This window comes from Molothrus ater, chromosome 4 (genome assembly GCF_012460135.2).
Source record: "Molothrus ater isolate BHLD 08-10-18 breed brown headed cowbird chromosome 4, BPBGC_Mater_1.1, whole genome shotgun sequence".
Classification (NCBI taxonomy): Eukaryota; Metazoa; Chordata; class Aves; order Passeriformes; family Icteridae; genus Molothrus; species Molothrus ater.
Genome location: NC_050481.2, coordinates 49,737,254 through 49,953,904, shown reverse-complemented (window position 1 = coordinate 49,953,904; position 216,651 = coordinate 49,737,254). Strand labels below are relative to the sequence as shown.

The following is a 216,651-nucleotide window of genomic DNA, read 5'->3' as shown; positions in this document are numbered from 1 at the left end:
AATTGGTTTGGGTGTGGAGGTCATATGTGAGAGGAATAATCTTTTTTCTGAGGCAATAGGGCACAAGCAAGCAATAGGAATGACATTTCATAACAACACTAGCAACATGCTAATTTGTGCATATCTTTAGTTTAAAATACTGAGCTTTGGACCTAAGAATTTGTTTAGGCTAGTTTATCTCTTAGACAGGAAGAAACTTCCAATATTTTACATAGCCTATTCTCTTGAATTTTTGTCATTTATTATGTTTCTTTCCGTTATTTTGTATTTTTCTGTCTTGGTATACTCATGAATTGTATTTAAATGCTAATTTTTACAGTTAACATTAATATGTTTAAGCATAGTTCATAATCATAAAAATAATTAAATGGAGTGTGAGGCAGTTTCTGTTTGATAGAAAAGAGAAACCATGTATCTGCTATGCACATGGTAACTTCCTTGACTCCAAATAAGTGGACAGAAAGGTCTTTTGGTGTTTTACAGTATTGTGGTCCCTGTTCCTCTGTCACAGTCATAGTGGCTTTTCCATTTTTTGTTATTTAGAGATGAAATTTTGCCTATCCCTGAAATAAGGTTTATTATGCAAAATCTATTTCCTGGCACCCTGTAATTTAACAGACATAGAGATATCTTCCTGGGTAAGTAGAAGATGTACAGTCTTCAAATTCATTTGTACAGGCTGAATATAATATCAGAAGCCTCAGGGGATGATGTTTGAAATCCCTGAGGGGCATTCTTAAGACAAAGATTGCTTGTCTGAGTTACTCCTTACTAGAGGTTCATTATCTTGCTTAAATTATGCATTTATGAATAAAATACCTTACCCTAAAGTAAAAGAAGCTATAAAAAGTAACATGGAGACCTAAGGTATTTACATCTGTACAATGTAGGAAGGGGAACAGGGCAGTATGTAAGCATAGGGATACTCCCACCTGATCTTAGATTCAGTCATCTTGTCCTAGGAAAACTGAATGTTGCATCTTCAAATCAGCTTTAGGTAAATAATATTCCAGTAGAAAAGTACTCTATGGATATAGCCAGAGTATTTTGTTTGCACTGATTTGTATTTTTCCACCAGTCAAATAAATAATTTGAGATACTGAACTGAGACAGTACAGTAAAAGGGAGTGGTTTAAAGAATAATGTGATGGGAGTATATTCTCAGTGAAGTAACTTGCTTTCTGATTTTTTCATTTACCTTCGGAATGATGAGTATGATTTTACTGGGAGACTGACAAAAACAGATGCTGCCTTAAACTTCTAATGGATAGTGTTCTTTCTTTCATCACTGCCCTTTTCCAGGTTAGTACACTGAGCCTTGGCACTTGGCAAACTACTAGGTTTTAAGTACTTGTGAAAATTACCTGTTTTCTTGAGCAGATGTGTTTTCCATGGCTTTTTTCCATTCACTTTTGAGCACACCCACCCTGTAATGCAGCAACAAAGGAGGCAGGCTTGTGCACTAAGTTCAGAATTTGTCTGGATTAAACTTAAAAACAAGGTCTGCATGCCTACAGTCTTGCAGATGATCCACAGTTACAGGTCATCCCAGAAGAATGAGCTGTAATGAGACTGTTAAAGAAGTAATTTACTGAATATTAAGGATACTGACTTCTTTTTGTCTTGGGTTTGGGGATTTTTTTGGGTAAACAAACCAAAGCAAGCTGAAAGTTGTTTACTGCTTTTTAGGGTATACTCTATTCATGTGTAAACATCTCTTCCCCATGAGTTCCTCCTACACTCCAGCTTCCATTGCTAGAGACAGCTGAACAAAAGAACTGTCTCTTCCACTTTTTATCATGCTGCTTAAGTCACCCACTGAAGCCTTCCTCCAAAATGTGCCTCAGTCATATCATACAAAATCAGTCATTACCAGTTGGGATGCTTCTTAATGATGTGTGTCACCAGTAATGTCCAGTGTCACTCACCAGTCAGGATTCATAACAATTTCAAGGAGTCTGAAACACCACAGTGTTTTGAATGACAAATACAGGTTTCCCCCCTTTTTTCTGACTCACAGAAGTGTTTTTATCATACAAGCATTCACCCAGCTCATAGGATTATATTTGAGACATTCCAGTTGTATTTCAGATGACAGCCCCATCCTTTCTGCTAGTCGCAGAAGAATGTAGAGCGTGGAAAAGGACTTTCCTGAGTTCTTTTGAAAACCATCTCAGAGTAAGGCTTAACATGATGCCATCAGCCAGTCTGACCTACTTTGGAGTTCTTACAGTTGGACTGGAAAGCCCTCTGGACTTTAAACACTTTATTCTGTCTCAGGTCAACCTTTGTTGCTGAAGCTGCTTTTACTGTGCAACTTATACATTTTCCATGCTGTCTCCTACTTCAGCATTCATATTGATGACAGTGTGCAGTTTTAGAATTAAAAATTGAAAATAAAATGTCAAAAATTCAGCTGTATTAAAAAGATGGGAGACGGAAGTTATTTTCCAAAGGACAAAAAAAAAGAATGTGCTCTCTGGAAATAAGAACAATTTTCAAGGTTGGATTAGAGAAAAGCCTCTGTAAAAATATTTTTTTCAGCATTTTTCAGAATAAACAAGAGATGACATCTGATTAGCTCAGCAGAACGGGAATAATGCACTTCTGAAGTAAAATGAAAGTCTGCGTGAACTGAAAGGTAGTCAAGAGGTGGAACATTAAAAGAGGAAGAGCTCAAAGGAAAGAATAGAAAGGAAATAGGAAAAAGAAAAGAATAGGTAAGAATAGTTAATTTGATCACTGTGGATCTGTAGTGCTCATTCTCCCTCTATTGGCTGCCCTGCAAAAGTCCCTGAGCACGTTTGCTAAGAACTCCTTAGCAGTCTCCCCACTTTGATCTCCTCTTCACAGCCTTCCATTACAGCCTTTTGAGGACCTACCCAGAACACCAGGTAATTCAAGTAATTTTTAAACACCTTCAGAAGTCCCTCAACCCATTTAATAGATTTGGGAAAATGCAGCCCTGCTCTTCCAGCCCTTTGAGATCTCAGAGACTGTATCAGCAGCTTATCTGGTGCTGGCATTTAAGATGGTCTCTGCCTTCCCTCCAGTTCCCTTTGCCAGTTCAGTCCCGTGTCCATTTTGTATGTTCTCTGCTCCATCAGTTCCACCTTCCCCACCAGTTCTGTTCACACACACACACCCCTTCTCCACCTTCATGTCTCTTTTCCCTTGCTGATTTCTGAGGCTCTTCCCTCCTGCTCATCATCTTGTGCTTGAGAGGCTGCACCAGGACATCCTTTCTCTCCTGACATGTTCAGTTCTGACAAAGCCAGAAATGAGAACAAGGATTTACAAGGATGTGGGAGGAGAGAAACCAAACCTCAGGAGAAAATGGCAAGACTAAACCAGTTGTTTTCAGTCCCTCCTCAAGTGTAAGGAGGTTGGACCAGTGACCACCTGAAATCTTTCTCAACCAGAATTACTTCAGATCACATTTTTTGTTACCATCCTTATCAATGTCCCCCCATTCTTCCATTATTTCTTGTAGTTTGGATCACAGTTAGAAGACAAGGTAAGCTTTACTCAGCAGACAAAAGCTTGAAAGAGCCTTTTGGGTTTTCTTGTTTATGGTGTTCTTAAAAGTAACTTGGAACCTTCCAGGGTAGTAAAGCCAAATACTCGGAGAGCTGTGGGATAACTGTGGGTAATAAAATAGGAAATCACATTTTATTTGTCTAAGGAAAAGAGGTAGGTTATAGGCAGCAAGAATAATAATAGAATTAAACTATAGGAGAAAGAAAATTAAGTTGGGGTCACAAGAAGCAGGGCTACCCCTGTCAAGATCTCTAGAACTGAAGGGGAAAAGTGATAGATAGCTTGAATCACTTGAAGCATTTAAACACCGACCAAAACTGCCTTAGCAGCTCTGTAGTGAATTGAGACAAATATGTCTCTTTGTCTGTAAGTTGCTCTCTATAATAAGAAGAAAACACAACCAAGAAGCAAATTATGAGAGGCTTACTTTTTAGACTGTATTAAAAACTCTTCTTCTGAAAAGCTTATTAAAAACTCTGCTTCTGAAAAACTGCTTCTGAGAAGCTTTGTTATTACCACAAACAAACCACAAAAAGCCCCCAAATCAAGAAAGTATTTTTCTCTTATTTTTTAATAAGATAGTAAAATAAAAAACAATAGAAACAAATGTTTCAGACTTATCCAACAAAATACAAAAAAAATCTATATGCCCTCAAATAATTCAGTAGCTAATGTTTACACCTATTCATATTAAATCTGAACTGCTCAGTGTAGACTGGAAAATTCAATTTCAGAAAGCTTCAGGAGGGAAAGGCTGTATAAATGTAAGGCATTGAGGTAATGAAGTATTTACTGGATGCTAAATTGCTGCCTATTGTGTTTGCAATGGGCAGTTTACAATCTGTTCATCCTGATGGATTTAGCACAAGGGAGCCTGAAGTCCTGGCAATTTCTGTCTCTGCCTAGTAACTGATGGCTAAGCTGTACCCACAAATCATTTGTTAGCACCAAAGGAGTTTGGGACCCTGCTCAGCCCAAACAGCTCCACTGCACTCAGAGGAGCAGCAGTAAATCGAAAGTAAGGAAAGGTTCCAAGAGATAATGGGTTGGAATGCTAATGATCCAAGCTGGAACAAAAGATGGAAATGCAATTTCTCAAAAAGTACAAACCCATTTACTGTCTTAATGAGTTATCATTTTTTCTTTATCCACTAAGATACTGCACAAATTATGATTGTCTTCCTGGTTTACTGCAGAAACTAACATGCTGCAGAATTTTTTCCTTCTGTAATACTTTAGCCACTCTTTTCAACAGCCAGAATCTGTATCTTTTAGGCATCTTAGTCATCTAGAGCATTAAGTAGGTTGAAAATTGTGCTTATTTCACATTAGAGGATAATTCATAGCTTTATACAGATTTCTTATCCTATGGAATATATAAAATAAATTTCTGCCCTGATAAAAATATGTAATTATCACAAGGATTACCTCACAACCATATAACTAAGTATGAATCCTGAAAGAACAGAAAATAGATGTGAAATCTATACTCTGCTATTGAGTTGTTTATGCAGCAAAATATGCTTGTTCATCATTCATATTTTCTTAACACAAAGTAATTATGATGGAAAAAATGGAACTTGTCAACTAAAATGCATAATTGTTATTCCCATGAAAAGATGGATAACAGGCTGGAAATGGGGATGCTTTCTTCTGTGGTGTATGATGTGTCTTCTTTCATCCAGAAGTGCTGGTATTTCATAGGGTGATACCTGAAACAAAAGAAAATATTATCAGGAAAAAAAGAGGAGGGTAAGTCTTCTCTAATTTATCTCAAATGTCATAATTTTGATGTTCACAATAATGAATTCTCCTCTTTATTACAAAAGAAAACAACATTGTAACTTAAAGGCAGACAAAATAGGTGATGCGCATCAGAATGGAGCAAAAGACTGAGACTGATACCTGGCAGCTGAGTAGTGGCCCAGGTACCTGCCCCACGAGAGTGACACAGGAACTTGAGCAAGGCACACCAGGCCTTACCCACTTCCAGGGAAGCTGGCAATGGAAGGGTGAACATTCACCACATCCACCTAGCTGAAGTGCTTTTCTGTGCCCAACTGCATTCCCATTCTATAATGCTATATGGCAGGACAAATTTGGAAATAATGAAATGAAAGCAGCTTTTTCCACATTCACAAGTGAACTGCTTCTCACTAACCATGAATGACACTTTTGAATTTGGATTGCAGCTCCCAGAGCTCACAGATTCCAACCAAGCTTGTCTTACTTTTCAGGGAGGAGAAGAGGGAGGTGGAGTGGAAGTACAGGATTTCTGTACTTCTAACTTGCACACTGAGTGAAAAAGCAAATATAGCTTGTCACCCATTCTGGTAGTTCCCATAGCTGCACGCCTGATTACAACATCTGTCTACATTTTCTTTTACAGGGTAGGAACTGGGTTTAGAAGTGTTCCTTGGCTGTGAAATCATACTGGAGGCAGCAGCTGCCAAAGTGAGCTAGAAAATGACAAGTGTAGGCAGGACAGACTGCATCAAAAATTGATGCCAGCTAATGGAGCAGTGGATTTAAACAGCCTGCACAGTGCCCCTTCTAGTCCAGTTCTGCCAGCAAGCAGCAGTGCTTCCCTTGGAAACCCTTAGTGTGTCCTTTGGAGAGAAACACAGCCTGGCATGCATTTAGTGCAGGACCCAGTAATTGTGCCAAGTACCCTGGAATGTGCTCAGCAATCTGATTCTGTGAGCTCCTCTGTGCTGAGAGGAGTTGTCATTTTAATGTGTGATTAAGACTAGAATCTCTTACGGAAGCAGAAACAGGAGGAATTACCTTTCATGATATTTAAAAAATAAATACCTCATTGAGTGCATACAGTTCTGAAAACAATTTAAAGCTGCCTGAGGGCATAAATCATAGAATCATAGTTATCAAGAGGAATTATGGTATAAAAAATTAAGTCTTACAGAAATGGCCAACCCTCAAAGCCAGTAGGTCAGTACTAGTAGGAACTTCTCCCTTCAGCAGCTTCACACCAAATTTTATGATAACTTTAATGACAGTACTATCACTTCAGAGCACTGAAATTATGCTTTTCAGAAAAACTGTCAAAAGGATAATTGGAAGGATCCCAGCAATTTAAAATCACACCTACTGTTCTTCACAAATACCTGCCTGAAAGCAGCTTAACTGTAATCTTCCTCTCACTCCTGAGCTCACTCGTTACATGCCTTTGCTAGAATGTCTTATGAGTTTCACTGCTTTCTCTGCATAATTCCTATCTTCTGTTGTTTGTGTGGGTGTCTTGCTTGAAGACAGATGAGAGATAGATTCTTTTAAGTATGAAAACATTTTTGTAAAGCCACAATCACATAAGGAAAACAGGCAAAGAATATTTTTAGCTGCACTTTCTGTTTGTTCTACTAAGTTCAGCAAAGATGGCATTTAAAGACCGCTTCAGGAAGGCAGCAGCAGCATGAGCCAAAGCCCAGGTAGTGCCATAGGTATACCTGCACTAAAATTTCTTGGCATTAGACTGGGATATGCACAATCAAATTTCTAATTCCCTATGGGAGTGTTTAATTAGAAAACAATGATGGTGATGATATTCTGAATGTTGCTGGGTAAGACACAGCCTCTCATACACTTGTTGATCTCTTCTGCCAACCCTTGCACCCACAGGTTCCATGCCCACATGCTTCTCAGATTGTGAAAGGGACCCATCAAATTCTTCTATTTTACAATTTTTTTTGACAGAGGTTTTCATCTTTTTAGCCATACACTGTGTGTTGTCCCTGTCAGTTACCTGTCATCTACCTTATGTTCCAGTTTTATAATCCATTTCACCTGAAGATAAGATTGTGTCTTAAATTCTATATTCACTGGAGACCAACTTGTCTGATTTAACTGTGCAGCTACACTGTCATTCAGAAAGAGCTACAGAGGCATGAAGCATCTTTGGTGTTCAAGGATCTCAAAGCCCTTCACAAAGACAGATGGCAAAAGGCAGTGTCCTAAAAATCATTGGCAGTTGCTGATGTGGAACTTTCATTAGTTTTATGCAGTCTTTGACATGTCTACCAGTTTTATTATAAGAATTAATGCGATGCAGGATACCAAGATTCTTTTATCGTGTCCTTGAGGCATTGATTGCCAAAGAGATTGATGCAGTAAATAAAATGTCTGGGTAATAGTGACCAACTTGTGTGAATTTGATCTAGCATCAACTCAGAGCATAACACTGGGCACTTTCAAGGAAAAAAAAAGCCCACAACAGTTGGCTTTAAGACACTGAGTTTTACTTTTCTTTCTTTCCTCATAAAATGGCAGCACTTCATCCAAGAACTGTCAAGTCTCTATCTGTCCATAATTTCCCCAAACAGAACACTGTTCTGTCCCTAACCATTCATGAAGTCTATTAACCCTGCCTTTGATTCAGAGAATACAGTGCTGCTTCCCCTTAAACAGGCAGAGGACAGAGGTACTGCACGAGAGGGCTCACAGTTTCTCTTCATGCTACACGTGGCTTTTATTCTGCCCTGACCACTGTAAGACTGAAGTGCAGCTTTGGTGTGAGAGAGGCCAGTGAGCCCCCCAGTCTGCCCAGACTGCATGTGGCCCCACCCCAGGGAAAAACAGATTGTCACAAGGGCAGGACTCAGAAAGTCACTCCTTGAGGCAGGCTTCTTTAACATCCAAGGGAAAGGTTAGCCAAAACTTCCCTACTCAACAATGATTTCACAGATAACCATCAACAAAATCATATTTCTGAATGCTCCAACACCTTCATCTTACATATGGGTATGGTGATTTGCCTCTTTCTTGCCCACTTTCATTTCTTACTTTAATTATTTGCCCCCACTGATTAGGGAAGGGCCATTGAATCAAACACATTCAGAAGTGCTAGTCCTCATGGTTTTTCAAACCAGATATACATCACACAGCATTTCACAGTTGCTGAAAATAATAGTTTATGGAAGTAGAGTTCTTAAAGTTAAAAGTACCAGTTGATGCAAGTAAAGCTTTGTTAAAAGCACTATGCAATCTCTTTTAGCTGAGGATAAACAGTTCTTTCTTACAACCATGCAAATTAGTAAGGAGGCATCATTAGGAGAGACAGAAATCATAGTCTCCAGAGCCTTATTCTGGCATGCTCTTACCTGAACTGCATTCCCTCTGAATCCAAATATTTGCCCTGAATGCAAATATATGCCCTGAATAAAATGTTCATGCTTCCAATCTAAACAAAATTAGGGTAAATAATGTCACAATCTTCTCACAGCACTAAGGAAGTACACTGACAACTGTTATATGTTGTCCTGGGGTCTGGCCAGGACAGAGTTAATATTTTGCAGTAGCTGTGAGGGGATGAGCTTGGAGCTGTGTGGGCATGGCTAGGAGATTATTCTACACCACCTCAGGTCATTGACAGGAGCAGGGATACAGGACTCTTGCTTCCAAGAAGAAGGATGTTCCTTCCACTGGGGAGAAAAGTGGTAGGGAAGAGCCAGTCAGTATTGTCCCAGGCTTTCTGTGAAAATTGTTTTCTTGCCTATACCTTTTGTTATTGTCTTCTTATCTCATCGCTGTTTCCACTAAATTGTTCATATCTCAAGCCATGATCTTTGCCTTTTGTGCTTCCAATGGGGAGGGGAAGCAAGCTGCACTGTGGTTTTAGCGGGACTATTGAATAGGAAAACACCATTCCTAAACCACAACATATGTAAAGTGTGTTTCAACACCTGAGGAACATGGCTCATTCATTGTTTTCCTGGGCAGTTGCTAATATGGCAGTTTAATGAAAGATGGCAGAAACAGAGGATTCTTACCTATGGTAGTCAAGTGTAGTTGTAATAGTTATTGTGAAAATACCGAGACATTAAGTGATCTGTGATGAAAAGATTCACCTTTGGCAAAGGCACAAGTGCAGAAGTTGGTGCATTTTTTATTAGCTGAATTAGCTGTCAGTGCAATAGTGAATAACAAAGCATTTGGGTGCATTTCTATGTGCACACAGAATAGATAGATAGATAGATAGATAGATAGATAGATAGATAGATAGATAGATAGATAGATAGATAGATAGATAGAGATAGATAGATATAGATAGATAGATAGATAGATAGATAGATAGATAGATAGATAGATAGATAGATAGATAGATAGATAGGAGACCACACAATTGGATCTAAGTATATTGATAAACATGGCAACACATGTATGGTCATATGTTTATCAATATATTTACATTTCATAATCAACAGTATTGTCTTAAATCTAAAGACTTAAAAAATACATTTATAGAAAGAAATGTCTTTTTCTTGTTAGAAAAAGAAAAACAGTGGAAAATTGCAATGTGTAATTGATTATTGATATCTCTTTCAATCTACTAGTAAGAGCAATACTTCACTGTTGCCAACTGGAGCAACAAGCAAAGAACAGGCAACAGATCTCTCCTGACCATTCCCATGGCTAAACCAATTTTAGCCTTGTTTTTCAGCCTTTCCTCTTTCAATGTGTTGTGTTAAGGGCCACTGCTGAGGCCATCAGCAGATTCTCCAGCTCATTAGCTATAATGAGCTCTGATCGTGATAATAACTCTGATCGTGATCAGAGTTATCCTTGCTTTTACATTTCCTCCTCCTCACAACTGCTGTTACACCTACCACAGCTGCTGTGTAGGTAGTCTCCTGACAGAGAAATCAAACACTCTGTGCTGTGGTTAATGATTTCTCTGAGTGCAGCTCCAGCTGGCTGAAGATGAGGAAAAGTATAACTCATCTTGCCTGCCTGATTCAGGGCAGACATTGAAGTAACTCTTACCAACCAGACTGAGGTTGGTTTGAGGCAGGGAAGGGCAGATGTTAGCGGTATCCCCAGTGGATCTCTCTCAGGTTTCTAGCTCTGCCTAGAATCCCTCCCTATTTGAGGCTCTTGTATCACTTGAGGCACACTCTTGAGGGGAGCAGCTGTCAGTCGTACAAAGATGATGGGTTTGATCAAGAAGCTCCCTGGTACATGCTTCTCATCTCCAGCCCACCTCCTACTTCAGAGAAAAACTCACGCTTCATCAGGCTGATGTAGTCTAGAACTGTCTTTGGCAATTCTGGGAATTTGATTATTTTTGCATTTTTCCAGCCTCAGTACTTAGCTTGCATGTGCAGTACTTGTAACACAGCTTCTCCCCATTGAGCAAACGAGTCTTTAGCAGCATTCTAGAGACTTCACATTCTAGAGACTTCACAGAGACAAACCCAGCACTCGTGCAAAAAGCAGATCACAATTTCCTTCCCCAGCCTCAGTTACCACAAGTACTCATAGCTAGCAAGCTTTCCTGGAACTGAGGCACCCACAGACACAAGCAGTAATGACGTGGATCTGACCTTATCAGATGAAGTGAGAAGAAGGGGGTTTTTGCAGGAAGTAAAGCAAAACTAAACAGAAAGTGTTTTTTATCATTTTCACAGAGTATTTAGCTCTGAGAGAGTATTCCTTTAAGAAATGTATTAAAAAAAAAATGATGAAAGGCAAGATCTAGATCTAAATTTCTGCAGCTAGATGATTTAATAATCTTTCCACATGGTGTCATGTAACATTACAATTTACAATGTATTCAGCATTATTCCCACATATCACATCTGGATTTCACCTCACTGCCAGCTGTCCCTCTGACAGGAGGACTATCTGGAAAAGCAAGCCTGCTTCTGTACAGCACTGAACAAGGCTTTTGGGCTTTCTCAAGATACCTAATCTTTTTCTTTCAGTCATTCAGACAGAGATTAAGGAAAGGGAGTAATTAAGCCCAAAGTGTCCTGGATCTCATGTATTGTCTCACAGAGCAACCAAAAATCTGAAAAGCTGTTCCATCTCTTCTTTCTATCCTTTAGCTCCTAACAGTTTAGGTAATAAAAGCAAAAGGTCACCCCAACAGTAACTCCCACCTCTAGCAACACAAAAGTTAAATTTGTATGGGAATGAGCCATGACTTTTTCCCTCTGCTTCTAAAAGATGAGTTTTAGGTGTTTTAGGTGAATGCAACATCCTGGAAGAAGAACAGAATTAACAAAGCATGTTAATGATCAGCCATAATACTGTATAAGTGAAGGCACTGAAGAAAGGTGAGCACCTGCTTAGCAGCATATCCTATTTCAACCTTAGAAATGTCTTATTTTCAAGCCAAGAGTAAAAAAAAAACAATTAAGTTGGGCAAGTACCTGGCAGACATGTATGTGACAGAGACCAGAAAAATAAATGGTGTACTGAAGTGTCTGGGAGCAATCCCTGCAGAAAAGGAAGAAGCTGCCCTACAGAAAGGCTAACGGGGCCTGGAAAGCACCTGCTCAGTCAGAAACTGAGCCCAAATGGCAAACAGCTGAACTCAGATGATCTGGGAACTGCTGTCAGCTATGTCACAGAGTTCCCAAGTCATGTCATCTCTTTGTGTCTCCTGACAGCCTCATTTTAAAAATAGTAACAGTAACAACTTCTTATCTTTGTAAGTCTTCACAAGATCTATGGATGACAATCACTTAAACAGGGGCCAGTATTTTTAATAACTATAATATACTATCCTATAACCCAGCTACTCTCATTCAAACACCAAAAAATTCTCTAGCTCAGTTATTAATTTACTATGGAATTACCTCATATTCTGTCAGCAAAGCTGTTCAAAATTTTTCGTTTAGTTCTGTTCTCAATGTGCAATTTCATCTTCATCCTTCCACATGAAGAACAAAAATCAAACTGCTCTTCAGTACATAAATTTTTTAACACCATAAAAAGATAGCATGACATTATATTGAGTTTCCAATAAAACTCCATCCAATTTAAATAGAAATATAAAAGAAGAAACTCCTTAAGCCTTTAATGTAAAAAAATCACCATACACAATAATATCATGCATGCAAGTAGCCATCACCTGGTCTATGCACTTGAAATATTAGTCTTGTATTACTTATTCAAGTAGCATCTGTTTTTTCTAGACATTACAAGTATTTTCAGGAAGAGCTATCTCTTATGGCACATTTCTATGAAGATTTGGTTCCTTACATCTGGAATTCCTGAAACAATTACTGCAGCACAGTGGTTGCAGAAAGTTAGGACTGGGAGATTAGTCTTGGTTCTGAACAGAAACCAGCTTCTCATCATTCCTTCTGACTGGTGGAAGAACAACAGAGTGATCAATTTCTTTTGCTTGAGGAATTTCATAAGCAGACTATTTGTTTCAAATATGGAATTTTCTTCAGAGATCATTTGCTAATTGCTTTTTTCCTCCGCCCTTGTAAAAACAAATGTCAGCACAGTGTTAAAGTTTAGGACACAATATTTTGCACCAGAAAAAACGTGTCAGAATTTGCACCAAGGTCTGCAGGGACACACAGGGTTTATCAGGCTAACACATATGATTATAGATCACTTTTGGCAGCAGAAGTAAAACTGATTCTCTTTTCATGCCACCTAGCTCTCACAAAACACATTATCCAGTTTTTCATCTTATTCACTTGGCTAGAAGAAGTAATAATTATTTTCTTCAGATATCCACACTATTAATTCTAAATATATGAGGCAAACCAAAATAATTAGGGTTGTAAGATGGTTACTTACCTTCTACAGTTGTTCCACATGACAATGCTCTTGTTCAGGAATTACAGACAGTCTCTTTGTGGTCTGTGCAGGAAGTGGGGCCTGTTGTTTGCTGGTTTTCACTATTGAAAGTTAAAATAATTTTTATCCATATTATTAACAGCAAATATACCTGCAGAGTGTTGGACTTGCATATGAAAGTTTGAAAAATAATTGAGACCCATCTGAACACAAGACAGAGATGGACTGTACTGAAAGTACTAACCATGTCTGGTATTTAACTTCCTTTTAATGCTAGTAGGACTACAATGTCCTGATTCTACACTGATCTGGGAAGCAGCTTGAAGGTAGGCAAATAAATTTGTGTGAAATGAATTTGTGAATAAATTGTAGTGAAAATCCAAAAGCATGCAAATTTGAGGTTATGTAAGTGCCCCCCAAAATACAAACTCCTAAATTTGGCCAGTTAAGCAGAAACAATGGAAATTTAGAGTGTGAAATTCCTGACTCATTTTCACATAAGGGCACCACAGATTGCCACAGGCACACGTGGTGTGGCCTCAGCTCATTTGTCACACACACAGGGAGAGCTACTGGGTATCACCCAGTTGTCAACAAAGGTGACAGCATACACCCCAGAAGCAGGAAGGGGGGAGGTGATGCCTTTAGCACACAGATCCTGATACAGTATCTCAGTGGAATACTGATAAGGAAATGCAGAGATAGCACTGTCAGGCAAATGCACGCAGAGTTGTTTATCCAATGCATTTTTCAAAGAACTGCTGTGGAACACAATATTTTGACTCCAGGTCCATCCTGTCCCTGACTATCCATTACTTCTGTAAACCTACATATGGGTTTCCACTGAGCTAACAACAAGAGGATAAACTGTGCCACTTATATCTAGCTATGTTCATTCTCTACCGGCTACATCATTTGGACTTTTCTTTTTACAAATGCAATTAAAAAGTACAGTTTGGATCTTGGCACTCAAGCAGCTGAATATGAAAAGCAAAGTAAAAAGTTTTAAAAGTTTAAAAAAAAATAACAATGGATCTTGTTTGACCCTTAGGATGAATGAGATGAATCTGGAGAGAATGGAAATATAGGCTGATATCCCCTTCAGTGCCTGTGTGTAAGAGTGTTTTGCATGCATGCAAACTGAGCAGAGAAAAGATCCTTTGTGCATCAGGGCTCTATGGAAAGCATACAGGGGCTATAAAAAGCTCCCTAAAGTTACCTGCATCCTATAGATTTTATCCTTCTTTTTATCTGAAAAAAATTTTAAAAGCTCCAAAGTCGTAATAAGGCTTCACAGTTTTCTTGGTTATGTTGCATTTCAGAAACATGTAAGTCTATGTTAAATATTGAATACTATGAGAAGCTTTGCTTTTGCCAACATAATTCATGTAAGTTGCAGAGGGAAAGATAATTATTCAACTATGTCAGGAACTGAGAGGGACCACCAAATAGGTGATGTTTCAGTTAGCCAAGATTAAACAAATTTCTCTTTCTTGTCTTGGCATCTATTTGCTGCTGTAGAAGATGTGTCTTGCCTGTTCTCTTTGCTAAAAAGCAAAAGTATTGCAGAATACAAGGAGGAGTAAGTCTGAACTCGCTGGGATGCCAGCCCTGACACTGCTGAGCCAGCATTTGCTTCTGTTTCCAACATGTCAACTAACCTGAAGCCATAGCAACACATCAGAGATATGGCAGAATTTTCCCTATTTCCTCTAATCTTGTGGGAAATGAACTATTATTTTAATAGGATAGCACAGAAAACAATACAGGAATTCAAATGAGAGGGAATTTGTTTTGCTGTTTCTTCTGTGAAAATAATAGCTGTCAAGCCCACTTGTATCAAATAGTATGGATGTCACAAACCCTAAACAGTCCAGGAAACAACTGCAGGCCAGGAAGCCTGAGGTTTTATTCTCTGAATCCTTGTTGTCACTGTGACCCTGCAACGCTCTTCTTTCAGGATGAGTTATGAAACTACCATCCATCAGAATTAACTTTGCATTACTGTGAGCCAGATAATTGAGTCAAGGAATCTTGTATTTGTATCCTAAAATGTAAGGAACCAAACTGTAACTCCATGAGCCAATGGAGCATCACTAAAAATGAATATATTGTTTGAGCAATGTAGAACAAGATATTATGCTTGAACTAAGGCTGCCCACACAGACTGTAGAGCAATAACATGATGATTTTAACAATATTCCCTGTCTGCATTGTCCAGTTCTAGTACAGGAATGAGAACAAGCCTTTTTTTCCTAACACATGCCACATTTGAAATAGAATCAAAATAAACAAGGAATGTTGTTCTTACTCTAGGAAAATAAAGTCTGAATGGGAGTTTATGGTGATAAGATTCCAGTAATATAAATTCCCACTAAAGTATAACCCAACTAATTATGTTAGTGAATCTTCCAGACCCTACTAGGCAGATTCAGCCTAGTTATTAAATGCCCTGATTTATGCAACCTCATTCCTCTGCAACTTATTCTTGCCTTTTTTTTTTTTTTAATAATGTAGCATACAGTTCATGCACACTGGCCTGCTCCCAGCAAGTAATTTTGTGCCATGTGCCCAGGATTACCTTTTTTTTAGGATACAGCTACATGAGAATAACTACACTTAGTCAGTTACTAGACTGAAGAGGTACCAAAGAGGTACCCAAGTGGTTTAGGGAAAATGGGCCAAGGAAGAGGAATAACAGCTGGTTAAGTAGAACTTTCTTCCTTTTATCTGCATTGGAGACCGATTTAAGCAGTAAGCTGCAAACGACAATTCAGCAGTTTCTATCTGAGCTCTTTTAAAACTCTGTGGGGAATACATTCTACTCCTTCTAATTGCCATTATTAATTTATTAAGCTGTTCTAAAACCTCTTCTACTGCTTCTTCAATATATGAAAGCTCTTCAAAGAAATTCTTGCAATAAAATTCTCGAGTGGGAATCTCACTAAGATTCTCTGTAGGAAATGCAAAGCAAGGAAGTGGCTTCAATGGATCCTTTTCCATTTGTTATTACTATCAAGTTCTATTTGATGAAAATCCTCCATGTCTGGAAATACAGATCAGCCACTTAAAGAATACTTCTTGCACAAAAAAAGGTATCCTGTCTTCTTTCACTTGTCTTGTGGATGCATTTAAGAGAAACTCTTTTTTGTCAGTTCATACCATTCAAGGGACAGTTACTATACATAAATGCAATGGCAGGGCCAGCTCTGAAGTCTAGAAAATGTTTGTACAACCCATGGTCTAGTACATTCTTTTTTAGCTTTACAGCCCAGACAACATTTAGTTAACATTTATGACAGAATGTTATTAAGCTCCCCTCTCCTCACTATATGTGCTTAAATCTTTGCAGTACTGTGAATTTGGAAGGTTGTAAATTTAATCCTTCACCAGAGAACATTCTGTACATTTGTCCCCCTTTCCTCTGGTCACTGGACTTAATGACAATGATTCATGGATATAAAACCACTAACAGTTTTACAAAACTAACATCCATGCTGTAAATTACTTTTTTGTAGGACTACAGTGACATTAAGCCAGTCATTTACTAAGCCTCCTAAGAATTCACTCCCATTGTCAAAGTATAGGCTTCCCTCTTTTTCTTCCCTTGTAATTTCTTTACTTCAAATAACCTTTTAGGAGTACTTTTCCATCTTTTCATCTATAAGATGTACTGTCACATCCTCTCAAGTACTCATTACTGTGTTTCCAGGGTGATTGTATTGTCTTCAGTGGATCTCAATGGTTTCTTTCAAGATTGCAAGCTATGCTCTAATTATAGGGAAAATATTGTCAAGGGCTGTCAACAAAGTCATCTGTAGCTATTTATAATCCATTATCATGGTAACAAATCCTAAGCTTAGCAACTATGGAAAGAATAAACTCTTCATATGGATTTGATTGTATTTTAAATTATATTGGTATAAACTAAGAAATTGATTGGATTGACTGAAATTATGGTGTGTGAAACCAAGGACTTTTATTTTAAAATAAACCCCATTATAGCAGTTCATGTAACTAAGCATCTTTCTGAGTTTCATGGATCAATTGTAGTAGGAGGCACTTAAAAATGAGAATGACAGACCAATAAGGGATTCTTATTCTCTTCAGTAAAATCTAGTAAAATCAGATCTGAATTTCCGTAAGACTCCCTCATCAAAAATGCCTTGGATATACAACATTAAATGGCATTAAAATGCTATTCTGAACATGTGTTTAAACAGGTATGATATTAGTGAAGCTACTCAAGACAATAGATGTCAGAAAAGTAATTCCTTCCACGCAGAATGAAAAGAATGAGCTCATAAATATATCTCAGAGGTAGCCAGTGCTTTAAGAGCAAGAAGCATAAATTGTACTCACAGGGGAGTTCAGACAGACAAGAAGCTATTCACTCTTTTCTAGGTAAAATTGAAATGCCATGAAATACTGAGTTGTAGACATAAATTAGTGGGTCTCCTCTTACTCCCGAAGAACTAACAAAACAAAAAGCAAAGTACTTAAGCCTTAAGTCATATTTAAAACCACTTTTTTAAATTGCTGGCTTTGTATTTTTCTTGTTTTGAAGGGAGGTTAGTTTGACATTCAGAGCTATTATTCTATATGTTCATGTTAATCTTTTTAAAGATATAGCTCCCTTCACAAAACCAGAATCCATGAAATTTATTAAAACATTTCACTCTTTGAGCAATGTCAGTAACACTCACAGAAACACCTGGTAATTGGCACTCACACAGATATTTGATGCCAAATCCAGTTTTCTAGAATCCAAACTTTGAGTTTAGCCATGTCATTTAATTTGTGTGTGGTAAGCATACTACACTCTCCGAAGACCACAATTTTTTACCTATCTGAAACTCAAAAATTGCATTTTGTGGGAATTTGACCCTAGAAATAGGCTATGAAGTGCCAGCAAAAGCATTTATTGAGTCCTGCTGTAGCCATTCATTCCATGCTTTGATAACAAATTTTATCAAGGGTCACAAACACATAGAGCATACATACACATGTGTACATCTCTCTATATTTTTCATACACACACAAAGCACTCAGGTGACAAACCTCAAAACTGGCATGCAATATGACCAAAAATTAAAAAGTTCAAAGTCATTAATGCAACACACTGAGAAGACTGGGAGAAGCATTCTCACATTATATATATAAGTCTTCTTATAGTTTTGTTGTCAGATTTATTTCTTTAAAACAAAAAAGTGTTTCCTTAACATAAGCCAGATCAAATTTGTGTAGGACCAAGGTAACTCTGAAACAAACTTGAAGCATCTCTTGACAGGAGATTCTTAAAAGGTCTTTCTTGATCTCCCCATGCCTCAAGATTTGTTAAATTTTGTTTTACTTTTATACACTTACCCAGAAAAGGATGAATTTCAGTAGCAGATACAGTTCTTCTTGCATGTATGGAACTCTTTCTTCTTAGAACAGTAGAAACTGATGTTGCTACTCTTTGTTTATAATCTGCTTTAAACAAAATGTCTTATGTTAGCATCAGCCCTTGATTAGAAGGAAAGCTTGTAAATTCCTTATTATTAAACTGTTGAATACCTTGGAAAGTGTTTAAAAAATCAGGAAGGTGTCGGAATAAGATGATGAGGAAAACCAAGGGCCAGATGATTTGTATTTTCCTGAATGAAATTTTGTAGAAATTTTATTCAGATTTGTCCCTTTCAAATTATTCCTTGCCTTTTTCTAAACTGTGTACCTTGAACAAATTTTGGAAGGATATCAAGAAAAATACATATTTCAGTACGGGTTTGGATGCTCACTGCTGACAGTGGAGTAGCAAGGATGGACTGCACAGGCAACCTAGGAAGCTGACAGATTGCTTGCTAGTGTGGGGTGTTCATCTCAGATCGCACAGTCTGAGAGCAAGCTCCACACCCCTGACAAAGCTAGAGCTGGATTGGGCACCTCTGGCTGTTCCTCAGCACTCAGTTCATAAACTCTCAGTCTTTCCATCCTTCTGCTGCTCTCTAAATGCAGTGCTCTCAGTGGGTTTATTGCAGACAGTTGTGCAGCTGTTGTGGTTAGCCCTGTTCAGCAGCAACTGCAGTCCAGGGCTCAGCCAGCTTCTGGTGACAGGCTCACTCCAATTCTATGTAACAGAATTTATTTTTATCTTTTTCCTTTGAGAACACTAAGAAATTCATTAAGTTCAAATTATTTAGGTCATGAATTTTTTTATGACTAGCCAGTGGAGATCTAAAGCTCTAAAGCCCCAAGCATACATTGTAACAGTTAATGTCAAAGGAAGCTCTGGAAGTGGTCGTGAGACAAGAGTGGAAAGAAAAAGGCAAAACAATTAATTTCCAGTTTAGGGCCTTTGTCATGGATCAGTTGTAACCTTCACCAAGTTTACTTGGATATTTTATTTTATGCACTTATCAAAATAGCTTAATGATTCAGAGAGTCTCAGAGTCTACCTAGCAGAATATCTTGCAAGGTCTCAAGAGGAAATGAGTAATTCCACATTTCTTAACAGCTTTCAGTGGTGCTCAGAAATGAAGAGAAAAAATACCAACTGAACTATGGCTGGAAAAACTCATAACAGCTGTTTTAGAAACATAGCTAATAGTTCTGCTCTATTCTTTGAGCTCACTGGAAAAAAATAGTGTATAGACATGCAATGAAAGGTGGCATCTTAATATATACACATAAACCTTAAGTTTTATTTTTTGTGCACTTGTCTTTTTATCAGTAACATAATGATGTTGGTTATAATGTTATATATTGTAAATTTAACTCATAAACCCACTTTTCCTCAATTAGCATAAAATGTATCCTTGAAGCTAGTAAGTTATTAGAAGCCTCAAAAGGGCATCTCTTCCTCCCTGTTTGTGTTCATGATGATTCTGAAAACTTGAATTTAATAAAAATGTGATGTTTAAGAATAAAGGTACTAAATCAGTAATCATCACTACTTACAGTTCTACATTAATAGAACAAAATAGAACGTTATGACTCAAAGCAGAGAAAATCAGAGACATGACATTTATAAGTAGTTTTCAAATTACAAATAAAAGTCCTTTAAATTAGAGCACTTAATAGCCCACTTATAAAATCATAATTTACACTTCGTGGGTTTTATATACATGAAATCTGTCTCAGAAATTGCTTCTAGCAATAAGTAAAATATCATGTATTTTAAGCAACATAATCTGGTAAGGAGTTCCTTTCATCAAGGTGGGGAGGGTACAAACTTGACATCTCAAGCAATTATTTTGCTTAGTCATTAAAGATATATGCATAAAGTATTGACATTATGCAAAAAATCACAGAAACATTTTGTGTGTGGGCAGTACTCTTCCTTCTGTTCAGTTATGAGTAAAGCTAGACTTCTATTGCTCCTTCATTTCAAAATTACCTGTGCATACAGTAAGGATGACCAGGGGAATGGATAAGGATTATTATTTGGTTTACTACCCCTGTGACCTTTCAGCAGCTCTGAACTACAGGGGAATGCACATCTGCCTGGCAATAGCAACTAAATGCTGGTTGTCTGGAGGCATTCTGCCCACTCAGGGCTGACACAAGCAGAATGTCTCTGGAAACTGCTGCGAAAAGCACCTGAGAGTTATTCCCTCAGGTAACAGCTTAAGTAATATTCTTTCCACAGTGATGAAAGGTAATGTGCTCCTGGTACCACCTACCTCTGACTTGGGAAGAGAAACAATGACCAGCAGCTGACAAGAGGTCAATTTTTGGCACTGCTTTTGTGCAGAGGACTTTATCTTGATTGCTCAAAGGTCTCAAGCTCAGGGTACTTCTACAATTTTATTATTGTTTTATTCATTGTATATTGCTAGAGAAAATACTGTAAATCTGATTACTATCTGTATCCCAAGAGAAGAGCCTGTCATGGCTGAAAGAATATTCTAGAAACAATTGTTTCAATCGCTGAACTAATGGCAAGTTCTCTCATAGCAAAGTTCCAATCACTTGGAATATTCAATAGTGATGTTTCAGAAATCACAGCAATGTTTTCTTTGCTGAAGTAATAGCAAAGAGATGAAATGTTATCAGGGCTTAACTCAGCTCTTGGCTTAAGAAAGTGCACCTTGGTTGCCCTGCATGGGATTACACCACCAATGAATTTGAATAGCCAGTTTTAAGGACAGACAGGTGAGTGTATATCTCCTCATATCTATCCTGTAATTTTTTGTGACTGTGACCTAAATAAATTATCTTCAGGAAGGAAAGGGTATTTCAATTCACTTATACTGGTCATTGGGATTTCTGCTTAAAACTTTCCAAAGTTTAAGAGTAATTGTTTCATCTACTGAAATCAGTGTGAAACCAGAAGTTCATATCACTATGCCACCGATCATCTATCAAAATCCCCACATTTAATTTGCCATCAACAAGTTTGGATTTGCATCTACATTTTTGCAGAGGTGAGAGGTGATACTATCAATCATCTGAGTACTTCAGTCAGTTTCTAAGAAGCTTTTACCATTTGACAATGAAAATATCAGTGTCTGAGCTACAGTAATAATCAACAGTTTTGTTATTATAAATTAATATATTCTTACTTGCATAAAAATTTAGATTAATGCAGATTAACGCTTTGTTACTTACAGTTCCGGTTATTTTCTTGGACTATTTTGTAGATGACGATTGAAACAGTAAATACAAAAACTACTGGAATCATAGTGAGCCAAGTGATCTTCGTCATACACATTGGATCTGTCCATAAAATGTACAAGAGGGAAAATTAAGCAGCAAATCACTGCCAGTAGAGAAAAGCAGAACATTCCATCATAGTAGGTTTTCAGATTGTGCCTATCCCCACAGATAAAAACAAAACAAATAAAAAAAAAAAAAAACAGAAGCAATTATGCCTTTTTCTTTCAGCCTTCTCTGGTTTTTGATGGTAGGTTTCCTGTCTAGAATTTAGCTTAATTTTTGCCTGTATTTTTATATCTATCTCTCTATATATTTCTATATCTATATATCTTTCCAAGGCTGAAATAGATACAGATGACTGAATGAATGAAAACTTTTCAACTCAGCCAATGGAAATGCTTTATTTAAGGTAGAACAAGGGTAACACGTGTCCCCTCTGTCTGCATAAAGCATGGAAGGGAGTGGTCCACTGTCCAACAATGGCCTGTACTGACATTCTTAACCTTGTGGTCTATCTTCATATATGAGAGAAGGCATGAGCCTACATATAGAAATTTTTCTTATAAAAAAGTGAGGAAATGCCACCACAGGAGCCCTCTGGGGAATTCCTTTAAAGTTGCCTTGAGGAAGAATCACATGGGATTGGATAAAGGAGGTAGGCTGCTCTTTTGGACAACAACTGCTGCAGAAATGCACCCACATTCCACAGGGATTTAGTTCAATAACTAGTACAAGTCAGGACTGTATACAACAAAGAAATTATGTGGAGAGCTTTCCTCTCTGGTTGTTTGAATGGCCTTTCAAACGTCTTTGGCAGCTGCATGTTAATGCACACCTTAGCACTGTCAAATGACTGTTTTAAAAACCAGCTATGTTACTGTAACTCATAAAAAACCAAATTACAGACTGCAGTCAAACTATTGTTTCCCTTTCCCTTACTTAGAATAGTATAATTGGACTTCAACTTCCGCTGTATCTTCTCCATCAAGAACATGTGAGGCAAATGCCAATGACCCCATGGTTCATTCCTCCTAATTTAGAACTAAAAATATCTTTAATACAGTAATCTAGGCTCCTTTTAAACAGAGCAGTCTACCCCATCTTGCAGTGGCTTGTAATGACTTGATTATCAGCCTTGCTTAGTAAAAGCTCTGAGCACTTCTTTAGCTGTTGTGAAGTAGAGAGGAAAAAAAAGGCATATTGTTAGTTTTCATTGCTAATATGAGATTACTGCTACCCAGGTAAATCAGTATTAACAAAAGGTGGTTAGTTCATAGTATTGACACAAGTTAGCAGAGCAAATTACAAATTATGCTCCTCTCACACCTATTAAAAAAATCCAAACAAACAAAAACCCAAAACAATCCTAAACTGTGCTTTCTTCTCTAGGATTTTCCCTGGACTTAATTAACATATATTAATCCAACTCTAAAAAACATACTTTTTCCAGCAAAGGTACAGCATAAAATATATTTTCCATGCAAAAATAAGTGAATGCAATAATTCAGCAATTTCCAAATGAAAGTGTTGTAGATAGACAGAATGGAAGTCCTGACCATGGTCAGGAAATCAAACAAAAAACTTTTGCAGCACAAAGAGAAATATAAAAAGCTGAAGGTTGTCCTCAGGGAAAACTAATCTTATTTCAGCTGAAGATTTATCTTTTAAGCATTCTGCAGTGAGGTTATGTAGTAGGCTATTGTAGTACAACAATAGAATGGTCAAACCTATCTCTTGGGTCTTTTATCACTGTAGTTAACAGGGATTTTTAAATTTACCTCCAAGACAACAGGGTTATGCCATTATCAGGAAAGGGAAAATTTTATTTCCAGGTTTTGTCACATGCAATGTGTGAGTCTGTTGCTGCTAAGAAACAATGTACAGATCTTTACTTTGCTGTATTTCTTCTAGAAAAAAAGAAGTCACAGCTAAACCTGCTTTAAATCATTATAAAAATCATCAGTTGTCTACTATGGACTGCTTTCTAATAAGGGATGTTCAAAATTGTATTCTCTTCTTGTGAAATATTTAAAAATTTTCAAATATTTAAATATTTTCAACTACCTACTTGAGATTTTTTGCAAGATTATGTTGTTTCTAGTTTGATTTCCATTCTGAATGTCTTTTGTAACTTACATTCCACATAAGACTTCAGTTGCAGTGAAGTAGTTATGCAGTCATTTTGGTCTTCCATCAATGCCAAGAGACAAGAATGATTTAGTTGTTTGTTGGCTGCATTTTGTCCTCTGACTATAGAATTGTTGATGTGGATTTCCATCAGGTAGTTCGTATTATGCTCCACTTCTTTCTTGGAAACCGTAGTGAAGTTAAAATATTTATAAAAATAAGTAACATTTTCTGTTTTCACTTCAAGCGAGCCTTTTGCTTTTGGAAATAAAAATTAAAACAAAACTGTTATACAAGTGGTAAATCAAGACACAACTCTCAAACAGTACAGTGAATTCTCTGTCTCATTTGCAAAACCATAAAGGTTTCTACATCACTGACTATGAAAAAGATGGATAAATATATACTGTGTAAAGTTACTCTGAATAGATCTAAAAAGCCTTGGTTATCTTATACATTTTCCCTGCAAAGTATAACTCTTTTTTGCTTTACTATCACTTTTTTGTTATTGTTGTTTTGGTCAGTTGTCAAAGGCAACAGGCAAACATCAGGCTATGAGAAGGATAGAAGCCAGGCAGAAGCCATATGATGATAGAGATTTGAAGTGCACACACTGTCTGTCTGCTACCAGCTGCAGGAGGTCCTTGCTTTGCTTCAAACCTCACAATATGTGAGACTTGTGCTGTGTTTACAAGAAACAGGTGAGATATGGGTTAGGGTTAGGGTTAGAGTTCAGATACAGCCTATCTTCATAATGCCAGCAATCTACATGTAGAGTTCCATAATGACATTTAAAATAAAATTCAGCTTGAAAATTTGTCAGAAAGTACAACTCCCTAGAAATAAATTGAGTACTTTAGAAAGTATTTGCTACCAACATGTTTCACTGACAGCCAGGAAAGAATGCCACTGAGAATCTGGCACAAAGTCAGCATTTTCTAGCCATGCAAAAAAAAGCTAAAAACCATCATTGTTCATAGACTTGCAAAGACCAGGACCATATAATTTTCTTCTAAGTACCAAATAAAAACTTGCCTTTTATTTTGTAATTAGCTACTTCAAAATTAAGTATTTCTCTTATCCTACTTACTTTTTTCAGCTATTGACCCTGATCCTTGATGATCAACATTCACATCCCTCTTGGATTCACACTCTCTCTGTTTAGGGTGGAACTGTTGTTCCCTCCAGCACGACTGGCAAATACATGGAATATTTTGGAAATTAGAATTATTTATAATGACCTTCAGCAAAATAGTCTGGTTTTCTCTTCTTTGTTGCACTGATGTTTTGTAAGAATTGTTAAAAGTACAAAGTGGAAAAGTGGTGTTACTTGATGAACAGGTATCCATGCAGGACACCATTACAGTGTTGGCTGTAAAAGAAAGAGTGCTACGTTAGTCAGACAATCATATAGGACACATGGACAAGTATGTGCTCAGAAGCATCATGTAGTGCATATTCCAACCATCTTATGATGAAATGCCCTTTTTTATTTTTTCTTGAGGGCTATGACAAGATGTTAAATGCATCATATGTAACAGAAAGCAAGCACAGAGTCTTCCCACAACCTAGACACTGGATTTTATTTGCTGAATTGTATTAAAACTCTTGTAAGAGTAACTGGAATTTCTGATGGTATCTAGTCACATTCCTGTTTCAAAGCTCCTCCAATTTGACTGTTCTTCAAAAGAAGAGAAAGCACATTTATGCTTCTTCAAAAGAATGGAAAACTTGTTTGTAGAGGGAACTCAGCCCTAGAACAATACAGTTGCAACATTCCAATGCATTTATGTTGTAAAGTAGCTATAATCAGAATGAAAGCTTTCTTTCTAAATGACATTGAAGCCACAGAGTGAAAATACACAGCAATGCTGTGAATCCTCCAGCCAGACCCTTCACATTCTCTGATATTCAGTCAACGAACATGGATTTTAATTATGACCTTTGGGTTTGGTATTCATAGTCAAATTTCAGTATCAAAGTACCATAGCTAGAGTACATTAATGCAGTTCTGGCAAGCAGGAAAAACACATAATTATAAATGAGTGTGATTTCTCTTCCACATTACAGTAGAGCTTTATCATGCAGATTTTTACTTGTGTTAACTTTGAAACACTTTTTCAGTAACTTTGAAGTACTTTTTCAGATACAAAAACTCAAGAATAAAAAAAATTTGTGTGACCCCAACATGAAATATGTATTTATGAATAACCACTTCCCAAAGCTGATGCTGCACTAACCTGTGGTTTTATGTTTCCCATTCTAGCAGTACCCTTCCATTTCTATAAAGGGAAAATTTTGTATCTAACTCCCATTATGAGCAACTGGAGCAATGTGATCATAAATCCTTATGAATAGAGAGCAAAATATATCCTTTAGTTGCTTCAGTGCTCAGCTTCACTCAGCCACCTGTGCTCACAGAGCAGCAGGTTGACCTCAGAAATTATTCAGTAAGAGATTCCAGACAGGACACAGAAATAAAATCCAAACTCCAGTGTCAAAGTTAATTATCTTCCCTTTACCAACACTACATCAGAGAGTCATGAACTCCTTATAAAACATGATAAATTGAAATGTAAACCACACAGGTAACAAAAAGTTCATTTTGATATAAAAAGGAAGAATATCAGACAAAATTTAGGGCTTGCTCTTTCCCTGAGGCAAGACACAGAATTTTCCTTGAAATGCTTACAATCTGACCCACACAACAGGTCATGGATCAGGCTTCTGAGATGAAATTCTTCCACTTGAAAGAGGCATTTTGTGTAGAACTTGTCTGTGGAGATGAGCCAGGAGCAAAAATTTAATGCTTACTCTGCTCCCATGGCAAGCCATGGCATCTGGGCTACCAGTCTAAAACCACTGCTATAGCTTTCAAGGGCAACTAATCATAATTCCCTAACATATCCCTTTTCACCAAGAAATCTGTACATGGACTTGGGAATCTGTTGGCTGGACTGTGACAGACATCTCTGTTCAGCACCGCAAAGTCCGTCCATTTTGAACTTCACAAATGGCTAAACAGATTCCAGAGCTGCCTGTAAGCCACGCTGTAGGTGTGTCAAAGGCCTGTTATCTGTTGTAGGTGTGTCAAAGGCACGTTATCTGAGCGGAAAAGGTGTGAATGTTGTTGAGTTAGGGAGAGTGCTTCCCATCCTCTTGAAAGGTCTCTACTGAGACAGCAGATCAAATGACAATCTAGCATAAACAAACTTCTTTTTTCCCACATCACAGGACTGTGGCTTTTCTAAGGAGGGATATAGACTGTTGAACGCTGGAAGAAGGGCTGCAACAACACTACACTTTCCCAGTGGGTTACATGGCAGACAGAGCCATACTATACTCCTTGCTCCTTGCTGCAGCACTGGGAAGCACCCTCCCAAATGTAAACATCACTCTAGAAACTTGGAAAGGATTTTGTGAAATCTGAACACAGGCAGCCTGAATAGTAAAAAAGGATTGCTGAGATGAAACCATGCAAAGTAACTCTAGGGAAATGTTTTATATTCAAAGACCTGCAATCACATGCTTAAGCTTAAGAAGTTATGTGATTATTAAATTCTTCTATAAAACCTCTATTTACATGATGGTTTTTTATATAAAATCCAAATCCATTAATATGAAAGTATTCCAGGGAAGATCAAAATTTATAAAAAAACTTGCTTCCCATTAAGAAAATCACAAATATTTCACTTTGCATGGGTTTGACTCTTTTTCATTTGATCTGCAGTATTCTGAGTGAGAGCAGCAGTGTGTAAGTTGCATTTTTTATCATTTCCTTATGGAAGCTGGAGTTGCCACATAATACTGCAGAGATATAAGACCTATGGTACAAGTTGGGGAATACACAACTCATAGATTAAACGAGATACACTCCATCAAGCAGCAGAACCCAAGGGACAGGACTGGGATTGAAAGCATCAGACCCCAAAAGGATAACCTCCTACTCTAAATCAGTGTAATTTAAAGGTTCAATGACTTGTAACCAACAAATGGGTTGCTTTACAAACAGAAAGGAAACATTTCACTTCTGGTAATGCTGAACTGTATTATTTTGAAAAAAAATTTAAAGTTTTTTTTGTTGTTGTTGTTGTTTTTTTTATTTTTGCAAATTGATTTCCCCTTAAATTGCTGTTTAATGATAAATTTCCATTTTTATTCCCTCTTCATAATGAAAATAAATGCTGGAACTTCCCCTGGGATAAGACATCCAGGAATTAGGAGCTTTCTGCCATTCATTTAGGAACTCGCAGAGGAAGAGCTGGTGATTATATTTCACATCTCAAAGATTTCCAACAACTCTGTCTGCTGAAGTCTCATGGTGTAACCAGCAATTTGAAACATTTACAAAAAAACTATACATTTTAAGTTTGTCACAAAATCTGAAATAAAACCCATTTTCAACAGAAGGTTTTTGATGAACCAGAGACCCAAAATCCTTAGAGATTTTGAATAAATTGTTCAACATATTTACTTTCTAATGTAATTCAGACATCATTACACAGTCTGTTATACAGTAATTTAGTTTTTAAAACTTCCAAAATGCAGCAATAATTCTAATTTTCCAAATATAAATCTGTGCTGCTCCAACTAAAATTCTGTTCCGCACATATACTTCACAATCTTATTTTAGACATGCTGTGATTAAGACAGAATTGCAGTGATCACACTATTGCAGCCTAAAGCATGGCAAAGAGAGCAATCTAGAAAAATTATCATGGAAAAATGTAATTATTCTTTGATGTTTGACACTAAGGTTAATGTTTCCTTCTGGTAATAGTCCTGTAATTGTTTATTTGGATAATCTGTGCTACAAATACTTTGTTTACCTCTGCAGGGAGGTAAAACATTAATTATTTCAACATCTTAAACCGAATTATAAAAGTTATGATATTCAAAACTTATGACAGCTTACCAAGTTTGTTCATTTATAAACTATAAAAATCTATACATTATATTCTAATTACTGATATGTATTCTTTATGGTTAATGAAAAAATATATAAGTAAATTAATCTGGATATTTTAATATGCTAAATTATTTCAGAAAATTATATTCTTCATAAAGAAATTATGTTATGATGCCTGAGAACACACTCTTTGTCAAAGGGATGCTTTTTATTATCATACTTATTTATTCAAAAGCTTTCTTAGGAATGGATATGACAAAACTATTTAAATTTACTCATGCAGTTTTAAAAAAGTAACTTGCACACATGCGTAGTTAGCATTTATCATAAATTCAGTATCAGCCTCTAGGATCACAAAGAAGAATTTGATATTTATGCTACAAGATTTGCTTTACTCAGTTACATCCATTCTGCTCTACATTTTGTCAGGTTACCACTGCATATCTCCTTCACAGAGAGCATCTCATTGCCAGATAGTAATTGTACAAAGTTTTACAGCATTTAAGTATAAAATCTTCTAAAAAGTTGTTTCTGAAGACATGAGCACCTGCTATAAAAGAACATTAGCATTTTCAATACTTTCTTCATTATGAAGGCCATGAAAATACATGCATGGAAAGAGCTACCAAAAATTTTGCAGTGTACGTAAATGAATTACAAACTCATTCCAAATTACCACACATAATTAACTCTGTTGGTAAAAAAATCAACAAAAAGAGTCTATATCCTTTGCAAATTCCACATGTGGGCAGCATCCTAACCATTGCTTTTAGGAAAGCATGTGCCAACTTTTCAATTGCAGACTTCAGAATAAATAAAAGGTTATTTTAAAAGCTGATCACTCACCTTCATGGATTTTGAAAAATTCAGGTAAACACAAAATAAACATGATAATTATTCCTAGTCCTAATCTGAAGACTACTGGTTTTCTCAAAAGCAAGCACATGTCACCAAAGCACTCCTATCTAGCATAGTGATGGCAACTTCCTTCCTGGTTTAGCTTTTAACTCAGTGCAGACATTATGCAAAATAACACCTATTCATTTCCTTTTCTTATAGTGACTTTCCCTTTTACTTCTCACTGCATTAACTTGCAGAAAACCACATTCTGTTCTTACATGGGCATAGATGAGGATGATTCACTGAAATATGCTCAAGACAAAATTCATGTACCACAATGACAATAAGAAAAAAAACCAACTATTTTATATGTTTGTGGAAGTTTTTCTTTAAGAACCCCTTAATAACCACTTTCATATACCTGCTAAACAGTAAGTCAGTTATCTTTGTGAAGGAATTTTGCTCTCATTTGCTCAAGAAGATTTTTTAAAAATGAGTCATAGATCTTCATTATTTAAATGATTCAGAACCACATGAGTCAGTTATGGGGATTTTATTGTTTTATTTATATACATTTGCATGTGGCTAAGTGGAAGATAATGTAATAGAGAATCTTTCAGACTTTACCAGACTATTGATTTGATCATTACAACCTAAAGTTTTTGATCTGGCAATCAGTGATATATTAAGTACAATGAACTGAGGATGAGTTGTTCATATTATCATTGCTGCTGTATTCTTAAAAGATGACAGATGTGTTGCCAATCTGTCAAATGTCTTCAGTTTGCATTTTACTATTCTTTACACCACAAGAAGACTGGATAGAGCCATTGATATTTCTGTGACATGATAGTCACAATTTTTCAGCTAAACTTTCCAGTTAAAAGTGAAGTATTAATTCTGACAACCACCACGATATTCTAGAAATTTTTCTTATAGATGAGACTGCAAAGAACATTTCTGAAATGTTGTGAATAAAGCTACCCTGAATAATGCATATGTAAAAACAAATAACTTGTCTCAAATATAGAGTAATATAGTGTAAAGAATTTCATTAATTCAGAAAGATGTCTTCTGAAGTATTTTTCCCACAAGCCATTAAATATTGAGTACTAGCCAAATGAAGTAATATTGTTGAAATTAAAATAAGAAATGCTCTACAAACTCGAAATGCTCTTTTTGTCATCTAGTTATCTCAGAACATGAGTAAGGCAAGTGGAAGCAAATACAGTATTCATTCTATAGAAAGAGTCCTAATGAAGCTGTAGTAAATATAAATTTAATGAAATTTTAAATGTAGCACTTTCATGCAATGAAAGCAATGAAATCAAAGCAAAATAAACTCTGATTTTTTGACAGAATGGTATAATAGAAGCAATAGAATACAAAAAATCATAGGTATGAGTTGAAAAGGAAAAAACTATGCAATTTATATGTCATCCATTAGGAATTTAGCTCTACTTTGTTTTTGCTAATTTGCATTGCCCCTTAAGTATCTTCCATATCAGTTACTTACATTTTCCTGTTTTCAGTGTTGTGTGGTGTTCACCCATCCTATCTGCCCAGAAGACATGGAGAAAACACTGGAAAACTGCAGGAGGACTTTTCAAGTACTATGTGTATCTGTCTCTTTCTGATACAGACTATCACCACTGATGGTAGTGTCTAAGGTCAGAATAGATATTGTGCTATAGGATTCCATCCAAGCTCAGGCTGATACAGTATTAACCTGTGGAATACTCTGAGCATCAGATTCTACAGAAGGTGCCTTCCAAGAACTCTGCAGTAAACTGATATAAGGGGCATATCTATTTTAGGGCTATTTTGATGGCAGATTTTAGTTTTGTTTTGTTTCTGAGTTCAGAGTGCCCATGTATGATCTGTCTGCACATCCCTCAGGATCACCGTAAGCTTTAGATGCTGCTACCTTTGGGCAACTCTGTGTGTGTGTGTGTGAGTGTGTGTGAAGTGACTGAATCAAGTGTGTGTGTGTGTGTGTGTGTGTGTGTGGCCTGGCCATACACCAACCTGGAAAACATGAGCTTTCTTTCTTGGGGACAATCTTCCCTCCCCCTAGCTAGTAATTTTTACACAGCTGGAACAACTAGCATCTTTGAAACCCCCATCGTAATGTCAAGTTTAGTTAAACCCGGCTCAGTTATTTAATGCCAGCCAGGATGAGACCCGTCGGACAGGTGAAGCACACAGCCACGCACAGCCAGGCAGGCCGTATTTCCTGCCGTATCTTTGTGCAGAACGAGGCCCAGCAAGCGCTGTGGATCTCATTCCTGCATGGCCATGCCTCAGCAATGGCCTCCTGCACCCTTAAATCAGTTTGAGCAGTTGGAGGTGCATCTGGCTGTCACACAGTCTATTAATTTGGGAAATTATTCCACCTCTGGATGGCAGTGGTCACTGGTAAGGCATTGCATGACGAGGGCAGGAAAGGCTGGGTGTGTTTGCATATGAGGCAGTTAGGAGCGGTTGCCTCAGCATCGAGTACAGGGTCCTGAGAGGAGGTGAAAGGCTGCGGTGTGTATTACAACACGTTTATTTCTCTTAAATGGAGCAGCGGGCAGCTACGGAAATGTTTGGCTTTGTGTTTTTGGAAGAAAGACAAGGACGCCCAGGGGCCGGATGAGGCGGACAGCGCCTCCCTCGCCGCTTCCCCTGCCCCGCCGGCAGGGGGCGCGCGCCGCGGGCGCCTCCGCAGCGCGAGGGGAGCGGCCCAGGCCCCGGCCCGCCACACGCGGCCACGCGCCGCTCCCGCCCCGGGGCAGGGGGCGGGGCCCGAGGGAGGAGGCGTGTCCCTGTATGGCCCCGCCCCTCCCCCGAGCGCAGGGAGGGGCCGGAGCGGGGCCGCGGGGACGCGACAGCGGCGGGCGGGAGCGCCCAGTGCCCGCGGCTCCCGGCGGAGCGGGAGGGCTGGCGGCCGCCGGGCGGGGCGGGAGGAGAGGGCGCGGGAGGGGACGGGAGAGGGTGCTGGGGCCTTCCTTGCCATTTTTTTTCTTTCTCCGCCCCCTCCCAGCCGCGCCCCCTTCCCGGACCGTGAGAGGTGAGGAGGGCGGTGGGGGCTCGGCAGCGAGGGGAGGGGGCCGCGGCTGCCGGGAGGGGGAGGAGAAAGCGAGAAGGAGGAGGAGGAGGAGGGCGAGGGCCGGCGCCTGCGAGGGGTGGGGGCGGGTTCGCCCTCACCGCCACCGGCTCCCTCCTGCCGGCCGGCTGCGGAGAGGGGCTGCGGCCGGTGCCCGGTGCCAGGCGCCCGGGCTGAGCGGGGCCCGGCGGGAGCCGCGGCGCTCGGCGGGGCAGTGCCGGCGCTCGCCCGAGCGGAGCGGAGCGGAGCGGGGCGGGGCGGGGGCGCCGGGGCGGGACGCGGCGCGGGTCCGGTCCCGCCGAGACGGGCAGCGGCCGTGGCCGGCTCGGTGCAAAGCGGTCAGAGCGGAGCCCTGGTAAAAGTGCACTGACACAGCTCTCGGGGACTTAACCCCAGGTGTCTTAACCTTCACCATCACAGGATGAAATAGTGGGAAACAATTTTATTTTTATTTAAGACCGGTCGAACAGAATGGAGCAGTGACTGACTGCCACCTCGCTACATGGGGAGCGGCGTTATTACACACGGTGAACAGACAGAAGTATAAGTGTTGAACACCAAACAACTGCTGATTATATACATTGCTGGTTTATGTTTTTCCTTAAAGCGTTTTTGTGGGTTAGGGCTTTGAGCTCGGACTGGTTGAGCTTCGTGAGCAGCGGGGCAGCCCAGCTGAAGCCCAGCCGCCCCAGGCTCCTGGTCGGCTTTTTGGGCAGTAATGTCAGAACAGTAAAAAGGGAAGGCTTGGCTTTGTTCTTTTATTTTACTTAAAAGTCGATTATGAAGTTACGTGAGCTAAACTCCAAATACAGTCATCTTTTGAGGTAAAAATTATTGCTCAGGTCTTTTACAAGCATAAACAGGAATAAAAACTTGAACTCATGGTAATGGTGGTGTAGCTTTTCTGTCTAGACAAACTATGTACTGGATAGGTGGATCCTTTTTAAAAGCAAATTGCATGATGTATTTTCATGAGCAATTCATCAACTTTGCCAGAAATAATCTGATCATTTCTCATAAAGGTCTTTCTGCCTGGGAATTTCCAGGGGCATAGGTGGATTAATATTTAAAAACAAAAAAAAAAAAAAAAAAAGCACCTTGTTCTTGAACTTCATAGGTGCCTTCCTGCTAGGGCATATTGTATTCCTGTTTTATGCTTTTCCCTTGCTGAACAATGATAGGGACCATAAAGCAGGATAAAACCAAAATAATAATAGTAAATTATAGCCCTAATCTGAGTCAAATAGTGTTTTCTTCTGCCTTGTGTCAGCATCAGGGAGGGGAGCGGCCATTGAACCATCCATCCCCCAGTCAGTTTCCTCTGCATGGGCAGGTCCACTACCAAGGACAGCATGTTTATACCATGGCAGTAGACTAACACATTGTGTTTCACAGAAATGCAATAACTGCTAATTTCAAATAGAAAAGAATTTGAGTGGAGATGAAGAAAATCTTCCATTAGACTGTTATGGTCAAACAGTAATTGCAAGCTGTCGCTAACAATGACAATTTGTATTGGTGGACTTGTTCCAACTCTCTGGACTTTTGTATCACCCATGCTTTTAAAAAGATTATTGTTTGCTTATGTTTATGTCATCTGGTTTTGTTGGTATAATTCAATGTTTCTTGATATGGTACTATAGATTACCTAATCAGACATAGCATGACCCAATAATGGAAGTTTCTACAGCTCTTAAGAAATTATAATATAATTCTGCATTTCGCTTACAAAATTCTTGCAGTTTTCCTCTTTCCATAGCAATTAAATTGCTTTTCCTTACAGCAGTCTTACCTAGTAGAAAAATGCAGAAGTTACAAACCTGACTATCCACTGCTTGCTTTTTGTCACAAGAACAGAATCTTTCACTCAAAGTTCCTAGCAAGGCCATGCTGCCCATAGACACATGTATTATTGGGCTGAGTGGCCTTAAGAAACACTCATATGGGAGAGATGAGGTTATGTGCTGCAGGTGCAAGAATGAGGTGGTATTACCCTTCAGAGACCTGCAAGGTTCTGGAAGCCAGTAAGAAAGGTCAGACCATGAGAGGTTACATATTAGGTATCACATTATGCATGCTGGTATCATGTAAGGCTACTTTCTTTCACTGCACAGTGCATATAGTAATTTGTTTGGTGCCAAGCCAAAAGGAGATGCATATTGTGTCAGCAGGCTGGATTTTTTGAGCAGAGTCTAACTTTGGTAAGCAAATTTTTAGTGACCTGTAAATAGTTAAGGGTTGAGAACCACTGTAACAGTAAGTGTGAATTTTTATCGAGCTGCTGCATTTAGGGAAGCATGTTTAGTAGTGGTACTTGGCTTTATTCACCAATGCAGTCAGTGTTATTCTTTGGCACTATTGTTCAGCTTAAGTGCTTCATGTGGCAGATCAGTTCTTCACTGCTTTTTCCTTCAGGGAAGGGAATCAAAGATAAGGGTGACAGTGGACTAAGGCTATTTTTTTTAAGAGGTACTGTCTTTAAAAAACAGTGTTTCTTGAGAGTTTACATATTCACATTTCATAATAATTTCCCCTCTTTTTTGTGAGTCTTTGTTGATGGGTATGTAACTTGAAGTTGTGGAAGGAACTGAGGTGACAGTTGTGCAGTGACACACTTTTAGCATCTTCCTATCAGTAAGTGTAAGAATCACAAAACAAATTGAAAGAAGCTCTATCTGAACAGAGTAGGAAATCTGCTTTTGAGATTATTCTTTTTTTTTCTCCCCTCTAGTGAATGGTTCTTACTTGTATTTTTCTGTCTCTAGATTTTTTTCTGCTACCTCAATTTTTCTTGGAAAGAGGAAGAGAAAGGGAACTACATGATTCTTTGAACAAGTAGAGATGATTCCAGTGTTATAGGTAAGTATTGTATTTACCCAGTTCTAACAGTAAGTTATGCTACAATGAATGTGATTTTAGCCCACAAGGGTACATACTCTTCCTTACACCTGAAATTTCATCCTTTTTTTGTCTTATATAACACATCATGTAAGGGCTTCTTTTGGCAAGTGTGCATAAGCAGCAATGAATTTGCTTTTGTGGCCTTTGCATGCCAGTTTGGACTGTTATTAGGTGATTTCAACCCTTGTGCTCTTATCAAAGCATGCTTTATAGAAGACTGTCAGCATTACAGTAAAGTTCAATTTTGATCTTTTCAAAGTGCATGAGAAGCCTTTGCATCTTTTAATCATTATAGGAAAAACAGGGAAATTGATAGAGGCTGTTAGAGAAAATACTGCTTTTGGTAGAAATTAATATGAATAAAGGCCCACCAAATGCACAATCAAATCTCATCACTCCAATAATACTGACTGGGTTTCACTTAATTTCATTTTTTAGCAACAAAGTAGTAAGACTGTTCCAAGTGAAAGTAATTGTCAAAGGGAGTACCTTTGACATTTGCACAAAGGAAAAGGATGTTGAAAGCATGAATACATGCAAGAATCTAGCTTTATCTGAACTCTGTATAATGTAAAATACTGCTGAAAAATAAGTGCTAAGGGTGACAAAAGCAATCCAATTAATTTAGAAATACTAGGTTTTACTAAAGTGCAAAAAATCTGTTTTCTTGACTGTGAGATGTCTCTGCTTTGGGAATGTTTCCTTCAGAATTTACTCATGTGATACAAATACAAAAAAGAGATGGTCTTTCTCCCTGTTCATGTCATAATCAGTCACATTGTTTCCCTCAGTCAATCCATATCCTTGTTGGTAGCTTCCACTACAGATGGTATCAACACTTTCTTGAGCTTTAAAAATTGTAAGAACTGCTGAGGTTCCTCAGAATTTACTTTGTGAACAGGCTTTGTGTTTTCACTCTTTGCAGAAGTTGAAGATGTGGTAGCTCCACTTACCAAAATAGCCAACCTCTGTCAGAATTTGTGCAGACTTGACCTGCACTCTTTCTACAGTGGTCATGAAAGTTGAAAGGAATTTGAAACAAATGCCCAAATGTACTACAAAGAGAAGGAACTGAAAAGGTTGATCACTGTGGAATATGCCTTTATTCCCATCTTACTGCAAGGTAGAATGACTAACTATTGAGCAGAGCTGCTGGTTTTTAATTATGTCTTAGGGACTTTGCTGGCATTTTTCCAGAGCACAAATTTCTGTAAAGTTGACTATTGATTTGAATCTTTTCTGAGGAATACTTTGCCAATTAATTACCTCTTCTGGCAGTTCTAAGTGCAACTGATGTTAAAAATCCTGACGTCTTCCATAACATATGGATATACTTAAAAAAAATGTTGAGTGGTAATTTGGATTCTTCCAAGACCATCCATCAGATTTTCAGAGTAAATGGAAGACTGTTCACAAAATTGTACAGGATGTTTTTGTAAAACAGTGAAATTTAAAGTGGAGTGAGTACTGGCTTAATTTCTTTGAAAATGCGTGTGGATAGGCTTGTCTCACTGCCTTAGCTGATGCTTTTGTCTGATAGCAAATAAACATTGTATTGACTCTGTTGAGAAGAACTTACTAAAGCACAATGATGATATGATCTGCCTAGAGCAGTTTTGAGTTGATTTGGGTGGAAGTAGTGTCATTTATTACCAAAAAAAAGTTCACACCATTCTGGGACTTACTTAGCCTCAATCTCAGAACAGAACTTGTCAAAATGAGGCTGAAGTATAGCCTTAAAACAGATTAAATATTCACAGCACCTGGTTGTGTCATATGATGCATATTCATGGTGTAGAGTAAGAGAAGACTCAAGTCCATAGAGGTTTACTAACCTGAACTGTAAAGAATAAAAATAGTCATATGGCTGAGTTAGCAAATTAGTTAAAATTTTACAAGTAGCGTGCATGTGGTGAGGAGATGTACGAGAAGTTCATAGGAAGATGAGTTTTTTATCAGTGGTTTTGATGGTTAGATTGTTTGCAAGCAAGTTCATACTTGTTAGCAGAGTAGATGGCTTATGTTGACTTTTGCATGAATAAGCCATTAGCCTGACAGTTGCTGTGAAGTATTATATGTTGGTTATTCTTTAGATCCATATGCATTTGTCTGGTAGATACTTAAATGTATTCTAATATACTAAAAATAAATACTTTTGAATATTAAATGGTCACTTCATCCTTGCCAAAGATGAAATCAAAGTTTAAATCTTGTTCTTTTACATGCAGTATGGGAAATTATATTTTTGAATGTAAATGTAATTACAAGCTTTTGCATTCAAACTCTAATGAGAGCATTAAGGAGGTAGGGCATTTCATAATGTTATCATAACTTGATATGGCTTGGCAAGATCTTCACCAAGCCACATAGCATTTTAAACTTGGAAGTATTTTTCAAGGAAATAAAAGTAATTAACTAGAATTAGTCTATGAGTTTATAAACATGTGGGCAGATCAAGTGATAAGTAATAGAACTTCACTTTGTACCTCTTCTCACTTCCTGACAGTTTTTGTAATTAACAAATACAAACCAAAGTTGAATCTCTGCATAAGAAATTGTCTGATGGTTCAACTCAAGAACAATTGTACTTAAACCAGATTGATAGTTTCAGTGAATATTCAAACATTATTGTTGTTTGAAAAATTATAAATTCGATGAATGAAAAATAATTTTTTCAAATACTGAAAGCTAAGTAAATAATTTTTAGAACTTTAAACTAATGAAGAGGAGCAATGGACAAATGATTGCAGACCCTCTAAATCTGAGGAGATCTACATGCAATAGTGCAACACATAGTTTTGTATTTCTCTTAAGAAATGGCTATAGTTGATATGAGAGAATGGAAAAAACACACACTAAACAAATAATTAATGTTTTTTATCAATTATGCTTTCTCCTTCTGACAGTTTAGCAATTTGAATTCAAGATTTTTCTCTTTTTTGAGCATATTACTTCAGTAATGAGCCTCATGCCCCTGAGAGTGCCAACAGTATCTTGTGTTCTTCTTGGCACTTTATTTATATTGCTGGTGTCTAGTTCTTTCTCTCAGTGCAGAACAGGAAACATTTAGGGGTTCCTTTAAAAGCATGGGTAAGGCAGCTAAGATGGGATCAGTATGCTGTTTAGGATAGCTGAACAGTTAACTCTGCAAGTACCTCAGTGATTTAATAAGTGGTTGGATTTCTGCCGTTGCTCCCTCTATCCTTAAGCTCATTTCAGTTTTACACAACCATGGAAGGTTAGGAGCTCAGAGCTGTGTTTGAACAATCAGTCAGCTTTTGTGTTGATTTCTGTTTTACTTTGTTTATAAATCCTGGGCTTAGGCGATATGAAGCCACCCAGTGCATACTCAGAAGCAAAAGATAGGCAGCTTGTGGGTCTGTAAGCTCCCCAGGCAAGTTTGGTTTATGTCTTGTGGTTTAGTCAGTTCTTCCCTAATAACATTTCTGTCTACTTGCCAGTTTCAGTCAAACTCTGACAGAATGGAGCCCTTGTTGCGTTTAAATTCCTGAAAGATTTTGAGAATACAAGTAGGTAGGAAAAGCCCAAGTAAGTAATATTATTTGACCTGCCAGCTGATGAGCCTCTCTGTTCTCAGTCTAATATGACAAAGAATTTGCTTGTCCTGCCTGTTCTGGTACTTGGTAGGGAGGGATATGCATACATGTGGGATAAGGGAGACTACGTGAGGTGAAACATGCAGAACTGTAGTTTTTGACAGAAGAGCTTGTAAAATAAATCATAGTGGGGAATCTGAGGTTACTTTCACATGAAACTGTGGAGACAGAATAAAGAACCTAAGAAACTAGTTTTCTCATTATGGTTAGGAATACACAGTGGCTTGATGCATGGCTTAACCTGAGATTTAATAGTATCCAAGTAAAGAATTAAAAGATATTTTTCCTTATGTGCCTCAGATACGTACTATTTTAAGCAAAATTGATCCAGGCAGTGGACTAGTTTTGTTTTAGAGTGAAGAGAATAGTTAAATATACTGTGATTTGTTCTGCTTTTTTTTTCCTGATAATACTTCCTTGAGCCAAATCACTAGTAAAGTCAATGGAAGCCTTTAGTTAACATCTCCAGTTTAATCATCTTGCTTTTAACTTTGTGAAGCTTATTGTAACATGAAAAATCTATCACCAAGTTACAATGCTTGTAATAAAAGCAGGTAATACAAGGCATTGAATTCTCTCCCCAAGTGGGGTCACCAAGAGCAAGTTGCCCAGGACCATGTCCAGACAGCTTCTGAATATCTCTAAAGATGCAGACCCCACAACCTTTCTGGGCAACCTGTAGTCAGTCACCCTCACAGTGAAAAGGTTTTTCCTCATGCTTAGATGTTGTGTTTTAGTTGTTGCCTATTGATTCTTGCCCTGTCACTGGGCACCCCTGAAAGACATTTATTTATTTATTTATTTATATTTATTTATGCACATTGATGGGACCCCCCCTAAGTCCTTCATGTTGCCTATGATGCCTCTTCTAAGATTCAACTCCAGGTGGGCAAAATGGTGGTAGAAATCTTTACATGTAAAGGATTTTTATGAGAAGTTCTGTTTGGCATCTGCAATGTTGTGCATAATTGGGTTCTAAAAACATTGTAACTCCCAAAATTGATTCTTTAAATAGAAGTTGTTTTTCATATTTATGAGACATTATGATTCTCATAAACATTAATCTTGATACTTACAGATTTTGATATGATTCTTATAAAGCATTCTGCCTTCTAGTGTGATGATTGTTGGTTTTATACTTTGATCATCTGTAATGCCTTTCTGTTAACCCTGTTTTCTGCAACACTACTTTTGAGCTGCAATGATCAGTTGCAATGATCAGTTGCACACAAGGAATTCCAAATGAGATCACACCACTTGTCTTATAAATATGCAATAAGATATTGTATCCTCATATATTATCTCTTATGCAACTTAAATTTTCAGTTGGGGGGATGGGCTTAACTGAAGCTGCTAATTAAACAGAAATCCTCACTGAGAGAGAAATTGGTCTCTTGAGGTGTTTTTTGGTGTTAAATGATTATTTAGAATGCTCAAGTCTGTGTCTTGAAGTGCTTTGATTCAGTGGCTGTGGCATTGCATAGCTTGACATTTAAATACGGTGTAAACTTTTTGCCCACAGACCTCTATGTATTTCTCTTAGAAGTTTGTGTAGTCTGGCATGGAGTACTATGTTGCATTACCTAATCACTTGCAAATCTGCTTCTTCACTGTTTTTTAATGTGTTTTTTAACATGGTGGATTTTTATATGGTGCCTAATGTAGAACTGTGAATACTTGTCATTTTTTACCAAATAAACATCCTCTCTGCTGTTGACAATGTTGGTAGTGTTATCCTTTACCCATTTTTCTGTGAGTTTTTGAGGAAATCTGAATACTTAATGGTGAAATAACACTGCTGCTGTCTTGGAAAAATGTTAAAATATTGTCTTAGTTTGCCCAGCAGACCTGCCTACAAAAGGAAACGATCTCCTTGTTATTTTGTTTTGATTTGTCTCAATCTCAATCAGTCCTTTATGGTCTTTTGTAACTTTATTAGGCAATACCTTCCTAAACTGGTTCCAAAGGATGGCTTTACTTTCAGCAGGACATCTATAAGTGTCTGCAGAACAGTGTTTTTGTCACCACTCTTTCTTAACAGTGACGTTTCTAAAGGAGATGATTTGTCTCTTAAATTTGTGACTACCTTGTTTCCATTAGAATTGGTGCTACTAGTATTCCTGGAGTAGATGAACTGGTAATCTTACTTGTCTTCACCTTGTGTAGTGCTACTTGACCTTTTTAGTACAGAAAACTGGTTCTGAAAGACTGGCCCTTCACAGTGTTGTCCATTTTGTATTACAAGTAAATTTTAACTTAAAAACAGCATCTGACCTGATGAATTGGAGTGCTCATTTTTTGAGAGAGTAAGCTTACTGTGCTGTTTACTGAGGAATAACTCTACACTATGGCTTTACCTGTAGATGATGCAGTCCCTGATGATGCTTCAGTATTAATTGAATAAAGCAAGTTAATGTTTTAATCTTTAATCTTAATGTTTTAATTTTACAAATGTCTTGAATCAGACTTCTGTTGTGTCTTGAACCACAACTTCTGTTGAGGGTGAGCCAGTATGATATTTGAGCTTGGATCTAACAATGTTGTCTTGTATTACATTCCCCACCCCACCCTTAGCTGAATAAAACAAACAGCAAGGCAGGCTGTTGTTCTGTACACATGGTTCTTTCCATGCTGCTGTTAAGCTGACTGCTCCCTCGTGTTTCGAGGGAAATGCACAATGCAGAGTGGCAGAAAGTTGTGATGCAGTACCAGTACTTTGGCTACAGCTCATTTCTGCCAGTCAGAACAATGAGTTTAAGTACATGAAGTCAGTAGCTGTAGGACATTTTCCTCTCTTTCTCCTGAATGAACTGTGCCACAGTTGCTGATGTATGGCCCTTTTCACATAACTGCAAACCAGAAGTGTTTGCATTTATATAAAACTTCGGGATAGGAAGAGATTATTGTTTTATAGAATCATGAAGCATTAATATAGCAATCTTCCTGAAGTCTTTGTTGAGCTGTTTCTGTAACTTTGGGTCTGGAACACAGGAATAGGGAAGGAAAAAGAAAGTAAGTATTTAACACTTCTTCTAACATAAGCATAGTTATAAGCAGAATTGCAGTTTGAAGTTCATCTATAGCAGTTTTCTTTGAGCAGTTATTTTAATGCCTCAAATTAATATTTTAAAGTTCAGAAATCCCATTTTTAAAAGTGTTAAATTTTGAATGCCTTTTAATGCTGTAAGTGTGTATTTGATTAATTGATTGATAATTGCTTATGGTCAGCGAGTCTTTCTTATGTTTTCAAATACACATCTAGGATCACTAAACATTGACAATATTGCTTTTTCACATCCTAATGAGTCTACTTATGTCTAAAACTTATCTTTTTATATTTAATGCTTTTGTTCAGCATTTTTTCAAAAAATATCTCTTGCAGTCACAATAAAGACTTTATGTAATTATTTTGACATTTACATTCTTAATTGGCACTTTAAGGGATCATTAATGTATTCTCAGGACTACCTGAGCTTTTATGGCCCCTTTTAAAATTAATTTGACACCCTAAAAACCTTGAATATATTATATTTGAATTGCCTTGAAGTTGAGTGGTGAAAGGTTTTGGAGTCAAATCATAGTAGTGACAGAAAAAATGTTACCATGAAAAGTAGTGTTGAAATTTAAATATTAAAAATGCCTCAAAAAAGTATTCCATATACATGTTTATTTGAAAACTTGATTGATTTCCTTTGGCAAGAAAAAGGAAAAATCAACAAAAGCACTAGGTCTTATTATTTAAATAATGATATTTCCATATTTCCTAGTGATACACTCTAAATATGAAGTACACCTTTCCTCAAAATATACAGTAGAGGTATCTTAAGACTAAAATTGTTTAAATTTATCTAGTTATGCTGGATTGCAGTCTTTAATACTTGTATGAATAAATGTATATAATATCAGTTTTTGGTTAGTTAAAAAAAATGGTTTTTATCTCTGTGCAGATAAACTGTCTGAAGATTTTGAAAAGGGCAATTTCTGAAGCTGTCATGCTATGTTCTTGGTGTTACCTATTTACACAGTTGTGGATTTAACATGCAGCATTTATTTAGATGTTTCTTTTTGTTCACAAGCCAGAATCTGGGAAACTGTCCTCCACTGCTAACTGCAGGGATTTATAGCTTTGTGAAGCTCTTCATATGAGATTAAATGTTCAAGTGTTCCACTTGAAGGAATATCAATCTGTTCAATTAAAAATCAGAGTTCTCAAAATTGTTTTCACAGTAAGCTTACACAACCTTGTTAATACGAACTGAATTATGTTCTCAAAGGTGACAGTGTACTTGTATTTGAAATGTTTTGATTCACCACAAAATAGAAACTGCAACAGTGCCTAAGGTCAGAAAAAATGGATATAAGCACTGTTGTTTTCTCAATAAATGCAAACTTTTGCTTAGTAGATGAAAAAATATTTCAGAATCCTTGCAAATCTGTGTATACTGTGCTTGACTAGGATGGATTGAGCAGGTTTCTCAGAAATGTGTTAGTGCTTTGGAAGGATGTATGATGGGAGGCCACAGAGGGTGGGCATTTGGATTTGTGAGCACCAGTCACCAGATGAGATGCCAACGATGAGGTCTGGGTGATCATAGTCAGTGGAAGTCCTAACAGTCCATTGTTCGAGATCTCCTCAAAAGTCTGATAACTTCTGGCTGGAGATCTGATAAAAGATATTACATTATTCATAGTAACAAAGATTGTCCAGAAAAGAGGCCCTCAATTATTTCTGAGGAATACTGTCAGTTTAAATTGAAGAATTAACTGTCACTTGTCTTCTCTTGTCATCTATAACACAAATATTCCTATGAAACAGAGAAATATTTTAGATATTTATGCTGTCCTTAGAACTGTAATTTTGAGAGTGTGTAGAGGAGCAAGAGTTTCTTTAATCTAGAAAAATGAAAGAGAATAGAAAACAGTTTTGTGGTTTGGTCTGTTAAAACTACAGCACATTTTGTTTTCTAATCTATGTTTGAGCCCATAGCTTCACAGCCAAAGAAAAGCAGTAATTGGGCTGTTTTTGCCAGTAAATCAATGAAAAGTGCTGAAAAAGCACTAGAATCACAAATCTGCCACTGTCTTATAGACTTGTACTGGGACAGCTTGAATTTTAAATGAGTCTGTTACACAAGAATGGGAATCCAGGTCACTCCTTATGTATAATGGATTTACCATACCAGCAGAAATAAAGGTATTTAAAGCTTACTTTTTATAGCTGGATGGGTAATTAAAATATTACTGGTTTGATGAATGTTAACAAATACACCAGTTGCTTGTCCTCTTTCTTCTCCCTCGATGAACTCCCAGCACCAATATAAAACAGAAGGAGAGGATAAATAAAAAGATGCCATTTTGTTTTTACTTCTTAAGCCTTACTCCAGTTTCACCCAACTTGCAGTTACACAAATGATGTTATTTGAACACTACAATTAAGTGTTTAATAATTAGCTATATGTGTACCAGATGAGTGGGGTCTGCATGTCATATCATTTTGGTTAAACAGCCATACAATTTTCATGCTAATATATTAAAACACTAATCTTTTCTTAAATACTTCCCTATATTTCTGTGTTTAAATTATATCCTGAGGAAAGATGGTAAGTGCTTTATACATTTACCTACTTAATAATCTTGTATCTGATGTATCTTCAGCTGTTTTCTGGATATGCTGCAAAGGTCTCAGTATTTGGCTTCTGGTAGGCCAGGATTCCAGCAAGGTGCACACTCTGAAATGCATCTCTGTGGAAACAGCTGGAATGCAGTTCCTGTAGAAATGAGCTTTTGCTAGCCTTTGTGAGAAGCACTTAGATCAATAACTGTGCTCTGGGCAATGACTGGTGAGCTTTCCAGGTTAAAACTAGCACTTACAGCATTGTGTTTCCTTAGAAAATAGCATGATATTCTCCTGGCAATGAATTTTAAACAGTCTTTGGGTTTTGGGTGGTAAAATTTGGCACTGCTTAAGTTTTCATGTGGACTCTGCATATAGCCTGTTTTAAATAATACTGCAGGTATCCTAATTACAAGATGCCACATTTTGGAGTTCATCATGTTTGTCTGAGAGAGGGTGGCTTTCACTTTTGATGAAAACTGTCAGGGCAATAAAGAAGCACTTGTATGTTTGTTGCATATATATCCTGGAGAGTTGAACAGACTAAATGAGTTGTAAAATTTGAAAACATAGATCTCTGTATCAAGGCCTGATAAAATCCATTGCCTCTTTTTTGTTCTAAAATTGTTATTACAATTTGCGTGTGACTGAAATTAATCTCAGCATTTTATACCTAACTAGCTTCATGTGTCAGAGAGGAAATAGGCTGGTTTTCATGGGAACTGTAAATTGGTCATTGTGCATTTTGTGAATAAATGTACATAATATCAGAGAATATCAGGGTAGTAATAGGCTTTCTAGGTCATTCATAGGAATGGCTATTCCTCATTTGAGTAAAAACTTTTGCTGGACATTTTAAGATGTTCTGTAAATTACCAGTCCTAGAGGGAGTTCTATCTCAAGAGTATGCATCTCTCTTTTTCACCGTTCCATCACAGTACTCCTAATGTGATGTGGAACAGTATATGGTTAGAAAGAAGCATTTTGAGCAGTCATCTTACGTTGTTTATTTTGCAGGGGTTTGTCTGGTATCTTGCAGTGATTGGTTTTTTTCTTGCTTTCTGTTTTAGTGATGTATAAGTGAATGGAAACCATTAGCTCATTTCACATAGAAATTTTTGGTTACTGCAGACCTAGATTTGAATCAAAGCACATCAAGATGAAAGGCTTTATAGCCTCCACTCCTAGTCCCTTGAGCCTTCCGAGGCTGTTCTTGTCCTTTTTAAGTTCATTCATGTCCTGTAATGGGAAAAAGAATTATTTACAGTTCAGTTTCTCCCCAGCATAATCAGCTGTCTTTGAGTTGGCTTTGATTCTTCTCTGTAAATTTATTTTTTAGCAGCGTAGAAGGAATTTAATTTGATCTTTGCACTTTTTCCCCTCTGTAGTAGCAAGAGTTAACAGAATAAGAAACAGATTGTAAGATGCAGTGTAGAAATTACAGTTTGCTGTCATTTGTGGTTTAAGAAAAGGGGGTGGTATTGAATGGGCTTGAAAGGGCTTTAATGAATATTGTTTAGTGTTTTTGAAACCTAATGGTCAGAGGCAGCAACAGAAACAGCCTCAGAGCTTTTAGGGTGAAGTGATTAGCATTTTTCCTGATGGAGGTGATTGTTTCACCTCCTCTTTCATGTCAGCGTTTTTCACTGTCTGTTGCCTTTTGTTTATATTCAAATGACATACCGTTAAAGAAGCCTTTTTTTGTGTGATTGCAATGCTTTTTCCCCTCCTTCTGTAGAAAATCTGCTTGCCATAGACAGGCAGAGCATGTGTTTCTCTTGTCTTGGTTGGGTGCACAAATCTTCTTTTATGTGCGCTGCTTCTTACCCTGTTGCCTAGACGATCGCTGGCTTTCACTAAGAATGTCTGGTTCTCGTAAAGAGTTTGACGTGAAGCAGATTTTGAAAATCAGATGGAGGTGGTTTGGTCATCAGGCATCAGCCCCGAACTCTGCAATTGAAAACCATCAGGGAGACTTCTGGAATAGAGGACAAAATGTAACAACTGCTAGCAGGAAGTTTTTAGACTCGGGTAACTTACCTTTAACATCAGTTGGTTACAGAAGGTCCAGCCAACAGGATTTCCAGAATTCACCTCTTTGGCCAATGCCATCCACCTCAGAAATCCCTGCATTTGAATTCTCAGCAGAAGACTGTGGAGGTGCATGTTGGCTTGGCAGACAAGAAACAGATGATAGAGCAAGTGAAGAAGAAAATGAATCGGACAGCAGCTCGTGCAGGTTAATTATTACTTTCCTATTGTGAGAAATGTGTTTTCATTTCATGATTGTAGTTAGTATGCATATGTAGGCTAGCCTTTGTTCTGAACTTAAATGCTTCAGAAACCTAGCAGCTACTGTGCATCAGAAACAGAATATTAATTATAATCAGGTTCTGTGTGTTTACTAGGACCTTTTTAAGGCAGTCAGTGAGGATAAACAAAGTGCAAACATGAATGCACTCGTGTTTTAAACAGTGTACTAGTACATGCTGCTATGAACAAGGTACTGCCCATTACATGGTAACGTTACAGAGTGCTTTCTACATTATTTTGAAGTGATACTGATTGTTTAGTTATGTCAGTTAGGAGAAGATTATGAAAATGTAAACTTCTTCTGATTCTGACCTCATGCTTCCATGTGTATCTATAGAAGACAGAGAATGAGCTGTAAAAAATACTTAGACTATAAATCAAAGAAAAAAATTACATCAATTGAAAGTCAATCAATTTGTGCTTTAAAGTGGTTCCAGTAACCCATTTGGTTGAATTAAACTGTGCATCTGGCAGAAAAAGAAAAAATGTTTCTATCGCATCTGTAAAGATGTTTTGGTGTTCTTTTCTTACACATCGTTACTAAAGATGAAACTGTAAAACTTGTTCTTGAATTAAAGATGTTTGCCAGTTATTGTAAATTAGGGAAGTTAATAACCTTTATTGTGAAATATTGGTTAAATTATTTTATTTCATTTACTGTATAAGTCAGTCAGTCTTCACTAAAAGTATTTTTCCTGTTTTGTAGCTCAAGTAGTTCATAATTGCTTACCATTTCAGAAAATGTTATGTTTGCTTTGTTGCTTTTAAGACAGCTTTACACTGATGTGGCATTTCAGAAAGTGTGGCTACTTAAAAGGGTACACTGTTTAATAAAGGCTATTAAGGACGGATCAATTTGCTTATAGCAGTTGAGTGTTTTTCATTCCTTAGGAGAAGAATCAATTTAGTGGAAAGGCAAAGTAGTCCATAATATAAACACGAACTGTTTATTGTATATATGACCTTTAAAGATTCAAGGAAAGGAAGGAGAGTAAAATTGCTTAGACGTGAACATAGTGTATTTGCTTTTATCACCCCATGTCAAAATACTAGAATCACTGGGAAAGGAAATCCTACATACTGCTGCATCATAACAGCAGTCCCACTGTGCTGCAACAACTATGTAGCTGTAAGAACACACCTCTGAAGAGATCCCATTTTAAATGGCATTCAGATGTAAATTTTTAAATAGCTATGTTATTGGATATGATACAGGTATAACATCATTTTCCATTTCAGCAACATATATTTCTGATGGGAAATTTTTACATGCAGCATTATCCCAGTTAGGATATTCTCTTCATAGCAAGGCAATCACTTTAGGAAAATAAACATGTAATTTTAAAAGATAAATGTGTAGATTGAAAATAGTACAATATTTGGTCTTGATTGTAAGAGAATAATGTGCATATGGTAAAACTAATTTGTTACTTTGTTGAATTGGAGAACTGCAAATACATATTTAGGAGATTTTAAGAAGTCTTGGTTTGGGTTTTTTTTCTGTTGCAGAAAATTTTCTCTAGTTATATACTAGAGAAAATGCACAAAGGATTTGAACTTAGTAAATTGGAAATATATTTTAAATTATGTGCTTAATTATGTATAGCATCTGGAGGTTTTTGTATTTCTGTTACTGTCTTCTAATTCATGCTAATGTTTACTTACATGCTTTAAATAATTTAGATAAATTTTGAGTTCTGTGTTAGTACAATTTATTATGCAACTAATGGCAGTGTAGGAGCTTGCTTTGCATTGTTATCCGTATCTCTGTCTTATGGAGAGACTGCACTTATGCCATGTTTTGTTCACTTCATTTGTTAAAAATGTATAAGCTCTTGGACAGACTACACAATTCTGCCTAACACCTGGAGTTTCTCTGATATTAAGGACTTAATTAAATGTTTCTTCTTTGCAGTCTAAAATACGGCTTCTTATATGTTGTCTCAAGGGAAAAAGCCCCATACCAACACTTTTGTCTATGTAGTTTACAAAGAGCTTTTTTTTCCCATATGAAAACATTGTTGCCTCCTTTACAAGTAAATCATGTGCATGAAAAAGTCTTTTTAAAGAACCTTCTGTAGAAGCTATAGTTACCTTTTCTCTGTGCTCCTCTGTAACTTACTGCCCAGTTAGAAGCCCTAATAACATGAAGTAACAGAAGCAGCTCTACTGCTTTGTTTGTATCAGTCCTTCCTCTTTGCCTTGTCATATAGCACAAGGAGAAAAGCATTGAGATAAGGTCTTTGTCACTGACATCATTTAGATCATTATGTGATTCATTTAGAGGAGAGCTGCTGTCCGATTAATTTGGTGTTATATAGAGTTCAATTCCAAGTTTAGTACCAGATCTTTGACCAAGATTGTGTCTGAGATGCAAGCAGATCATTCAGATTCAAGAATCAGAGCTAGTCAGCTGTAATACTGTTCACGTTATACTCCTGTGTGTCATTTGTAACCAGCATTAGCTCGAATGGTTGTTTACTGGGACAGGGAGTTTTGAATTCTTCTGCAGATGTTTATCTCCTAGATTTCCTCTATTGCTGCTGTTTGTTAACTGTCCTGCATCCCTGAGGCAATGATCATCCTTTTGGATTCATACACTTTTAAGAATTTACCAACAGCTCTGCAGACTCTTGTACAGAAAGTGTAAGCCTATTAGCATTAGATTTGTTTTTCTTAACTTTTTTTGGTGGTGCCTTTGCAGCAATCTACAGACCTTGAAGGCATGGTGGAGATAAAGCTAAAAATACCTAGAGCGTACCTAGCGTGCAGAATGTTGTGTCTGCTTCATTTCATCCATGTGTGCACTAAAATACTGGAATTACTTTATTGTAGGTTAAAGTAGGGAAATGTATTAAAATAATTATATTTGAACATTAAATACAAGCAGGATTGCAGAATTCATCAGCTGTGTGCTGACCTTGAACAGTTTAGTAGAATGTCTGTAATTATTTAAAGACAAAGTCTGAATGTACCACGTGGTACCAGCTCTGCAGTATTGCTCTGTATGATCATTCTTGGAGTTAGTATGTTGTAACTTCCAATCTAAGTCTGCCTCTTCACCCTGAGTTTTCAAGCTACAGAATCCTTTGATATGTCTTTTTTTTCACCTCAGTCTCACTGATCTTTGAGGGTGTAAGTACTTTTGGAATTCTCCCAGGTTGTCATTGCTGTGGCAAATGGAACTGGAAAAATATTCATAAAACAGTTTGTGGAAGGAGGGGCATTTAAATTTTTCATATCCAGTTACAGGGTAACAGACACAAATAGCTTTTGAATCATTCTTTTTCCTTTTTTTTTTTTAATTTTTGCAAATACTGTAACTATTAGACTCTCTCTTTCATGTTCTCTTTGTGGACCACTGAACCTTAGTCTTTCTTTCTCCTGTTCCTTCATTATGGAAAATGGTTTGTAAGTTACTAGCTCGAGGGCAGGTATGGGATTGAGCATCTTTAGATGAGAGGGAGAACTAGGCTTGACTCCATTGTGTCCTGAATACATTTTATTGTGGAGAACAGACACCATTGCAATTATTTTTACTTATTGAATAAGAGTGATGACCGGAGTTCTGTGTGGAAAATGTGCAGTTTTGAAGCTGGCAATAGCTCCAGTGAAATTGTGATCCATCAAGCTTTTTCCTTTGTGGTTTCTTCCTTTCTATCTGCAAAACACTTTGTAAGGTTGTAATGTAAATAAAATTCTGAGAGCGTGTAATTTTTTAAATGTTATTAATGAAGTTACTTTGAGGAGTATGGGTTAATATATAGTTCAAACAAACCAGAAAAAAACACAACATATTAACCCAATTGAGAATGTGCTAAATTTTGATATGGAGATACAGAATAATTCCTTAAGTATTTGTGCGTTGACCAGCGACCTACCCATTCCACTTCTGGTTTTTGTTTTTCAGGGCTACTGGTTAAAGAGTTGCTTTCACTGAGTACTTCTTGCTCATTCCCTTGAGAATGCCACCCTGCTGGCCAATATAATGTTGTCCATGGTTACATGGTTACATCTTTGTATGAGCCCCCGATCCAGTTTCCAAAATGGCCACAAAGAATACTTGTTCCAGCCTGTAAGAGGACCGGTGGTGGAGCAGAACAAGTGACTCCTGGGCTGCAGGGAGCAGGGAAGAAGTTGAGGCATAAATAAATGGCTAACCACAGCTTCAGCGAGAATATTTAACATAAAGTCCCCCAAGGGAAATCAGTAGGCAGGTATCTAATTTCTGATCCATTATTAGATTTAGCTCTGAATTAAATACCAAACTGCTTGGCTTTTTTTAGCTATCTGGGTATGTGCAAAAAAAGCCCCCAAATCAAAACATATAAAACATAAAACCCAAGACCGAAACACAAAGTTCCCCTTTACAGAAAATCTTCTGTTGGAAATTCAGACTTTGGTTTTGAGGAGCTCTGTCTTGAAATGAGTACCCTACACCAAGGAGTGAGATAAGTGTTATGGTGGATTTAGCCCCAGGCATGCTGCTCAGTTCATGACATCTTTGTGGAAGCAGGGGTTGGGATGCAGATATTGTGAAATCACATCTTTCCAAATGTTATAGAAGATCCAGAGTATTTTATAAGTTGCCTGCATTGTTGAAAACTAAGCAGTGGTCAGTTAAAGAACTGTGAGGAGGAAAACATGCTTTCCACAGTGTACATCATTAGGATTCATTTCCTTTATCTCCTAGGGCCATGCATTCCTTTTACATTTTCTCTATTCCTGCTTTTTCCCAGTCTTCTCTGTTTGTGTATACAGATGGGAATCATTTTTCTCCCCATCTACCCTTGCTTTTCACTTCTGTTGACTTCTGATGTGCTAGATCTCATATCAGACACAAGGAGGGCAGTAGGAGTGGTGGTGTATCAATGTGTTTGTGGGGTTTTTTTCCCTGCATGCCCATAAGCTTTTACTAGCTGAGTTTTGTTCTGGCCACCTTAGGTTAAGTGTGAAACATAAGTGGCAGGGAGGGGTTTGGTTCCTTACTGCCATCCTTCCATTACTTTTTCACTTTGCAGGGCCTTGGTGGATGTTCTTCCTTAACCATCTGACAGCACTACAGATACAATTGCTGGGCTGTTCTCTGTGTCTCACTTAGTTGAAGAGTACAACATGAAATGATTATACATTTTCCACAAGGGTCTAGATTGTTTCGGAGGAAGAAAGAAAATACGAAAAAAATAAAATAGCAGGGAAACGAATATTAAAACAAATAATGCATATCAACTTTAAAATCACATGTGATTTTTATTTTACCCTTTGTAGATAAAATTTCACCTGAATATTGAATGAACTAAGATTTCTGTTATTGTCTTCAGCAGAACCTCCAACAGCAGTCACACCTTATCATCTTGTCAAACAATGGAGCCCTGTACCTCAGATGAATTTTTTCAGGCTCTCAACCATGCTGAACAAACTTTTAAAAAGATGGAGAATTATCTTAGACACAATCAGCTGTGTGATGTGGTGTTAGTTGCTGGTGATCGTAGAATTCCAGCTCACAGGTAAGTTTATTATAAATTGAAATAACTTCATAATTATTTACAAATGCACCATCAAAGTGTGTCCCATGTTTTGTTTAAAAAATGTCAGAACATCCTAAACCATTCAATTTAAACAGGTATATGTTTTTTAACATTTCTTTGGAAACGAAAAGTTATTTTTTCTATTGTATGCAATACAGAATAAAAAAGTTCAGGTTCTTTTTGTTTCGAAGTATACTTATGATATTTGCATAACAAACCCCCAGAAGTCCCAAATACACTCCCAGAATATTATAAGTTGTAGTGGTTTCTTTACCATAGAACAATGTAAATTTTTTTCTTAGATTTAATTTTGTTTAATTTTTTCTTTGTACTAGCAATTATGCTATTGGAGTCACAATTAACAATAAGGACAGTCTTCTGTTCACATAATCTTTTTTGCTCCTGTAGTAAGAAGAGTCCTTTGATAGGAGACTTCTGAACACTGGCAGTATTAGAGGTCTAAATTAGTTCAAACTTTATCCTCTCTGTCATCTGTGTATTCAACAGATCATGTGTATGCTGCTTAAAATTTAGGAAAATACCAAAGATTGCAAAACACAGGCGTGTGTAGCTGAAGCACATTATGGTATTTAATGCACAGAATTTGTAATTTTAATAGGAACCTAGGTATAAGTAAGCTATGGTTTCCTAAGTTGAGGTCTACAACAGAAATAGCAACCTAAAGCATTCTTGTTTTCCATTGCTGATTCCTACTCCCACAGTGAAACTGCAGCTCAGTGCTGTAATGGTAATAAAAAGATGGGAAGATGTTGCTGGTTTGGAGTTGGTGCTTTCCTTAAAAAGCCAGATTTCTGCTTTTATTCGGATATTATCCACACTGTTGTGCTGACTCAGCTGCGGGAATGACAGCATGGGGATGGAAACTGACTTGAGAATCAGAGAGGCTTTTAAACCATAGCCTGCTGTTGCTCTTGGAGACTTCATTTTATGAAGTGTTCAAATTAGTTACTAAAGTGTGTTGTCCCTGTGAAAAGAATGAGTCAGATGAAAACAAGGAATAGACACACCCCTAGTGGGCACATGCCTTAGTAATTTAGGGTGAAAAAACTTTGGAGTTTTGGAGCAGTGTAAACAGGAAAAAATAGTGATTATAATAAGGAAGTCATTTTGCTTCCTTATGGAGCCAAGGTAACCCCTTTGCAATATGTGTTTGGACTGTGGCTTATGTAATAGTTAAAAATGTGTAGAAAGGGTGCAGAGGACAGCCATGAATATCTTTTAAGGACTGGAAGGTTCTATTTGCAATGAAATAAATGGATAGAGAACACACTAAAAAGTCCTTTAATGCGGTTCACACTTGTTTCTTATTTCCTCAGAGAACTGGCTTCACTTCTCCAGTTTGTGCTACTGTATCTATTTCTGTAGTTATTATTATGAGGCATATGCTACTACTGCTCTGGACTTCTCTTCTGAGGAGAAACATCTTGCTGTAGTTAGTATATTCTGTGTTAAATATGTATGAAAGTTAAAGCCAAAGAAGCACACTTTGTGCTTGTAGCAGGAAGTGGGAGGCTTATGATTCTCTCTTGTTCACTTTATAATGTTGGAGCAACTTACAACGAAGCTTTGCCTTTTGCATAATAAGTTCTTTCTCTAACTGTTTTGTTTTCACAGAGAAACATAGGAATAACTGCAGTCTTAATCTCAGTAAATCCAAAGTATCTCACTGAAAACTGATTTTTTTTTCATAGTGGGAAGGATAAATATGGAAATCTTAAATTTAATTTAAATTTTACAGAAATTCAATAAGATGACTGCCTTTATGTATTTGTAGTAGCCAATGTTATAAGAAAAAACCTTCTGTAGTATTTTTTGCTGCCTCTATACAAGTTCTGACTTTTTTAGTATTGACCGCAGGGTGGATCAGTCAGTGCATTTCAGAAAACCAGTGATTATTTTGTCTTGAAACTTAATAAGCAACAGAATATGTATTAAATACATCTTAGTTTAATGGCTTGGCATTCTAAGATGAGTAAGAAAACAGAAACTTCATTTACAATGGACAACTTTGTTTTCCTTTATTTTTCCATAAGAAAGATAAGAGTTTTTCATAGTATGTGATCACATAGAGCTGGTAAGAAAGAACATTCTTCATTATTAATATTAATCACACAGAGAGGAGTATTCAGATTTTCAGTTTTGAACTTGGTATTTTTAATAATTCCTGCATTTTTAAATTATCAATTTCTACTTTTTATTGAGTGTTCTGAGGTCCATTATGTATGTTTTTAGGGAAAAGAGACATGAGTTTGGTGTCTGCCTTGGTAATAATCACAGGTAATGCATTACTGAAATTCTGAGAGGTTTTGTATCTCTGAAGAATCCAGGCTATGAGTCTACTACAAATAAAAGCATCGCATATAGTCGTGATTTTTCTGAATATTCTCTATTGTTCCAAAAGTGTTTATCTTCTTTTTCTGTGCTGAAATTATAGCTAAAATCTTATTTACAAGGTCAAAAAGCAAGTATGAAAAGAGGACCATTCTCCAGTAGGAAGAAATGTATTATATTCTCACCCCTTCAGCTTGCAGTTCCATAAAGAAATTTTGGATACTTTGATTTAATTTATTTAATTAAGTTTTTCATCGTTTTTCATGTTTATTTTGTGTCCACTGCAATTTCAGATGTCTGCCGTTTATTATGTTTATATTTATTAATTTCAGCTAACTGTTATATCCACAATAAAAGCTTGTTTTGTTTATTAATAACCCACTGATTAGAACATTCATGTAAGAAAAGGGAAATGTGTGTAAATTGCTGCCCAGAGGGCATTTAAAGCCTGTCACATCCTTTAATCAGCAGTGTGGGCAGAGCTATTGTGTGTCTTTCTGTTGACACTGAAAGATGGAAATAGAAAAGAGATGGGACTTAAGAAAATAAGGCAAATGGAACCTTGTGTACTCTAGGGTTTAGGAAGCTTGTTTGAAAGAGCCTGAACTCTTCAGTATCACCTTACAGCTTCAGTGAATGCTGACAGTGAGTTTCCAAGGACAGTTTTCAGCTGTTACACAGCCACAAACAAGGAGCTGCCTAGGAAGAGTCCCTTTTATCTTTCAGATCTTAAGCAGCGCTCTGTCAGCTGAGACGGGTTTGGAGATACTAAACCTGTAAATTGCCAGGTTTGGTAGCTGTCATCATTTTACATAGTAATTGCTTTGGTGACCTAGAAAACTATCAAGATGGTGCAGTTTGTGGCAGTTCCAACAAGTACAGGTTTTAAAGTGTGCCACATGTTTTACTGGCTCTCAGTGGAAAATTCTTCAAAACATATTAAGCCGTCATGGTAGATCGTTCTAATTTGGATTTTGGATTTTGTCAGTATTTAGTGACAAATGAATATCAAATCACATGTGTATAGCATTAATTGATTTTTATTGACTAGTGGGAAAAAGAAAAGGCCAGTTGGCTGAAAGTCTGCCTTTGTTTTCTTCTATCCTAGCTCAGTGTCACCTTGATGCATTGTCACTGTATATTTTAATCCCATTTCTTTGAAAAAACTTTTTTTTCTAAATTAGTTGAATTAAGAGTAAAGTGTACATACCTCTTCTAAGGCTTTTCATTGTGAAATCATTGCAAAACTGCTCTCAGGATAATTTGTGTTTTTTCAAATTACCTGTATTAAACTACTTCTGGGCTTCACATCCTCTGTCAGCATGTGCAAGTCACCCTCTGGAAAGCACTTACCACTGTGAGGCATGTATACCTCCTCATGGATCTGAACACGTTTGCAAAAATAGTAAATGGATTTCATTTGTGTTAATTTCCTTTGGATGACTCTTGAGTCTGGAAATTACAGGGAGAAATTTGCTGATATCAAACCTCTGATAGAAGGCATTGGGACCCTCGTGTTATTTTTTGGCGTTTCTTCAGCAGTTGTTTCTAAAATGTGTACAGTCCAGGGTTCTGAATAATAGTGCAGCTACCTAGTCCAGTTGCACTGCTGGGGGAAGAAAGAAAAGAAAAAAGCAACCCCCAAACTGTGATATGACTAAGTATTAAATTCCATTTCCCGTTGCAGAAGACCTGTCTTTTTCAAGCTCTGTTCTGTGTAGAAGTTCCAAGTGAGAACAGTCAGATGTGAATATGTTAAGTTGGTTGTTTTGCCTTTTTAAATTCTGGATTGGACCTGCAGAGATAATTGGGTTATTCAAACCACTTTCCTTTCCAGTGAGAACCCCTATTTTGTACATAGAAATCTGGTCTTGTCATCTCATTCTAGCATCAAAAGCAGTTGCAGAAATTCTCCCTTGATACTTTCATGAATGTACTCTCTAATTTACTCCACTTCTATAGATTTCTGAGAGGCAGTATTTTCATTTAAATGCAGATTTCATTAAACATGAGGTTAAAATGCCTAGAAGTGATGCCCGAGCCATAGCTTGGCAGAAAGTTCTGACTTTTTTAGCTAGTCAGCTACAGAATAATTCTCATATTTCATTAACAGAATTTAATTTTTCTTTAAAAGAACAGAACTTTGGGGTTTTTTTGACAAAACTTCAATCATACAAGGTGTTAAAATAAAATTAATCTTTTCCCCATGCAATTGTAACTCTACTTTGTTTCCTCAGCAGCTAGAAAAAAAAAATTACCTTTTCTTTTCTGTAAGCCTGCAAGCCTGACCAAATGGTCAATGATCAGAAAGTTCACAAGAAAAATATATTGTGAGATTAATTAATCGAAATTTTATTACTTTGCAGTTAATTAACTAAGAGACTGCTCCTTGTATTTCATTACTTTGTATATGTACCTGTAAATTCTCCCCTAAGCACTGGTGCTCACCTTTTCATTTAGTTTTGCTCTATTTTGTGGTTCCTGACCTCTGCCATTTTAACACACCAGTATAATGATTCAGCACAGCATAAACTGCCTGAAGTATTAGATTAATTGAATGTATGCATAGGGACTGTTTAATGCATTTGCAGTAGGCTGGGTTCTTGGGCTTGCTCTTTGTATAGATCCATACATATAACACATGTATTTATATTGAAATCTCTGTGGGCAAGGCAACAGTGAACTGCTACAGCACAAAAATTGATCTAAGCCACAAGGCCATTCCTGGAAGTCTCTTATTCCTCCTGAATAGTTATGGTTGGTTTCATATTCCTGCCTCATATAATTTTCTCTTTTATCCCAGTCTCTGAACACATGGAAATTCTTTCACATTTTTCAGAGTGACATTATTATTTGTAAAGAGTGATTTACTCTCAATAATCCAAAGAAATGTCCGTTGTGCACTAACATTTACTTACATAGTAAAATAGTCAGGATTATCAAGAAAGGCTAAATAGATACTCAAAAAAGAGATTACTCTGTATCATCTCCATGTTTACTGTGACAAGTTTTGTTATCAGTACTAGTAATTGAATGTATATGTGTGCAGCAAGAGTAAAAGCATTTTAAAGCACTTTGAAAAGGACTGGTAAGTCATTCTTTCACATTTAAAAATGTATCTAACATAATCTAAATGAAAATCAATTCAGTTTTATTTTAATAATATATATTCCAATTTGTGTGAATTTGGGGGTGTTTATGTCTGTGTTGGCTATTAAAAGTCATTGCTTTGAAAGGGTAATTAGTTTAGATCAGTAGCAAATGTAGGTTTAGTATCAATACTTCATTTCTATAGAGAGAAACTAGAGCATGGAGCACTTTGTCAATTTTTAAATGTTTTTCTCACCGCAGTGTTTCTTCAAAGGGCAAAGTAATGAATCATAAATTAACAAACATCAGGTTGACTAAGATTTTTTTCTTTTCTTCTGTTTCTCTCCTTCTGTGCTGCATGTTGTACTCAGATTGGTTCTCTCCTCTGTTTCGGACTACTTTGCAGCAATGTTCACTAATGATGTAAGGGAAGCAAGACAGGAAGAAATCAAGATGGAAGGTGTGGAGCCAAAGGCATTGTGGGCTCTGGTTCAATATGCATATACAGGTAATTGAAGTGAAAATGGGAATTTCATCTAATGAATTGTCCTCATGTGAGCATTGTATTCCATTACTAGATTTCAAATGCTCTTTACAAATTATTCACATTATTTAAATTCTTATAAATAAATAAAAATAAATCATAGAATATCCTGAGTTGGAAGCAACCTACAAGGATTCTCAAAGTCTAACTCCTGACCCTGCTCAGAGCACCCCAACAATCACACCATGTGTCCCAGAGTGTTTTCCAAATGCTTCTCGAGCTCTGTCAGGCTTGGTGCTGTCACCGCTTCCTGGGGAGCCTGTTCCAGTGCCCAGCCACCCTCTGGGGGAAAAACCTTTTCCTAATGGAGAAGGAACCTTTTCCTAACCCCCTTCAGGCCATTCCCTCTGGTCCTGTCACCAGTCAGCAGAGAGAAGAGATCAGTGCCTTCCCCTCCCCTTCCCTGGTGAGAAAGCTGTAGACAGCAATTAGGTCTCATTGCTGTTACCTAAGACAACCTGATAGGTTAAAGTTTCTCTGGTAATACTACATTGAATTAGTTAACAAATTATGTGAATCTATTAAATGTATCATGACTGAAGAAAGGATTCCCTTTCTTTACATCATTATAGATACTAATTTTGAAAACTATTAGTTATCTAATGCTGAGGGTGATGTTTACTAAGGCTTCTATTCTGTCATATAATCTGTAAATAATTCTATTGCCTTGGGGTTTTAAGGCATTTGTAAGATTATAAGAGCAAACTAATGTGATTTTCTTTTTGATGTTACTAGGTCGCCTTGAATTAAAAGAGGATAACATTGAGTGCCTGTTGTCTACAGCTTGCCTTCTTCAGCTCTCTCAGGTTGTAGAAGCATGCTGTAAATTCCTCATGAAGCAGCTTCACCCATCCAATTGCCTTGGAATCCGATCCTTTGCTGATGCCCAGGGTTGCACTGACTTGCACAAGGTGGCTCACAATTACACTATGGTATGTTGTTACATGAACTATCATCTGCTTTATTTAGTGAGGAAAATACAGAATGTTTTCCTAAATATAGTACTAATGTTTTTCCACCAGAAAACCTTCATAGTTTTCAAACAAGAATATGTTCCCATGATGAAAAATGACAAAATATCTGCAAAGTTGCTGGTTTAGCGTTGGAAGGAAACACACAAGCATAAATGCTCTGTAACAGAAATGGAATTGTGGGGTATGCATTTAATAACATATTTCAAAAGCCTGTTCTTCTTTCTGACGGTCAAAAACTACAGACTTCACAGTGGGGAAGCTGCCATCATCTATTCCAAAATTGCACATTACTAAATTGAAGTGTAGAGTTCCTTTTTTGTAATGAACTGGAGTAATCAGGTTCCAAGATATACTTGGGGTATGAATGTGAGCATTCAGCAATATAGATTCTGCATCGTCCTTAATAATTTAGCAACAGGATGTCAGGCATCAAAGAATTTAATCCTAGGCTAGGTAATATGTGACTAAATACAAACTTGTACAATTATATTTTTCAGTTAACTTATAGAAATTCAGACCTACCAGCTCAAGTAAACTTCATCTGTTTAACAGTCATACTTTTATTTTAATACAAAATGTTCTTTTTTTTCTTCTCACAAGTGTATTTTAGCAAAGTTATCAGAAGAAGGCAGGAGAACTATGTCTGAAGCAAGTCAGTTCATCTGCTCTTTGCAGTTTTGTGAGGCATTTTGCTCACTTGTTGATGAAATTTTGCCTAAATAAGCTCTTGGGATTTGAATGAGGGCACGTAGATGCTGCATAAGAGATGTGGGAATAAGGATAGTACTTAATTTGCTTGTGTGTCATGGCATTACCTTGCCATTAAGTTATTGGCTTAGATCCAAGAGTTGTAATTTATGTCTTGTAATTAGTATTAGAAATCCATGGCTCTTCCTCTTGCTGCCTTAGGTTTTGCTGGTTTGAAATAATTTTTTAAAAAAATTACTTATTGGTTTAAATTAATTTAGTTTACTATGTATAACAGTTTAAAATAGCTTTTTTTTTTTTTTCCATATACAAGACAATATTCCTGTGCAGTGAATGGATCTCTCAGATATTTAATATCATGGACACACAAATTTACTGAGACAGATCAATAAATAAGGTGCAGATTGTAACTTACATGTTTCTATTCTTGGTCTTCATTATTGCAAAAACAAAAATAAGGAGTCTGCTGTTAGGTAGAATGTGCAGTGAAACAGTAAAGTAAATGTGGCTTATGCCTTTGAGGAGTATTAGAATTTATGTTGAATGAGACCAGTGATAGAAAAAATATGTGAAAAGAGAAACTCCCTCCTCTGATCTACTTGTTCTTTTTCAGAATAAGTATGTATTTTGGTCTGGGCAATTGTCATGTCCATTTTAAGTGAACTGCCAAAATCAGAATAGTAAGAATTATTAGACTAATGCATCCTTAAAAGGGAATGTTGGCATTCCAGTCTTAGTATTCTGACTGGCAATTCATGACTTAGGGAAAATAGGGCTGTGAACTTTCTAAAAGCCATTCTTCTGCAGCATGTATCTTTTGTTCAGACCAGAGGAAAATATTTCTGTGCCTTTTGGCTGTTGTTTACTTCAGTGGCAAAATTGTTGCTTTTAAGGCTTTGATGTGAACGAAATTCAAATTAGGTGGATTTTAAAAAGCCATTTTCAAAACTAATTAGTTGTGCTAGATGAATTTTTCCCAAGGCCTCTTTTAATGTTGTTTAGGTCCAACAGAGACATTAAATTGAATTTTAGTAATAATGAGTAATAGAGAAAAAGCTTCTTTATTTTGAAATGAATGTTGCTATGGAAACTGCATAGAAATGTCTAGTCCAATTGAATCTTCAATTAAAATAAATCCCCAAGTAATTTCATTTGTTTAAAAGCTGTTTGAAAAAATAAAATGTTCAACACTAGTAAGTGCTAGGTGCTTGATGCTCTTTCCATTAAGAAGAATTAGAATGTAAGGGTTAAGTACACCTGTAGTAGCTGGCAAAATTCTCTTTCTTAAAAGGGAATTATTTTTATGTTGCATTGGGCTGCATAGAACAGTGTGGGACTATATTGAGTACAGTTTATAGTTCTGGTTCTTTTAAAATACTTGTAGTAGAAGTTACTGAATAATATAAAATACTTAAATTTTAATTTACATGTGTTATTTTCTATGAGTTTTTCTTTGACAGAAAAGAAACCCTGATTGCCATTTAATATTTTTACAAGTAAAACAACTTCTCTGCTTTAAAGATTTTTGTTACACATGTAATAAGTTTGTAATCATCTTACCTGCTTGATTAAAATACCTTTTTACATGAAGTTTGAAATTCAGGTGAAATGAGCATTTGTTTAAACTGGAGGATGAATCAGTGAGTTATCCCATTAGGTCTGCCTTTGTTAATAGGCTTCTTCTGTCTGAGTAAAGTACATTAGTCATTGGAAAGGATCAGTGATTTAAAAAAAAACGAAGAAGGATTTGAATGTTGCATTTATTCCTGTTACAGATATATATCATGCTAAAAGGACTGAAGTATTGCATTACTTTATTGCTTACTGTGTTGACAGTTGATGAATTGTTTTGACAGAAGGGAACAGTTTATCAAAACTGGTCGATTATTGGCATTACAAACTTAAGCTTGAAAAATCCTCAATATACATGAAATGAAACATGAACTGAAGCAATTCATAGTGGATTTAATGCTGTATAAAGAGCAACTCTGATTTTTACACATCACAGTTCTAAAACAGAGTTGATAGAATCATAAAATGTGTCCGAGTAAAGATATCTTTTGAGCAAAGGTTGTCCTGTTTTGCTGTGGTTTATATTTAGTATTTGGGGCATACAATTATAACTTTAGGAATTGTATTGGACTGGCTAGTATTGTATCTGCTCACTTTAATGAATTTGTAATGGCATTTTTGCACAAAATGCCTCCTGTGCGTTTTTATTGCTGTCTTCAGAATCAGAGCAAACACCCCTTTTTGACATCAAGTTTGTTTGAAACAGCTGATAGTGTACCTTGAATGAAAACCCATAGATCCTTTTCCACAAAAAGGAAGCAAAAGGGAAGTTAATACTTCGAGATGAGGAAAAGCTAGCCTGTGTTATTTCCAGAACATGAAATATCTGTGGTGACTAGTGAGGTATTCTTAGGTAAGTGTCAGTAGCTTCTTCAGTAGCCAGATTTTAACTTTGTGATTTGCAACTAAAAAAGAAAGAGCAGACATTCAAACTTTTTGTGATGGTGCCTGAGTGCCTGTCTAATCATTATTGATCAGTTATGCATGCTTAAAGCAGAGTGAAAAGTAATTTTGATTTTCATCAGAATTCTTTAGAAAGTATGTGAGCAGTGATAGTATTACAAGATTCAGATAAAGTTAGTTTTGGAATTTGTGTGATTTCTGAGGAAGCCCGTGAATGTATAAAAAGAAAAACTTAAAAGAACAGAGTAATAGATTGGGTCCAAGCAGAGAAACCTAGGTAGTTTTGCAGAAGAAAAGGTGTGGCACACTTAGACTTGCTTTCTCCTGTAAGGCAGTAGTTGGGTAACAAAAAATCATTGAGTTATGATTTGGAAGAAAGAATTAAAGAGAGATAATGTGTCCTTTTTTCTTGCAACAGTCTGGATAGGTTTTTCTTTTGTTAATGGGGAGCATGAAGAGAAGAGAAATTTAAATTATTTCTGTCCACAAAGGGCCAGAACCAAAGTTGGCGATAGTGCCGAAAACAAGGATTTTACATTTTTGCACCTGAAATTGCAGTCCAGAATATCCTGCTCAGTAATCAACTGACTTGGAAAATACTCATTCACTTCCTTTTCACCTGTGAAAACCCAAGATATCTTTGTCTTTCAAGTTCCCTCAGTCCTGCCTAGCACAACAGATCAGTACTGCCTTGTCAAGACTGAAAAGGTTTCTGCATGCTGCTCAGCCTGTTTTGGAATCCAGAAACAGTGCAACAAGGAGTCAAGCTAAAATATCTGTACTGCCCCTGCACACAGTGCAAGTATTCAATTGGTTGATTGTTTAGCATATCAGTCAAATCTGAGTAAAAGTAAAGAAGGTGGTATCTGACAGCTGTTTGACTATTAATAGTTTACCAGGAAGTCAGATAGCTCAGTTCTTAGTGAATTCATACTTAGTTGACCAGTGGACTGAAGCAGTCAGCAGACAAAATAACATTTCCTGATTGCTCTCCTTCAGATCCTGTGAGTCAAACACCTCTTGCTTTTTGGTTGCCCACGTTCAGAGTTTAAGCAGAGCCCCATGGTTAGAGCTGCCTGTTGGGCAGCCTCAGTCCCTCTCAAGCTGCAGGTGTCTGATGCTCTCCAAGGTTTTCATCCTTCTGACACAGTGTGCAGGGAGACTAACCACCTCACTGCATCCTACTGTAGGGATTAAGTATCATTTAGAGATACACATCATGGCATCTTATTTTTATGTGCTCCTAATATTTTTTTGTTCTGTACCAAGTCCGAGGCAGATCTGTGGTTAAGAGTATCAGCATTAATCACTCTGCAGTTGCTGAAGAGTGAATTTGAGATTATGTGAATAAGCAGTACCCAACATTGATCATGAGGACTGCTTGTCCCTGTCTTGGATAATACATAAGCCTCAGGCTACTTATTTGATAAAGTTTCCAAGCTCTTTGAGGAGCTAATTTTGGGGTTGGGAAATTCTCTTTACTTTCAGGACCAGAAAGCAAGGGATTGAAACTGCAGATCATTTGTTCTCTGAAATATCCTGTTCTTCCACAGAGAGTTCCCATAAGAAGAAGGAAAGAAAAGGCTAATGAGGAGGTTAAGAATGCTAGGAGATACACTGGCTCCTTCTTTTTGTCTTCAGAATCTCTGTCTGTAAAGGAAGAGGAATTTTCAATTCTGGTTATAAAAAAAAGCAGACATAGGACAAAGAGTGCCTGTATTCCCAGTGGAATGCTTTGATACTCTGCTCAAAAGGAGTCTCTGCTTTAAAAATAGAATGGAAGCAAGAGGAAACTGAACGTGTTCTCATCAGAAAGCAATGGTCTGCAAGAAACAAGAACGAAAATCAGGCTTTTTACACATAACAGCTGTTGAAGTGATGAAATCCAGTTGGAAAAAAGGCTTTCCAAAGAGGATCCCTGATTGACTTACGCAAGATCAGCTTGTTGTTGCCTCCAGAGACAAAAGAACTTTTCATGCAAGTGCTTTCCCCTTCCTCTTCCTGTGATCTGGATAGATAATTTGGAAAGTTTAAGGCAGTAAGTGTTGGTGTTTCTCTCCGTCAGAGCTCACTGCTTGTTCATTCAGCAAAACTGAAAGCACAGCTCCAGCTTGCATACTCTCTAGGAAAAAGAACCAAAAAAAAGCAGCCAGTGGAAACAAATGAACTCAGTCGAATATGAATTCCTGTGAACTGTGTGTTTAAACTGTGGAAATAATTTTGATGACTTCTCAGATTCAACTTTACTGCCAAGCATTTAATATCAGAGTGAAATAAATAACAATGCATGTGTAGTGCTTCTGAATATTGGGACAGTTCTTTTCACTGATTTTAATTCATATATTTGTTCAATTTTACTTTTATTTCATAATACAAATAGTTAAATGAATTAAAGAGGAAAAGACAACTCAATCTCCCTTCTAATCTACTATAGCTCTCACTTGGAAGCACTTTTTTGTGTAGACAATTGGACCTTTGTTGTAGGAAAGCTTTTCAGATATTAAATATTTTGAAAGTTTTCTTTCCAAATTCTATCCACAAGTAGAATTATGCACACCTATAACATTTTGAGTTATTTTCCTGATTTCCAGAATTACCCATGGCATGGAGTAACTTTGATCTTTCCCCTTATAAATCTTGTATTGGTTTTATGTACATATGGCTTTCATGTAAGCTGGACTATTTCCACCTAATTAGTTTTTTCCTCTTAGCTCAGCTTTTTTTATTAGTCAGTATCTTTGGAGTACTGAGGTATATCTTTGAAAGCATTAGGCCAAGCAATAAAAGAGAAGTATTAACTTTCTTGCTTTGTTGTCATGATGCCCATTGCATATATAACGCCAAACTGTACTATTGTTTTTGTTGCCATTTTAAATACTAAATTCAGACCTGTTTTGCAGTGCATCTCTTGCTTCTTCTTGTGATATTCTCCCCTTTTTTGACCTAAAAATCCTTTTTTCTTTCCAAGATGTGCTTCTAATCTACAGGTTTTTTTATTAGCATACAATTCTTTCTTTTTAAATCATTAAACAAGGCACTGAGGCCGATTTTCGTATTAGGCCCACTTAGACTTCTGTATTTGTGGATTTAACATGTTTTGTTCTCCAGGTGTTTCAGAGGTGCATGTGATGGCAGACCAAAACCAGCACCCCATTAGCTGGCTATCTAGCAATCCACAGTGCATTTAATAAATAGATTGTAATTTTGTTTTCATCATGAAGCTACTCTCAGTTTTGTGTGAATTTAGCTGCAGTCTGAGCTACCAAAATACAAGAACATGTTGTGATTTTACTTGCTTGCTTTGCTTTGCTGCCTTGTAAAGAAAGGTATATGGTGAGAGAGGATAGAAATAATATCACCCTTTTCTGTTACATCCAGGTTTTTCACTGTACTGGTGCTGATTGTGTGTTAATATTTCTGCTATTCCAGCCGAAACTGATCAGAATCCTCACAGAATATGCTGCAAATCCTCATATTATGAAGTAATCAGATATCAGCATAGGATGTGTTACATATTATGAATTTCTTATTTTGAAGTAAGGATTTGTTGCTGAAAATGACAGGATGAAAGTTAGAAGATTGAATCCTATCAGAATAAATATTGTTAGTGTAGCAAGGCATGTGTAATATTGTGGATTCTTTGTATGTTTCGCTCCCCAGTCAAATCAGATCAATTGTATAAAACCTATGAAATAGCAAAATAAAATAATCCATTATAAATCAACAATAAAATTGTTAGTGTTGTTTATTTTCTCTGAAAACTTACTACCACATTTTCATCTAGCAGTTTTGAAAACAGTTACATGTGCCCAGTTGTTGTAGCATGTTGTGCTCTTTGCTTGACCACAGGAACAAACTGCATCTTTTTAACTGTACTTCAGAAAGCATTTCTTCACTTTGCAGTGCCAAGATATTAGCACCCACAACCTATTGCTTATTTCTCTGTCTATCTGTACACTTTCCTCATTTGTTTAGCACATCTGTCTGTGGGACTAAATGATTGAGTTGGGGAAATGATCAGGGTTGAAAATCATTCAGTACTTAAACTTTTTTTTTGGTCTTCCTTCCAATCAGTACTCCAGTGGGACAACTGAGAGATGACGTGAAGGGAGGGAAAAGAGGGGAGGATACAGCTGGTGTTCCATAAAATGTCTTCAAAGTATGATGCTGCCTCTATTAAAATACTTTTCTTTTTCAGGAAAACTTCATGGAAGTAATTAGAAATCAGGAATTTCTGTTATTGCCAGCCACTGAAATTGCTAAGCTTTTAGCAAGTGATGACATGAATATTCCTAATGAAGAAACTATACTGAATGCACTACTTACGTGGGTTCGACACGATTTGGAACAGAGAAGGAAAGATCTCAGTAAACTCCTGGCTTACATTAGACTGCCTCTGCTTGCTCCACAAGTAAATTGTTCAGCTCCTCTCTAGTTTATACCATGGTTACAATGGGTATAATGTCTACAGTATAATTATATTGATAATGTCAAATCATAAAATTTATAGTGATCTGGATTCTTAGAGCTGCGTGTAAGAACTTAGCATCTTGTATAGGCATGATAGTTTGTGTCTCTGTAAACCGCAGCATATTCTGATTCTAGGACACAAAAAGGGGGGGAGATTCCAGAAAAAGTTGCTTTTCTTGCCTATAAAAATGCTTATCAAAGATATCTTAGTCACTAGAGGCCGTGTCCTTTTAAAATTTCTTCTATATGGAACTTGCACAGTTTATTTGGCTCATTACATTTCCTTCATGTAGAAATAGCTAGGAAATGCAATTTGAATTAATTGTTTGGAGTGATTTTTCTTCTGTTAACTCTTGATAGGCCATCACTGCATACTTCTTGTTCTTCCCAGTCAATACTTTTTCTCCTTCTTGGAGAAGATTAACAGAAAATGTAGAGGAAGGTTTGGGCTCAGTTTGTTTAAATAGTTGGGAATTACAGTTTTCCTACTCCCCTAGGAATGGCTACTCTTGTTAGTCTCAAACTGATTCCCTCAAAGGCAGGGAGGCCCTGCAGAGCGACCTCCACAGATCAGAGGACTGGGCAGTCACCAACTGTACAAAGTTTAACAGGGGAAAGTGCCAGACTTTGCAAATTGCATGGGGCAACCCTGGATGTACAGACAGACTGGGGAATGAGATGCTGGACAGCAGTGCCATGGAAAGGGATCTGGGGGTCCTGGTCAACAGAAAGTTGAACATGAGCCAGCAGTGCCCTGGCAGGCAGGAGGGACAACCCTGTCCTGGGGTCATCAGGCACAGCATCACCAGCCAGGCAAAGGAGGGGATTGTCCTGCTCTGCTGTGGGCTGAGGCAGCCTCATCTTGAATATTGTGTGCAGTTTTGGGCACCACAATATAAAAAGGATCTAAAACTGTTAGAAAGTGTCCAAAAGAGGGCAACAAAGATGGTGAAGGGCTTTGAGGGGAAGCCCTCAAGTATAAGGAGTGGCTGAAGTCACTTGTTCTGTTCAGCCTGGAGAAGAGAACACTGAGGGGACACCTCGGTGCAGCTACAATTCCCTTGGGAGGGAAGGAGGAGGAGGGGCAGACACTGATCTCTTCTCTGTGGTGCCCAGGGACAGGACCTGAGGGAATGGTGTGAAGTTGTATCAGTGCAAATTTAGGTTGCAGATCAAGAAAAGGTTCTTCACCCAGAGGGTGGCTGGGCACTGGAACAGGCTCCCCAGGGCAGTGATCACAGCACCAAGCCTGACAGAGTTCAAGAAGTATTTGGACAATGCTCTCAAGCACATGGTGGTCCTTGGGGATGCCCTGTGGGGTGCTGGGAGTTGGAGGTGATGATCTTTATGGGTCCCTTCCAACTCTTATTTCATGATTCTGTGATTCAATTCCTGATAGCAAGTTTGTAAACTAGGTTTGATTATTTTTATTTGTTTTTTCCTTTCTTATTTTTCCTTGCTGGACCTTCTTTAGTAATATTTAGTATTTTCTATATAGTCAAAGGATTTTGCTTTATGACTTTCAGTTTGCTTAGTGAGAATTCTCTCTTAAGTGAAGAAAATAGGATTTTTATGGAATCCAAATAATAGGTAAAATTCATTAAGACAAGAAAAATGGAGTTCAATTAATTCATAGTGATAAATCACATGCACTACATTCTGTGTATTTCTTCTAATCTGATGTCCTCTTGCTGGATAGTAAGATTCTTTACCAAGCATTTTAGTATTTATTTCCATACTGATTATTATATATTCAAAACCAGGATTTTCTCTGTTGTGGCCTTGACTTTGTCATTCATTTTTTCTAGAAACATAATTCAGAGTAAAGCAATTGACAAGGAGAAAATCATTCTTTTGTTGAACATTTAATTAATTGATAACTAAGTAACCCCTCCTGTATTCCTTTTGCTTAATTGGCTGTAATTGAAACATCTTTAGAAACTGAAATTACAGAATTTATCCCAGAAATATGTACTGAAATCAAATTATGTTCACTCAGTAACTGATTAGGAAAATTGCAAGATGAAATACAGAAGCAAAATTATATTTTACTTATTATTTTATCTTTAATTTTTAATCTCATCTCCAAATATATACTTATATTTCTAAAACAATATTTCTCTGTTATGTTTTTATTTATTACTTTCTTTAGCACATTAAAGTGTTAGAGCTATGATTTTAATATGGAAACATTTAGTAGATGAGTAAACGTATTTGAAGTGCCCAAAACTGTGTTAATGTTTTTAGAATCAAGTTTTTCTTCATGATTATGTGGCATTAGGCTATCTGACAGCAAATATAGCATAATCAAAAGCTTTTTAGTTTTATGGTTGATGAGTTAAAGGTATTGGAAAGAAATTAAATTAGAAAGTTGAACATCATGCTGAAACCAAAACCATTGCAAGCAGAGATGCAGATACACTTTAAAAAAATGTTCAGGAAATACTCTGAAACTGTAACACTGGAAGCAAAGAAATTGTAAGCAATTGTTAGTTTTATTGGTTGTTTTTATGCATCCTTTGTGGACATCTCTGGTTAGTGCTAGCAGTGTCCAAAATATTTGTACATTTATTTTTCCTAAAGTTGAATATTTGTCTGCCTCTTAAGCTGTAAGGTGGCAAATATTACTTCTCTGATAAATAATGAAAAAAATGAAAAAATTAGAAATTTCTGAATTACAAGACAGCTCAGATTCCTTTTAGACAGAAATTCCTAGTACTGGAGTTTCTGCACTACCTTTCTCCTTATCAGATTTGCAGTTACTATGATTTCATGCTAACATGTGATTTGTAAATGCTGTTAAAAAGGCTTTCAGTACAAGGACCTATGTAAATAATAAAACTTGAAAAAAAGGTACTCTTAGTAAGCCCATTTTAAGTTCTTTGAGTAAGGAATAATCATAGTAGTTTTAGTTTCAAGAGCCTGCAGACTAGATTGCATTTCTTTTTAAATTAAATCAAGTTGCTTTCAGAGACTGTGACTCTGTGCTGTTAGAAATTCTTTATAGGTTGAGTGGGTTAGAAACTGTAGAAAATGTAGGTTGCATCTTGTTGTTGCAGAACTCACATTCACACATAGTGTTGCTTTAAATACTATGTGCTCCTTGTCCATCAGAAAAATATACTGAAAGTCTGAATTGGTCATGTTGTATTCAAGCCTTACTTTTCATGCATGCAGCTCTGAGAGTGTCTGATTTAGGACAATAGGAATTAATTGATTTCTTTTTTATATATATTTTAAATCATGTGCAATTCTATAGCATTGCACACTGGCAGTTAAAAGGCAGCTTTTAGTTTATTATTTTATAATCACAGAGTGTCCCTGTGAAGTGATACAAGCAGTCGTTTAGGTCAAAAGAAGAAATAATTGAAGGTATGAAAGTAAAGAAAGAGATTAAATTCCCTCTACTAATTTACATGAAAACACAACATTTGCTATTTTAAATAGTGAGAACTTTAGCCACTTAGAGAAATGCTGCAGAAATCTCAGTTTTCTGAAAATCACTGATGAAGGGCTTTGAGAAGGTTTTTTATTCTCTCTGTGATGGTTATGTTTTCTGTCATTTTTTGTGTTATTTTGCCTGATACTGAGGTGTTCAGGTTTAGCCATCTGTACTTACTTGTATCCCTTCTGGAAACATGGTTATCATGTTTGCCACTTTGCAGCCCTAAGGCAGCTTTATTATATAAAACTATATTGTGCACATCTGTTTCACAGCAAGTCCCTTTAGTACGTCTGATGACTGATGTCACAGCAGTTTTGTACCTGTTAGTGGTTGGCTGTCAACAGCTCAATAAAGATATCTCATTCTGGTTTGTGGACTTGCATGTCTAATATTCACAAAGTGTTTGGATTTTGGCTTTTCAAAGGCATCTGCCTTTTTTCCCTCTCTCTTTTTCTGACAAATGTCCAAATCCCAGTGGGGCACTTCATTTGTTTTTTCTGTTATTCATGCCATGTTGTGTAGCTCAGAAAAATGCCAGTTTACAGACTTCTAATAAGTAGAATATGAGTATCAATGTAATTTTTTCCTGCAGTTTGATAAATATGGACAAATCACTAAAATATTTGACAAACCACTCCAGAATCTTTGAACTTTAAAACTTCTGTTAGTAGTCTTTAGTTGAATTTTATTTAATTCATATTTAAGATTTAAAAGTTGCCAAATTTGCTTGCAAGCTTGATATAAAAATTTTAACAAAGGCTTTTATTAAGTGGTACACTATGATCTTGGTCACTGTCAGGGTGAGGAACAGAATATTTATTAAAATATTCAGCATGTGCTAAAAGGGCTTTTACAGACATCTGCATTGGGTCAATTTGAGAATAAAAGCATGAGGTTGAACTAACTTACATACCCAAAGCCTGTTTCCATTTTCTTGAACGTTCCTACACAGCACTGGAACTCGAGATTATGTTTCCTTCCTTTGCACCATTAAGCTGAAATCATCCATTAAGATCAGATGGCCTTCCACTTTAAATATTTATTTATTGATGGTTTCCCTCAAAATGTGAATGTTCTGTTTATTAGAAGTTTATTTTCAATCTACCCTATTTTTTTATATGACCATTTTGAAAATACAGCGATTTTTAAATTGGGCAGTGAAAGTATTTATATAAAACGTTATCTTGGTAATCATGGTTTTATTTTTCATGTTTTTATTGTTGATAGCAATACAGCTTGTTTGATTTTCTTTCTTTTTCAGTTTTTGGCAGACATGGAGAACAACGCACTCTTTAGGGATGACATTGAATGTCAAAAGCTCATTATGGAAGCAATGAAGTACCATCTGTTGCCAGAGAGACGACCTATGTTGCAAAGCCCTCGCACCAAACCTAGAAAATCTACAGTGGGCGTTTTGTTTGCAGTTGGAGGAATGGATGCAACAAAAGGTATTGGCTTATGTAATGCTTAGCTGATGAGCTGTTTTGGTTCTTTTTAAAAGAAATGCTCGATAGATTTTTTTACAACCTGTTAAATCTTAAATTCAAGGATTTGACAGTACAGAACAGGAAACATCTAAAGTGTATACTGTTTATTAGGTTAAAAAGGTCTATATATCTTTGAGACTGCTGTAAATATTCTGGAATCTAGAGTTCTGATTTGAAATTACCATAGGAATAGCTGATTACTGAGTAGTGAATTGTTTAATTGAATACAGACTAATCTTTATTTACTTGAGGGGGCAGTAACTTGGAAATGGAAGAAGAGGTCTGAAAGAACACAAAGGTGACCTAAACATGCTTAAAAAAAAAGCCAAAACAACAAAAATATTTTGACTAATTGTTAAATAGTTCTGTCAGAACTACTTGGATTTTTTTTTCATAGAAAATTCCATACTTTTTAATGGTAATTAGAAAAGATCTGGCAAGTTAGAAAAGTGAGAGCAGAGAAAGTGTTTTCTTTAATTTGTTGTTTTAAAGCTGTTTCTTGGTAGTTCATGTCACATACCATCAGCTTTTTTCTCTAATATTACAAAACAGTTTATTTCAATATATGATTGCATTCCACATGGTTGGTTTATATTCCTAATATTTCTATTTCTAAAGGCTTGATTCTGCAAAGCAATTACAAAACCTGGTTTTTGTCTAGAAAAGCACCAAGAAAGTTGTCCTTTGTAATGGTGCAGGTAATTGCTTAGGAAGTCAAAAAAGACTATTTGTCTACTCAGACTTAAGAATATGCTGCAGGGTATCATGGTGTCTTGTGGGAATCAGCATATTACTAAAATAAAAACTACCCTAGTGCTTCACAACTTGTTCTTTTTCCATATGTAACTTGCATATATTGTCATCAGGAGCTACAAGCATTGAAAAATACGAACTTCGTACCAACACATGGACTCCAGTTGCAAACATGAATGGACGAAGATTACAGTTTGGAGTTGCAGTCTTAGATGATAAATTGTTTGTTGTTGGTGGCAGAGATGGACTGAAAACATTGAATACCGTGGAGTGCTACAACCCTAGATCAAAAACTTGGAGTGTAATGCCACCAATGTCCACTCATCGTCACGGTCTTGGTATGGACAGTTCTGTAAAGGCTGCCTGCATATTTTTTAAAGGTTACCTGGTCAAAAAAGCCATTCAGAAGTAAAGTTTCGGGGGGTGGAAATTTTGTTTAGATGCCAACTGCTTATTCAATGTCCTTTCTCCTTCAGATTATATTGAAGATTGTATTTGGTAGCATCAGCTACCAAAAGGATTTTTTTTTTCTTTTCAGTTTTGTGGTGCACACTGGACTGTCACTAAGAAATTCTGATATTTATTCCTCTTAATTTTCTGATCTTTATTCCCCTTAATTGTTTTCATATCTGTATTTTAGGAGTAGCTGTATTGGAAGGTCCCATGTATGCTGTAGGAGGACATGATGGCTGGAGCTACCTGAATACAGTAGAAAGATGGGATCCACAGGCTCGTCAGTGGAACTTTGTAGCTAGCATGTCAACTCCCAGGAGCACTGTTGGTGTAGCAATATTAAATGGAAAGTATGTGAAAGAGTTTCTGTTTTCAAATTTAAAATCTCATTATTTTAATGTAATTAAAAGACCATCTTAAATAACTATTAATAATTTCTCTTGATAGATATCAGTTATAAGCATTAAGAGCCAAGTTTCTTCATTCACAGAAGAGATACTGTCCTGGGTCAAGCAAGCCTCTCCACGGCATAACAGCTGTATGTCATGTGTACTAGGGCTCTCATCATCCTAGTGACAGTCAGCTGGACTTGCTTCAGTATGGCAAGATCTTTCTTATACCAAGAACCTGCTGCATTACAGTATGAAATTTGGCAGAAAATAATCCCCCTTGCATTCCAGCTGGTCCCCAGAGATCAGAGGGGCTGGGTGCAGCTGGGCCTAATTTCTGTTTATAAGCAGTTCATTGCTGTAAGTCTGGTTGCATTCAATACTTTAACAATCACAGATCCACAAACAGTGTGGTTTTTTGAAGCTATAGAAATGTAGATTTGGAGCTGCTGATTATGAATGCACTTACTGCATCAGCACTAAATATACTAAGGCTAATTAATGATTAACCAAGCAAAGTTAGAAATTCAAGCTAAATTAACAAATTCAGTCTCTTGCTTCACCCTTAATTAAGCTGAGTTTCACCTTGGTATGCACATATCCAGTCAGAGATGCAATTCTTACTAAAGAAGTGCCCCTGCTTTGGGAGTAGAGAGAGGTGCAAGCCATGTTTTGCCAGGGTGACACAGCAGACAAAAGCTACTGAGTAGTATTGTGGTTGTGGCAGAATATTTACACTCTATTGTCCACAAACTTTCACTTCCTGTCTATGTGCTATCTGTTCATCTTCCTTGAGCTACTTGAATGCTACCAGGTAAGAAAAGTTTTTTCATGTTTTTTAATTTTGGAAGCCTAGTCACTGGTAAATTAGTACTGCTGAAAGACAGCTACAGAGTGTTCTCTAAGGTCTGGAATAAGTCCAAGAATGAGTGGAAATGCTCACTGCCTACAGGAGGGAGGGATGAACTTGAACAGCTAGCAAGCAGAGTGCCTTAGCTGCCTTGGAACTGCAGTCTCAGATACCTAAGCTGGGTCTTAAGCTTGCTATATATTCAGCAGTGGGTCTCAGATATGATGAAAAGCACCAGAATTAGAGCCTCACATTTCCCTATTGCTATAGAACATTGCCTAGACTCTTAATGGAGGCAACACCAAAAGATCACTACAGCTGACCTTTTTAAAACACATGCAGCATTTCAGATGCAGGAGCAGTAACTTCTGCACTTTCCTGTAATGTCTGTTTGTAACTTGGTTAAGTTTCAGTGATTGAAACTGAAAAACCTCCATATAGAGAAGTTAATATGGCTTTCTCCATGTCCAGAATGTGAAATCACTGCATAAATGATCAAAACTCTCTCCATGCTTTGAGGGAAGGTAAAGTTGGGAGCTTCATAAATGTTATGTTGCATAAAGGATTGATTTTAGTAATGAACTTTATGGAACTACAACAGAGTTTTGCAGAAACCTTCAGTATATTCCTTACCTTAAACAAGCTGTACTACTGAAGAAAGAAAATTCCATGGATTTTTTTTAAAGCTTATTAAAATTGTTACTGAGAAGGACTAGATCAACCATATTTATAAGATGTTTGTATTTAAGTTCCTTGGTCAGTATATTTAAAAAACCAAACACTAGTATTACCCAAACTGAGGATATCTTAAATAGTGCTTCATGGTAACCATTGTAAATTCACACTATCATTATCTACAGTATCTAATGTTTGTTTGATTATCTAGCCATTCTTAGGCTCTGATATCATTTGAAGTGATTTCTCACTGGATTTTACTTCTGATGCATTGCTTCCTTTTTAGAATAGCTTCTGTGTTCCTACTTTTACAAATAATAGTGCTGGGTATGTCTGCTGATATGCCTAGAGTGCTCATAAATTCTGTTCATAAGCTCTTTGTGAAGTTTGATTATTTGATTAGTTTTAAAGGTTCATCTGTGATTGTGTCCTCCTAAACCAATTTTTTTTTTTCATTCATTTCAGTCAGCCCTTGCAAATAATTTAAATCCTCCATACCAAATGCTAGAAACCTTTTTCTTAGGACTAAGCAGATTGGGCTACCTTGTGGGTGTGAGGGATTTAAGGTGGTGCTGTCAGTCATGAACTAAAACCCTGGTCCAGAAAAGCACTTGAATGCCTAAGATGAGGCAAGGTAGAGATGGTGCATGCACAGATCCACTACTGAATTTGTCTTTCTGACCCTGCAAATCACATATGCAGTTTTGAAATTGTTAGTTATAGGCATAGGTTGGAATATAAATGCTGTGTAAGATATTCCATTTTCTGTAAATTATTGTTGTTATGCATTGATCATTACAATAGGAAAAGACTGGAGCAAAATCTTGCCTGAGTTTTCACAACAGAGCAGTCTACTGAAAGTTGAAAGTCCCCTTCTAAACTTCCCTTTTTAACAAACTTGAAATCCTTCATGTTTTACTAGAAATTGTCTTATTCAGACAACATTTATTTTCTTCTTTTTTTTTTTGTTTTACTTTGTAGGCTTTATGCAGTTGGTGGTCGAGATGGAAGTTCTTGTCTTAAGTCAGTAGAATGTTTTGATCCTCATACAAACAAATGGACTCTCTGTGCTCAGATGTCAAAAAGAAGAGGTGGTGTAGGTGTAACCACCTGGAACGGGTTCTTGTATGCCATAGGTGGCCACGATGCTCCAGCATCCAACTTAACATCCAGGCTGTCAGACTGTGTGGAAAGGTAATGTCCTGCTGGAGGCATATCCTGCCATGGGACTCTGACTGTGCTAGTCTGTCAGGTGATTTATGGGAAGAGCTGTAAGTAGGAACCCAATAGAATAGGTGTGTTATTTTTAGCATGAACAGAAGAAACTTACATATAAAAATATGCTGTGTAGGCATACTATGATTCAAAATGTTACCAGGACAGAATATTTAAAGAAAAATATTTAAATAAAATATTTAAATTCTTCTTAATGCATTTCATCTAGATTATTTTAATAATCTCATTGAATGAATTATGTTTGATAACTGAAACCATGTGGAGTTGATTGCTTTTAAAAATGGAGCAGCTCTTCTTTCACACAAGAAGTCTGAATCTATTCATATAATAACTTTCAAAGGAGTTAACAGTAAGGTTTGGTGGATCTTTATATATCAAATTCTTTCTTGTACTCTCTAATGACACTGGGAAATTGGCATGTAATTCAGTCATTCCTAGGTTGGTATATCTTTCTGTAAAGTGATTCATGAATGACTGTATCACAAATTGCAGTAGCACATGTGATCCATAAAATAATTTTAGAAGGTAGTAAATACTTCATAATTCACTGTATTAAATCTTCACTGGCATTTTAGGTATTTCTGAACTATGCTTTAATTTTCTCCCTGCTCCCCCACCACCAGCTGTAAAACTTTTCTTCTTTTCTATTACTTCCCAACACTTAGAGTAAGTCCTCATTGCCCATATTCTTCTTTTACTAAATTTATTCATGCCAGGATATATATTCTACCATTAACCCCTAAAAAACCCAAAACAAACAAAAAAACCCCCACAAACCAAAACAACAGCAGCAAAAAAAAAAAAACCCTACAAAAATCCACCACAAGAGAGCTGTAGTTTTCAAACTTTGAGAGTCCTAGTAGAACTGAAAATACAGGGTGGCCCATAGTCCTTAACATGTGGAAGTTGCACTGAAAAGACCCCAGAAAGGTTTGCAGATAGGAAGCTACTTCTCAACAAATACCAGATTTTTAGGGCTATACAGATAATCAGAAACCAAAGAGAAGTAAGTCTGTGTATTTTTCTACATCAGTATTTTCTGAAACAAAGTTACAGAACTTATTACTTCAATAAATTGGAATCATCTTGTAATGCATTTTGTCCTTGTTCTTTAAGTGAGTTGAAATTGAAGACCATCAAATTCATGGAACTAGTTCCTTTAAAAAATTAAAGAATTAAGAAATATTAATTTAAAAAATCAGGCTTTTATGACCACACTAAACTTCTAAATTATATTTTGCAACAGAAGTTGCTATTCCCAGATAAATACAATTGCTTATAAATTATAAAATAATTGGAAAAGTAATTTTTACATTTAACTAACTAATCACCCTTTTCTGTTTGCATGTGTGCTTCAAGTGTTACAGTTATGCTTGCATGTATTTGTGTAATACTTTGACTAGAGGACAGCAAATAAAATTGTTAGAGCTCTTTGTATCTATGCTCTTCATGCAAATAAATTAAGACTTCCATCTTTCAACTTCTTTTTAGTAAGTATGATGTTAGCCAAATAATTATTTTCTTCGTACAGTTTTTAGAGCCCTTCAGAGCTCTGTAATTACATTAGTTCTGCTGTAAGCATCTGCAGTCTTAAAAAAGATTGTCCCTTTTAGTCAGATTAAAATATATTCCTTGCCATAAGCATAGCATGGAGTCTCCTATGTAGTTCTCAATTTGACTTGTAAAGAATGTTGATAATGTTCTAGAACCACACAATTTTTTCATTAAGCCATCTGCTGTTTCCTGTACTGATACTTCTGATTTCAAAAGTGTTGTAAATTGTCTAAAGGGTTTTGTATTTCCCATATGATTTTTTCAAACCACTTTTGGGGGTCATATTTTTGAAATTGGTAATCTTAGTAATGGTAATCTTAGTGCCAAACCAAATTTTACCAGCCTGTGCTTTGACATACTTAAAGCAAGCACTTGCTCTACTGTGGTGTAGCAGCAGACTTGTTTGTGGCATGGCATGTTTAGGCATACAAAATGTAGTAAGAGCAGCTGTATATGGCTGTATGACTATTTGGAAAGCAGCAAGAACTAGATATCTGGCTAGTAGTGGCTTGTGTTACCAGATGACTAAAGAAACAGTTTCAAAGGGAGGGGAATTGAGGGGGGAAAGTCCTTTGAACAGATCTGTGCTGTTCTGTTTTCTACTACCTTGACAGCATCAATTCCAGTACATTTTGTTGTTGTTGAATTTTGGTAACAGTTTTAGTGCATAACACAAATTCTCTTTTAGGTATGATCCCAAAACAGACATGTGGACTGCTGTAGCCTCTATGAGCATTAGCAGAGATGCAGTAGGGGTGTGTCTTCTTGGTGACAAGTTGTATGCTGTTGGAGGATATGATGGGCAAACATATCTTAATACTGTGGAGTCTTATGATCCCCAGACAAATGAATGGACACAGGTATAGTTTCTGATCAGACCATACACTACTATTAATATTGTTATTTCAAATGTGCCTCCTTTTGCAAGGAGAATTCAAATATTCCTTCTCTAAGAAGCAGTTTCTTAACAGTCTGTTGTGAATCTCTTTTTTTCCTTGGTGTACCATCTTGAGATGACTTCTCTTGAACAGACAGTTGTTAATTTCCAATAAACTGCCCTCTGTTCTTTTGCAAGAGTATAGCTATTCTCTTTGACAATTTCAGCTACTTTTAAAGAAATGTATTGTCACATTCCCCAAACTGTCATAAAGGATTCTGTTTACATGACTTCCTGATAAATGATAAATGCAGATTCGTTTTAGCTCTAATGTGTCTCTCAACATTTATTTCATCAAGGTTTTGGTCATTTATTCATAAATAATCCCTTCCTGAAGTGAATGCTATGTACAGTGTAGGCAGGTTCCAGAAGGCCTTTACCCATTTTTCTTTTTGCAGCTTTAAAATAAAAATAATTCTACAGTTCATGCTCAGAAACTATTACTGTCAGTTCAGAGCTTGGTTACTTTTATATAGCTCCAGGAATGTGTCTCTGTGGGAAAAGCACAGACAAGGACATCCTGAGCTGACTGTCCTTTGGTATCTAATGCCATTTGAGATACCCTAAAGCATCTACATCCACCAAAGGTTGGCAGATACAGCACAGACTCTGTGGGACACCAAGGCCCTCCTGGAGTCCAGTTGCAGACCAGGATGAATGTCCAAGCTCATCTGTAGTAGCATCAGACACCAGTATTTAGGCTGAGTTCTGAGCTACCTGGATATGTTGTTCTGGTAATAGCCCCAAGTTCTTAACTCAAAAACAGAACTAAACTGCTGTTTATAAAAATTCCTGGAACACAAAAAAACTCAGCTGTCCATTTCCCTCCATTTCATACTGCTGCAAGCTCTTAAAACACAAGTCATCAAGGAGGATCATCAGAACTTGGGGCATTCGCTGGTACTGGTAATGATAATCCATGGCATTGTTAGTCCTGCTAAAGAAAAAAAAAGCGTATCAGAGAACAGAAGGTGCTTCTCACCAGAGGAGAGAGACTGTGCTTCTCATCATTGCATCTAAATGAATCTCACATGTCTAGGTGGTGATCATCTGTATGTACCTCTGTATCCTTAGCCTTGACCCTCTATGTCTCACTGAATGCCACAATCCCAGTATATAGGATAGTTTCAAACTTTTGGGATTAGGAAATATTAGGAAATAGGAATATTAGGAAATATTTGTGTACCTTCCTTCTCTTGTTATGTTAGCAGTCTGCCACTTCTTCATCTTCACACAACTCAGGAGAAGGCAGTGGAATTTTCTCAGGTGAAGGTTGTCAGAGCCACAGACAGCTCTATAAAAGTCTGTTGTTCCTGGGAAAGAAAGAAATAGGGGAAATGGCATAAACAGCTTTTTTGTCTTCAGGATAGTCTCTGTACCACTTGGTGTGCTATTCACATATATTGCAATACTATTAAATTTAAAAGGGGAAGCAAAGGGGAGTGTTAGAAACTACTGCCCTCCATTCAAGTCCAGCAGAATCTCAGCAGAAAAGTCTTGCCAGAAGTAAATTCTGTTTGCAATTAAAGAATAAAGACTGGTAAATTTGTTCTGATTTCAAGAACTCTTAACAGGATTTTATCAAATAATCAAGTAAAAAGGAGAGGTTGCCCCTATAATTTTAGGCATTTTCTGTTTCTGAGAAATGCATTCTTTTACCGCCTTTACTCAATTGTCTGATTGTCTAGCTCAGGTATCCAGTTTGTACTATAACAAAGGTTTCTTTTTCCTGTAATACTGAATAATTGAAATTATCAATAAGAATTGCTTGATGTCCTTAGGCTTGCTATTGTTTTCAGAGTGCTTCACTCTGTTATATAACATATCTTTACCTTTGCTTTGTGTTTGTATCCAATTTTGGACCAGTAAGTCATGTTAACACAGCAGGGGTGATATTCTCATTCTGCTGCAGCCATATAATTAGGGGGGAAATTACTTAAAACTGATTGCACTCATCTCACAGATTGTTTGTTTGTTTGTTTGTTTACAGGTTGCACCACTGTGCTTAGGAAGAGCTGGAGCATGTGTTGTGACTGTAAAACTCTGAATTATTTTCTCTAGGAAGATGACATTCTCCTGTGTAGACTCAGAGGATTACTTTTTCCTCAAGCAAACTGCAAGTGCATCAATCAGCACCAGGTGCAGGATATCTACCACAGCAAAGTGTTTGGTCTGAAGTTGACATGATGTTCTTATGGACCAATATTAAGCACTTTTTAAAAACTTTTATTATGCATATGTTACAAGAATTCTTCTTGTAAGAAAGTCACCTGCAACCTGCCAATTGGCAGTAGAGGACTTCTGTTTAGGAAGTGCTAAGAAAATGAGTGAACTCACTATAATAATGTTATGGTTCTGGGGCCTTGATTTCCCTAAATGCAGAGCAATGATGCTATAAATGGATATACTTTGATATAATTGGGTCTATCTCTGGATGAAACAAGTTATAGGATTGGACCCTGTAGATTTAATTTGCCTGTAATAAATGCAAATAGGTATCTGAGTAACTACAAGGCAGGCTAGCATACCAATGCAAACTATTGTAAATGGCAGGTGTCATGTCTGCCTTGGAAATGAAGTTGTGTATTTGGTAAATCTTTTGCACTTTTTAGCATCATTCCTAGTTTAGCAAACTTTTTATTTAACCAAAGCCTTATTTTAAATATTGTCTTATGCTAATAGAAACCTGCTATTTAATAATTTCTGACAGGTATTTTTGACATCCAGTGTACTTTTTGGGTTTTCAGAGTTGTTATGCAAGATGCAGAAGATCATACCTTTTGCTCTGCTTTGGTTCTTGTATTTACTTTGCTGTTTGTATGCATTATTGGAAGAATTCTAAAGTGTGATTAACAATTAACCAATTTAAGTTTAATATTTGCACTTTGGAATTTTTGAAGCATTCCATTACATTAGACTAATTACATTTTTAAATGAGGCTTTGCACTACTATGAGAAGTATACTTTTATAAGATGAAGAAATTGTCTGTCTTTCCTGTAAGATTATTTAAAAATGTAAAGGGCCCAATCCTGCCAGATGCTCAGCTGCCACCATTTAAGCATGTTCAGCATCTTACAGGACAGTGAAGTGTTCCTCGCAGGGCTGTATTAAATTAGTTACCTTATTTAACAGTTACCTAATTTTTTAAGATACTTCATAATTTGCCTTTCTCGAGCCCTCTGCTGTTACACCGAATTGCTTTGAACGATCTAAATGTTCTCGGGAGAAGCCTTTTTGTATTTGCTTTTATGTGCCTTGTCCCTTATGTTCTCCGAACAGCACCGCCCGTGAAAAACGGGAAGATGTGAACTCATTGAATGTTTTGGTTTTGTTTTTTTTTTAAAAAAAAGTTTGAAGTGCCCGATACCCGAAGTCCTTTGTACATTTCTAATTTTAAACGTGTGTTTTAACGCTCTCGGCGAACTATTTATTGTTTTAAAAGAAATCGGTGACACTTTGTGATGAAGCTTTGCAGTTGGAATACAGCTGATCTCAAGAGGCTTTGCTGGCGAGTTGTGTGCCTTTATTCCCTGCTTAGAAGCCCGTTCTGCGCGACCGCGGTCTAAAACCCTGCATTTCCTCTCAGAACCGGGGGCCGCGGCCTCACGCAGAGCTCCTCCCGCCGGGGCCGGGCCCGGGGCCGCTCTCTGCCCGCCCCCGCTCTGGGTGCCGCGGCCTCACGCAGAGCTCCTCCCGCCGGGGCCGGGCCCGGGGCCGCTCTCTGCCCGCCCCCTCTCTGCGTGCCGCGGCCTCACGCAGAGCTCCTCCCGCCGGGGCCGGGCCCGGGGCCGCTCTCTGCCCGCCCCCTCTCTGCGTGCCGCGGCCTCACGCAGAGCTCCTCCCGCCGGGGCCGGGCCCGGGGCCGCTCTCTGCCCGCCCCCGTTCTGGGTGCCGCGGCCTCACGCAGAGCTCCTCCCGCCGGGGCCGGGCCCGGGGCCGCTCTCTGCCCGCCCCCGGCCCGCTCCGTCTCCGCGGTGACGGCGGCGCCGCGGGCGGGCGGCGCATGCGCGGTGCCGGTGCAGGCAGCCCGCTCTGGTGGCCGCGATGAAGGTGGGTCCGGGCGGCAGCGGGGCGCCGGGGCCGGGCGAGGGGCGCAGGGCCCGGCCCGCGGAGCGAGCGGGCGGTGGCGCTTGCGGCCTGGGCCGGGAGGGAGGCGCGGCGGGAAGGGCCGCCAGCCAGCGGCAGGGGGGCCTGGTGTGCTTGCCGGCACTCCCGCGTTTGTTTACTTTCGCGTGGAGAGACTTCGGGTGGAAGGGAGCTTAAAGGGCATCCAGTTGCAACGCCTCTGCGATGGGCAGGCACATCTTCCAATCTTCCACTAGCCCAGGTTGCTCAGGGCTCCATCCAGCCTAGCCTTGTACGCTTCCACGGATGAGGTGTCCACAACTTCTGCGGGAAACCTGTACCAGTGCCTTTCCACCGTCGCAGCAAACTCTTAGTAACTAATCCAAACCTACTCTCCAGTTTGAAGCCATTCTCTCTTGTTCTGTGGTTGCATGCCTTTATAACAGTCCCTCCCTATCTTGTATGTTTCCTCAGGTACTGAAAGCCCACAGTTAGGTCACACCAAAGCCTTCGCTTCTCCAGGCTGAGCAATCCCAGGTCTCTCAGCCTTTCCTCATAGATGGAGAAGTGCTTCATCCCTCAAATCATCTTGGCGGCCGTCCTCCTTAAATTATTTTTTTCAAAATTAAACATCATTGTCAGATGTCGTTTATGAGCGTGGCATGTGGTGGTTGTGTTTTTGCTGGTTTTGTGAGCAGAATGCAGATTCAGTGTGAAGAATGCCTCAGTTATATTGACCCAAAAGAAGGGATAAGAACCTGTGGCAGACGAGCAAACCTCACAAGCATTTGGTGGACAGCAGGTGTTGGTGCTTACCTTATGACACGTAGGGATGTAAGTCAGGATAGCCAGCTGCGAAACAAACTTTGTGGGCTTTATCTTATGCCCAGGTTACAGAAAAATATCTGTGGGTGGTGTGAAAGGAAAAGGACGTTCAGAAATTTTCTCCTTTGGAAGTCAGAATCTCTTTCTATAGTGTGTTAGTTTGAGATCTTAGCTTTTAAGACCCAGCAATTCAGAGTAACAAAAAGATTACCTGTCCTTAAAAGAGTGAATGTTGAGCCTTCTCTAGTTTGTGTTTACAAACTAAAGATGCTTTCTGGTGCCAGACTTTTCCATTAAATTTAGAGAACTATTAACGATGTGGTCTTTGAACTAGAAGGGGAGAGTCTTATGCAATTTTTTTTTATTGTAACTAAGAGGCAAAAATAATAGTTTATTATTAATAGAGCTGCAGTTCTCTATGTGAACACCCAGCAGCAGAAACTTCAATTTTTTCCACTCAAATTGAAAGAACGTTTATCTGGGATTTTGCTACTTCAGTGCATTGGAATCACACAGAAGCTGTATTTTTGGTGGAGGGGGGGTTACCTCCACAGTACTCAGTTACTAACATGTAGGCAGCTGTAGTATTCTTATATATGATGATTTTAAGATGTATCATTTCCTACTTTTTTTTTCTTTTTTTCCTCCAGCAAGTATTCAGTCTGTATGAAAAAGCTTGGTCTGGTTCTCCTGTGCAGTTTGCTTGGCAGAAAACTTTAGGAAATTTTCTTGCTGTAATAGGGTAAGACTGCAACTATTCATTGCATTTGTCCATCAAAATTGCTGATAAAGAAAGGGAATTATTCTATATATTAATCTTTTTTAGAGGTGATCGTTCTGTGAAAATTTTTGATCGTCATGGTCAGAAGAGAAATGAAATCAACCTGCCAGGGTAGGTACTAAGATAGGTTTAAATTATTTTCATTGTTGTTTTCTTTAAAAATGCTTCTCTTCTGGTGAGGTGCTTAGACAATGGGAGAAATTTGTAGGATGATATACTATCTCTGGTGAACCTGGCAGAGAAGACAAATTATGTAATTAAAATGTAAAAAAAAAAGACCTATCACATTAAGAAGGCTCATAATGAGGTTGTGTGCAATATATCCTTGCATTCTTGCTATTGTTGATTTTCTAACAATTTGTTATCATGGTTTTGCTGAGGAAAGGTACTTTTTTGTTTTAGTGCTTCTGTTTACATCAGTGGCATAACTGTACACATTGGCATTGTTGCTTTAGGTCAAGATGATACTTTTTTCCCAGATTATCACACTCTGGTTCACATCAGAGAGTGGTATGGAAGTTTACAATGTGGACTTTTTCAGATTAAATCTAAAAACTTATGTACTTTAGGAGGATATATTGAACTTCTTAAAAGGTAGTGAGACCATAGGAGCAGGCTGGATATGGACCAGGGGAAACCTCCTTAGGGAAAAATGGTGTGACATTGGGTCATCATGTTGGTTTGCTCAATAAATACAATTTTATTGGGCACATTAATACCTCATGTTAGTTTCATTTGTGTACTGTTCATCTCTTCTTAGCACTTTACTGTTCTTAATCATCATGTCAATTTTTAATTTTATTTTTAACTACCTGATGAAATCCAATTAAGATAGACCCCTTAGTCAAGGCAAAACTCCCATGGTCTTTAAGGCTGAAACCTCTAGTCAAGAGTATAACTTTAATTTCCAAATCATCACTTACATAGCCCTGTGTCATTGGTTAATATGAGGCAGAATCACTCAGTTCCCCAAGAAGTCTAGAAATCCAGTCTTTGTAGTTTGTGGTAATTGCTACCTTGCACCAAACCAGGAGATGCAATTCTCACAGTCTTTACCAGACTCACATGTTTTTCACTGACCATCCCACCTTGCTGCTCGGGTTAGGTGTCATTTATAATATGGTCTGGCTGTGTCAGTCTCTTTTGCTTGGTAATATCCATGGCCCAGCTCTTTCTGTGCAGTGTTTTGCACAATGTGTGATAAATGCACATTCTCTCCAGAAAATTGTCCAAAATGAGGAGAGCTGTGTGGAATCAGAGATGTATTATCAGAAAAGTAATCCCAAATCTGAATGGCCTCTAACAAACCACAGCCTTACAGAGGACTTTCAGTGTCTCTTGAAAATCAAGGTGACTGTATTTCAAGTACTAGAACATAGGTAGCAGTGGTTTTTATGACCTTCCTCTCAGCCCCTGTCATCAATGAGATTTGAATAAGAGTGGGGTTGCTATAGAAATAGTTTACAGATAAATCTCCAATCTGGGTTTGCAGGGGAGGAGAAGGGAAAATAGGGACTCAGTTGCATAGTTCTGGCTGTTTCTGTACACTTACAAACACATTTTAACATTCCTAGTGATTTTTTTTTTCTTCAGTAACTGCATTGCTATGGACTGGGATAAGGATGGAGATACTTTAGCAATAATCACAGACAAATCTAGCACCATATTTCTGTGGGATGCAATCACAAACAAAACAAGCCAAGTAGACAGTGGCATGAGGTAAGAAATTTTTTTTTAACGTGGGTATTTAAAGAGTTTTACCATTGTGACTTGTTGATGTGGAGGCTATATTTCAAGAACATCTTTTTATTGGAGTCCTCATAATATATATAGTAATTAAACTAATATGCTGCAGCTCATTGCTGAATTATTTTAATATAAATAAAAATATGTATTTTATTATAAATTTTAATAAAAATTATATTTTTTGTATAAAATATATAATTTGCTGGGTTTTAGGTGTTTGTTATGGATGGGGATTTTGGGGGTTACAGGGTGTTTGTTTATTTTTTGAGTGTCAGCAGTGCAATTGTCTCTAGAGCACTTCTCTTCAATGTTTCTGCGGTAGCAACAAGGATGGGTGAATTTTTCATGTATCTGCACTTGATACTCTTTCTCCTAAGTCTTTCACACCAGGTAAAGGGAGCATAAAAGTAACGGAAGTGATATCAGTGGTACTAAGAATTTTTTTTCCCCTTAGATTAATAAGGGGGCTAAAATGCTATTCACAGAGTAGTTTAAGATGAAAGGAGATATCTAAGGTTCTAAGCCTTACCTTTCTGAATTTGGCCACAGACTTTAGACTCTTCTAGGGTCTGCATAACCATCAAGCATTGGGTTAATAGATAAGCTTGGTTTAACAATTAAACTTGTGGCTTCTTTGAGTCTATTCCACTAAACTCTTGCATTCTACATAAACATTCTTCTTGTAGGAGAGAGAGTGGAAACAACTCTTTCCTGTGTTGGTTAAGATGTATGTTATACATATATTATATTGAGGGAATGAACAGACCATATTGTACCATTTTCATGTGTGAGCAAATACTATGGGGAGAAGAGTAACCTGCCAGTATGCAAGCAAAAAGGAACATAGAAGATACTTAACAGAATGGAGTCTGCAGTTAATTGCAGTTCCTTCATGATCTTTCTCTCTAATACTGGAGGTAAATTGCTTACTGGAGGCAGTCTTGCTAGAACAATATATATCTATGTAAGTCCAGGATCCTTTTTTTTGTCACGGTGTTATTGCTTAAGCAGAATAAGCACCAAGACATAAACAGTGTGATAATGAGGCTTTTCTGATATCCTTCCCTTTTTGAAATTAGAAAAGCACCCTTATATGCAAACCAAATATATTGGAGGTCATTTCACATGTCAATATTTCAGATTTCTATTGCATTCCTAGAGTGAAACTTAAAAAGTTGGGGGGGACTGCACTAATTAGAAAATTTTGGTTTATAGTTTTTTTGCTTAAGAGGCTCTTGGTTTTTTAACATGATATATACTATCTGCGTAGCCTTAATTGTACACCGAAATAGGCCTTGCTCTATCTGAAACTTCAAGTTAAAATTGATCTTTCTAACTTCTTTATTACATTGACTAGAACCAGACCTACTCACTTTTGAGTTGGCTACATGCGTTGGGATATTGAAGAACAAACAAAAAAAAAAAAAACCAAAAACCGACTGGAAAATAACCAGTGATTCCATCTAAGACTCTTGTTTGCAGACCCATTTTCAAGTACAAGTCATGCTACATTACCTCATACAATTTTTTATTACTTTTACTATCTTCTGCATACTTAGATAATTCTGATATTGGTCAAGAACATTTACTTAATTTGAAAGTTCTCCTTGGTCTGTATGGCTCATAGAAATTAAAGACAAATGCAAAATTTGTTTTGCAAAATGTTTTAATATGTGAACACATGAAAGGAATTTCTACTATACAAAGTAAATTTTTTCTTTGTTTTAGGGATGCAATGTCTTTCTTGTTATGGTCTCGAGTAGGAGCTTTACTTGCTGTTGGAACAACAAAGGGAAACTTACTCATATATAACCGTCAGACTTCTCGCAAGATTTCTGTCCTTGGTATGGACTGCTTTGAAACTGCTCTGGCACGTGTGAAAGTGGAATTTTGCTAATACACATAGTTTCCTTTCCAGTTCTCTATATAAACATGCAGGTAAAAAGTGTGGTCATACTCAACTTGCACCTTCTACTTTGGTGTACTCAGGAGAGTATTTTGAGAGAATACTAAGTTTTATATATACATATATATATATATATATATATATATATGTATATATACACAAATACCTAACACTGCCTTACTGCCTCCTGGGGGACTTGTGTTATCTTTCTTGCCAAGGAATTGTGTGATTGTTCGTTTGCTAAGTTACTCTTTCTTACCTGCTTAGAGTACCTCTGGGCATAAAGGTTATGGATGTAACACATTCCCCAGAAATGTGATGCAAATAAATGTAAGAACAAGGGCTGTGCTGTTTCATATAAAGTCAAAAGATTTTCATCTGAGAGCAGATTTTTTAAAAAAAGGCTCTTGCTCTGACAGGTTGTTTCACATTCTGACAATCTGTGTTTGAGTGACTGGCTGAAGTGTGTATATTCCATCACAGATTTTTTTGTTCTTGTTGTTGTGTTTGATTTGTGTTGTATAGGTTTTTTTCTTTTTCAGGTAAACACACCAAAAGGATTACTTGTGGCTGTTGGAGTATTGAAAACCTTCTTGCTTTAGGAGGTGAAGATAGAATGATTACTATAAGCAATCAGGAGGGGGATACTATAAGACAGGTAGTATCTATAGTGAACATTGATTTTAAGATGTACTGGTTTCCAAGAAAGCTGGGACCTATGGGAGCTTGTGCCTTTTGAATCCCAGGGCTTTCAAGGTCCAGGAGCTTTTTCTTTTTTCAGTGTATTTTATGCTAACATGTCATTAAGACCCAAACTGAGGTCATGTCTTCTCCCAATGATTTTCTTGATTTTGGTATTAAATGCAGTAGTAACTTTCCCTGTCTGTCCTTATGCAAAATTATACGTGGCAGGAGTAATGCCATTATTTATCATCAGCATGGGCTACGTTAACTGTTGATTTCTCAATCTGCACTTCTTTCTTGCAGACTTCAATCAGCTCAGATCCCAGTGACATGCAGTTCTCAGTTATGAAGACTGATGACAGAGTATCAACCAGGGAAAGCACAGTAAGAAGTCACTACAAAATACTGTAGCTCAAGTGAGAATAATCTAACAGGATAACTCCATGTGACTTGCTGCCTTTTTTTCTGAGGAAATGGAGCTGACTTCTGTAGGGGAAAGTCTTGAATTTGAGATTGTAAAGATTTGAGTGTATTCTGCTGAGCTTGCATTTAGATTTGTGAACCACTGGCTTACATTTCAGGGAATGTCCTGAAAATCTCTTCTGCTGTTGATGAAGATTCAGAATTCAGATCCATGGGTTTCTTAAGGATTATTCAAATTCCTAGATCTCATCTTTTAGTGAAAATATAGGGCCTTAAAGTTATGCCATTCTTGTCATGTTAATTTTTCTTTTCATTCATTGGCAGGTCAGTGTAGTGGTTGGCAAGAAGACTCTCTTCCTTTTTAATTTGAATGATCCTGACAACCCAATTGATCTGAAATTTCAGCAGCCTTATGGCAGTATTGTAAGCTACAAATGGTGAGCAAAACTTTCTTAATTAATTATTCTAGTATTAAGAAGTTGAGATTTTCCAAGTAGTTCTGATAAATGCTGGAAACAAAATCATCTATCCCATGCTCAGACTGGATTTTTGTTGGCTGCATTGTAGACTTTTCAGTAATTCTTTTCTGAACACAAGGTAGTCTACATTTTCTAACTGTTCTACTCAATGATTCAATAGCTGTAAAACAGTATCTTCCAACAGAATCACTGTTGGTATGCCCAGCTTTAAACAAAGGTATGTTGCTGTTGTGACAGATGATTAAACTCACAGGTTTATGGGTTGTTTTCTATTTGGATGAGTAACTGGTGGAAGAGCTAGGGGTAGAGTTGTTCCTTCAGCTAGTTTGTTGGTTTGCAAAGCTGTGCAAAGTTCTTGTAGCCTTCTTATTCTGCAATACCATTGGTAATGTTTCTCTGAAGAAAGCCGAAGCTAGAAGTTTCAGATCTGTACCAAAAAGTAGCTGTACTATTTCTGTATCTTTGAATCATTACAGCTTGTCTTTTAATGGCTGTTCAGTCAACATGGAATTGACATCCCTTTATACTACAACTCTAAAAATTCTGAAGCTATATGCTTCTTAGTTTATGACCATGTGTAACAAGGTGTACCTGGGCTGCTTCCCTTGCAGTGATTTTTCTTGCAATTGAGCTAATGAGATATTGTTTGAATTAATCTTTACATGCTGTAACTATTTGTGCCTTAACCTCATCATTTCTGCTTGATACTATGAAAAGTAAACAGAATATTCACAAATTTGTTGCTTTGGTACTTCCACTGTGTTTGCATTGCCCTTAAGGGCACAGTGACTGGCATTATCGTTTTAACATGGCTTTGATGGGACCACATAGGCCAGAACCTTGAAATGAAAGTTGCCATCTTCTTGTATGTTTATTTCAATGAGGATACCAGAAATCTTTATCCTGGCATCCCTGCCAGGTGTACAGCTTGCTGAAAATAAAGTGGCATTATAACAAACAGGAGACAGTAAAGATGACTTAAAAGGCATCTGGGCACAGGCATGATTCTGTCCTTTAGGGACCTTTGATAGCTTTCCCTTAACCTATTTTATATTATATGGTTCAACACGATATATATAAATTCCCATAATTTGTTTATTCTTTTCTGTTACTGGGAGGCATTGACTGTACCCCAGCAGTCTGAAAGAAAATGCTTTTTGCATATTGCATTAATAGATCTCTTTTCTAAAATGTTGCTTTTTTTGTAACAGGTATGGTGATGGCTATATTATGATTGGTTTCTCACAAGGGTGTTTTGTAGTAATTTCTACACACATTCGTGAAATAGGACAAGAAGTCTTTCAAGCTCATAATCATAAGGATAATCTAAGCAGCATTGCTATATCACAGTCATTAAACAAAGCTGCATCATGTGGGGACAATTGGTAAGTGGTAGTTTATATATAAAGAATAGAATTCATCTCTCAGGACTGGAGCTAATGGGCATTCACACTCTGCTTCCTAAGCCTTCAAGGCTCCCTGAGAAGTGAATTTAGAAAAGGTAAGATTAATGGCTGTATGGAACTGCTGCTCTGCCTAGAGCTAGGAGAAGCTATTGTTGACAAAAATCTCTGCAACTGTAATTAATATCATTAATTGCAAACAAAAAAAGAAATAAACTTAAGTATGTACTTTTGATAAATTTTTTTTCTGTTATGTTCCTTGGCAACAAGATAGTCCAAACTTCTTTACTGAGATTTATTGATTGAACATAAACATCTGCTTAACAACACGAGAAAAATTAATTTAAATCTGCACTGAGTATGTTGATACCTGATATCCTCCTCTCCAGTGTTTGGTCTTACCTGCAGTCTAGACAAAAGTTGAAAAGTGTGAGCAATTAAGGAAATAAATAACTGGAATTAAATACACTGGAGTTTTTCCAAAATGTTTTGTGCACATGATAGAACAGCTCCTTTAGTTCCTCATCTGCTAATCCCTGATTCTGTGGTATCTGAATTCTTCAGCAAAAGAGGACTTGTGTCATAGTAGGAGTCAAATGGTTCTCTCTGTTCTCAGCTCTGTGTAGGACCAACCACTGATATATGACACTTGTACATCAAGAGTGGTTTAACTGTGAGCAAAACATGGTGAAACTTCAAGCACTTGAGCTATGGTACAATAAGGGTTATTTCTTTCAGTGGTTTAACTTGCATTGAGTGATGTGATAGCATAAGTAAACTCTCACTCTGTCCCTTTTATATGCAGGAGGATTGAAAGTATTTTTTGCATCTATGTTTCAAGCCCTGTGCGTCCATCAGTAATGTCTTTTAAAACTAAAATGCTATAACAGATCAAAAGGGAATAACAATCTATGTTCCCTAACCTTCAATTCTTTCAAATTGGATTTGTGCCTTTTCCTCAAATTTTAGTTCTCTGAGCAAATATTTTTGTTCTGTGATGCAGTGATACACTATTTACAGTGATGGATAATAATGTGTTGTTTTTAGGAAATTGAAGACATTTTGCATTCGTGTTCTACTTTTTGCTCACTTAGGCTGTCTAGATTGGACTAGGTTTCTTTCAGTTAATGATTACTGAGATTTGGATTGGTGGGAATGACTGACTCTTCATTTTTGTTTTAGCATCAAAATCCATGATCTGACTGATATGAGAGAAATGTATGCCATAATAAACTTGGATGATGAAAACAAAGGTATGTTAACTTTCTCCATGGGGATAGAAAATTTTACAAATTAAGTAAACTGGAATTTTAACAGTGTCTCTGTTCTTAGAGTAAAAGTACTGCTGTTGGAAAAACTGTGTAAATACAGAATTTTTCAAAAACTCCTGCTTTCCCAACTTGTATTTATTAGGTGACCTGTAGCAAAATGGGAGCATATTTTACCTATTCAAAGTATAGAGAAGTACAGCTCTCAAAACATTTGATCAATTTGTGTTGTGCAGTTTTGAATCTGTATTACAATGTATTCAGATTATTACAATAATACACTTAACAAGTTTCTGCTTCTTTGCATGGTTTTTTTTGTGCTTTTCAGCATGTCTTGTTCTAACATTGATATTTGATCTGTTCTTGTCCTGATGTACAGGACTTGTGCCTGTGGCTTCCAGAACAGTGTTACAAAACCATTTTCTTGAGTAGTGAGTTTCCACCCTTATCTCCTCATGTAGTGTTTGTAAATGCTTCAGTTATTGTCAAGTAGATAGTTGCCTCCAGCATTTTATTTGCCTCCAGTTTATTTCTAAAAAACTGCATTTTAATTTTTTTTTTCTTTTTAAGAAATTTAGGATATTTTCAGCACAACACTTCTCTGTCTCCCTTGGAATATTGGTATTAGCCAGTTGGATTATGTTTTTTCTAATGGCATTTTCAGACACTGAGGAACAAATAGCAGTTCTGTGTTTAGTACTTACTCATTTGTAAGTAAGGGGAATAAGATTGAACTCTGCTCAGCTGCTTCCAGTATTATGGATCACTTTGAATGTGCTGCCTGAACTGAATGTGCTCTTTTCAGTGTTGAAGAGGAAGGGTGTTAATCAGTTTTGTAACAGATCTGTAATCTGGTCTAGTGAAGGTGGGTTGCACCTAGATGGCCTTTAAGGTCCCTTTCAGCTCAAATCATTCTGTGATTCTGTCAAGTCTTCACTCTCAGGAAAACACTGGATTAGTTAATTATGTGTTTGAGTTGAGTGATTCTAATTGATCTTGGAATTATATTAATTGGTTAGCTTTAGTACATATATTCTAGATATTAATTCCTACACTTTTCACAGTTTAGAGCAAAATAATTGCTTGTTGGTTACAGTAATTAAAGAAAGAACTGTATTTTTTTTACAAAAACTTGTGAATATTTTAGGTGTAGATCAGATGGCTTGGACAGACGATGGACAGCTGTTGGCAGTATCTACACGAAGAGGATCCCTCCATGTTTTCTTGACAAAGCTTCCAATCCTTGGAGATACTTGCAGTACACGGATTGCATACCTCACTTCTCTGCTTGAAGTCACCATAGCAAATCATGTGGAAAGCGTATGATAACCTCTTCCTTTTAAACCTCAGGTAGATACAATTAAAGTAAGTATTAAAAGTGGATGAAATTTGTATTATTTTGTTTTGTTTTCTTACAGGAGCAACCAGTCACAGTCTCTGTTGAAGTAGAGCCCAGTTTCGTCGCTATTGGTGTTTATCATTTGGCTGTAGGAATGAACAATCGGGCTTGGTTTTATGCACTTGGAGAGAATAGTAAGCATAAATTTAGTTCTCTTAAAACTAATGCAGCACCCTATATTTTATTTTATTAATTTAGTATGGTGTTTAGCAGTTCTGGACATTCCACATTGTACAATAAAAACTTGAATTGCCAGTGGTCCTGCTAGGATGGGATAATAATTTTCGCAGGCTGAAGTAGTTATGGCAAGACATTGTAAATAATAGAAATAAAACTTCTCATTTGAGATGTGAGGTATTGGTGATGAAATGTTGCTTACTTTTTTTTTCACGTCATCTTGTTCATCAATTAAGGACTTCAGGCTTTTGAGATATTATTTATCTGTGTCTTAAAGTACTAAGTTTGGCAAAGTACCTAGGAACTATGATCAGAGAGTTTAAATTTTCAGTTCAGCAGATCTTCATGTTGTTTGTATGGTAAGGAAAACTTGGTTATGCTATATCCAAATTTTAGATGGTGGATTTCCAACTTCCATGTTTTTCTAAGTATGCCCCTTTTTTTCAGTGACAGTAAATTAAATAAAAGTGTAACAATACTAGTCAAAGTTGCATAGGAAAAGAGTTTCTCTTGTAGTTTCTAACTAGTTCTCTGACTGCTAAGAAGAAAGTCTCTTTATGTGTGGCTTGTCCCCTCTCTGCTTAGTTGTTAGATTTTCACATCTCCTTACTCAACTGCAAGTTTAGTTAAGTGAAGACCTGTACAAAATCAAAATATTTTTACCTTATCTTTTCTGTTTGAATCCTTTAGATGTAAAAAAGCTTAAAGATGTGGAGTACCTGGGGACAGTAGCAAGTATGCGCCTTAATTCTGATTATGCTGCTGCTCTCTTTGAGGGTAAAGTCCAGCTGCATATGGTAAGAGCTCTGGCAATTTGGATTGCCAATGTTACCTAATGAGTTGATAAGCTGAGCAAGTTAATGTAATATTAAAAATCACATAAAATGGAATGATATTCAGTTAATGGAGGTAAAAATTAGAAATTCTGCAGAATAGTTTTGTTGGCTAAGTAAAATATAGAGCTGAGTTTCTGTAGACTTAGAAATACAACCTAGACTAGAACAGGTGAAGAAAAACGTTTTCTTGTCAGCTGTTTAACAAGTTTTATTTTAAAGGTCTCTGGTAATGTGACAGAAGCAGATGCTAGATTCTTAAGGGATGCACATGCAAGTTTTTTTTCATCTCTTTTTCTTACAGTTTGATAAAAGCAATGCTATGATACCCTATTGTTAACAGTGGAGATTTTCAGTTCATTCTGTTCTTTATATTTAGATAGAAAGTGAGGGTTTGGGTGCTCAAGAAGAACGAGAAACTCGACTTTTCCCAGCAGATGATGATAAATACCGAATTTTGTGCCATGCTCTAACTAGTGACTTCCTCATATATGGTACAGATGTGAGTATTACTTACTTCAAAAGATCTTTTTAGATGGAGTATATTTATGTTTGAATTTTTTGATTACTGCTTATGCTTTTAGCAAAACAGAAAGTGCATCTGTGAACTTTTAGAGTGGATTATTTTCTGTACAAGAACTTTGAGCAAATAGAGTCAAAATTGCATCCAGCTTCCTTTACTGTTGCATTTATATGACATGCATTGGCAGGAAGGTTGAGTTTTGCTTTTACTAGTGTTTGTTGCAAGACATTGCTTTTAATAGCAGAACTTAATTCTATTGCATTAGTGAGAGGGTTAGCAATCAAAATGGTTTCCAGATGTAAGTAAAAACATAGCACTTCCCTTGCAAATTTGTTGATTTAGGTGGTGATGTGAAAAATGTGGACAAAAAGGTACTGATGTATACAAATGTCTTAGCATAAATGAAAGCCTTCATTTGCTACTGAAGCCTTTGTCAAAAGACAATTTTTTAAATGTTTCAACAAGGATAGGAATTAAGGAGGGCACTGAAAAAGGATGTGGACATGCTTATTGATTTTTCTGGAGTTTTTTATGTATGAGGGTAGTTTTTTGTCCTTTTAATATTTTCTGGCACTGGCCATACAGGACACGTTTGGCATTGTAGGATCATGCTCTTTTTGATATCGATTGATGTATTGACCTGGTTTAATAACTGATTTAATAACTTGAGTGATTTTGTAGCAGATGAGGTCTTTCCCACCTCCTCAGTACCTAAACTGGTACTGGTAAATTTGAAGTACTGAATTTGCAACCGAGCAATTTGATGTGTGCAAATTCTACCATTGATGTCAAAAGCCACATTTTTTAGAATATATCTTTAATCACAAATCAGTTTGATTGCTTTTGTTCCCTGACTTGGGTGCTTCTCTTCTTAAGAATGTGTGGTTCTTCCATGGAAGCAAATTTTACAGCTTTTTCTGAAAGTTAGGCTTCTCTCAGCAACGAGACAGACATTTCATTTGTTTCAAGAACTGCACAGATGTCTCCACAAAGCTGAGGGAGATAAATATCAAAACCAACAGAAAACCCCTCAAAGCTCCCAAATCCTTTCTTTGTTCCCCAAAAGTTTTTCCTGTCTTACTCAAAACAGGATGTGAGAATGAAGCAAAAAAAACCCACTTGGAAGTACTTTTTTTGAATATTCAGTACTCTAAGATGTAAGACACTACAGCCAAATTAATTACCTGCTTGCCACTTACTGATGTAATTATTAACATTTTCTGTTATTTCTCATTAGACTGGAGTTATTCGTTATTTCTTCATTGAAGACTGGCAATTTGTGAATGAATATCGCCATCCTGTCAGTGTGAGAAAGGTTTTTCCAGATCCCAATGGAACCAGAATGGCTTTCATAGATGACAAAAGTGATGGCTTTGTCTATTGTCCAGTAAGTTAGTGTGGGATACCAATACAATATATGTACAAGCAGGCTCTTCAACTATATAGTTTTTTTGTTGGAAAATGAAGAAGATTTTGGCACTCCAGCAGGTATGGTGAGAGAAGAAATTTGCAAGGAAACCTGAAGATAATTTAATGGTAATGTAAGGAAATAAAATCTGTCACACTAGATCAGGACAGTTTCATTATACTAAGTTCCTGATCATTTTCAAAAATGTATGTGTTTGTGTATTTAAATACAGATAACCTACCCAGTTTCACTCCCCCTCTCCATACCTTTTTTTAAAAAAACAGTAAATATCATTTATATAATGTGTATTTTCTCCACTTCAGATGTAAATTCTTGTGTTATTCAGAATCACTGCTTATAAGGAAACTTTTTCTTAAAACAATTTTCGTATTTCTGCACTACTTATGTTATTTTTAAAATTTTTAATCACAGCTGGGATGAATATTTTGTTTCTCACCTTAGTCACTTGGTAGTAATTTTACTTTTGCATTATATGTAGGTAAATGATATAGTATATGAGATTCCAGACTTCTCACCAACCATTAAAGGAATCCTGTGGGAAAACTGGCCAATGGATAAAGGTGTTTTTGTTGCTTTTGATGATGATAAAGTATACACTTACGTTTTTCACAAGGATACCATTCAAGGTACCAAAGCTCTTTAAAAAGCTTGTTCTTAAAGATTATACTATTTTAGTTAATAAAGTAAAACATGTTCTGAATCTTCATTTGTCTAAAATAAAATACATATAGAAATAAATAGTACTACAGAAGATTTGAAGTGCAGCTTATGTATAGAAAACTAGTTACTTCACAGGTTTCTCTGTAAGGCATTTCAATGCATTTTGGTCTCAATTCCATAAGATTCTTGCTATTATAATATTTCATCTGAAAGTTACATATTGTGCTTCAATTGTATGTTGAAGCACTCAAGAGAAAAATCTCAGGAACAGGGTCACAAAACTTGCATCAAGGTCAATGATGCATCAATGAATACAAAACTTGTATTCAAGTTTTGAATACAATGAATACAAAACTTGTATTCAAGTCATCATTTTGCAATGATGCATCAATGAATACAAAACCAGTATTCATTGAAAGTGTTAAAGTTGTAAACATAGCCATTTCTGTATTTGTAAGAGAGAAACATTGAAATTTACCTACCAACACTTGGAAAAGGACCTTACTGGTTTAGAAGCTTTACATTCTGTATATTTACTGAAAGATGTGTGCTTGTGTAGTTGCTGCTGACTGCCAGAATTACAGACCCTGAATTAATGTCCTGCAAATATACATGTTTTCAGCTGCTTGCTATACTTTTCACCATGTAAGGATTTTTACAAGACATCTTTTTTTTTCTTCCTGATCATTGAATCTAGGATCAAAGATTATTTTGGCAGGTGGCACGGAAGTCCCCTATTCCCATAAACCTTTGTTGTTGTATAATGGAGAATTAACTTGTCAGACTCCGAGTGGGAAAACAAACAGTATCTATTTAAGTACTCACAGTTTCCTTGGCAATTTGAAAGACTTTGGACCTGATATGCTGAGACAAATGCTTACTCAGACTCTAATGTTGAAAAGGTATATCTGTATTTTAATTATATTGTAGAAATTGTTTTCTTCTGTGCTGATAGTTTAATATATCATATCCTGATGATTTTAAAGTGTCCTGCTGAATTTTGATAAATCAGATTGATTTGTAATTTTACATAGATCTCCAGACCAAGCAACGTAAATGACCCAGTGATGGTTTAGGGTGGGTTTTTTTCACTGTCAAGTAAAAACCTGAAGTAAATTTTTTCAAGACTTATTTGGGATTTTGTGACAATGGCTCCTCTGAAACTGGCTGAGGATGCTTCTGTTGTACTCTCCTCCCACTGTAATGAAGCAGTGCAAAATCAATATAATGGAAAGAATGCCAGAGTAGGGAACGCAGATGGTTTACTGAAAAAGTGTGATAGAAACAGGAGAAATAGAACTGTAAGGTACACATTTGTATTTTTCTATTCTTCCTGATACATCTCTCTCTCCATGGCTTAGAAGTAAATGTTTTTATGTTTTCTCTAACAGAGAGAAAAAAATGTTGAGAGGGAGTTTTGAGTATGAGTAATACCTAAAATTAAAATAGTTGTAAATGTGTTTTACCTTCTGTAGGTTTTCTGAAGCATGGGAGATTTGCAGGCTTCTGAATGAGCAGTCTTGTTGGAATGAGCTGGCCAAAGCTTGCTTACATCATATGGAGGTGGATTTTGCAATCCGTGTTTATCGAACATCTGGTAATGCTGGGATGGTGATGTCACTAGAGCAAGTAAAGGTAAAATATAAAGTCTTACCTAGGAAATATAGTAATTTAATTCCTCTTTAAGAATTGCTGAATTCTTGGGGTTTTTTTTGCGGGGGGGGAAAGGTTGTTTTTGTTCAAACAGGACTTGAGTTGCTTTCAAGGGATATGGAGGATAAGGTGTCCAAACTACAGACTGTTTGCTTGGTTTTCTCTTGAAGTGTTGCAGTCTCTACTGTAATGCACAGTATTTCCTTCTGCATTTGCTTGAGAACAGCAATATATTCATGTTTCAGGCACTGGGAGGCTCTTATTTCCTTTTGTTATTTTTGAGAAAATGTGGAAGACTGCTATTAAAAAAAATCCAAAATAAAACCAGATTGCATCTATACATCTAAAAGTGAAATAGTACCTTAAAATTATACTTCTGCAAATTGCTGATTTTAGACAGTGTTAGCTGTAGTGGCGCACGAGGGCTTTTTCTGGTTTGTAGAATCCAATACACATCATTGTAAAATGTAAGGATATTTAGTTTTACCATTTTGCTTTATTTTTCTTACTAGATTATGTTATTTATACAGTATTTTTTTTTTGGACTACTTCTGCACCTATTATGTCGTTCTACAGGGAATAGAAGACCACAACCTTTTAGCAGGACATCTTGCAATGTTTACTGGTGATTTTAATCTGGCTCAAGATTTGTATCTGGCATCCTCCTGTCCTATTGCTGCTCTTGAGGTATTCATTTAAGATGTGTATATTTTCTGCTGGTTTTGTTTCCAGGTTAATGCTGGAATATTTTACTTTCTGATAATTTTGCCCTTTTATGGTTTTGATCTTGCCACTGTGCAACTAGAATCATAGACTATCCTGAATTAGAAGGGAACCACAAGATTGAGTCCAACTCCTGGCCCTGCACAGGACAACCCCAAGGGTCACACCGTGTGCCTGAGAGCATTGTCCAAATGCTTCTGCAACTCTGTCAGGCTTGGTAGTGAGACCACTGCCCTGGGGAGCCTGTTCCAGTGCCCAAACACCCTCTGGGTGAAGAACCTTTTCCTGAATGATATCCAGTGTAAAACTGCCCTGACACAGCTTCAGGCTCTTCCCTTGGATCCTGTATCTGGGCACCGCAGAAAAAAGATCAGTGTCTGCCCCTCCTCTTCCCCTCACAAGGGAATTGTAACTGTGACAGGGTTTCCCCTCAGTCTCCTCCAGGCTGAGCAGACCAAATGACCTCAACCACTTCTCATATGGCTTCCTCTCGAGGCCCTTCACCATCTTTGTTGGCCACCTTTGGACACTCTCTAATAGCTCTAGAGCCTTCTCATACTGTGCCCAAAACTGGACACAGTATTCAAGATGAGGCTGCACCAGTGCAGAGCAGAGCAGGGCAATCCCATCCCTTGCCTGGCTGGCCATGCTGTGCCTGATGCCCCCCAGGACAGGGTTGTCCCTTCTGGCTGCCAGGGCACTGCTGACTCATGTTCAACTTGTCATGGGCCAGGACCATCAGGTCCCTTTCCAGGGGGGCCAGTCTGTTTGTACATCCAGGGCTTCTATGTCCCAGGTGCAGAGTCCAACACTACTCATTGTTAAATTTCATACAGTTGGTGAGTGCCCAGTCCTCTCATTTGGCAAGGTTTCTCTGCAGGGCCTCCCTGCCTTTGAGGGAGTCACGAGCTCTTTCCACTTTAGTGTCATCATCAAATTTATTTATTTGACCTTTGGGTCCTATGTCCAAGTCATTTATGACGATGTTGAAGAGCACAGGGCCGAGGATGGAGCCCTGTGGAACCCCACTAGTGACAGGTCCCCAGTCTGATATCTCCCCATTCACTATAACCTTTTGTGTCTGACCCATGACCCAGTTGCTCACCCATCCCCTGATGTGTTTATACAGCTGTGGGCTGGACATCTTACATACTCTTATGAGACTGCATTCAAAGCTTTACTGAAAGCCAAAAAGATTACATCAATTGACTGTCCTTGATCAGCTAGGTGGGTTACCTTATAATAAAAGGAAATTAAGTTTGTCAAGCAGAACTTCGCTCTCATGAAGTTGTGCTGGCTGTGACTGATGACTGCATTGTCCTTGAAGTGTTTTTCAATAACTCCCAGAATAATCTTCTCCACAATTTTACCAGGCACTGAAGTGAGACTGACAGGCCTGTCATTTCCAGGGTCAACCTAACAGACCTTCCTTCAAGATGAACATCTCTCAAATTGTCTGAATCTTTCTAGAATATTAGCTCAATATTTGTATTTAGAATAATTTAAAGTTCAGAATAGAAGTCCAAATTTGATACTTGCTTCAGAAAATGTTACTGTTCTTTGTTAATAGATGCGAAAAGACTTGCAGCACTGGGACAAAGCACTGCAGCTGGCTAAGCGCCTGGCCCTGGACCAAATCCCTTTCATATCAAAGGAATATGCAGTGCAGCTTGAATTCATGTAAGTTCTGTAAGGTCGTAGTATAAGAATAGTAAACCAATACTCAAGCTCAATAGCAGAATACAGAACTGAGACATTTCTGAGCTATTCTGAGATGACTGCATTGCTGTGAGAGAATTCAGTGAGGTCTTGCAGCTGTAATATGAGGTAGAGGAGTTTTGCAAGGAATCTTTCATGCTAGAGACATGTTAGTAAATCATAGTTCCTTTTGACTAATTCTGGTATATATATAAATTCTTTGCCACTGGTAGGTCCACTATATACTATATGCATCATCTACTAAATAAATACTTTGGTGCAGGCATGTGCTTGGAAAATAGAGAAAGTTGAAATCATTTAACATTTCTACATTGGATGAAAGCCATGCCTTTTGCCTGTCTTTCTTTAAATATCTATAAGCCTTTACTTTCTTAAATCATTTAGGTAGAGGTGTGTCAAATTTCAAGGCTGCCAATACCTGAAAGACAGAAGGTATTAACCATTTGACATGATTTTAAAGTCTATTTAATAGTTAATTCTTCCCAGATGAAACCTGGTCTGTTTAATATCTAAGTCAAGAGGAAAAACTTACCTATTAATAGTTCGTAGACAACTCCCTTCCCTTGGCAGTACACCTGGCATTCAGAGAGAGAGGACACTTGCTGGTCACAGAAGGGAAGAAATGGATGCAGTTGAAGCAATGCAACAATCTGGAACTTGAATTCTGAATATACTCCAGGAAAAAAAATTCCCTTTGATTTTGTGTTGCAAAAATTCTAAATAATTCAAAGATTAGCTTCATTTGTCTTCCAGAAAAATCTGGAATAGAGCTGAGACCACTGAGGTGTATTTTGCAGATAGATTATTTCTAGAGATATTTCTAGGGATTTCTATTTTCCGCCTTTCAGAGGAGATTTATTGGTCCCTGTCCAACAGAATTGAGGGATGGAGTTGCCTCTGACTAAGAGCTTGATTAAGTCCATAGGAAATGCCATGAGAGTCTGTGTAACTGTCCACCTCTTACATACCTCACAACCTTCTATGCAATCGTTATGTCTACATCAAGACAGATACATGTATAATGCATGCATAAAGTGGTAGGAAGGCAAACATCTCTTCCTATTAAAAATATTTGTCTGTATAACTTCCAGTTTTCTTTTAGGGGTGATTATGTTAATGCTCTGGCACATTATGAGAAGGGAATCACTGGAAACAACAAGGTAATTCCTTTTCAGTAATGATAGCCTTGTACTGTCACAATATACATTAAGTTGTCATCTTTCCGACTCATTTGAATTCCACATTTTAAATTCAGCTCTAAATTAAACGTTATTAAGTCTGTAATATTTTGTTCATTTGTTTCAGTGCTTGATTACTGTCACTTTTGTGACCTGGTGTTTCAATGTGTAATATAGTTACTGCTTTCCATTTGATTGCCAGTACCAGGAACACGATGAAGTTTGCCTTGCTGGAGTGGCTCAGATGTCCATTCGAATGGGGGATGTCCGGCGAGGGGTGAACCAGGCCATCAAACATCCCAGCAGGGTACTAAAAAGAGACTGTGGAGCTATTCTGGAGAATATGAAGGTACTCAAAGAGAGTTAATATAAGGCTGAATATGTGATTTCATGAGGTTAGTAATTTAATTATGGTCTTTATTTAGAAATGATGTTTTAATGGTTTCCAATATTGTAGCAATTTTCAGAAGCTGCTCAGCTGTATGAAAAGGGACAATATTATGACAAGGCAGCATCAGTATACATCCGGTGTAAAAACTGGTAAGTACGGGTTTCAGGGCAATGTCATATTTCAGAGGATTTTCTGGGGTACTCTTTGGATAATAATGGTTCTCTGAATAGAAAAAATGCCTCGTTAACTATGTTTCATTGATTTTATTGTTCCAACTTCAGGCTTAAAGATTCTCTCAGAAATTTATGTTGTTTTAATATAGTCTTACTGTAAATGGGAAATAATTTTTTTCCTTTTTTTGTGTCTTATGTTTAAAGTTTCCTGCAGTTTCAAGTCCTTTGTGGGTGTGTGCACATGCACACATCCACACTGAATTTAATGCACACTGAATATAGGAATTATATTTGTGTAGTTACTGTTTAATTAATTAGATTTCTTAGTTTTATAACATGCATAGCTGAGATTGAGTATTTGGACAGTTGGAAATTATTCAAGAGTAGCCAGTATCATAATTTTCTTTTTTTAAGTTAATTTGATTATTGTGAAGTCTCCATTGGAAAAGTCCAATTTCCTGAGATATTTAAGGACTCATTTCTGGTCTAATTGCATTTTATGGACTCCTCACATTAGGAACCAATCAGACAGTTCAGTAAGACCTCTTTCATTGAGTGCTCTAAAGATTAGGTTGGAATATTTTGTGCATTTATTTGAAAAATAAATTTTTTATTCTACCAAAGAATTATCAGTGGTATCAAAATGAGCCAGGAGAGTGCTTGGTGAAGGGGAGTGGCTTGCATCTAATGATCATCTTGATTTGGGAAGTGGGAGGTATACAAGCTTTGTTTACTCTTGCAGAGGGAGGTTCAGTTTGAAGAGTGCCCATCTTTTAGTCAGAGAGGTGAGATTTAAGTCAGCCTCTGCTGAGTCTCTCATGTCCTTTGTCCTGAAAGGCCAACTGCTTAGTTTGCTGGTTTTTATAGATCTTTCAGGTGACCATTTTAATGCTGTGCTTCTTCTGTTGGTTAATCCAATAACACTTGATGTAAAAATTGTTGATCTGGCACTTCTTATGCTTATACACCTGAGACTTAAAAAAAGAGAACAGACTGTCTTCAAACCTGTGTGCTCATAAACCGATCTGTAATTTCATGCTCTTACAAAGTGCAACTTTTGAAAATATTAAAATTACTTCAAAGCTTATCAATTATGTTCAGTTTCTTCTATCAGACTCCTTTTCAGTGTTGATATAAATATGCCAGTTTTACCAGAGAAAACTTGGAAGCAGCTGTATTTATTAAATAACTATTATCTTTCTAGGGCAAAGGTTGGTGAACTTCTTCCTCAGGTTTCATCTCCAAAGATTCACCTTCAGTATGCAAAGGCCAAGGAAGCAGATGGCAGGTACTTTTGAATGCTCTTCTTTAATATAAAACCTGCTATTGCTGTTGTTATTATTATACATGACTGTTTTTGTAAAATAAATTAAAATGCATACTGAAACTTGCATAAAATAGTCTTGTAAAAATGGATTCCAAAATATGTAAACTAAAGTTTACGCTTTGTGTATTGAAGATTTGAAACATAATCTAAGGACATTCATCTGGTGTCAAAGATGTGTTTCTAATTAATTGTTTTCCAGTCTAAATGTTAATATCTTTCTAACAAAAATCATCAGAGGTTTTGAAGTACTGAACATCATTCCATTTAGCAGAGTTTTCAATTTCAGTTTGTTTCTAGCAGCTCCTTAGCTGTGATTTTAGAGGTTACTCAAAGGGAGAATTATCATGAAAGAAATTTTTTCATTATAGACTCAGATTATTGGTACATCTTAATGGCTGCACTTGCATAATAATAATGCAAAGTTATTAGCTGAAGTGAAAGCCCGAGGTAGGTTATATTTAATCACAGAATGTAGTTCCTTCAATCCTTAGTGTAAGTAAACTGCTTCAGAATAATGATACTTGAAAATATGAAATAGCACCATACTTCAGTGTTTGCAATGATGGGGCTAGAAAATACTGTTTCTGTCAATTGCATAGTGAAAGAATGAGAAATTTCTTGATCCTGTCTACAGAACAGAAAAGAGGTCTTATTTTTAAATTGTACACCTAGCTATCATGTTTGGTTTTTATTGTTCTCTTGCTCTCCAGGGATTTCATATGGAAGAGATGAACTGTTTTTAATATATAGCAAAAGAAATGCTGGCAGAGTAGGTCAAAAATAGTATTGTGGTACTCTGCTTTTCATTTTCCTAGGAGAAAATGAAATAGAAACCAAAAACAACATAGTAAATGCAGAGCAGCGTGATTACAACTGAAAGGAAGTTGCCACAAAATAATCTCACGGATATAAAATACTTTATGTTTCCTTCACACCGTAATATAAAGAGTTATTTACAAAGTTAAAACAACTGATGTGGAGCCATTATTTTGCAGGTACACGGAAGCTGTGATAGCTTATGAACATGCAAAGCAATGGGATAATGTAATTCGACTATATTTGGATCACCTAAATAATCCTGAAAAGGCTGTTAATATTGTGAGAGAAACACAATCTCTTGAAGGAGCAAAGATGGTGGCCAGGTAACAATCATCTTATGCACATTAAAAAGAAATAGATATCTATTGGGAATTTATGAGGCTTGCTAGCATATTAGACTCTGGTTATATGTACTTGGCTAGAGACTGTGTAGGTCAGTTAATTGATTTGAGTTCTCTAAGATTTGGACAACTAAATACGTACTGATTTTTTTTTGTTGTTCTTGTTGATTTTCTGAGTAAAATTATATTAACGTGAAGTAATAAGACAATAATAAAAAATTGCCATTCTGTATTATTTATACTAAGTTAATTTTAGGAACGTAGTTAAAACAATCAAGACACAAAATGGATTAGAAGTGTGTCATACTTGTATGTATGTTATGTACTATATTCCTAAAACATTTGGTGTGTTCATTAAGCTAATTAGTACTAAGGTGTTAATTTGTCATTCGGATTAGATTCTTTCTGCGGCTTGGTGACTATGGTTCTGCCATCCAGTTCCTGGTTATGTCCAAGTGTAATAATGAAGCTTTCACATTAGCTCAACAGCACAACAAGATGGAGATTTATGCTGATATCATCAGTGAGTATTCTAGGCTCATAGTTTACTTGCATTGTGTTTTGCTGTTCTTTTAATTTTAATCAATTTGAAATCATAAGACAATGGGTGTTTAGTTTTGTTTCCCATTTCCAGTCATCGTGCCCAGTTTTGGTAACGTGTGTACTTCAGGCCTATAAGCCAGACTTTGCTTTCAGCTTTGCTTTCTCCTTGTTTCAAATCTTGCCTGTCCTACAGGTTTTTTTGTTTATCCATAGAGATAAGACATTTAGACTACTTTTTTGTGCCTATTGACAAATCCCTTTCTTTGGCCTTGATACAAAATGGAGCATTTCAGTGGTGCAGTTCTTGATTTTTGTTTCCTTTTCCTTTTCTCTTGGTTCCAGCTCTTTTCTTACATGTCACTTTTTTCCCTTTTCTACTCTTTAAGACCCTTTGTGGCTTCCTTATGTCTCAGTGAGAAGTGGAAAGGAGACCTTACTGAGAAGCTGACTTTTATCTTAGGCCATCAAGCCAGTCAGAGTCCACCTTGTCAATTTGCACCAAATTTTATAGCTTGTGTGAGGCACCTTTGAAGAGTTTCCTACCAGCTCTACATATGTTACCTCCCAAATTCTCATATTTTCAATTAATCTCTTTGTTTAGACATTGATTTCTTATTGTGAAGAAACAAAAGCTTGGCAAGAGTTAGCCTGGAGATGTATGGTTACAGATGATTGTCAAGGTGGTCACAATTGTTCTACAGTTCCTTATGCCTTTTTACTTCTATCCAAAATAGGCTGTCTCAAGCTGTAATCTAAGTGTGTAAAAAAGGAGTTGAAAACTATCTTTGGAGTAGGGTCTGTCCTTGTTTTACATGTGTACAGCAGAATGGAGTCTTGGTTAGAAGACTTAAGTAGTAGTCCCTGCCACCACATGGTTGCATTGTCCCTGATAGCCTTGCTTTGTACAAGTGTGCTTCCATATTCTGAAATTGTGAAAGTGGTTCAGGTGATAATCTCATCATCACTTGCCCTGCTTTATTTTTGCCAGGACATGATGGAAAAATTCATTATCAGATCATAGCAGTACCATTTCATTATGCTTTTTTAGAAGAGAATGTAGTGACAGGATGAGGGGGGATGGTTTTAAACTCAAGGAGAGTAGATTTAGATTAGATATTAGGAAAACTTTATTTACTGTGAGAATGGTGAGGCACTGGAAAAGGTTGCCCAGAGAAGTTTTGGATGTCCCATCCCTGGAAGGCTTCCAAGGCCAGGTTGGCTGGAACTCAGAGCAAGATGGTCTAGCAAAAGGTGTCCCTGCCCATGGCAGGGAGCTTGGAACTAGATGATATTTAAGATCCCATCAAACCCAAATTATTATATTATTCTATGATTCTGTGAAAAACAGAAATCTCATTATGGTGTAAGACCTGTGGAAACAATTATTAGTCTGACATTTAGTCTGAGTAAATAGTAAAAAAATGTGTAAGACAGAATTTGAGTCTGTCTGGCTTTGGTTTTCTTTGAATGTCAGTAGAAAAACAAAGTAGAATAGGAATATGTTCATTCAGTAGGGTCTTTATCTTATTTAATAAGAATACCCTGCTATCACTCAGATCTGTCTGTTGCAGGTTCTGAAAGTTCTACCAATGAAGATTATCAGAGCATTGCACTCTATTTTGAAGCAGAAAAGAAACATTTTCAGGCGGGGAAATTTTTCTTGCTGTGTGGTCAATATGGACGGGTCAGTACCTAAAGGATAAGCCAGTGAAAGTTAAATGTTTATAGAAACTGTTCAAGATACAGTCTTCAGGACAGTTCATATTAGATTTTAAGTGCCTTAACTGAAGACATACTGATACTTTTTTAAAAGGGTAAAAACGTAAGCAAACTATTTATGTTTACAGTTATCTAGGCTGTGTTCTATGAATGATACATTGCCATGCACATAGGTTTTTCATAGCAGTAGAAGCTTGGGGTGAATCAGTGATTGACCATTGTCAATGAATCACTGAATGTCATGATCTGCAGCAGCAATTTATTACATTTCATTGGCTTGACCAGTGGAGACTTGGTTGCAGAGTAATTCATTTAATTGCTGTAGCATACCTAACTGAAAGTTTTTTTTAAAAAGAGAAAATATGTTAATTGAAGTATGTTGATAGACACACTTTGGATCAGTTACAGGTCTGTGAACTGATGCTTGTTAAATGTTTAATTTTTGCATACTGAACACATACAAAAAATATGACTGGTTTTTGCAAATTATGGTCATTGTAGATGACAGCTCCTTCAGCTGTGGCATGGGAGGCTCCATGACATTAGAAACATTATCACATTAATCACATTGTGACATTAATCACATTGCTGTGAACATCTTTCACAGTTAGTGGAGGTGAGCACCAGAATCTGGCAAAGTCTCAGTTGTTTCAAGAGCAGCTGCTACGTCTGTAGTTGGGATAAGCATTCAGTGTGCCACTTGTCTTATCAAAATGAACAGAGAGAGAACCTGATAAAAATTAGTAAAAATTAATTTCATGTATCTCAATTTTAACTTTTCTTCTGTATCATTTTAGGCATTAAGGCACTTCTTGCAAAGTCCAAGCACAGAAGATAATTTGGCTATGGAAATGGCAATTGAAACAGTAAGCAACTTTGTTATACCAAAATATTCTCCATCTTTTTGAGAACTTTACCTTCAGTACTATGACATTTCCCCAGCATCACTGAGTGTGTTTGGTTAGATTGCAAATAGAAGGAAAACTGTATCAATAAAGAAGATATCTAAACATGTCTAAAATTCTCAACACATTAGAAAATAAATACAAACTGCTGCATGTCAAAGCTGATGAACCAAAGAATCATCTGGTTTGAACAAACAGAACTAAAAAAATCGTGTTCTGTATCTATCTGGTTTCAGTGCTTTATTGAAAGGCTCCTTATAAGTGAGTTATTTTTCTCTTCTTCTTTCATATCATAATGTCTTGTGTCTTTTTTTAATAGGTGGGACGGGCAAAAGATGAAACCCTAACAAATCAGCTGATTGACTATCTTATGGGAGAGGGGGATGGCATGCCCCAGGTATTGTATTTTTATCACTGCTGTTGTGTCACATTGCTGTGCTATAAGATATTTTGAGCTTACTTTGTCCTAAAATTCTTGGTAGGCACAGACGGTGCTTTTGCTTTTGTTAGGGAGCAAGACTTGTATGATCATTCCATGAGTCATTCACCCAGTAAGTCCAGATTCAGAAATAAAAGAAAGGAAGCAACTATCTTAGATAGAATATTTTTTCTTCAGTCATCTTTATGAAAGCAGGTAGTTGGACAGAGGAGGCCCAAATTAATGCTCATAATGAGAGTGAGACAAAACTCAGCTGTTTGTTGTTGCCAGTTTGCCAGCTGGCTGTTGCCTTTCCCAACTGGACAGTCAACATGTGTACGTCTTGAGATGAGCTACAGCAGTGATCTCTTCCTGCAGGAGCAGAGTTGGTCTGACTTTTGCAGTGGAAGAAAGTAAGGTACAAAGTAGGAGATACAGGTCAAAACCCCAAGGTTGACCAGGCTACAATAGTTCTTGTGTTCAACATCAGTGTAAGGCATAAAATGTTGCAGACAGATTTTAAAAATCCTTTTTGATTTCTGAATGGCCTTGATGATAATAGAGCTTGTTGTACATTCAGTCATACTTGGGCTTGAGTTCATGGAATTAAGTAGCTGAACCACTTGAATTTTTACTGCCTGTTACAGCAGACCTGGAATGTGAGCTAACTGGGGAGAGCCAGACCTCAGGTGAGGGTGTTGCAGTCTACTGTCAATTGCTTAGTCAAGGAATTTAGGGTCTCATACAAAGTCATGGTAAATACAGTCAGGTGCAATATGATATATATGGAAGTATAAATTATGCCTTGCTGAGGGCAATAAGGTTTGGTAATTATGGAGATGACAGGGGCTCAGTGCAGTAAGTTAATTTCACCCCTAATATTACAGCTGTGGTTTACAATTCTGTTAGGAAGCTGGAAACTGTCTCTTTCCTCTCTGTATGAATTAAGGAGTTGAGATTTTAGACTTTGAGACGTTGGGCATTTGATGGCCAAGCTTTTGTAAAAGGTAAAAAAAGGAGAGACAAACCAAACCTCTATCTCTTTATTATTTACCTCTTACTTTACCTCTAATATGAAATGTGAACTTCAATAAAATTATGAGAGAAGCAAAACATAGCAAAACAAACAGAATTCAACTGCAAGAGCCCAAAGGGAATTAAGCTGTTGGAGGCACTGGATGAAAAACCTATGCAGTATCAGTGTAAGCAACACTAATTCCATATTTATGCTGGAAGCTGGGTGGAGAGAAACTGTAGCATCCAGTCTCTTTTCTCAGAACAGCGGTCTAGCTGCCTCATTCAAAGAAGTCCATGGGACAGGGTAAGGGAAGTGAGCTACAGTATGATCTCCGTAGTGAAGAGGTTCTAAAGATTTTAGAAAAGATTTGGGAATTTTTTGAATGCCATTATTGCTGTATTTAACATTGTTTTGAACTTCAGTGCAGAGCTTTGTTTTCCTTATTTAAAAGCTCTCTCTTGTTCTTCTGAATGCTTTAATCCAATCTACCATAGTCTCTCTCAGTGAGTAACAAAATTTTACTTATCCAATCATATATATTTGCTTTAAAAACAATCATTATCTTCATTATGCTATGGAGACTGTTCTTGAATTTATCAAGCAAGATATTATTGTTTTCTATTTAGAAAATAGAAGCTTCTATGTCGTGGCATTTTTGTAAAGCTGAAAGTAAGAGTGAATTTATTGGTAGCCATGCAGCAGAAACTTGCTCATCATTTCAAGCATTGATCTTCAAACCAGATCATTACTGACTGGCTGATTGGTTTAAATCTTTCACTGCCAACAATTTTCTGGCATTTTAATGAAGTGTCATATTATCAAAATTACTATGCTCACCAAAATTTTGCTACACTATTGTCTGAGTAATTATAAACTATTTCTTAGATGTCTGATTATGTCAACTATTGTGTTTGCTAATTTCAACATATATTCTTAATTTGTCATGTGCCCTCTTTCGGGGAACATTAACTAGCAAGGTTCTGCTGTTTTCCATGTGCATATTTTCTGAGTACATACATTTTAAAAAGAAAAATTAAACTAAAATTATGAATATCTAATACTAAATCAGATTGCAGTACCAAATTTTCCAAAGACCTTAGGAAATGTATTGTATTAGAAAATTCTTTCCTGCATTTTCTGCTCCTTAACGTACTGATTTTAAAGGTAGGAGTATCAAAGTGAAACATGGGAATATTGAATATTTTTTCTTGAATTACTTTCAATTTTTTCTGGTTTTCCTTTTTTTTTTCTTTTTTTTTTGGGGGGGGGGGTTAAGTTTTTAAATATATTATTTAAATATATTATTTAAGTCAAATATAATTAGGAACATGGCAAACACCATATAAGACCACTGGTCCATGCTGGGACAGGGTCATTTCCTGCTGCAGCTGGGAGAAAGGAGAGAAGCAGCCTGGGTGGGGTAGTGCTGTTTTCTGCTAATCATCAATGGAATGGCCATCTGTGGCCATTAGGTGATATCAGAAATTGGGAAGAATTATAACCCACTAATTTTACTAATTTTTGGTTTACCCCACTAAGGGAATAGCAATTTTTCTTTTTAAGGCAGTTTACAGTGGATAATTAATATCTGTTAATGTAAGTAGTTGCAGTTACTTTATTATCAAGCTAACTATTTCATTATTCTTAAGTTACAGTTCTTAATGATGTCCAACCTTCTGATCATGCGTTGCTTAAAATTCTGCTCCATCATTAATTTAACAGTAATTCCTTTTGGTCACTTAAAGTTTTTTCTTGTATTCAAGTTAGAAAGAAGTCTAATTTTGTCTTCTCTTTTCTTTCCATGTGCGCTTCTTTCTCTCTTGCTTTTATTTCTGTGATTTTTTTTCTTTGTAATTTTTTCTTTGCTTCTTAAGTGCAGTCTAATCTTTGCAGTCATCTTCTCTACAAGGAAATATCTTGATGTCTTTAATATATCCGTTCCCTTGAATCTCTGCTTTTTTTTGCCGTGCCTGAGCCTTACATACAAAACCACACAGTATTCCAGAGAATAATACAACATTGATTAATACAATTATTGTTGTAGTAATTTTCATACCATTTTAACATAGAATACACACTTTAAGTGTTTGGATTTACTGCTAATATTGCAGAATCGGCTGGTTTGTATTTTTTTGCTAAGCTCTCCATAAAGTTGCAAGTATCGTCTTTTTTTTTTTTCATTTTTACATTTAAGTTGGAACCATACCATTATATACAATATTTAGCTTAATTCAATTCCAATTTACTAGTTATAAGATTATCATGTACAGGCTTTACTTTTTATTGACCCCATTTTAGAAATCAGTGCTAATGATATAAAATAGTGACACTCATCCAATTTTTTTGCTCTTAATATTTCCTTTTCAACATAAGCAAGGTCATTTTATTTTGCTTTTTATTTTTTATAATTCTTTAATAGCAATAAATAGAATATTTTTAATATTTACTTTTTTCTATTCCTATATTTTATTTTGTATTTTTAGGAATTAACTCTTGAGGATTTCCTCAATCCCAATTTTCTCAAAACCAAGCAAACTCTGATTTCTTATCAAAAACCAATTGTTCTTTCTCTCATTGGTATTTTTTTCTACTAGTCTTCTAGACATTTGAGTACACTTACAAAAATAGAACTCATGTTTGTTTTCTACAATACAGCCATCCTGTTTTTTGGTTTTGTTTTTAAATTATTTCACTAATTTGCCTGCTGTTAGATTGCCAGGTTTTGGGTGAACTGTTTGCTACATTTGCCATTCTTGAATTATATAATTATCCTGGTGTAGCAAATTGTAAATTTTATGCTGGTTGTCCCTTTATTTTCAATTTTCAATTTTTTAGCTCTCTTGGATGCCCACCATCTGGTCCCAGAACAATACAATCATTAGGGGCCAGATTTTGGCATCTGCATCCACACTAAGCAATGTCTACATCCAGATCCGTAACACAATTTAAGCATTTCTGGCAAGACTTCTATTTCTAAAAGGAGTCCCTGGGTTCTTTTCCGACCCTGTCAATGCCCACGCAGCTGGAGCTGTTTGGTTTTCCCTGTACAACTCTCCATGTGCATGGTGGTCTGTGGCTTTCTGCACCCTCCTGCCAGGGCTTGGCCAGCACCTGCCTGCGCTCCGTTCCCTCGGGCCCTTGCCGTGGCTGTTCTGTGCCTGGGCAACAGCCAAACCCTGCAGGGGCTCACACAGAGAGCTCTTCATGGAGCAGGCTTGTCTGCTTTCTTTGGAGAGTGTGGTGCTGGGATGAGCAAGTCAAGAAAGGGAATACAGCAGTATGAATTTGGTCAGTACTCATTGCTTTTGTATGATTTCATTCAGGATGCCAAGTACCTGTTCCGCTTGTACATGGCCCTAAAGCAGCACCGAGAGGCTGCCAGAACTGCCATAATAATTGCCAGGGAGGAACAGTGTTCAGGTAAGTCTCTTTTCTCTGATGTGATAGCAACTCTCATGCTGCCTCCTCAGGTACCCTACTTAGGGTGCTGTTATTTGTTATTTTACTTAGGGTGCTGTTATTTGTTATTTTACTTAGAGAAAAATGGTGCTTTTAATCATATTTGAGTTCAGTTTTGAATTTGAAAGTAGACTTGGGGAAAAACCTGTGGACTCACACCTTTATATTAAATATTGGGGGAAAAAGAAACTTTTGGAAAATATCTGTGTTCTTTATACATTCAAGTAAACATAGTGATTGAGACAGCCTGTGACTTTACCTTTCTGTCTACTACAGTTCATAGAATTTCCATTTCTACATATGGTTTCTGGCTTGGTACTGATCTTTTATCAGTGGAAAATGGGCAGAGGAGTTGATTTCTGTGAAGGACCAGACATATGCTTACTTTAAGCTTGGTTTTCCTTTGTAATGGGTTGCTAAAGTTAGAAAAAAAATAAGAGAGAGGGCTAGAAGCAAAATAGCTGCCACCTCCATTATTCACGCTCCTCTGTAGCCATGGCAACAACCCTACCATAACACTGCTTGCTTTTCATTTCAATTATGTAAAAGTAAAATCTATAGAGGAAAAATAGCAGTCTCGGGAATAACCCAGGCAAATTAACATTTATGGGCTGCTCCTTGGCTGCTCCTCAGCACTGGGCTAAGGAGGGGAAAAACCTCTGAAACCCTTGGCAAGCAAATCTCCCAGTCCATCATAGAAGTGAATAATGTATTTGTGCTAATTATATAAGCAGGAAATGCAAAGGCTCAAGGGTTTAAATATTTATTAGCATCTCTGAATCTGAAAACTTGTATCTAAAATGCTGTATCCCATGGTGTACTTCATATTCCCTAGTAGTATAAATGTGTTGTGCAACGGTGTAATAAGAAGCACCGTGTTTGTTTCATTTAAAGCGCCAATCTTGCGGTAACTATTTCTTCTGGAGAGGCAATTTTACATCAGCATCCTCTTCCTTCAGCAGATTTCAGTGGGCTTGATTGTGAAATTTGCACCAATATAGTTTGTTCTTTCCTTATCCATCTAATAATAATATTTAAGTCATACTGCTTGGTATTTTTCTTTGGGAATGCCATTTTAAGTGCAGTTTTGCTTGAAGTTATTTTTATCTAATCATGCGATTTTAAGACTGTATTATATTGAGAGTCAGTAATAGAATATAAAAGAATAATGTTGTTTTCCAGCAACTAATTCTGAAGTGATATTTAGCTGTCTCACACAAATTTCACAGTTTGATTCAGTTGTAGTGTATAACAAAACATTACAAATTGGTCTGTAGAGTGAAAACATCTGCTGATAGAGAAATACAGGGAGGTGAAGGAGAATGTTTGCTGAAATAACTAGAATTTCCTTTAAATGCCTCCAGCTGTGAAGAGTATGACTTTCTCAGCCTCTATTAACGCAAAAAATCCCAAAACAATCAGCAAAATAACCCCAAAACAATACAAGAAAAAAACATCTTAAGAATAGACTAATTGCAAAACACTACTTGATTTCAGCTACAGTGATAACTTAATGAAATCCTGTGGTTTCAGGACAATCCTCGATCATAACCTTGAAACAGTATAACTTAGTGAAATAACATTCAAATTTTAACTATCCCTTGACAGGTTTTGGGTTTGGTTGCAGAGGCAAGGAGTTGCCAATGCAAATGATCAAGTTAAAGTATACTAAATTAATATTTTAAAAGTGGCTTTTGAATATCTGACATTGAAGAACAATTACAACAAAAAAAATCTTTAAATGCTCTAAAAACATCTTCCACTTTTAAAGTTCATTATATAAATTGTCATCATGTATATTTTGCTACTGTTTAGATTACTTCTCCTAGTGTAATTTTTTTTTTTAAACTTCCTGGCTGATATTGTTTAGGATACTGTGACAAGCAACTGCTTGTGGCTTTCCAAATAAATTGTCATGCAATGGTTTTATTCAAAGGATCAGCATAACTTCTGCTTCCCTATATTTCATTAGTAAAGATATTGTTATGAAAAATTAAATTTACTGTTAATTGTTGGGTTTTTTTTCTTAAGGAAACTATCGAAATGCACGTGATGTGCTTTTCAGTATGTATTCAGAGTTAAAGACCCAGAAGATTAAAATTTCTTCTGAGATGGCTACAAACCTTATGATTCTACACAGCTATATTTTAGTGAAGGTAAGGAAGTGAGAAATTGAATTTATGTGTAAGTTGCACAGCGTCTGTTTTATTGAATTGTATGGATGGATGTTGTGTGTACATAAATTATATTGTCATATAGATTGTGTCACAGAATCCAAGTGCATGCTAACAGCAAGCTTCAGGAGGACAATCCATAGTTGTTTCTGCCTCTTTGAGTAGCGTATTCTTTTTTTAAATACTGAATTATTGAAAATTACATATGGCTTCCTGTTTTTCTTTTGCATTCATGCTTACAAATACTATGCTACAACTATTTATTATTATTGTTGTTGTTGTTGTATTTGAGGTTATTATCCATAAGTAGATCATTGCTTTTCTGCAAATGAAGTTAAGCAGGGGCTCAAATGATTTCTCTTTGTTAACCCATGGATGCCCATCAGGATATCTATTCCTACAGCCAACTTCAGCCTCCCTCTCTACCAGCAGTGAGGCAAGACCTGCAAGTGCTGGGCCGAAGGCCAGAAGGACTGGGGAAGGGCCATGCTGAGGTCTCTGGTCCCTTCTGTAGTTAGCTCTGCTCAGTTTCACGAAGGAGCTGTTGGCATGCAGCTCCCAGCAGGATGGATGCATGCCAAGAGCAGGCTGCAGGAATTCCTCCCCCATGGCTGCAGTAAATGTGGTTTGTGTGCTGCATTCCAGATTCACGTGAAACGTGGTGATCACATGAAGGGAGCGCGGATGCTCATACGAGTGGCCAACAACATCAGCAAGTTCCCATCACGTAAGTGCTGACAGCAGTGGAGCTGTGCTCTACAGGGGACAGCTCATTAATCAGCACTGCCCTGCAAGGTTCATCCTCCCCTGTGATCCTGTGGGCAACAACACAGTGTAACTGCACAGTGTGCTCTGCATGCTCCTCCAGGCAGCTCCTCTATACACAGCCTCCAGGATGGGATCCTCACCAGCACTTTAATCTGTCCTCACTTTACTGCAGTACTGAGCAGCCTCAACCACACACAGTCTCAGGACTGTGTGTAATGAAGTGACTGGTTCTGGGACTTCATCACCAAATCTTGATGGATCTTTTTTAATTATTTTTGGGTACATGGAAAATGTAGACTAAAAAGTAGGCTTTAAAGAGTGCAGACAAGATTTCGGAGAAATGGTTAAAATCAGAACATTCCTGTTGCCATGCTGAGCTTCAGGAGTGTGAGGCAGTAAGAGTTGAAACTATGGTTTTTCTGTATATGGTTCCAGGAATGCCCCATATTGTGCAACTCTGTACCATGACAAAGAAGAAAAATAGTCTTTTTTTCATCAGTACTTTTTTAGCTGTATTAGCTTAAAGGTTTTAAACATTAATGTTGGTAAATAAATATTTGACATCATTGTTTCATTGGATTACAGATATTGTGCCAATCCTGACTTCAGCTGTGATTGAGTGTCACCGAGCAGGATTGAAAAACTCAGCCTTCAGTTTTGCTGCTATGTTGATGAGACCTGAGTATCGGAGTAAAATAGATCCAAAATACAAAAAGAAAATTGAAACAATGGTCAGGTGAGTGATGTTAATCAAATGCAGACAATTGCAAGGCCTTACTGTGTTTTGCTTTTTATGTTTTTGCTCATAAACCTGTAGACTGTTTTCACATTATTTCACTGTCTTATATTTGAAAGGCTAAGAATCATTTTCCACCCTTTTTTGAGGTTTAAAGACTTCCTTTGAATGTGATAAGCCTTAAATGCAATGTGCATTTAAAATGTTTCCTAACCAGCAATAGTGTTTTCCATCTTCTCCCTACAGACACAAGTGCAGCCACAAAGGTTTAGTTGGTTTCTAGTTGAGAATCCAGAGCCAAACTGTTGGCTACTACAGCAGCAAGCATTGTGCTCTTCTGTGATTTAGATGACTAAATGGCTAAGATGAAAAAGAATGGGAGGGCAAATAAAATATATGAATTCCTGATATTTTCTTCCTTATCTGAAGTTTTGTTTTGATCCTAGTCAATATTTTCTGCCAGAGGAGGAAGCATAGGTAATTGTAGAACAGCAGGGCAAGCATATGTACCACTTCTGTCATTTATTCTACTTGTCTCTAACCAAGGCTCAGGGACTTCCTGAGCTCGTATTGATGCTTCAGGTATTTATTTGTGAAGTCTGTAAGCTCTCCATGAGCTTATCCAATCACTCTGCTTAAACTAAATATTTAATTTAAATGTACATATTTAATGACAGTTGATTCCTACAGCAAGTTCCATTGTGTCAGGACTGGTCTCTAGCTAGTTAAGGCCTCGTAGGTTTTCCTCTTGGGAAAACTTTTTCTGTGTCATTTATGATTTTAAACATGTTTTATTTATTTCCCCTCTATCTGTTTTATCTTTTCAGGACCTAAAGAGTCTCAGCTTACATAGCCTTTTATGGATACTGGTTTTTATGGTGTTTCTCTGAAATTCATCTTACATTCTTCTGCCTTTCTGGAGGCAGTTAGAAGCTGTATGATCCTACCATGAAACCAGTTTTTTGTTACTCCTGTTCTCTGTAGTCCTACCACAGAAAATCTCTGAAACAAAGAAACCATAACTTTACAGTCAATACATATAGACTCTGAGTTTTGAAATCTTGTAAAGTATTAGAATTAGTTACACCTCCTAAAAGATGGTGGTGTTTCTAATTAAATGGAAAGTTATCTATTATTTCTGAGTTGACATAACTGTGATGAAGCTTGGGTGATAGTTAAAAGGAAGGAGCTGATAGAATGTAAAATAGCAGCTGGAAGTTATGCAAGTAACTCAAAGTAAAAACACTTGCCATTGTAAAACAGCTTTGTTAAGTTCAAACAGCTTGAGGGTTTTATTCACAGCTGTATCTGTGTTTTAGACGTCGGGACACAACTGAGACAGAAGAGCCAACCACAGCCTGTCCCTACTGTGCTTTCCAGCTCCCAGAGTGTGAACTTCTGTGTCCCAGCTGTAAAAACAACCTTCCATACTGCATTGCAACTGTGAGTGCCTGCTGTGCTTTCTGCACTGTGACAGTAAAGGCAAAGCTGCTTTCCCTTCTAAAAATAAGTTCATTTGAACTTCTTCAGTTTGCTAGTGGATCCAAGCTAGATATTTTTATGCATTTATGGGTTTTTCTAATCTGTTGCCAAATTTCTTTTTGTCTTTGACTATCATAAGAATATCCTCACTTGCCACCTCCAAGTAGCAGGCACCTGATGGCGCCAGTAAATTCAGGAAATATTCTGGGAGACTTCAGCTTCCTGAAAAAGCACGTGCAGCACCAGGAATCCCTAGCACACATTTGGTGTAGTTGGTGCACTGGGGAGAATACAGATTACTGCTGCTGATGCCTTCCCAGCTCAGCCATTTGCCCAGGGGCTCAAGTGCTCAGAGAACAGAAGTCCCTCTTTCCTTTTCCATGTACAAGAGCTTGTGGAGGGCACAGCTCAACTCCTCTCAGCTACCAAGACTTAATATTAAAAAAAAAAAAATTAAAAAACCAACCAACCAACTGAACAAAAAAAAACAACAAAACTTCAGAAAGCTCTTTGGGAAATTTTTAAGCACATCCAATGCTAATGCTTCAGGCAGTGACCTCAGCATTTCTTACATTACTCATCCTTACATAACTGAGAAGTTCTAATATTTTTTTGTTTCTTTAGAGTGTACTGAAAAGGTAAGGATGGCATACATTCTTGGTGGAAGTTACTGTACAGCTACTGTATAACTAACACAGTTTTTACTGGGTTCACATGAATTGTCATACTAAAATTGCAAGAAAAAAAGAACTTACTTGAACAAGAAACAAATGTTAGAATTAACATTCTTTATTAAAACTAAAGAATTAAGTCTCACAAAAAATTAATATCAATTATGTGGGGGTCTTTTTGCTCTACTGGTTTAGCAGAATAAGGTGACAGGTATACTTTAGAAATAATATCTTTAGGAAAACAAAGGGTTTTAAATATAAATTTATGAGCCAAACACAATGTACATGTTAAAGTATGTTACACAATATGTATTTAGGCTCCATCTTGGCCACAGTTTGTTTATGTCACAGTGTTTGCAGACATTAGGACTGTGGCATTTTCAAATATCAAACCAGAGTCAGTGTCAAAACTGTCTGCTGTTGTATATTGTATTAGAGCATAAATCTCTCAGTAGAGGTCAAGGTGCTGCTGTGTTTTTATAGTATTAAAAAGATACATACAAATGCCTTCTAGCAAAAGCAAACTAGTAAACTGTAGCAAAAAAGAGAAAACGTAAAGAGGCAAAGGCCAGGCAGGCTCACAAATGAGTGCTGAATGTGACCTACTGGGCTCAGGTGCTGCAGCTTTGGGGGGCATTTTTGGTATGTCATATACAACACCAAAAATGCCAGCAGATTTAGGTACAGCTCTGGGTACAGACCTACAAATAGCATTCTAAAATTGCCAAACGAGAATAATTTTAAACACTGTAATTCAGTATATTCCTAGATTTCCATTTTAAAAAGAGGAATGCAAATGATAACACTGCATCTGTGAGAGCTCCTTTTCTAGTTACAGATTTTACACAGTAATCAAGCTACAGTAACACATGTGGGGCTTTTAATTCAAGATCTTAGAACTCAGTTGCTGAGGCTTTCTCATAAGAGGTCCAAAAGGAAATGCTCTGTAGGCAGGCAGCACTTGCCCCTCAGTTAGCTGCAGTTTCTGTCTGCAGGGTCGGCACATGGTGCGCGATGACTGGACAGTTTGCCCACACTGTGACTTTCCTGCCCTCTACTCAGAATTCAAAAAGTAAGTTGGGATTTTTCTCTACTGCAGTATTCCAATGTTTCTTCATATTTTAGCAGCTAATGGGTCACTTGGTACTAAAAACTTGTAATAGAGCTGGGCTGGGTGGAAGAATTCCCCTTACTTGGTAATTGGCACCTTAGACACTCAGAGAACATTGCTTCAAAGTTGACCAAAATGATAGGATATGATCAAAGAACTGGGCCAGGGATACAGGGCTCCAACAGGAACAGTAATGAAGATGGATGGTGAGCTTGTGTAAGTTCTCAGATCTGTCCAGGAAGAAGGCCTGACACGGGGGGAGGGCAGGAACACAGACGCAGCAGCAATCACCAAAACAATCAAAGTTCACATAGAATTGGGTACAGACTAAGACAGCAATTATGTCTTGTCCCTCATAATCACATGTGACAATGGGATAGCTCTGTTCCAGTATCAGCAAAACCTCCTTTGTTATATGTTTAAATGCAAATAGCAGCCTTCCTCATGTGGTTCTCAAATGTTGAAAACTTAGACAGAAGCAGCTATTGCTCTGACCTGCACTTGTTACAAGCACTGGTCAGAACTCTGGTCTAGGCTTTGTGCCTCAGGCCCAACTTCCTTTGAAAAATGTTAGAATTTGCTTTTGACCAGTTACCCTTCCTTTAAAACAGCCTGTTACAGACTGAAAATGTATGTCCCATGTGTTCTGAAAGGATTAACATTACTGATCTTAAGAAAATAAATGACTGCACAGAATACCTCAAACTAGAAGATGAGGACCAGTAAATTCAGGTATGGCCTACAGTCTGTACTTCTTATTTAACAGGGTTCATTCTAGACAGCTCTGGAGTTTTTCCTAGTAAGGAATCTTAGAGCCTGGGTCAATGCCTCAGATAACTTGAGACCCAGTTCTATCACCTATTTGCCCTCAGGCATGCAAACACCAGTAGGTTTTGCTACTGCAACTGACCTGGTTGTTAAATTGTGCTTCAACTCAGTTTACCTCTATGACTACATTAACATCCCCAAACTGTTGTGGTTTGGAACATGTTCCTGAACACCAGGTGTGCTCGAGTAGCACAGAGAACAGTTTGAAGATCTCAGCATCATCCAAACTTCCCCAGCTCTTCCAGCACGGGTTTAAGTGTGGGGGGATAGAGAGCAAGAGGGGCACTAACTGGAAGGAGCAAATCTAAAATGCAGGTTACCTGATCTTAACTTGCCTATTTAACAGAATCTATCCCAGGATAACAGCAACAAGTACTGGCCTGAAATACTCATCCTTTAAAAAATGAGAGCATGGCTCTGTCTATACCAAAGACTTAGATCCAGCTGGTTTTTTTTTAATGGTAACTGAAAATGAGTTAGTTAACAGTATTCCTCAATAATGTTAATAGTTTCAATAATTGCAATTTACTATTGCAAACACCTTATGTGAAAACTCAGCTGTAGGTCACAGTAATGCACTCAAGTTCTTTTGGGGAATTTTTAGATGATTTTATTTTTCCTGATCTGCTATCACAGTATCTCAGAATATAATTAACCACCTCTGTTTATTTCCAGAACTGCTTGTGTTGGCTGGCAAGCAGCAAGGGAAGATCTTTCACTACATCACACATCTCTTCCCCAGGCCTAGTAACAGCCATGTCACTTCTATTTTGTGATATCTGTAACTATTTAGCTTTTGATAAATTTTGTACTTTGGTTTATTGTAGTAATAAAACTGATAATTATTACAAACAAAATCTGCATTTCATCTGCACCAAAGACAAACCACGGGGCCATCTTTGTAATATGAGTGGCAGGAAGAAAAAACACTTCCCTACTGTTTTCTTTTTCAGTATCCATTCTGAACTGTTATGAATATTTTCAATTAAACAGTTTTTACTCTTTAAATATTCCTTTCTAGTTTTGATTAAAGATATAACTTACTCAAGTACAGACTTTGGAAGTAAATCCCTCACTGCTTTTCTGTATCTGTAACTGAACAAAAGGGAAGTTTAGGAAAAGAGGAATGCCACATCACGTATGTAAAGGAAAAACAAAAGTGTGGAATAAAGGAGGGAAACAGGACAGAACACTCCATGAACTTAACCAAAATTTTAAAAGAATCCTGTGAAACATTTTATTGTAATTTTATATACTGCTTAATTTCTATAATGTACAAATAAGCCATTTATGTATGGGGTTTTTTGCATCATGTACTATTTACAAGACTTCACCACATAATGTCAGGGGATTTATATTAAAAAAAAAAGCAGTGAAGTCCTAGGAAGACTCAGCAGAAATGCCAGGTAACTAAGCATGACATTTTCAGCATGTTCATGCACCTGGTGTCGTTGCACAAGGAAGTTCTAGCTTGTAACATGTACCATGTTAGGAGTAAGCACAGCAGGGTGAGAGCACAAGAGCTGCAGCACCTCTATAAGAGGAGCATTTTCAATAAACTGGTTCTACTTTCCCAGCGGCAGCACTGGATCTGTTTCATGTTCTTGGCAGAAGTTAGATAAGCAAAGCTGTGTCCAAAGCAAGGTTTTAGTCTAAATGTCTTGTTTTCTCTTTTCTTTTCCCTTCTTTTTTTGTTGTTTCTTCATTTTTCTCTCTTTTTGGCAGCTTGGAAGACTTCCCCTTTTTTTGCTACAAACAGAAATACAGACAGTTTAAAATCCAGCTGACAAAAGTTTAAGTCCAAATGCAGTCAAATGTTAAGGAAAAAACCACCTCTTTCCCTCCCCTTTCAGGTGTGAAGTTCCTAAATGCCATAGAGAGTACGGGCTACCATATTCAGTCTTAAGGCTCCCCATTTAGTGATACCTACAAAGGTATTACTAGAATTGTCATCTCTAGGAACCACAGGCACAGGCCTGTGGTGGCTCCTTGCCACTGGCACTATCCTCATCAACACTTAAAATATTACTAAGTTTTGGAACTGGATGCAGAATTTTAGATTTAGAGTAATGTCTCGCTTTGGTCCAACATAAGACAATGGATGGAAGTAACTTAGACTCTTCCACACTACCACCAGTTAAAATTTTAAAAGTTGAGAGATTATTTAATACTTCTATGATTTTTTTCTTAACATAATCTTAATGAATTAAAAGTCACAGAAAGGTAACTAAAAACAAACAAAAAAGCCCCAACACTTCAGTGAGGTTGTTTAATACTGAGGAAATTAAATCACCTTAATCATTGCATCACTCTCAACAGTGTCCTGCTCATCCTCATCAGACTGGATCTCTTCCACAGTCAAGTCTTCACTCAGCTCTAAGGTTGCTGCAGATCCCGACTGCCTTTTGGATGCCTTGGCAGCACTAAGGGAATATGGAGTCAGATGTGCCTCTTTGTTGTAGGCACGTGTGAAAGCTGCTTTGACCTGGCAGGGTAGAAGGAAGGAAACTGAGCATCAGTTTAGGAACTGTAGATTGTTAGAAACTTACTGACAGATTCCACATCAACTTTCCTTTGGAAAGACATGACCAAAGATACACAGAAGATGCCACTCTCTCAAAAGGACACAGAAAGTGTTTAAGAGCTGTATGGTGAAGGCTTATTTTAAACAAGTCCCACATAATTCTCAATAAAGTGTGTATCTTCAGATGCTTGCTCAGGCCTACAATAATTTCAGCACAGTCACACCAGAGCCCCCTTCAGCAGCACTGTACACTTGCCAGACTAAGCAGCATATTCAGACTAGGGGAAAACACCTGATAGTAGTGTAGGTTTAGTTTACAGCAGGTTCTCCTCTTTCCATGAGCACCTGATCTGTTTCAGTTCACATCTGCCTAGTTTGTAAAAGCAATCTGAGCTTAAGCTCACCTTGTACCAGGTGAGGGGCCCAACCACTGGAGTGCAGTAGCTGGGTTCTGGAAGAGCAGTACATGAAGCACTCCAGGTCTGGCACTTCTGTCTGACACGAATGGGAAAGGTGTAAGCTGCCAGGCAGCCTCTGAAGGCAGTGCCTGCTCTGTAACACAGGCAGCTGTGTGTCCCTCCTCCTTTGCAGGACAGTAGGACAGGCAGGGCTGTGCCTGAAGGACACAGCCCTTACAGCCAGAGCCTCCTTGTACAAAGGTACCAGCTTTTCCTGTCCTTCCTCTGTTCTGCTTCTATACCCAAGACACAACAGACTCCTAGTAATCCTTTACACCAGGAACAAAAAGTGTAAGACTCCAGAGTGAAGCACAGCCTGATTATCTTTTAGGACTTAGCCCTGAACTTAGTGGTATGTTTGACAGCTGATTCACAAGACCTACTATTAATTATGGTTAAGCTGGTCCACCAACTTCAGGCTTTCCAAAGCACATCCATACCATAGCAGTTATTCTAGGATTTCTTTTTTAAGATATGATAGAAAACAAATTCACTGGTGAATTTTACCTTGGGATCCAGCTTTGAAAAAGGACTGGGTTTGCCTCCCCACGTGCTTATTTCCATGATATTTTCAACATCTTCTTTCATCAAGCAGTAGGAGTCCATAAATGTTATAGCCTGTTGTACACCATCTGCTCCAAAGTCTCTCAAGGGCTGGACAAGTGCATCCCGCAAATATGATAAATATTCCATATTTACTGTCCTCTTGCATGTCTGAGTTCTTTGTCAAATTGAAAATAAAATATGGAGTAAGTAAATCTGTCCAACCAGCAACATTGACTTCTAAAGACAAGAACAAATAGGTAAGGAGGCCCTCAGCAAATAACAATCAGCTGCATTAAGAGCAAACTGCAAGTTGTGCCATTCCTTTTGCCATACCTGCATTGGGGAATAACCAATGCAAGGTATTTAAACACCAAGCAGACTGGGGAAACACATCTCTGAGAAACAACTTCAGGGGAAAAAAGAAAAATGCAAAGTACTTGTGATTGACTTGTAGAAATTAGGCACTGAGAAAAGTGTCCCTAACAACATAGGAACACATTCACAGAACACATGAACATGTCACTTATTTGCACCAAGCACAGCAAGGAACTGATGGTAGTTAATGAACTGCACAAGAAAGAATCAGAGGAATGTATCAGAGGAATGCCAGTACTACCTGAGGCTCATGTGCATTGCCAGTTCTTGAATGATACGATCGTGTTTGCCTGTGGATGAAAATTTCCCCAGCCAGCTGGGAAAGACAGGAAACTGGGACATGTAACCCCTCATCAGCTCCCCTGGGAGAACACTTGCATAAATAGCCTGAAAAAGTAACACACATGCCAAACTCAGATCACACTGAAAGTCTCATGGACACCATGACACACTGCCCTGCACTTCACTGTCCCCAGGGAAGAGGGGTAGGTGACACAGGGTCACACTGGAAACAGCTTATTTTAAGAGAACTCTCTCAATTGCTTATTTCTGGTCAATCCCTCTAAGGTTACAGCTTCATCCCTTGTACCACCCTGTTTATTACCATGTTCTAAAATACCTGTGAAGTTTTCTTGGTTTCAAAACCCAAAAAAACCCAAACAGACAACCCCAAAACATAGCCTTTTCTCATGTCCAGTTTAGAGTGCAGTCAAATAGCTGACTTCACACAAACAAGTGATCTCCAACACACAGACATGGTGGAAGAGAGCTTTCCAAAGAACACTGCAATCTACCTAAGTCAGCTCTGTTCCTAAGCATACAGCTCTTTGGACCGGTACTGAACTAGATGACATCCAGAGGTGCCTTCCAATTTCACCTACAATGCATTCTCTGATGCCAGTCATAATCCTTTAAGCACAAGTCTTGTCAGTGTTTCAGTGAGCATTAAAAGAAGTACAGTGACCAAGTTTCAGTCCTCTGTGCTTTGAAAGAAATCCTACCCTGGTGAGAGGAAGGACAGAGCAGGCTTGTAACAGCAAAAGTGATAACACACCATGTGCTTCTATGCTTTGTGACTGTCCACCTTCTCCACATTGCAGAAGACTTTATTTCATGTTGCAGCATGGGCTCAACAATATGGACATAGGAAACTCTTCTGATTGCCAGTGGAACAGAAAACACTACATGAAGTACAAACTGTACATATCATATAACTACACTGAAACACCAATTTCCACAGATCCACCTTTAACACTGGACAGCCCCCCCTTAAAGAACACAAAGTGAGTGTTAAGTGCTCACCTGTGTTGGAAGAAGATTCCAGTTCTGCTTGCTACGAATCTGTCTGTCCACTATATCACCATCACATATACTATCAGCTGCTCTACTCAAGAGCACCAAGTGCTTTTTTAAATTACCTCTGGAAAAAAAATGAAGTTGACTTTGTTACAAGGCAGAAATATCCAGATAGGTTTTAGTCTACCTTGACTCCCCAACACAAAAGCCTATACCAATTTAGGGTTTGGAGTAACTCACCCAGCAGCAGCTGGTTTCACATGCACATAGTTCTCTTGGACAAAGAGAGGTGCTAGTGAATAATCATGGAAGAAAAGATCTGATTTGTCTATAAGAGACATACGAGCAGCCTCCTCTCCAGTAGCAAAAACCTTCCGGACAACATCAAAGGGGCCCTAAATAAATGACATTTCAAGAAGTCAGCAGCTAGAAGGTCAGCACAAAAAGTAAAACACAGCACAGTATCCACAAAATCAGTATCCAGAAGTATCTTCACTCATCAGTACAAGCCCCTCATTCAGTATTTCCACCCTAGAACTTTACCAGTTTTAAGAACTGTAATTTATTTTTGATATTAAGAGAATTATGTCCTAAACAGAGAACAAAGGATGGGAAGTATGAGCTTCATAATTGCATCTTACATAAGAGACAAGTATATCAAAATTCAGATTCAGTCCTGGATATACTACTCTTCAACTATTTGTGGCAAATGCAATAGCTCTTGGCACCTAGGCTTTATTCAGTGCTTCAGTTCAAAAGATGCTTATAAAGCCAAGTGATTATATCAGAATATGACAGTAAAAGCCAATCCAGTATTTGACACTTACCAGTTTGATGTCCTTTTTGGCTCGGCTGGCATCTGTTTTAGCCTCATCATAAGTCAGTGATTTGTCTTTTGCACACCACATATTAAGATTATGTAAAACCTAAAGAACAAAATTTACAATTTTGTAGCATAATAGAATTTAAATGGAAGACTCTGGCAATAACAGCCTAATCTTTATACATAAAAATACTGTTTAAATACTTTGAATTCAATGTACATAATCTGCTATCTGAATGGTCACTGATGCTGAATGGGTACTGACCTGTCTGATGTCCTGATTTGCTGCCAGGATTATCTCTTGCATAGCAGGTGGGGGAATTTTTAAACCTTCTTTAAATGCAATAGACATCATGGCACCCTGTAATCACAATTGAGAAACTGTCACTAGAGAATTCCTATGAGTTCTTGCCCCAGCAGAAAATACTGACACATGTATGAAAGAACACTGCATATTTTTCTAAATTTTTAAATTTAGCTAAAATTTTCTCTCATAATCATAAGCCATCATTTACCAATGGTGTAAAAAAGAGCATGTTTGTTTATAAAAACAATTTTGGATATATTCTTAAGACAGACATCTAAAATCCAAAAGGCTTTGGGAAGAGAAACTCAGGCAATTCATTCTGAACAACAGTTACTCGCTGAGATGATGGATTAAGTGGTGTATCCAATTTACTCTGAATAAACTGTGCCACACGAAAACTGAAGTTCCTGATGATAATTCGGTGCAGCCCATAAAGCCACAGCCATAAAGCCACAGCCACAGCCTACTTACTTTGATCTGTTCTAGCCGAGGTCTCTGAAAACGGAGATCCAAGCAGTAGTGGACCAAGGAGCGCATCTTGGGGTGGTTGCGATCATTGCACATGCAAATGATGGGAACCTTCGTGTGCCGGATCAAAGCAATCAGCTCCTGCAATCGAAACACGTTACAATGCCATCAGATAACTGGATAATGAGAGCAATTAGAATGTCATACCAAGCAGCATTAGTCCCTGCCTTAAATCAGATCCTTGACAGCTGCCAAGTCCACATTTCTACACAGTGCAAACCTAGCCCCTTGCCTGTATTTTTCACTTCCTGTTCTGTTCAGCTGCAAAAGATCTGCTGCCTACCCACTTCCATTCCTTACTTCCAGCAGTTATGTTTGGAACTGTCTTGAAGAAGCAATGAAGACCAACAGCCCAGAGTACAGCTGTCCACCTACAGAACCAGACTCATTTCTCCAAAGGCCAGTTTGACCTGGCTTATGCCCAGAGGGCACACACAGCTTTCTGGCTGCACCCTGCCTGAACAGTGCTAAAGCAGCAGAAAAGGTATCTAAGCTGTAGCAAAGACATGGGAAATAGAACAATAGAGCTGTGTAGTTTAGCTTTCTAAGTTGCAACAAGTTTATTTAGTAGATATTTAGAAGGTTAAATATGAATAGTGCTCTGTGCTTTGTCTCTTATAAACGGGCCATTGTATGCGAGAAAAGGCCACCATTGTTTTAACCAAAGCTACATGTGCTTAAGGTGATTAGATAGAACTACTGTCAGTATGCTTCTGCTCTATGTAACTGGCTAAGATGGCTTTATGGTGTGCTGTAACATCAAGTTTCCTTGGCCTGCTGCCTGACCAGCAAGCAGGTAGCATCTCTTCATTGCCATAACCCTGTAATGAGACTGATGCTGAAAATAAACAGCTCAAGACACTTGTCATAGCGGCCCCATCCCATTTGTGTCTGTCAAAGAATGAAAAGGCAGAAAGTAAAAAGATCAGCTCATCTCTGCTCCAAGAGGCTTCATCACTTTTAGGCTCACCAGAACAAACTTTGCTAGCTCTAATGAAGGTGAAAATCAGTTCAGTTTCATTCTTACAATGAAAATACCTGCATCTAAGCTAAAAATCTCTATGCCCTTTACCATCAAAGTACTGCACGTGACTATAGGAAATCCTCAGAAGCTAAAACTGGAGCTACTAAAGAGAACAAAGGGTGCTGCTGCCTATGCCACACATTAGTTACTCAGTGTTACTGCCTATGCAAAAGAGCAACAGTCCCAGCCAGACTATGAACCTCCCACTGCAGGGAGATGTCACCTTAGAGAGACCTTAGGATAAATGTACCCGTTCTAAAGTGCACACACTCAAGTTCATCACTCCAGGCTTCTTCTACACAAATATCCTTTTTCCCCCATCTACCAAGGCACAATTCTTACACCAAAACAGGCTTCTAAAACATGTCAGACTGTACTCTGCAGAGAGTTTGTTTATGGACCATGGGTTGAGGACAGAGTGGCTTGACTATCTTGTGCTATATATGGCACACACTCTTGGCAATGGCATTAGCTAGGAACTACAGTGGCTTCACCTGAATCCCTCCTCTGTCTTCATTGCCTGCCATACCATCCACTTCATCCATGATCAATACATGCTTCCCGCTAACTGATGAAGATGCACCTGAAAATGAATATGGATAAGAAAATGAGATGAGAATAAAGGAGTCTTGCTCAGAGTTTTACCCAATGCTAAGTAAGATAACACCATCCTGGGCTACTGAGGTGGTGGCTCTGCCACTTGATCACATGAATCTATGTTCACAGACCAGACTATAACCTCATGTTATTTTCTTAGAAACAAGTCCCATGGAACAGAGGAGCAACTGCACAGTTCTTGAGTAGTTTGTGCATATTAACAACTCATTTTCCAAGTAGCAGGATTTAATTCTAAACTGAAGAAGAAATATAACAGCTTACTACATGAACCCATCCCTATTAGAGCCAGGCCCCTCCACCTGATGAGCAAGGTATATTCCTAACGTTGTGCAATAAGGGAGCTCTGTCCTTCCTCCAAGCAGACTCTTAATAAAACAAAAATCTCCTTCAAACAACAGACGCACCAGAACAGAAGTCTTTGATGCTGGTGTTGTTAAGTGACTCAGCAACGACTTCCTTCAGACTGTTCTTGCTGCGAGTGTCGCTGGCATTCAGCTCCACGTAGCTATACCCCAGCTCCTGGTCCAAACACACAAACCACATAAAAAGTGAGAACACAAATCAGTGACAAATCATATAGCTTTAATTAGTTTCTCCCCTTTACTCCTTTTCTCTAACAATTCAAAAAAAACTCTATAGCCATGTGTGGAACAGATAGGCCCAAAAGAGACACTTTCTGTTTTGTTTTGTGGTGGGGTTTTTTTGTTGTAGTTTTTTTTGTTTGTTTGTTTGAATTTTTTTGTTGTTGCTTGGTTTTCTTTTTGGTTTAATTGAGGGGGATGCAGAAGCATTGGAGTCAGTGGCACATTTTAAATTTTGAAGATTAACAGAACTGCCAGCAGGGATAGGAACAGATCTGTGAGCCAAGGCTGGCTAAGCTCCATGGTATTTCCAGCTGCATAACAAAGAAACATACCACATGGCTCTGAAAGCTCCAGGAAAGAGAAGCTTTCAACTATTTAACCAACAGGAAACACATGACTCCCACAGCAGCACTAACACTTCTGTCAGTCCCTGACACAACTTAACCCAGCTGCTCCTTTATCAGCAAACTCTCCTGCCAGAGGCAGCCAGAACACAGCACTGAGCACACACAGCATTGGTCTGTTTTGCTGGCATTTCCTGTGGAGCACAGAGAAATGCTCTGTAGAGTCCTGAGGCAGCTGAGAACAAGCCAGGTTGGAAACCAGGAACAGAAAATGACATGCTTTAAGGAAAAAAAAGCGAGCCCAAGACAGCACATTCATCTTTTCTAGTCTAGCTCTAGGTGTGGCATCAACTTGTTGGCACAGAGCTCAAAGACATGCAGTGGGGGGACGGGGAGAAAAGGATTGAGAGTTATTCTATACAACAGATTTCTAAATTCAGATTTAGAAATGGACACATGGCCCTGTCAATTTCTCTCATCCTGAAGTAGCATTTCAATTTGGAAGAAATCTAGGAAATATCTCTCTGTTAGACATATAAAAACCATGACCTTAGCCTGTCAAAAAGCTTGCCAGAATTTGACTCCCACTAAATGCAAATATTCTCCAATATTCCAATATTGCAGAACCAGTGCTGAATGCTCACAGTTTTGGAAAACCATTTCCAATTATTCAACATACTGTGATATGTTTCCTCTCAATGTAACAGAAAGAAATGCAGACACCCATTGGTACCTTCTCACCTCAGACCTGATAAAGGTATCCAAATAGCCACATATTTTCACCTGTAACCCTGTTCTGAGCAGGTGCAACCTGGCTGAGAGCAGACCCTGTCATTCAGACCACACCCACCTGCACACTGTACCTGTATCAAGACTCAGAATTAATATGTAACAAAAGTGTTGGGAACAACCATTATTATGACCTCACCTTACAAACCAAAGCAGCTGTAGTAGTTTTACCAACTCCAGGTGGACCAGAAAGTAATGCTGCTTTAAAGCCTGTCCCATCATCTTTGCTTCCAGTTTTACTAGGTTTTGCTAAAAAAAAAAAAAAAAAAAAGAAAAAAATATCAGGTTTTACCTAGGTATGTAATTATAAAACAATGCTCCTAAAGCTAAAGATATCAAGCATCATTGGAATTTTTCCTCATTTAAGGACAGAGAAGAACATCCAAAGATGCACACACAGCTGCATCCTAACTACTCAGGTAAAAGCCGTTTAAACCAGCTTACAGCTCATAACTTGCAGTGATTTTGAACTGAAAAATACCAAAAAGTGCTATTAATGTAATACAACCATTTCAGCAATTTCCTCACAACCATATCATACACATAAAAAACCAAAAACACCACCAAACCCACACACCACCACAAACAAATTAAGCCAAACCCCAAACACGCCACACCCAAAATCCCACTACCTACTAGAGCTGAACTAAACTTAAACCCTCTTTTAAACACAGAAAAACCTGTCTGTCTATAGGATGACCAACTGTCTACTTGACACATGCCCTTCTTCCCAGAGGCAGGACCTTGACAATTCATCCCTTCACATGAGAGCAGCCCTTTAGACCTGCTCTTATCCTGTATCTTCACTGTTGGCCATGCCTAACCTATTTCCTCTTGCTGAGGAAGAAATCAATGGGCTCAACACAAAGCCATTTTTAGATACATCACAGTAGGATATTTGGGGGGATTTTGTAAAAATGAAAACTCAGACTTAGGGGAAAAAGTCTTTTAAGACACATTTTTCTGCTCTTTTTTCAGGTGGGAAGGTGGGTAGTAAATGAACAAATACTTCACTGAAAAAACCTCAGGCTCAATTGCTGCTAAAAACACATCTGAGTGCAGCCTTACTCCCAATTTCTAGAGCTGCTCTGCTACCACCCAGGCCCTCAGTGGTCCAGGGAACCAAGGAGCATGATTAGCATGAAAGAACACAGAGAAAATTAACCAGGCCAGTCACCTTGTCCATCTTCCAAGGTGTTCTTGTGCCAGTTTCTGAGCCACCGGAGCAGTTTATTGGCACAGCTCTGCTCACCCTGCTGTCCAATAATTGCCTTAAGAGATACAGGCTTATATTTATCTACCCACAGCAATTTCTCTGTGCCATCTTCATTAACCTCAGAAACCAAGCTCCCCTTAGGTTTTGGGGCTTCTTTCTCCTCTACAGTCTGATGTTTAAAGTCCGTAAGTTTTCGAACAGCAGTGGTTTCTTTCTTGACAGATCTGATGGTTTCTCCTTTTTCAGGAGTAGACTTGTATTTTTTATTATTAGCTTCCCTTTTGTAGGGGCTAAAATTCCTTTTCCCAGCCTCAGCTTTCTCTGGTGTCTTTTTGGGTTTTGACTCCACTTTCTTTGCCTTAGGAAAATAAAAAATTAAAAAGAAATTAAAGGAAAAATACGGTAAATAAACAGCATATTTATTTTAACAATTACAGGGGGCTTAGAAAGTGACAAAGCTTATGTATTGATTAAAAAAACCTTCAAGAGCAGATACAGAAATACTTTCTGAGAAATAAAGTACAGCTAAACACAATGTCACCAGGTTCTGTGGTACAACCCACAAAAAAGAGGTAGGAAGTGTTCAGGTCATTCCAAAAGCAGCCCCCTAATTCACAAAGCCTGAGGCATCCTACAATGCTAAACTGATGACTGTAAGATTGGAACAAACGGGTCAGACACCCTTGAAACTCTTGCAAAACACTTGCAAAAGTTGCTCAACCCAAAACAATTCAAAGGCAGCCTAAGTGATAGCTAATAAGCTCAAAGTTGCTTTTCCCTGGGACATTAATGGTATCTTTGCATAAACAAGTCATGTCTTGTAATGAATGCACCACACATTAGAGCTAACAGAGATTCTAATAACATTCTATCAGCCACTACAAGCTAAATTTAAATGTGCACATAAAACTTGGTACCTCTTTTTTCGTATTGAAAAAATTCCCTTTAATATTTGTAGTTCAAGTACCACATAAAGACACGATCTGTTACATATACACATAGTTTACATATTTCTGGGCCTGTCTGGGTACCATGTGGTATCAGTCACAATTACTTATTCCAAAGAATGAATACTCCTTGTTTCAACCCAATACCATCTAAGGAGATGCAATTACCTGCTCTGTCAGGTACCTAAAATGCAGAATAATGTCAGAGCATGAAAATAACCTTTAGCTCCCAAGTAGAGTCATTTGTGTTCAGCACAAACAAAAATTTTTCACTTTTAACCTAAAAGGTCAAACTGATGATTGTTTGAGAAGACAAACTCCTTTCAATTAAAAACAAACTAAAGCAAAAAAAGCATACCTCTGTTTCAGCTGCCAGCTCATATTTTGACTTTTTGCCTGGCATAGTTCGAATAAGATCAAACAGACCATCCTCATCGATAATTTTTGTACCTAAAGCTGATGCCTGAAGCAAAAGAAAGAATTAAATGTGAAATCACATTACATTAGGATTTCTGTAATTAATTTCAAAGTGTTTTCTAGTAAAAAAACTATGACTAGGAACACAACAAGAGTTGATATAGATGTAGATATCTCTGTGTGTTGTATGTATGCACAGAAGTAAAAACAAAACAGAGTCGTAAGCCACTTGGCAACTTTTCATTTTAAAGATGCACTTTGTTGTGGCAGGGATACTGGAAATTACCAGATAAGAGAGGAACAATTGAGCTGCACTTTGCCTTTGGCCAGGCAGGGCCCACTCACCTTCTCACACTTGGACTGGCCGCAGTCCCGGCCCATCACCAGGTAATTTGTTTTCTTGCTGACATTGCCGGTTACCTTTCCCCCGTAACGCTCAATCAGAGACTTGGCCTCATCTCTCTCAATGCACTCCAGAACTCCGGTAATTACAAATGTCAGCCCCTCCAAGCAGTTCTCAGCTCCCTGAGAACCAGAGCATTGCAGAAAATGCCATTACTGATACAATTCTACCAAATAGCCCTTAACCATCAGCTATTTTAACCCTCTACCACATCAAGTACCCTATGAAACTTTACAAATCAGACTATCGTACCTAGCTAGGTAATAGTTCTAAAAGTTCCAATGAGAATAGCTACCAACACAACTCCACACACTGTTTACCTGACCATACTTGTAGCACTCTGTGCTTCAAGCATAGCATATGAATCAATTGAGTGACAGCAATCTTCAACTTTAAGACCTGTAACTATTTTTAATTATCATGACTTCCTAAATCAAGTTCTGAGTACAAATTCTTTAAGTACACTTCCTTACATCTAGTCACTACTTAGCATTACAATTTATGTTTTTCCAATACATTCTTCCTACTGGGAAAAAAATACCAGTCTTTAAACAGTTATGTTGATATTTTTTTAAACTACTTACAGCAGTAGGTCTACCAAACACTCCCCATCATATACAGAATCCTGCAGCCAAGCTTACCTGAGGTATCTCTTTGGAGCCCAGTGCTTTGGGACCCTCACGATTGAGGAAGCTTCGGTAAGCTTGGTAATTGTTTCGCTTCTTTTCAGAGTCCTCAGGACTTATAGACTGGGTCAGGAGAGGAAAAAAAACTAATATACATATTACAGATATAAAAACAGCAAGATATAAAAACAGCAAAATATACCCAAGCTTCACAGCTTAAGACATTTTCACGCACCAAAGGAAAACCAAGTGTTAACACTTGTTTATAATCTATTAACATGCAATACTGAATCTTGCTCTCCTTTTGGTGATTGTGTTGAGGTGTTTTTCCTTGTTCCTTTTAAAAATACTTCAAAAATGTGAGAGTTTAAAAAATATGTACCCATTGTTTATTGGCAGGTTTCTGTAGCTTCATCTATTGCACATATACACGCTCACTCAACTCTTAAATTGTCACTTTAAATTCACATCCTATTTATGATGTACACTTATAGAAAAAGTAGAAATACTATGAAGTACACTTTAAGAGACACTTAAGCTTCTCAATCAGCAAACAATGCTAAAAACTGACCTCAAAAGGAGGTGCAGGCTCTCCCTTCTGATTACAACTGCTATTTAATTGTCAAAATGGGGTACTTCATACTGTATGATTAAGAAGTACATTTTAATGCTGCCACTAACTGCCAGTGCTCAACAAATACAGTTACTGAATCAGATATAAAACCCCAAATTCTATTCTTACATAGCATGTCAATAATAAGAAAAAAAAGGAGACTAGGGAGAGAAATATAAATACCTAAACAATGCCACCCCCATCATTTTAACCACAGAACAGATCCCCAGGTCACCACACTGACATCAGTAAGTTTGCGCTCACTAAGTGTCAGAATTCCTGCATTCTGCGTTTTCCAGCCAAGTTAAACAAGAGAAAGCACAGAACTGATTTTGCAGTGTACCTGCACACCTTAATGGGCATTAGAGAACCTCAGGTCCTTCATCTGTTTAATTTACACTTTGCCAAATAATTTTTTACACTTAGTTTTACAACTGCTGTAAAGAAGGAACTTACAGTCTTACCAGAATTCAAAACCTTAAAAGATGCTCAGGAGATTCAAACCACCAAGTTACAACAGTGACACCTATAATAAATGAAAACTATTTTCCTGCAAACTCCACCAAGACATCTAAATTAATTTTGATAGCTCCCTACCTCAGTCTTCTTGGGAGAAACTTTCTCCTTCTTTGGTGTTGTCTTCTCTTCTTTCCCTGAAGCTGCTTTTCCTCTTAGTGCATTTTGAGCACCTCTTTCCTTTCCAGCAATCTCTTCTTTTTTACCATTAGATGATTGTGGAGGTAAACAAGAACCTTTCAACTGTTCAGATTTAGCTTGTGGCTTTGCAGAGTAATTCATGGCTGCACCAGCTGAGTCTGTTGCTTTCACTTGATAGGAGGCAAAGGGAGAAGAGTTCATATATAAAAATGTATCTCATTAATATTATAAATTAGTGCAATGCTTTTCAGTTTCTGTGTCCTACCTCCTTCTGACTGCTTGTACCCTGCTGTTGTATTAGGGCTGCTGTTGATGCTCTGTACTGTTTGCTCTCCTTCTGTGTTTTTCCGAGCCTAAATAAACACACGATGCCAAAGTCAGGGATGTGTGTCCCAAGCTCCCACAGAGACACAGCAACACACTTCACTTAACTGGGACTAGAACTTACAATACCATCCCTACAGAGGCATCCAGCACACACTGTCTGATTAGGCAGGACACCCTTTACTGAGCAAGGAAAAGCCAGGAGGGCAGTATAAGAAGTGAGTATTCTATTTCCATGAAAACACTTTCCTGCTGTTTTTAAGGCATTTGTATGGAAGTCTCAAAACAAAGGTGTATAAGTAAGAACACTCCCAGCAATGCAGCTCCTAAAAGTGTAAGTTTAAAAAGAATTCAACCTTTTTCTTCTGTGGTGTTTCATCCAACATGGCCAGAGTTCTAGCAAATTCTTCATCTTCATGCAGCTGTCTCTCCAGCTGAAAGGAAAAAAAAAAGATTTTTAGGCTAATGCCAAACAAGTTCTAACTCTAGTGTATTTTTACAAAAACTCTTAAGTGAGCACATAGCTAGAAAAAGGGTGTCCTACCAGAGGCAAATAAATTTCTGGAAATGGCACTGAAGAATTACTTGTCTCCCCCAGAAAACAAGACTAGTTAAATCTAGTGAGAAAAATGGACTTGTTGCACTAGAAACATTATTATGCCTGTATAAGCTGTTTTCAAATGAGTTTTTCATTCATATATTTTATTGTTGTGTACCTTTTTATTTTAAATAATCAAACTTTGAAGGCTGCACCTGACAACAAACAGCCTGCAACAACATGTAACCTGCTGGCTTTATCAAAAGCAGTCCCAAAAGACAAGTAGTAATGATGCCTGTTAAAAATTATAATATCTCCAGAATGAATGCTTTATTCTCATTTACTATTAGCAAAAAATGCATATTAAAAAATTCTGTTCTGGAGAACTTAACTACTGCCCTTAGCCCTGCTCTTAGTGTCAGTTCTATTTACTTTAGGGAAGCAAATATACTTTAACTTTCTATTACTTATACTCATACAAGTGATTTTCTCTGATGAAAGAACCAGTAAAAACAAACAGTGCACAACATCTGAGAGTTATTTATTAGTTGTAAAAAAACCCCACCAAAGTCAGTTTGGCTTCATTTTTATTTCACTTAACATAAACCTGACATCTCCAGTGATAACTGATCCTTTGGTTACCTTTCCTGTGCAATATGGTACCTTGGGAAAAACCATTTCTATTCATGAATAGTGTTCATTATTGCCAATAAATATTGACCACTGTTTCAACAGGAGAACAACAGAATTACTTTCATAATTGAAATCCAACATGCCATGCTTTAAGATCCCAATAGATGACTTTATAAAACCAGTATGCCACAGGCATTGTCTGTATGTGTCCATACAGTGAAATCTACCTTCCCTGAGGATAGTGAGGAAGGGAAAGGGCAGAGAGCACCCAGTGCAAAGCAGACTGGGGCAGAGACACCCCTGAAATAAAGTTCTGGGATGCACAGAAACTCTGACAGTTATGGATAAGATCAGTTCAAAGAAAGACATCATCTTATTTTTCCTGACTGGTTGTTTAACTTTCTAGTAGGGTAAAGCTGGATTCACTTTCTCTCATCCTTACTTTCAGAGGTGCAGATTTGTCTGTACAATCTACTTATTTCAAACAATACTCAATATTACAAATATATGTGGGAAATCAAGTTTTCCCAAAAGCAAGTAAATATGTGTACCTTCCCTCATAGTAGTACTGATTCAAATAGGAAAGTTTAAGACATGTAAGGGCCATTCACATTTTTCTCAACTATAAGAAAATTTAAAAGACATGTAAAACAGATCATGGATGGCAATGACTTTTAATTTTTTACTCCAGAGAATGAAAATAAACATAACGCCATCAAAACATGAGGAAGCAGAAAGTGAATTCTGTGTGAAAGGCAGGATTATTAGAAGCACATCAGCTGCACAGACAGAGAAAATCAATTTTCTCTCTATCCAGACTAAGTGATACATTCTATTTACATAACTGAAATATTGCCTATAAAAATAACTGTGTGACCAGGCTTGCACATATTGATGAATTTTATTACACTTAGTTACAGCATACCTGGAAAGTCCATCTTAACTTCTTAAGGAAAACCAATTTTAAGTTAAACAAACTGCTCTTGATATAGAGCATTAAATTTGTAGAAATTTTACCTCTGAATCTTCTTCAAGCTGCAGTTGCCTAGCAATAGCCTCATCATCTAGTGTGCTGTCTCTGCTCTGTGAAGGCTATATTAAAGAAAAAAAGACCAATTATTCAGTTACCCCATTACTGTGTCAATTATAATAACTTCACATGTATAGATTCCTTCTGTATGCTTCTAGAAAAGGACTGTGAATGAGACATGCAACATTAATTTCTAGCTCTCTAACCTAAACACTATTAAACAAGGCTATTTTCAAGGGGTTTTGTTATTCAAAACAAGACCATGCTATAATGTCAATATCTCAACTATTAAAACAATGCTAAACATCTCTCAAACTATCAAATGAAAAAAAAAATACATTAGTAACTATACTGGGAATTTTTAAGTTCCTCCATACTTTTACTGAGTGCTTTGTTATTCCACGAATATGTGTCCCATGAAGCTTGGGAAAACAACCTTCTCCCTCTCCTGCCTGCCTCCACCCTAAGCTATCCCTTCCACTCACCAACCTAAGAAAACCTAATGGATTTCAAGAAATGTCACTTGAGAAGGGGCAATAAGAAAATACAACCTTCAACTTCGTGCTATCTTACCAAACATGGAAACCACTCCAAACTTGTATTTGAGGAGTTGATGTGCACATGTGGATCATGAGAGCTCAACTTCTATGTGAGTGCTCATACAGAGCAACAGGAGGTAGGAGCAGCACTTCAGCACCTCCTTGCAGTCCAACTGTTCATTCTGAGCTGCCACCAGACACACGAGTAGGAGCCTCCATCAGGACTCACCTCTCTCCTTTTACTTGCTACCAGCTTCTTTTCTGAGCGTTGGACACTCCTTGTCCCAAAGAAATCAAGTGCAGAGGTGGGAGTCTGTTTCACTGGAGAGAGGGGTTTGCTTTTAGCTTGTGGTTTTACCTCCTCTTTTTTCACAGTATTTGTTCTTGGACAACCAACCCCTGATGTCCCGTTCTCCTTCGGTTTCAGGGAAATTCTTTTATTGGCAAAATCATCATCTTCATCTAAACACAAAGAGAATTCCATTACTTCTGGTACACAGAACTCAAGTTCTAATAAGAGAACTGCCAAGACAACTATTTTAGCACATTACATCAACTCAATCCTTAAAAAATGCAACAGGCATTCCAAAGTTTTCTGAAAAAAAGGCTGAGTTGCACAACATGTAGTGTTTAACACCTTGAATAGCATAACTCAAGTCTGAACAGATTCAGTACTGAAATAACACAATACTGTTACTTGTGCTCACACATTACCTCTCAATTAGATAAGTTCACAAGGAATGCCTTCCCTTCTTAAATGAGGAAAATAAACAGAAGATCTAGATCAATGAAATTTGAACTCCCTCCTCAATTCATGTCAAATTGAACAGCGTGACTCTTCCTTTACATTTTAGATGATGCACAAAGCCACGTTTATTTTATTACTTTACAGTACTCATCAACAAAGCAGCTAACATAGGCTTTGTAGACATGCATTCTTAAGCATCTATCTTACATTACAAACCAAGGAAAAATATCAGAACTTTTTTTTACAAAAAAAAAAAAAGGAAAAAAGGATTCTTGGGTAAGCTTCCTAGTTATTTTTTAAGTATTGCTCATAGTTTATGAATATTTTAGCAAAAACATTTCAATGCCATTTTTTCACTTTTTCCATTTTAGAGATTCTATGTATGAGCTTTCTACATCTCTGCACTTAAACACACCTCCTTCCAGTACAGTTGAAACCAACTAAAAGAAAAACAACAATTTCACAGAACACAGAAATCAGACAAGGTCAGCAAGACAAAATGGATTTTTCAGTTTGAAAGGAGGAGGAAAAGTGGCATACAGAGTCTTACTGAGAATTATCCCACAGACCACTGAGCAAAATTTTAATCTCTCCTTTTCAGATTCTTCTCTAATAACCAAGACATAGTCTGCCCAGCAATGAAAAAGAAAGAGGGTTTGATGGCTGTTTATTAATTTTTAACCCAAATTTTTCATCCAGTTAATCAATTAATCAACAAAAAATGAATACCAAGGACTTCAAAGAGTTTTAGGTCATGTTGTGAAGTCTTACTGACAGTTCTACAAATGAAACCCTCTCACTGAGGCATACAAAACCCCACATATCAGATTAATACAACAGCACAGAAGACAAACATCCCTGGACAAACTTCTACAAATGGTAAAAGCATCATCTTTGTGAATTCTTCTACAAACTCAAAGTGAGCAAATAAGCTGAAAGAAAATACTCAAAATTAATATCAGACACTCTACAAAAGCAGCAGAAAGACTTGAGAGGAACAGAAACAGAGGCAGTTTTATTTGCATGCCTCTAACTGAAGTCTAGTTTTACTTTTCTCAAAATAGAGATGCTTTAGACACTCACCTCAACATATCATAAACACAGATTGTTCTAAACATCCTCTTTTTAACAGAACTTGAATTGACAGCATTATCACAAAAACATGTTCATTTTCCAGCAACCCCTAATTTAAGTCCCCATATTTCTTTTCAAACAAAAATTTGTTTTCTTACCACTTCCCTGTCATCTCTTATTTTTTTTATATCTATTCCTAGTCTGTCATCTCTTATTTTTGTTGTATTCTAGGCAAAGATGGAGGGAAACAATTGGTTTTTGTTTCACCTGTTCTCAACAGATGGCAGTGTTGGGAGTGTTTCAGGCATCAGCCAGAACTTGCTGCTACTGAGCACTTACTAGGCAGACTATCATGAGAACCAAGCAGGATTCCACCTATTGCTGGGAGAGAAAGTTCAGAAAGGGGAAAAACTAACACAGAGATGCGTCTCTAGAATGCCTAAAGACAAAAATTTATCCAAGAGAAAGTGGCATTTCAGCCAAGTGAATTCACAAAGCATTATGGAAGAGAAAATTCAATCCCAGGCCCTCAGCTGACAGCAGCAGGTTTTACACAAAGTTAAAAGCTTTCCTATTCTCAACACAATTTATTTTCCCAATGCAGCAGTAAATGTCCTACTGCCATTTAGCTCAATTTAACAAACTGTGACTGTTCAGGGAGATTTGGACACCAGATGCTGTAGACTCCTAATTTACAATAGTTTCAAGTCTGAATAGGAGATTACTTATCTCAGTTTCAAGAATATTTCTGGTTCTTTCAAATTTTTCACTTTAACAAAAAAAACCATTTGCAGGAATAAAATATACTGTTACTGTAAATCAGCAGTTAATGTAGAAGTAATTACATTTATTTGTCTTAAGATTACACAAATCCTACTCTGCCCCCCCAGCTCCCAGTTTTTCTTAAACTAAGGACTGCTCAATGCTAAAAAAGAACTTTTACTTATCATTACTGTTATCAGAGGATCTGTATGCAATATTGATTTTTTTCATTATTCACTTATAACCATAAATAGCAATAAAACCCAACAGGATATTGCTTTCTCTTAAGTAGAAAGAAGTAGAGTAAATACAATTAGATTTTAATTTAAAAATTATGCACTCAAGTCATTTAGGAAGACAGTACTACCTATTATCAATAGTTAGAACTTGGCTTTAATTATGTTGCTCCAAGAAATGACAGGATTAGAAGCATTTATTGACTGCAAGCAGTGGCTGAAGACAGACAAGAGACTCACTTATGAACAGTCATTATTGATAAATAAAAATAAAGAAAAATGAGAATGAGAACATGGAAGTTGTCATTAGGAAACGAAACCAGCCTGATTCTATTAAAAGTGGGTTTCAAAAGAGGCTTTAGGGGACTGACACTCAGGCTGCATTTTCATCCCAGGTTCAGGAAATCCATGAACACATCACAAATTCACCTGATCTCCAGGCACTCCCCTTAGTTCAAGTACTGAAAAACACCAACTTCTTTAGGAAAACCTTAACACTTTTCCTCCAAACAAACTGCTCCCATACACCTGCTGCCACAGAAGTGAACAGCAAAGTTCATCAGCTGCACACTTCCAGTCTCCTTGTAAGCATGAAGGCAACTTGATTTACAGCTCTGAAGGTGCCAAGACAGTGATACTACTGCTGCTGCACTAATCAGGTCAATGGTGCTCAACATGCAACATGTGACCTGTAAAAGGAAAAAGATGTCTTCTTATTTATAAGAAGCAAGACAATAATTTGTGGAAAATACAAGCGAAAATTTGGGTTTTAACTTGCAGAAATTGTAGATTAATTGCATTCTTATAGCAATTGCTGGGCAAACCTCAAGATAGCCTTACATGGGGGAATGGACTTCAATGAGAAACAAGAATCAATTTCAGCATCAACTAGATGACTTATCTGTTGTAAAACCTTTCTAGAGCAGAACACAACTATTCCAAGAACAGTATTTCCTGTTTACATTGATCCACTGTTGTGTGCTATGAATGAAAAATGAAATAAAAATGAAAAAATATCCTGAACTTACACTGTTTTTTCCCGGATCAGCTCAGAACTACAAACACAAGTAAAGTATTCTAGTTGAGGCTTCTGGAAATCAAGTACATGCAGCAAAGGGCAAGCTACCCATGTGATCAATGGAACACACAGGCAGTGACCACCAGGAGATTGCTTTTAATTATTTTGTACACAAACACTGCACATGAAGCTGGGATCCATTATGCCAGGCAATGTAGGAGGACAAACTTCCCTAGCAACAAACAACTGCCATCCTGGGGGTTTTAAGAGCTATTCCATGACGTTAAAGCACAGCTGGCTTTCATTTCATGTACTGTTCCAGCAGCAGCACAATTATGTTAATAAACCAATGCCAGCAGGTCACTTGTAACTGCTTGTTATTCCTCTTTCCTACCCTCACCCTTTTTAAAAGAGTTTCACCTGTTGATTACTGAACAACACCTGAGGTTGTTCCCTAACTGAGCCTGATAAAAATTATCTCGGCTGTTTTAAAAATAAATTCAGATCCTTGTAAAAGACTTGGGTACAGGAATGACCTCAGCCAATCTAAAAAGGGAGCACTCTATTGCACACAGGGACAATGGCAATAAGCAGCATAGGATAGGCCCTCAGAACAATGTATTTCATTAATTTATTATTTCTGTACTGTTGAGTTGCTCATCACTAGAAAATGTAATTCCCTGGTTCCTATTCTATTTAGGATACAAAATATTTGAGGCAGGAACAGCCTGTTACTATGATGTCATAAAACCAACTCTAAATATAGGCTGGGCACGTACAGAGCATAACTGATTTCTACTTATTATTATGTATGTTGAATGGCATTTGTAGACTACTACATAAGGATTTCTGTATAGAGCTAAAGGACTACATCCTAAAATCATTAAATCTACATTACTTGTAAAAATTATAATACTCTGGACATTTTTCAGTTTCAGTGACACCTTTTCTGCACAAGTACTTAAATAGTTCCAGCGCTACAGGACCTGCCATCTCCAGCAACAGGCATTGCTGTCTAAGCTAAATGGAGGGTGCAGAAAATAAGGTTTGTCTACAGTTCTAGTATTGACTTTATTTACTTTACCTATGCATGGGTCAGCAGCCAACACTCCCAACACTTGGCAGGATTGAGTTTTGTACTCATCTTTTGCCTAAAGTAACTCTTTAAGAAGGTTACCTTTAAGATAACCACTTCTCAAAAAAGCCAGCAAGTCTACTCCAACTCCACCCCTGCAACTCCTTCAAAAAAACAGATGCTATGTGTGATTAGCAAAGTGCATTTTTTCTTTCTCCTCACTTAAAAAAAACTAGTAGTTGCAACCTACATTTAAAAATTTAGATATTATGTCATTAAGTCATGTTAGAGTTTTAATACCATTTCTCAAAAAGCTAACTGATTTTAGACGTACTACAAACATGCACTTTAAACCACAATTGTTAGCATCTGGCCTATATTGACATGTCAAGGTCCTGTGCTGTTATAAAAATATAAAGCTCACCTGAATCATTTCACCTTTAAACCCCTGAAACAAATTTATCTTTGGATTTTTCAGTTATAAAAGGCAACCTTAAAAAGTTGCCTCTGCTTTATTTTTCATTTTGAGATAAACAGGTTTATGGATACAACACTGAAATGCAGTTAACTACCATGAGTTAGACACTTGAGTGCCAAACTACACAGCCTTTGATATCCTTGGTCCAACACATACCAAATAAAATTGTTAGTCAAGTCTATATGCTTAGTTTTGGGACCACTAAAATACAAAAGAAGGGTGAATATATTTAAACCCAAGTAAATTATCTTAATAGGCAAACCCATCAATTACAACAACTCCTTCCAAATGAAATGCTTGCACACGGCATAGAAAGAGCTGTGTGTATCACCTCAGCAAGCAATTAGAAGGGATCAGTCCACTAACTCATTATTATTATTATTATTATTATTATTGAAACCTGTTCACTGGAGCAGTTTACTTTCCTACAACAGTAGTTCACAGAAGCAGATCTGAATCCCACCATGCAATGCAATTTCCTGCTCTGGCTTAATTGCCTGAAGTTACCTGTGTGACAGGAATATTCAGTAATACCATGTGAATAATTACAAAATGGGAAAAAAGGTAACTTCAAACAATCCAGTCAAGTATAAATGTGCTCATTTTTTCCAGCTGCAGCTCAGCTTACTGAGCCTCTCAGGACACTGTGCTCTGTTTTCAAACAAAATCAATCAGCATAGAAAAAGAAATCCAAACATAAATCCTCTTTTTATATTTTGAACTAATCCAGGAGATTAACCAGTTAAGACCAGTTACTCTGGCAGTTCAATAAGGAGATCTGAAAGGGAGAAGAAGGTCTCCAGCATGGAGAACAGGAACAGGCAGAGGAAAACAGCAACATCTTGAGCTAACACAGCTACAGCTTAAAGACCTGCTACAGAGACTAAACTAAAATTAATTTTATTTCATGTCCTGCCATGTTTGAAATACAGGCTGACAAGTAATTCTAATGTCTTCTGATAAATGAATCCCTCTTTTTAGTCAGAATTACATTTATTTCTCCATATTGCTGTTATCCTAGTTTCTGTAGAAAGAAAAAAAGACCACTTCTGTAGGAATAAGATTATATCATTTCATGCACACCTCTGGTTTACACCTACTCTCCTATTCAGGGAGTTAACTGCTATCATACACTATGTTCATACAACACTCAACTCTGAAGAGTTGGAGTACAAGAGCACATTTACCATTACATGGCCCTTATGCTGTACTGCTGGTATTCTCAAACTTGACCAAATCAACTTTAAACAGGCTCACTCCTCAGTAACTTCTGCATTCTCCTCTACAACACCCATCCCTGCTTCTTCAGAGATTTCTGTCAGAACTCACTCTCATTCCTTCAAATGCATTTCAAAACTCCCTTAAGGTTTAACTACAGCTTCTCGACTGACCTTTCATTAAACACTTCAGAGCAAAGTTGGTACCCAGAGTACTATTTATCTCCTCCTCACATTTTCACTCAAGTATAGCATTTTCCATAAATAAGTATTGCCCAGGAAGTGCCAGTGACAACATTCTATTTCCCTATGAAATATTTCAGTGAAAGACATGCTTATTCACTGACAACCTGCTGCTCATTTGAACCTGTGCTTGGATGTAGGGACTATTTTTTTGCCCACCAGTATTACCACTTAATTTTTTGTCTGAGGTTGTTTGGGTTTGTTTTGTTGTTTGTTTCTCTATCCCCAATATTCTCTACATTAAAAGAGTCTGTATTATCAAGGACCTTCACAAGCTATTCTTTTTGTCCTGTCTTCTAAGCTCTAAAGAAACCATTTTCCAGTAACCTGCAGACCTCCTCAGTTCCTACCACATCAGTTTTTCTACCTTTATAAATAATTCTGCCTGCCACTACTATAAGGCTTTTCTAATTTTAAAAATATTCAAGCAATCAAGGCAATTGCTACACATACATGATTACCTCTACACAATGTCTATGAAAGGTAAGTATTCATTTCAAGCAAGGTCAAAATTCTTGCTGAATAACCACCTATGATGAAACCAGATGAGGTTCAACAAACCACACTAACAGGCCATCTACAAAGCTCAAGGTTCCATACTTCATTAAACAGTGCAAGTACCAAGTACTATTTTAACAAGTACATTGAACATCTGGATTTTTCCCAATTCCCTAAGACTGTACCACTAATAAAAAAGTCTTTTTTTCCCCCTTGTTACTGTGCAGAATAACTTAGTTTTATCTTTGACCATCATTAAACTAAATATTTATTTAGATTAAATGTATCAATAAAAACAAAGAGCAACTATTCTTGCTTTGTTCTTTTGCCTTTTAAAAAAATTCACTTGTTCACAACCAATAAGAAAAGCAACACAATAATCCAGATCAGTCTACTTTTATACAAGCCAAAAGGTTCATTTCCCCAAACACTTCTGGAGAAAGCTGGATACCACAGAGATATACAGATCAGCTGAAAAGAAATTCCAGCAAAAAGAGGAAGAAAGTTTCAAATTAAATTGAAAAATAGGTTGAAGCAATTAACTACCAAACTTCTCCTGCCTTCTTGATGCCAAAAGGCTCTTTCAAACACTGCCACAGACATAGCCCTTGAGAAAGAGATTCTGACTTTTGAGTGAGTCCAAGCACATATTCTTGATTTTAAGTTTTCAGTTCCATAACAGTAAAAAAAAGAACAAATATCTATAAATTTTGTTAGGACCTTTTCTATCTGTATGTCTATATTCCTATTCCTGTAAAACACACTTATCTCAAGCCAACTGCTGTATCAATACCACTTCAATGCACTCAGCTTGACAGTTCCATCAAGCTGAAGAAACAATTTATAGAAATTATAAGTAAACAAAATTCAAGCATTATGTCTCAAGGTTATAAAGGCATTGTTTTAGAATACACTGTTAAATCAAACCTGTGTGTACTTAAGACTCTTTTGATAAGAGTAACCTTGAGCCCATGGTTTTCAGGGATTTCACTAATAACCTTGACTGGTGTTCCCATGGTATCCCTGTGCAGAAAAATCTGATTACACCACTTGGAATTGCATAATAAACCTAAATATATGCTGTTTATTCCCCAGGAATTTGATAATTTACCTACTCTGGGATAAATGCTTTTTAAAATCCTTTTAATTAGGAAAGAATGGTGGGAAAAACTGTCAAAGGAAACAAAGCTTTGGTAAAAGGATAAATAAGACAAATAAAACATTCACGTTATTTTGGAAAATTGAGCTAATTTGAATACCTGATGTGGTACAGCAGTATGCCAGGTCAACTACAAGGACAAGCAGAATAAGCACAATGTATCTATCTTAAGAGACATAAAAGACCCCAAGGAGGAAGAAAGGTATAGAAAAAAAACAGCTGAGCCACACTTCTAATGCAATACTGCAGCAAACAATCCCTTTTTGTTTTAAAAATGAATGGTATTTTTATAGGGAGGCAATGTTTATGTTCAGCAATAAACTTACAAAAAAAAAATACTACCATACCTAAGGACAGTGTCCACTCTTCCAAAATAAGTATAATAAAACTCAAAGAGGGATTACAGAAGCCCTACTGAAATTGTATTATTTAAAAACCATGTTTTATCAAAACAGATTTGGATTCAAGTCTGTTAATTGAATCACAGTTCTCAGGAATTACTGTGGCTAGTAAAGAACTCTACTCCAGAGACAAATAAAGAAGGCAGAAGACAGAAGGTACAGCTTCAGACAACCACTGCAGCAACCCACAAAATAAATGTTTGTTGAGAGGTAAAAGATCCTTTTAGTGACCAACACATCACACAGAGATTAGACATGGAAGGTTATACACCAGGTAAAACAAAAATCCCTGCAGCCAGCTGTCATTTCAAAGTATGCTGGTGAGCAGCTAAACTATATTGTAGGTACTTCCTTAACTTCCTCCCCTAAATCTACTGAATTCTCTTAAGCAAGGAAGCATTACCTCATTAAACCATATGCCTGTTTAATCAACCTAAGCCACTACTCACCATCACCTCACTTTTCACCCTGCTCCTGACTCTATACAGTACTTGAGGCTAAACTTCTGAAGCATTTTTGGTTAGCTTGTTTGAGGAGAATGTAATTTGTCCTCCTCAATATTAGGTTTTATGGTCACATTTGAGTCTATCAAACAATCCACCCCACTAGAACATAACCCACCCCACTACACATATAATGATATATTTCTTCCATTACCTGTCTCTGAAATATAAACAACAGGATCCCGCTTTAGAACTTTACCAGGTTTAGAAGCAGCTGCTTTTTTCTCAGGTGACTTCTTGGATTTTTTCACTGACTGCACCTCCTCTTCTGAATCTGTGTTTTGACCACAACATAAATGTAGACTTCCTCCACATACGCACAGGGTTTAATAGATCACATAACAGTCAACATGTGTTCACATACATTCAGCTGAAAGACTCCATATTCCTACCATATGGTAGGAAGGTCAGAGCACAGCTTCCCTTTTCACCTAGCACATAAGTGACTAAATGAAAATTTGGTCAGAACTCAGTCTTGACAGTGATTTTTGTTTACGTAACAATAAATGCTTTGTTATTAATTTCAGTAACTGCTATATCTATACAGCAATCTTTCTGAAAATGAATGCAACCTTCAAAAATACCACAGCAATTTCCTTAAAAAAAAACCACCCAAAATGAAACAAAACAAACAAAAAAATTTAAAAAAACCCAACATCAAACCCACAAAAAATATACTATTATGCTGATGTGCTCCAGTAAATGGAAACCTATTCCAAAAACTAACAACAAGCAAAAAACAAAAAACTACAGAGGTGGTACTCTGATTTTTCAGGAGAATACTGGTGAATTGCCACTCATATCACCAACCATTCTGCATATCCGAAAAGCTGTGGAGATGACAGATTTATACTACTGTGGATTATGGATCCCAGCATCCACATGAATAAACAGGAGAAACTGAAGAAGCAGAGACAACTAACAGGTGTTAGAGAGGGCTAACCTTCAGTCTCTCTCTTTCCATGATAAACACAAATATATTGTAATTATATCTAAAGCAGAGTGATTATAGTCAATTGACTTGTATACTGGCACCCTACACAAAACAAACAAACGAAACCACCATCAACACCACCACCAAAAACCGCCAACAAAAAAACAGTTTTCCCTTTTGAAGAGCTTAGAGCACTGTTTCTCTTTTTCTGTCCTACTACTAAAGGATTAGAACTTGTCAAATCTCCACACAATATCAGTACTTCAAAGGTATCAGCAATATATTAATTTTGTACTCCTACTACTCCTCACTGCTGAACAGGAACTGTTTATAAAACTCAACCCACAAAAACTTTCAGATGTACAATTTACCTAATCAACCTTGCATGCTGATGCAAGAAATACAAAGGAATATTCAGAAACAACTGTGAACACTACCTGAATCATAGATTATTCTTCTCTTCTTTTTTGTCCGCTTCTGTTTGGAATCATCTTCACTGGATGAACTATTCACCTAAGTGCAACAGTTCATTAGTTCAACCATTAAACAGATCCTCTCAGCTTTTAGTCAGTCATACATTCAAATCCATGAGCTTCAAACAAATTCTAACAGAAATTATTTGTTTTCCAATATCACATTTACAAACGGTCTTGTGCTAACTCCTGCTTTGGAGGGGAAAAGATGCAGCACAGAGAAAATAAGTTCACATTGAAATTACGTATTCAGAACACTTATTTAAGTAGCATTTCACTACTAAACTGTTGTGTTTCACATTACACATTCCATCCTATTGGAAATTTTCCCACTCTTTAAGTGATTTTTAAACTACCTATAGCCATTGCTCTTTTTTATACAGCTCAGAAGATTAACATGTAAAGTAGTCTGAAACCAGAACCCAATCTAGTTTTATCTGTCATTTTAAAGAATTTGGTCTTTGCAGCAGGTTTAGAGAAGTGATCCCAACAAAGACAGTGTTCATGTTTCCTGCACAGGTGTTACAAAAACTGGTCACACAACAGGCACCACACAACAGACTTTCACCTCATTTGTAAGCATGTCACATTTATGATATGCCTACATCTACTGGGCACAAACCTTGGGTTCATTAATAAAAATTACATTAGCAAACCTACTTAAGAGAACTGTGGCCAATAGGCAGAATAACTTCAAATATATCAGACTGTTCTTATGTGAGCACCTAACTGTAACAATTTCTACCTACCTTTGTCCTACAAACCAAAATTTTAAATCAGCAATTTTCTTCACCACCTACAAAGTTTTACTGCTAGAAGTTAATTTTAAGTGGCAGTTTCCTCCCATGACTATAAAAACAATTGACATAGTCTGTTATTTTAGTATATGAGAAGAACCATGACTTTAAAAAATGCTAGATACACAAATAATCCAGCATCAATGAAACCAAGCACTTCATAAATATGAAAAGCAAAACTAACCTTAGTCTCCTTTTCCCTTTTCTTCCCACTTGAGGGTCCTTCACCATTTCTAATTTTTTCATTCTTTTTCACAGTCTCACACTCTTGTCGCTTTCCAGGAGGTATAACACCAAAGAATTTCCGGATATCCTAAAAGGGAAAAGAGATTTATAAACTTTTAAATACAGACAGCTCTTCACACTATAAAATAGCAATGCACTGAAGTTACCTTCTCAGCCATTACATTTATTGCAATCAATAAATTTTTTACCATTACATTTATTGATTTTGAAATTTTGTTTACAGTTCAGAAAATAAAGCCCAGATAGTAGAAGCAGACACCCACACCACCTGACTCCAGTCTTTGAATCATGAAAAAAAATTTACTTCTTCCTTAGTTGGGCATCTTCACCAATACACACTGCAAGACAAACTTCCAGCAGCAATGAAATACAATGACTTAAGACAGATGTATAATTAATTTTTTTTTTCTGATTAACTATCACAAACCTCAACCAAACTCTTTCTATAGTTGAAATTTTTAACACAGCTGAGTCCCATGTGGAAAGAAAGGGCCAGGAGCTTGAAACAGTGAAGTAATGGCACCTACTGGCATTCTACACCTTCTCATAAATATTTTAGACAGTAACTTACATCTCACTAAAAAACTAGCCAGCAAGAAACTTATAAAATTTAAATAAAGAAAAATAACACCAAGATCTATTTTGTTACCTTACTGTAGTACCTGACCACAATACAGCCAAAACAAGTTTTCTAAGCATGTAAAATTAGCAGCTGGAGCCTAAATTTTAGAAAATCAATATTGTACACACGAAATCACACCTAACTACTCTTTTAAAAATCTGGCAATGCAGTTTCATGAAAAGAACTTGAGGAAAGAGGTACCTGGTTGGTATCACCACCGCCAGGGTTAGCAGCCATTTTAGAGCAAGGCAGTACCTCCTGTAGCCTAAATCCCAGCCAGCAGGTAAAGGCTGGGGCTCAGGACTCCCCTGGACACAGCTGGGAGCTATTCCCCACCACAGAGCTCAGCTGGCACTTCCTTATCGTTACAGGCAACCACAAGTAAAGCAGAACATTCTCAGGAAACTGGCATCAAGTCTGATTGATAATAAGGGGTCCTTGAGGTGCTTCTTCTAACAGTCAACTCCTGTCAGTTAGGATTTAGGGCTTAAAATCAATGGAACACATAATTTGAAAGCATAAACAAAAGATGGGACATGTATAGATTCATTCAGTGCACTTAAAACAATTTTCTAGAACTGGAAATATTGTTTTCTGTAAAAATTTAGGCTCATTGTGTTTTAACTGCATATATTAATATGGATTCAACAAATGGTAGATTGAAAATAATTCTTCTTTAACGTGACTTCACACTTTTCTATCCATGGAATTCATGCCTTGAAGCATAGGTTTTCAACACTCTACTATTTTACATATATTCCTACAATGTAAATGCAGTACTATATAAACTCCAAAATTTTGACAGCCAATACCTATAGCTAAGAGGTCTGAAGAAAGCATCTATTTAAAAAGTCTCCAAGCAGATAGTTGGACTTAATTACTCAATTATACTCATTATTACTGACTTCCTTTTAGGCTTAAGGTAACATAGGCAAGAGAAAAACAAGTATCATTAGATCTTTTATGTAGTAAAATAATTTAAATGCTTCATACAACATTGCAAAATAAAGTGACTTTAAAGTTCTCTTTTTTTAATAGTTGTTACTTTAAATCTTAAAATATTTGAGAATTTTAGATCAAGGTTCTATTCATTCTCCTGTTTTCACTAAAAACTGTCAACTAAGTGAAGTGCTCTGCAAATATACCTTGTTCTGCCAACCTCTGTGCTACCTGGAAATTGTTATGAGAGGGAACATGGATATATCCCAAAATTACAGTCATCAAGCTTGTACACCTTACAAGTGATAGCAGGGAATATGTATTACATTGGCTAGCCCAGCTAAAAACCACATGTCTGCTTTAATTTATTTCTAAAGCTTTTAAAGCCTTTTCTCCAAAGGCTTCTTAGCAAATTTATTAATCACTGTTTTTCCTCTAACTTGATCTTGAGTTTGGATTCCAGTTCTGGAATCAGTTTTAAAGTGTAGATAATTCTGGCAGAAGCTTTCCAGAACCTTTTGGTGTTTTGAGAACAGGCAATAATATTCTTTAAGATTTATACAAGTTTTTTGAAATGCAAAATTAAAATACACAGCCCTAAGCTACAAAGGAAGATTGACATCTATGCACAGCCTTCTTCAATATTCTGTTATAAATTCACCAATCTTCTTCAGCTATCCTGCCCCTCAGAGGAAAAGGTACCCTTGCTTACATAACACAGTGAACAGAGAACTGCTTGGGAGAAAAGTATGCCCCAGGGTAACAACAAAGTTACCTTTCAGTGAAGCTTTTACCCAGGAATCATGAAACAGATTTTTCATGCTTTTTATAAAGGCATGCCAGATTAATTATTAATTTACTGCATAACTAATTGCAGAAATCAAGCCACCTAAGTATCTATCATACCAGCTTAGATCCTAGATGGGACCACTTTCCTCCCTCCTGGGCTTTAACACACTAACATCTATATAACACACTCTGACTGACCTTCCTATTGGTATATTATGCCATCCATACATATATAGGGCCACCAGCTGGAAAATCTCTATGTTCATATTTACCTATGCTTGTTGCAACAAGGAAAGGCTGCAACTGCCAAGTTTCCTCCCAGGACATGCCCCCAAAACCCACAGCAATGTGTCCTGTGTATCCTGGAGATACCAGCATGGCTGTTCCCTTGCCCAAGAGGCTAAAATTAAAATAGGCTAAAATTTAGGTGTGGCTCCCCAGGGCTGCTTCAGCACAGCACCAGCAAGGAAGAGCTTTGAGCAGTTCCACCCAGGTAGGAGCTGTAACTAAGAATGTCTGATCACTCTCAGTTAGGGGGTGAGTTATGCCTGGCATCTGAAAGGCCTAAAAGCTGCTCAGCTGTCTTAGAGCTGTATGGCTGTGCCATCCAGTCCTTGCCTGTTCTGCCTACTGCTTCAAATCCTCCATCTTACACTGTAACAGAACACCACAGTCATTAATCATGCCAGGCTGCAAGTTCTCTCTTGGAAGATTTGTATCTGTCTCTTTTACTGGGGAGAGCAACACAAACAGAAACTGAAACCTAGGTAGGACAAAGACTGGCAACTCCAAGAGTGTTTTTACAAGACTAGTGTTTAGTAAGGCAAAATATTTTCCAAAGTAACATCATATAATCCAGTCCGCACCTCAAAATACAAGATAGAAAACTGAACATCACCAATCTAGCTCAATTACTGCAGAAAAAATAATGCACCTTACTTCAGGTACTCTGTGTCTCAATGAGGGCCTTCTATCAAAACAATCATATTTCTTTCCAGTATGCCTATTTCAGTGCAAGTTTTGCTCACATATCAGCTCTAACACTTGGTGCTCCCAGAACTGCACTAACTAAAATCAGATTTATACTCTCACTTCAGTGAAACCAGTAACACCTGCTTGGGTAACTACACTTAATGAACAGTTACTGAGTGTGGTAACAGCAGCAGTTTTACAAGCACTATCACTGTTGTAAGTGATGCTGCAGCTCCAGCCAGGAGTGTCCCTCCCAGAAGGGGAAACTCAAGAAACCCCTACTCCTGGGCACTCATTCCCTCAGGTGTACTGCTGTAGTCAGCTGCTTGGGAACTGGGTCATGGCCACTAATCTGGGTGAAAAAATAAATCCCTTCTAAGGCAAACCAGTTTGTTGTGTAACTCTGCACACATCAGTTCAGGACAGCTGAGAATATGCTGCAGAATCAAGCTAACAGGGGCTACTTACACCTGGCACTACAGCAGGAAAGTGTGCAAGGGTGTGACATTGACTTGCAATATTCTCATGCTGTCACTGCACAAGCAGAACCATTACCAACATCACTGTGCTCCTGCCTCCATTTCCACAGCTGCAGCAGAGATGGCTGAGCAGCCACTTCAGCACTGAAAAGGGAATGGGATGAGGCAACTTTTATACTCCCAAAAATGATGGTTGTCTTTGTCCCTTCTAGGACAGGCCCAGACACTGTGAGATGTGTGACATTCAGAAGATCACACAGAGGGAGAATACCTTTGTCCTGGGAAGGTGGGAAAGGAGGAAGCAAGCCTTTCAAGAAGATCAGTTTTCTAAAAAGGTTAATAGTAACACGGGACAGGCAGGTATCTTACAAAAATTGGAAGTCATCAGCTAGCCCAAAACAAACCATGAAAGTATCAGTTAATAGTGCCAGGAGTCTTAGTGCTGGCAGACCTCTGTCAGTACAGCAGAAGACTCAGATTGTAGCACCCACCATTGCAGAGCAGCAGGTGTAAGCTATAAACAAACTTAAACTCTTTGGAGAGTCCAGAACTAGAGTTGCACCTTAACTTGCAAAATAACACCTGTAGTTAAGCCAGTAAAAGATGTGCACAGAGACTCCATCAGAATAAAAGCAAAGTTATTTGAGCCAGAAATGAAAAGGGGATACCATCTTACAGTGACTGCATAGGTGAGCAGCACTTTGGAAAGCACAGGAACGCTATATGTTTATGCTTAAAATCTCTTTACATCCTACTGAGGGCTGCATCGTTATCGATAAACACTTGTTTACTTCCAGGTTTCAAGCTCTGTTTTCCCCCATCGAATTGCTTTTCTGCAAATACTGTGCACCCTCCAGCTCGCCATCAGCAACGCCTCGCGTGTGCTCCTGCTGGAATTAAGGAAGAGGTCACACTCCGGCACACGGCCTTTACAGCAGGTTTGCTCATCCGCATTCCTTCCCCGGACGAGCGCACGCTCCGCGCCTTGCACCCCACCCGCTTTCGGGGAAAGGGAAACTGGACAGGCTCAGCCACATTCCCCTCCGGGCAAGGGCATTTCCCCGGGCACGGGTTCGCGTTCCTGGCACGGGTGGAAGCCTCGGCCGCTGGGGCGGGAGCGCGGCGGGGCGGCCTCTCCGCGCGGGGCTGCGCGCCCGGGGCCGCCCGGGGGCTCGCTCAGCCCGCGCCGGGCCCCGACGGCCCCACGGCCGCCCCCGGCCCCGCGAGACCCTGCGTGCCGCCCCAGCCCCGCTCACCCCCGGCCCGGCGGGGAGCCCCTCACCATGGCGGTGGCGGTGCGGTCCCCGTGCCCGGCGGGACGGTCCCCGTGCCTAGCGGGACGCTCCCGGCTCCATGCTCCCGCCTTCGCGCCAACTCCCGCCGCCCGGCGCGCGGCGCTGCCGTCACGGCCGCGACGGGCGGGGCTGCGGGGCGGGCCTCGGGCCGGGGCCATGGCGGAGCCTCCGGGGCCGCCCGGCCGCCTCCGGCGCGCTCCCGCACCCGGCCCGGCCCGGCCCGTCCCGTCCCGTCCCGTCCCGTCCCGCTGGGCCCCGTGCCCGTTCGTGCGCGGGCCGCAGCGGCCCCTCCGTGCGGCGGGGGTTTAACCGGCCCCGGGCGCTGCCCTGGCGGGAACCGGAGCGCTGCAGCAGCGGGGGCAGCTCCTCAAAATGGAGCCGCCCGCTCGAGCACGTCCTGCTGAGCAGGCGAGCCCGCGGGCTGAAAACAGACAGGAGAGCAGTGCCAGGCCTCCATGGCTCCCGCCTCTCTCCAGGACACTGAGGCACACACAGCGCCCAGAACAGGCGGGCAGCCAGCCCGGGCCGGCGCAGCTCTGAAGGGCATGTCCCGGTCATAGACTGGTCATAAACGTGGGACAGTCCCCTGCTGCTGGCTGCCGAAGCGCCTGCTTCCTCTAATGGTGTTTGATCCCATGCACTCAGGCTGGGGAGAACTCGGAAGTTGAGTCCAAGAGAAACCAGGGAATTAATTAACGTTGTGTTTCTGCCACTGACTGCTTAATTTTCTAATTAATTTCTAATGAAATCTTCTCTATTTTCTTTCACTGAACACACTTGCTAAACACTGGAAGGGGACAGATTTGTTCAAGCCAAATAAAAACGACTACACTCTGAAATATTGTCTGATGTTTAGATTCTGCCAATCTACTGAATTGCTAATAGTTGTTGGGCTTGGAGAAGAATGAGAAAGACAAACTGAATTTGTGACATTACAAATGCTACCAGTGATTCGGGAGACCCTTCATCAAAGAGGAAAAAAAGAAACAACCAGAGTACAAGCTCAATTGGTAGTTGTCTCATACTGCAATTGCTAAATGCTGTCACTTGTGTTCCCTCTGTGTTCACTGCCTGCTTGGTGGCATGGTCTTATTTCACACATCTGTTAATGATACTTATTACCATTCCTGTTTAATTCTTGAAATTGGACTTATGGTAACTGTAAGATCCTGTTTGTACAGAAACTGCTGCCTTTCCTTTATGAACACACATGGTTAGGTGGGCCCGCGTACTTTTAGCATTAGCATAGCTCGTGATTTTGGGTTTCTGCATAAGGAGCACAGTGAGTGAGTAAACACAGACCCACAGCACAGGCTGTGCTTTTTGGCCAGTTTAGCAAGTTACTCCATATGCACTCAACATAATAGCTATGCAAACAAAACCGATACTGCTTTAGAAAAACATCTCCAGTGATAAGTTTGTATTTACATATTTAATTCTCGTTATGCAACTTTGAAAGCTGTGCCTATTCCTGATACCAGAACTAAAGATCAGTTAAAATGGCTGGCGTTTGTGAGAGCCAAACTGTTCAAATAATGCTCAAAGAGTTATTGCAGGTGGTTATCTCTGTTTGTGGTTGATAAAGCTACCTGGAGTAACATCCAGCAGAGGAGTATCTGTTTGTGGGTTTGTGACATCTTCATGTTTCTTGGAAGGCAAGAGTTTAATCCTTCATGGAGACATCAGCCTGAACACCTGGGATGCCTGCCATTCACTCCTGGCTGTGGTGGGGAGACACAGGATACCTCTGTTCCTATGTACATGCCTATGGAACCGGTGGAAGAGGGAAAAACCTTGCTCCACCACAGGAAAGAAAACTGAATACTCATTATTATGTATTATGATGTGCTTTGCAAGATAAAATCAAGGCAAAAATCCCTTGAGTCTATAATTGATCATGGGTAGTATTTTAAAGGCCTCTTACCCAACTAAAATTACAGCTTTTTAAAAGTAGCTAAAGTACACTTGATTGCACCACTCTATTTACAACAATGACAAAAATTTTTTGCAAAATTAGTATTGTTTTCTACCTTGCTGAAACTCACAGACAAATTTGGCTTTTTATGTTGGGGTGTTTTTTTTTCCAAAATACATTGTAAAAAGTGAGATATTAAGCCTTGAACTTGAGGGTTTTTTTCCTCTATATAATAAGCCCAGACCTTCTGTTAATATTATTAGTGAAAGCTTTGTCTTGCTTATTGAGAGAGGAGATTTTTAATAAGAAAATTGCATTTTCTTCTATTGAGAAATAAAAAAGTCTGTTTTCTTTTTGTTAATATCTTGTTTATTTCCACATTCTTCTGTATTGCAATGTTGATACTCTTGGAATTGAAACCAACTTTTAAAGTGAATAAGGAATATTTTTCTTACTAGACTCTCTAGTAAAGAAAATAAAAATTTTCAGGCATTGTAGAAACAGAAATTAGCATTTTGTTAGAGATGAACAATTCCAAAAATTCTTCATAAAGCTGTGGTGTAGTTTCTATTGGCATTAGGCTTTCTGTAGTATCCATCACAATGATGTGTCTTTAGAAAGACTTGATCCCATGTCAAACAGTTTTTGCTGTATAAGGTAAAGATAAGGGATTTGCATGATGCTGTTGTGGATGATTACATAAGTTGTGCTTCTTTGAGCACCCAACAGTAGTAGATCTGAGCAGCTGATGTTTATGTAAACATTACACTTCTTCTGAGTGAACTTTGTCTTTAGGTCTTTTTCTTCATTTACTTATCTAGGCCGAATGAATGTCAACTCAGATACTCAGTCTTACATTCAAAACTCTATCCTTTCAACTAATGTGTTCAGCATTTCTGTAGATCAAACCCCAGATTTTCAAGCCAACCCCCAAAACAAGGAGAGTACATATTCAAGAATCAAGTGAAAAAGTGTTTTCTTCATTTGAATCAGATGCCTTGGCAAAGGCAAAGAAAAAAAGGAAAACTGATAAGTAAGAATTGAACTGAATAATCATTAGGCTTCCTAACTATTGAATCTGTATCAGCAAGTGCCCTGGAGATTTCAGCTTCTCCCAGTCTTGATTCATTGTGAAACCAGATTGGTTCGGTGTGTGGACAGAGGCAGGAAATCCCACTGTGCAGCATCATAGTGCATGATGTCCTCATACAGCATCAGGGTTGGAGCCTGGCCTGACTCTGCCACTTGAGCCAGTGGAATCAATTATTCTCTTCCCCTCCTTTCACAGCCTCACTTCCTAACACCCCCTGATCACATCTCACTCTTCTGTGCTGCTTGTTTTCCAAATTAACAACAGTCACAGTATTTCTTTGCCCAAGTCTTTGCTCAGATAATGAAATCCTTCTTCCAAATTCAAGTCACTATACGATTCTCATCACTTAAACTGCTTCCTCTTTAACTTCATGAAGTTAAATTACAGCCCAAACAGTTAAATATGACCAAGCAGTAAGAAACTGGATTCACAGAGGCTTGAAACATTGAAACAATTTCAAACCATTATTAGAGCATGCTCCCAGTCATGTCAATAATAAGGAAAGAAGTACAGTTCATAACCTTATACAGACCAAGCATCTGAGAGCATCAGCCTCTGCTGCACCTTACACATCTCAGGCAGGTGCAACACACTGTCTGCATCCTTGTGCCAGTGATGCTAACACTGCTGTGTTTAGTGGGGAGAAGCCTGTTGCCTTTCCCTTGCCCACAGATTGCCCATGGGGCTACAGAGCTGGGTTACAGAGCTGTTGTGAGTACTTGGAGCTCAAACATCTGGTAATGATGGTGACTGGCTGCTTTAGAAGTGTAGTGGCATTGATAATGACTTGTACTTGGGTTTTCTTTCATGAAGTATGATGCATAAAATCAATGCTTTTAAAGGTCAAAATAGAAAGATGATGTTGATGCAGTAACTATGAAACAGCATTTTAAATGCTGTTCCATAGAACAAAAAGAAACATGTCAGTATGTATTGTAAGCCAATTTTGTACAGTCCCTGTCTGCTCCTCTTATTCCCAAGCTGCCTGTGTGTGGTAGGATCTTGGCTGAGAAATGTAGATCAGTTACTGCTGGTTAAGGGGAGAGGCTCGTGTAAGATGCCTGGCTACCTCACCACCAGGGACCTGGAGTGCAGAACATGTCATGCTTTTTCTTCATCTGTGGTGAAAATGTTTCTTGTAAAGGCTCTGCAGAGAAATGCTTACAAGCATGGGTGTTTTGTTGTTTATCCTAAAAATAAATGAATTGGCTTCCATTTGAATTCATTAATCAGCTTTACTGATAAATTAAAGGTATATGTCAGTCCATTCTGCAGTGCTGAGAGCATGGTCTCACAGGGAGCAGGAGCAGTAAAGCAGCAGTAGCCCAGCAGGGCATCTGGACTCTCATGGCCCACATGGCAGCAGGGCTGATTCATCTGAGCAGAGTGCTCTGCTCCACTGATTAATTGTCCCAATCTGAAATGCTCAGATATCAATGTGTACCTCTCTTACACACAAAGCTACTTCATACTTCTGTGTTGTTGCTCAAGGCTCTTCTGCAGCTGTGGTCACACAGTGTCTATTACTATATGTCTATTACTATGTGACTATTACTATTACTATTACACTTTATATTACTGTACTTCAAGAAAAAACAAAAATGGCAGGCACCAGTCCTACTGTGTTGAGTAAATTGACTGTATCTCAACATACATACTGTTGCTAAACATGTTAAAAGATTAAATTATACTGCAAAATTGCTGTATAAATATTTGCTGTACTGATGCTCCAGCTGTGTATATGAATTGTTAAAATAATCAATACTGAAATAGAATTTTTCAGGGCTAATTATCTTTGCTAATTGTGTTTATTTGAAGAAATCCAGGAAAATTGTGTAAGAACTGGAACAGTCCCCTGTTGATTTTGTACTGCTGCTGTGTGTAGTGCTGTACAGGAGACTTTTATATAGTATAGAAAAATGGTTGCATTTGTTGTTTGAAAGAAATATTGACTTGCTTTGTGTTTTTATATAGTTATTTGGATGTATGTATATCTCTTGTTCACAACAAAATTTCCCACAAGTCCAAGAAGAGTTTTTCAGTAGAGGTGGGTTTTTTGAGCAGGGTAGGACTGAGGAATCATGCACTGCCTTTCCAGCCATCCAATTAGACAGACAGGATAGATCTCCTTTAAATTGGTGATTATGTAGTGTGAATTGTATTAATGTTTTCTTGAAATACAGCTCCACAAGAAATAAAGGATGTGACAGCTTCTTAGGCCCTCTGTCACCTGTATTATCTCACCAGAATGACTGACCTTTAAATGATGATAAATTAGTTCCTGGCATTTCTGTTGTAGAGGCAGGCTGCAGTAAGAAGCCAGGCAGGTGTCTCAGTGGTCATGCAGAGGCCACCTCCCTATAAATTACACCATTCTCAGATCTGTTCTAGGTCTCACAGTTCAGGCTAATCATTGACAGGGCTTTTACAATCACCAGCTTTTAGTGAAGCTTTGATAAGACACTCCAGCAGCTTGTGACAAATGAAAACGATCTGCGCGGCGTGGACTCCAGCAAAAGAATGGAATTTTTTCAGCATCAGTACAAGAAATCTGATTTTTAACACTGGCACTATAAACTGGCACAATGTGTGGCCAGAGACTGGAGAAGATTGTTGCTTTTTGGACGTTCGTTTTCGTAAGGATTGTTACTGGGCTTGCCGGAGAGGGAAGATCTGTGTGGAAAAAGGACTCCCACTTCAGCCCCGTGAGCGAAACACAGATGTTTTTATATGACACTTTCCCCAAAGATTTTCTCTGGGGGGTAGGGACAGGAGCTTTCCAGGTGGAAGGCAGCTGGAGGAAGGATGGGAAGGGCTTCTCCATCTGGGACCGCTTCAGCCGCGCGGAGTTCAGGGACACTGACAGTGCAGGCACCTCCAGTGACAGCTATACCCTGTTGGACAAAGATTTGTCTGCTCTGCAGTTTCTGGGAGTTACTTTTTACCAGTTTTCAATTTCATGGTCAAGGCTCTTCCCCACTGGAGTGGTGGCAGCTCCCAATGAAAAAGGACTTCAGTATTATAACACCCTTATTGACTCTTTACTCTACAGAAACATTGCCCCCGTGGTTACACTGTACCACTGGGATCTGCCCTTGATGCTGCAAGAAAAATTCGGGGGATGGAAAAATGAATCAGTGATTGATATCTTCAATGACTATGCCACGTTTTGCTTCCAGACCTTTGGGGATCGTGTTAAATATTGGATTACAATCCACAATCCATATTTAGTTGCTTGGCATGGGTATGGTACAGGTATTCATGCTCCAGGAGAGAGAGGGAAAATAAGAGCTGTCTACTCAGTAGGACACAATTTGATCAAGGTACAGTATAATAAGATTTCACAAATTGATCTTGCACTGCTCTGGGAATAATAAGAGGAATTGGTCCTGTGATCAGTGTTTCTTTAAAAAATCACCTATTGTGAAAGCACCAACAAATAGCCTTTAGCTAAGACAGTCTTTCTATTAAGCCTCATTTTGATCTTATTTCTTGTCACAACAGCTGACTCAATAATTATTTGTTTTAAAGTGCTTGTTTATTATTTTATTTAAATTAGTTTTTACATACAAATTCTAACTCTTAAAGATCATTCTTTGTTCTTTACATTTAGTTAAACACATTTGGTCATCCTGAAATGATTATTCTATTAGTTTAAAAGGAAATTCATTTGTATTTGCATATTGAATCAACTTTACTGGCCATAGATTATGTATATGTCAGTGTGATTTGTTCTAGCTTAGTAAGATCATATTGCAAAATTTTTGCTTCTGAACTAGCAAGGTTGGCACGTCTTGGGTTCAGAAGAAAACAAATGTTCTTTTCAGTACTTGAGAGTTTCAAATTATTTCCATGATGTACAGTGTTTTTTGCATCTGCCGTGCTCAAAGTACTTTACAGAGTAGGTCTCTATCCCATCTCTGCAGCCAGTATAATTCCCCCTGCTGAGACTATTCTTAACTGTCACAAAGAGGATTTTTCTACAACTTGCCATACATCACACATGTAATTAACAAATAAATCTGAATGGGCTAATCCTACAGAAAGAAGTATGCATGTGGGGAAAAAAATATTTGCCAGAGTAGTTAAAATATTCTGCAACCAACAAATTTTTGTATTTACCTCTGGCCTTGAACCTTCAGAACATCATTTTTCAAAAAAGTCACACTGCAGTCAATAGAAGTTTTACACACAGAAAAGTTGTCAAGCATCCTGAGTCACTAACTGATTTCAAACTTGGCAGAAGAATGATTTAAAGATAAAGACTTGTGAAGCATCTCAAAGAAAACTGATCCCAAATCCTTCTTTCTGTTTTCAAATGCTATTTTATATAATGCATGTAAAAGATATTATATAAGTCTGCAATATTTCTTGCCTTCATTTCTGAGTGTCACAATCAAATGTGGAGTACCAACTGGGCAGTCTCTGCAGTTTCTGTAAAATCCATGTAAGCAGCACACCACACACAGGGAATGTGATTGCTCTGCCAAGGAATCAATTGGATTTTCCAGGAATGCAAGCACAGCTGGGTCTGATACACAAATTACTGACCTAATTTTCTTGGTCAATATTATTTGTCTCTCACACTTGATTTGATAGTTGCTTCTTGTTCTAGAGTATAAAGTAAATCACTTGGATGGAAGAGTTAAGGAGACCTTCAGCAGCACACAATCCTTTAGCGACTGTTTTAGTATCCGTGGGCAGAAATTATTCTCCTGTGGTACCCTTCCTACAACCCCATGAGCATTACCTAAAGTATTAGCAGTTCTCTCCTATACTACTGTAAAATTTCTGAAGATTCTAGATTTGAGATCAATGAAAAATCTCAAATTTGTAGTAAAGTATTTGAGGAACAGGAGTTTTCTGGTTAGGGTTAGGGATGGAATGGAAACTCTTGAGGTACCAGTTGGTATGAGCCAACTCTTCTTGTCTCTAGATATAATTATTTATTTCTCTTAATAAACTGTAATGCCAGACATCCATTCCACAGAAGTCACATCTGGTACTGGATGTTCCAAGCCAACTAGCCAGAATCTTTCTCAAAGATTTTTATGCAACTTTAAATGTCTGGTTCATTTTGCATTTTTGACAATACAGTATTAATAGAATGATTGATGCACAATCAGGATTTATGTGTTGTGAAATATCTCTCCTTTGAGAATCAAGAAAAATTATAAGATTCTCTCTTTAAAGAGATTTCACAGGGGTTTTTATTTCATGACCAGTAGATACTGGTCTGTTTCTCAGACATTGTATTATGGCTACCTTCTACTTTCCCACTGCAAACCAAAACCATTATCCCAAAAAGAAAAGATCAACCAAATGTCAGGTTTTGGCAGTGTGAGACAAAGCCTGTTAAAGCTCTTGAAAAGATTGCCATTTATGTCATCAGCTTTAGGAGGAACCACACTCTTGTCCATGTCAAGGCTTCATTTTTGGACAGGCTATTGACAGACCCGATCCTCAGTGCCACCCTGTGCACAAACCAGGGCCATCCATTAAATATACAGAGCAGGAAAAACAGGTATGTAATGCTGAAATGAAGCTAATCTGGCCACCACACTGTTGCACAGCAATTTGCTGAAAATCATTCTCAAACCTTTTTGTAGTATCTTTGGAGAAATTAAATGAAGCGCTCACATGAATCCTACTTTTAGTTTAATTTCCTTGTGTATTGTTGCAGTCATGGTGCTGAAGCTAAGTTTAATAAAATCACAAAAACAATATAACAAACCACAAACCTCTGCTTTTTTGGACTTTGGATTATTTTATTGTAAGAACAATTTGAAAGTTGCTGGAGATTTTTGTGTCCCTTGAAAAGGGCTGGAGAAATTCCTCTTAGTTTTAAACTCATCAATTTTATTGCTTTCAAAAGCAATACAGTGTCTTAAAACCCAAATAATTGGCTGGTATATCAAAAAGTTTATAGAATACCAGGTTGGAAGAGGACCTCAAGGATCATCTCCATAATGAGATGCATTTTAGAACTGATTAAAAAATTATCTGCTTCCGTGAATGAATTCATGTAGGTAACTAGGCAGATAATGATCATATTAGGGCTTTCCTACAAAAGTAGGGTTGGTCTGTTTTCATCCAGCCCCAGAGCTCTGTGTGTTGGCTTGCACAAGGCATTGCTGATGCTGAATCACCTCCTGCCTGTGCTCCCTCCAAGCCTTGCATCCTGTTAAGGGAATGCCCCAGACACCTCTGCTTGAGAGACAGACCTGCCTTTTCATGGGCCTTGCTATTCAAGATATATAAAGAGAGGTAGAGGATGCAGAATCAGAGGCTGATAAGCAGGGTGCTTAGGAGATCCACATTGGGAAAATAATTCAGAAGAAGAATTTCAAATGTGAGTTTTAAAAAATATCAATTTCAAAAAACGTATTTGCATGTTACTATGCATTCTCTTCGTGCACAGAGGGTAATCATTGCCACTGACCACTTCAAAGGACTCAATACTACCTCTACACAATTAATAGGGAATTTGAACTTTGATGCTTATTAATTGTAAATTTCTAAGGGATTCTCTTAGATAAATCTCTCTTGAGAGATATGGCTCTAGGGTGGACACCAGAATCATCTGTGCTTCTAAATGTCTTTGCTGGAAGATTTTTCAACTAGTTGTAGCCATCAGTGATGATGTAAAATTCAGCATTGATTCATAGTTTTTTGATGATTTGTTATTTTCAGGTTAGCTTTCTTAGATTTCTTGGTAATCATTAAGGAAAACACAATCCAAATGCAGGACAGTTAACATACAACAAATTATGATAGCAAAGCCTCAGTCCTTCATAACAGCCTCTCAAGAAGTGTAGTCACCTGCACCTTGAGATGTAGGCAATCCTTCACAAGGATTGAGAGTCAGTTTGCAAAAGACAGGGTTTAGGTCTACTTTAGCTCTACTGACTATGGGGCATCTTTACCACAGACCAAAAAAGCCTTTAACAATAATACACTCTCCAAATAAGCCACACAGCCCTGCCCTTCTTCTGAAATGTAACATCATCATCAGACTGTATTCTAGTTCTTCGTGGGTTAAACACCAAACAAGTAAACAAAAGGCCCAAATAATTTTATTATTATTTTTTCAATTCTAATTTTCCTAAATGTTCTTGATTTCCAGCACACTAAAATAACTCCATATACCCCTGACAATTTTTTTATATGCTCATTGCTTTTCAAAGAAAAATTGCTTGGCTAAAGTATCTTAAGAATTTGAAAGTTTTGCTCTACAGAAAGCTCTTTGCATGTGCATATGTTAAATTACAGGATCAGAATTTCAAGGAGTATAAGAATGTTTCAAAAAGAGAGAACAAATACTGTTGTCTTCAGTTTATTAAGTTGACTTTTCTAGCCTTTTTACAGGGTTAGTACTAACTGACATAGCACTCCTGTGACTTTCAAGACTAGGGCATATTTTCTACATTTATACCAGGAAAATATGCTGAAATTAATGAGTCATACGTATCTAGAATAAATACCCAACATTGATCCTACTTTAACTGTGTATTTAGCCTTGACATTTGTCCTTGCTCTAACAAGGAAAGTGAAAGATTAGGGATTAAACTCTAACTGAAAAAAGATTAGTCAAGATTTACTGAAAATACCCAATTTGATGTATGATACAGCTTTTAAATTGATGTTTGTTTCATATCTGGTCTTAAAAAGCAAGTTCTATAAATCAGCTGATTCCATCAACAATAGTTTGCATTTCTATCTGTGAATGTTAAGCTTCTTTACAGATAATTAGCAACTCAAATCAGATATGTAGGCAACTATGTGTCTACTATGTCTGTAAAACTCTTACTGTAGAGAGTGAGAACTTTTCTACAGTAAGAGTTAATCCTCAGAATTCAGTCACCAGTGATACATACAAATTTGCATATGAGGATTCTATCTTGACTCATATTAAATGTACTTATTTAAAACTGAGGCCTACTCCTCTAGAGTTTTACCTGGGGCTGTATCCTCTACCATACACATTCTTTTTAATAGTAACTTTATTTTCTTCTAATCACCTTCTGAAGATGTGTATGAATACGATGAGAGATTCTTGGTTTTTACATGTCAAGATCATGTTCTAATTAGCTGGTTTTTTGGCAAAGCCATTTTTCTCCACTTCACCTAGAAAAGTGTGATTGCTGTGATTTACCTGGTGCTATTGTCATGGTCCTTGGCACTGTGCATCATACAGCTGAGTGCAGGGGGGGTTTCTTGTTAAGCCAGCACAGCCACATGCCTCTCCTTCAACAGTGGTGATTGTGGGCTGTGTCTGGAGAAAAACTCTGCAAACCAGGTGAGAAAACCCTAGGGGCAGAGCACAGAGTAAGCCTGGCCCCAGCAGCCACCCCAGGCTGGAGGGACTTTCAGGAGAGGACAGTGAGGGCAGCTGAGGAGATGGCGCTGGCCACTTAAATTTTCTGATGAGGCTACTAAGAAATCAATTTTATAATACTTTAACTCTATCTTGCAATTTGCCTCGAGTCCATTTTTGCTGGCTTCCTTCTTCAGCTACAGAAGCTGCATTTCAAAGGTTAGTGTCACTTTATCAGTATTTTCAAAGACAGACTTTGAACAAATGTTACAAGCGTGACCTTAGAAACCATAAACGACTGATACACAAAATTTCACAAACTCTAATTCTTTGGTACCCCCCAGCTTAAACAAATACCTACCTGACATCAGGCCTTTTGGAGTTTTTTTTAAACTGTCAAGGCTGTGTGTTTCTAGATAAATTAACTGAAATTATTGTTCAAGGTAAGCAATGCTGTTTGGCTTAGTAATGATGACAATCTAACTCAGCACTCAGTGTTTCACAATGCTCCTGATGTTTTTCTCTGGGTGCAAGCTATTATTTTCTTTCCAGCTTAAGAGTGTAATTCCACACTCCAGGCATGAGGTAAACTCTGAGTTACTTGACAACTCTTCAGCTGGGAGAGGCCAGCTCCCCTCCCCTGTGTCAGATCACCTGATGTGATTCAAGCTGCACTCCAGGTCACTCCTCTCTGAGCTACCTGTCCTGTTCCCTTACAGGACTTTGACAATGCTAGTGGCTCCTCAGCCTCCCATGTATTTCTGGTTTTGTGTAAGCTTTGTCTGCTGTATGCCCTTATTTATGTAATCAATAGTGTGACATTTGAAGCTAATTGTGACATGCAATAATGACACACTTTCTAAAACATTATGAAAATCAGAAAAGCAGTATTAAGATGTGATACATTTCAGTGGCTATTTCAAAGAAGAAATTAACTAAAATCCTGAACAAAATTCTCACTCAGAGCTGCGTAAGTTGACATTTGTGTTCAAACTTCACAGCTGGGTCCTTTGCCCAAGTTTTTACATTTAGGGATTGTGCAAATATCAAAACTTGAATACCTGCTCATATGACTAGGCCAGAATAAAACAACTAAATCCCAAGAAGAGGGATGGGGTGGATGTGGTTTGATCAGAGTAAGGCCAGGTAACCCCCAGAGCACAGAGCAGTTAGTAGCACAGAGTCACCACTGACAAATGAAATATCATATGAGATGCATCTTTGATGGAATAATTGTAAGGATGGCTTGAAATTTTAACCATATCAGGAATCACCATTTGACAGAGAAAGACTGCCTAGATCACAGAGTTCAAATCCCATTGTTAGAGTTGTTCCAAAGTGTCTTAGTAACAGCAGCTCTTCTTATCCCTGCTGGGATCTCCCCTGAAATTTAGACATGTGTTAAAAAGCCACAGCCCTAAGGTGTCATAGGACACGAGTTTCTGATCATTGCCCTCATCCCAAGGAGCCTTGCAGGGTGACAGTGATTGCCCATTAAACTGTGCAGGGTAATTCATGTGCCTTAACTGATGCTTCCATAGAAGCCTGCAGTGACTCAGATGGACCTACCTGCCAACCCACAGAGACTTATTAGAATTACAATTTAATGCTATTTTTCTCTCATCAGGCTCATGCAAAAGTTTGGCATACCTACAAAGAACACTTTGAACCCTACCAGAAGGGGATGATATCCATAGTATTGGGATCCCACTGGATTGAGCCTAACAAATTGGAAGATGAATTGGACATTTCTAAATGTCAGAAGTCCATGGAGAGAGTACTCGGATGGTTTGCTAAACCCATCCATGGGGATGGGGATTATCCAGAAGAACTGAAAAATGAATTCTTGTTTCTGCCACAATTTACCGAAGATGAAAAAACCTACATCAAGGGAACAGCTGACTTCTTTGCATTTTCCTTTGGTCCTAGTAACTTTAAACCTCCAAACACTCTACCAAAAATGGGACAAAATTTGTCACTCAATTTGAGGGAAGTGCTGAACTGGATTAAGCTGGAGTACAACAGTCCTCGAATCTTGATTGCAGAGAATGGCTGGTTCACTGACAGCCATGTGAAAACAGAGGACACCACAGCCATCTACATGATGAAAAACTTCATTAATAAGGTTTTACAAGGTTTGTACAGAAATTACTTGTTGGATTTTTCAGAGAGAACTTTTGATCGTTTGATATTTAGCTCCGTAATAATTTAGTCTTTTTTTTTTTTTTATGAGATAATGGCAATGAAGTTAATCATTAATTATTTATACTGCATGAGTACAAGTCAGGATCAGGATCAGGATCTATTGGTGCCAGGTGTTGTACAAACAGAAAAAACCCATAGTCCCTGTCCCAGAAAGCTAAAGTCCAACATCTGCATTGGGTTAGGGTTGGTTAGGGTTAGGGTTTCTGTACTGAAACTATTACTCCTGCAGGACTCTAAGACTCCACCTATAGTAGCTACAGAAAAGCCTTGAGATCTTCTGTGAATGTCACCTCTGGTGACATAGGGAGCTAAGTTAACTCCTGGCTTTTCCTACCTTCAGCCCTTTGTTTCTGCCCCAGACCTTCCCCTTATATTTCAGGGGGCTTTTCTCATCCTCACCCTAATCCTCAGTCAGGATCCTGACCTGTTTCTGCCTTCTCCTTTCACTGTTCCTGCAGACAATGCTACAAACATACTCTCACTCTGATCCACCAGATCTCTACCTATCACCTGCCTAACATTTAATTTTCTTTACCATATAGTATATGTAAAATAGTAATTTTGCCCCTACCCATTTAAACGGTCACAAAATCTCAGCATGCACCATCTCAAGTAACACAGCATCCTTTGCTCTGACAATTAAATTTACCCCTGTCTATTCAATATGCTTCTACAAACAAAAATGTTCTCAGTCATCACTTACTCTGTCCCTTGATGTCTGCTCCCATTTGTTCAACCTTCCTCAGTGCAGACATCAAGTACTCATCTTTACTTGCAAGGCCATTCTAGCTTATCTCTTTAGCCTCTACATCATTCTCTGCTTCTACATTTTGCAATGGGTATTTTCAGACATTTTTGTACTTTCTCCCAAGGTTTCCCTAATTTAGAAGTTGCCTTCTTTGAAAATACTTGCCACTGTATTGCTTTGTTACATTTCCTCATCTCCTTTCCAGTATTCTGCCCTTGTCCATCAGCTTCCCATATCCTCACATTGCAAGCTCTTGGGCTTTCTGATTCCATCTGGCATATAAGAAAACATCCAGCTGGCCTATGCCCATGCTGCATACCCATGCTGCATACCCATGCTGGGTACCTTGGAACTCTGCTGCATCAATACATGCACCATGCAAAACTGCTTTCTGCTCAAGTTGCAGCCTGGTGTGACTAGGGTGAGGAGGTTCAGTGGAAATACGGAATGGTGCAAAATTATATGTCCTGAAAAAATTGAGCTAAATGATATTGGGAAAGAATAAACCACAAAATTTCATCTTTATTCCTTGGCTTACTGGTGTGGTGGACTACAGGTCAAATATGGCTTGTCCACCTGTCTGTGTCAAAATCCTCAGCAACCCTACTTGGTCACTGCTTTCCCTAGGTCATTCCAGCCCTTATAAGGTTAACATGAGGAGTTATCCCATGGTATTTCATAGCTTAAAGGTGGTGACAGGCAGTGAACATGACTGACCATGGAGTTTGGACTTTTCCTTGCAGGCTGCCAGCTGGCACGAGCCTGCAGGGGTGAAAAGCATTGTGGTTACTTGGTGTCTGCTGAGCAGCTGCTTTGCAGGCCCTTCCTGAAGAATCAGGGTCCACATCTGAGAAAGCAGTTGTGTTGTCATCTTTCTCATATATTATATATAAATGATCATATGTAAACTCCTTTGCAAGAGGGACATTAAGATTGCCTGAAGAAATCAGCATGCACTGCACCCATTTTGTAACTAAATCAGTCTCTGGGTTGCTCTACCCTACTTCTCTAAAGTCGTTAACAGTCCCATGCCAACAAAATAGATTTTTCAATTTACAAGCTGAGTAGACATTCCCATGAGCTTGCAGACATCTTTCAAATAAAGGTGGAGAGTTTTAGCTTCAAGACAAAGTTACAAACCAGATCAACTGTTGCTCCCTTTATTTTGACTCATGAGTCTCTAATTTACTGGTATTATTGTACTGGCAAATTGTCAAATGCAACTTCAAACGTGGATGTGGTATCATATTTCTTGTTTGGTCAGAGCAGAATTAAAGCATTCTACAGTAATTTAATTTCTTAAGGACACCTTAATTTCTTAGTGACACCTTTTTTTTAGTAAATAAAGACTAAGATATATACATCAGTTTTGCAATGAATTACAGTGGGTCAATACAAACATTGAGAAGACACTCAAGATTTTCAAAATAAATAGTGCTTTCTCATAAATATCCCTTATATATGTTAGAGTAATGAATACAGGACTCATGGATGTTACCTTCTCTTATGCAGCTATTAAATACGACAACATAGATGTGTTTGGTTACACAGCCTGGTCCCTCCTTGATGGCTTTGAATGGCAGCATGCTTACAACATCAGGCGTGGATTATTTTATGTAGATTTCAAAAGCAAAAAAAAGGAAAGGATTCCCAAGTCATCTGCACTTTATTATAAACAAATCATACAAGAAAATGGCTTCTTCCCAAAGGATTCCACCCCAAACTTGCAAGCTCAGTTCTCCTGTGACTTCTCCTGGGGTATCACTGAATCTGTTCTCAAGGTAAGCATAAAATATTAAGTGGATCACTGGCAACAGAGTGATCAGCAGCTCCCTGAACAAATGACCATACACAGCACCTTGCATTCCAGAATTCCAATGCACACTGCCAACAGAAGTTAAGCCATAATTGCATTGGTCCAATTTCCTGTGTTTCCAGGTTTTCAGGTGAGCTGGGCACAGAGTGCTGGCTACTGCTGCGGCAGCAGACCCTGCTGCAGGTGCCCTTCCAAGCGTGGCCCTCCCTCTGTTTGTGTCTCCATGTGGCACATCAGATGAGGAAATTTCAAACCAAGAAGTTGATCCAACCAATTGTTACTGGGTTATTTTTCAACCAGGGGTTTCCAAATCCAGTTTGCAGTGTGGCCATAGGGATGCTTGTGAAGCCTGATGGAGAGAGTGACAAAGGGCAGGGACAAGGTGATTATGCTGGTGGCAGCAGAGCGACCTGCAGGCTCCAGGTCTTGTCTACAGCAGAAACACATTCCTGGGTTAGGCCTGGCTCTAAGTGCCACTCAGACAAGTGGGTAAGAAGCCATTCTTTAAAAAGACACATAGCACAGGTGAAGATAACCAACCTTGAGGTTTTACCATCTGAGCTCACATTAGAAAACAGATCATACAACCTTTTGTACAAACTGGCTCCTACAGGATCTATTTATACTTTATTTTTCTTCTATTTCTGCTTTAAACTTCATAAATAAGCTAACTGTATGTATGGGCAGGTTGGGATACCCTTCTTGTCATTGCACACAGACAGTCCCATGACAAATACCAGCCTCAAAAACTAACACAAAAATCCCATAATTTAACCTATTGACTGACAACTGTAGGGGAAGAAAAAGTTAAGCTTCTATATATCTTGTTAATATGCAACACACAAAAAAAAAAACATTTCCTTTGAAAAAAAAGCAATCTAAATATTTTAAACTTTACTTTGAAACCTAGAAAAAGCATTTAAAAATTGGAATATCAAAAAATGTTTTATTCTGAACTTTTTTAACTAATAGGAGATAGAAAAGATAACTAAATGCTACAAGCTGTTTGTGTCAGATAAGTATGCCTCAATTTTACAAGTTTGATCACAGCAGCAGTGCCAAAATAATCCATGCCTGCCTCTGGTGCTTGTTCTCACTGCCTGCTCTCCAGGCAGCTGCCTCTGCCTGAGAACTGCTGTGTGCATGACCAGAGTGAACTCGATCAGGGAGAGCTGTCTCTGTGAAAACATGTCATGTAGGCTGGTGGCAGGGCAAATGCCCATGTGTAATCAAAAAGTGCTATTTTGATGTTTTTCATAGGGAAAGGAACAGAATGATAAGATGACCACTAGCACAAAGCCCCTAGAGGTGAGTTGGTTATCATCTTCCCCCTGGAGCATTTAAGCAGGGACTTCTGACATCCACCACTAGTTGACAGCTAAACACAGGCAGAAATGCAGATCACAAGCAGATATTATGTTCATTTAATTAAAACCCATTGTAACATATTTTTATTTTCACAGGCAGAATCAGCAGCTTCCTCACCACAGTTCTGTGATTCCAGCTTGTACCTCTGGAATGTCACAGGAGATGGGCTTCTGCACAAAGTTGAAGGGGTAAAGCTAAAGACCCGACCAGCACAGTGCACAGATTTTGTCAGTATTAAAAAGCAACTGGATCTCCTGGAAAAAATGAAAGTCACCCATTACAGATTTGCACTTGACTGGTCACTAATTTTACCCAATGGAGATTTGTCAGTGGTCAACAGGCAAGTTCTTAGGTATTACAGATGTGTGATTAGTGAAGCCCTGAAACTGAACATTCAATCCATGGTCACCTTGTATTATCCAACTCACACCTACCTGGGCCTGCCGGGTCCTTTGCTGCAGACAGGAGGATGGTTGAACCAGTCCACTGCCTACGCTTTTCAAGAGTACGCAGCTTTGTGTTTTAGGGAGCTTGGTGATTTGGTTAAACTGTGGATTACAATAAATGAGCCAAACCAGCTAAGCAATGTCTACAAGAGGAGCAGCAATGACACCTATCGGGCAGCACACAATTTGTTGCTAGCACACGCCATGGCCTGGAGAACGTACGACGAGCGGTACCGGCCCTCTCAGTACGGCAAAGTGTCCCTGTCCCTGCATTCCGACTGGGCTGAGCCTGCCAACCCCTTCTTTGAATCTCATTCAAAAGCTGCCAACAGGTTTCTTCAGTTTGAAATAGGCTGGTTTGCCAATCCCATATTTAAGACTGGGGACTATCCAGCTACTATGAGGGAATACATCACCTTTAAAAACAGAAAGGGCCTTTCATATACTTTGTTGCCATCCTTCACAAGTGAGGAAAAGCAGCTTGTCAAAGGTGCAGCTGACTTTTATGCACTGAATCATTTCACCACCAGATTTGTGATTGATGAACCTCAGAATGGAAGCCAGTATGAATTTGATTGTGACATTCAATTTCTGCAGGATATCACCTGCCTGAGCTCCCCTTCTCGTTTGGCAGTGGTGCCTTGGGGAATGCGCAAAGTTCTCAGGTGGATCAAAAAAACTTATGGTGACATTGACATTTACATCACAGCAAATGGAATAGATGACCCATCCTTGGACAATGATGAACTTCGAAATTATTACTTGGGCAAATACATACAAGAGGTTTTAAAAGGTGAGTGCATGACAGATTCAAGTTCCCCAGAGCCATTTCCACGGCTCAGAGCCAGGCACAGCTAAGTCTTGCCCTGGACAGAGCGAGCAGTCCTGGCCCAGATGCAGGAGCCAGCAGCACTGAGCCCCCTGAGGGGCCCAACTCTGCAGCCACACTCAGGGCAGCTGCGACACACAGGAATGGCATCAAGTGCCTTGCACAAAACACAGCTACAGCTGCCTCCAGTTTAAACCATGAGAGAAGCTCTCTGGGCATGCACATACAGCAGAGTAGTTACTCAGAAATTATTAGGAGGTGGCACTTCAGCCCAACAACTCCCAAGAAACAAAGTTTCTACTCTCCAAAGAAAGGCAGAGCCTCCTTGCTTGCTGAACTAGTCATTGGACAGGAAGGTGCAAGCAAATCCACAGCAACCTGGAGGGACATACAGAGGAAATACAGCAGGGCACCAGCAGCACCAGCTGCTGTTGAAGGGAGAGTCCGACTCTAGTTCTTGTTCCACTGCTTGTTTTCTCCTGGGCACATATGGAAATCTACTTGTTCACTTTAGAGAAAAACTAGTAAGAGTTATGGAGGTAGAGGACAAAAACATTCAAGACAATGATCTTCAGCAGCAGCAGCTTATTGTATGAGAAATGCTGCAGAGACCTCACCCCTCCCCTCCCTCTTCCCCCAACCAATCATTAAAGAAAAGCAGGGGGACACAGGCTACCAGCAAGGCCTTGGTACCTGACCCATACAGGCAAAATGAGATGTGCAATACATCCCTGCCCTCACTGTTCCCTACTGCTGAGCTGTAGAGAGATCCTGATCAGGACATGAGGGTTTCAAAAGTTTTTCTGAGGTAACTGACATCCAACACAGTCTAGGTATCCTGGTTTCTCCTCTCGAGGAGTTAATAAAAATGAGACAAATCTTACTCATGGCTAAGCATGGCTTCAGATTACTTTTAGATATCAAGAAAAAAGTGTTCTCTCTCCAGTGCTTAGCCTTCTTAGTTACTACAGGACTAATGTAGTGATAATGATGAGCATTTGCTGATTTATTTTCCATGCTAATTTCATACTGCAAACAAAAGAACAATACATCACTAAAGGAATTAATTCTTAGTCTGGGTCACATTCCCAACTATGCTTGCTGATTGCACGTGACTTCAAGGCCTGCTATTTTTAAGTATTCTCACCCTGCACTTGGGTGCAGCAGTGTAACACAGAGCCATGCATGCTGCAGGGATGAGCAGCTGAGTTTGGAGCAGGGCAGGAATTCTTGGAAAGCTGCTCTCATGGCACTCATGGGCAGCTGCTCCCAAGTCATTGCAGCTGGCTCCAGTTAAGAGCAGCATCTAGCTTTTCCCAGGACAAAACAAACTCCCAGCTCCAACTCTGTACAAATCCAGTTTTCATGGGGTAGGTCCAAAATCATGAAGATTTTTTAAAAACAGTAAGGCACTGTTCCTATGTAATTGAGACAACTGAGTATTAGCAGTAAATATTTTACGAAGTACACTTTTTAAATTTCTAACAATTTGAAATCTGAAATTTTACCAGAAAGTATGCAAGTTTTACTTGAAATGTAACTTTTATTAACACTTTGTTTTGGTTTCTTTTCCTTCTCAGCCTACTACATTGACAAAGTCAAGATTAAAGGCTACTATGCGTTTAAGCTGACTGAAGAAAAATCTAAGCCCAGATTTGGATTCTTCACATCAGATTCAAAAGAAAAGCCTTCAGTAAGATTTTACAATAGCCTGATAAGCAACAATGGCTTTCCTGCTGACTACTCAGTCTGTGGCCCCTCTAGCCACGAAAAGCAGTGTAGCTTCTGCTTGTTTATTTCTCAGAAGAAGCCGTTAATATTCTTTGCCTGCTGCCTCTTCTCTACCCTCAGTTTGCTTTTAGCTATTATTTTTTTTCACAAAAGAAAAAGAAGGAAACGTTTTAAGGCAAAAAGCATCAAATGCATCTGTGTCTCATTTTAGAAGGGGGCCCAAGCCCACTGTCAGTGAGATCCATCCCTGCATTCTACAGTGGATGATACCACTCAGATAACTGTGGAAAAGCACTGAGTCACTCCAGCCACACACACCAGCATTTCATTCAAAAACCAAGTAATCACATCCACAGGAAGAGCCATGGCACTTGTTTCTAGTGAAATTACTTTTATCCACCTACTGTACCTAGAAGACAACTTCTTCTGTTAAAAAATATAAAAATTATGACCCTCCTGTGCCTTGGAATAACCTTTAAAACAGCTTTACTTGCAAAGAGCAACTTTTGAGAACTGATATGCACCTTTTAAAGTCTTGTGATGTGTATTCATGTTTTGAGTGTTGTTCAGCATGAAACTGTTAGGGTTTAGAAGTGTTATTAAACCCCAGAAACCTTCAACTAAGTTGGACAACACCAAGAATGAAATGTACCAGGCCAGCTTCTGAAGATAGCCCCCAAAAAGAACAAAACCAAGTTAACTCCATTATTGACCAAGAGATACCCTTACAGATTGGGTGAAGTAGTTTTAAGCAAATGGAACTGGAGACAAAACCATATGCAATCACTATTTTTCATTTCCAAAATGGGGCAGCCATAAAACTTTTTACTAGCAGAGAACATCTAAATAAATAGTAACTATTAACCCACTCAATAGTGATTAATGTAAATTGCACTTGTCATTATACAAGTGGATCTTCAGGCAGTTTTTGGAATTTTTTAACATGTGTGGGATGCTTTAGCAACTTGCTGCCAAGTATGTTTCTGCACTGTCCCAGTATTTTATGTACTTTTTCCAAATTGAATGGAGCAAGTGACAATGTGGATTTTACTACTGCACAGAAATGGTACAACCTCCCAGTTACATGTTGCTACACGGCAAGGTCAGCAGTGAAGAAACCAAGATGTGTCCCCAGGTAACAAATCACTGCTGGTGAAACTCAACAATACACTCTGATTGAGCTTTGAGGTCAAGTCCCTTGTTTTCTTAATTGAGCAATAAAGCATTGTATTTTCAGACTACTGCTTCCATCTATGTATTTAGTTTAAATGGTCTTACAAATCTCGTTCTACTCATTTCAGTTTTGTTTTTCATCTACTTCAGATTCTGTCACCACGAGTCTGAGACTTGAGAAAAGATGTGAAAGAACACTGGTCTACCCTGTGAGAAAAATGCTTTTATTATTTCCTAATGCTGTGATTCAAAAATGCCACTTCATGACTTTGTCACAGAAAGATCACAGTAGCACAGCCTACACATTGCCCTACCAGCCTCTGAGCACATTCATTCAGTCTGAATGAAGTCCCATGGTTTGAAAACATATTGGTAGGGTGGATCCACTGTGCAATCTGCTTCTCTAAAAGCCATCAGGTTCATGCAATCACCATTTAGTTCTTAAAAAAAAACCCAAACAAACTCAAGATAGGAAATATAGTTTATTCTACTGAGCCTCTAAGGGTATCATCACCTTGCACCAGCTGGAATAGCTGGACAATGTCTCGCGGTAAATACCGTTGGGGGTCCAGACAGCTGTAAATAAAACATAAAGAGCTTTTAGAAAGATTTTAGCAGTGCAAATGTGAAACTGAACGTTTATAACCCTTTGATGTTTACTTATCTGATGATTTTAATGCAAGACAGACATTAATAGTTTAAAGAATTTGATTTTACACAGACAAGATTACTTAAAGATGCCTTCAAGCACAACAGCTCAACTGTTCAACAAATGTAGTAAGTTGCCCCATCTCTCAAGGCACTTGGAACAGTACTAAAAGTTATTTTTTCAGAGGCTTGCAAATGTTTGGTATCTGGAGGATGATTTATAAAAAAACAGGTTTATGAAACTCACTTCATCTACATCCTGCCTCAAGCTTAGGTTCTCAAGGCACACAGCACAGAATTTATTTGCAACTCAGACTGTCTCATCCTGCACAGATATTTTGTACTATGTAAGGAACCACACACAGCTGAATGCATCAAATTCCTTTAGCAGTTTAAATTCCTAAATTATCCCCAAATGCTCATACTCAACTTCAGTAACAATGCCCATGGACAATGTAAATAGTTGTCCTTGTTGAACTGACCTGTTTACCAGCATTTACATACTAACTGCTCAGAAGACCTTTACATATAAATTGGGTGCTGTCCACCACTTTAGTGAGGGCAGTGTCCAACCAGCAGGAACATTAGTTTGAGATCTTCTCTGTAAATCAGTCTCTTAGGCCAGGTCTGCTGTTTTTAAATTCTCAGCTAGCACTGCAGCTTGCATTCACAATGCAGAGTACAGCACTGGAGAGACAGGTTTTCTCCATACAGCAGCAAAATGCCAAGTTGATGAAAGATGGAAAACTGCTGTTGAAAGGCCTCCCAAAATTCAAGTTTTATGATGCATCTTATGACATCTTTTACAAACGAAATTTCATCCCTATTGGAAACCTGTTTAACCATGGCCATGTTGAAGCAGATAAACCTTGTCAAGTCCCCATCTATACAGAGAAGATGTACAATGTGTATTAAGATGATACCAACCTGTGAGTTTTACTCATCTGCCTGCTGCACTGTTCCCTTCTCAGAAACATAGATACCATCCAAGAATTTCCTGATATCTTTGTTCTTGACTGTGGTGGCTTGCTGGATCAAAGCAGCTGCAGACAAAGTGAGACCGTTAGCACAAAGCCTAAAGGTCCAAGCCAACTTGTAGCCTTTGTTTATGCTCCAGTATTTTATCTAACCAACAGGACTGTCATCTAGAGACAGGAATTACCAACTTTAAATCCTGTAAGGTCTAATGAAAATAGGATGCATTTCACTGAGCCCAACTCAGGGCAGTGGCACTTCATTACTGCACACATGTACAACTGAAAAGCTGAAAAGTTTGGTGCCAAAAAGGCCGTAAGTGCTGACTTGAAGAAGAAGGTTCTGCAGAATTGTAAAAACACCTTTAAGCTTAGAAACAGAGTAAGGAACTATGAAAAGCAATTACAGTGACTAGAGCAAAAAAAAAAATCTGTGCTGTTGTTTACCTCAGGGTTTGAGGTAGAGTTTGCTAAACTGCCATCTTCAGATAAAAGTTTCCATACAATTTTTCACACATCTACTTTCACAAACCTGAATTGGAGACCAGCTCAATGTCATTCCCTTCAAGGATCAGCTCATCTTTCTGGGCCTGAGATACTGCACAGGTAACACCTATGGAAAGGCAAACACATAATCCACACTGTTGAAGGTGTTAAGTGTATTAAACAAACAATATTAATGTCCTGTCCCAATTTACATATCTAGACACTAGTGTTCAAGACAATAATTAGCTTCTATGACTTTGTTAAAGAGAGTCCCTCAAATCCATTCCAGGGCTGTCCTCCCTCACACAGTTTCAATAAAGATAAGTGGAAGTCATGCTCTGGAGTGAAAGCTACTGAAGTGACACTCCTGCTTACCGCTTACTCCATTAGAGCATCAATCACCAACACTGTGTACAAGCCAGCACTTTGCCAGCACAACTCTGTCAGCAAGGTGGTGCCATCTCCCACAGGCTTGTGCTCATTAAGACAACACTGGAGTCAGCAATCACAGAACAATCAAAGCCATCAAAAACTACCTGCTGTGTTTACACTGGCAATGGTGCAAATACTCACAAGGAGTAAACATGATGGCATTCAAGAATCTGACAGGAAACTTGAATTTTTACTGAAGGGCAGTAACATACGTTTTCAGTTTCATCTACTTAATCAACAGATATCAGATTTTAAGCCAGCCTATTACTAACAGTAAATGCTAACTTAAAAAAAATTAAATACAATAATCAAACCCACCTTTAATATCCCACAGTAAATCAAAAACCCTGTAACTCTGCTGCACTGTTATCTACCAGTGTTCTGGGACAAGTTCTGATGCATTCCTCTACACTCACCCCAAAACATCATCAGTCACATTAAATGTCCTTACCCATACCCTCACCAGAAATGAATTGGAAAAAAACAAATGCATAAGGGATGTCTTTCCTACAGTCTTTATGTAACTGTTTATGAGAGATGTAAAAACAGCTAATAAGATGCTAGGATCTAAGTTTATTGTGAACACTCCTAGATACTCAGCAAATTCAAACTAGAACACCTTAAAGACCAAAACTATAATGTGGTATGAAACTAGTTCATGTACAGTGTTTCAAAACAGAAACACAACTCTAAGCAGCTGCAGGTTACCAACTATCAATGCTGCTAAAATCTCTCAATGATTAAAGTAAATCCTGGATTCCTTATACTACAGTAACTAACTCCAGACTGGTTGTTAGCTAACTTTCACTAGTAAAATTACAGAGGCTTTATTAATAATAAATCTGAACAGTGGCAATGGTAGCATAAGAAGATTACATCAATTCAGACAAGTACATACTGCTCCAACAATTATTCATCCTCTCCCATTGTCAGTGGCAGAGCCCAAAGAAAAGAGCTTGGAAAGCCAGTTTGAACCAGCAGGATACACCTGCAGAGAGGCTGACCTGGCCTCATCCTCACTCTGCGGATGTACTTCTCCCCCAGGAAGTTGCGGATCTCCACCAGCGAGCCGTTCTCCTGGATGACCACGTTGATGGGGAAGTGAGCGTACACCGACCGCATCTTGTAGCGGAAGCCCTGGGACACAGGACACAAGCGGACACTGAAACAGGCCCAGAGGCAGAACACGTGCACCAAGCTTACACGGCAAACTACAGCCAAGGTGCAGCAACAGCTCCTGAAAACGGGCCCCAGAGACATTCACCCTTTCCTCCATGCCCAGAACCTGCCTGAGAGCAAAGGCAAGAGAAAAAGCACAAGGAGAAAGAAGCTGCATCCTAGATGCTTAGCAACGCTCTCCCTCCATGAAGTAAAAGGCTCTCACTGCAAGTAACAAAAAGGGCAGCAGTGATCTGGTTCCCAACACAACTTACCAGAGTGACCCCCTTGATCATGTTCTGTACATGGCTGCAAATCGTGCGGACTGTGGCCAGCTCCTTTCTGTTACCCCACCACTTGTCAACACGCAGCTGCATCAAAAATCACATTGACAAAGCTTTCAGATACGCTTCAAAACCAGCAACAAAATAATTTTGTGAAAAAACCAAACGTGGAACAAAACTTTCAGATAAACTACTTAAAGCTCACCAAACAAAAACACAGAACTGTTTTGTTTATTTGACAGACTACTTACTAAAGGCCCACCTGGTTCCTCTTTTAAATCCTAACCTGAGACATGGGAGAAATGTTTTGTTTTCTTCAGGTCTTGCCACTAACTAGTCTTCAAAAGAGCTGGGATAGATAAATATACAATCTTGAGCTAAAGGATGCATTAGCAATTACTAAGCATATTGTTCTAAACTCTGTCTCCTATGTATAATCAACTTAAAAGAAACACTCTCTGTGGATCCACTGTTTTAATGAAACACTCGATCTTTGTGAAACAGTAGCTGAAATCAGTCACTCTTGATATCTTCTTATACTTTTTGAGACAATATGAAAAATCATGCACTTATTTATCTCTCCTCTCCTAGTATAACTTGCACTTTGTGGAAATAAATTTTTTTTTTCCTCTAAAAGAGTCAGTTTGCAGAACAGCATACAGTAACCAACCCCTTTTCCTGTAACTGTCACTACAAAAGAATGCAATCTACGTATTCACTCCCACAGCGCCTGAGGAGGCGCCACGCTTCCACCAGATCAACCTCTCTCAGAAAACACAGCAATAAGCAAAACCTACCGAACAAGTCACTCGCTGCTGAACACTTTTGGTCACTCTCCTCCGCCACCAAGAAGTTTTTAAGCCAACTATAAACCTCCCGCCTGTCTCCGGGCAGCGAAAGGACCTGTGCAGCACCCACCTTCTTGTGCTTCTTTCCCAGGAGGGACAGCTCCACGTTGATGTGGTTGAAATCCCTCCTCAAGGTTCCTCGGGGCCCCTTCACGATGACCGTCCGGCCCTTCAGCGAAACTCCCACTGCGGACCAAAGGCGGACACGCGTTACGGGCTGCGGGGGCGGCACGGCCGGCACCTCCCGCACGCGGCGCGGACTGACCTTGCTCGGGGATGTCCACAGTCTGGTTGCTAAGGATGGTCTTCATCCTGCGGGAGACAACGAGAAACGCTAGAGACCCTCGTCCTTGTGCCCGCCGGGGCCCCGCCCGCTCCTTCCCTGCACGACCCGACGCCCCCTCCGCACTGTCACCGCCGGGCTCCGCTCCCCAGAGCGGCGCCTCCCACCCGGGCCCGGAGCGAGGCGGCCTCCACGGGGCCTTGCCAGGAAGGCGCCGCCCCGGGGCCCTCTCGCGCAGGGTGCGGGACAGGAGGCGCCGGCGGGCCTCAGCACCGCCCCGGGAGGCTGCCCGCGCGCGGACGGGGCGCTGGGGAGCCGAACACCGCGGATGGTCCCGGATTATCCCAGAGATCCCGGGCGATCCCGGAGCGCCGCCAGCCCGCACCTTGCAGCGCACAGAGCCAAAAGAGACAGCGCATGACGTCATCACGTATTTGTAGCCACTCCGGGGTCCGTGACGTCATCGCGCCGAGGAAGCCGTCCGATAGGCAAGAGTAGCCGAGCGGCCGAGTGCGTCGATTGGGCTGGGCGCCGCCATGTCGCTGCTGCTGCCGCAGGGCAGGTGCGGGGCCGCCGCCGCCCGGGGGCTGCTGGTGCCGCGGGGCCGGGCCCGGGTGAGTCTCGCCGTGTGCCCCGGAGGCCGCCGGCAGCACAACGGGCTGGGCGGGTGGGGGCCGCTATACGGCACGGCAGAGCAGAGCAGGAGGAGACGCTGTGGGGCGCACGGCGGTGCCGGTGCCGAGCGGGTCTGTGGCGGTGCGGGGCAGCGCGGAGTGGCCGCGGGCAGACCCGGGACGGACCGTCCCAGCCCCGCACGGACACACGCATCCCCAGGACACCGAGCCCCGGCCCCGCTCCCATGGACAGCACCCGGCACTACCGGGATGCCTGGCAAAGGCGCTTCCTGCGGCCCCGCAGCACCGGAGTATCCCACACAACCTTATTCACAGAACCGGCTGGGTTGGAAACACCTCTGCGGTCATCGAGTCCAAGCTGAGACCCAGCACCACCTTGTCACCACACCACGGCACTGAGCGCCACATCCAGTCCTGCCTTAAACACCCCCAGCGACAGTGACCCCACCGCCTCCCTGGGCAGCCCATTCCGATATCCAGTCACCCTTTCTGGGAAGAAATTCCTCCCGATATCCAAACTAAGCCGCCCCTGGTGCAGTTTAAGGCAATTTCCTCTCACCCTGTCGCTGGTTGCCTGGGAGAAGAAGCCCATTCCCACCTGGCTCCAGCCTCCTTTCAGGAATTGGAGAGACCGGTCAGTTCACCCTGAGCCTCCTTTTCTCCAGGCTGAGCACCCCCAGCTCCCTCAGCTGCTCCCCACAAGCCTGGGGCTCCAGACCCTTCCCCAGCTCCGTGTCCCTTCTCTGGACACGCTCCAGCCCCTCAAAGTTTTTCTTGCAGTGAGGGGCCCAGAACTGGTCATTGGATTTGAGGTGTGGCCTCCCCACTGTTGAGTACAGGGGAATTGTGTGTTACACTGCACATCTTAGTGTGGTGTTATGATAGATAAGTCTGTTACATGTAGCTTAAGATAAAAAGAGGGTTATAAATTTAACTTAAAAGCCGTTGGGAAAATGCTTACACAAAGCGTGCGATAACCAGCAAAAAGGCAAATTGTTGTTTAGGGATGCCACCGAGTTTGTTACTAAATAAATTACAATTTTGCTTGTTTTAGGTGTCAGGAAACCATGTGTGTAACCAGTATGGAACATCAGGTTCTTTACCCGGGGAAAAAAAAGAGTTCCTGCAAAATGGACCAGACTTACAGGACTTTGTCTCTGGAGATCTGTCAGACAAGAGCACATGGGCTGACTATAAAGGCAATTTAAAGCGTGAGAAAGGAGAAAGGTAATAGTGATTTTAAACAAATGTAGTTGCTTCTCAGCATGATCTTGCATGTTTAGTAATAACTACAAAATGTATGCTATGTATCTTTATTAATTTTCACCCTACTGTGTTGCAAATTTAAGGATTATTCGAGAAAGGACAAGTGTCATTAACTTCAAATCCATAAAAAAAGGTGGTGGTATGTTCTCGAGTGCCTGTAATTAAATTACAAATATGCATCAGTAGGTGAATGTGTTGAAAAAGTACTACTGATAGAGATAACAAAAAACAAAGACTTATGTTAAAAAATGATTAAACCTTCATATTTCCAGTTATAGAGTGATCAGACTTTGTGATAGCTGTGCAATGTCTGCTGCCATTAATGTCTCCAGTGTGGCACTGTTCAATCCTCTGGAACAGTGAACAGTTTTAAACATTTCAATGACCACAATTCCCATGCTTGAGTGTTGGAATGATGATGGACAGGGAAGAGAAGTCTGATCTGGCCATGAATGATGTTAATTGCTGAGTTGCATCAGTTTTTAAGGGACCTTTCCTTGTTGGGATCTGTAACAAATGAAAACAAATCTATGACTAAAACTTACTGTCTAAGTGGTTTATTAATCTTTGTGTTTGCTTGGTGTTATTCAGGCTGCATCTTCCTCCATGGCTGAAAACAAAGATTCCCATGGGAAAGAACTACAATAAATTAAAGAATACCTTGAGAAGTTTAAATCTTCATACGGTAAGTCTGGCACCAACCAAGGGCTCCTGTAGAAGTAAGGCAGATTTTGCATTTTTCTCTGTGGAGGACAGGTAGAAATCATGTCTTGTATGATCTTCAGAGCTGAAACCAAGCTCGGTGCTGATCCTTTTTGCTAGCAGTGAATTTTACCCCTAAAGAATAAGGGTAGATCCAACAGATTTAGTGTTTTTCCTACTGTGATTTTAACTACTGGTGTTTATTACTTACATCACCAGAGATTAGAAGATGCTATGTGTAACTATTTTTAATGGAGACACACACCATTTCAGACTTACATACTTGATTTTCATGAAAAGAAACTGCAGATTTCATTAATTGTACTGTCCAGATAGTAAAAAGCAGTGGGAATGCATGGGGGGGATTTTTTTTCTTTTTTTTTTTCAGACTAAGTTCTTAGTTCTTTATGCTTTAATGAATCACATACTTTGTGAACTTGTTATCAATTCTTAAATTTAAAATATTAATGTTAATGATAGTCTGTGCTAATTAATAAGACAGTTATGTGGCTGAGCAGTTTTTTGGAGTTTTGAAGTAGAGAACATAAAGGTAATGGATATCAGGAAGCAGTTCTCTTCCTATCTGTTCTACTGACTTGTTAAAAACAGCAGGGAATTTTAACCTCATTTATCACAGAAGGAACTATGTTTTGTTTGTAGGCTACTATTAAAATCCATCAATAATATAATAATTATTTTCAAAAATAATATGGAAAAATCCAGGTACAGTACAGCCTTTCACCTCCAGGTATGTGAAGAAGCACGTTGTCCTAACATTGGAGAGTGCTGGGGAGGTGGGGAATATGCCACAGCAACAGCTACTATTATGGTAAGTCATTAACCATTTCCTAAGTGTTCTCTTAATGTCTGAGCTGTTTGTACTCTATTCTTGGCTCTTTACTGTAGTGGAGTGGGTTTATTACAATAGAGTAAAGCACTGGCCTAAGTTTTTTTTTGCTTACTGTTAGGATTTATCTGCTGTAGTTTATGCAGCTGTTTCCCAGCTGAGCTATAGTGGTATGTACTGTGTAAAGGTAGGAATGTCTTTCATGTTCCAGCTGATGGGTGACACGTGCACCAGAGGCTGCAGATTTTGTTCAGTAAAGACTGCCAAGAACCCCCCTCCGCTGGATCCGCAGGAGCCGTACAACACCGCCAAGGCTATCGCCGAGTGGGGCTTGGACTACGTGGTGCTGACCTCCGTGGACAGAGACGGTGTGTACCTGGGCTCTGCTGTGCCTGCCTGGGCTCTGCTGTGCCACCCACCCTGAGCTCTACCAGTGCCTGCCTGGGCTCTGCTGTGCCTGCCTGGGCTCTGCTGTGCCTGCCTGAGCTCTACCAGTGCCTACCTGGGCTCTCCTTGTGCCACCCTGAGCTCCCACCGGTGTTCTGTGGCTACACGCAGCCCCCAGGAACATTCATCTGCACAGCTGCCCAGGAGGGCTGTGTTAAAGGAGACAACAGTGCTAAAACTTTGCACAGTTCCTACATATTCTCAGTATTTCTCCGTGTCTGGTGAAATACAACAGAAATTACACTCTTAATAAACATCAATAAATACTATGACACTAAATATTTTATAACTAATTTTTAGCAGAATGCATGCATATACACCATGTTCTATTACTTGGATAGCAAAAAGGATACTGAAAAAAATCTTTACCAAAGTGAAAGCCATCAAAAGGCATGGCATGCCATCGAGTGCAGGGACTTGGACCAAAGCTTGACCAATTAATCCTCATTGAAATCGCAAGATTTCATTTCCCTTCCCGAAAGGAAATTTCATTTCCTTCCTTTCATTTCCTTTCGGGAAGGGAAACAAAATCTTGCAAAACAGAAAAGAAAGACTTACAAACACTCTGGAAAGGCGATACGATCGAATGAAATACAACTGGAAAAAACTCAAAAAAATGTATACAATACCATTACAGAACTTCCTTCTAAACATTAAACCTAGAATATAGTATATGTAACAAAACTGAAAGTTGTGTTTTTCTAAGGAAGTAGGAAGTAGCTTCCTTGCAATAGCTCCCTTGTGGTGACCTCACCATATAGGTGAGGAAAGCCATTGTAAAAGCTGTTCAGTATGATGGAAAGTCCAGTGGCTTCAAAGGTGCTTAAAAGAGCACTAATATATACTTCTCAATTTTTGTACAGCTGTTTTTCAGACCAGAACCATAAATAGGTAAAGCCATTCGGTGCTCAGGGAGACAGGGAACCTAGAGACCGGTAAATCTGAGCTCTGCCCTAGACAATCACAGTTAGACTTTGTGCAGAGGCTTGGTAGGATATCTTTTGTAAGGCCCTTGGCATAAGCGGCAAGACAAGACTGGGGTTTGACTGCTTTATTATTTTGCATTTAAGGTTTGAATTGGATGGGTTTTTTGATTTTCCTGGTAAGTAAATACATTTCTTGAGCAGAAAGATTAACTGAATAATTGCAATGCTTCTAGATATGCCTGATGGTGGAGCGGAACACTTTGCAAAGACAGTCCGGCATCTGAAAGAAAGGTGTGTCATTGATGTATTACTGTGGTTGTTAAAACTTCGGAATGTGGTACTGTGTGTGGGTCACAGCTCCTTCAGCTGGGTTATTCCAGGGGCCATGCAAATACAAAAGTCTGCCTCTAGCCTGTCTGTGCCCCTTTTTTTTTTTTCTCTTTCTTTATCTTTCTCATAGAATGGCCCTAAACTGTTTTGAATTTGGATGCATTTCCAATTTATCCCAGGCTTATTTAAAGCTAAGCACTGGAGTCTTTCTTTGAGCAGACAGCTGGTTTCCAGGAAATTAATACATTCTTTTGAGGTATGTTCATTCCTGAAGCTTGGGCTCAAACACAGCAGAGTTAGGTAACTCTGTCACCATGTGACCAAAGGAGTCTGGTTTCTCATTCAGCAGTGATCAAATTGCTTTTCATTTTGCCTCAGTGGCCATTTCCAAGTCTGTGATTGTACCTTCCTGCTTTCCCTGGCTGTGCTGCCTTCACCCTACATCGGTGCCCTGTATGCCATTCAACAGCACACTTGCCTCCCTGCAGAATTCATTCGTATAACTTCATTTAAGTCTTGATCCAGTGTATCTTTGGGCTTGAAGGGTTCCTGCAGTTTTCCCCACCAGCCTTTTTGACCTGAAATCAGGCTCCTGAACACCAAGACTAGATTCTAGACTCAGTCTTCTTATTCCAGTAGCAGAATTATAGCTCCTCTTTATTTTGGAGCTATGATCTTAAACAAGACAAATTCCTGGTTTTACTGATGTGAGCTGAAATACAGCAGAAGCCAAATAATAAATGTAAAAGCAATTCCAACAGTCTCAAACATTTGCATGCACTGTTTGTATTTTTTAATGTGTCTTTGTTGCAGGTTAACTTAATACGAGTTTGTTATATTGTGTTTGCAGAAACCTGTTGGTTTGGAATTATCCTGAATTAACTTTGCTTTGCTTATTAGAGTGTCATGTCTTCAGTTATGGGGGTATGGGGTTTTCTTAGCAACAGGGACACAAAATGCCACAACGCCTGTGTTCCTTTTGTCTCTCGTTTTCAGGAATCCAAAAATCCTGGTGGAATGCCTAACTCCCGATTTCCGAGGTGACCTTAAAGCAGTGGAGAAAGTCGCCTCGTCGGGGCTGGATGTGTATGCCCACAACGTGGAGACGGTGCCGGCACTGCAGAGGTGGGCAATGGCTCTGGGTGTGCCGGGCGCGGAGCGCGGCCGGGCTGCGAGCCGGGCATGCAGTGGGGCCGGGCTGTGGGCCCGGCTGTGTAGCGGGGCCGGGCTGTGGGGCCGGCTGTGTAGCGGGGCCGGGCTGTGGGCCCGGCTGTGTAGCGGTGCCGGGCTGTAGTGCCGGGCTGTGGGCCCGGCTGTGTAGCGGGGCCGGGCTGTGGGCCCGGCTGTGTAGCGGGGCCGGGCTGTGGGCCCGGCTGTGTAGCGGTGCCAGGCTGTAGTGCCGGGCTGTGGGCCCGGCTGTGTAGCGGGGCCGGGCTGTGGGCCCGGCTGTGTAGCGGGGCCGGGCTGTGGGCCCGGCTGTGTAGCGGGGCCGGGCTGTGGGGCCGGCTGTGTAGCGGGGCCGGGCTGTGGGGCCGGGCTGTGGGGCCGGCTGTGTAGCGGTGCCGGGCTGTGGGCCCGGCTGTGTAGCGGGGCCGGGCTGCGGGCCCGGCGGTGTAGCGGGGCCGGGCTGTGGGCCCGGCTGTGTAGCGGGGCTGGGCGTGCAGCGGGGCCGCGCCCGTTCCTGTTCCCGGCCTGCCCCGCGCGTGCGCCGCCGAGCCCGCCGGCAGGGGGCGCGCGCGGCGCGGGCCCGGGTCCGGTCGGTGCCGCCGCGCGGGGCGCCCCAGCCGGGCCCGGTGCCGGTGTCCGACTGGGCGGCCCAGAAAGCTCTGCTCCGCCGCTTCGCAGAAATTGGCAGAACGCGCCTGTGCTGGCGTCTCTAACTTCTCTGTGCCCTTCCACGTGTTTTTCCCACTTGTGCTGGAAATGTGCGAAGGAAGGTCCGCGACCCCCGAGCCAACTTTGAGCAGTCGGTCCGAGTGCTGAAACACGCTAAAGAGGTCCAGCCCGGCGTCATTTCCAAAACCTCCATTATGCTGGGGCTAGGCGAGACGGACGAACAAGTATATTCCACAATGAAGTGTAAGTTGAAGTAGATGCCAGAATCACAGGTATGAATTTGAAAACAATTGGTGTTGGAAAACAATTAAGCATCTTTGCCTCTATCATTCCTATCAGCTTGCTGCTGCAGGAACTGTTTTCCAAGTTCCATTGAAAAACAATAATTTGGTTAAAAAAGACTGAATTTCTGAAATATTTTGTCTTCTTATAGCTTACAGGTTCAATTTGAGAGGTAAATTCATGATTTTCCTTGTGATCCTTCCGCCACTAATGAGGAATTTTGTTTTTACAGTATTGCGGGAAGCAGATGTGGATTGTTTGACCCTAGGACAGTATATGCAACCAACAAAACGTCACCTAAAGGTAAAAGTGCCTTTAATTTAGAGGCAGAGTTAAGGTCCTTGCACAGTCATCCTTACTCTAACTGCAGATGTTGGGAAAAATTTCCTTCCTTGTTTAGCCTGACAATGATCATCTGTTAGGGGCTCTTCAATAAAAATGACCTCAGCCATCTAACCCCTTGTATCTTCTGCAGACTTCCCAGTGCTAGTTCCTGCTGTTAGCCAGGGAGACAGCTGGAGCTGAGGCGTGGTTCTGGAAAACAAGAGCTTCAGTGTATGTCTCTAACATAATTGCTCAAGCCAGTGCCCTTTTGCTGTTCTTCAGCCTCTCCCTTAATGGTGCCTCTTCAGCTGGGATATTTACCATTTTCTGCTTCTGCAATCTGTCCAGAAACTCACTCTCTGTTCTGTTCCTGTGTTTCACTGAATTAACTGTTAGTGAAGAGATTTGTAGGACTATTGTGGTTTTTCACTAACTTGGACAGAAAAAAAAAAAGGTTTGCTCAAAAGGACCATTCAAAAACAGAATGAAGAAAATGATAAAGCAACAACTAGAGATTAAATTCTGAACTTTTCAGCTAAATATATAAAACAAATAAAATACATTTGTTTGGTAGAAAGCAGAGCAAAAATGCAGTTTGTGACTTCACTGATGAAAGCTTTGGAGTGAAAAATTTTTAACTTGTAATATAACTGTATTTCATTTCACTGTATGCTAGCTATAGCAATTTCCTTTGCATTAGCACCTGAGCAAAATTAATTCCTTTCCCCAGGTGGAAGAGTACATAACTCCTGAGAAGTTTAAGTACTGGGAAAAAGTAGGAAATGATCTTGGATTCCATTACACTGCTAGCGGGCCTTTAGTGCGTTCTTCCTATAAAGCAGGTAAATTACTGAAAGGCATTGGGTTATTTAGCATGTAACATTTTATTATACAAAACTAAAACAGTGATGTAATGTGCATCAAAGCTCACCTTAGCTCAAGGACACCTCATATAGTTATCATCTGTATTTTAAAAATTACTTAAACTGTTTTCTGTGGGTCATCCCAATACATCAGTATGACAGTAATTAGTATTTGTACAATTGCAGTGCTGCTTAACCTAATTTTTTTTTCCAAACCTATTCTGTACCATACTTAATGGGTGAGGCAGGATAAAGGGTACCAAATTTTCAAATTTTCCTTCACATTCTGTCTCTTGGATACTTCTGGGTTCAACGAGGTGCCAGGTTGTTTGTGTTGCAATTTTGTTGCTTTAGGCATAATTTATTTACAATGCTTTAAAAATAATTAGAGACACTTACAGCAGTGCTTTTTTCTGATAAAGCACTGGGTATGAAGTAGCAGCTAATATTAATGGAATATGTGGTGTAGGTACAACATCCTGCTTTTTCCTAAGGAAGGAGAGAGAAAACTCATCTGGGGTACTGTGCTGCTCTCTGTTTTAATGACAGCTCAAACAAGATTTATAGCTGGATTCACTGTAACTTGCTGATACTTTATGAAACAGGAATTAAAATTTAACTAAATCAATTCACTTTTGCCTGTTGTAATGCACAAAGCAACAGAGCTATTTCATAAAACTGGACAGGAGGAAAATCAGGATTTTGGGAGTGGAGGGATTGTGTATTGGGTTATAGTTTTGAGGGTTTTTTAGATTTCTGCTGTATGTATTGGAAATGCTGTTATATATAATTGAATTCCTATAAAATAACTGGTGAAAAAATGTGTTGATTGTATTGTAGAGTAGAGCACTCATGTCAAATAAGAATGTATTCTTCTGCTTTATTTTATTGAAATACCTACAAATCATTTTGGTGTCTATTTTTTTCCTTATAATTAGGTGAATTCTTCTTGAAGAACTTGGTGGAAAAAAGAAAGACAAAAGCCATCTGAAAATGAGAATGAGCCTATTTAAAGCAGCCAGTTTTAAGAATCCTTTTTTCAGTGCATAATTATACTCAGTTCCAGGAATGCAGAAGAACAGATGGTGGCTATATGAATAAACTTACTATCTTTCCAGAACAATTTTTTCTCATCAAAACACATTATTTTACCTAATTTCTTTTGGAAAGGCTACAGCAACAGAATACTTGAATGTTCAGCAAAAAGAAGATAGAACCGATTTTGAGAGTGATGGAACTGAGGTGGAAGAAACAAACATAAGCTGGGAACAAAGACTGGGCAGATTTATAGGTCTGCTACAGCAGTCAGCATTGCTGCAGTGAATACCTGTGAAGGTGCTGATAGTAACTGGAAAGTACTGATACCTTGGTGTATCTTACATTATGTAACATAAGCTTGCAGGGGCTCTGGGAACTATAGGAGTTCTAAAGAAAGACTGTGTGTGATAATGCACCAGATTAGGGCTTTCCTTAACCATGCCAGAGAAAGTTCAGTGATACTCCTTCAAAAGATGGTATATCTCTGCTGCACCAGAGAAAAAGAGCTGTACCATTCTGATAGCTAAAGCTTTTCCAGAGCTTGCCTGTCTCCAAGTGTGAGCCTTGGTGTGTACAAGGTATCAAGCAAAAGAAAACAAAACGTCCTTTCTGGCAAGACAATTAACCCTGTGTAGATAGTGTTAATTTAAATAATAATAATTAATTAATAATTAATTATTTCTTTGGAAAATCAGAGTTGGTGTAGGAGCATAAATGGAACTACCCCTAATTTATGTACATGACTGTAACGAACCCCACTGAGCTGCACAGATGCTTCTTTGGTATTGAGTATGCAGAACTGCAGTTCTGTACTGTGCTCCTGTTGCATGGCTATTGTCTTGTCATTAAAGGAAAGTTAAAACCCCAGTGGTGGTTGTGTTTAGTGGGTCTGGTTACTTGCCCCTTGAGGCTTGGTCAGGCTGCTAAATCTGAATGCAGAGAAGTGAACCACATTGTGGGTAAAACATGAAATCCACTGTATATCATACTAAGCTCAAGCAGAAATAAAAACATGGCATATGCTACATTAACAGCTCTAATTGCCTCTCTTTATAGCAGTAATGCCAATGATTCTCTCCCTAATGCTCAGCTCTGGACATTAAATACCATCTCTGAACTAACCTGACCTGTATCTTTGTCAAGTTATTTGGGAAACATCCCAGGACTTGGCTATCTGGCCCAAAACTCCCATCATGCAGGAATTCTATGACTGGTTCTAGTGCTTTTCTAAACTCCTGCAGTCTGTAGAAGGAGAGTGGACCCTGCACACCCACCAACTCAGCAAGATGATAGAAGGAAGACATCTACCTAGTAAGATAATATATAGGAGAAACTTTTATGAACATAACATTGTACAACTGAGGTCAGTGATGCACAGCTGACACTTCACAAGATGAAGTACAGCAGTATTAACACACTATGAAGACAAAGTTTTAACCCAGAAGGAATGTACCAATTCACCAGTGTAAGGGGAAATGTGAGCCACGAGGAACAAAGGGGAAGAAGGGATAAACAAAAGAGTAGCTGTACTTTGTAAGGGCAGAGACACAGGCAAGACTGTTTTTTTTAAAATAAACAATATTATTAATAAATTTTAAAAAACAAAAGGTCTGATTGCTAGTCATGGAAAGCCCAGGTGTATTTTGAGCCAAAAATGCCCTGCTTCAGTTAAAGTCCACATGAGTACTAGAGCAGGGAAAGGAAATTTCCATTGCAAGGAAATTCAGCACTCCCTCCACTGCAGCAGACATAGAGGGTTGCAACATCAACTCCAGGATATCCACATATTTAACAGCTGGCAGCCTTTATTAGAGGTCCTGCTGCAAAGAATGGTTTTGACTTGCTTACAGAGCAGATTTAACAGAATATGACTTTAGCTTCTGCCAAGTTACTGCTCTTTCAGCATATCAACACCAGAAATCTAGAAAAAAGGAGCTCTGAGCCATACAGCCATTATCAAACAAGAGAACATTGCACAGTGGCTTCCTTACAGTTAGAAAAATGTTTCTCGAAACACAGTCCAGTACTGCATCATGTTAAAATGATCTTGTGAGTTGCTGCTGGGTGTTTCAGAGGATGATCTCATGCTCTTACACAACTGTCTGCCAGCTGTCTGGTACCAAGTGTCAGAAGCGACACAAGCTTTTCTAGCTGCATGTTTTGCTGTGGATTCTAGAGAATGTCATACTTTGACTTCATAGATTGGAGAGGGTCTTTGCCTGTTTTTTTTTAATGTCTGGGGACAAGCCCTGAAGTTACAAATTCCTGCTTGTACAGGCATCTGACTTCCCCTATTGCCTATTCAGGTTCTTCCATAACTATGTGTTAAAGCACCAAACTCTCACAAATACCCTTTTTGTAATTCAGCACAGGTTTCATGACTGTTTAGTTGAAGTTTCATGTTTGGTGACATTTTCATTTTGTATGTCAATCATGCCATTCTGTCAGTTTGATTCATAAAGCAGCTATAAAATATTTTAAGAAACATTAATCATCCTTGCAACCAGGAAAACATTAAACTGAGTTTTGGGAATAAGATTTAGAGTTGTCACAGAGAATTTAAAAGAATGAATAGCCTTTTTGGCTGTCATCACATCAACCTACTACACTGTCTGAAACATAATTAAATGTTATTCAAAGAGAACTGTTGCATCTTCCAGTAACTGCAAGTCCTTAGGTGAACTGAACACTGGCTTTGTCCATTTAAAAAGAGTTTTGAATTTTATTCATACTTGATGAATAATTAATATTGGTGTCTCCTCCATTAAAAAAGTGTGACACATTTATGCTTCTTTACTACCACACGTGGTAACTTATTGCAGATGTTCAACTTGGAGTAGAAATTTTAGCTTGATTCCAGCATTCCTAAATCAGATCTCATTATGCTTCCTGCATTGCTTAACAATTAAATTTCAAGTTTAGATGTTGAACAATATTATAGCACTACAAAAACCTGAAATGAGACCTATAAACTTTTTGGCCAGTACAAAATCTCACCCCTAACTGCTACCTTAATAACTAGTATTGGTCAAAAATGTGTGTTCTATTCACTTGGAATATTCTTGGCTGCTATTGTATTCCTCGAACCAGACTAGTTTCAGCTGCACAAAAACATGAACACACATACTCAGAACAAAAACAGGACATCTTGCCTGGAACTTAAAATTTGTCTGTGTCCATCTTGGGTAAAACCCAATTTATGTACTCTGTACCATACTACTTCTAGACTTATATTAAATCCTGATTTTCTTCAGCTGTTGCATTCTTGTATTTTTGCAGTGCAAAGCAGTGTTACCATGGAATTGCATTTTAAGAACCCCATAAAAAGAATTTCAGAGCACAGGAGTCCATTGGTCACGTTACACAATTCTCACCCAGAATGACATGCTGGAACATCCATACACAAAAATTCAATAGCATTAAACCCCATCTCTTACATCCACTACTCAAGCTTTCATAACAGGAACTCGGGTCATCTCCAGTTCTTATTTCCCTGATAACTGTACTCTGAAGACAATGGCTGATGATTCAAGGTGCTGCACAAGCTTCTGAAGCTCTTCCTTTTGGCCTCTGGTAAGGTTCTCTGGCATATATGCAAGGCATGTATTGCTGTATCCTGAAGGAATGCCCCACTGGATTCATCCCCCAGTTCCAGTTCTCCCACTAAAAGAATGCAGCCACCAAGAAACTAAGTTACTCTGAGAAAGCAAGGGAAATGCCAGTACTAGTTTTACCTCTTACTGCTCTTGAGAAAGATCAGCTGCTCCTCCTTTGCCAGGAGAGGGAGTGAGAGTGATCCCACTGTAATGAACTTGGCCATTCTTTAACATCTTTATGACTGACCCACAAGTCACAATTCAAGGCTTTGACTAATTCTGCAGGAGAAACAGGGTAGCAATAGGGCTAGCAGCACTCATTTTCCATCTCTTTGGGATGGCTTGTGAAAAGCCACTGGAATCTCAGGAACACTTTCATATTCCTAAAAGGAGCAATTCTTCACACAAGAGTAACAGGTCATGATCTGCTCCAAACTGATGAAGACAGGTCCCATACAGGGGCACTACTATTGCAGGTGCTTGCAAGTTTCAGAAAGGCATCCTGATTTTCTGACACCCCTGCTCACCCTCCAGGTTAAGATGGGCCCTGAAGCAGTGCTGTGCTAACCTGAACAGTCAAGGGACAAGAGATCCTTGGAGTACAACTTGCCAGCACCCTCCTGCTAACCCCAAAGGAGCAGGGAGCAGCCTGCCCTCGCGGGTGCTACAGGGCCAGAGGAAGCCAAGAGGAAACTCAGCTGCAACACCAGGGTGGTCTGCCTCTTGGATCACAGTGCTCACAAGGGCAGCTCTGCAACCCTGCTGCATCCATCCAGGGCTGTTACATGAAAGCAGCACTCATCAGTAGGGAGGAGGAAATGGTATGATGAAAGATGACAGTTTGATTTTAAGCCATAATTCCCACTCACTCTGAGTGGCTTTTGACATGTGAAAAATCTTACAGGACAAAAAGCCTGAGGTATATTTGCCCAAAGTGCCAGATGACTGCTGCAGAGTAAGTCCCTAAGTGGAAGCCATTAACATGCAGAACCTGGAAGCATCTGGTTCAAGGACACAACTATTTCAGTCAGGTAATTGTCTCGTATTGTTTATCCAAATTGTTATACAAGTTCCCTCAATCTTCAGGTAGCTGTCCTAAAGCTTCAACTGTACCTACATTTCTGTAATCTACCCATTTCTGGGTAAGCAGTTACAGTAACAACACTCATTGCCAAGACTCTGATCTTATCTCCTGTTTAACTATTGATACACCATGTTTGAAGGCATACCAGTCAAATAATTCAGAAGGTAACACTTGACCAGTTGCAGGATAATTCTCTACTATCCCCACATGCTATTATTCAACTAAGCTGTCTATACCTTCTAATCTGAAACCTGTTCATGGTCATCCTTCTCTATCTTGCCCTCCATTTCAGAACCCCATGCAACAAGCCAAACACTGACAAACACTGTCATCTCAAGGATTTTAATAGCACTGGCCACTTGAGAATAATAAAAACAAGTAGAAACAAAGTAACAGTAAAGGCAAAAATATCAAGAGAACATTGGAAGTATTCATTCCTGCTAGTCAAATGAGGTAGGAAGCTGATTTATGGGGCTGAATTTATTTTTAATGATTTCTTCAAAGCAGAGATTAATTTTTTGCAGATTCATTTAAAAGACTGCTTTCATATGGAGTATGTCATGAAGGAAAAAGATAACTATCAGGTAACATTAAAGCCAATATCTGTTTTCTACTCGGGCTGATATTACATTAAGGTAATTCTCCTTAAATTCAATGTTCAAACAAGCAGAATGCTCCTCTGCTGAAGACAGGTTGTGTTGCTGTAACTTAGGGAATACTTGCCCCAGGAATCTGATTAAATAAAAAAAATGTGTGGCTGCACATGGAATGTAGGCAGGACAACCAAAGAATGAAAACTGAAGATCTGCTAGTGGATCAGTCTGTAACTGCTGTCCACTGGCACTAATTGCACAACTGATGCCTGCAGAACTGCGTGGTCTCCCAAAAGATGCGGTTTAGACTGCACCAGTGTCAATAGATCCCAACCAGGACTGGGGCATTATTTTTGAAGTCAGTTCTACCTTAGGGCTGGACCTAAACCCTACCAATTTACTTAGAAATTATCTTTTGACTTCAATGCCAGTTAGAGCATGCATTTAATCAGGCAGAGAATCACCCCAAAAGAAAAAAAATTGGTGAGACCAAAGTTCCAGTCCATAGATCACAGTTTATATAGACTGATTACAGTCTGTAACTGGACTAAGGTAGAAAGATGTTCCATTCCTTTTTTTTTTTTTCATATCATTTGAAATATTTAAAGTGCTGTTTAGGAACATTTCTGGAAGCAGAAATCTGCAGTTTGAAGGTAACTTTTCACTTAAAAGATGATTCATTATTAAAAACAGGTTTGTACCATCTTCAGTAACCAAAAAAAATTGCTATAAAAATATAGATTTGAAAATAGACTGAATTCACATGTACCAGGTACCATTTCTAGTGTAAAACTGGTTTTGTTTATGAAAAATATATTTCCTTAAAAAAAGCATAGGCTTACAGTATTATCATTAGGAAGATCAACAAAATTCCTTCAGTATGTATTACACATTATACTCTAGGCTTTTTGACAGGTGGATCCTGCAGGCTGAATTTAGGAATTTCACAAGAAGAAGCAAAAGGAATTCTTTTGGCTGACACCTTCTTCCCAATTGTTTCAATCTGAAAAAGAAATCACATTTAACAAGTCAATGTGGCAAGCTAACAATCATGTCAACCTATGAGGAAGCTACAAAGAACACATTTTATGAGCATTGGAATAAAACAAACCACAGAGCAGTGTGCCCACGACAGTTTCTGTGACTGGAGTTGCAAAGAGTTTGTTAAAAAAACAAAAACAACCAACCAGCCTTTTACAGGTGCCTGCTTTGCCTACTTAAAGCTGCACCTTGACAATTTGAGCATTCATCTGCCTCACCTTCCACAGGACTACAAATACAAGCACCATAAAATGTTTCTGGGTATTCATAAAATGGAGCCTCAGACTCCTTTTCCTAAAAGTTTATAGTAAAAAGCTTTTCACCTCCATAATGCAGTAGGCTGTTTTTGAAGCAACACAGCTCTGAAAGGCTAAAGGCAGCCAACACAACAAGTGAAAGCCTGTTACACAGCCAATACACTCAAGCCAGGTATGGCAAATTCAAAGAGCAAGGCAAATTCCTTAATTTCTAGGTCAGACTAATGTGAATCACTCAAGACAGAGCTTGTGGAAGACAAAACACCAACTAGGTAAGACAGTTCAGACAGTAAATAAGCAGAACTGTAGCTTTCCTCTTAAGTAATGCAGGTCAAATGCAAAGCTCCAAAAGACAAAATACTTCAACTATTCTATTTTAACAAAATTTTGATGAATATATTCTAGGCAGACATCTGAATTAACGCTGAAGAGCACTGTTTAAACAGTCAAGAGAGCTCTATGTACCATATTTGCCTTTAACAGCTTCAACTGCCTGGTTAAATGGATTTATACAAGCTGGTACACAAACAGTGCACATACCTGTAGCTTAAACATAGAAAAAAGATCCAGAGAGAAATCCTATAGCCATTATAACAATAAGCACAATACTCAGGAGTATAGGGAATGAAAAGTGACTGAAAAATGCATCTGATCTGGCCTGCAGATTTTGTTCTTATGGTATCTGGCTGAGATGCTTCCATCAGATTATTCTGGGATTTGGTGATTTCGGTATTAGTCCAATTCCATCTATGCTGAAAGTGCTTCAAGCCCTTCAGTCAAGGCTTACTCTGCTTTTCCTGCTTGAGACCTAAGCAGGCTTTTTTCTCCAATCAGAAATTACCCTGCCTAGAATCACAGAGCTTCCCATTCATATTTCCTGAATGAAGCTTTACCTGTGGAAACAGGTTATAACTGAAATGGTAGATGTGTTTAAAGTTATTTAAATGCTAGTTTGAGAAAAAAATTCAAAACTACTCAAATTCATAGTTTTGGATTGTATACAATGGAATTGCTATCAGCATCAGTCTAATGCAACAGCTTTTGACAAGGGAAATTAGAAGATGAGGACTCTAAAAACTTCCATTTTGGGATTGTCTTTTTAAGACAAAATCCTTTTTATTATTTTATGCAGAAAATATAGGTCAATTGTTAAATGCCTTTGCAATGATACTCTGGATGAAAAATCTGGATAATAAACCTGGATGACTAATTGCATTCTGGATGGCAAACTCACAAATAAGTTAAAAATTCAAGTAGAATTTCATAGAAGAAACACAAAAGTACAGTCTCTGATCTATAAAGTCTAAGCCACAGAAGACTTCAGAAGACAAATTCCTAGGAGAAATATCACACAGATTAGAATTTAATCTAGAATTTGCTATTAGCTTAGCAAAACACCTAGCTAAAAAGTTAAGCTTCTGGTTCCTCTCTCTGGTATAAACAAACACCATTGTTTGGATCTTCTGGCTGATCTTAATCAAACACAAAGGACTAAAAGGATTAATCAGTCATCTCCTCCAGCCTCTCATGTAATACTTGAGCCTTTCACTGAATATCTTCAGATACATCTTTGCGTTCACTGCTTTCACCTCCAGTATCAGCCAGCTTTGTTTCACAGACCTCAGGGAGAAGAGTCCAAAACTTCCCTTAATAGTTTGTCCAAGTGAATATCTCACTGGCTGATAAACATTTATTACCTGCATTCTCTCTTGTTCAGTGTTTAAGTCTCATGTCTCCAGTACACCTGCTTATGTCTTTTCAGAGGACCAAAAATGGTACTTACAGCTCACATTTACTTCTGCAGAAAGTGAGTTTTGCTATCCTGTTACTGTCAATTTCAAAAGCTCTTTTTTTTTTGTGATATTAAAATAAGACTCCAGGTAGGGGCTATGGCACAGATTGTAACACAAATTCAGCCCTTCTGCAAAGACTGCAGATCTGGAAGAAACACTGCAGGGGCTGGTTTTGGAGTCAAATATCAAGCCAGAATAAATTTAGGCATGAGATTGAGCAGTTTTTCACATTCATCTCCTAACTGTCCATTACTTCAGTGCTGCAAAGAAGGGCAGAGCAGCATTCAGATGTTAGATTTATGGTTGCACTCCATGACCTCAGATGTCTTTTCCAACCTGAATGATTCCAAGGCAGGCTTATACTGTGGAATGTTGATTGCATAGCCTCAACTTTAAAAGTACATCAGTCTGTGAAAGTAGTAACATAGTGGAGGAAGACTAATGAACACTTAAGAACAAACAGGTTTACATTTAAATCCTCACCGCTAGAGGTTTTTTCCCCCTTACTACTCAGTCACTGAAGAAGGAGAACAATAGGGAAGACAGCAGAAGGAAAACAACATAAGAAACATCATTACCTGGAAGCCAATGACTTGTAGCTCGTTGTGAAGATCATCTAGAACTCTCCTACCATCAAAGATAAATGCAGGCTTGAGCATTTTCTTATGAATACGTTCATAATCCAACTCCTGTAAAGAGTAATTAAAGCAGATAGAATAAATAAGTAGCATAACACTCTCTTTTTTCTTTAGTTTTAAATTAAAGATGGCATTTACCTTAAACATGTCCCATTCAGTGCAAATTACAAGGGCATGAGCTCCATCACAGGCTTCATAGGGATCTTTACTGATAGTGACCAAGCGAGACACTGTAACAGAAGGAAAGCAGTTTTACTCTGCATGTCTTTAGCATCAGTCTGGCATGTTTCTGGCAAATGAGTCTCCTTCCTTGCCCTACACAAACAAGTGGTTTCAAGTCACTCACCTTATTTTCTACCAAGATACTTAATATTTTGATTTTACTTATTTAAATGAAAGCAAGTCGTACCTGGCATCTGAGCAGAGCACTTACATGTTTGAAGTCAAGAACTGAAATTTGATGTAAACAGTCAAGCAAATCTCTATAATTTGAAGGTACTATGGAGTGCTCAAATGCCAACTCTCACAAAGGTCATTGTCTGTACAACAGCAGCACTTTCTATTTTACACTCAGTTCACACTAGAGAAGAGACACACGTGGCTCCCCAGGGGCTGCCTGAGCAGCTGCCTAGAGGAAAGTCTCTCCTTTCCCTCTAATTCAAGGCCATGTCTAATAATGTACACCCTTCATTCTTCATCACAGCTCAATTTGCTCCATAGAAGCTTCAACTATTCTTCCCATCCATCAGCTCCATGCCCCTCTTCCCAGTAAGAAAACAAAAGTCCCAAATGCCCCTTACCTCTGTAATCATAGGTGATTATTTTAAGGGTTTCTTGAGTGTAAGGAAACAAAGTAATTTGGAAGTGATATGAGGGAAGGGAGAATGCTCTGTAGTACATTCCAGAATCACTTCTTTATTTCTATTTTAGATATGTGAGAAAGAGCTAAGATAGAACTTGGGGCACAAAGGAACTGTCAGAACTAGTCTGTCCTGGACATTCTTCTTTCTCCTCCTTTTAATTATTCAGAGATAAAATTCTAGGCATCTATTCAAATGAGTATTTATTGGAAGAAAAATATGCAGTAGTTGAGAATTAGCATTTATCTACAAAAGCTACAGGGAAAGGAAGAAGAATGAGAGTAATCCTCTGAGCTATAATAATCTTTTAGTAAGTGCAACCAACAGCACAATGACGTCATGCTGAAAATGAATTTAAAATATTTAAACAGACCCGTATATATTGAGAATAGGGTGGGAAGAGGGGAATAAACTTTATATGAGAATTCTTACCTTGGTTATCTTCTGAGACACCCAGATGTGAGAGATCAAAGATGATTTGTTCCTTAGGTACTTTAGGGTCATAGATATGCAGCTTTGCTCCTTCATCCATTAAATACTTGCTAATGTAGATACTGGATGACTCTCTAGGGAAGAGAATCAATCAGTTAAGGAACCAGCTGGCGTGTTCCAAGTAATGAAAGTTCTCAACTATCATGATATGTGATGCCAGAGTTTTGATATCATTTTTACATTCAATATCTTAGTGGCAACCATGCCAGCAGGAAACCTGTAATCTTGATGGACACCAAGGAGAATAATATGAAAAGGTTTGTATCTCTTTTGCTGAATTGTCCAAGAAAGATGAGTCTGATGACTCCTAGTGACCAAAATTATAAAGGCCTAGAGTTTATAAGCTTTCCCCACAAACTGCAGTTGAAGAGTTGCATCAAGTTTGACCTTTACAGGAGAACAGAATAAGCCACTTCAGGAAATCAAGCTGAAACTTTATTTTCACAAAGCAACTTAAGAACCAGCTGCAAAACTGTTTGCATTCTTTTCTCTGTGGAGAATGGAAGGAGTCTGTCAAAATCTATCTTTGCTTGTGCAAGTTAATAAGGACTAGAATTATCTGCAACATTCTGCATGATTCAGGTCTGTTGTAGAGGTCAAGAATCAGTTCTCACCCATTTAAGGAAGACTAATCCTTGTTACAAACCAATGCAGTCACAAGAAAAAAAGGGTCCCATGTCCAGCCATTAATTCAGTTCAGTGGTGGGCATTAGCTGGGGGCTGGTGACAGCTGTAGGGAGTCCATGCTGGTGAACTGAGCTTACCTTGTGTCCCCAGTATCCTTTTTGAAAGCAAACCCTAAAATAGCAATCTTCTTGTCAGTGACAGTATTAAACAAGCTGTCGATAATGCGGGAAGCAAATCTTCTTCTCTGATAGTCATTCATGTCTATTACCTGAAATTATACAAGCCATGATGGTACAGAGGGGAGCCATGTTAAACTATAAACAGATTCTATTAACAATCAAGCTGAACTACCCACACATAGATTTAATAGAGGCTTAAAAGAGAAGGCTAAGCATTTTTAGTCAGTATCATAGGCAATCCAAAGATAGAATTTAATACATTAATTTAAATTTGAGATAAATCCTATTTAATGAGTGAATACTGATGCCCATATTTACATCTTAACATGCATTATCCATTTAAAGGCTAGGATTTTTTTCAGATTGCTTTTTTCAAAAAATTAAAACTTACTGCTTTCCATGCCTCTGCCTAGAGCACAATTTCAGTGTTAGGGTACTTGCTAGTACCCTAACTTTTTTCATGCCATGCACATCCACTGACAGACCTACACATTTTGACATACCATGTGTAACAACTATGAGAATATTTTTAGCCTTTTTAATCCACACTAACAGATGCCAATACACAAAACCTGTGTAATTCAACCACACTTAAATGCTTCACTTCTGTTATTTTGTTATTACATGCAAGTGCTCCAATTGTTCCTGGGATGGAGGAGAGTGAAGGGAAAACAGGCTAACCAAAATGAAGACCGAAAAAAACCAAAGCTTCTAATAAGGTAGGAAAATCATGTACTTGGTATTCTGGGGGCATCTGCTAGGTAGCCTTATACCTGACCACCAGAGACAAATGAGGACAATAAACCAAAGGGGTTGTTTGAGCACACCACACATCTCAAAGCTTCTCAGTCAGGACTAGGGAGAAAAGTGAGCTGCTTTCACTGGCTAATAGGGATTGCTAGTACAGACTGGGTATCATTGCTGCATTGGAGCCAGGCCTGAGGGCATCCATATATTCCCAAATGAGGGAACAACAGCAACCATGTTTATTTTTAAAAATAGCAAGATCTACTGAGTTCTTTCAGAACTGTAAAAGTAGACCCTGAGGAAAAGATTATGAGTTCTGAATTCAAAGTGGACAGATACCCAGCTGCAAAAGAAAGACAGGAGACCCATGCTTGTATTTCACAACTTCTGCTGCTGCTAGACAGCTTCACAATCCATTTGGTCCAAGTAACTTAATTCACCCCAAAAAAGCTGAAGCACCCACAAGTATCAAATGTCAGTGATAAGCTGAGGGCCCTGAAATGTAAAGGTGATCAGCACTAAGGTATCTGCTCCCTGGAGCTGAAGCAAAGGTTGTGTGGATAGTGCTTAAAAGCTCAATGCCTGAAAGCTGAGTGCTGAAGAAACACCACCCTCTAAAAAAACTGGTGAAGAACTTGTACCTGCTGCCAGTAGCGAGCCACCTCAGGTAAGTTCAGTGCCTCACAGAGGTACACTAAATTCAAGACATCCTTCTGAAAACAGCTACCTCCAAACCCTGAAATAGAAAACAGTTATTTTACAGGTGGCTAAGGTACCCATCCTAGCCAATTTGTGGAACCAAGTAGTTTTTGGCAATCACTGACATAGTCAGCATTGTAATTTTTCCCAGTATTTCACTGGTAGCAAATGAAAAATCTTAACCTCTTAAAATCCAACTCCTGGACCTTCTTAGTCAGCTGCAGAAGGCTTAATTATGCTTCAGGTTCCACTGAAATCAATGGAAGTTTTAACACAGAAATCTGAACCTGTATGAGAAAAAGCAACTACAGGCTATTATTTAAAGTAGGTAGACAAGCTCCTGGGCCTGTTCTCCCCCTTCCTCAAGATTTAGACTAATATTTCTCAAAACAAGCGTGTTAGGATTAGGTTCCTTCCTTTTGCACCCCCAAATGGATATCTAATCATTGCCAAGAATGAAAGATCACCACAGCTGACCAAGGGAGAACTGAGACAGAGGGATCCTTGAACCTAGAGAACTTTGCTCAGCAAGCAGAGTCCCAGAAACAACACACTGTAGAAGGAATTACAACAAACTAGTAGCAATTGATGCACCAATCACCATTTCATCACATTTTACTCCCTCATAAATCTAATCCAGGAGTGACTGCCTATGGCATTTAGTGCCATGGCCTAGTTGACAAGGTGGTGATTGGTCAAAGGTTGGACTCAGTCTTGGAGGCCTTTTCCAATCTTATGATCCTATGAATTCATCCTACAAATTACAAGCTGTCATCACACATTCTGAGCTAGAGGTATTCTCTTCTCCCTCAGGCCACTGGCAGCAACTCCCAAATAAAACTGCAGCAGTTGCAATTGGGAAGATTGGGAAGACAGAGAGCACTGTTGGCAGTGATGTTTCAGAAAAATTAAGTCACAGCTTTTCTTTCCAGTGTCAAAGGCAGGGTAAACCATGCACTCTGAACTCTCCAGTTTCAGGTTGCTGAGCCTGGAGCAACCTCAGTTCTACATACTTTACCAGAAAAATTGATTTATACTAGTATTCTACAGTAATATTTTCATACATTAAGCACTTCTAATGCTGTAGAAAATTTTAAAGAACCAGAGTACTTATTTCAAAACACTACTATTATATTATATATATACATATATATATATATATTATATTGCACTATTAAAACAGAAGCCCAGTGGGGAAAAAGAAAGGAAGATTTTTTCACATACCAACACTGGCTTTGAGAAATTTATTTCCAATTCTTTGGTCTGTTCCAATAGCTCTTGCTACTTCTTCAACATCTGCTCCTGTAGCTTCACACAGAGCACTGATTGAGTTAATGCTGCTGATTCTTTGGGCAAGGAAAGCATTAGCTGCCTGCAAATAAAAAGTATAGTAAAGAACTTCATTTTTCCAGAAACCAAGATGTCCACAGACCAAAGGGAGTTGCTACTGAAAGGACTACTTTAGTATTTATGCAACTCCATTGACATACAAAAAGGTAACCTAATGAGTTTAATATATAGATGCCAGTTAATGGGATTTAAGCGAAACAAGATAATGCTTAACTTGCAGAGTCTGAACCATTTTATGATGGTAATCAGTTTCTGCAGCACTGGAGGCTTGCTCTTACTAGTAACTAACAGCAATAGAAGTGAGAAAAGACTTCACAGAAAGTCAGAAGCATCTATTAACCAGGTCAGCTGATCTGAAAAGATCAATATCCTTTGACATATGCATTGGGCCCTCCCAACCTCACCTGTCTTTCCTAGCTGCATCACTCAGTCAACAAAGTTCTGCTTCTGAGCCTTGTCTCACACCCCTTGCAGACCACAGCAGGGAGCAACACTAACCAGTTTAGAAAGTTCTGATGACCAGGTATTGGTTGTGAGGATTTTTTCTTTGGGCACCCAGTGCTCATAAACAGCACACAGAGCACGGACAGCTTTCTGTCCCTCTGGAGAGTCATCCCCACCGATGAGCACTCGGTCCGGGTTCTTCAGGTCCTTGATGGCTGTTCCTTCAGCAAGGAACTCTGGGTTAGACAGCACCTACACCCACAGCAGAAAAACAACAAGTAAAAGCCAAAAGCAACACCCAGGCTTTAAATACACAACTCAAAGATTATGTTTACCTGCAAATCCAAGTTAGGCTTAGTATTAGCATCAAATATTCGACGAATGCTCTCTGCAGCACGTACTGGAACTGTGCTTTTCTCAGTGACAATTTTATAGCCATTTGAATTCTGTACAATTCTTCTAGCACATGCTTCAATGTATTTCAGATCAGCTGCTCGGCCTTTTCCCATTCCATAGGTCTTTGTTGGTGTATTAACCTAATCACAAATACGTGAAAAGGGAAGAAATGTTACAGGTCAGTACCTCTTGTGTTAAGAGGCAAAGTGAAATTGTTAAGACTGATGGACATTCTCCTTCTCAGAGGAAGGAAAATGCTTCTGCTCCAGAATTATTCTGGTTACCATATTCTGGTTACCACCTCTTCAGATGAAGAGGTATTAGCTGTCTCAATTACACATTTTGTTTCCTACAGAAAGCTCACTGGTCTCTATTTAAATAGGATTTAAACAAGAACAATTCGTAGCAGTTCTGCAGGCTTTGATGAAACAATCCTTATTCTGGAAACACCAGTAATTTCTACATGATTATGGCCAGCCATTTTTTGTTACCTATCCTACACTAGGAGTGCAAAGACTCATGTAAGAATCTTGTGGCCAGTGAGGCAACTACAGCTTAAACTCCCTTTACAATGAAACCTAAGGTTAGGACTGATGAAAATTAATATACCAATGTACACAGAAAAGGCAACATGAGGGAAAACACGTAGTTTAGATGAAGACAGAGGGTCCTTTTCATTACAAATGGAAAAAAGAAATGGTAACAACATGTAAAACACAACAGCTTGTTTTCAACCAAGGACAAGTGGCAATATATGGGCTGTATTAGTGGCTGTCATCCAACCACACAGCATTCATTTGAGACTTACTGCATGAAGGAAAATACTGTCAGAAAGGGAGCTCCAAACTACAGTCCCCTAATAAAGAGGAGACCTCAAGAAAAAACAATTTTAACAAAAAAACTTAGCTGTGGTCTACCAAGGCAAATAGCAATCAGTTCTTCTGGATTCTGCATTAGTAACAACCTCTACATTACAAAAGGTTAATCTTTGACTAAATCTTCTTTCTAGTGGTGTCAATAGCTTTGAAACATTAAAGCCATCCCTGCTTCCATTAATACACTATTTTGAAAAGATTCTAGAAATAGGTCATCTTTGTAAGCAAATAACCAGCATACAATTTTGCATATCTGTCTAGGAATTTATCATTATTACTAAGGTTCCACAGGTTTCATCAGTACACTGCCATGACAGTTGCACTACATTCTGCTCTGACTCCATACACCTAACCAAATTAAACATCAACATTACCATTCTGACTTAGAACCTGTTCATTTGTTAAAGGTGCTACTGGCTATAAGAAAAACAAACAAAAAAGCTTACTTAACACTTTTCCAGCACTACACAGAAAGACAAGGAGCAATCTGTGACACAATGATATGACATTGCTAACTGAATCTACATGACAAAAGCAAAGGCAACTTCCTAAAAGAAAAGTAACATAATGATTTGATAAGAAAGAAAAAAAAATAAGAAAAAAAAGATGAACACAACCACCTTCTCCTATACTTACAGAAATAAATACAAGATCAGCTTCTCTAATGGCATCATCAATACTAGTGGAAAAGAAGAGGTTTTTTCCTCGACAGGATTCTACTACTTCCTGTAACCCTGGCTGAAAAAGAAGCAGAAAAAAAACCAGTTAAGATTAATGCAGTTAGAAGAACAGCAAACTCTATGCCCAAACAGAATACAATTTCAGAAAAAGAAAGATTTTCTTTTTTTCCCTGTCAGTGCAGCATATTTTCAGCCTGGCAGATGTAAAGCTTCTGAAGACTACTTACACAGTAAAAAAAGTTAAACTCTTTCTTATTCAAAAAACTCACAATGCTGTCCTGAAACTTTCAGCCACACTAAATTGCTTATTTGCACAGCCAAATTTTAGCTTTCAGTTATTCCTGTGTTCAGTTCTACTACCACAAGAAGCAATTTGAGAAATACCTGTAGAGTGATGTTAAGCAGATCCAAGAAGAAGTCTAAAATATTCCCTAGACTGCAAACCAAGGAGGTGGTCTCATTGTCCATGATCCCCTCAATATCAGATCTAAAACTGCTTCAGCACAAAAAAACACCCCACAAAGTCTTCCACCAAGTAAGCAAGCCCAGATCCAGTGAAAGATAGGCAGCAGAGACACACAGGAAATCAAGACCACTCCTTTAGCAACCCCCTCATTGGGCCAGACTAAACTTATCCTGGCACCACTCCTACAGTGTGGGAGAATCGCAACAGCCATAATATGATTAAATTCTTTCCAGAGACACATAGAGTGCTGTAATACTTTCCCCTCTCTTAACACCTCCACTCAGACAAGAGAGGCAGGAGGTCACATATAAATGAGCAATCCTCTGTATGGATTTTTAAGAATGGTCTTAAAAAAATTGAACCAAGATATTTTGTTTGAATACTCAGTCATGCACCTTCATGTGGCAATCATATCTCCAACTCATTACACCTATCATGACATGAGATACTTAAGTAAATGCCAGAAAAGCAAAGGTTCACTGGATGGAGAGAAGAAAGCAAGCAGAAGCTTTCTTTTATGCAAGACATTTTTACTGTCTCATTTTATATCAAATACCACCCACTTAGAAGAAAAACAAAGGTCAGAACAGGCAAAGTAACATCCTACAATCCATCGGATATTCCAACTATGGTTCCCACAAAGAGGTGTAAATAGAAAGGCAGTCCACTAGACAATTTCTGACACTGAAAAGAAATAATCCAACCCAAAAAAACCCACAAAAACCTCACTGTGCAATGACTCAATTTCACAACTGTCTGAACTAACTCCTGGCAGTTTTTGTACGTTCTTTGTAAGCAAAGGACACCATTCCAGGAAACAGATGTTACAAGTTTGGGGTTTTTTTTAAAAAAAAAAACATGCCAAGGCGAGCTCTACTTTGGCTCATTCAGTCTAAGTGTTAAGAGAAAACAAAGTACTTGCTTTCAAAAACTATATTCATGCCTCACCTACTAATCTGAACATAATACAGTTTCCTTTGAATTTATAGGACAAAGAAGGTCTATTCATCTTGACTTAGTCACAGTATAGCTCTGGTTTTTAGAGGGAAGAAAACTTCTTACAGCAAAAGAGCAACTGTTAGTACCAGTCAGATCCCTTGTATTTGGGAGATGAGTGAAGATAAATTTTCACTCCTATTAAAGAATTCAAATCTATAAAAACTGTATTTCATGAAAGAATGAAGGAAAGAAAAAGAGACCTATTCTTTTATGATGAAAAAGAGTGGAAAAAAACAACTACTAAAAGAAGCAAAATAGAAAAATGCTTGACATATTTTCAAATTAAAGTAATTCTGCAAGGAAGGAGCGACAGTGTGGCACATTTATTTGTCCTAGTCTTCTTAGGCCAGATTGAAGATTCATGGTACAACTGAATCAGAAACATGACTGTCCCAATCTTTCCACATAGATAAAGTTGGACAGCACAGATTGGGTTTTGGCAGTATTTAGAATGCAAATAAAGCTTACAGGTCAGTATTAACACATTTATACTGTGCTACAACCCAGCAGACAGTATCTGTAATTAAACAAGAGGACTATGTTATGATCAAATCAGGTCCCAAAACAAAGTCAGCATGATTAGCAAAATTCACTATATACAGAATTACTTTTTCCTTATCAGGCCCTTCATATACTCATTAATACACATCAGCATCAGCTGCATTAAGTTATTTCAGAAACCTGGTTTAATGAGCAGTAGGGACAAGCAGGTGCTCCAGAATACTTTTTGAAGGACATCACTGACATGCTAAGCTTGACAAGCTTCAGAAATGGGAAATGCCATGTAATGGAAGGCAAGCAAAGGCAACGCTGGCTGGAATAAGAGACAAAAGTGATGTTTACCTCGTAGATTGGGAGTGTGTCCGAATTCCAGGCATTGATTCTGGCTTCATTGACATCCACAACAGTAACTTTGATATTAGGGCACATTTGTGCAATAACACTACAGGTTGGCCCACCAACATAACCAGCACCAATGCAGCAAATCTTCTTAATCTCAAACATGATTGCTCTAGTAAGAGGAGAGGGAAACAGAAAAGCCGGAGTTAAAAATTAAAATACCGGCCAACAATTCAAGGAAAACAAAGAGTATCAGTGATTTCAGATTTTATTATGCTGCGGCCCACAGGAGGTTTTCTTTCTCTTGAAATGCACTGCTACTCCTCTCTGCAAGCCGGGAAGGTTTTGGAGCCTGCCCCTCTCCGGAGCGCCAGCACACAGAGACCACCAAAGAAGGGTTTCTGTGCTCGCTTTGAGTCCGGACACCGCGATCACCCCCTCGGGCCGAGGAATTGCTGATGCCGCGGCAGCCCCGCCGAGCAGCGCCCGCCGCTGCAGACAGCGCTCGGCGGGCCCGGGCCGCGCCCTGCCCCTGGAGCCCCTCGGCCGGCAAGGGGAGGCCGCAGCTCCGCCACCTCCCCGGAGAAGGCTACGGGCCGAGCCGGCCGCGCTCCCCCCGGGCCGGGCCGGCGCCGCGGGCTCCATCCCCGGCAGCGCGGCGGGAGGGAGCGGCTCCCCGGCCGCGCCCTGGCCCCGCACCGGGAAGGGCCCCCCGGGGCAGCAGCGGGGGACTCCGGCCGGCACCGCAGCACGGACACTCACCGTGGGCAGGCAGGAAGGCGGGCAGGCGCGGTCCGGCCCCGGCGCCGCGGATGGAGCGGGAGCGCTGCGGCGGGGATGAGCAGCAGGGATGCTCGGAGAGGATGCGCGCCGAGCTCAACGCAACGCTCGGCTGCGAAGGGAGCGGCGGTGGCGGCGGCCGCTATTTAAAGGGCTGCGGCGGGCCCGAGGCGGCCGCTTCATGGCGAGGACGCCGAGCGGGGCCGTCCCGCCTCCTCCTTCCCCCGGGGGCGGAGAACGGCGCCGGCCCGCCCGCCCCGCGCTCCCCGCCCGCCGCGGGGTCGGCGAATGGCCGCGGGACAGCTCGGGCAGGCCCGGCCCCGCCAGGGCGGCTGAGGGGCTGCAGGGCCCCCGGGCACGGCTGGGAGCTGCGGGGCTGGGCCGCTGAACGGCTCCCGTCGTCTGCCTCAGGGTGCTTTCGTAAGAGAACTTAATTGTGGTGGTTGGATAATTCTTTGTCCTTCAGCTATGGTTACTGTGAAGTAAAGAAGGCGGTGTTCATCCTCCTGTACCGTAGCACTGTTTCAACAAAGAGAAGTGAAGGGAAACGTGGATAGGTTACAGTAAAGTTCAGTGTTTAAAGTTTAAGCTTTGAAAATGCAGTGGTAAACATTTCCCAGAAGAAGGAAATAAAATGAGCTTGCACTCTTGTGACTTGGGCACTGCCCAGGGACCTCTTGCCTAGCAGTGTTAAAGTTCTCAGATACTGCTCTTGCCTTTAATGTAAACATGGTATGGTATTAGTATACTACATGTGACTTTGGGAGCAGAAAGATTGTGAGAAATCTGATGTCTTTTCTTCTCCAGTACATTTAAGTTCACTTACACTGCCTCTCCTAGAAGCTGGGTGGGAGACTTTGCTCCATCTGCATTTTGACTTAGACTTTAAACAGATTACAGTTGCCAGTATAGGTGGATAATACATGTGTGTTCTTATCAAAGCAACTAAAGAATTGCCTTGTTCTTATGTGGCATTTTCATCCATAGCTCTTAAAATATATTTTAAAAGTTGAATCATTATTTCTGTTTTATGTCTTATCCTGTTACTACTTTGGAGGATCTGGTCTTTCCCTGGAAGAATCTCTACCTATTTGAGTACATACTGTAATCTCAGGTCCTTTAGAAATGCCTGTAAAATATGTGTGTTTCCACTGAAAGAGCCTACTGAGATTTGCAGTCAGTGCAGGATCCTGGCAGATTCAGTGCGGTTAGTCAATGTACCGCCTGGCAAAGGCACAGGGTTCACTGTGTTTATTCTGAAGTAAAACCAAGTTATAGCTTTTCCCATTGCTTACTGGCACAGATGTCTCAGTTTTAAACACATCTAAGTTTTTGTGAGGTTTTTTTCCCCCCCACAGGGAAACCTAAGCAAAGCAAATATAAGCTCAGTGGGTGACTCAGAAGTCAGTCTCACCTATACCATCCTCTTCGAACTCCCATCTATCTCCTTAGGTCTCAGAATAGCCATGAATGCATACATTTGTACTGCAAGAATGTTATCTGGTCCCTCTGTACCAGCCACGGCCAAAACCACTTCAGGTCCTTAGAGTGTCTGCTGAGGGCGTTGGTAAGTGTGCTTTGTGCTTTGTGCCTGGCCCACAAGGAGTGCATTTCCTAGAAACACCCAGGGTACGAGGCCGGGTTGTGTGTGAGAAAGACTTCCCTCTGCCTGCTGCTGTCTGTGTGGGTAGTTAGTAGCTCACTAGAGTCAGCTAATACCTCCCAATTACTGAGTTTGCTAAGAACTAGGGCAAGAGCTTCAGGGCCTTCCTCGTCTGGAGGGGTTCAGGCACACTTACCTCAGGAGAGTGCTGTGTCCTGAAGATTATAAAGAAACACGTGGATCTAACACTCCACCTGCATCTGTGCTACTTGCCAAGGAGCTTCAAAAGGGGTATTTTTTGTATCTGGCAATCATGGCCCTTTCCTGGGAGGAGGAAGGTCTGGGTTGTTGTCTATTATTTGAGGGCTGTTTCAAATGTCTGAAGAGCCCTTGGAACAGGCAATGGACTCCAGTCCCTTTTCTCGAAGTAAAGGACCTTCACTGATAGACAGTCACACCCCTGCCTGGGACATTGATCTCACATTCCCTCTTGCAACAGCACAACTTAACCTGAAAGGTTGGATTGCATGATCTTGGAGGGCTTTCCCAGCCTAAATGATTCTGTGAAAGGATGACTAGGGCTGCTTTTCTTTCCCTATAGCCTGCACTCTGCTGGTGAGGGCACTGTGGGCAGATTAAAAAATGCAGGGCTTAAAGGCATTGCAAATAAATGGTGTGAAGTTTGGGTCTCCCCTCTTCTTACAAAAAAAAAAAAAAATCTGAATTATGGGATGGGATCTTCTTGGTTTTTCCATTGAGGGAGACTTATCATTTACCAAGATGTAGAATTTTTTGCAACAGTATGAAAGGCAAGAAAGGTTATGTAAGGCTGCTGCAAAGCAGATGAGGCTGGTCCACTGTTGTCCATTTTTTAAAATAAAAGTTGTGAATTCTGCTCTGCTTTTTTGAAGGCTCAGTGTAGACTGTGAATACTTTTGCAGTGCAGGATACATAAACTAAGTGACAGGAGGAATAGGATTTCAGGAGTATGTTTTTCTTTAGCATTGGCAATTGGCGAGGTCAGGTGAATCCCTCTTCCAGCATATTGGGGAGCGGGTTTGAAGCCACACCTCTGCCTTTCAGAAACCATGGAGGGAAGAGCGATCTGAATGCCAAAGGTGGGTGGAGGGGCCACTTTTCACCTCCCATGTACAAGCTGTTCTGTTATGCAAGGGAGAAATCATGGTTTTTGAAGGATTTGGGGGATGAGGGGAAGGAGAGGGAAGACAAAGAGCAAGCAAGTTCATGATTGCATAATCTCCTGGCTGGCATCCTGATGTTGGAGGTGGGAGGAAAAGCCAGCAAAGAACCATGGATAGTAAAGATTTGAATCCTGTCTGGTTATTGTTTAATGTCAGACTGATTGCCAGCCAGATTTAGCTGATCATTAACTAAAGGCAGCTGAGTTTGTGTAATCTGTTTCTGACACATCTAACACAGATTCAACAACCACCATTATCTGTCAAGCCTTTCTTTAACTTCTGACAAAGCACAACTGGGAGGCAACCACACCTGTAATTGGGAAATCCAATCCAAGGTGCTCGGCACAGTCCCAGGCCAAGGGACAAAAGTGCCCTGAAGACCAGTTGGATCAGTATTTGAATCCATTCCTTGTATTTTACAACACGAAGAGGAAGGAAAGAGATGCAGCTCAAGAGATTATTCAGGACATGTGGGACTGGCTCCAACAGCTGCATAAAGCTGCCATACGCTGTTTTTAAACACAGATGAGAACCTGAGCTCTGTGTGTGCTCAGAGCCAACGTTGTCTTGCTACAGAAGACGTTTTCTGCCTGGCACATCCCTACTTACACCCTCTCCTCATCTCCACCTCTCTGGTTCACCAGAACTATGACATTGCTGAACAACCTGACAGTTTGCCTAAGCATCTTATGATTAATCTAATACGGTATTTTCTTTGCTGGTGACAACCAGCCTCTCAAACTGCAATTATTGGTAAAATTTGTTGCAAAATGCAGTGAATTTCTGGTCAGGTTGAACATGCCTGTTTGCATACGGCATGGAACATCTGGACAGCAACCTCATCAGGTCCCATGTACAATATTGCAATGTAAATAAAACCCCAAAGCCATGCAGAATTAAATCTTTTGAAGCTGGAGGAAGGGCACTCTGAGAACTCTGATGAACATATCCTGTCAAACCCCATTCTTTAAATAACTGCACAATATTTTGTTTCCCAGTACATGACCTTCCTCTAATTACATTATTTAAAGCTCTCAAGATTCAGAGCAATTATTCACACTTCCTTCCAGGCATGATTATGTTTGGTGGCCTATCTGTTGTTTTCGAAGTGCCTCTTTTTTTCCATTGTCTTCTGATGTTTTTCTGGAAACCATACACTTTATGCCAGACATCAAAGCTGCTCCTCCAGAAGCAGTGTGGTGGGCAGCAGCGTTG

General features: G+C 38.6%; 8 protein-coding genes across 16 annotated transcripts; 4 read left to right on the top strand and 4 right to left on the bottom strand.

Moving 5' to 3' along the window:
* Positions 1-5,214: 5,214 nt before the first annotated feature.
* Positions 5,215-29,720, bottom strand: TMEM156 (transmembrane protein 156). Its single transcript, XM_036383136.2, has 7 exons — positions 29,621-29,720; positions 24,956-25,237; positions 23,875-24,123; positions 21,691-21,798; positions 18,469-18,573; positions 13,099-13,205; positions 5,215-5,252 (listed from the first exon to the last, which is right to left on the bottom strand). The coding sequence occupies exons 1-6, from the start codon at positions 29,718-29,720 to the stop codon at positions 13,102-13,104; spliced, it is 948 nt and encodes a 315-aa protein (XP_036239029.1). The 3' UTR covers positions 5,215-5,252; positions 13,099-13,101.
* A 2,853-nt stretch (positions 29,721-32,573) lies between these two features.
* Positions 32,574-82,572, top strand: KLHL5 (kelch like family member 5). 6 transcript variants are annotated; one of them, XM_036381943.1, is made up of 12 exons: positions 32,574-32,669; positions 35,471-35,564; positions 52,475-52,657; positions 58,492-58,628; positions 59,400-59,596; positions 67,020-67,232; positions 71,998-72,184; positions 73,090-73,314; positions 73,617-73,779; positions 76,325-76,537; positions 78,822-78,993; positions 81,061-82,572. In XM_036381943.1, the coding sequence occupies exons 3-12, from the start codon at positions 52,515-52,517 to the stop codon at positions 81,115-81,117; spliced, it is 1,707 nt and encodes a 568-aa protein (XP_036237836.1). In that variant the 5' UTR covers positions 32,574-32,669; positions 35,471-35,564; positions 52,475-52,514; the 3' UTR covers positions 81,118-82,572. The 6 variants fall into 6 exon arrangements, with proteins under 6 accessions (XP_036237836.1, XP_036237835.1, XP_036237834.1 ...); XM_036381942.1 differs by having other exon boundaries at positions 52,472-52,657; XM_036381941.1 differs by lacking the exons at positions 32,574-32,669; positions 35,471-35,564 and adding an exon at positions 46,683-47,076.
* A 441-nt stretch (positions 82,573-83,013) lies between these two features.
* WDR19 (WD repeat domain 19) lies at positions 83,014-122,836 on the top strand. 2 transcript variants are annotated; one of them, XM_036383129.2, is made up of 37 exons: positions 83,014-83,121; positions 84,612-84,703; positions 84,788-84,853; positions 86,336-86,461; positions 88,217-88,332; positions 88,937-89,052; positions 89,382-89,462; positions 89,826-89,938; positions 91,192-91,365; positions 92,566-92,636; positions 93,799-93,971; positions 94,070-94,184; positions 94,918-95,024; positions 95,440-95,562; positions 96,821-96,970; positions 97,491-97,638; positions 98,370-98,574; positions 99,148-99,307; positions 99,902-100,012; positions 101,619-101,728; positions 102,870-102,927; positions 103,148-103,294; positions 103,403-103,485; positions 104,714-104,797; positions 105,832-105,978; positions 106,395-106,519; positions 108,111-108,223; positions 109,056-109,124; positions 109,483-109,560; positions 113,923-114,019; positions 116,090-116,214; positions 116,878-116,959; positions 117,586-117,736; positions 119,056-119,179; positions 120,885-120,961; positions 121,612-121,732; positions 122,504-122,836. In XM_036383129.2, exons 1-36 carry the CDS (start codon positions 83,116-83,118, stop codon positions 121,724-121,726), a joined length of 4,038 nt encoding a protein of 1,345 aa, XP_036239022.1. In that variant the 5' UTR covers positions 83,014-83,115; the 3' UTR covers positions 121,727-121,732; positions 122,504-122,836. The 2 variants fall into 2 exon arrangements, with proteins under 2 accessions (XP_036239022.1, XP_036239024.1); XM_036383131.2 differs by lacking the exons at positions 83,014-83,121; positions 84,612-84,703; positions 84,788-84,853; positions 86,336-86,461; positions 88,217-88,332 and adding an exon at positions 88,406-88,426.
* RFC1 (replication factor C subunit 1) lies at positions 119,990-157,103 on the bottom strand. 3 transcript variants are annotated; one of them, XM_036383132.1, is made up of 25 exons: positions 156,933-157,103; positions 151,788-151,916; positions 150,771-150,846; positions 149,554-149,673; positions 140,217-140,449; positions 139,436-139,510; positions 137,604-137,681; positions 137,189-137,276; positions 136,864-137,093; positions 135,669-135,776; positions 134,970-135,149; positions 134,566-134,670; positions 133,222-133,618; positions 132,184-132,293; positions 130,732-130,846; positions 130,204-130,292; positions 128,629-128,766; positions 128,116-128,211; positions 127,855-127,953; positions 127,268-127,422; positions 127,034-127,151; positions 125,973-126,118; positions 125,318-125,531; positions 124,122-124,313; positions 119,990-123,577 (listed from the first exon to the last, which is right to left on the bottom strand). In XM_036383132.1, the coding sequence occupies exons 1-25, from the start codon at positions 157,101-157,103 to the stop codon at positions 123,476-123,478; spliced, it is 3,564 nt and encodes a 1,187-aa protein (XP_036239025.1). In that variant the 3' UTR covers positions 119,990-123,475. The 3 variants fall into 3 exon arrangements, with proteins under 3 accessions (XP_036239025.1, XP_054370749.1, XP_036239026.1); XM_054514774.1 differs by having other exon boundaries at positions 149,599-149,673; positions 156,933-157,006; XM_036383133.2 differs by lacking the exon at positions 149,554-149,673 and having other exon boundaries at positions 156,933-157,006.
* Positions 157,104-162,538: 5,435 nt separating this feature from the next.
* On the top strand, positions 162,539-177,624 carry KLB (klotho beta). Its single transcript, XM_036382762.1, has 5 exons — positions 162,539-163,276; positions 169,898-170,405; positions 172,736-173,004; positions 174,503-175,646; positions 177,263-177,624. The coding sequence occupies exons 1-5, from the start codon at positions 162,539-162,541 to the stop codon at positions 177,622-177,624; spliced, it is 3,021 nt and encodes a 1,006-aa protein (XP_036238655.1).
* Positions 177,625-179,049: 1,425 nt separating this feature from the next.
* Positions 179,050-184,108, bottom strand: RPL9 (ribosomal protein L9). Its single transcript, XM_036383005.2, has 8 exons — positions 184,085-184,108; positions 183,682-183,728; positions 183,487-183,602; positions 182,560-182,655; positions 182,131-182,263; positions 180,741-180,821; positions 180,162-180,277; positions 179,050-179,162 (listed from the first exon to the last, which is right to left on the bottom strand). Exons 2-7 carry the CDS (start codon positions 183,725-183,727, stop codon positions 180,171-180,173), a joined length of 579 nt encoding a protein of 192 aa, XP_036238898.1. The 5' UTR covers position 183,728; positions 184,085-184,108; the 3' UTR covers positions 179,050-179,162; positions 180,162-180,170.
* A 106-nt stretch (positions 184,109-184,214) lies between these two features.
* LIAS (lipoic acid synthetase) lies at positions 184,215-194,316 on the top strand. The gene is made up of 11 exons (XM_036383003.2): positions 184,215-184,313; positions 185,389-185,561; positions 186,192-186,285; positions 187,051-187,131; positions 187,361-187,517; positions 188,756-188,813; positions 189,849-189,977; positions 190,786-190,931; positions 191,203-191,273; positions 192,025-192,136; positions 193,096-194,316. Exons 1-11 carry the CDS (start codon positions 184,236-184,238, stop codon positions 193,146-193,148), a joined length of 1,152 nt encoding a protein of 383 aa, XP_036238896.1. The 5' UTR covers positions 184,215-184,235; the 3' UTR covers positions 193,149-194,316.
* A 3,885-nt stretch (positions 194,317-198,201) lies between these two features.
* Positions 198,202-212,767, bottom strand: UGDH (UDP-glucose 6-dehydrogenase). The gene is made up of 12 exons (XM_036383004.1): positions 212,614-212,767; positions 211,855-212,023; positions 209,503-209,604; positions 207,931-208,131; positions 207,650-207,847; positions 207,026-207,173; positions 205,744-205,838; positions 204,314-204,444; positions 203,490-203,623; positions 202,336-202,427; positions 202,138-202,248; positions 198,202-199,471 (listed from the first exon to the last, which is right to left on the bottom strand). The coding sequence occupies exons 2-12, from the start codon at positions 212,014-212,016 to the stop codon at positions 199,361-199,363; spliced, it is 1,485 nt and encodes a 494-aa protein (XP_036238897.1). The 5' UTR covers positions 212,017-212,023; positions 212,614-212,767; the 3' UTR covers positions 198,202-199,360.
* Positions 212,768-216,651: the final 3,884 nt, after the last annotated feature.

What these genes read in the sequence shown, in the direction of transcription:
- TMEM156 (XM_036383136.2), bottom strand. Translation starts at nt 29,720, where the DNA reads ATGTGCTTGCTTTTGAGAAAACCAGTAGTCTTCAGATTAGGACTAGGA. An exon ending in ATTTTTCAAAATCCATGAAG is followed by an intron (nt 25,238 to 29,620) that starts GTGAGTGATCAG and finishes TTTCTTTTACAG; the next exon opens with CCAACACTGTAATGGTGTCC. An exon ending in TACTGAAATTCATCCTTTTC is followed by an intron (nt 13,206 to 18,468) that starts TGGGTAAGTGTA and finishes TATTTTAACTTT; the next exon opens with CAATAGTGAAAACCAGCAAA.
- LIAS (XM_036383003.2), top strand. Translation starts at nt 184,236, where the DNA reads ATGTCGCTGCTGCTGCCGCAGGGCAGGTGCGGGGCCGCCGCCGCCCGG. An exon ending in CAGCAACAGCTACTATTATG is followed by an intron (nt 187,132 to 187,360) that starts GTAAGTCATTAA and finishes TTCATGTTCCAG; the next exon opens with CTGATGGGTGACACGTGCAC. An exon ending in GCGTTCTTCCTATAAAGCAG is followed by an intron (nt 192,137 to 193,095) that starts GTAAATTACTGA and finishes CCTTATAATTAG; the next exon opens with GTGAATTCTTCTTGAAGAAC.
- KLB (XM_036382762.1), top strand. Translation starts at nt 162,539, where the DNA reads ATGTGTGGCCAGAGACTGGAGAAGATTGTTGCTTTTTGGACGTTCGTT. An exon ending in TAGGACACAATTTGATCAAG is followed by an intron (nt 163,277 to 169,897) that starts GTACAGTATAAT and finishes TTCTCTCATCAG; the next exon opens with GCTCATGCAAAAGTTTGGCA. An exon ending in TCACTGAATCTGTTCTCAAG is followed by an intron (nt 173,005 to 174,502) that starts GTAAGCATAAAA and finishes TTATTTTCACAG; the next exon opens with GCAGAATCAGCAGCTTCCTC.
- KLHL5 (XM_036381945.2), top strand. Translation starts at nt 46,700, where the DNA reads ATGTCTGGTTCTCGTAAAGAGTTTGACGTGAAGCAGATTTTGAAAATC. An exon ending in TCGGACAGCAGCTCGTGCAG is followed by an intron (nt 47,077 to 52,471) that starts GTTAATTATTAC and finishes TATTGTCTTCAG; the next exon opens with CAGAACCTCCAACAGCAGTC. An exon ending in GTAGCAATATTAAATGGAAA is followed by an intron (nt 73,780 to 76,324) that starts GTATGTGAAAGA and finishes TTTACTTTGTAG; the next exon opens with GCTTTATGCAGTTGGTGGTC.
- RPL9 (XM_036383005.2), bottom strand. Translation starts at nt 183,727, where the DNA reads ATGAAGACCATCCTTAGCAACCAGACTGTGGACATCCCCGAGCAAG. An exon ending in TGGGAAAGAAGCACAAGAAG is followed by an intron (nt 182,656 to 183,486) that starts GTGGGTGCTGCA and finishes TTTTTGATGCAG; the next exon opens with CTGCGTGTTGACAAGTGGTG. An exon ending in CAGAGTGAGGATGAGGCCAG is followed by an intron (nt 180,822 to 182,130) that starts GTCAGCCTCTCT and finishes GCCTTTCCATAG; the next exon opens with GTGTTACCTGTGCAGTATCT.
- UGDH (XM_036383004.1), bottom strand. Translation starts at nt 212,016, where the DNA reads ATGTTTGAGATTAAGAAGATTTGCTGCATTGGTGCTGGTTATGTTGGT. An exon ending in AGCCTAACTTGGATTTGCAG is followed by an intron (nt 207,848 to 207,930) that starts GTAAACATAATC and finishes CTGTGGGTGTAG; the next exon opens with GTGCTGTCTAACCCAGAGTT. An exon ending in AAGGATACTGGGGACACAAG is followed by an intron (nt 203,624 to 204,313) that starts GTAAGCTCAGTT and finishes TCTCTTCCCTAG; the next exon opens with AGAGTCATCCAGTATCTACA.
- WDR19 (XM_036383129.2), top strand. An exon ending in GTAAAGTCCAGCTGCATATG is followed by an intron (nt 95,025 to 95,439) that starts GTAAGAGCTCTG and finishes CTTTATATTTAG; the next exon opens with ATAGAAAGTGAGGGTTTGGG. An exon ending in CTATTCTGGAGAATATGAAG is followed by an intron (nt 103,295 to 103,402) that starts GTACTCAAAGAG and finishes CCAATATTGTAG; the next exon opens with CAATTTTCAGAAGCTGCTCA.
- RFC1 (XM_036383132.1), bottom strand. Translation starts at nt 157,103, where the DNA reads ATGGCCCCGGCCCGAGGCCCGCCCCGCAGCCCCGCCCGTCGCGGCCGT. An exon ending in TGTTTATATTTCAGAGACAG is followed by an intron (nt 140,450 to 149,553) that starts GTAATGGAAGAA and finishes CTTTGTGTTTAG; the next exon opens with ATGAAGATGATGATTTTGCC. An exon ending in GCTCCAAAGAGATACCTCAG is followed by an intron (nt 135,150 to 135,668) that starts GTAAGCTTGGCT and finishes TCTGGTTCTCAG; the next exon opens with GGAGCTGAGAACTGCTTGGA.